The sequence below is a fragment of the Erythrolamprus reginae genome, chromosome 13, assembly GCF_031021105.1.
Source record: "Erythrolamprus reginae isolate rEryReg1 chromosome 13, rEryReg1.hap1, whole genome shotgun sequence".
In the NCBI taxonomy this organism is placed as follows: domain Eukaryota; kingdom Metazoa; phylum Chordata; class Lepidosauria; order Squamata; family Dipsadidae; genus Erythrolamprus; species Erythrolamprus reginae.
This window is the reverse complement of record NC_091962.1, coordinates 771,133-1,005,947: the sequence shown is the minus strand read 5'-3', so window position 1 is coordinate 1,005,947 and position 234,815 is coordinate 771,133. Positions and strand designations below refer to the sequence as shown.

General features: G+C 46.5%; 3 protein-coding genes across 5 annotated transcripts; 2 read left to right on the top strand and 1 right to left on the bottom strand.

Annotated features, from left to right (window-relative positions):
- The first annotated feature begins 24,962 nt into the window (after positions 1–24,962).
- LOC139175415 (solute carrier family 22 member 6-B-like) lies at positions 24,963–45,947 on the top strand. Its single transcript, XM_070766527.1, has 10 exons — positions 24,963–25,409; positions 28,227–28,330; positions 29,984–30,138; positions 32,706–32,874; positions 35,707–35,830; positions 37,275–37,387; positions 40,785–40,999; positions 42,421–42,529; positions 43,912–44,115; positions 45,069–45,947. Exons 1-10 carry the CDS (start codon positions 24,999–25,001, stop codon positions 45,151–45,153), a joined length of 1,689 nt encoding a protein of 562 aa, XP_070622628.1. The 5' UTR covers positions 24,963–24,998; the 3' UTR covers positions 45,154–45,947.
- An 8,697-nt stretch (positions 45,948–54,644) lies between these two features.
- Positions 54,645–149,317, top strand: ATG2A (autophagy related 2A). Its single transcript, XM_070766508.1, is given in 45 exon segments — positions 54,645–55,085; positions 62,291–62,453; positions 63,939–64,091; positions 66,748–66,853; positions 69,526–69,679; positions 71,793–71,921; positions 73,426–73,522; positions 78,999–79,154; positions 82,308–82,444; positions 84,980–85,052; positions 88,244–88,499; positions 91,025–91,175; positions 92,743–92,844; positions 95,673–95,840; positions 95,940–96,177; positions 97,096–97,198; positions 97,312–97,474; positions 101,537–101,679; positions 104,020–104,179; position 104,296; positions 106,060–106,217; positions 107,224–107,280; positions 107,282–107,375; positions 111,297–111,490; positions 114,405–114,485; positions 114,689–114,769; positions 114,771–114,796; positions 117,059–117,151; positions 119,067–119,137; positions 120,794–120,870; positions 122,538–122,708; positions 123,368–123,485; positions 125,953–126,161; positions 126,855–127,084; positions 131,670–131,805; positions 133,128–133,325; positions 134,573–134,674; positions 137,563–137,647; positions 139,091–139,217; positions 140,524–140,596; positions 143,129–143,211; positions 144,017–144,138; positions 144,923–145,077; positions 145,535–145,687; positions 148,306–149,317. Coding segments are annotated over 45 exon segments (5,955 nt in total). The 5' UTR covers positions 54,645–54,914; the 3' UTR covers positions 148,543–149,317.
- A 6,763-nt stretch (positions 149,318–156,080) lies between these two features.
- Positions 156,081–192,134, bottom strand: LOC139175154 (inositol-trisphosphate 3-kinase A-like). Of its 3 annotated transcripts, XM_070766054.1 has the most exons (8): positions 192,028–192,134; positions 186,323–186,769; positions 175,823–175,907; positions 174,816–175,029; positions 172,143–172,347; positions 167,339–167,440; positions 160,815–160,886; positions 156,081–157,111 (listed from the first exon to the last, which is right to left on the bottom strand). In XM_070766054.1, the coding sequence occupies exons 2-8, from the start codon at positions 186,689–186,691 to the stop codon at positions 156,872–156,874; spliced, it is 1,287 nt and encodes a 428-aa protein (XP_070622155.1). In that variant the 5' UTR covers positions 186,692–186,769; positions 192,028–192,134; the 3' UTR covers positions 156,081–156,871. The 3 variants fall into 3 exon arrangements, with proteins under 3 accessions (XP_070622155.1, XP_070622156.1, XP_070622157.1); XM_070766055.1 differs by lacking the exons at positions 186,323–186,769; positions 192,028–192,134 and adding an exon at positions 181,631–181,934; XM_070766056.1 differs by lacking the exons at positions 186,323–186,769; positions 192,028–192,134 and adding an exon at positions 181,618–181,924.
- Between the last annotated feature and the right edge of the window lie 42,681 nt (positions 192,135–234,815).

The window sequence follows — 234,815 nt, the reverse complement described above, 5'->3', positions numbered from 1 at the left end:
GATATGGCTCCGCGTGCCATAGGTTCACCGTCATGGGCAGTGACGGCGAACCTATGGCATGGGTGCCACAGGTAGCATGTGGAGCCATATCCGCTGGCACATAAGCTGTTGCCCTAGCTCAGCTCCAACATGTATATGTGTGGTGGCTAGCTAATTTTAGGTTGCACAAAGGCTCTGGAAGGGCATTTTTGGCTTCCAGAGAGCCTCCAGGGGGATGAGGGAGGGCGTCTTTACGCTTCCCTGGCTCCAGGGTTTTATTTTTATTTATTTATTTATTTATTGTTAGAGTTGAAAGGGACCATGCAGGTCATCAAGTCCAGCCCCCTGCCTGAGCAGGAATCCTATAGCACCCCAGCCAAATGGCAGTCCAATCTCCTCTTGAAAGTGTCCAGAGTTGGGGAGTTCACAACGTCCGCAGGCAGGTTGTTCCATGGTTGATCGCTCTGACCGTCAGGAAGTCCTTCCTTACTTCTAGGTTGAATCTCTCCTTGGTCAGCTTCCAGCCGTTGTTCCTCGTCCAGCCCTCTGGTGCTCTGGAGAATAGAGTGGCCCCCTCCTCTCTGTGGCAACCCCTCATATACCTGTATACAGCTATCATGTGCCCTCTGCCCCTCCTTTTCTCTAGGCTACCCATGCCCAGTTCCCGCAATCTCTCTTCGTAAGTCTTGGTTTCAAGTCCCCTAATCATTTTGGTTGCTCTTTTCTGCACCTTCTCCAGAGTTTCAATGTCTCTTTTGAAGTGTGGTGACCAGAACTGGATGCAATACTCTAGATGTGGTCTGACCAGGGCGTAGTAGAGTGGTATAAATACTTCCCTGGTCTTGGAGTGTATTCCCCTGTTGATGCAGCTTAGGATAGTGTTGGCGTTGAACATCATGTTGTTAGTGTGGGCCCATAGTGTTAATCTGTCCATAGTGTTGATCTTTCTGTATTTTGAGCCTGTCCTCTAGGGTTGCCTTTGGAGCCTGGGGAGAGCAAAACAGGAGCCTACTGGGCTCACCAGAAGTTAGGAAAAAGTCAATTTCTGGCCTCCAGAAGGCCTCTGGGGGTTGGGGGAAGCTGTTTTCGCCCTCCACAGACATTGAATAGTGGGTGTGGGCACTCATGTATACATGATAGCGCACACGCATGCTCTTTCGGCACCTAATATTATTTCTCATCATTCCTATCATCCTTTTCCTCCCACTTAGGACTATGACTGTAACTTGTTGCTTGTATCCTAAGATTTTTATTAATATTGTTTCCTCATTGCTTATTTGACCCTATGACAATCATTAAGGGTTGTACCACATGATTCTTGACAAATGTATCTTTTTCTTTTATGTACGCTGAGAGCATATGCACCAAGACAAATTCCTTCTGTGTCCAATAACACTTGGCCAATAAAATTCTATTCTATTATTATTATTATTATTATTATTATTATTTATTAGATTTGTATGCTGCCCCTCTCCGCAGACTCAGGGCGGCTCACAGCAACAGTATAAACAATATATTACAAATCCAATAATTAAAAAATCATTTAAAAACCCCTTATTAAAAAACAAAACATACACACAAACATACCATGCATAACTTGTATAGGCCTGGGGGGGGGGGGAGGAATATCTCAATTCCCCCATGCCTGATGACAGAGGTGGGTTTTAAGGAGCTTGCGAAAGGCAAGGAGGGTGGGGGCAATTCTAATCTCTGGGGGGAGCTGGTTCCAGAGGGTCGGGGCCGCCACAGAGAAGGCTCTTCCCCTGGGTCCCGCCAAATGACATTGTTTTGTCGATGGGACCCAGAGAAGGCCAACTCTGTGGGACCTAACCGGTCGCTGGGATTCGTGCGGCAGAAGGCAGTCCCAGAGATATTCTGGACTGATGCCATGAAGGGCTTTATAGGTCATAACCCACACTTTGAATTGTGACCAGAAACTGATCGGCAACCAATGCAGACTGCGGAGTGTTGGTGTAACATGGGCATATTTAGGAAAGCTCATGATTGCTCTCGCAGCTGCATTCTGCACGATCTGAAGTTCCATTCTATTCTATTCTACTAAGGAAAAAAAGTTTCGCCATCACTGGTCTAGAGAATACAGCAGCAAAAATCAATACTGTACAAGGAACAACCTATTCCAGAAATTGTCTGGAACTAAAAATGGGGAGCTTCAGCTACCAGCCTGAAGTCATCATCTCTAGGCAGCAGAATACAATAGTCCTCCACTTGCAACAATTCATTTAGTGACCGTTTGAAGTTGCAACTGCACTGGAAAAAGTACGGTAAGTTATGACTGTAATCACCTGATCAAAATTTGGATGCTTGTCAAATTTGTCTTATTTATGATGGTTGCAATGTCCCACGATCATGTGATAATCTTTGTGACCTTCTGACAAAGCCAATGGGGAAGCCTGATTCACTTGACTGGGTTACTAACTTAACAGCTGCAGTCATTCAATTAAACAACTGTGGCAAGACTGTTCTGTTGAACTCTCTAGCAGAATCCTCCCGAAAATTCACAGATACAAATTTCAGACACACGTTTAAAAATTCAAAACAATGTTCTTTATAATGAAAATTCAAATAAACTAAGCACTCTTTTTGTATAGCAAAGAGCACTCATCTCCAAACAAACTGGTAATTTGTACAAGTCCCTTATCAGTTCTGAGATACTTAGCTTGCAGCTGTGAGACAATTCACAGTCCTTCTTTCACAAAGTGAAACACACTTTGCTCTGGTTTAGTTTCAAAGCGGGGAAAAATCAGCACACAAAAGGTCAAAGTCAGCAAGGCAGGCACGAAACACAACGATCAGATAACTCTCCACAATGGCCAAACCCACAGGCTGCACTTTATAGCAGCCTCACTAATTACCACAGCCCCACCCAACCACAGGTGGCCTCATTTTCTTTGATAATAATCTCTCAGTTGTTGCTGCCTATGCATCGCTCTCTGCATGCGTGGCTGTATCATTAACTCTTGTTCCGAATCCAAGGAGGAGCTAGATAAGTGATCTCCTTCTGAGCTGTCTGCCACACTCTCCTCCTCCCTGTCACTCAGGTCTTCTTGGTCAGAGGAGCCTTCATCAGCAGATTCCACCGGGAGCAAAACAGGCCTGCGGCATGTGGATGTCTCCCCCACATCCACAGTCCTTGGGGCAGGAGCTGGGCCAGAGCTAACCACAACACAAGACGATGAACTGTTGCAGGAACTGAGCATGGCTATTTAGTGAAGGGAAGGACCAGGGGACACATGATAGCAGCATCTTCCAATATTTGAGGAGCTGCCCCAGAGAGGAGGAAGAGGGTCAAGCTGTTCTCCAAAGGCCAGACAAGGAATAATGGATGGAAACCGAGCAAGGACAACATAGAAATAAGGAGGAATTTCCTGACAGTGAGCACAATCAATCAATGGAACAAAAGTTGCCTTCAGAAGTTGGAGCTTCGTCACTGGAGGCTTTCAAGAAGAGATTGGACTGCCATGACCCCAGTAGCATTGAAATTTGGCAACGTTGTGGTGCTGCGTTGCTGCAGCCAGATATGGTCACATGATTACCATTTCCAATGCGCTCTGCCAACTTTCTTTAAGGAATAATAGCAATGGCACTTAGACTTATATCTGGCTCCACGGTGCTTTTCCAGCCCTCTCTAAATGGTTTGCCGAGTCAGCCTCTTGCCCCCAACAATCTGGGTCCTCATTTGACCCACCTCGGAAGGACGGAAGGCTGAGTCAACCTGGAGCCTGGTGAGATTCCAACTGCCAATTTGCAGGCAGGCAGCAGAAGTAACATGCAGTACCACACTCTTAACCACTGCGCCACCAAGTCAATAGAGTAGAATAGGAATAGAATATCTCTGGGATCACCTTCTGCCGCATGAATCCCAGCGACCGATATGGTCCCACAGAGTTGGCCTTATCCGGGTCCTGTCGACTAAACCAGTGTTTCCCAACCTTTTTTGAGCTGCGGCACATTATTCATATTTTCAAAATCCTGGGGAACACTGAAAGGGGGCGGGGCGGGGGGGCGGGCTAAAGAAAAGTTTGGACAAAAAAACCCTCTCTCTTCCTCCCTTTCGCTCTATTTCTCCCTCTTTCTCTCTTTTCCTTCCTTCCCTTCTTTCTCTCTCTCCATCCCTTTCTTTCTTTCTTCCTCTCTTTTTCTCTCTCTTTCTCTCTCCCTCCTTCCCTTCCTCTATGTCTTTCTCTCTCCCTTGCTCTCTCTCTCTGTCTCTCTTGCTATCTCTTTCTTGCTTTTCTCTCTCTCTCTTGCTCTCTCTCTCTCTTTCACTGTCTTGCTATATGTCTCTTTCTTTCTCTTTGCCTCTCTTGCTATCTCTCTTTCTTTCTCTCTCTTTCTCTTTCTCTGTCTCTCTTGCTATGTCTCTCTTTCTTTCTCTTTCTCTCTCTCTCTGCCTCTCTTGCTAAGTCTCTCTTTTTCTCTTGCTATGTCTCTCTTTCTTTCTCTCTCTCTCTGCCTCTCTTGCTATGTCTCTCTTTCTCTCTCTCTTTCTCTCTCTCTTTCTCTTTCTCTGCCTCTCTTTCTTGCTCTGTCTCTCTTTCTCTGCCTCTCTTGCTATGTCTCTCTTTCTTTCTCTCTCTCTCTCAGCTGACTGCAAGCGGGAGCCCTGACGGCGGCAGCTGGATGTGCTGCTGGACACCGTATATGCCAGGCCCGCAGCGCCAGCAGCATGTCCAACCGCCACCGTCAGGGCTCCCGCTTGCAGTCAGCTGAGAGAGAGAGAGAGCTCCCTCTCGCCGCCGACATCTCCCTGCGGCCGCTGCGGCCCCCCCCCCCGCTCCCATCGCCAGTGCCCTCCCGCCGGGCCACAAAGGACACTTGCCGCAGGTCCAACCGCCACCGTCAGGGCTCCCGCTTGCAGTCAGCTGAGAGAGAGAGAGAGAGAGCTCCCTCTCGCCGCCGACATCTCCTCGCGACTGCCTGCGGCCGCTGCGACCACCCCCCCGCTCCCAACGCCAGTGCCCTCCCGCGGGGCCACAAAGGACACTTGCCGTGGATGCCAGAGAAGCTCCAGCTGGGCGGGGCGCTGCCGGTACTTCCGTCCTGGGGCTCCCGCTCGCAGCTGTCCCCCGGCTCCTGCTCGATGCCGCGGTTTTCGGCGCTCTCCTGCTGGGATCCAAAGAAGGAAGGCGGGAATTTTCCCGCCTTCCTTCTTTGGAGCCCAGCAGGAGAGCGCCGAAAATCACGGCATCGAGCAGGAGCCGGGGGACAGCTGCGAGCGGGAGCCCCAGGACGGAAGTACCGGCAGCGCCCCGCCCAGCCGGAGCTTGGCGGCACACCTGGCCATGTCTCGCGGCACACCGGTGTGCCGCGGCACACCGGTTGGGAAACGCTGGACTAAACAATGTCATTTGGCGGGCCCCAGGGGAAGAGCCTTCTCTGTGGCGGCCCTGACTCTCTGGAACCAGCTCCCCCCGGAGATTAGAACTGCCCTCACCCTCCTTGCCTTTCGTAAACTCCTTAAAACCCACCTTTGCTGCCGGTCATGGGGAAATTGAGACATCTCCCCCGGGCCTATACAATTTATGTATGGTACGTTTGTGTGTATGTCTGCTTAATAACAGGTTTTTAAAAATGTTTTTAAATTATTAGATTTGTCATGAATTGTTTTATTGCTGTTGTGAGCCGCCCCGAGTCTAGGGAGAGGGGCGGCATACAAATCTAATAAATAAATAAACAAACAAACAAATAAATAAATAGGAATAGTCTGGAAGACAGAAGGGAAAGGGGGGACACGATCGAAACATTTAAATATGTTAAAGGGTTAAATAGGGTTCAGGAGGGAAGTGTTTTTAACAGGAAAGTGAACACAAGAACAAGGGGACACAATCTGAAGTTAGTTGGGGGAAAGATCAAAGGCAACATGAGAAAATATTATTTTACTGAAAGAGTAGTAGATCCTTGGAACAAACTTCCAGCAGACATGGTTGGTAAATCCACAGTAACCGAATTTAAACATGCCTGGGATAAACATATATCCATTGTAAGATAAAATACAGGAAATAGTAAAAGGGCAGACTAGATGGACCATGAGGTCTTTTTCTGCCGTCAGTCTTCTATGTTTCTAGGAATAGAAGAATTGAGTGGAATAGGAGTAGGAATAGGAATAGAAGAATGGAGTGGAATAGGAGTAGGAATAGGAATAGAAGAATTGAGTGGAATAGGAGTAGGAATAGGAATAGAAGAATGGAGTAGACGAGTGAATTGGAGTGGAATGGAATTTAATGGAATGGAATGGAATTCTTTATTGGCCAAGTGTGATTGGACATACAAGGAATTTATCTTTGTTGCATATGCTCTTAGTGTAAATAAAAGGAACAACAAAAAGAAATACATTCATTTAAGAATCATAAGATGCAACATTTAATCATAGGATACTAAATAAGCAATCAAAATCATACTAGGAAACTAAATAAAACAATTTAAACCGTAAATATACAAGCAACAAGGTAATAGTAATAGTAATGCAGCCTTAGCGAGTAGTTTGAGAGTGGTGAGGGAATTATTGGTTTAGCAGAGTGATGGCGTTCGGGGAAAAAACTCTTCTTGTGTCTGGTTGTTCTGGTGTGCAGTGCTCTTAGCATCGTTTTGAGGGTAGGAGTTGAAACAGTCGACGACAGGCAAGACGTTGCAGCATATGATCTTGTGGGCAATACTTAGATCTTGTTTAAGGCGTCTTAGTTCTAAACTTTCTAGGCCCAGTTATATTTTTCTTCTTATTTAGTTTCCACCCATAGTTTTCTTTTTCTCCAAATTGTAGTTTGGCCAGAGCTTATTAAAATTTGCAATTCTGAGGCTCCTTTAAAACAACAAATGAACTTGGGCTCCGACTCTATGAATGAAACCTGCATTTCATTCTGTGGTTCTTAGGTTGGTCACCTAAGACACTATTTATTAAAAAAATACAGACCAACCTAGCTTTTCCCCCCTCTGCCATCCGGCAAAGAAAAAAAAAAACTGGCAGTGGAAAATAACCGTTCAAAATGCTGTAATTCAGGGCAGATTGAAAATACAGGTTTGCCAAGCAGATGCAGTTCAGTGGGTAGAAAAAACAAGGTTATTCTCTTAGGCAGAAAAGCCCACAAATGCACAGGTGTGGAATAGGTGGTACCTGGCTCGATAGCAGTAACTGTGAGAGGGTTGTAGGCGTCCTAATGGACAACCACTTAAGTACGCTATGAGCCGGTAGTGTGCCACAGCTGCCAAAAAACCTTAATGCAACCTGCCATCTTTTAGGTTTTGCGTTTGTTGGTATCCTGCCATAAATTACAGGGGGGGAAGGAAGATGTAGAGCAGTGTTTTTCAACCAGTGTGCCGTGGCACACTAGTGTGCCGCGAGACATGGTCAGGTGTGCCGCGAAGCTCAGAGAGAGAAAGAAAGCAAGAGAGAGAGAAAAAAAGAGAAAGAAAGCAAGAGAGAGAGAAAGAAAGCAAGAGAGAGAAAGAGCGAGTGAGCGAGAAAGAGAATAAGAGAGAGAGAGAGAAAGCAAGAGAAAGAGAACAAGAGAAAGAAAGCAAGAGAGAGAGAAAAAAAGAAAGAAAGCAAGAGAGAGAGAAAGCAAGCAAGAGAGAAAAAGCGAGTGAGCGAGAAAGAGAATAAGAGAGAGAGAGAAAGCAAGAGAAAGAGAACAAGAGAAAGAAAGCAAGAGAGAGAGCAAGAGAGAGAAAGAAAGAGAGGGAGGGAAGGAGAGAGAGAGAGAGGAGAGAAAGACATAGAGGGAGGTAAGGAGGGAGAGAAAGAGAGCAAAAAAGAGAGGAAGGAAGAGAAAGAAAGAGGGATGGAGAGAGAGAAAGAAAGAGGAAGGAAGGGAGAGAGAATTTTTTTGTCCAAACTTTTTTTAGGCCACCCCCGCCCCGCTCAATGTGCCCCAGGGTTTCGTAAATGTAAAAAATGTGCCGCGGCTCAAAAAAGGTTGAAAATCACTGATGTAGAGTAGCAAAGAGAAGTAGAGGAATGGGAAGACCAATGATGTCCATGAGGGAGGGGGCAGCCCGGAGAGAAACCGGAAGTCATCGAGAGCAGATCAAACCAGCCTTCAAAAGAAACCTGGGAACCGACTGAAGAATTGTCCCAAAGGGGCTTTTTCCAGAGGCAACTGGACTTTCTGGGGTTCTTTATTGGCCACTATGAGCCTCCCTTCAGTTTCTTCTATTTTATCTTCCGCCTTTCCCTTGTTTAATTCAACATTTTTAATTCTTTGTTCTTGATTAAAAAATCACTTCTGTGTTTTCCATTCTTGTCTCCAATCCTTCAATCTTTCCCGACATTCTCTCAAAGTTTTTGTTTGTTTCTTCTTGGTTCTGCTTCATCGTTTCTTGCGTTGTCATCGTGGATTCCTGGCTCCTAACCATACATTCTTGTATTTTGTAGTTCTTATTCTATTCTACTCTATATTTCTAACTATAGAAATCTAACTAACTATATTTTTATTCTATTCTATATTTCTAATTCTATTCTATTTCATATTTATTCTATTCTCTTCCATATTTAATTCTATTCTATTTTCTATTTCTATTCTCTATTCTATTTTATAGAAAGTGAGAGAGAGGGAGAGGAGCAGAGAGACACAGAAAGAGAGATTCTATTCTATTCCTCATTCTATTCTGTTCTATATTTCTATTCTATTTTATATTTCTTATTCTATTCTACTCTATATTTCTAATTCTATTCTATTTTATATTTCTGTTATGCCAGGCTTCATGTTACGAGCCCCAATTAAGTCAGAAATGTAAATTCAAACACACACGCTGTTGTAAAGTAAACAGAAAAGCCGTTTATCCAAAATAAAGCTGTGCACGTACTTTAAACTGAGCAAATGACAGTTAACAGTCCTTGAAAGTTGCGAGAACAAAAATAAGCAAAGCAGATAAGAGCAGCTGTGGAAGCGTCACAGCCAAACCTCTTTCAGTCAGTTCCCAAGTTTTTACCTAGCTGTGAAATATCCCCAAGAGTCTGTCAAAAACCAGGAACAAAATGCAAACACCACGTCTCCTTCTCCAAATGGATAATCTCTCACACGCGCTCTCTGCAATGCTAGCAATTTATCAGCAGCCCCATTAGTCTAATTGCCCCAGCCACAGGTGTTCTCCCTTATCTCCGACGATACCTATGCAGTTGGTCCCTTCTAGCCATGAGCCTGCGCATTCTGGCATCTATCCACCAATCCTCCGAGTCCGATGACCCACTAATGGGGTCATTAACTAATGGAATGGCTGCATCCATCTCTCTATCTAATGATTCTTCTTCTTCCCCAACGTCTAACCTTGGCAAGGAATCCTCACTGTCTGAAGCTGATGGCAGTAAGACAAGTGTATGGGAACCTGAGGACTCTCCTAAGCCAACATCCAAATTCCCTGTTGCAGGAGCTGGCCCAGAGCCAACCACAACAATTTCTCTTTCTATTCTATATTTTATTTTATTTTCTATTTCTATTTTATACTTCTAATTCTATTCTATTCTATTCTCAATTTCTATCCCCCCCAGGTTGTAGGTTTTGTATGATGGGTGAACCCGGATAAAAATGTTGGGGAACTGAACAAGTTTGGGGGGTGGACGACACACATTAATTCTTTATCAGTCTTGTAGCAAGGCAATTAAAAAAAAAAAAAAGTACCTCTCCATCTTTAGGAATGAAAACAGCATTGTGTGTCATTCAGCGCAGACCCAGATAAAGAAGACAAGATAAGTACAGTGTTCCTTGTCCTTGTACTTTTGAATGGCAAGTGCCAAGATTTTCTGACTAAAGAGGCGATGGCTGACCTAGATTTTTTTTTTAAAAGAAAAATGCCTTTTGCTAAGATCTCTGTCCATCCGCGAGTAAAACTCAGCATTTCCCAGAAGGAGAGAGAATAGTTTGGAGTCTGAATGGATTAATTTGCTTACTGATTAATTTGTCTTTTGGGGAAGTTGCAAAATCCAACACACCCTGGTGAGACTCTAGAAAGAATGCAGGGAAGAGCGGCAGATTAAAAGGCTGGAGGCTAACACACAAGAAGAACGGTTGCAGGAGCTGGGGCTGCCTAGTCTAGCCAAAAGAAGTACAGTGATATCTCATCTTACAAACCCCTCGTCATACAAACTTCAAGATACAAACCCGGGGTTTAAGATTTTTTTGCCTCTTCTTCCGAACTATTTTCACCTTACAAACCCAAACCGCTGCCACTGGGATGCCCCGCCTCCGGACTTCTGTTGCCAGCGAAGCGCCAGTTTTTGCACAGCTGGGATTCCCCTGAGGCTCCCCTCCATGGGAAACCCCACCTCCAGACTTCCGTGTTTTTGCGATGCTGCAGGTGAATCCCAGCAGTGCAAAAACGGGCGGTTCGCTGGCAACGGACGTCCGGAGGTGGGGTTTCCCATGGAGGGGAGCCTCAGGTGAATCCCAGCAGTGCAGAAACGGGCGCTTCCGCTGGCAAAAGGGTGAGTTTTGGGCTTGCACGCATTCATTGCTTTTCCATTGATTCCTATAGGAAACATTGTTTCGTCTTACAAACTTTTCACCTTACAAACCTTGTCCCAGAACCAATTAAGTTTGTAAGACGAGGTATCATTGTACTAGGGATGACATGATAGCAGGGTCAGGCCGAAGCCATCCAGCGAAAACTGACCCATTCACACTGCTTTGCGTTGGCTGTGGGTGTGCAGGTGCATCCCAGCAAAATTTTGCTTCTGCGCATGTGCAGGAAGGAAAATCTTGTGAGGGGACACATGCGTGAGATTTCGCCGATTTTTTTGCTTTGCAGAAAAAATACCCACTGAAATCTCACGCACACGCACGTCACCTCGCAAAATTTTGCTTCCCGCACATTTGCAGAAGCAAAATCTCGCTGGGACATTTGCGCCTAATTCAAAAGCAAAGCTGCACATGCAGCGCACAGTTAGTGTTGTACATACTCCTGGTCAGTTGGAGGATGATGAAGAACTTGAGGACTCTGATACAGATAGTGTTTATGAATTAGTGGTAGGCCCGGGGTTACAGGTAGTAGAACAGGTGGGAGGCCAGCCACAGGATGTTGCTATGAGTCCAGAATCTAGCAAGGAAGAATCAGACGTTCGCTGGGTCAATCCTAAATTCAGAAGGGTCCAAAAACGTAAGGAACAGGTGTTTGGAAGAAGATATTAAGGGGAGGAATGGGTTAAATACTGGAGTGATGTATTTGGTACGTCAGGGGGTCAGTGGGGAAGAAGGGTGGAGTTTCAATGTTGTAGGGCTAAAATGGAAGGTATTTCCGTTCAGCTCCCAAGCAAGCAAATGCATTCTGTGTTATTTTACAGTGATTTCTGCTGTTTTTGAATCATGCTGTGAGTACCTAAATCTTGGTGAACTGGAGGAAGCTGGGAGGAATGCATGAGGAATGTAATTAAGAGAGATAATGGGAGAGGAAGGAATGTGTTGGTATGAACTGCATTTTGAATACGGAAGTAAAAGAGAATAAAGATGGAGTTTCTTTGTTTATGAAATATTGCATTTAGTAAGAGTTATTTGTAATAGTTAATTTAGGCTGGGGCAGTGCTGGTAAACTTTTTTCGGTTTGTATGCCAAGTGTGTGTGTGTTTGTGTGTGTGCTAGGATGCATGTACGTGCCCACACCCATTCCCTCCCCCTGCACATGTGCACCACCACCACCATCCCGCTGCCCCTGCCCCTGCGCACAATCTCCTCCCGTCCCCAAGCATGCTCGCAGGCCTCATTGAAGTCTGGGTCAATTAAAAAAAATGGGCAAACCAGAAGTTTGGAAAAACGGACTTCTGCTTTGCCCGTTGTGCTGTTTTTTACACTCCGGAGCCTTCAGGGAAGCTTCCTGAAGCCCCAAAGTGTGAAAAACAGCACAGTGGGCAAACTAGAAGTCTGTTTTCTGAACTTCCAGTTTGCCCATTGGGTGTGTTTTTTTGCACTCCGGGGCTTCTGTGAAGCTTCCTTGAAGTCTCCAGAGGGCGAAACAGCCTTCCCCAAGGCCGAAAATCAGCGGGCCAGCACGTGCTGACATAGGGCAATGTCTCTGATATAGCTCCATGGGCCACCTGTGGCCCATGCGCCATAGGTTCATCATCATGGGTATAGGGTAGCGAGGGCAAAACTTTTCAGCACCGAGTGCCCAAACTGGAACGTGCGCGCATGTGTGAGCGCCGGAAACATGAAGACCAGCTGGCTGGCATGCGCATGGCATGTGTGCCCACAGGGAGGGCTCTGCATGCCGCCTCGGCCACGCATGCCATAGGTCAGTGATGGCAAACCTTTTTATCCTCAGGTGCTGACAGAGCATCCATGCACGCTATCGGGCATGCGCGAGTGCCCACATCCATAAATCAATGCCTGAGGAGGGCGAAAACAAAGAGGCCCTCTGGAGGCAGGAAATGGCCTGTTTCCCAACTTCTGGTGGTCCCAGTAGGCTTGTATTTTGCCCTCCACAGGCTCCAAAGGCTTCCCTGGAGCCAGGGGAGGGTGAAAACGCCCTTCTCCATCCCCCCGAAGGCTCTCTGGAAGCCAAAAACGCCCTCCTAGAGCCTCTGCGAATCTAAAATCAGCTGCCATGCATGTTGGAGTTGAGCTAGGGCAATGACTCACATGCCAGCAGATATGGCTCCATGTGCCACCTGTGGCACCCATGCCACAAGTTCACCGTCAACAGGCAGGTATAGGATCCCCTACTTCCAACTCTCCGATTCTGATCCTAACTCCGCAAACAAGCTGAATTCCCCCCAACCACCGCCAGTGACTGCCACGTAACCTCCCCGTCGCTGTCACGCCATGGCATCCAAACCCAGCTGCAGTAGGGCATTGGCCGAATTGTGCAGCAGTCCCTCACTCAGCCGATGCGACCGCCGACCCATGAATGTGAGTGCGAGGTTCGCCCTTTGTCTAGGAAGTCCTTGTTCACCTCTGCCATGCCTGGCACAGGCCACGGTTTCATCAGGAGATAGAGAACCAGTTGAGGCTGGATAGTCTTTGATTTGCACCCAAGACTGACCCGGTTTATTTTTGCCAGCCAGGACCGAAAAAGGAAATGACTCGCTCACACACACCCTCCAGAGTCAAAAGTCCAAAAGATCTCCCTTGCAAATAACTTGTTTTGCCCATCAAGGATCTGTCTGTTCCTTTTTTTGGTGTGTATTTGTATTTATTAGCTTTGTATGCCGCCCCTCTCTGCAGACAGTGATAAAAACAATATATAATGACAAATCTAATAGTTAGAATCTAAAATAACAATAGTACATTTTAAAAATCTAAAAAGCAAGGAACCCCAATATAAAAAACATACATACAGTCATATCATGCACTAGAACTACATAGGCAGGGGGAGATGTCTCAGTTCCCCCACGCTTGACGACAGAGGTGTGTTTTAAGGAGTTTTTGAAAGGCAAGGAGGGTGGGGCCAGTTCTAATCTCTGGAGGGAGCTGATTCCAGAGGGTCGGAGCCGCTACAGAGAAGGCTCTTCCTCTGGGTCCCACCAGACGACATTGTTTAGTCGACGGGACCCGGAGAAGATCAACTCTGCGGGAGCTAACCGGCCACCGGGATTCATGTGGCAGAAGGCGGTCCCGAAGATATTCTGGTCCGATGCCATGAAGGGCTTTATAGGTGATGACCATCACTTTGAATTGTGACCGGAAACTGATCGGCAACCAATGCAGACTGTGGAGTGTTGGTGTGACATGGGAATACTTTTGGGAAAGCCCATGATAGTTCTCGCAGCTGCATTCTGCACGATCTGAAGTTTCCGAACACTCTTCAAAGGTAGCCCCATGTAGAGAGCGTTACAATAGTCGAGCCTCGAGGTGATGAGGGCATGAGTGACTGTGAGCAGTGACCCCCGGTCCAGATAGGGCCGCAACTGGTGCACCAGGCGAACCTGGCGAGTCATTTATTTACTGCTCTAATGGCACTCAAGGCCGATTGGCTCTCATCTTCTGGCCTTCATCAATCAGGGAACAAACCAAAATTGCCACCCCTAGAACAAGAAAAAGAAAGAAACAGAATTACAATAACAATGGAGGCCCAAACGTAACTCTCCCCTGGGAACGCAGCTTGCATTCCGGAGATGCTACAGATTTGCGTCTTACGACGACGCCCTGACCCGCTGAGCTGCTTAATTGCAATTCACAAATAATCTACGGCGGCCTGGGATTTAGCACACACACACACACACACACACAGAAGAAAAAAACAACAACGGAGCCTGGGATTACGCGCAACCCGCGAAGGAATCCATTTTCTGAGCCTGTGCAATAACGCACGAATCCTAAATCGAGCTAATCGGCAGGGCTCGTCCAAGATGCTAAAATTCTGGGGAAACTAATCCAGGTTGAAACCAAACGAGCTTAGCAGGCTATGCAAATACAAGCTGCCGGGCGCTCAGTAATCGGGATAAGCAGATCGGGAGTTTGTGTGTGTTTGTGTGTGTGTGTAAGAGAGAGAGATGCCCTGTCCTCGCTAAGCCTAAGTTTCACCTTTCTAAAGTGAAATTTTGTGATCAATTCCTTCTCTGCTGGGACAGAAAAAACAAACAAACGCAGGAGATTAAAAACCAAAGATCGTTGCATCCGTGCAATCAAAGTCGACATTATTGTTGATAATTGAAATAACGCAGGATTAAAAGTGGGGGGGGGGGAAGAGATGAGGTTTTGCCACTCGTTGGAGAACATTCCAGAATAACTTGGTTAGGAAGGACCTTGGAGGTCTTTTAGTCCAGGGATGGGCAATTAATTTTGCTCGGGGGCCGCATGAGAAATTGGGATGGTTTTAGAGGGCCAGACTAATATAATTAACTCAGTTCTACCCAATACTGTATATTATTGGGTAGAACTGAGTTAATTAAATTATAAATTATAATTTATAATAATATAATAATATAATATAATTATATATTATATTATATTATATATTTCTCCTTCCTCCCTCCCTCCATTTCTCCTTCCTTCCTTCCTTCCTTCCTTCCTTCCTTCCTTCCTTCCTTCCTTCCTTCCTTCTTCCCTCCATTTCTCCTTCCTTCCTTCCTTCCTTCCTCCATCCATTTCTCTTTCCTTCCTTCAATAAAGGCTCTGGAACCTGGGGAGAGCGAAAAACAGGCCTACCAGACCCACTGGAAGTTGGGAAATGGGCAGTTTATAACCTCCAGGAGCGGGGGAGGCCATTTTCACTCTCCTTGGGCAATAATAATAATAATAATAATAATAATTATTATTATTATTATTAATTAGATTTATTAGATTTGTATGCCGCCCCTCTCCGAGGACTCGGAGCGACTCACAACAACAATACAAGTACAAATCTAATATTAAAAGCAATTTAAAACCCTTATTTTAAAAAGAAAAATAATCACGCAACCTAACGGACCATACATAAAACCTAGTGGCTAGGGGTATATTAATTTCCCCATGCCTGGCAACATAGGTGGGTCTTCAGGAGCTTTCGAAAGGCAAGGAGGGTGGGGGCAGTCCTAATCTCTGGGGGGAGTTGATTCCAGAGGGCCGGGACTACCACAGAGAAGGCTCTTCCCCTGGGTCCCGCCAGATGACATTGTTTCGTCGATGGGACCCGGAGAAGGCCAACTCTGTGGGACCTAATCAGCCGCTGGAATTCGTGTGGCAGTAGGCGGTCCCGAAGATATTCTGGTCCGATGCCATGTAGGGCTTTATAGGTTATAACCAACACTTTGAATTGTGACCGGAAACTGATCGGCAGCCAGTGCAAGCCGCGGAGTGTTGTTGAGACATGGGCATATCTGGGAAAGCCCATGATAGCTCTCGTGGCCGCATTCTGCACGATCTGAAGTTTCCGATCACTTTTCAAAGGTAGCTCCATGTAGAGAGCATTACAGTAGTCGAATCTCGGGGGTTGGGGCAGCATGGAGGGCTCACACGCACATGCGCAGGGGGGGCATGGCTCGTGGGAGGCATTGAATTATGGGTGTGGGCATGCGCACGGACGTGATAGTGCGCTTTAGGCAGCCGAGGAAAATATATAACGGTGTTATAAAGGGAGAGAGGGAGAAAGAGAAGGAGGGGAAGAGGGGAAGGAAGGAAAAGAGAGAGAGAAAGAGAAAAAAGTGGAAGGAAGAGAGAAGGAAAGAAAGGAAGGGAGAGAGAGAAAGAGTGAGAGAGAGAAGATAGGAAGAGAGAGAGAGAGAAATGATAGAATAAAGGGGAGAAAAAAAAGAGAAATGAGAAAATGATTGAGGCAGAGAATGACAGGAAAGAGAGAAAGAGAGAGAGAGAAGTGACTCTTGATTTAAAGCATATGGTAAAAGCACTTAAATAATAACAGAGAAAAAAAACACCCAACCCTCACCTGTTTTTATTAATAGTTATGTTTTTGAATTTGCTGGTTGTTTTAGTTTTAATAGTAATAGAGTTTGGTTTTGTTTTATTATTAATTTCTTTTAATAAAAAAGAAGGGATTTATTATTTATTTATATTTATATTTGTTTGTTTGTTTGTTTATCTACCTATCTACAAAATACCAACCTTCAATTGAAGATTTAGCCAATGAAATTCAGCAACAAAAAAGTCACTAAATCAGTGATGGCCAACCTGTGGCAGTCCAGCTGGACTGCCACAGGTTCGCCATCACTGGAAGAATTCCCCCTCCCCCTCACTTATCTTAGTTCATGGCACCCCACACAAGTTAAATAACAGCAAGACCAACAAAAGAAACCAACTGACAGATTAACGAAGAAGTCACTAAGTAGGTAAGTTAAATAATTATGCATATTTGTTATTTAAACTATAAATATCACAAAATTATGTTTTTTTCTCAAGGTGACACACCACCCGAGTTATGCTCAGTTTTTTGGCGAATTTTGACACACCAAGCTCAAAAGGTTGCCCATTACTGTTGTAGATAGAACACTGAGGTTTAATTCTGGTTTAATTCAAACAAGTTAAAGTTCTCTTCTTTATACAGTATAATTCCGCCACCTGTCTACTGGATCCGTGTCCCTCTTGGTTGGTTTCGGTCAGTCGAGAGGTGACACGGAGCTGGGTCCGGGAGATTGTCAACGCCTCCTTGGGGAGTGGGTCCTTTCCGGCTCCTTATAAGGAGGCACTTGTGCGCCCCCTCCTCAAGAAGCCTTCCCTGGACCCAGCCATACTCAATAACTACCGTCCAGTCTCCAACCTTCCCTTTATGGGGAAGGTTGTTGAGAAAGTGGTGGCACTTCAGCTCCAGCGGTCCTTGGAAGAAGCCGATTATCTAGGTCCTCAACAGTCTGGATTCAGGCCCGGCTACAGCACGGAAACTGCTTTGGTCGCGTTGATGGATGATCTCTGGCGGGCCCAGGGCAGGGGCTTGTCCTCTGTCCTGGTGCTTCTTGATCTCTCAGCGGCTTTCGATACCATCGACCATGGTATCCTTCTGCACCGACTAGAGGGGTTGGGAGTGGGAGGCACTGTTCTTCAGTGGTTCTCCTCATACCTCTCTGGTCGGTCGCAGTCGGTGTTAGTAGGGGATCAGAGGTCGACCTCTAGGTCTCTCCCTTGTGGGGTGCCTCAGGGGTCGGTCCTCTCCCCCCTGCTATTTAATATCTACATGAAACCGCTAGGTGAGATCATCCAAGGGCATGGGGTGAGGTATCATCAATACGCCGACGATACCCAGTTATACATCTCCACCCCATGTCCAGCCAACGAAGCAGTGGAAGTGATGGGCCGGTGCCTGGAGGATGTTAGGGCCTGGATGAGTGTCAACAAGCTCAAACTCAACCCAGACAAGACGGAGTGGCTGTGGATCTTACCTCCCAAGGACAACTCCATCTGTCCATCCATTACCCTGGGGGGAGAATCACTGGCCCCCTCAGAGAAGGTTCGCAACTTGGGCGTCCTCCTCGATCCACAGCTCACATTAGAGAAACATCTTTCAGCTGTGGCGAGGGGGACGTTTGCCCAGGTTCGCCTGGTGCACCAGTTGCGACCCTACTTGGACCGGGAGTCACTGCTCACGGTCACTCATGCCCTCATCACCTCGAGGCTTGACTACTGTAACGCTCTCTACATGGGGCTACCTTTGAAAAATGTTCGGAAACTTCAGATCGTGCAGAATGCAGCTGTGAGAGCAATCATGGGCTTTCCCAAATATGCCCATGTTACACCAACACTCCGCAATCTGCATTGGTTGCCGATCAGTTTCCGGTCACAATTCAAAGTGTTGGTTATGACCTATAAAGCCCTTCATGGCACCGGACCAGATTACCTCAGGGACCGCCTTCTGCTGCACGAATCCCAGCGACCAGTTAGGTCCCACAGAGTGGATCTTCTCCGGGTCCCGTCAACTAAGCAATGTCGCCTGGCGGGACCCAGGGGAAGAGCCTTCTCTGTGGCAGCCCCGGCCCTCTGGAACCAACTCCCCCCAGAGATTAGAACTGCCCCCACCCTCCTTGCCTTTCGTAAACAACTTAAAACCCACCTCTGCCGCCAGGCATGGGGGAATTGAGATCCTCTTTCCCCCTAGGCCTTTACAATTCTATGCATGGTATGTATGTATGTATGTTTGGTTTTTATATTAATTGATTTTTAATCATCAATACCAAATTACTATTGTACACTGTTTTATTGTCGCTGTTAGCCGCCCCGAGTCTCTGGAGAGGGGCGGCATACAAATCCAATAAATAAAATAAATAAATAAATAAATAATAAGGCAGGTAAGTATAATAGTGTAATCATTCTAACAAAACCATCTTTAATGATTTACTTTATTTGTATAGTGATATTGTTGAAATGTTTGATTCTTCCTTTCTTTTTTAATCTCTGTTCATTCATCAAAAAGAAATAGTAGTATAAAATAAGAGGTTTAGGAGCAATAATTCAATAACAATAGCGTAGATTATGCCCAGTTTATATGACTTTCCAACAGTAAACCCTCAGGTATATATATTATTAGAATATCTCAGGGACCGCCTTCTGCCGCACGAATCCCAGCGACCAGTTAGGTCCCACAGAGTTGGCCTTCTCTGGGTCCCGTCGAGTAAACAATGTCGTCTGGCGGGTCCCAGGGGAAGAGCCTTCTCTGGGGCGGCCCCGACCCTCTGGAACCAAGTCCCCCTGGAGATTAGAATTGCCCCCACCCTCCTTGCCTTCCGTAAACTCTTCAAAACCCACCTCTGCCGTCAGGCAGGGGGGAATTGAGACATCTCCCCCAGGCCTGTGTAGTTTATGCATGATATTACTATTATTATTATTTTATTATTATTTTATTATTATTATTATTATTATTTGTTAGATTTGTATGCCGCCCCTCTCCGTAGACTCGGGGCGGCTTACAGCAATGATAAAAACAATATATAATGACAAATCTAATAGTTAGACTCTAAAATAACAATAATACATTTAAAAAGTCTAAAAAACAAGAAACCCCAATATATAAAAAACATACATACAGTCATATCATACACAAAAAACTACATAGGCAGGGGGAGATGTTTCAGTTTCCCCACGCCTGACGACAGAGGTGGGTTTTAAGGAGTTTACGAAAGGCAAGGAGGGTGGGGGCAGTTGTAATCTCTGGAGGGAGCTGATTGTTTGTGTGTATGTCTTGCTTTTTAAATAAGGTTTTTTTTAGAGATTTTAAATAGTAGATTTGTTATACAGTGATCCCCCGATCATTGCGAGGGTTCCGTTCCAGGACCCCTCGCAATGATCGGTTTTTCGCGAAGTAGCGCTGCGGAAGTAAAAACACCATCTGCGCATGCGCAGATGGTGTTTTTACTTCCGCAGCGCTAGCGAGGAGCCGAAGATTGGGGTTCCTGGGAAGGGGACTCAGCTGGGAAGCGGCGCTGGGGTTTCCCCACCGCCCACGCAAACTCCTCGCTGCCACTCGCCCGCCCTTCGCCCGCCCACGCCGCTCGCTCGCGCCGCTTCCCAGCTGAGTCCTGAAGCCAATTCGCTTCAGGACTCAGCTGGGAAGCGGCGCGGGCGAAGGGCGGGCGAGCGGCGGGCGCGCGGGCAGGCAGGCGGCGGACAAGCCGTTCGCTCGCGCCGCTCGCTCGCGCAGCTTCCCAGCTGAGTCCTGAAGCCAATTCGCTTCAGGACTCAGCTGGGAAGCGGCGCGAGCGAACCGCGTGGGCGGGCGAGCCGCGGGCGCGCGGGCAGGCAGGCGGCGGACAAGCCGTTCGCTTGCGCCTTCGCTTCAGGACTCAGCTGGGAAGCGGCGCGAGCGAACGGCGTGGGCGGGCGAAGGGCGGGCAGGCGCGTGGGCAGGCAGGCGGCGGACAAGCCGTTCGCTCGCGCCGCTCGCTCGCACCGCTCGCTCGCGCAGCTTCCCAGCTGAGTCCTGAAGCCAATTCGCTTCAGGACTCAGCTGGGAAGCGGCGCGAGCGAACCGTGTGGGCGGGCGAGCCGCGGGCGCGCGGGCATGCAGGCGGCGGACAAGCTGTTCGCTTGCGCCTTTGCTTCAGGACTCAGCTGGGAAGCGGCGCGAGCGAACGGCGTGGGCGGGCGAAGGGCGGGCAGGCGCGTGGGCAGGCAGGCGGCGGACAAGCCGTTCGCTCGCGCCGCTCGCTCGCGCAGCTCGCTCGCGCAGCTTCCCAGCTGAGTCCTGAAGCCAATTCGCTTCAGGACTCAGCTGGGAAGCGGCGCGAGCGAACGGCGTGGGCGGGCGAAGGGCGGGCGAGCCGCGGGCGCGCGGGCAGGCAGGCGGCGGACAAGCCGTTCGCTTGCGCCTTCGCTTCAGGACTCAGCTGGGAAGCGGCGCGAGCGAACGGCGTGGGCGGGCGAAGGGCGGGCGAGCCGCGGGCGCGCGGGCAGGCAGGCGGCGGACAAGCCGTTCGCTTGCGCCTTCGCTTCAGGACTCAGCTGGGAAGCGGCGCGAGCGAACGGCGTGGGCGGGCGAAGGGCGGGCGAGCCGCGGGCGCGCAGGCAGGCGGCGGACAAGCCGTTCGCTCGCGCCGCTCGCTCGCGCCGCTTCCCAGCTGAGTCCTGAAGCCAATTCGCTTCAGGACTCAGCTGGGAAGCGGCGCGAGCGAACCGCGTGGGCGGGCGAAGGGCGGGCGCGGCAGCAGCGAGGAGTTTGCGTGGGCGGTGGGGAAACTCCTCGCTGATGCCCGCCGCTCGCCCTCCCGCCAGCAAGAGGGGGAAGACCCAGGGAAGCTGCCCAGCAGCTGATCTGCCCGGCGCCATCTACGCATGCGTGGCCATAGAAAAAAAGGGCGCGCATGCGCAGATGGTGTTTTGACTTCCGGCTTGAAAAATCGCGATTTAGCCCGTTCGCAATGATCGGGATCGCGGTACCCGGGAGATCACTGTACATTGTTTTTATCATTGCTGTAAACCGCCCGAGTCTACGGAGAGGGGCGGCATACAAATCTAATCAATAATAATAATGATGATGATGATTATGATGTTATGTTATGTTATGTTATATTTATTCAAATTTTTTTAATGCCGCCTTTCTCCCTAGAGTCAGGGTGGCTTAGAACATGTTAGCAATAGCACTTTTTAATAGAGCCAGCCTATTGCCCCCACAATCCAGATCCTCATTTTACCCACCTCGGAAGGATATAAACAGATAATACATCTGTTGTCTTGTACATGTTTTGACAAATAAAATAATAATAATTTTAAAAAATCACTGCACTAGACCACACCGGTCCACATGTAGATCAGACTAGAACAAAGCAGTCTATAAACACTGCTGAGGTTGAGAAACCCCTCGGTCTACTGGGGATTGGCCTAGATGACCTCCCAGATCCCTTCCAATTTGATGACTCTCTATGCGTGTGAACCCAAATCAGCAGGGACTGTGTCAAAAGGCCAGGAGAAGGCCTCTAGAGGAAGTAGCACACGGAGCTCTGGGTACAGGTTGATTTCCAGGAATTTGAGTTCATGAAAGGAAGGGCCAAAACTAAAGGCTTGTGTGGCCCTCCATTAGCCCAGAGCTGGCAGGAAAAGGAAAGTCACTCGATCAATGGTTAGCCAGGTTCTGACCATCCTTGGATGCGAGACAGGATGGACCAGGGGAGGCTTCTGCAAACTCATTAACTAGAACCGCGCGGGGAGAGAGAGAGAGAGCGTTCACCTCCAATTAGAAGAAATAAGAATTTTAAGGAAGGCGTTCCCAAGGATTTATCCATAAATGATAAACGAAAGCAGAAGTTCCAGAAACGAAATGACGCATTTTGATGCACTGCCTTGCTGCAAACCTTGTGTTATTGATCTCAAAGGCTGCCTGTTTGATAAAGCGTGGCTAAATATATATATATATATTTCCTGGTTTGGCAAACTTTTCTGCCAAAGTGTCTTGAAGAGGGCAAAATGTTCCCGTCGCCAAACTGCCTAGCCAACCATTGGTGGGCATAGAACAATGTGCGCAGCTGGCGAGCGAGGGCAGGAAACGGACAGCCCTGACGTAGAGGTTTCTTTTCAATTTCTCCCCAAATTAAAAAAGGAGGAACAACTGCTACACTGCTAAACCAGTATCTTTTGGGAGGTTAATGCTGGCACACATGGCTGTTGTGACCATGTGTCGTGCTGCCTTTAACTTTGTAGCCACTGGTTCAAATATTGATGTGGGCTATGTGGAGATTGGCCAGCAAATACAGTATCAACTATATTGTTTGGGTGCAACAGAGATTTATTTATTTATTTATTCATTCATTCATTCATTTATTTATTTATTTAGATCTAAAGTCAAGATAGTTTTCTCATAAAGTGGAGCTTTGAGGAAGCTGAAACCTTGGGAGTTTTCTTTCGATGGGGCTGTTACTTGGAACCTTGACACACACATGAAACAAAGCAATTATCTTTCTTTCTTTTTCTTTTTTTGAAGATGGAGAAAAAAACACTCCTGTTTTGAAAGCTTGGCATTTTGAAAAGCCTGGAGTGCATTTCTTAAGATGTGTATCTCCTATCACAGGGCAAATCTCTTCCTTTTATCTAGATTATATCTCTTGGCAAAAACAATTCTGAACGCCGCAAAGCAGAAATGTTTCAACCTTGGTCACTTTAAGCCTTCTCGAATTTATCTACCTTCCTACCTACCTACCGACCGACCTATCTTTCTTTCTTTCTATCTATCTATCTATCTATCTATCTATCTATCTATCTATCTATCTATCTACCTACCTATCTACCTACCTATCTATCTTTCTCTCTCATCTATCATCTATCTATCTATCTTTCTATCTATCTATCATTTATCTATCTATCTATCATCTATCTATCTTTCTATCTATCTATCATCTATCTATCTTTCTATCTATCTATCATCTATCTATCTTTCTTTCTATCTATCTATCTATCTTTCTCTCTCATCTATCTACCTACCTACCTACCTACCTATCTATCTATCTATCTATCTATCTCTCTCATCTATCATCTATCTATCTTTCTATCTATCTATCATCTATCTATCTATCTATCTATCTATCAACTATCTATCTTTCTATCTATCTATCATCTATCTATCTTTCTATCTATCTATCATCTATCTATCTATCTATCTATCTATCTATCTATCTATCTATCTATCTATCTATCTATCTGTTGTGGTTGGCTCTGGCCCAGCTCCTGCCCCAGGGAATGGGGAAGTGGATGCAGGGGAAACTTCAACATGTCACAGGCCTGTGTTATTGCCGACAGAGTCAGTTCAGAGTTTAGTTTCCTCGGACGAAGAAGAAGGTGGGAGTGACTCGGTAGAGGGGGGCTTGGCACGCAGCCCGGGCAGTCAATCTCCATTATCTTCCCTTGATTCGGATGAAGACGTCTTGGACCCACGCAAGCACAGATTTATGCGTAGAAGAGACCAAATAAGGACATATTACAGGAGATAAGAGCGGCCACCTGTGTTTGGGTGGGGGCTCCAGTAATTAGGGCTGCTGCTATAAATAGCAGCGTGTGGGTTTGGCCGTTGTGGAAGAGTATCTGATCGCAGTTCTTCAGGAATCCCGTGTTGCTATTTTCTGGACTTTGTTGATTTTTCACGCCTCTGAAACCAAAGCAGAGCAACATGGCTTCAGCCAGACCGAGGAGTCACCACAGTGAAGGAAAGGCGCCGGCTACAAAGTGAGTCAGCGAGAGGATAGGGGAGCCCTTCAGCATGGGAAGGAAAAGGAAGCAGGTAGCAGCAGCCACTGCCTTTCAGTCAAAGGAGCCGGGTGTTCCCCCCTCACCCGCCTGGGTTTATCTCTGGCGCAGTGTATGGGAGGCGTATGCTCCTCCTTGCCTCCTCAGAGTCCCTCTTTTTAAAAAAAAAAAAAAAGCCTTAAAGTTTTGGATTTTTTTGATTCCCCTCACCTTCTTCCTTCGACAGTGACTCTCCTCCTCCTCCTCTTCTTCCTCCTCCTCCTCCCACCCAAATTCTGAGCTTTTATTTCTCTCCTATTTCTCTCCTATTTCTTATTTGCTTTTACATTGATTCCTATGGGAAAAAATGCTTCTACTTACAAACTTTTCTACTTAAGAACCTGGTCACGGAGCGAATTAAGTTCTTAAGTAGAGGCACCACTGTATTTGCTTTTACATTGATTCCTATGGGAAAAATTGCTTTTACTTACAAACTTTTCTACTTAAGAACCTGGTCACGGAACGAATTAAGTTCTTAAGTAGAGGCACCACTGTACTGCTCTTGAGTTAAAATGGTATATAGAAACTATGCCCCCATTTTGGTGGAGGGGTATGAATGTGGTTTGGTGGTGGGCACTTTGAGCATTGAGCACATAGTTATGTGTTGTGTGAATGTTTTACTATTACAGTATTATAAAAATCAATTTTAAAAAAATTATTTATTTATTTTTTTAAAAAAAAAGAGGTATTCCTGCGCATTGCAGGGTCCCAGGCAAAAACAGGAGAGGCAGAAAAGACACAAACACACGCACCCCAACACACAGAGCCCTTGCCTTCTCCCTGGCTGTGGTCCCATCCGCTTCCCATGCCAGGGGGTGCCCGGTCAGCCGCAGCTTCCTGATGGCCATTCATTAATCCAACCTGCCCTTGCTGTTTCCTCTCCTGGCTTATAAAAAGAGCTCTTTTCCTTGGCAGTAAGGAAAAAAAAGACAGAAAAACCAGGATCCAGACATGGCTCCAGCCAAGGGTCAACGCCGCCTCTCCCTCTGCCCGGGGCCTCCCGTGGCCACCGTCCCTTTCGGGGACCTGCTGGAGGAGGTTGGCAGCATGGGAACCTTCCAGATTTTCTCCGTCTTCTTCCTCTCCTTGCCCGTCCTGTTCCTGGCCAGCCACAACCTGGTGCAGAACTTCAGTGCGGCCACCCCAGAGCACCGGTGCAGGTTACCGCGGCCGGGCAACCTCTCCCAGCAAGAGAACCTGGTGCCGCTCGGGCAGGACCTGAAGCCGGACAGTTGCCAGCGCTTCGCGGGGTGGCTGGCGCCCGACTCCAACAACACGGCGGGCGGGGAGGTGGGGCTGGAACCCTGCCTTGACGGGTGGCGCTACGAGCACAGCACCTTCACCTCCACCATCGTGACGGAGGTAGGTCCGGAGGTCACCTCCAGCCCTTCTTATTTTACTTATTTTTATTTATGTATTTATTTATCGCATTCATATGCCGCTCACTCCCAAATGGACTCTGAACGGCTAACAACGGTTATAAATACCGCTCCAAACTTGACTGTAAAAAATATGACTTCAGTAACTGAGTTGTCGAAGCGTGGAACTCATTTCCGGACTCCAAAGTGTCATCCCCAAACCCCCAACACTTTACCCTTAGATTATCTACGGTTGACCTTTCCAGATTCCTAAGAGGTCAGTAAGCGGCGAGGACAAGTGCACTAGAGTGCTTTCCGTCCCCTGTCCTATTGCTCTCCTATATCTCCTATACCTTTCTTCTATTCCTATATCTCTTCTTCTATTCTTTCATTGATATGTTCTATTCCTATATCTTCTTTTCTTTCATTGATATGTTCTATTCCTATATCTTCTATTCTTTCATTGATATGTTCTATTCCTATATCTTCTATTCTTTCATTGATATGTTCTATTCCTATATCTTCTATTCTTTCATTGATATGTTCTATTCCTATATCTTCTTTTCTATTATTTCTTAGATATATTTTACTATGAGTATCTCCTCTATAACCTTCATCATGTATTTTACTATGTGTATGTGTGTGTGTGTGTGTATATATATATATATATATATATATATATATATATATATATATATATATATATATATATATATGTAGATTGTTCTGAGTTCGGATTTTGCCCCATGTAATATTTTGAGTGTCGCCGTTTTGCACGGCAAGTACAAGGGAACTCCAACCACTGAAAGATTTTGCCCTTGTGGCTCAGGAGAGGTGGAGACTGAGGGACACATGCTCCTGAGATGCTCCTTTTACACTGACATTAGGAGAAAGCATATTCTACCACTTATTGAGGGATATCCTGGCCGCTCGGACGTTGCCTATCTCCGGTGGTTGCTTGGGGATGAGCAGGCCAGGATTACGGCACAGGTGGCCAAATTCTGGGCAGCAGCAGCGGGGATTCGTCGCAAATGTGTGGCTTCATAGCGAGATACGTACATCTCTTGTATAGTTACAATGGGTCAATCTTGGTTGCTCAGCCAAAAGTCCTGTTTCCTGTTCTTCTTCCTTTTAATTATTATTAATATTATATTGATGGTCTTTGACCGTAAATAAAATTGTATTATTATTATTATTACAATGCAAGTAAAAAACTGTAAAAACATCACTAAAATCACATGTATAATAAAAATCAGTCATTCGGTCAATTTAGGGCCATGATGGCGAACCTAGGGCACGCGTGCCACAGGTGGCGTGTGAGGGCACGCGAGACTTTGCCATGTTTCAGCTCCAGGGCTCATGCGTGTGCTGGCCAGCTGATTTTTGGCCTGGGAAAAGCCGTTTTGCCCTTCGGATGCTTCAGGCTTCCCTGAAACCCCCGAGGCAAAAAATAAATAAATAAATCACCCAATGGGCAAACTGGAAGTTTGGGAAAACGCACTTCCGCTTTGCGTGTTGTGCTGTTTTTTGCACTCCGGAGGGTTCAGGGAAGCTTCCTGAAGCCCCGGAGTGCAAAAAAATAGCACAATGGGCAAACCAGTAGTGTATTTCCCCAAATTTCCAGTTTGCCCATTTGGGCATTTTTTTCATCGGCCCAAGCTTCAGTGAGGCCTGTGCGCATGCGCAGGGACAGTAGGGAGGGGAGGGGTGTGGGTATATGCGCGTGTGCTAGCACACCCACACATACCCTTTTGGCACGTGAATCAAAAAAGGTTCGCCATCATTGGTCTAGGCAATCTAACCATTGAAGCTCAACATCATTTACATGAAAAAAATATCTGATACTTGGACTTGTATAGTTAGTCTTACAACCACACTAGGAGGTTCTATGTTTTTGAAGTTTTGGGGTTTGTGCACTATGGGCTTTCGGAAGAAGGAAGGAAGGAAGGAGAAAGAAGGAAGGAGGACAGAAAGAAGGAAGGAAAGAGGGAAAGAGAAAAAGGAAGGAAGGAAAAAGAAGGAAGGATGGTAGGAAGGAAGGAAGGAAAGAAAGAAAGAAAGAAAGAAAGAAAAAGGAGGGAGAGAGGGAGGACCACAAACTTGCCTGGCACTAGACACAACTTCAGAGGATACTTTGAACAGCACAGTAAAGGCTGGAAAGGGACCTCAGAGGTCATCTAGCCCAAACCCCTGCTCCCTGGCAAAATGGACTGCTCAATTGGCCTCCCCCATCCACTCCCAAGACAACCTGGTTACACCCACCCGGTCACATGTCCACGCCCACCTAAACCCATGCCTACCTGACCTCCAAGCCACTCCCACAAAATAAGCCACACCCACAGAAATCGGCAAGGAGGAAAAAATTCACATTTCACCCCTGCTTCAAAATCCCAGAATTCCCAGGGAAATTTGAAGTCCACGAGGCTTAAAGGGGGGCAAATTTGGATAGTGCTGCTTTAAAGGGCCTGGGTGGTGCAGTGGTTAGAGTGCAGCACTGCAGGCTACTTGAGCCAACTGCTAGCTGTAGTTCAGCGGTTCAAATCTCACCACTGGCTCCAGGTTGACTCAGCATTCCATCCTTCCGAGGTGGGTCAAATGAGGACCCAGATTGTTGGGGGCAAGAGGCTGATTCTGTAAACCTCTTAGAAAAGGATGTAAAAGGACTGTGAAGCGGTATAAAAGTTTAAATTCTAAGGCTATTGCTATTAAAGAAATGCATGGATTTCCCCAGCTTTAGAGCTTAGCCTATTGCCCAGACCCCCGAAACTGGCCAAGCCTGTTGTGTGAACGCAGCTCTTTCTTTCTTCCTGTGTCATCGCAGTGGGACCTGGTCTGCAACCTGCAGCCTCTGAAGAGCCTGGCCCAATCCCTTTTCATGGCCGGGGTCCTGGCGGGGGCCTTCGTCTTGGGAGACCTGTCGGACAGGTAAGGAGCCCAGGAGGCCGAAGGAAATCCTGCGAGCGAAGAAAATGGGGGGGGCTGCCCCAGAGACAGAGAGGGGGATCGCAAATCGCAGAATTCTGCAAGGCAGGAACTCTGCAAATAAAAAGTGTGGTTTTTAGGCGGTCTGGACATTGCAGCTTAGCGTATTTGTGGATACTGTTCTTTATTATTCTTACAAATAAGGCAGCCAACATGTCTGTTACACTTTCCTCCTTCTATTTCCCCCATAACAACCCCCCTGGACTGAGAGAGAGGGATGGGCCCATAGAATCATGGGGTTGGAAGGGACCTTGGAGGTCTTCTAGTCCCTCCCACCCCGTCCAAGGCAAGAGTCCTTTTACCCTCCCGAAGTCACCCAGCCAGTTTTTCATGCCCAGGACTAGAATTCCCAGTCTCCTGGTGACTGGCCCAAAATCTCTCAATTGGCTTTCATAGCTAAGGTGGGACTGGGAACTCCTGCTGATTGGCCCAAAGTCACAAAGGTAGTTCTCATGGTTATGATGGGATTAGAACTCCCAGTCTCCTGCTGATAGGCCCAAAATTACCCAATTGGCTTTCATAGCTAAGATAGGGCTGCAACCCAGTCTCCTGGTGATTGGCCCAAAGTCATCCACTCAGCTTTCATGGCTAAGGTGGGACTAGAACTCCCAGTCTCCTGCTAATTGGCCCAAAATCATTCAATTGGCTTTCATAGCTAAGGTGGGACTAGAACTCCTGCTGATTGGCCCAAAGTCACCAAGGTAGCTCTCATGGTTATGATGGGATTAGAACTCCCAGTCTGCTGCTGATAGGCCCAAAATTGCCCAATTGGCTTTCATAGCTAAGGTGGGGCTAGAACTCCCAGTCTCCTGCTGATTGGCCCAAAATCACCCAATGGGATTTCATAGTTAAGGTGGGGCTACTACCCCCAGTCTCCTGCTGATTGGCCCAAAGTCATCCATTCAGCTTTCATGGCTAAGGTGGGACTAGAACTCCCAGTCTCCTGCTAATTGGCCCAAAATCACCCAATTGGCTTTGATAGTTAAGGTGGGGCTACTACCCCCAGTCTCCTGGTGATTGGCCCAAAGTCATCCATTCAGCTTTCATGGCTAAGGTGGGACTAGAACTCCCAGTCTCCTGCTGATTGGCCCAAAATCACTCAATTGGCTTTCATAGTTAAGGTGGGGCTACTACCCCCAGTCTCCTGGTGATTGGCCCAAAGTCATCCATTCAGCTTTCATGGCTAAGGTGGGACTAGAACTCCCAGTCTCCTGCTGATTGGCCCAAAATCACTCAATTGGCTTTCATAGTTAAGGTGGGGCTACTACCCCCAGTCTCCTGGTGATTGGCCCAAAGTCATCCATTCAGCTTTCACGGCTAAGGTGGGACTAGAACTCCCAGTCTCCTTGTGATTGGCCCAAAGTCACCCCACTGGCCCTGTCTCCCACTTTTTAGTCTGATGCATTGACCTTTGGCTCTCAAAGTAGGGGGGGGACTAGTTTGGGGGAACCCCTTGGATGGAGTTGATTTTTAAGAGAGTTTTCACACTCCTTTCGAATCCTACGCAAAATCCGCCTCCTGCCCTCTCTCCCCCCCAGAAAATCCTGGGAATCTAACAGACAAGTGCTAAGCCAACTTGTAACCCTCTTGGCACAGATACGGGCGCCGGCTGATCCTGATTTGGTCGCTGCTGATGGTGGCCGCCATGGGCACCGGAGCTGCCTTCGCCAACAGCTTCCTCACCTATTGCGTCTTCCGCTTCCTGAGTGGCATCGGCATCTCTGGATTCCTGCTGAATTACATCTGTTTAAGTGAGTGCTGGGCAGGCAGGATGGGAAATCGGGTGAACGGTGGGCATGCTGGCTGGGGAATTCTGGGAATCGAAGTCCACAAAACTGGAGAAATATTGGCTCTTAAATGATGGCTTGGCTAACTGGCATCCAAAAAGAGCCGGACTGGTTAAGCCTCAAGGGGAACCTTCTGATTTTTGGAAAAGCAGCTGTAGGTTGTTATTCTCTGAGTTTCGTGGTTTTCAACTAGGTTAATAATAATAATAATAATAATAATAATAATAATAATAATAATAATAATAATAATAATAATATAATAATAATAATAACAACAACAACAACAACAACAATAATAATAATAATAATTTATTAGACCTGTATGCCGCCCCTCTCCAAAGACTCAGAGTGGTTCACAACCTCATTAGTGCTACCACTGGTGGTGATCAGTATTAGGTTGCTAGCCGGAACGCGCCATACTACGTTCTGGTAGCAAAAATGCAGCTGTGCATGCAGTTCCACGTCACCGAGGCGTGCGCCCCTGCAAGATTTCACTTCTGCGCATACGCAGGTAGCAAAATCTCGTGAGAGGACACGCGTGCGCGAGAGATATCGGCAATTTTTTGCTTCTGCACATGCGTGGAAGTAAAAACAAAATCTCACGGGCATCGTCTCACAAGATTTTGCTTCCTGTGCATGTGCAGAAGCAAAATCTCGCTGGGGCGCGTGCACATGCATGCCAGTGACACGGAGCTGTGCACACATCGTTACGGTAGCGCCGGTAAGCAAGTGATGATGCAAGGAAACAACTCCACTCCCTTCTAGCACTGATGATGTCGCCTTAGCTGGTCATGAAATGTCTCCAAGAACACAGGCAAGCTTTAAGAGCATCAAGGACACCCCTCCTCCTCCTCTTCCTCTTTTTCCTCCTCCTCCTGCTCCCATTCTAGCACTGATGATGCTGCCTAGGTGGGTCTTGAAACGTCTAGAACAGTGAGGCTGAACCTTTTTTCCCTCGGGTGCTGAAAGAGCGTGCATGTATTTATTTATTTATTTATTTATTCATTGGATTTGTATGCCACCCCTCTCCAGAGACTCAGGGCAGCTAACAGCGACAATAAAACAGTGTACAATAGTAATTTGGTATTGATGATTAAAAATCAATTAATATAAAAACCAAACATACATACATACATACCATGCATAGAATTGTAAAGGCCTAGGGAGAAAGAGGATCTCAATTCCCCCATGCCTGGCGGCAGAGGTGGGTTTTAAGTTGTTTACGAAAGGCAAGGAGGGTGGGGGCAGTTCTAAACTCTGGGGGGAGTTGGTTCCAGAGGGCTGGGGCCGCCAGAGAAGGCTCTACCCCTGGGTCCCGCCAGGCAACATTGCTTAGTTGACGGGACCCGGAGAAGATCCACTCTGTGGGACCTAACTGGTCGCTGGGATTCGTGCAGCAGAAGGCGGTCCCTGAGGCAATCTGGTCCGGTGCCATGAAGGGCTTTATAGGTCATAACCAACACTTTGAATTGTGACCGGAAACTGATCGGCAACCAATGCAGACTGTGGAGTGTTGGTGTAACATGGGCATATTTAGGGAAGCCCATGATTGCTCTCGCAGCTGCATTCTGCACGATCTGAAGTTTTCGAACATTTTTCAAAGGTAGCCCCATGTAGAGAGCATTACAGTAGTCGAGCCTCGAGGTGATGAGGGCATGAGTGACCGTGAGCAGTGACTCCCGGTCCAAGTAGGGTCGCAACTGGTGCACAAGGCGAACCTGGGCAAACGTCCCCCTCGCCACAGCTGAAAGATGTTTCTCTAATGTGAGCTGTGGATCGAGGAGGACGCCCAAGTTGCGAACCTTCTCTGAGGGGGCCAGTGATTCTCCCCCCAGGGTAATGGACGGACAGATGGAGTTGTCCTTGGGAGTATGCTGTTGCGCATGCGTGAGTGCCCACACCCATAATTCAATGCCTGGGGAGGGGCAAAAACAGCTTCCCCCACCCCTTGGAGGCCCTCTGGAGACCGGAAACGCCCTGTTTCCCAACTGCTGGTGGGCCCAGTAGGCTGGTGTTTTGCTCTCCCCAGGCTCCAAAGGCCTCCCTGGAGATAGGGGAGGGTAAAAATGCCCTCCCCCATCCCCCTGGAGGCTCTCTGGAAGCCAAAAACACCTTCCCAGAGCCTCTGTGAGAGCCAAAAATCAGCTGGCTGGCACACATATGCATGTTGGAGCTGAGCTGGAACAATGGCTCGCGTGCCAGTAGGTATTGTTCCGTGTGCCACTTGTGGTACTCGTGCCATAGGTTCGCCATCACTGGTCTAGAAGAAAACAATCAATTTCAGAGAGCACAAGGATTCCACAGTTGCCTGCTCCTCCTCCTCCTCCTCTCTCCCCACCCCCTCCATAAACCCCACTCCCTTCTAACACTGAAGATGTTAACCAGTTGGGCGATGAAACGTCCGCAAGAAAGCTGCAAAGCCCAAAGACTCACAGTTCAACCCTGAGCTACAAATATCCTCTTCTGTCACGGATCGATTCTACCCTCGCCGCGGTCTGAAATTCCAACTTGTCTTCCTCTTCCTCTCCCAGGTCTGGAGTGGGTGCCCACCAAATACCGGGCCGTCGTGGTCTCCATCCAGAGCTACTGCAGTACGGCTGGGCAGGTGCTGCTGGGGGGGTTGGCCTACGGCATCCGCGACTGGCGCTGGCTGCAGCTGTCCATCTCGGCCCCCTTCTTCGCCTTCTTTGCCTATTCCTGGTGAGTCCCCAATTTTCCCTTCAGGCCGAACATAACTTTTTTTTTTTTTATAAAATATTTTTTATTCTCCTCCACAAAATTTCCATATACAGTGGTACCTCTACTTAAGAACTTTTCTAGATAAGACCCGGGTGTTCAAGATTTTTTTTTGCCTCTTCTCAAGAACCATTTTCTACTCAAGAACCCGAGCCCAGAATAATTTCCCAGGAAATTTGAGAGGGGCACGAAGGTCCGGCCAGTTTCCTGCCATTCCCCCTTTAATCCCAGCCATCTCGGGGTTTTCTGGGCTGCCAGAGGAGCCTTTCGGTGGTGCTTAATGAGGCTTTGGCAGTCCAGAGCAAACAAAGCATTTTCCTTTCTCTGGGCGCTTGGAGAGGGAATAAACCTCTGCGCCCAGAGAAAAGAAACACTCCCTTCGCTCTGGGCAGCGACTGTCCTCCTCCTCTTCTTCCTCCTCCTCCCACCCAAATTCTGAGCTTTTATTTCTTTCCTAATGGGTTTGCACATATTATTTGCTTTTGCATTGATTCCTATGGGAAAAATTGCTTCTACCGACAAACGTTTCTACTTAAGAACCTGGTCACGGAACAAATTACGTTTTTAAGTAGCTACAGGTACCACTGTATATGTAAATATATCAATGCATATACCTTAAAGTATGTAAGTAACAATTTTTATCCAGTCAATCATTATTCAATATCCTATTTTGCAAATAATAATAATAATAATAATAGTAATAATAATAATAATAATAATAATAATAATAATAATAATAATAATAATAATAAGTAGTAGTAGGATGCTTGGCTGCATAGCCAGAGGTATAACAAGCAGGAAGAGGGAGATTATGATCCCGCTATATAGAATGCTGGTGAGACCACATTTGGAATACTGTGTTCAGTTCTGGAGACCTCACCTACAAAAAGATATTGACAAAATTGAACGGGTCCAAAGACGGGCTACAAGAATGGTGGAAAGTCTTAAGCATAAAACGTATCAGGAAAGACTTCATGGACTCAATCTGTATAGTCTGGAGGACAGAAGGAAAAGGGGGGACATGATCGAAACATTTAAATATGTCAAAGGGTTAAATAAGTTCCAAGAGGGAAGTGTTTTTAATAGGAAAGTGAACCCAAGGACAAGGGGACACAATGTGAAGTTAGTTGGGGGAAAGATCAAAAGCAACATGAGAAAATATTTTACTGAAAGAGTAGTAGATCCTTGGAACAAACTTCCAGCAGACGTGGTAGATAAATCCACAGTAACTGAATTTAAACATGCCTGGGATAAACATAGATCCATCCTAAGATAAAATACAGAAAATAGTATAAGGGCAGACTAGATGGACCAGGAGGTCTTTTTCTGCCGTCAGACTTCTATAATAATAGTAATAATAATAATAATAAAAACAACAACAACAATAACAACAATAGCAGCAGCAGCCACAACAGCAGAGTTGGAAGGTGTTCTAATCCAACCCCCTGCTTAGGCAGGAAACTCTGCACCACTTTAGACAAATGGTTATCCAACATCTTAAAAACTTCCAGTGTTGGAGCATTTCTGGAGGCAAGCTGTTCCACGGATCAATTGTTCTATCTGTCAGGAAATTTCTTCTTAGTTCTAAGTTGCTTCTCTGTCTGCTCTCCAGCTTTCTCCAAGCTGGAAAGGTTGCTGCAACCATTGTACATACACGCAGTTGCCAAGCACCCATATTTTGAAAATAACACATAGAGCCGAGGTCTTCAAACTTTGCAACTTTAAGACTTGTGGACTTCAACTCCCAGAATTCTCCAGCCAGCAGAAGACCTCTGCTCTAGATGGAAAATTAGATGTTGGAAGATGGATCTGATATGTATGTTTAAATAATATGGTGATTGTTGTCAAAATGGAGTAAGGGGGTTAGATTTTAATACTATTATTATTATTATTATTATTATTATTATTATTATTATTATTATTATTATTATTTATTACATTTGTATGCCGCCCCTCTCCGCAGACTCGTACAGAATATGTGTACTATATTAGGATTAGCAAGGATTCCTTAGAATACATTAAAGAATTTAATGGAAAGATTAGAATGTTGTAATTGGCATTAGAATAATCATTCAATAATTCAATAACGAAGGTTTATATCGGAACACAAACAGGAGTATTAATACTAGGAGTATATAAGTTTAATCATTGTACAAACATTATTGATATTGGTATTGTAAGTATCAAAATGAAGGATACCCAGATGCCACCTTGTTCATGTAGTGATGTTGATACAACTTCACAACACCCACAACACGTGACCATGCCAATAATAATAATAATAATAATAATAATAATAATAATAATAATAATAATATGAGCCGGGGTGGCGCAGCAGGTAGAGTGCTGTACTGCAGGCCACTGAAGCTGACTATAGATCTGAAGGTCAGTGGTTCAAATCTCATCACCGGCTCAAGGTTGACTCAGCCTTCCATCCTTCCGAGGTGCGTAAAATGAGGACCCGGATTGTGGGGGCAATAGCCTGGCTCTGTTTAAAAAAGTGCTATTGCTAACATGTTGTAAGCCGCCCTGAGTCTAAGGAGAAGGGCGGCATAAAAATTGAATGAATAAATAAATAAATAATAATAATAATAATAATAATAATAATAATAATAATAATAATTTATTAGATTTGTATGCCGCCCCTCTCTGAAGACTCGAAGACACAACAATAATGAACAATGTAGACAAATCCAATACTTAAAAACTATCTAAAACCCCTCATCATTAAAATAAACCACCACTGTTGTGATGGAATCAACTTCGAGCCTCCCTTGAATCTGTCCTTCTCCTCAGGTGGCTTCCAGAGTCGGCTCGCTGGCTCCTCATGAACAACGAACGTGAGGCCGCCCTGCGCAACCTGAAGCATGTGGCCAGGATCAACGGGAAAGCCGCAGCGGGAGAAGCTGTGGTCCTGGAGGTGAGGAGGGATGGGGGTTTCTCCGAGGGTCAGGGCACACCATGTAGCTGGCTCTCCAGGGCTTGGTCTGGCACTTCTGGACTGGGAATATTACCCTAGTGTCCCTCAGCCTCGGCCACTTTAGGAGAAGTGGACTTCAACTCCCAGAATTCCCCAGCCAGCAGGCTGAGAAGCATTGATGTCTCCCTCCCTCCCTCCCTCCATCTTTGTTTCTTAAACTTGGCAATTTTAAGATCTGTGGACTTCAACTCCCAGAATTCCCCAGCCAGCAGGCTGAGAAGCACTGATCCAATTCACTCCATCTGTCCACCCATCCATCTACCCATCCCTGTTTCTGAAACTTGACAACTTCAACTCCCAGAATTTCCAAGCCTGCATGTTGAAAAGCACAGATCTAACTCACTCACTCACTCACTCCATCCACCCATCCTTGTTCCTTGCAGGAACTGGGCATGGCTAGTTTAATGAAAAGAAGGACCAGGGGAGACATGATAGCAGTGTTCCAATATCTCAGGGCTGCCACAAGGAAGAGGGAGTCAAGCTATTCTCCAAAGCACCTGAAGGTAGAACAAGAAGCAATGGGTGGAAACTAAACAAGGAGAGAAGCAACCTAGAACTAAGCAGGGCGTTGGACTAGAAGACCTCCAAGATCCCAACTCTGTTGTTATTATTTGTTATTTGCTTCTGAAACTTGACAACTTGAAGATCTGTGGACTTCAACTCCCAGAATTCCCCAGCCTCATTCAATCCATGCACCCACCCATCCACCGATCAGTTTCCGGTCACAATTCAAAGTGTTGGTTATGACCTATAAAGCCCTTCATAGTATCGGACCAGAATATCTCCGGGACCGCCTTCTGCTGCACGAATGCCAGCGACCGGTTAGGTCCCACAGAGTTGGGCTTCTCCGGGTCCTGTCGACTAAACAATGTCGTTTGGCGGGACCCAGGCGAAGAGCCTTCTCTGTGGCGGCCCCGGCCCTCTGGAACCAGCTCCCCCCAGAGATCAGAATTGCCCCCACCCTCCTCGCCTTTCATAAGCTCCTTTATTGTCAGGCATGGGGGAATTGAGATATTCCTTTCCCCCTAGGCCTATACAATTTATGCATGGTATGGTTGTGTGTATGTTTGGTTTTTAATAAGGGTTTTTAGTTATTTTAAATATTAGATTTGTTATATGCTGTTTGTACTACTGTTAGCCGCCCCGAGTCTACGGAGAGGGGCGGCAAAGAAATCTAATAAGTAAGTAAGTAAGTAAGTAAGTAAGTAAGTAAATAAGTAAATAAGTAAGTAAGTAAGTAAGTAAGTAAGTAAGTAAGTAAGTAAGTAAGTAAGTAAGTAAGTAAGTAAGTAAGTAAATAAGTAAATAAAGAAGTAAGTAAGTAAATAAATAAGTAAATAAGTAAATAAATAAATAAAAACAATCTCTTCTTCTCCCCACATAGATGCTGGAGACCCAAACGGGGAGCAATTCTTCAGGACGGAACAACCACTCTTGCTTGGACCTGTTCCGCACCCCTGGACTGAGGCGCATCAGCTGTTGCCTCATGCTCATCAGGTATGGGGAAGCCCTCACCCAAGGAAGGATGGGACCAGGGCAGTGCTTTCCATCACCAGCACTCCCAGTGCGTTCCAGTGACTGAGGCGCACGTGTGGGCCTCACAGTGTGTGAATGCACACATTGGCACAAGATTTGGCTTATGCCCATGCGCAGGAAGCAACATCTCGTGCAAGGATGCTCTCGCGCATGAGATTTTGCCGATTTTCTCAAAACGTCAAAAATCAGTGAAATCTCACACGTATGAGTGACCTTGTGCGAGATTTCGCTCCATGTGCATGCAAAGAAGCCGAATCGTGCTGTCGGGGACATGGAGATAAATGCGCATCTCCATTTTTCCTACCGGGGTGGTGTATTGGACCATCCATGCTGCAGTCCACTATTGGATGTGGAATCGCTCTGATTCGGACAGACCTTAGAAAGCAGTGTCGGCTGACAATGAGTCAGTCGAGGTGACTGGGTCCTGTCTTAGTCCATCTGTTTGACCTGGTGACACCTGATGAAGTGGACAAGGCCATTGGAGTTGTGAGTTCCGCCACCTGTTTGCTGGATCCGTGTCCCTCTGGGCTGGTTTCGGCCAGTCGAGAGGTGACATGGAGCTGGGTCCAGGAGATTGTCAACGCCTCCTTGGGGAGGGGGTCCTTTCCGGCTCCTTATAATGAGGCACTTGTGCGCCCCCTCCTCAAGAAGCCTTCCCTGGACCCAGCCGTGCTTAATAACTATCGTCCAGTCTCCAACCTTCCCTTTATGGGGAAGGTTGTTGAGAAGGTGGTGTCGCTCCAGCGGTCCTTGGACGAAGCCGATTATCTAGGCCCTCAACAATCAGGATTCAGGCCTGGCTACAGCACACATTGATGGGTGATCTCTGGCGGGCCCGGGACGGGATTATCCTCTATCCTGGTGCTTCTTGACATCTCAGCGGCTTTCGATACCATCGACCATGGCATCCTTCTGTGTCGGCTGGAGGGGTTGGGAGTGGGAGGCACTGTTCTGCAGTGGTTCTCCTCCTACCTCTCCAGTCGGTCGCAGTCCATGTTAGATTAGATTAGATTTATTGGATTTATATGCCGCCCCTCTCCGCAAACTCGGGGCGGCTCACAACAATAATAAAAAACAGTACATAATAACAAATCTAATGCCCACCAATCTAATTACAATTTAAAATTAATAAATTCATAAAACAGTCCCAATAAATATAAAAAACAGGCACACAGTCAATCAGTCAAATGGCAAAAACAACATGGGCAAGGGGGAGGTGTTTTAGTTCCCCCATGCCTGACGGCAGAGGTGGGTCTTAAGGAGTTTACGAAAGGCAGGGAGGGTGGGGGCAATCCTAATCTCAGGGGGGAGCTGGTTCCAGAGGGTCGGGGCCCCCAGAGAAGGCTCTTCCCCTGGGTCCCGCCAGACGACATTGTTTAGTCGACGGGACCCGGAGAAGGCCAACTCTGTGGGACCTAACCGGTCGCTGGGATTCATGCGGCAGGAGGCGGTCCCGAAGATATTCTGGTCCGGTGCCATGAAGGGCTTTATAGGTCATAACCAACACTTTTAATTGTGAACGGAAACTGATCGGCAACCAATGCAGACTGCGGAGTGATGGAGTAATATGGGCATACTTAGAGAAGCCCATAATAGCTCTCGCAGCTGCATTCTGCACGATCTGAAGTTTCCGAACACTTTTCAAAGGTAGCCCCATGTAGAGAGCGTTACAGTAGTCGAGCCTCGAGGTGATGAGGGCATGAGTGACTGTGAGCAATGACTCCCGGTCCAAATAGGGGGGGGTCAGAGGTCTACCACTAGGTTTCTCCATTATGGGGTGCCTCAGGGGTCGTTCCTCTCCCCCCTGCTATTTAATATCTACATGAAACCGTTGGGTGAGATCATGGGGTGAGTTGTCATCAGTATGCTAAGGACACCCAGTTGTACATCTCCACCCCGTGTCCAGTCGGCGAAGCAGTGGATGTTATGTGCCAGTGACTGGAGGCTGTTAAGGTCTGGATGGGTGTCAACAGGCTCAAACTCAACCCCGACAAGACGGAGTGGCTGTGGGTTTTGCCTCCCAAGGACAATTCCATCTGTCCATCCATTACCAAGTTGGGGGGGGGGAATTATTGACCCCCTCAGAGAGGGTCCGCAACTTGGGCGTCCTCCTCGATCCACAGCTGACTTTAGAACACCATCTTTCAGCTGTGGCGAGGGGGGCGTTTGCCCAGGTTCACCTCGTGCACCAGTTGCGGCCCTATCTGGACAGTCACTCATGCCCTTATCACTCATGCTCACAGTCACTCATGCCCTTCTCACCTCGAGGTTCGACTACTGTAACGCTCTCTACATGGGGCTACCTTTGAAGAGTTTTTGGAAACTACAGATTGTGCAAAATGCAGCCGTGCGAGCAGTCATGGGTCTTCCCAGATACACCCATGTTTCTACAACACTCCCCGGACTGTATTGGCTGCCGATTGGTTTCTGGGCACAATTCAAAGTGTTGGTGATGACCTATAAAGCCCTACATGGCATTGGACCAGATTACTAGTGGGATCGCCGCACAAATCCCAGCGGCCGATTAGGTCCCACAGAGTTGGCCTTCTACAGGTTCCGCCAGCTAGACAATGTCATTTGGCGGGACCTAGGGGAAGAGCCTTCTCTGTGGTGGCCCTGGCCTTCTGGAATCAGCTGCCTCCAGAGATTCGCACTGCCCCCACCCTCCTTGCCTTCCGCAAAAGCCTAAAGACTTATCTATGTTGCAAGGCCTGGGGCAGTTAGAGCATGCCCGCCCTTCACATGCCCCTGGAGGATGTGAAGGAGCCGGGGTGGTGCAGCAGGTAGAGTGCTGTACTGCAGGCCACTGAAGCTGACTGTAGATCTGAAGGTCAGCAGTTCAAATCTCATCACTGGCTCAAGGTTGACTCAGCCTTCCATCCTTCCGAGGTGGATAAAATGAGGACCCGGATTGTGGGGGCAATAGGCTGGCTCTGTTAAAAAGTGCTATTGCTAACATGTTGTAAGCCGCCCTGAGTCTAAGGAGAAGGGCGGCATTAAAAATTGAATAAATAAATAAATGTGATTGAGTCAATTGACTGTTTTTTAAATGTAAGGGGATTTTAGTTTAGAATTTTAACTATTAGATTTGTACGCATATTATTATTGTATTGTATTTTGTGAGCCGCCCCGAGTCCTTGGAGAAGGGTGGCATACAAGTCTAATAAATTATAATAAATAATAATAATAATAACTATGCAGAGCCATCTTCTCCAAACAGAGCTCCTTCTCGGATTGAGAAGATGGCAACTTCCATCTCCTCCAGTCAATGAGGAGACCCTCAACCTAACACCAGCATTTCTTAACAGCTTTGGGACTCCACCTGGATCGCTTCTAACCCAACATTTATCCTTCTCAGTTTCTCCATGAACTTGGCCTATTTTGGCCTCTCTATGGACCTCTCCATGTTTGGCATGAACGTCTTCCTGGTGCAGCTCTTCTTCGGATCAATAGACCTGGTGGCCAAGATGGTCTGCGCTCTGCTGCTCAGCTACTTTGGTCGACGCATCATCCAAGCCGTTTCCCTCATCCTTGCAGGAGTGTTCCTCCTGGTCAGCCTCCCTGTCCCTTCTGGTAAGAAGAAACAACGAGAAGGAGTGCCCACCTTCGGGGGTGGTGGGGGTGGTGTCTACTAGCAGTTGTAATTTACTCCTCTCTAGCTATGTTTGTGGGAAAAGACAGGCTCAAGAGGAGGGTTTCTGAAGCTGGCAACTTTAAGACATGTGGACTTCAACTCCCAGAATTCCCCAGCCAGCCATGCTGGATGGCTGGATAGAGTTAGGTCAGTGCTTCTCAACATGCTGGCTGGATAATTCTGGGAGTCTGTTCTGTCGGGCTCTCTGGTAGAATCCTCCTGAAAATTCACAGGTACACATTTCAGACACACCCACGTTTGAAAATTCAAAACAATGTTCTTTATAATGAAAATTCAAATAAACCAAGCCCTCTTTTGGTATAGCAAAGAGCACTGGTCTCCAAACAAACTGGTAATTGGTACAAGTCCCTTATCAGTTCTGTGATACTTAGCTTGTAGCTGTGAGGCAATTCACAGTCCTTCTTCTTTCACAAAGTGAAACACACTTTGCCCTGGTTTAGTTTCAAAGCGGGGAAAAATCAGCACACAAAGGTCAAAGTCAGCAAAGCAGGCACGAAACACAACGATCAGATAATCCTCCTCAATGGCCAAACCCACAGGCTGCTATTTATAGCAGCCTCACTAATTGCCACAGCCCCACCCAACCACAGGTGGCCTCATTTTCTTTGATAATAATCTCTCAGTTGTTGCTGCCTATGCATCGCTCTCCGCATGCGTGGCTGTATCATTAACTCTTGTTCCGAATCCAAGGAGGAGCTAGATAATTGATCTCCTTCTGAGCTGTCTGCCCCACTCTCCTCCTCCCTGTCACTCATGTCTTCTTGGTCAGAGGAGCCTTCATCATCAGATTCCACCGGGAGCAAAACAGGCATGTGGATGTCTCCCCCACATCCACAGTCCTTGGGGCAGGAGCTGGGCCAGAGCTAACCACAACAGAGTTGAAGTCCACACATCTTAAAGCTGTCAAGTTTGAGAAACATGGCAACAACGATGATGGCTGGAGGAAGGGATGGATAGATGGAAGGATGAGTGGAGAGGGATGGATGGATGGATGGATGGGAGGAGAAAGGGAATAATGGTTGGATGGAGGGAAGGATGGATAGATGGACGGATGGATAGGTAAGGGGAAGGAGTTTGGTTTTTAATTATGATAGGGTTTTTAGTTTTTTTTTAATATTAGATTTGTGCCTGTATAATACTGTTTTTATCGTGTTGTGAGCCGCCCCGAGTCTTCGGAGAGGGGCGGCATACAAATCTAATAAATTTAAATTATTATTATTATTAAGGAGGAAGGGATAATGTTAGATCTGCTTCTCAACATCTGAGAAACACTGTCTTGGCCCCACGTTGGAAGAAAACTAACCAGGTTACACTTTCAATCCACCTCCATTTCTCCTAGATATGTTGACGTTGCGTCTTGTCTTTGTGGTTCTGGGTAAAGGCTGCTTAGCCGCTTCTTCCATGTGCCTCTATCTGTTCGGAGGGGAGCTGTTCCCGACAGTGATCAGGTAAACTGATAGGTGGAAACCACGTTGGGGGAGGGGACGGGATGAAAGGCTCCCACTTCCCTAGTGCCTGTCAGTCGTTGGAGAACCAATCACGAAGGGGATTGCGAGGCTCCGCCTACCCACCCGGACACCACACCGCCATTGAGTTCTTTGTGCATGCACAGGGGGATAAAAGAACCCAAATGGTGCCGTACGGGCTGGTGGGTTTGGAGGGAAACAGAGCCTTCTAGTTGACATCTTTCAAACAGGACACTGAACATGTGGAGAGTGCAAAACATTTCTAGTTTCTGGAGAGAATCTCCAAATGTGGAAGTGGTTGATTTTCTAGTAGATTAGATTAGATTTATTGGATTTATATGCCGCCCCTCTCCGCAGACTCGGGGCGGCTCACAACAATGGTAAAAAACAGTACACAGCAACAAATCTAATATTTAGAAATCTAAATTACAGTTTTAGATTAAAAAGTCCAAAAAAAGAAACCCCAATATATATAAAAAACAAACACACAATCGAATCATACACAAAAACTACATGGGCAAGGGGGAAATGTTTCAGTTCCCCCATGCCTGATGGCAGAGGTGGGTTTTAAGGAGTCTCCGAAAGGCAAGGAGGGTGGGGGCAAGACTGATCTCTGGGGGGAGCTGGTTCCAGAGGGTCGGAGCCACCACAGAGAAGGCTCTTCCCCTGGGTCCCGCCAGATGACATTGTTTAGTCGACGGGACCCGGAGAAGGCCAACTCTATGGGCCCTAACTGGTCGCTGGGATTCGTGCGGCAGAAAGCGGTCTCGCAGATATCCTGACTAATTAATTAATTAATTAATTGTTTATTTATTAAGCACATTTATATAGGGGCCCATCTCATTCATAAGTGAGCCCGGGCAGCTTTCAAAATTCAAAACTAATCTAACCAGATAATAAAAAAACTCAGCGTCTCTCAGTCAGCAAAACTGGCAACTTTAAGACTTCTGGACTTCAGCTCCCAGAATTCTGGGAGTGAAGTCCACAAGTCTTAAAATGCGATAAGACCAGTGCTTCTTATCTCAACAACTTTAAGAGGTGTGGAGTTTTCAACTCTCAGAATTCCAGGAGGCTGGCTTGGGAATTCTGGGAGTTGAAGTCCATACCTCTTAAAAGTGGCTGGGAAATAGTGCATTAGATCATTCTTTGTGTGTTTCTGGGTTGTGGAGGGGAATGGAGCCTGCCTGGCTGTGCGTGATCTGCAGTTAGTGTGAAGCTAGAGCAGGGCTCCCCCTGCCGGGTGGGGGAATTGTGGTCCAAGTGACTGGGCTTAGCCTACCTCGCAGGGTCGTTGTGCAGGTGGAGAGGACCAGGTAGGACCAGCGAAGGGGGCTTTAAAGATCTCTGTGGCTTTTCCTTGCCAGGCAAACCGGCAGCAGCCTGACCACAGTGATGGCTCGGCTGGGTGGCATCATAGCTCCCCTCGTGTTGATGGTTGGGGACTACCAGCCTTTCCTGCCCCTGGTGATCTTTGGGGTGACGCCCATCGTCTCTGGAGTTTCTGCCGTCTTTCTCCCCGAAATGTTTAACGTCCCCCTGCTGGACACAGTGGAAGAGGTTGAAGAGAGGTGAGTCATCTTCTCCATCGCATCCCCCCGTCCTTCTTCCATTCTATTCTGTATTCTGTTCTATTTCTATATTTCTATTTTTCCTCTCACTTTCATTTCATTGTTTTCTCCATTCTTCTCTTTCTTCTCTCCCTTCCCTTACATTCTGTTCCATTCTATTTTCCATTTTTCTGTTCCATTCCATATTTTATGTCCTGTTCTGCTCTGTCCTGTCCTGTCCTGACCTTCCATTCCATTGCATTCCATTCCATATTTTCTATTCTATTCTATGCTATACTATTCTGATTCTATTCTATTCTATTCTATTTGCATTCTATTCTATTCTATACTATTCTATTCTTTATTCCTCATTCTATTCTATCCTATCCTATTCAATCCTACCCTACCCTAATATTCCATTCCATTCCATATTTTCTATTCTATTTTTATTCTATTCTATTCTATTCTATACTATTCTATTCTTTATTTTCTATTCTATTCTAATCTATCCCATCCTATTCAATCCTACCCTACCCTAATATTCTATTCCATTCCATTCTATTCCATATTTTCTATTCTATTTTATTCTATTTTTATTCTATTCTATACTATTCTATTCTTTATTCCCCATTCTATTCTGTTCTATCCTATCCTATTTAGTCCTATCCTACCCTATCCTACCTTAATATTCTATTCCATTCTATTCCCTTCCTACCGTCCCCTTCTCTATTCTCTCCGTCTGGTTCGATGCCTTTCATCATTTTGCAATTTCCTGTTGCCGGTGGGTTCTTATCTCTGCAAAAATTGATTTTCTGTCTCTCTCTCTCTTTTTTTTTGCCAAGGAGCCTGCTCTCTGCTCGGGCACGGCCTCTCTTCTTTTTTTCTTTTCCAATAACGCATCTCGCCTCCCCTTTATCCCTCCGGCTAATAAAATCTGCGGCTTATAATGGCCTTTTAACATCTGTCTCCTTTAGAGCTAGATGGAAATCCAAAGCCAAACTGGCAGAGGCGCCTGAGAAGCCCTCCGCGCCCACCGTCGTCCAGTCGACCCGCCTTTGAGCTTCAACGGAGGGATCAGGATCCTGGGATCTGGCATCTCCCACGGGCATTTGCAGGATCGTGAACCGATGCCAAACCTTTGCCGCCGGGCCCTTCCAAGCAGGCTAGCTGGTTTGCCGAGATCGTTACACAGCTACATTTTTTTGGAAGGGAAAACCCCCCCGAGAGAGACGAGGTTGGCATTTGCAGCTGCGGAGAAGAACATTCGAGGTCCCTTCGAGGGTTTCTCCTGGCGTCTTGAAGCAAACACACTTTCCTAGTTGTGGTTCTTCTGTCTCTCGAAGGAAGCCAACTCCGCTTCCGTTTCTGGGTTCTGCCCATGCGACTCTGAGCAAAGAAACTGGCGGCCTTCGGGTTCTTCCAAGCGACGTTCCAGCGCAGACATTACAGTGTGTGTGTGTGATAAATTGTGGGTCTCATGACACCACAACAACCTTTGCACCTCTGCCTTTGCCCTGGTTTAGTTTCTCCATCTTGGTGGCTCCGACGTGGTTTTGGGCAACCAGGGCTGACCATCCCTGGATGGAGGGAAGGCTGGGAGATGTAAACCTCAAGGAATAGCACGCAGGGAAAAAACAACAACATTGTGCAAAGACGGAAACGTAAAGCGAATGATTTATTTCACGAGCTGCGAGACAATGCGGGTGAAGATACGGAAAGTCTCTCTACCCATCTTGTGGGACAGAGGCCCCTCTGCATGCACAGGGAGACCCCTGCCCAGCTCGTTTTCAATGTATTTATTGGTGCCTTTTCTAGTTGAATGTCCATCAATAAACAAATGTTTTTTTATATAATATTTTTTATTGATTTTTGTAATAATAAAAACATGCACACTACATGCACACTACACTACATGCATGGTAGGGAAGGTTTGCCTATTTGCCGATGACTCTAAAGTGTGCAATAGGGTTGATATTCCTGGAGGCGTCTGTAATATGGTAAATGATTTAGCTTTACTAGATAAATGGTCAAAGCAATGGAAACTGCAGTTTAATGTTTCCAAATGTAAAATAATGCACTTGGGGAAAAGGAATCCTCAATCTGAGTATTGCATTGGCAGTTCTGTGTTAGCAAAAACTTCAGAAGAGAAGGATTTAGGGGTAGTGATTTCTGACAGTCTCAAAATGGGTGAACAGTGCAGTCAGGCGGTAGGGAAAGCAAGTAGGATGCTTGGCTGCATAGCTAGAGGTATAACAAGCAGGAAGAGGGAGATTATGATCCCGCTATATAGAATGCTGGTGATACCACATTTGGAATACTGTGTTCAGTTCTGGAGACCTCACCTACAAAAAGATATTGACAAAATTGAACGGGTCCAAAGACGGGCTACAAGAATGGTGGAAGGTCTTAAGCAGAAAACGTATCAGGAAAGACTTCATGAACTCAATCTGTATAGTCTGGAGGACAGAAGGGAATGGGGGGACATGATCGAAACATTTAAATATATTAAAGGGTTAAATAAGGTCCAGGAGGGAAGTGTTTTTAATAGGAAAGTGAACACAAGAACAAGGGGACACAATCTGAAGTTAGTTGGGGGAAAGATCAAAAGCAACGTGAGAAAATATTATTTTACTGAAAGAGTAGTAGATCTTTGGAACAAACTTCCAGCAGACGTGGTTGGTAAATCCACAGTAACTGAATTTAAACATGCCTGGGATAAACACATATCCATCCTAAGATAAAATACAGAAAATAGTATAAGGGCAGACTAGATGGACCAGGAGGTCTTTTTCTGCCGTCAGACTTCTATGTTTCTATGTTTCTACATATAACACAAATGCTCAGTGATCTGTGCACCCACCACCAGACAGCATTCAAACCCTGTCACCAAACCGAGGGTTTACTTATACCTTTTAAGCTAAGATCAATGTACAGGGGGTGGACAAAGAAATGGAAACACCTTGCAGCTCTTCCGTGGAATCCAGATTTGTGATGCTCCCTTCGAACAGTTTTTGTGGAAACTGGGTTCTGTACGTGTCTATTGAGTTCTGCAGTGATTTTAGGAGCTGCGGTCCTGCGATCCACTCTAACAATTCACTTTAGAGTCCGACGGTCTCTCTCAGACAACTTCGACTTTCGACCAGAGCTGTGCTTGGCTGAGGACGTTTTCCCTTCTCTTTCAAAAGCAGTCATTACCTTTGAGACATGACCTCTTGAAACGCCAAACATTCGGGCACTTTCTATGACACTAGTGCCTGCCATTCGAGTACCAACCATTTGGCCTCTTTGAAAGTCTGAGAGGTCTGCCATTTCTAGAAGGCTATAACCAATTTCCTTACATTTCTGTGAAAAAAGATAGTTTAAAAAAACATATCAAATAACAGAATTTTTAAAACATTAAAATATATCAAGTTTTGATTGATTTGAACATGTTCAAACATTATGATGCCAAAAAGTCAAGTGTTTCCATTTTTTGGTCCACCCCTGTATTTATTTAAATATTATAAAGTACTTCCAACAAATTCTTCGTAGCTTGGTCACAAATTCTACTAACCATATAGCCTCTAGCCCTATCCTATCATTCCATCAGTTCTTGCAATTTATCTTCATTAACTGTATTTATCTATACTATATATCCCTAATTTCAAACTGAATGTACCGGGTGCCAATTTTGTATTGTCCATTTTGTTGCATCCTTCTAGCCTAAAGCTATTACCGCTTGAGCACTTTCTATAGCTGCTTAATTTCTCTACATTCTCCCATTTCAGTCCTTTCTGCTAAAACTGCCCTTTCCTTTGTAATTGTCCAGTTTAAATTTAACATCCTATTAGTTTCCTCTCGCACCTCTTTCCAGAATGTTTGCACTACTAGACATTCCCAAAACATATGCATAAACACCCCTCTGTCTTGGCACCCATGCCAACAGGCACTCTTGGCATTCTGCTGAAAATGCACCAGGTGAGCAGGTGTATGATACCAATCAATAAACAAAAGTTTATGGGGTGTTTTTTCTACTAAATGAGCATCTGTAATTTTGGAGAAAGTGGTACCACCACCACCACCAACCACTTTGAAAGGGCAATTACTAAGTTTTGGGATATTTTTTTAAAAAATTATAACTTTTGTTATATTTAAAAATAATTCAAGGTTGCAAAGATACCTAATATTGTTTATTATTTATTTATTTATTAATCAGATTTGTATGCCGCCCCTCTCCACAGACTCGGGGCGGCTCACAGCAATAATAGTACAATGTAAACAAATCTAATATTTAAGTTTAAGTTAATTTAAAACCCCAATTTAAAAACCAATCATACATACTAGCATACCATGCATACATTTTATAAGCCTAGGGGGAGGGAAAGTATCAATTCCCCCATGCCTGACGACAGAGGTGGGTTTTAAGGAGCTTACGAAAGGCTAGGAGGGTGGGGGCAACTCTGATATCCGGGGGGAGTTGGTTCCAAAGGGTCGGGGGCCGCCATAGAGAAGGCTCTTCCCCTGGGTCCCGCCAAACGACATTGTTTAGTTGACGGGACACGGAGAAGGCCAACTCTGTGGGACCTAACTGGTCGCTGGGATTCATGCGGCAGAAGGCGGTCCCGGAGATATTCTGGAATTGTGACCGGAAACTGATCGGCAACCAATGCAGACTGCGGAGTGTTGGTGTTCCTCTTCTTCTGTTGCCCACAACGACAACCCTGCAGGGTGGGTTGGGCTGAGAGAGAGAGGAACTGGGACTAGAACTCACAGTCTCCTGGTGGTTGGCTTAAAGTCATCCAATCAGCTTTCACCCCTTAATACAGTTCCTCGTGTTGTGGTGACCCCCAACCACAAGTCTAGCGCCAATTCTCCCAACAGAGCTTTGAGCTGATTGGAAGGAAGGTCAGAGAAACGCCCCCCACTGTAAACGCCTGATTGGTCGGATTGTAAAAATAAGTTCCAAGATGCCAGAATAGAAGCTTTAGTTCCTAATACCAGGAGAAATTTGTCTTTTCCCAGGGTCTCAGGCGACCCCCGTGAAATAGTAATTTGACTCCAAAAGGGGTCCCGACCCCCAGGTTGAGAACCACTGCTATAGTCAGCCATGAACGAGTGGGACAGCCCTATGCTAAAGGTTTCCATCACTTGTATGTTTCTCAGCTGTTGTGGTTGGCTCTGGCCCAGCTCCTGCCCCAGGGAATGGGGAGGTGGATGCAGGGGAAACTTCAACCTGTCACAGGCCTGTGTTATTGCCGACAGAGTCAGTTCAGAGTTTAGTTTCCTCGGAGGAAGAAGAAGGTGGGAGTGACTCGGCAGAGGAGGGCTTGGCACACAGCCAAGGCAGTCAATCTCCCTTATCTTCCTTTGATTCAGATGATGACGTTTTGGACCCATACAAGTGCAAAATTATGCGTAGAAGAGACCAAGTAAGGACATATTACAAGAAATAAGGGAGGCCACCTGTGTTTGGGTGGGGGCTCCAGTAATTAGGGCTGCTGCTATAAATAGCAGCGTGTGGGTTTGGCCGTTGTGGAAGAATATCTGATCGGAGTTCGTCAGGAATCTTGTGTTGCTGGACTTTGTTGCTTTTTCACGCCTTTGAAACCAAAGCAGAACAACATGTGTGTGTGTGTGTGTGTCTCACTTCGTTGGAAGAAGAAAGGGTGTGAAGTTTCTTCACAGCTGCTAGCTAAGTACTTAATGACTGCTTAAGGGAAATAGTACAGACTACTTGGTTGTTTTGGGGTGAGTGCTCTTTGCAATTCAAAAAGAGTGCTGAGTTTATTTTGACTTTTGTGATAAAGAACATTGTTTTGAATTTTCAAACATGTGTGTCTGAAATTTGTACCCCTGAATTTTCGGGAGGCTCCTATCAGAGAGCCCGGCAGAACATCAGGTGACCCCCGTGAAATGGTCATTCTACCCCAAAAAGGGGTCCCAACCCCCAGGTTGAGAACCACTGCTATAGTCAGCCATGAACGAGTGGGACAACCCTATGCTAAAAGTTTCCATCCGTTGTATGTTTCTCAGCAGGCCCCATAAAAGGAATTAAACGGTAGGAAGTCAGGAGGGGTAAGAAAAGTAGACAGCCGTCACTCAATCACCCTGCCAGTTTTTAGCAAGAAAGGGGGAAATGTGGCTTTTGCACAGAGCCTCGGGGTTTGAATGTCAAGACGTGAATTCCCCTTCCTTGGCAGGCTGTATTTTTAAATTGAACATTTCATTAAGAGCGTAAAAGAAACACAAGCTTGGAGAAATTTCCTGACAGAGAACTATTAATCAGCAGAAGGGCTGGCCTTCAGAAGTGGTGGGTGCTCCATCCCTGGTGACTTTTAAGAATAAGCGTTGGAATAGAATAGAGAATTGAATAAAATGTAAAATTTATAATATAGACAGAATATAGAGAATATAGACCAGAATAGAATATAGAGAATATAGAATAGAATAAGAACAGAATAATAGAATAGAAATGAATTAGAATTAGAATAGAACAGAGAATAGAATGGAATATAGAATGAAATATAAAATATAAAATATAGAATAAATAGAATATTTATCTATTTATGTATTCATTCAATTTTTATGAATATACAGAATAGAATAGAATAAGAATAGAATAGAGAACAGAATAAAATATAAAATTTAAAATATAGAGAATATAGAGAATAAAATGGAATATAGAATGGAATAGAAAATATAGAATAAATAGAATATTTATCTATTTATGTATTTATTCAATTTTTATGAATATAAAGAATATAGAGAATAGAGCAGAATAAGAATAGAATAGAGAACAGAATAAAATATAAAATTTAAAATATAGAGAATATAGAGAATAAAATGGAATATAGAATGATATAGAATATAGAATAAATAGAATATTTATCTATGTATTTATTCAATTTTTATGAGTATAAAGAATATAAAGAATAGAATAGAATAAGAATAGAATAGAGAACAGAATAAGATATAAAATTTAAAATATAGAGAATATAGAGAATAAAATGGAATATAGAATGGAATAGAAAATATAGAATAAATAGAATATTTATCTATTTATGTATTTATTCAATTTTTTTGAATATAAAGAATAGAATAGAATGAGAATAGAATAGAGAACAGAATAAAATATAAAATTTACAATATAGATAGAATATAGAGAATAAAATAGAATATAGAATAGAATAGAAAATATAGAATATAGAATAGAATAAGAATAAAACAGAAATGAAAGAATTAGAATTAGAATATAATAGAAAATAAAATAAAATATAAAATTTATAATATAGAGAATAAAATAGAATATAGAATGGAATTGAAAATATAGAATAGAGAATAAATTTTACATTCTGTTTTGTCACGGTTGTTAGCCGCCCCGAGTCCACGGAGAGGGGTGGCATACAAATCAAATCAATCAATCAATCAATTAATCAATAAATAAAAAAATAGAATATAGAAAATAGAATAGAATAAGAATAGAGAACAGAAATATAAAATTTATAATATAGATAGAATATAGAGAATAAAATAGAATAGAGGAATAAAATATAAAATTTATAATAGAATATAGAGAATAAAATAGAATATAGAATAGAAAATATAGAATATAGAATAAAGATAATATAGAGAATAGAATAAAATATAAAATTTATAATATAGATATAGAGAATAAAATAGAACATAAAATAGAATAGAAAATAAAGAATATAGAATAGAATATGGGACAGAATAGAATAGAATTCTTTATTGACCAAGTGTGATTGGACACAGAAGGATGAAACAGAATTGTTATATGGTTATAGAACTGTTATAGACTACAGACTGGACAGACAACCATTTGTTTCGTTAGGGTCTCTGGCCTGGGGTTGGACTAGAAGACCTCCAGGATCCTTTCCAGCCCTAGCAATCTATCTCCTATGATCTTCAAAGTAATAAAGGTAAAATCAGGAACGAGAGAAAGGAAAAAGAAATACAAAAAAAAGAACATTTTGATTTCTTTTGCAGTAAATACTATACACTGACAAAGCTATTTCTTACAGTAAGAGAGTCCTCGGCTTACAGCTATTCATTTAGTGACCGTTTGGCTGGGGAATTCTGGGAGTTGAAGTCCACAAGTCTTAAAAGTAACCAAGATTGAGAAATGGTGATCTACACACAGTAGGGAATGAAGTCACCACCTGTGTTATACTGCCCCCTGTGGGCAGTTATTGTATTGCAGGGGCAGATTCCTGCAGTCTTTCTAAAGTTTCATGGAATTGCCTTAGGGAGTAAATTCCCATCATCCTTGGCCAGGCAGGGGTTGCTACTTACCACCCAAGGAATTTGTCTTTGGTGCACATGCTCTCAGTGTACATAAAAGAAAAATATACATTTGTCGAGAATCATGAGGTACAACACTTAATGATTGTCATAGGGGTCAAATAAGCAATGAGGAAACAATCAATATTAATAAAAATATTAAAGATACAAGCAACAAGTTACAGTCATGTAGTCATATGTGGAAGGGATTACTACTAGTTTTTTCCCATCATTCCTATCACCCATTTCCTTCCACTGAGGATTGTAGTGCAAACTTAGGAAATAGTTTGACAGTGTTGAGGGAATTATTTGTTTAGCAGAGTGATGGCGTTTGGAGAAAAACTGTTCTTGTGTCTAGTTCTCTCGGTATGTAGGGCTCTGTAATGACATTTTGAGGGTAGGAGTTGAAACAGTTTATGTCCAGGATGCGAGAGGTCAGTAAATATTTTCACCGCCCTCTTTTTGACTCGTGCACTACACAAGTCCTCAACAGAAGGCAGGTTGGCAGTGTTGTGATTCAGCCTGAGGCTCCTCAGGGACTGGCTGGATCTCTGCCGGATCCATGCCCAGAGGAGGAGGACAGTGAACAGGAGGGGGAGGAACAGGCAGACGGGGGAGAGGAACGTCAGGAAGAGGAGGAGGGAGAGCAGCCTGAGACCCCCGGGGGGGGGGCCTCTCCCCAGCTAGTAGCCTGGAGTCATTTGATGAAGATGCACAGGCTATAATAGACATGAGGCAGTGACGTGCAGCTCAAAGACGGGGCCAATTAGAAAGGTATTTCCATCCCTGAATTGGCAACAGCTGGATTTGGGTGTGGTTCTCCTCAGCAGGGTTGAAAAGGCAGGCCTGCCCTTGCAGTCTTGTGGAGAGTTATCAACTAGGAGTCCTGTGACCTTGCTTCGATTCTCGGCATCTCTGATCTTGGCTTGTGGCCTAGAAGCCTGGAAGACTTGGGGGAGGCGTGGGTTTTATTATCTCCAGCGTTGTTTTTGCCAGCAAGAATCCTGTTTTATTGCCTGGCCTTCGTGAAACCTCTGTGAAGCTTCATAGTGTTCCTGTCTGTAAGAACAGTTTTTGTTACCTGTGTTTGCTTTGAATTATATAAACTGCCTTTGCTTTTTACCAGTGTGTCTGGCTACTCCTTTTGGTTGGTGTTGGCGTTTGGGGGGACCCAGACAGAACAGGCAGCAATTGTTTTTTCTGCAGTTCTGATTCTCCTCTGAAGTCTGTGTCGGTCTTGTTGGGTTGCAGAACTGAACCAGACAGTTATAGAGGTGCAGGTGACAGACTCAATGATTCCTCTGTAGAACTGGATCAGCAGCTCCTTGGGCAGTTTGAGTTTCCTGAGTAGACGCAGAGAGAACATTTCTTGTTGTTCTTTTTTGATGACGTTTTTGATGTTAGGTGACCATTTTAGGTCTTGAGGTATGATGATGATGATGATGATGATGATGATGATGATAATAATAATAATAATAATAATAATAATAATAATATATTAGATTTGTATGCTGCCCCTTTCCGAAGACTCGGGGCGGCTCACAACAATAATAAAAAACAATATTGTAGCGAAACAAATCTAATATTTAAAAAGAAGCAGATAAAACCCTATCATATTTAAAAACCAAACAACACATACATACCAAACATAAAATATAAAGAGCCTGGGGGGAAAGATGTCTCAACTCCCCCATGCCTGGCGGTATAGATGGGTTTTGAGTAGTTTACGAAAGACAAGGAGGTTGGGGGCAGTTCTAATCTCCTGGGGGAGTTGATTCCAGAGGGCCGGGGCCACCACAGAGAAGGCTCTTCCCCTGGGGCCCGCCAAACGACATTGAACCTAGAAATTCAAAGGTTTCTACTGTTGATACTGATGTTGTTAGAGGTGGTAGGATGGCAAGTAGCATAGCTTATGATTCCTGATGAATGTATTTCTTTTATGGACACTGAGAGCTTATGCACCAAAGACAAATTCCTTGTGTATCCTATCATACTTGGCCAATAAAGAATTCTATTCTATTCATCCTGCCTTTTGGCAGCCCAGGTCCGGAAGTCTTTATGTTTCAATCTTCGAAGGATTAGGGTGTTTAAGAAAGGACGCTTGAACCTCTTAAGGACGAACATTTCCAAATTGCACCTCCCTTTAGAGACAGGAAAACTCAAGAGTTTCTTAGCGAGCCCGGAAGCGTCCTCTCCTACAGGACTTGGGCGACTCTCACATGATTTCTCTCTAGAGGAGAATAAGAGAGCTTTCCTTCACGCCCCGCCCCGTTGGCGTGTTTTCATTTCGAGTTTCCGCCCCCCCTTTCAACGTCACCCGCGAGGCCTGCGGAGCGACCAATCAAAGGAGAAGAAAGGAGAGGCGCGGCCAATGAGGGAGCCCGTCGGCCAGCGAGTCGGGCCTGGAGAGCCAAAGAAGCCGAACGCGGAGCCGGGGAGTCGCGTGATCGGAATAGCCGGGCGAGGTGCCGCAGGGGGCGGCGGCGGCAGGGGCGACCACCCCCGAAGACGACGACCGTCCGCGCCGCCTCTCTCTCATCATGTCCCGGTGGTTCTTCCCGTGGTCCAGCTCGATCAAGAAGCGGGCCTGCCGCTACCTGCTGCAACATTACCTGGGCCACTTCCTGGAGGAGCGGCTCGGCCTGGAGCAGCTCAGCCTCGACCTCTACGCGGGCGCCGGACGCCTGACCCGCCTCCACCTCGACGTCTGGGTGAGGGTCTCCCTCCGCCGCGGTGGAGCGAAGGAAGCGAGAGGGGCCTGGATGGCTTCCTGGGCAGGCAGAAATCCCACCGGTGCAGCTCCCCCCCCCCTCGTGGGCTCCCTCACCTTCCCTCCTCTCCCTCCCTTCGAGGGTCCTGGGGATTACAAGACCGATCATCCCCTCCCTGCAAGAGAGGCAGCTGCCTTAGGGGCTAGGATGATGAGTAGTGTAGTCCTAACTCATCCCAGAGGGGATTGGGATGGGCTTTCCCCACAAATAGAGACAGACAGGAATCCCATAAACCAGGTTTTCTCAAGCCACTTTTCAGATGGGTGGACTACAACTCCCAGAACTCCCCCAGTCAGCTATGCTGGCTGGGGGATTCTGGGAGTTGAAGTCCACCCAGCTGTCATGGGTGAAGGCTGAGAATCCTTGGCTGTCATTGGTAAAGGCTGAGAATCGAGGGTCCTTGGGATTACAAGCCCCATCATGCCCTCCGAGAGAGGCAGCTGCCTGAGGGGCTGGGATGATGGGTAATGTAGTCCCAACTCATCCCAGAGTGGGTTGGTCTTTCCCCAGAAATAGAGGCGGATGCGAATTCCATAAGCCAGATTTTCTCCAGCCACTTTTCAAATGGGTGGACTACAACTCCTAGAATTCCCCCAGCCAGCATAGGTGGCTGGGGGGATTCTGGGAGTTGAAGTCCACCTGGCTGACATGGGTGAAGGCTGAAAAACTGGTATGATATTGAGGCCTGTAGTGGGGTTTTTTGTGTGTGTGTGTGTGTCTGCTGCTCCAGGTCCTCAGAGAGGGGCGGCATACAAGTCTAAATTAATAATAATAATAATAATAATAATAATAATAATAATAATAATAATGCATGTGTATAAACACACACACTCACCTACCTGTGTCTGTCTACATCTATCCTACTGTCTATCTGTCCTCTCTGTCTACCTATCCACCCTCTCTATCTAACATTTATTCCCCCCATCTCCCCTATCTGTCTGTCTACCTTCTCTCTCTATCTACATGTATATCTCTCCTCTCTCCTTCCTCTCTGTCTGTCTGTCTCTCTCCCTCTGTATATCTCTCTGTCTATCTGTCTGTCTATCCTCTCTCTGTATCTATATCTTTCCCCTATCTATCATCCATCCATCCATCAATCTATCTTATCTAACATTTATTATTCTATATCTATCCTCCTGTCTCCTTCCTTCCTTCCTTCCTTCCTTCCTTCCTTCCTTCCTTCCTTCCTTCCTTCCTTCCTTCCTTCCTTCTAATCATACACATGTATTATTCTATGTGTTTAATATATAATTGTGTGTTTCGGTACATATAAACACATACTGTTTGCCATATACCAGAAAGCTTGAGACAGTGAGTTCTAGTCCCGCCTTAGCCATGAAAGCCAGCTGGGTGACTTTGGGTAAGGCCCTTTGTCTCATCCCAGCTCAGAGCGTTGTTGTTGTTGTTGTTGTTGTGAGGAAAATAGGAAGAGGATGGGGCATTGGATACGCTTGTTATTTGTAATAATAATAAAGGCAGGATACAAATAAATATAGTATTACAATGTATAGCCTTATGTGTATATGCAGCTAACAAATAGATAAGTAAAAATGTATACATGGAAAGCTATAAATGTTTATATTTATAAATATATTTTAAATATGTTAACTATCACCCTATTTATATAGATATTTATAGATGTCTGTACACACCGGTATTTAGAAAACAGAATAACAAGAGTTGGAGGGAACCTTGGAGGTCTACTAGTCCAACCCCCTGCTTGAGCAGGAGACTCGATAGTCTATACCAGTGGTCCCCAACGTTTTTTCCTCCAGGGACCAGTTTCAGCAAGACAATTTTTCTATGGCCCGGTGGGAGCGGAAAGGGGTGTGGTTGGGGGCGGGATTAAGCATGGGGGTGCTGGTCCTCCCCACCCCTCTTTACCGCCATCGCTGGCAGAACCTGCCTCCCAAGCCCTCTTGCCCAGCGGGAGCTAAGCGCTGGAGAGAGGGGGTCAGGCTGGCCCTCCTGCCTCTCCCCAGCCAAAAACGCAAAAGCGCCCTGCGGCAGAAGCCAAAAGAGGCTTGAGCCTCTCGGTCCTTCCCGCCCCTCTGTCCCGTCCATCGTCCTGTGGCCGGCAGAACCTGCCTCCTGAGGCCTCTTGCCCAGTGGGAGGCGAAGCGCTGGAGGGAGGGGGTGGCGGCATGAGGGCCGGCAGCTGCTGACTCCACGGACCGGTGCAACATGCCCCGCGGCCCGGTACTGATCTGCGGCCCGGTGGTTGGGGACCCCTGGTCTATACCAGTGATGGCAAACCAATGGCTTGGGTGCCACAAGTGGCACGTGGAGCCATATCTGCTGGCATGTGAGCTGTTGTCCTTGCTCAGTTCCAACGTGGATGTGTGTGCCGGCCAGCTGATTTTTGGCTCACATAGAAGCTCTGGGAGGGAGTTTTTGGCTTCCAGAGAGCCTCGGGAGGGGGGGGGGGGGGTTTACCCTCTTCCAGCTCCAGGGAATCTTTTGGAGCCTGGGGAGGGCGAAATACAAGCCTACTGGGCCCACCATAGGTTGGGAAACAGGCTCTTTCCGGCTTCCAGAGGGCCTCCGGGGAACACACATACAGATAGTCCCTGAGTTATGAACACAATTCAGCCCAGCAATTATGTTTGCTGAGTAAAACCCTAGTGAAGTGAGTTTGGCTCATTTTACGACTTTTCTTTCCAGAATTGTTAAGTGAATCAAAAACGGTCGCAAGTCACTTTTTCTGTAGGTAACCTTGGAACGGTCACTAACCACGGTGGATGTAAATTCGAGAACAACCTGTGATCTTTGCCTTATGACCCCAATTGGGACTGGAGCTCAGTTGCTAAGAAAGGTGGTATTAAATGAGCCATACCTTATAGCAGTGTTTCCCAACCTTGGCAACTTGAAGATATTTGGACTTCAACTCCCAGAATTCCCCAGCCAGCGAATGCTGGCTGGGGAATTCTGGGAGTTGAAGTCCAGATATCTTCAAGTTGCCAAGGTTGGGAAACACTGCCTTATAGCTTTTGTTGCCGTGGTTGTTAAGTGAATGAAGGGATCAGCATTCACGTGACGGCTGGATGCTGTCACCATCATAAACCACAATAAAAGGTCAGATAGGCAGCAAATAACCTTGAACTAATAATAATAATAATAATAATAATAATAATAATAATAATAATAATAAAAAAAAATGCATGCTAAGCTTCCAAAATGTTTTATTGTGATCGTGAGGATGCTGCCATGGTTGTATGTGTGAGGACAGGTTGTTGAATGGCTTGAATGGTCACTGTATTACCGTTATAGGTCATGGGTGAAGCCAAGAGGTGTCTAGCCCAAGATCGGGGAGGGTTCCTTGTTGCGTTGCAAGACCAAATTGATTAAACTGTGACCCAGTTTGGCATACTGATGAGGGGGCTGGCCTAGGCAGTAGGAGGCCGTGATTTCTAGTCTCCCCCCTTTCTTAGGCACAAGCGGGGTGGAAACTTGATGTTTTTGAGCTAATCACCAAAAGGTGGTGAGTTCTAGCGCAGCCTTGGCCATGAAAATCAGCTGGGTGACTTTGGGCCAATCACCAGGTGACAGTAAGTTCTAGTCCCATCTCGGGCATGAAAGCCAGCTGGGTGACTTTGGGCCGATCACCAGGAGACTGGGAGTTCTAGTCCCTCTTCGGGCATGAAAGCCAACTGGGTGCCTTTGGCTGAATCACCAGGAGATAGGTGAGTTCTAGTCCTGTTTTAGGCATGAAAACGAGATGGGTGATTTTGAGCAAATCACCAGGAGACAGGGAATTCTAGTCTTGGTTTAGGCATGGATGTCAACTGGGTGACTTTGGACGAATCACTAGGAGGTTGTGAGTTCTAGTCCTGCCTTAGGTATGAAAGTTAACTAGGTGACTTTGGACAAATCACGAGCAGATTGTGAGTTCTAGTCCTGCCTTAGGTATGAAAGTTAACTGGGTGACTTTGGACGAATCACTAGGAGGTTGTGAGTTCTAGTCCTGCCTTAGGTATGAAAGTTAACTGGGTGACTTTGGACGAATCACTAGGAGGTTGTGAGTTCTAGTCCTGCCTTAGGTATGAAAGTTAACTGGGTGACTTTGGACGAATCACTAGGAGGTTGTGAGTTCTAGTCCTGCCTTAGGTATGAAAGTTAACTGGGTGACTTTGGACGAATCACTAGGAGGTTGTGAGTTCTAGTCCTGCCTTAGGTATGAAAGTTAACTGGGTGACTTTGGACGAATCACTAGGAGGTTGTGAGTTCTAGTCCTGCCTTAGGTATGAAAGTTAACTGGGTGACTTTGGAAGAATCACTAGGAGATTGTGAATTCTAGTCCTGCCTTAGGTATGAAAGTTAACTGGGTGACTTTGGAAGAATCACTAGGAGGTTGTGAATTCTAGTCCTGCCTTAGGTATGAAAGTTAACCGGGTGACTTTGGACGAATCACTAGGAGGTTGTGAGTTCTAGTCCTGCCTTAGGTATGAAAGTTAACCGGGTGACTTTGGACGAATCACTAGGAGATTGTGAGTTCTAGTCCTGCCTTAGGTATGAAAGTTAACTGGGTGACTTTGGACGAATCACTAGGAGGTTGTGAGTTCTAGTCCTGCCTTAGGTATGAAAGTTAACTGGGTGACTTTGGATGAATCACTAGGAGGTTGTGAGTTCTAGTCCTGCCTTAGGTATGAAAGTTAACTGGGTGACTTTGGACGAATCACTAGGAGGTTGTGAGTTCTAGTCCTGCCTTGGGCATGAAAACCAGCTGGGTGACTTTGGCCAAATTACCAGGGGATGGTGAGTTCCAGTCTCGCCTCAAGCATGGATTTAGAACCCATCTCTGTCAGAGTCTTCAGCCCAACCCAACTCCGAGCGTTGTTGCTGTGGAAAAAAATAAGAAGCTGCCATACGAACGGAGGCCGTCTTGCCTTGAATCAGCTTGCCAAGTCAGAAGGCCGAGATCCTAATCGAAGCGATGGAACAGGAAGCCTGGGGCCGTTGGGCCGCTCTTGCGCAAGAGCCAACCGGCCTGGGATGGAGCAAGGGCTCCAGGAAGTGTCAAGTGTCGGGAGAGGAATGTGGGCTGTTTGTTTTTGCAGAGTTGACTCATGTGCTTCTCTCGGTCCGCGTCACGGCTCTTGTCTGGCTGCCTCGCTCTGCAAAAACAGGAGACGTTGATCTCTCGGCCCTCCAGCCCAGCCAAGCCGCTCCCTGGCTGCCCGAGCAAAAGCCGATTTCCCAACGGAAGGGAAGCGCCGGCTGCCAATTTGGGTCTTTGCTCCTTGGCTGGACCGTGCTACTTTCCTTCAGTGACCAGAGGCAAGCTCACCTGGCCAATAACCAGCCTAGAATCTCCACTGACATTCAGCTTGGCATAAGCAATAGCAATGGAATTTAGAGTTATATACTGCTTCCTACTGCTATTATTATTGTTGTTGTTGTTGTTATTATTATTATTATTATTTAAATTTATATGCCGCCCCTCTCCGAAGACTCGGGGAGGCTTACAGCATATAAAACCAGTATATATCGAGATATAATAATTAAAATTAAAATTAAGAATTACATTAAAAAAACTAAAAGGCCTATTAACCTACACACATACCCACTCAAACAAACCTACTATACATTCATTGGCCAGGGGGTAGAATCTAATGACCCCAGGCTTGGCGGCATAGATGAGTCTTTAGACTCTTACGGAAGGCGAGGAGGGTGGCAGCAACACGAATCTCTGGGAGGAGTTGATTTCAGAGGGCCGGGCCCCCCACAAAGAAGGCTCTTCCCTTAGGTCCCGTCAAATGACATTGTCTAGTTGACGGGACCTGTAGAAGGCCGACTCTGGGGCACCTAATCGGTCACTGGGATTCAGCCCTCTTTAAATGATTTACAGAATCAGCCCCTTGCCCCCCAAAATCTTTTTACCCAACTCGGAAGGACGGAAGGTTGAGTAAACCATGAGCTGGTGGTGAGATTTGAACTGCCGAACTAGCTGAAGTAGCCTACAGTGCTGCACTCTAACCACTGCGCCACCCTGGCTCATAAATGCTGCCACTACCATATTTCCCCAGAAATAAACCCTTATGTCTTATATTCTTTTGAACCCTGAAATAAGCGCCTGGTCTTATTTGCCATGCACTCCTAGGCCCAATTCCTCAGGAAGTCTTTTCTTGCAAAACCCCAACTGTTAATTAATCGTCGTTACATAAGTTCAGAATGTCTTCAATCATAGAATAGCAATTAGTCTTTTATAGATCACCTAGTTTGGCAAAATGCTTAGAAGTAACCGAAGCAGATCAGATGTTTGTTTGTTTGATTGATTGATTTCTAGGCTGCCCTTCTCCTGAGATTCAGGGGGGCTTACAACATAAGTGATACATAAAAAGCACATATATAATACATAAAAAGCACACTGGAAATCGGAAAAAAATTAAATTTAGATAAGAGGCCCACGTCGAACACACACATTTCAAATGTTGTCTCCTGCAGAGATTCGTCTGCCTCTGCTTTCCTTAAGAAGACTAAGGGGATGGCCAATTAGCCCCAAGTCTTACTCTGGTCAGGTCAGTTTCAGTATACAGTGGTACCTCTAGATACGAGCTGCTCCACGTGCGAGTATTCCAAGATACGAGCCACGAGGGGAGAGAAATTTCTGTTCCAGACCCGAGCTGAAATTCGGGGTACGAGCCGAGTGTCCACTAGGTGGCGCATGAATCCTTGCTTCTGGTTATCTCGGAGGGGAAAAACAAAGTCTAAAGCCATTTGTTCCAGATACGAGTTGTTCGACATACAAGCTCCCTTCTGGAACGAATTAAACTCGTATCTAGAGGTACTACTGTATTACTATACCCTGATTAGGGTTGAAAAGAACCTCCTTCACAGAGAGTGGCTGTGAAAAAGGGAAGGGAGCCACCACAGAGGAGGCCCTTCTTCAGAGTCTCTTCTGCCCCAGCCAAGAACGTAGCGAACACACAGCGTGTTCGAGTGGAGTAACCACTCCTGTCTCTTGCCAGCTCTGTGCGCTCTTATCTAAGCAACATATCCTGGATTAACCATTGCTGCTCACGGCCCAATTCACCTCTCGTCTTGACTCTTCTGCTGCCCCATGTAGAGCGCATTGCTTAGATAGGTTTGGACCTCTGGGTTGGTTCTCTGCTGCTTTAACGCTGCCTTGTCTTCCCTTTCTACAGTCGGTGAATGAATTCCTGGAGTCGGTGGGCGCCCCGTTGGAGATCCTCGATGGCTTCATCGACAGCATTGCCGTCACCATCCCCTGGTCTGCCTTGGTCACCGAGAACTGCACGGTGGAAGTCAGCGGGCTGCAGGTCACCTGTCGACCCAAATATCGCAAAGGTGGGAGCCAGAGAAGGGAGAAGGGGAACAGTTGGGGCCAGCTGGCTAGCCCCCAAATCCAGCAATCAAAATAGAGCTCATGCATCCCAATACGATAGGATGAATAGAATAGAATAGGGAATAGAATAGAGTAGAATAGAATTTTATTGGCCAAGTGTGATGGGACGCACGCAAGGAATTTGTCTTCGGTGCATATGCTCTCAGTGTACACTAAAATAAAATATAAATTTGTCAAGAATCATAAGGTACAACACAATGATAGTCCAGACTTATACATATAAGGAATCTAATCATATTAGGAACCAGTCAGTATAAATTCTAAGGGTACAAACAACAAAATTACAGTCATACAGACATTTGTGGGAGGAGATGGGTGATGGGAGCAATGAGAAGATTAGTTCAGCCTTAGTAAATAGTTTAACAGTGGTGAGGGAATTATTTGTTTAGCAGAGTGATGGCATTCAGGAAAAAAAACTGTTCTTGTGTCTTGTTGTCTTGGTGTGCAGTGCTCTGTAATGAAGGTTTGAGGGTAGGAGTTGAAACATTTTATATCCAGGATGTTGTTCTGCCGGGCTCTTTGATAGGAGCCTCCCGAAAATTCAAGGGTACAAATTTCAGACACACACACACGTTTGAAAATTCAAAACAATGTTCTTTATCACAAAATTCAAAATAAACTAAGCACTCTTTTTGTATTGCAAAGAGCACTCGTCCCAAAACAACTAGGTAGTCTGTACAATTTCCCTTAAGCAGTCATTAAGTACTTAGCTAGCAGCTGTGAAGAAACTTCACACCCCTTCTTCTTCCAAGAAGTGAGACACACACACACACGTTGCTCTGCTTTGGTTTCAAAGGCGTGAAAAAGCAACAAAGTCCAGAAGACACAGGATTCCTGATGAACTCTGGTCAGATATTCTTCCACAACGGCCAAACCTACATGCTGCTATTTATAGCAGCAGCTCTAATTACTGGAGCCCCCACCCAAACACAGGTGGCCTCCCTTATTTCCTGTAATATGTTCTTACTTGGTCTCTTCTACGCATAATTCTGCGCTTGCGTGGGTCCAAAACTTCATCCGAATCAATGGAAGATAAGGGAGATTGACTGCCTGGGCTGTGTGCCAAGCCCCCCTCTTCCAAGTCACTCCCACCTTCTTCTTCATCCGAGGAAACTAAACTCTGAACTGACTCTGTCGGCAATAACACAGGCCTGTGACATGTTGAAGTTTCCCCTGCATATACCTCCACATTCCCTGGGGCAGGAGCTGGGCTTGACCCAACCACAACAGATGTTAGGGTGTGTCAGTAAATATTTTTACAGCCCTTTAACACAAGGATTGTATTAGCTTTTTTGGTTGCTGCTGCACACAGCTGGCTTGTATTTAAGTGAGCCTCCAATGGAAGGGAGCGTCCTGCTGCCTTTCTCTGCTTCCTTACCTGCCTTTCTGACCTCTCCATACCTTCTCCTCCCCCCTCCCACCCCCAGGTCATGCTGGCTCAGAGTTCCAAAGCTGGGCTTCCTCCATGACCACCAGCATGCAGCTGGCTCAGGAGTGCTTGAAGGAACAGACGGAGGAGCCTTCGGACGCCAGCCAGCCCCTAGAAGGCCTGGAGATGTTTGCCGAAACCATTGAAACAGGTAGATGGGAGAGCAGGTGGGAGAGGTGGGGAGGGGCTGGGAAGGGGGCGGAAGGGGGACTTAGACCGAAGCCACCCAAGAGTCGGAGGGTGAGGCCGTTGGGTAGCTCAGCCCAGGTGGCAGAAACGGGGAAGAAACAGTTCGACTATTTAAAGAGGCTTTGCCAATAACCACACTGCTCAAAAAAATAAAGGGAACCCTCAAAGAACACAGCCTAGATCTGAATGAATGAAATATTCTCATTGAATACTTTGTTCTGTACAAAGTTGAATGTGCACAACCGCATGTGAAGTTGATTGTCAATCACTGTTGCTTCCTAAATGGACAGTTTGATTTCACAGAAATTTGATTTACTTGGAGTTATATTGCGTTAAGTGTTCCCTTTACTTTTTTTTGGTATACAGTACAGTGATCCCTCGATTTTCGCGATCTCGTGCTTCGCGAAACGCTATATCGCGATTTTTCCCACCCGATGACGTCACTCTCTTCCTTCCTTTCTCATCTTTCTTTCTCTCTCTCTTTCTCTATCTTGCTTCTTCCTCTCTCACACTCTCTTCCTCCCTCTCTCATCTCTTTCTTTCCTTCTCTCTCTTTCTCTATCTCTCCCCCTCTTGCTGGCGGGCGGCGGGCGGGCGGGCGAGCGGGTGCATCCGCGAGGAGCCGGGGTTTCCCCTTTGCGTGGGCGGCGGGGAAACCCGGATCTTCGTCTGCTCGCTGCTACTGCAGCAGCAGCGAGCAGACGAAGATCGGGGTTTCCCCGCCGCCCACGCAAAGGGGAAAGCCCGATTCGGCTCCTTGCTGCTGCCGCCGAGCAGATCAGCTGCTGGGCGGCCGCAGCAACAGCGAGCAGACGAAGATCCGGGTTTCCCCGCCGCCCACGCAAAGGGGAAAGCCCGATTCGGCTCCTCGCTGCTGCCGCCGAGCAGATCAGCTGCTGGCCGGCTGCAGCAGCAGCGAGCAGACGAAGATCCGGGTTTCCCCGCCGCCCACGCAAACTCCACCATCTGCGCATGCGCGGCCATGGAAAAAGGGCGTGCATGCGCAGATGATGTTTTTACTTCCGCAACCCTACATCGCGAAAAATCGATTATCGCGAGGGGTCTTGGAACGGAACCCTCGCGATAATCGAGGGATCACTGTATTGTCACTTTAAATCAGTGCTTCCCAAATAGTGGGGTGGGTCCCCCAAGGGGCGTGTGGAGTGATGCCAGGGGGGTGCATCTGTGGTCCCTCTCAATCGATTCCCCCGGACAGGGAGTATTTTCCCAGTTGCTGTGTGGGTTCTTGTTGTTCTCGGTGGGTGCTGCGGTAGCCATGAACGGCGTGGCAAACCTGCTGCTGGACAAGGAGGACCCTCCTCTGCAGCTGGGCAAAAGCTTCGAAGGGCACCCTAAAGCCCCCTTCCACATAATTTGCTGGGAGTGCCCGGCAGTGGTGGTGCTTGTGGGCCAGGCGACCCCAAAACATTGGCTTGATGAAGCTGGCCTGGCCCCGTGTCCAAAGAGGGCCTTAACGATGGTAGCCTCTGCCTGCTTAACCAAAAACAGGCTCCACTGAGTTCAGGGTGACTTACTCCCAGGTAAGTGGGTAGAGCAGCCTTCCTTAGTCAATAGTTTGCTTGCAGCTTATAATAAGTAAAATAATTATTACAAGAGAAAATGAAGCCACCTGTGGTTGGGTGGGGCTGCTGACACTAAAATTCCATTGGGGCCTAGACTGGAGTGCAAAATGTTTATTTCTTCTTTGGGGGGGCATAACAGAAAATAATTGAGAAGCACTGCTTTAAATGTACACTACCTGGCATATATTCTGTTCTGCTGCGTGTTTCAACCGCCTGTAATTACAGGGTAATTAGTCCAGGAAGACACACACCACAGGATAAAAGGAAAACACAAAAGTTTTTATAAACAGAAAAAGCTCCCTTTTTAAATGTCAAAGGGATTTTCTGGTACACACAAGGCACAGGTTAAATGCAATCCAATTGCTCACCCAATAACTGGGAAATTGAGTCCAATTCTAAAGTCCAAAGAGTCCACACACAATCTTGAACAGCACAAAAACCATGATCTTGACGAAACAATGAATCCGATAAACTGCCATGAGGCTAAACCACCAGGCTGCACTTTTATCTGTGGCACTAATTACAGCAGCCCCACCCAACCACAGGTGGCCTCATTTTCTCTTGTAATAATCCTTCAGTTGTTGTCTCCTATGCATCACTCTACGCATGCGTGGATGTGTCATTAATTCTTGTTCAGAATCCAAGGATGATACAGATGATTGATCTCCTCCTGGGCTGTCTGCCAAACTCCCCTCTTCCCTGTCACTCATGCTTCCTTGGTCAGAGGAGGCTTCATCGGCAGATTCAGTCGGGAGCAAAACAGGCCTGCGGCATGTGGATGTTTCCCCCATATCCACCTGCACATTCCTTGGGGCAGGAGCTGGGCCAGAGCTAACCACAACATATTCCAGTGAAATTTTAAATGAAAACGAAACTTAATTCGTTGGCTACGGTATAGGAATGATCACGGTATAGGAATCTGCCTTGCTAAACAAGACAGTAGTTTTTTTGCCCCATTTTATAGCGAAGTTGACTTTCCCAACTCTACAGCCTGTATCCTCCTTGGCGTCTTCTTCTTTTTTTCCCCTCTTCCAGTTCTGAGAAGGATTGAAGTGACTTTTGTGGACACGGTGATACGCATGGAGCACACGCCCAGAAGAGAGAAAGCACCCGGTGTGGCTCTGGAAATTCACATCAAAAGGTCAGCCCCCAATTCCATCCAGAAAGTCATGGAGTAAGAAGGGAGGGGCGCTTCTAGGAGCCACATTGGCTGCTGGGGGATTCTGGGAAACGGGCACTACTCAAAACATCTGGAGGGCTCCATTGGAGGAAAGTCACACCTGTAAACCACAATGGGGAGGTTGACTGAGAAAGGATTAAAGCACACCAAAGAGTGGGTTTACCACCACCAAATATGAGGGTTATCCAGAAAGTAAGATTACAAGGCACATAGCTCTCGTGGGGAATGTTCGTGGAGGAAGTTGGTATGACTATCGTGTAGCGGGAAGCCAGCGGAAGCGAACGAGCAGTGCTGGTTGTTGTACATGCTCTTGATCAGTTGGAGGATGATGAAGATATTGAGGACTCAGATTCAGATAGTGTTCATGAAGTAGTGGGGTGTCCGGGGTTACAGGTAGTAGAACAGGTGGGAGGCCAGCCACAGGATGGGGCTATGAGTTCAGGATCTAGCGAGGGAGAATCAGACGCTCGCTGGGTTAACCCTAAATTCAGAAGGATTCACAAACGTAGAGAGCAAAGGTCTGGAAGAAGATATTAAGGAGAGGAATGGGTTAAATATTGTAGTGAGGTATTTGGCACGTCAGGGGGCTAGTGGAGAAGAAGGGTGGAGTTTCAACGTTGCTGAAAAGAAAAATGGAGGTGTTTTCGCCACGCTAAAGTAAGCCAAAGCATTTTGTATTGTATTTAGTCGATGCTGCTGTCTTTTTTAAAGCTATGTAGTTAGGAAATAAATCTTGTCTAAGTGAAGCAGGAAAAGGAATGTGAGAAATGCTGCTGAGAGATAATGGACCAAGTGATGTCTGGAATGTGTTGAAAATACAGGAGAGCAGAGAAATAAACGGAGTTGCTTTATTCATAAAATGATGCATTTAATGAGAGTTATTTGTAATGACTAAACTTCTACCAGAAACCAGAACACTGGTGGTCAGTAGATCATCGACTGGCGTTGTGGTGAAGGTTAGAGATGAGCGTCCTCATTCCGTTTCCCTCCAAGGGCGAAGTGCGCGCTGTAATGCGCTACCTGAATGTTAAGGGCAGGAACGCTGTTGTGATGGGTGCCCAAGATTTGTGTGCGATGGTTGCCCAAGATTTTTCTCGACGATTGCTGAGTTTTGAATGCTTTGGCTGAAGGAGAATGGGTATGGCGCCACTGCGTTGATTGACGTTTGCGCTCTGGGGTATGGGGTCTCCTGTCATTATACAATCTTCAATCTCGAAATGGTCAAGAAATTCTCGGGCAGCTCTGACTCTGTCGATTTTGTGTGCTTCCGTAAGCATCTCGGGTGCCCATTGCAGAAGCGTTTCTGCCCTTGGCATCCAGGTAGCGTATTACAGCGCGCACTTCGCCCTTGGAGAGAAACGGAATGAGGATGCTCATCTTTCACCACAACGCTGGTGGATGATCTCCTGACCACTGGTACTACTCGTTCTCTTCCGCTGGCTTCCCACTACACAATAATAGTGGGAACAACTTCCCCCGTGAAGATTCCCCATGAGAGCTACAAGCCTTGTAACTTTACTTGCCGCACAACCCTCGTATTAAGAGCCATGGTGGTGCAGTGGTTAGAATTCAGGGTTGCAGACTGGCACTGCCAAAGTGCAAGCGGCCCCACTGGCGCGCACCGCCAAAATCATATCACTGGTGTGTGTGTGTGTGTGTGTGTGTGTGTGTGTGAATCTAAATGAAGCCTCTGAATTGTTTCATAGAAACATAGAAGACTGACGGCAGAAAAAGACCTCATGGTCCATCTAGTCTGCCCTTATACTATTTCCTGTATTTTATCTTAGGATGGATATATGTTTATCCCAGGCATGTTTAAATGTGGATTTATTACCACGTCTGCTGGAAGTTTGTTCCAAGCATCTACTACTCTTTCAGTCAAATAATATTTTCTCATGTTGCTTCTGATCTTTCCCCAAACTAACTTCAGATTGTGTCCCCTTGTTCTTGTGTTCACTTTTCCTATTAAAAACACTTCCCTCCTGAACCTTATTTAACCCTTTAACATATTTAAATGTTTCGATCGTGTCCCCCCCCCTTTTCCTTCTGTCCTCCAGACTATACAGATGGAGTTCATGAAGTCTTTCCTGATAGGTTTTATGCTAAAGACCTTCCATCATTTTTATAGCCCGTCTTTGGACCCATGCAATTTTATCAATATCTTTTTGTGAGGTCTCCAGAAGTGAGCACAGTATTCTAAGTGTGGTCTCACCTGTACTCTATACAACGGGATCACAATCTCCCTCTTCCTGCGTGCTATACCTCTAGCTATGCAGCCAAGCATTCTACTCGCTTTCTCTACCGCCTGACCGCACTGTTCACCCATTTTGAGACTGTCAGAAATCACTACCCCTAAATCTTTCTCTTCTGAGGTTTGTCATCATCTCCACCCTCATTTGACAACCCCATAATCCTTTGCACTGGTGTGCAGTCTGGACAGCTGAATGGAGCTAGCAGAGTGTTTTACTGGCTCATTGCCCTTCCTGTCACCAATGAGGAGTTTTGTTCAACCTCCTGATTGTGAGGCTGCCGCACCACTCCTATGCCTGACCCAAACCAAGGACGCCTTGAATTAACACGATGGGGAAATGGCCGGCGTCATGTCCTGAGTTGTCCCCTTCCTCTCTTTACAGGTTGGACTACTGCGATGAAGTGGTGCGGGATCCCGGGCAAGCGCTAGCTGTTGATATCCATCAACCTCCGCCCTTTGTGCAAAAAATCCTCCAGCTGAGTGGCCTCTTGCTTTACTATGAGGAATTTGGTGAGGGCAGTGCCCGGGGCCCGAAGGTATGGCCTTGTGGGAGATCCTCCTCCTGTCTTGGGGGTGGGTGCCAACCTTCCCCGCTCAGCCATCTAGCCAAGAAAGACTTCTGGCTGTTTGTTTTTGCCTTTACGGAAGCTTTAAGTGGTTGCAGAAATAGTGAAGCTGAATCCCATACAAACAGTACAAAGTAAATTTTTATCTTGCCCCCCCGGCCATCCTTCTGTTATCTGTAAATTCCAATTAGGTGCTTGTATATACCGTATTTTTCAGAGTATAAGACAGTGGTCCCCAACGTTTTTTCCACCAGGGACCAATTTCAGCAAGACAATTTTTCTATGGCCCAGTGGGGGCGGAAAGGGGCGTGGTTGGGGGCAGGATTAAGCATGGGGGTGCTGGTCCTCCCCACCCCTCTTTCCCGCCATCGTCCTGTGGCCGGCAGAACCTGCCTCCCAAGCCCTCTTGCCCAGCGGGAGCTAAGCGCTGGAGAGAGGGGGTCAGGCTGGCCCTCCTGCCTCCCCCCAGCCAAAAACGCAAAAGCGCCCCACGGCAGAAGCCAAAAGAGGCTTGAGCCTCTCGGTCCTTCCCGCCCCTCTGTCCCATCCATCGTCCTGTGGCCGGCAGAACCTGCCTCCCGAGGCCTCTTGCCCGGCGGGAGGCGAAGCGCTGGAGGGAGGGGGTGACGGCATGAGGGCCGGCAGCTGCTGACTCCACGGACCGGTGCAACATGCCCCGCGGCCCGGTACTGGTCCGCGGCCCGGTGGTTGGGGACCCCTGGTATAAGACACCGAAGCATAGGATGCACCTTACTTTTTGGGCAGGAAGGGAAAAGAATCTACTTACCAGATATTTTTCCGGCTAGCATCCTTAGTCTGGTCAGCTTCAGAACATTATTTTATCCCCTGGTTAGGGCTTTAAAAAAAACCTTATTTGGAGAGAGTAACAATGAAAGACCTTGCAAGCCAGTAAGAGCTGTCAACGTTGTTAGCACCTGGTTAGGGCTGGAAAGAAACATTTGGAGCAAGTTAGAGCAATTTAAAAAAACCCTGGAAAGACTTAGGGCTTGGAAAACATTCTTAGCAGAGAGTAACAATACAATAGAATACTTTATTGGCCAAGTATGATTGGACACACAAGGAATTTGTCTTGGTGCATATGCTCTCATATAAAAGATCTTGCAAGCCTGTAAGAGCTGGGAACATTGTTAGCACCTGGCTAGGGGTGGAAAGAAACATTTGGAGCAAGTAGAACAATAACAAACCCTACAAAGACAGGGTTTTTAAAACATTATTCACAGAGAGTAAAAAAGAGTGAAAGAGGTTGCAAGCGGGTAAGAGCTGGGAACATCATTAGCACCTGGTTAGAGCTGGAAAGAAACTTACTTGGAGCAAGTTAGAGTAGTGAAGAAAACTCTGCAAAGACTTAGAGCTTGAAAAACATTCTTCGCAGACAGTAACAATGACCCTAACCCCCAACATTTTACTCTTAGACTATCCACGGTTGACCTCTCCAGATTCCTAAGAGGTCCGTAAGGGGCGGACTAGAGTGCCTTCCCTCCCCTGTCCTATAGTCTCTCCTATATCTCGTATTTCTTTTCTACTATATCCTCTATAACCTTCATTGTGTATTATTGTGTATTGGACAAAATAAATAAATAAAAAATAGAGGTGAGAGCTGGGAAGATCATTAGCACCTTGCTAGGGCTGGGGAAAAAGTTTTGAAAAAAGCTGCATTCAAAGACCCCCGTGAATTTTCAGCCTCTTTTAGGGAGGAAAAAGCTGTGTCTTGTACTTTGGAAAATACGGTAATTTTACTTGGAAATTCTACACGGGTGCAGGAGTGGAAAAGCGAATTCTAACAGTGTAGGAAAAGCTTCCCTGCTCCTCCCACTCGCGCACACTGCCAGAATCATATCGCTGGGTGCATGGGAGAGGAATCTAAATGAAGCCTCGGAATTGTTTCATCCTCATCCTCATTTAATGACCCCATAATCCCTTTTGGGGCGGAGTCTGGGCAACTGAATGGAATAACAATGGGAGGAGTAGCTTGGGTTCACTAGAACATTCGTCTTCCCTTTTGAACGGGCAGCTGCCTTGCTGCACGTTTTTAAGGGAAGTTTGATCTTCTTTTTTTACCCAGGAAGCTGAACCGTGCGATTCCGCCGAGGAAGAAGCCGGGCCCAGTCCTCTGCTTCAGATCGGAAGCTGCTCCGGATACACCGAGATGCGGATTAAGCTCAAGCAAAACGAGGCTTTCCCTGGAGCCAAGGTCATTTGGGTCAATCCTGGCTTGTTGAACACTTGGGAATGCAAAAAACTAGCATGATTGTGGACGGCTACTTTTTAGCCTGCTTTTCTGTCAAGACATTCAGGAATGATTCCCAAAGTTCTCCCTGTTTGATTTTAACAGCCTCCTGGAGGAGGCTAAACTAAGCTTAGTGAAGGAGAGATGAACTTAAGTGTATGGGTACTCTGTTTTCCCCAAAATAAGACAGCTTCTGAAAATAAGCCCAATTGGGCTTTTGAGTGCATGGCAGTAAGGCTTATTTCGGGGTTCAAAAAAGTATATAAGACATTGTGTTATTTTCAGGGAAATATCGTAGATAGATAGATTGGTAGGTAGGTAGGTAGGTAGATAGGTAGATAGATAGATGAAAGATAAGGAGGGAGAGAGAGAGAGAGAGACCCTGTTTTCTCCAATATAAGACATCCCCTGATAATAAGTTCAATCAGGCTTTTGAGTGAAAGATAGATAGATAAAAGATAGATGAAAGAAATTGAACGGGTCCAAAGACGGGCTACAAGAATGGTGGAAGGTCTTAAGCATAAAACGTATCAGGAAAGACTTCATGAACTCAATCTGTATAGTCTGGAGGACAGAAGAAAAAGGGGGGACATGATCGAAACATTTAAATATGTTAAAGGGTTAAATAAGGTTCAGGAGGGAAGTGTTTTTAATAGGAAAGTGAACACAAGAACAAGGGGGCACAATTTGAACTTAGTTGGGGGAAAGATCAAAAGCCACATGAGAAAATATTATTTTACTGAAAGAGTAGTAGATCCTTGGAACAAACTTCCAGCAGACGTGGTTGGTAAATCCACAGTAGCTGAATTTAAACATGCCTGGGATAAACATATATCCATCCTAAGATAAAATACAGGAAGTAGTGTAGGGGCAGACTAGATGGACCATGAGGTCTTTTTCTGCCGTCAGTCTTCTATGTTTCTAAATAGATGAAAGATAGATAGATAAATAGGTAGGTAGATGATAGATAGATAGATAGATAGATAGATAGATAGATAGATAGATAGATAGATAGATAGATAAATTTACAGTTTTGTGGGTTTGGCCCATAGGGTCACTTTTGTCCAGCTTCTCTATGGATGAAAGGTAGGTAGATAGATGAAAGATAGATGAAGGAGTTGAAAGATACTTTATATAGATAGACAGACAGACACCCTGTTTCCCCCCAAATAAGACCTCCCCTGATAATGTCCAATTGGGCTTTTGGGTGCATGGCAATAAAGCCACGTGCTTATTTCATGGCTCAAAAAAATAAAAGACAGGGTCTTATTTTTGCGGAAACATAGTCCTCGACTTACAACCATAATTGAGCCCAAAATTTCCATTGCTAAGCGAGACATGGTGTGAAGCCCCTTATTTACAAGAATTAGGTTGTAGGAATCAGGGACAGGTTTTGCCCTTTCCTCTCCCGAAATGGGCAGGGAGCTGCTTCTTTTGACGTGGAGCATGGTTCTTTTTCCAACTGCAGCTGGAGCTAGATGGGAAGATTGGATCCCTGCACCTGCTGCTGGCCCCTCGGCAGATCCTGCACCTGACGGACCTGCTCTCATCCCTCAACTTGTCCGGTGAGCGGTGGGATGGGTGGAGAAGTCATGATCTAGGTCAGTGTTTCCCAACCTTGGCAACTTGAAGATATCTGGACTTCAACTCCCAGAATTCCCCAGCCAGCATTCGCTGGCTGGGGAATTCTGGGAGTTGAAGTCCAAATATCTTCAAGCTGCCAAGGTTGGGAAACACTGACCTAGATCAATAGTTCCCGAGCCTTTGTGGCTTGGCCCATCTGGGAGTGGGAAACTGGATTGTGTAAGTGGTGGGTCGGCACAGGCACTCCAGCATGCGTAGCTCAACTCGTGCAAGTGGTGGGGTTTCGTGTACGCACACTTGCGCACAGCTGAACATGTGCAAGTTGAATGTGCATGTGTGCACATGCGCTGGACCACTCATTTCATTGAGGGCCGGTGTCAGGGTTCCAAATAGCATCCGAAATTAAATCAGTCTGAGGCATAACATTTCCTCAAAGTTCCAATTTACTAACAGAGCCATGTTGGCAAATTGGTGACAACCCCAATTTTGGAGTCCCCAGAGTTTCTCCACCCAATTGAAAGTTCATTCCCGACAAGTGCATTGCATTGACCACGCTCTCCTTCATGCCAACATGTCCGTTACTCCCATCAGCTTCCGGGCAGGTGTCAAACAAAGGATGACCTTGAGAATCTGGAAGGAATTTGTTATACAGTATACAGTGGTCCCTCGATTATCGCGAGGGTTCCGTTCCAGGACCCCTCGCGATAATCGATTTTTCGCGAAGTAGCGGCGCGGAAGTAAAAACATCATTTGCGCATGCGCGCCATTTTTTTTCATGCAGATGGTGGGGTTTGCGTGTGGGAGGTGGGGAAGACCCTGGGAAGGTTCCTTCGGCCGCCTAGCAGCTGATCTGCTCGGTAGCGCAGCAGCAGCGAGGAGCCGAAGATTGGAGTTTCCCAGCCGCCCACGCAAAGGGGAAACCCCATCTTCGGCTCCTTGCGCTACGGAGCAGATCAGCTGCTAGGCGGCCGAAGGAACCTTCCCTGGGTCTTCCCCGCGGCCTCGGATCCTCGCTGATGCCCGCCCGCCGTTTGCCGCTCGCCTCGTTGGCTCGCCTCGTTCCCCCGCCTTGTTCACCCCCCCCGCTCCATTCGCCCGCCTCGTTCACCCCCCGCTCGCCTCGTTCGCCCCCCCCGCTTGCCTCGTTCACCCCCCGCTCGCCTCGTTCGCCCCCCCCGCTTGCCTCGTTCACCCCCCCCGCTCGCCTCGTTCGCCCCCCCCGCTTGCCTCGTTCACCCCCCCGCTCGCCTCGTTCGCCCCCCCGCTTGCCTCGTTCGCCCCCCCGCTCGCCTCGTTCGCCCCCCCGCTTGCCTCGTTCACCCCCCCGCTCGCCTCGTTCGCCCCCCCCGCTCGCCTCGTTCGCCCCCCCCGCTCGCCTCGTTCGCCCCCCGCTCGCCTCGTTCGCCCCCCCCGCTTGCCTCGTTCGCCCGCCTCGTTCACCCCCCCCCCCGCTCCATTCGCCCGCCTCGTTCACCCCCCGCTTGCCTCGTTCACCCCCCGCTCGCCTCGTTCGCCCCCCCGCTTGCCTTGTTCACCCCCCCGCTCGCCTCGTTCGCCCCCCCCGCTTGCCTCGTTCACCCCCCGCTCGCCTCGTTCGCCCGCCTCGTTCGCCCCGCCTCGTTCACCCCCCCCCCCACTCCATTCGCCCGCCTCGTTCACCCCCCGCTTGCCTCGTTCGCCCCCCCCGCTTGCCTCGTTCACCCCCCGCTCGCCTCGTTCGCCCCCCCCGCTTGCCTCGTTCGCCCGCCTCGTTCACCCCCCCCCCCGCTCCATTCGCCCGCCTCGTTCACCCCCCCGCTCGCCTCGTTCGCTCGCCCCGTTCACCTGCCGCTGTCGGGACACCCCCCACCCCAGTACCTTTGAATCCCGCCGCTTCTGCTGGATACGGGCGATGGGGGGGGGCGAGCTGCCACAGCCCTGGCTTCCGCGCCGCTGGTCCCACCCACCGCCCGTATCCAGCAGAAGCGGCGGGATTCAAAGTGCTGCGGTGGGGGGGGGCTGTCGGGACAAGGAGCGAGGGGGCTGCGAAGGGGCGCACGCGGCAGAGCTCCGGCGGAGGAGAGGTGGCGGGGAGAAGCTCTCTCTCCCTCCCCCCCTCCCCCGGAAAAAAGAAAGCAGCCCCAGCCAAAGACGCCCAGCGAGAAAGAGGCCTCCGAGCCGGACTTGTTGCTTCTGCCTGCCAAGAGAGCCGGGCGTGGACAGCAGCCGAGAAAAGTCGGCGAGGAGGTCTCTTTCTCGCTGGGCGTCTTTGGCTGGGGCTGCTTTCTTTTTTCCAGGGGGGGGAGGGAGAGAGAGCTTCTCCCCGCCACCTCTCCTCCGCCGGAGCTCTGCCGCGTGCGCCCCTTCGCAGCCCCCGTCTTCAATTCGCCGTCTCTGGCGGGGCGGAGCCTCCCACGCGCTCCCGAGGCCGGCGTGCTTTTTAAATGTGACGCTTTCCTTTCCTGCATCAGCCAGCAAAGCCGGGCAGTCGGCTTTGCTGGCTGGAGAAGCGAGCGATCTGGGGCTGCGTAGTTTTGCGCAGGGGGACAGGGGGACAGGGCAGTCCCCGCCGCCTGTGTCCCCGCCGCCTGTGTGCTCGCCTTGTGCCGTGGGGGGGAGGCGATGGAGGTCAGGGGTTTTCAAGCAGCCGCCTCCCCCCCCCCCCACAGAGATACCAGAAGCCGGGGACGGGCGGCAGGGGCATGAAGGATCTCACCACCGGCCTCGGGAGCGCGTGGGAGGCTCCGCCCCGCCAGGGTTCCTCTCCATGAGGGAGTCCGCCGAGCTGCCCGTCTTCAATTCGCCACTCAGGCGCGTCTCCTGAGGGGAAACCGGCATGGCGAGCGCGGCCACAAGGGCGCTCTGGGTCCCTGACGTGCGCGCTCCCCGCCGAGTCTCCTCGCCGCCCAGCAGGATCGGGAGCCCGGGTGAGACGGCGAATTGAAGACGGGCAGCTCGGCGGACTCCCTCATGGAGAGGAACCCTGGCGGGGCGGAGCCTCCCACGCGCTCCCGAGGCCAGCGGGGAGATCCTTCATGCCCCTGCCGGCCGTCCCCGGCTTCTGGTAGAAGCCTTCTCTCTTTTTTTTCGTGCGCTTGGCGAGGAAAGGCAGGCGGGGAGGAGGTGACGGGGCCAAAGGGGGCCGAGGGAAGCTCGGCTGCGGTCGAGAAAGGAACGGCTTGGGCTCGCCGCAAGAAAAAAGAGACAGGCTTTTAGTTTTGGCTGCGGGGGGAGGGAGTTAGGAAAGTCCTACTTCTCCCCCCGCAGCCAAAAACTCAAAGCCTGTCTCCTGCCGCCCGGTTTAGCCAGGACACGAGCGGCGAAGTGACACCCCCCCACCCCAGCACTTTGAATCCCGCCGCAAGGTAAGCTTCGGGGCGGGGCGGGCGGGGCCCTTTTGTACCAGTCGGGGAGGCGGTGGCGGCTGCAGCAGAGGCGGGCGGGGGAGGCCGGCCCGCCGGAGGGGCGATGCGGGCGGCGGAGACAGGCGAGGTCCCGGCCGCCCCCCGCCCACTTGGCCCCAGACCGGTGCAGCAGGAAAGGGACGGAGAAGGCTCACTGGCAGCCCTTGCCCATCGCCGCGCCTTCGCTTCCCCCCTCCCCCGCTTCGTCCGCCTAGCAGCTGATCTGCTCGGCAGCGCAGCACCAGCGAGGAGCCGAAGATCTTCGGCTCCTCGCTGCTGCTGCGCTGCCGAGCAGATCAGCTGCTAGGCGGCCGCTCGAGAGCAAGAGGGGGAGAGATAGAGAAAGAGAGAGAAGGAAAGAAAGAGATGAGAGAGGGAGGAAGAGAGTGTGAGAGAGGAAGAAGCAACATAGAGAAAGAGGGGGAAGACCCAGGGAAGCCTCTGCCCGGCGGGGAAACTCCACCATCTACGCATGCGTGGAAGGGCACGCATGCACAGATGGTGGAGTTTACTTCCGGGTTGAAAACTCGCGATATAGCGTTTCGCAATACTCGAGATCGCGAAACTCGAGGGATCACTGTATAGCGGTACCTCTACCTAGGAACGCTTCTACTTGCGAACTTTTCCAGATAAGAACCGGGTGTTCAAGATTTTTTTGCCTCTTCTCAAGAACCATTTTCCACTTACAAACCTGAGCCTCCGAAACTGTAACCAGAAAAGGCAGGGAGAAGCCTCCGTCGGGCCTCTCTAGGAGTCTCCTGGGAGGAAACAGGGCCGGAAAAGGTGGGGAGAAGCCTCCGTGGAGGCTCTCTAGGAATCTCCTGGGAGGAAACAGGGCCTCCACCCTCCCTGTGCTTTCCCCCAATCGCACACATTATTTGCTTTTACATTGATTCCTAGGGGAAAAATGGCTTCTTCTTACAAACTTTTCTACTTAAGAACCTGGTCACAGAACAAATTAAGTTCATAAGTAGAGGTACCACTGTATTTCTCACCACCCTCATGCAGCAGCCCCTCCTAAATTCCCACAGCACGAATACTATATAATGCTATAATATGTGGCAGGCTAGAAGTCTACAAATCAAACGATGGCTTCGGCCTGACAGCCACCTCAGGATGGTGTTTGACCTTGGGGGTGGGTGGGTGCAGGGTGGGTCTAGCCAATATGGGCGTGGCCATCTCGATGTCACTCATTTTGTGGGCGCCTGTGGCGGTCTGAGCACTCTTCCAGCAAAAAACAGGCTTCTGAATTCCATTTCTGGCGGTAATGGACTACTGTGGCCTTCCACCAGAGAAAACGGAGCCCGAGAAGGCCGCATGAGCACCACTTTTATTGTATTGTATTGTATTGTATTATTTATTTATTTATTTATTTATTTATTTATTTATTTACCTACCTACTTACCTACTGAAAAATAGGTATGTTTAAGCTGCATTGAAGGTATATGATGTATTTGTAGAGAAAATGATAAAAAACTTTTTGGAAAAAAACCCCATGAAAACCAGGTGGGTAATTTTGGACCAATCACCAGGAGACAGTCATTTCTAGTCCTGCCTTAGACATGGAAGCCAGGCGGGAGACTTTGGGCCAGTCACTCTTCATCAGCCCACCCTACCCCACAGGGTTGTTGTTGTGGGAAAAAATAGGAGGAGGAAGGTATGATGGATCTGTTAGGTGCCTCCAGTTTTTTGTCAAAACAATAAAGGTGGGATATAGATAGATGGATGGATGGATGGATGGATGGATGGATGGATAGATAGATAGATTATTAGATAGATTTTACAACAACACGAAGCTTGGAACTTCAGTCTGATGATGGTGAATGTGATTTCACCGAAACGTCGCATAGACATGCAAAATATTACACAGGGCAAAACCCGAACTCAGAACAATCTACATAGATAGATTAATTTATAGTTTTGTGGGTTTGGCCCATAGGGTCACTCTTGTCCAGCTTCTGTAAATACCAAATTCCTGATTTTAAGGAATATTGCAATGCCCGATTTCTCCCCTCCTTTGTGGAGATTCACTTCCCTAAATTTTTCCTCTCCTCCTTTCTTCTCCCCCGCAAAGAATCTGGCCTTCTGCAGGAGCAGCTGAGCAAAAACCGCCCTCTGGATTCCGAAGATCTGAAGTTGATTGAGCAAGACCTCAGCCAGCAGCTGCATTCGGGGTTGGGATCGGCCCCGGCACATCTGGAGGGCCTGGTCGCCGGAGTGGGGAACGGAGGTGAGTCCTGGCAAGAAGAGAGCCTTTGAAAGAGATCCACCTCTCCTTCCCTCTCTCAACAGATCAGGAGAGCCAATAGATCTCTTCCTTTCTTTTATATCTACAGTGATCCCTCTATTATCGCGAGGGTTCCGTTCCAAGACCCCTCGCGATAATCGATTATTCGCGATGTAGGGTTGCGGAAGTAAAAACACCATCTGCGCATGCGCACCCTTTTTTTCTATGGCCGCGCATGCGTAGATGGTGGAGTTTGGTTCCCCGCCGCCCACGCAAAGGGGAAACCCCGATTCGGCTCCTCGCTGCTGCTGCGCTACCGAGCAGATCAGCTGCTGGGCGGCCGAAGGAACCTTCCCTGGGTCTTCCCGGCCGCCCACGCAAAGGGGAAACCCCGGCTCCTCGTTGATGCCCGCCGCTCGCCCGCCCGCCAGCAAGAGGGGGAAGACCCAGGGAAGGTTCCTTCGGCCGCCCAGCAGCTGATCTGCTCGGCGCAGCAGCAGCGAGCAGACGAAGATCGGGGTTTCCCAGCCGCCCACGCAAAGGGGAAACCCCGGCTCCTCGCTGATGCCCCCGCTCGCCCGCCCACCGCCCGCCAGCAAGAGGGGGAGAGATAGAGAAAGAGAGAGAAGGAAAGAAAGAGATGAGAGAGGGAGGAAGAGAGTGTGAGAGAGGAAGAAGCAAGATAGAGAAAGAAAGATGAGAAAGGAAGGAAGAGAGTGACGTCATTGGGTGGGAAAAAATCGCGATATAGCGTTTCGCGAAGATCGAGATCGCGAAAATCGAGGGATCACTGTATTATTACCGTATTTATTAATTAAATTTGTAGGCCGCCTTTCTACTTGCGGACTTGGGGCAGCTTACAAGGATAAATCTCGGTCTCTCTCTCTCTCTCTCTCTGCTGTGAGATTCCCCCTTTTAATGGTTTTTTAACCATATGGTTAGATTAGCCTAGAATTTTGAAAGCTGCCCAGACTCACTTATGAATGAGATGGGCTCCTATGTAAATGTACTCAATAAATAAACTTGTATAGGTGGGTTTTTTAAAATTTTGCCTTAGAATACCTAAAAGGAAGCATTCTGGGGTTTTGTCTAATTTAAGATCTAGGATTTCGTCAAGCCAGATTCCTATTTTTTTCCAGTAAGCCTGTGATTTTTCTTTTTTTTTAAAAAAATATTTTTTATTAATTTTCAAAAAGACAAACAAAGACATACAACATTAAACATTTAAGGAGCTACCATTGCTCCACTTGCCGTAGAAGTCTAATACAGAAATATAAAAAAATCTAACTAATCCGATCAAAGCAGAAATACCACACATGAAAGTTACATACAAATCTAATAAATTATTATTATTATTATTATTATTACATTCTTGTTAAATTTAACTCTATATTTTTAATATTAAACTTATTAATTAAATTTCTTTGTATTTTAAAATAGTCTATACTTATACAAAAGAAAAAATAATTTAAGAATAATAGTAAATACATTAGAATATTATGAGCAATTGGTGCTTTTATTTCTGGATGCAAAAAAGGCATTTGATAATGTGGATTGGAACTTTATGAAAGTACAATTAAACAAGATGGAGGTAGCAACAAAGTTTTTTAACATAATAGATGCTATATATTCAGAACAAACAGCTAAAATTATAATAAATGGTGAACAGACTAAAAAAGTAGATATACAACGTGGAGTAAGACAAGGTTGCCCAATTCCACCATAGGTGGAAATATGCGCCTTGTTCTTTTTTACATTTCCAGCCGGTGGAGGACAAATTTTTATTTAACTTAGATAGTTTTACAGGAGTAATGTGCCATCTATAGAACATTTTGGTCATATTCTCTTTATAGGGTATAGCTAAAGTCAATTTAAAATTCCTGCTCTTCCCACATGTTTGGTGTCCTGTTTGAAAGACTCCAATCTTGGCCACTTTAAGACTTGTGGACTTCAACTCCCAGAGTTCCCCAGCCAGCAAAACTGTCCTAAAGTTGCAAAGCTTGGAGACCCCTGAACTAGACCTCCTCCTCCTCCTCCTTCCCAACTTCTTTCTAGCACTGATGACACCTAGCTTGGATAATAAAACATTTGAAAGAAAGCCCACCAAGCTCAGAAAGCACAAAGGACCTCACTTGTTGTCTTTCCCCATCTCCTCCTCTTCCATCCTTTCCTCCTGCCCATCTTCCTCCTCCTCTACCTTCTTCCTCCTTCCCTTCCTCCTCCTCCCCCTATCTTCCTCCTCCTCCTCTCCTCCCCCTCTTCTTTCTCTTCTTTTTCTCCTCCTCCTCCCCAACCTCTTTCTAGCATCTATGTTAGCAAAAACTTCAGAAGAGAAGGATTTAGGGGTAGTGATTTCTGACAGTCTCAAAATGGATGAGCAGTGCGGTCAAGCAGTAGGGAAAGCAAGTAGGATGCTTGGCTGCATAGCTAGAGGTATAACAAGCAAGAAGAGGGAGATTGTGATCCCCTTATATAGAGCGCTGGTGAGACCACATTTGGAATACTGTGTCCAGTTCTGGAGACCTCACCTACAAAAAGATATTGACAAAATTGAACGGGTCCAAAGACGGGCAACAAGAATAGTGGAAGGTCTTAAGCATAAAACGTATCAGGAAAGACTTCATGAACTCAATCTGTATAGTCTGGAGAACAGAAGGAAAAGGGGGGACATGATCGAAACATTGAAATATGTTAAAGGGTTAAATAAGGTTCAGGAGGGAAGTGTTTTTAATAGGAAAGTGAACACAAGAACAAGGGGACACAATCTGAAGTGAGTTGGGAGAAAGATCAAAAGCAACATGAGAAAATATTATTTGACTGAAAGAGTAGTAGATGCTTGGAACAAACTTCCAGCAGAGGTGGTTGGTAAATCCACAGTCACTGAATTTAAACATGCCTGGGATAAACATAGATCCATCCTAAAATAAAATACAAAAAGTAGTATAAAGGCAGACTAGATGGATCATGAGGTCTTTTTCTGCCGTCAGTCTTCTATGTTTCTCTGTTTCTATGTTTCATTGATGATGTTACAGCTTGGGTAATAAAGCGTCTGGAAGAACGCCCACTAAGCTCAGAGACCACCAAGAATTCCTCTGCCACCCCCCCACTAGCAGATGCTAAGCCTCCCACCGGTTTTTCCCTATTGTCTCCCTGCAGAAATGTTTTTCTCCATGGCGCCCATGACGAGCAGCGTAGCGTCTCTGCGTTCGGTCAGCGACGTCTCGGATCTGGATTCCTCCGTCCACAGCGACATTAGCTCGGCTCCCCTGCAGCCTCCAGGCTTCGCTCCAGGGGTAAGAGCAATGGTCTGGCTTTTCCCTTCCCTGTGGCCATCCTGAAACCTTTCTCAGTTGTTTCTGACCGCTTTGTGAAACTCAAGGTGCAGCAATTGTGACACTCAAACCGAGGCCTTTTTTCCCAATTTACTCTCAAAGTACAAGGAAAGAGCTTATATAATGTACGGAAATAGTAAATACCATAACACTGCCAGAAGTCTGATAAGTAACCTTAGAAAGACAGGGTGTCCAGCAAACCAGGAAAACAGGGAAATCGGGGAATTATCAGGGAAATTGGCGGTTTGGGAAATATCAGGGAATTATCAGGGAATGCGTGAAAAAATCCAGATTAAATCAGGGGGAAAAACTGTATTAAAATATTTAAAAGTCAGGGAAAAATCATGTAAAAAAAAAAAATACTGATCGCGCTGCCTGGCAGAGTCAAGCAAAAATGAGCATAACTGTGGCAACAACTTGCTTTCTCAGCTACCGATATTTCTCCACGGTTTAGCCTTTTGGTATGACATCATCTACGACCGCGCCTTAACTAGATTGCAAGTTACAGGGAAATGTCAGGGAAATATCAGGGCATTTCCAAATTCTTCCCCCCTGGACACCCTGGAAAGAGTGCAGAGAAGAGCAGCTAGGATGATTAAAGAACTGTTGTTAGCCGCCCCGAGTCTACGGAGAGGGGCGGCATACAAATCCGATAGATAGATAGATAGATAGATAGATAGATAGATAGATAGATAGATAGATAGATAGATAGATAGATAGATAGATAGATGAAGAACAGTTGCAGGATTTGGGTTTGGCTACTCCAGAGAAAAGAAGGACTAGAGAGGATACCACAGCAGCATTCCAGTATTTGAGGGGCTGCCCCAAAGAAGAGGGGGGTCAAATTATTCTCCAAAGCACCAGATGGCAGGACCAGGAACAATGGATAGAAACTAATCAAGGAGAGAAGCAACCTAGAACTAAGAAAGAATTTCCTGACAGTGAGAACAATTAACCAATGGAACGACTTGCCACCGTAAGTTGAGGATGCTCCATCACTGGAGACTTTTAGGAAGAGACTGGACAGCCACTTGTCTGAAATGGTATAGGGCTGTTCCTAAGCCATGCAGGGCTTTATAGGTAGTAACCAACATCTTAAATTGCATTCAGAGACTGATCGGAAGCCAGTTCAGTTCATGGAGTTGATGGAGTTATATGGGCGTCTGCATTCTGGACTAATTGAAGTCTCCGAACGTTCTTTAAAGGTGGCCCCATGTAGACGGAAGAGCAACAATAAAGATGTTATTGGCTTAGATATAGAGAATGAGAATATAGAGGAAATTCAAATTAAAAAGTGGGAAGAAAGAAATATAAAAGAGAAAAACTAGGACATTGAAGCTTAGAAAGGATAGAACAAAGTGAATAATGTAAAGATATTAAATGAAGGGAGGGAGCAATATGGCCCAAAGTTAAGAGGTATTTGAGAAATAATAACTATCTTGGAAAGTTAACCCATATCGATTAATGTGGAATAAAAAATGAAAATTAATTGGTGACAAAACTAGTCTCGAAGAGGCAGCCTTAGATTAGTAACATATACCTAGATTAAACAGTTAGATATACAGAAATGATACACAAAATAATGATTTTAGAAGAGGCACTGCTAGTTTAAAAGGATGGAATATATTATCAGTCTGTTAAATATGAGATGAGCTAGGACAGTGATGGTGAACCTTTTTTGGCTCATGTGCCAAAAGGGTGTGTGTGCGTGTGCTAGCATGCGCAAAAGTGACCACACACATTCCCTCCTCTCCACACATGCACACGCCCCTGTGCTGCCCTACCCCATGTGCACAATCTCTCCCCGCACAACCGCACAGGCCTCACTAAAGCCTGAGACAGTGAAAAAACAGCCAAATGGGCAAACCAGAAGTTCGAAAAAACAGACTTCCAGTTTGCCTGTTGTGCTGTTTTTTGCATCTAAAGTTTCAGGAAGCTTCCTTGAAGCCTCCAGAGTGCAAAAAACAGTACAACAGGCAAACCAGAAGTCCGTTTTTCTGAACCTCCGGTTTGCCCATTGGGTGATTTTTTTTGCACCCCGGGGGCTTTAGGAAAGCTTCCTTGAAGCATCTGGAGTGCGAAATGGCCTTCACCAGGGCTGAAAATCAGTTGCTTTTTGTCACCCAAGGAAATAAAGGTTCGCCATCACTGCTCTAACTCCTGAAAATGCTCTTTCCTCCATTTATCCATTAAATGTATATGCCATCCGTCTCATTATCGAGTGGCTCTCTGGGCACCTTACAGTATCACACATGACAAAATAGGGCAATTACGGTAAGTATGTTAAATGCTGTTTTGTTATTGTTGTTAGCCGCCCCGAGTCTACGGAGAGGGGCGGCATACAAATTTAATTATTAATAATAATAATAATAATAATAATAATAATAATAATAATAATAATACCTCAGCCATTCTGACCCAAAACTTAAAACTCAAAAGCATGAAAATTAACATTTTTAAAAACACATTTAAATTATTCTTTTTTTCCTCTGACAGCTGAGTCCAGGAAGCCCCCGGCGTTACAGACGGCTGCCATTTGCCTCGACCCTGCCAGGTCTCAAGATACCAAGTAAGAGGGGTCTCCTGCAAATTTTTGTTTGGGGGGGGGGGGGAAGACCTGGGAAAAAATGGGGAGAAGGTTGTGGGTTTTTTAATTAATTTATTTGTTTGTCAATCACGTACAAGATAGCAGGTATTGGTATAAACATAAACAAAAGTAAAGTCGGTATGGGTAAATTTGGACAATAGGACAGTAGGACAGGGACGGTAGGCACAGTGGTGCGCTTATGCACACCCCTTAAAGACCTCTTAGAAACAGGGAGAGGTCAAATGTAGACAATCTAATGTTAAAATTTTGGGGGTTTGGGGAAGACACCACAGAGTGAAGTCAAATTTTCTGCAGTCAAATTTGGAACAGTTTACATTGTGTTTGTATCTATTGTATGCTTGTGTATTGTTGTGGTTGAAGCTGAAGTATTCATTGACAGGTAGGACATTGTGGCAGATGAATTTATGAACTACATTTAGATCAGATCGAACGTGACGAAGTTCTAAGCTATCTAAGGCCAAAATTTCAAATGCAGTGGCATCCACAGCTCACATTAGAGAAACATCTTCCAGCTGTGGCGAGGGGGGCGTTTGCCCAGGTTCACCTGGTGCACCAGTTGCGGCCCTATTTGGACCAGGAGTCACTGCTCACAGTCACTCATGCCCTCATCACCTCGAGGTTCGACTACTGTAACGCTCTCTACATGGGGCTACCTTTGAAGAGTGTTCGGAAACTCCAGATTGTGCAGAATGCAGCTGCGAGAGCTATCATGGGCTTTCCTAAATATGCCCATGTCACACCGCAGTCTGCATTGGTTGCCAATCGATTTCCGGTCACAATTCAAAGTGTTGGTTATGACCTATAAAGCCCTTCATGGCTTCGGACCAGAATATCTCTGGGAACGTCTTCTGCCGCACGAATCCCAGCGACCAGTTAGGTCCCACAGAGTTGGCCTTCTCCGGGTCCCGTCGACTAAACAAAGTCATTTGGCGGGACCCAGGGGAAGAGCCTTCTCTGTGGTGGCCCCGACCCTGTGGAACCAACTCCCCCCAGATATCAGAGTTGCCCCCACCCTCCTTGCCTTTCGTAAGCTCTTAGAAACCCACCTCTGTCGTCAGACATGGGGGAATTGAAATATTCCCTTCCCCATGGCTTATAAAATTTATGTATGGTATGACTGTATGTATGACTGATCTCTTAAATTGGGTTTTTTAGAATTTTTAAATATTAGATTTGTTTACGTTGTCTTTTTACTGTTGTTAGCCGCCCCGAGTCTGCGGAGAGGGGCAGCATACAAATCTAATAAATAAATGAATGAATGAATGAATGAGGTATTTTGTTGTGAGCAGGGGAGTGGAGGACTCTTCGTGTGAAATATTTTTTGGACTCTCTCAATTGTATTAATGTCTGAACTGCAGTGCGGGTTCCCAGAATTGGTTTAGCAAATGTTTTGTATGCTCTGGTTAGCAGTGTAATATTGCCAGAGAAGAAGCTACGCAAGATTACATTAATCACTCTTAGTGCCTTTTTTTTGCAATGTTGTTACAGTGGGCTCTGGCACTTAGCTCATTAGGTATGAGCTAATGATGGTTTCCTTCTTGCAGCCAGGCTGAGCATCTCGAATGCTGCATGAAATACAGTTAATCTTCCTTTAAAAAAAAATAAAAATAAAAAAATTATACAGGTAGTTTTCATTTTTTTTTTTAAATAATTTTTATTTACAAATATACATTAAAACAATAACAACTGACAATACATTTACATCTAAACAATGTACAGAACACACACGAAACTTAAAAAGACGAATCTATTTTGTCACCCCTCCCCTCCTACAGCTGGCTCTACTGACAGCCAACATTTGGTTCTTAGCGGTATTGAGACCAGTGATTTAATTAATAACCTATATTAAATGTTTTGTATTGTATATTAATGCATGTAAATTCTTTTTATACAGTTAATAATGAAACATACCTAACTTGCTTTCTATTGAGTAGACAGAAATAAAGGTTACTGTATATTGATTCTTGGTGTTTTTGCCTTTATAACATTTCTTTTATCACGCAGCGCTGCTAGTAATTGTTCTTTTATTCAACCATGTATAGAAGTCTTTCCAAATCTGATAGTATTTTGAGTTGTCTTGTTCTTTTAGCTCCAGTGTAAGCTTGTCTGCTTCTGCACAATCTAGCATTTTTTTAATTAAATTCCATTCATTTGGCATTGCTTCATCTTTCCAGAATTGGGCTATAGTAATTCTTGTTGATGTTATTAAGTGTAGTATCAAATAGTACTTTTCCTTCTCCATCTGGTTTTCAGTTATGCCAAGCAAAAATATATCTGGTTTCATTTCTAACTCAATCTTAATTATTTCTTTTATCCACTTTTGAAGTTTGTGCCAAATTGCTTTAACTTGTCTACACGTATGACAAGTTATACAGGTAGTTTTCAATTGACATCTAGAGTCCAGCCTAACATTTCGTGTTTCTAAATGAGAGAAGTTGCTAAATGAGTTTTGCCCCATTTTACAACATTCTTCGCCACCGTTGTTGAGTGAATCACCGCTGTTGTACTGCAGTTGTCAAATGAATCTGGCTTCCCCATATGTCCATAGGTCCTTTTTTCAGTGCCATTTTAACTTCTAATGTTGTAAGTGGAGGCATGCTTGCGATTTTCAACCTCAAGTAGCTTTGAGTGATGTGGGTTTAAAATCTCCCAGAATCCCCCATTGGGTCGTGGGCTGCTAGCTCTGTGTTTGTCCTCCTTAGCAGGTGGGGACTTCAACTCCCAGTACTGTGTTCCCTCAATTTTCGCAGGGGATGTGTTCCGCGACTGCCCGCGAAAGGCGAATTTCCGCGAAGTAGAGATGCGGAAGTAAATACACTATTTTTGGCTATGAACGGTATCACAAACCTTCCCTTAACACTTGAAACCCCTGAACTGCAATTTCCCATTCCCTTAGCAACCATTTCGATTATTACTCACCATGTTTATTTATTAAAGTTTATTAAAAGATATATTTATTAAAGGCGGACGAAAGTTTGGCGATGACATATGACGTCATCGGGTAGGAAAAAACATATAGGGAAAAAACCCGCAAAGTATTTTTTAATTAATATTTTTGAAAAACCGTGGTATAGACTTTTCGCAAAGTTCGAACCCGCGAAAATTGAGGGAACACTGTATTCAAATTCCCGTTTTTCCTTGTTCCCTTTCAGGCAAGGCTGGCTCCTTACCGCCCCCCTCCTTGGATAGCCAACGTCCCGACATGCTGCTGCGGGTGACCCTCGGCGGCCTGACGTTGACCCTGCTCCATCAGCCCCCTGGGCTTTTTCCATCCGATGTCCTCTCCCTGGTGGTGGCTCAGCGGTTTTTCTCCCAGCTGGCCGGCCTGAAGGACGCAGCCTTCGGAGGCCGGGATTTTCACCCCCTGCGCTACTGCTTCGAGGAGGCCATTCCACGCAGCCATGTCAGGTGAGGCTAGTCCAGGGTTTCTCAATTATTATTTTCTGTTATGCCTCCCCCAGGAAGAAGTAAACATTTCACGCACACACACCCCAACTCTCTGCTGGGACGATTGTTTGCAATACTCAGTGTTCTGTCAGGCTCTCTGGTAGAATCCTCCCAAAAATTCACAGGTACAAATTTCAGACACACACACGTTTGAAAATTCAAAACAATGTTCTTTATAATGAAAATTCACTTAAACCAAGCCCTCTTTTGGTATAGCAAAGAGCACTCGTCTCCAAACAAACTGGTAATTTGTACAAGTCCCTTATCAGTTCTGTGATACTTAGCTTGCAGCTAAGTTCTTCTTTCACAAAGCTTGCAGCTAAGCTCTTCTTTCACAAAGTGAAACACACTTTGCTCTGGTTTAGTTTCAAAGCGGGGAAAAATCAGCACACAAAGGTCGAAGTCAGCAAAGCAGACACGAAACACAACGATCAGATAATCCTCCACAATGGCCAAACCCACAGGCTGCTATTTATAGCAGCCTCACTAATTACCACAGCCCCACCCAATCACAGGTGGCCTCATTTTCTTTGATAATAATCTCTCAGTTGTTGCTGCCTATGCATCGCTCTCTGCATGCGTGGCTGTATCATTAACTCTTGTTCTGAATCCAAGGAGGAGCTAGATAATTGATCTCCTTCTGAGTTGTCTGCCACACTCTCCTCCTCCCTGTCACTCATGTCTTCTTGGTCAGAGGAGCCTTCATCATCAGATTCCACCAGGGGCTAAACAGGCCTGCAGCACGTGGATGTCTCCCTCACATCCACAGTCCTTGGGGCAGGAGCAGGGCCAGAGCTAACCACAACAACTCAGCATGTTTTTGCTGGAAAAACTCAAGTGGTTTATCACAGTGATTGGGGTTTAATGCGTTTAAGTGACACCTTAATTTATTTGGCTTCATGCTGTTCGCTGCTAACATTTTTTAGACACAGTAAACATACTGGTCTTTCTTCCTCTCCCACTGTGGTCACAATGAAGCCAAGCACTACATAGGCTTCGTCATATTTCCTCGGGAGACTTACATTTGCCACATTATCTCTGTCTCTCTTCTCCTTTCTTGTCCCTGTTAAATATTTTTCCACGGTGTCTCTTAAGGGTTTGTTATATGCACTTGATATTTCTTACTCTGTGCTGTGTGCTATTGTTTGGTGCAAAAAAACCCTACTCCCCGTGGCAAAAAAAAGGTATGTTCCCCGTGGTCACACACTCCCCCCCCCCACATCGCTCCGCGTCCCCCTAGGGGGACCTGCTTCACTATTTGAGAAACACTGATCTAGTCCATGGTTGCCTGTCCTTAGCAACCTCCGAATGAGAGAACTTCAACTCCCAGAATTCCCCAGCCAGTCAGTGATTTCTACGCTCAGCAACCTTAAAATAAGAGAACTTCAATTCCCAGAATTCCCCAGCCAGTCAGTGTTTCCCACCCACAGCAACTTTCATGTGGGTGGACATCAACTCCCAGAATTCCCCAGCAACTCCCAGTGTTTGTCAATGTTAGCAACTGGAATGGAATGGAATGGAATAGAATAGAATTCTTTATTGGCCAAGTGTGATTGGACACACAAAGAATTTGTCTTTGGTGCATATGCTCTCAGTGTACATAAAGGAAAAAGATACATTTGTCAAGAATTGCAAGGTACAACATTTAATGATTGTCACAGGAGTCAAGTAAGCAATCAGGAAACAAGCAATATTCATATTAAAATATGAAGGATCCAAGCAACAAGTTGCAGTCATACAGTCATAAGTGGGAGGAGATGGGTGATAGGAATGATGAGAAAAAACTAGTAATAATAGTAGTGCAGACTTAGTAAATAGTTTGACAGGGTTGAGGGTATTATTTGTTTAGCAGAGTGATGGCAGGAAAAAAATTGTTCCTGTATCCAGTTGTCGTGCTGTGCAGTGCTCTATGGCAGTGTTTCCCAACCTTGGCAACTTGAAGATATTTGGACTTCAACTCCCAGAATTCCCCAGCCAGCAAATGTTGAAAAAGTTTGTGTCCAGGATGTGAGGGATCAATTTTCACCACCCTCTTTTTGATTCGTGCAGTATACAGGTCCACAATGGAAGGCAGGTTGGCAGCAATGTTTTTTTCTGCAGTTCTGGTTATCCACTGAAGTCTGTGTCGGTCTTGCTGGGTTACAGAACCGAACCAGACAGTTATAGAGGTGCAGATGACAGGCTCAATGATTTCTCTGTAAAACTGTATCAGAATTCTGGGAGTTGAAGTCCACGCACCTTAATAGTTGTCTAGGTTGAAAAAGACCGCCCTAAGGTGAGGACCCGGATTGTGGGGGCAATAGGCTGGCTCTGTTAAAAAGTGCTATTGCTAACATGTTGTAAGCCGCCCTGAGTCTAAGGAGAAGGGCGGCATAAAAATTGAATAAATAAAATAAATAAACAGACATGGATTTTTCCTTGCTCTTAAATTTGCCCCTCTATCCTGCTCTCATTCGGTTGTTTATGTTTTTTTTTCCATCTTCCAGGCTGACCGGGGCTGCGGTTCAACTTACCTGCGAATGCAAGGCTTCTAAGCAGCTGCGTGGGCTCAACTGGGACGCCTCCTTTGGCCTTCTGGAGATCTTGGAGTGCCTTTGGCCAGCCAGCAGAAGGACGGGAAAACCCGAATACACTCAGGTGCAGATCAGGGGTGGGGGAGTGTTAAGGAGTGTGCATGACGGCTCTTGAGTTATCAAGGGCCTGCACAGAAGAAAATGTGGGATTCCAGCAGATATCCAGGAGATATGAGTAATTATTCAATCATACAAGGCAGATGCATTAAAGTGTTTACCTTAGAAATAGCACAGTCAAGTTAAACAGTCCAGTCATACACATGGATGACCTGCAAGGTCCCTTCCAACTCAAACAAACAAACAATTCAAATCAGTCAATATCTCTCAGTACAATAATAATATTACAAGCCTGTCTTTTCTTACATATTAGACAAACATTACAGCTTACAAATACATTAAACTACCATAGAACACACAGAGTTTACTACATCAGTCACAGTGAACAAGCAGAAAGAACAGAGAGAGCAGAGAGAGCGAGAATCATGCTTACTGGCTCCCTCTTGTGGCAATTTGCAACACTATTTCTTAAAGCTATAGTACTTCAATACATATAAGCATTCATTGTTTGCTTGTGTATATATTGCAAACCCAGTTGTTTCATATGTAGTACTAACAGGGAGGGTCTTTGGGGAGGGGGCTGGAGAGGTTGGGGTGTTTTCTTCCTGGGATGTGAAAGAGAACGACATTTAATACCCTTTCCCAGCTCCCCAAATATGTCCTATTCTGAAAATAAGCCCTGCATGTGCCTAATATAAGCCTTACCCCCCCAAATAAACCCTATTTAAATGGCTGTGCAGTTGGCCAACCACTCATTCTACCTGGGTTGCTTGCGTTGCCACCAATATCAGCAGAGGCAAAGGGGTGGACCTGCCCCCCCCCCCCCCATTGGCTTACCTCTGGGCCTCCTGCAGCAAGGCCGCCCATGCCCCGAACAAGTGTCGGGAGGGAGGGTGGAAAGAAAATGGGAAAGGGAAGAAAGGAATCAAGGAGGGAACCCTGAATCAACCTTGAGCTGGTCAGGATCGAACTGCTGTCAGTGGGCAGAGTTAGCCTGTAATATTGCATTCTAACAGAAAGGAAGGAAGGGAAGAAGGAAGGAAGGAAGGAGAGAGAGAGAGAGAGAGAGAAAGAAAGAAAGAAAGAAAGAAAGAGAAAATAGCACTTAGACTTATTCTTGCCCTCAACAACCTGGGTCCTCATTTTACGACACTCTGACCAGCAAATAGGGAAGCCTGATCCCCTTAACAACCACGTTGCTAGCTTATCAACTGCAGTTGATTCCTTTAACAGATTTGGCAAGAAAGGTTGTAAAAATGGGGCTGAACCCCACCAAACAAATGTCTCACTTAACAACAGACATTTTGGGCTCCATCGTGCTCGTAAGTCGAGGAATACCTATAATTCAAAATGGCTTTGCTGCATTAGTTGTGTAAAATAGCTGCGGTGGATTCCTGGATCTCTCTCCGGCTTCCAGATGGGACATTCCAGAGTTCCCCTCCCAGTCCATCGTCGGGGTCCGATGCCTTCCCTTCCTCTTCCTGCTATTCCCGTTTGCGAGGGAGCTGCGTAGCGAGTCGACCACCGCAACAGCGCAGGCCAAAGCTGATTTTCGATTTCTCGTTCTGTTCTAGCTGCTGGTCTTTCCCAGCCCGGGACCCGTTCCCTACAGCCAGGCACCTCAGCCCTGCGCACACATCCGGTCCAAGCACTTGGAGAAGCTACCGTCCTCCAAGGTTTGCAGTCTGGGTTGGGTTGGGGGAATTTTGGCGGTCTTGCTGGGCGTGTCTGAAAAAGCGTCCTCTCCACCCTTGGAGGGTCTGTTCCAAGTCTCCCCAAACTTGGCAACTTTAAGACATGTGGACTTCAACTTCCAGAATTCTCCAGCCATGGTCAGCTCAGCTGGTCACAGATTGTGAGGAAAATGAGCCAGGTCCTTCTGGGTATCCTAGGTAGAACCTGGGGAACCACCAGAGACTGTAGAAGCTCCAGCTAGGGTAACATCTGAGTCAGAGGATGATGGGGACATTGAGGACCCTCTCTTAGATGCTAGAATTAGAAGAATGAGAGACAGGCACGGATATCTCTATAGACATAGATTTGGACATTGAATAATACTTAAGAAATTAATTTCTTCCATGATCAGGTTCTTAAGTAGAAAAGTTTGTAAGTAGAAGCAATTTTTCCCATAGGAATCAATGTAAAAGCAAATAAGGTGTGCAAACCCATTAGGAAAGGAATAAAAGCTTGGAATTTGGGTGGGAGGAGGAGGAGGAAGAAGAGGAGGAGGACAGTCACTGCTGAAGGAAGAAGGTGGGGTGAGGGGAATAAAAAAAAATCCAAAACTTTAAGGCTTAAAGAAAAAAAAAGAGGGACTCTGTGGCAATGCCCAGAGAAAGGAAAATGCTTTGTTCGCTCTGGGCTGCCAAAGCCTCCTTAAGTGCCACCGAAAGGCTCCTCTGGCAGCCCAGAAAAGCCCGAGATGGACGGGATTAAAGGGGGAATGGCAGGAAACTGGCTGGGCCTTCGTGCCGCTCTCAAATGTCCTGAGAAATTTTTCCAGGCTCGGGTTCCTAAGTAGAAAATGCTTTTTAAGAAGAGACAAAAAAATCTTGAACACCCAATTCTTATCTAGAAAAGTTCTTAAGTAGAGGCGTTCTTAGGTAGAGTGTATCTCTATGTACATTTTGCCATCTCTGGCAGTATAAAAAGAGAGGTTCATGGGAAAGAGGGTGTGGAGAGTCAATATTCCTAAAATGGAGAACAAGCACTGGAAACAGAATCAGAATCTCCCTGGATTCCGAAACCTGGTTTTGATTGGAGCTAAAGAAAATTACTGTATTTTCTGAGTATAAGACCCACCTTATTCATCCCTAAAAGAGGCTGAAAATTGAGGTGAGTTTTATGAATGCAGCTTTTTTCAAAGCTTTTTCCCCCAGCTTTAACTAGGTGCTAACGATCTTCCCAGCTCTTATCTCGCAGGTTCTTTCATGGTTACTGTCTGCAAAGAATGTTTTCCAAGCTCTAAGTCTTTGCAGAGGTTTTTTTCATTGCTCTAATTTGCTCCGAGTAAGTTTCTTTCCAGCCCTAACCTGGTGCTAACAATGTTCTCAGCTCTTACTGCTTGCAAGCTGTCATTGTTACTCTCCGCTACGATATTTCCAGCCCTAACCAGGTGTTAATGATGTTCCCAGCTCTTACCCGCTCGCACACTCTTTCACTGTTACTCTCTGTGAATAATGTTTTCCAAACCCTGTCTTTGCTGGGTTTTTTATTGTTCTACTTATTCAGATTTTTTCTTTCCAGCCCTAACCAGGTTCTAACAATGTTCCCAGCTCTTACTGGCTTGCAAGCTCTTTCATGCTTACTCTCTCCAAATAAGGGTTTTTTTTAAAGCCCTAACCAGGGGCTAAAATAATATGCTGGCTAAGGACGCTAGCCAGATGAATACCTGGTATGCAGATTCTTTTCCCTATTTTCCTCCCCAAAAACTAATCTTACACTCCGGTGCGTTTTACACTCCGAAAAATACAGTATATTGGAGCTGAGTGAGTAAATTGTCAAAGTGGAGAATTAACGAGTGAGAATTTATGAGCCTATTAAGGCTGACATTCTGATAGGGGGTGAATTGGCACGCAGCCTAGTATTCCAATGAACCCATCTCTGTTTTTTAGCATGTTACTTTATAAAGATGATTATTTATGGTTGCCTTTGTATCCGGGTTTTATTTGTGGATTAATTAGTGATAATTAACCTGACTGGGCAGAACAGCATTGGTCCCCAGGCCTTGAGTTTAACACACACACCCACACCCTGTTTTATGCTATAAAAAAAGCAAATTCCATGTTTGGCGTGATTAGGAAGGGAATCAAAAATAGGTCGGCAAGTGTTGTATTGCCTCTGTACAAATCGATGGTGAGACCACACTGTGTACAGTTCTGGTCACTGCACCTCAAGAAGGATATAATGGAACTGGAAAAGGTGCAAAAAAGGACAACAAGTATGATCAAGGAAATGGAGCTCCTCCCTTATGAAACCAGGATGCAGCGCCTTGGTCTCTTCAGCCTTGAAAGACGGCATTTAAGAGGTTACTTGATCGAAGCGTATAAAATCATGCTTGGGATAGAAAAGGTGGATAGAGAAAAAATCTTTATCACACAATACTAGGATGAGGGGGCCCTCCCTAAAGCCCATAGGTAAGAAAGTGAGGACAAATAAAGGGAAATATTTCTTCAACCAGGGGGTCCTTGGTTTATGGAATTCCCTTCCAGAAGAGGTTGTGACAGCTGTCAGCCTGGATAGCTTCAAGGCAGGATTAGACAGATTCATGGATGCCAAGTGTATCGGTGGTTATTGAAACGGATGTCCAAATGCTGCTTCTATGTTGGTTGAGGCAGGCAGGATTCCCTTGACTACCATTTGTTGGGGGTCAAGGGAAAGGGAGGGTCTTGCCTTTTTCTGCTCAAGATCCCCATGGACCACTGTGGGACACAGAATGCTGGACTCGAGGGGCTTTGGCCTGATTCAGCAGGGCTCTTCTTATGTTCTTATACCATCCTTATAGAGCGGCCTGGCCAAAGGGGCCTCGTCCAAGCTGACGGTGGAGCTGACGGTAGAGCTGGCCGAGTTCCTCTCCGAAGTGGACCTGGGTACCCTGGACCGCCTCTGCTCCCTGTTGCAGCCCACCATGGTGCCATCCCACCCAGGTGGCTACCCTCCCGAAGAACCCGTGGTAAGGCGGAGGGGAGGTGGCCGGCTGGCTTGAGCGGGTGCCTCCTCCTCCTTCCCCACTGAGGTTTCCTTCTCTTTCTCTTCCCCTTGCTGGTGCCAGCCAGGTTTCCCCCCGGCTGCCCAATGGCAGGCCAACGTGCAGCTGGTCGCCCCCAAAGCTTCCCTGCTCCTCCAGTTCCCCATCCCGGATCTCCGCGCCTGGGCCGAGAGGCGTGCCTGGGCCGAGAAGGCGGTACGCAGGGAGCGCTTGCGGCTGGACCTGGCCGGCGTCGAGCTGCGCACGGATCTGGAGCCGGCAGGGCCCACCAAGTTAGAACTCACCCTGACCAATTTGCACGGTGAGTTGAAGAGATAGATTTGGGCGCTTCTCAAACGTCCTCGTTCCCCGGGAAGAAGTCAACAAAGTCAACAGTTAGTGTAGCAAAACATTGTACAGTGATACCTCGTCTTACAAACCCCTCGTCATATGAACTTTTCGAGATATGAGCCCGGGGTTTAAGATTTTTTTTGCCTCTTCTTCTGAACTATTTTCACCTTATGAACCTGCTGCCGCCGCTGGGATACCCCACCTCCGGACTTCCGTTGCCAGCGAAGTGCCCATTTTCGTGTTGGTGTGATTCCCCTGCTGGGATTCTCCTGCAGCATCGCAAAAACGTGGAAGTCCGGAGGTGGGGTTTCCCATGGAGGGGAGCCTCAGGGGAATCCCAGCAGGCAAAAACGGGCCCTTCGGCTGGCAAAAGGGATGAATTTTGGGCTTGCACGCATTAATCACTTTTCCATTGATTCCTTTGGGAAACATTGTTTCGTCTTACGGACTTTTCACCTTACGAACTTCGTCCTGGAACCAATTAAGTTCGTAAGACAAGGTATCACTGTATTATGGTATTGTTTGGATCTGTGTGTAATATTAATGGTTAGTGCTGTCTGTATAGAGCTGTATATGATTCTCTAACTTGGATATGTATGTAGCTGTATATGCTGGTTAGTCTAGTGCAGTGTTTCCCAACCTTGGCAACTGGAAGATATCTGGACTTCAATTCCCAGAATTCCCCAGCCAGCATTTGCTGGCTGGGGAATTCTGGGAGTTGAAGTCCAGATATCTTATACCTTTACTATATTGGTCTGTGTTATCAGCTGAACAACCACCATCGTTACATTTCTGTTTGAAGTTTGGTATCCTAACATTGGTTAGCCCAGTGTGGAATGCTAATACTGGTGACTTGCTTAACTCCCCCACCCTCCTTTCTTCTACACAGGCATTTATGAAGATGGTGAGACGCTGTCGGTGCCTTGTTTTCGGGTGGGCAAAGCCCCGGACCTATTGGCCAGAGGCGCCGGGAAGAAGTACCTCCTTCCTAAGTAAGTGGAGTGGAGAATAGAGCGCTTTCCCGCGACAGAGCGAGTTTGGGGGCTGCAGTTCGGGGAGAGATGATGGTGGTGGAAATCCAGCTATTCTCTCCTCTCCTTGGCAGGCTCATCTTGACCTTCTGTCCAACGCCCACGGATGCCCCTTGGGATCTGGCGCTGGCAGCGGCCGAAGAGGTGGAGCTGTCGACGATCGAAAGCCCCTGTGAGCTGAAGCAGCCGGAGCCTTCACCCTTCTCCTCCAAGCGGACGATGTACGAGACAGAGGAGGTGAGAGGCTTTCCGGCTGCCCCAACCACGCGGGGGCTGGAGACAACCATGCTGGGCAAGGGAGACAAAATTTGGGGGGGGGGGCTACAGAATCTGAAAGCTGAGGAGGCGCTGGCAAGAATTATTCAATAGCTTTAAGAGGGGTGGACTTCAAGTCCCAGAATTCCCCAGCCAGCATTTAAATTTGAGGACTTCAAATCCCAGAACTCCCCAGCCATCATGCTTTTAAATTTGAGGAATTCAGCTCCCAGAATTCCCCAGCCAGCATGCAGGACTTCAAATCCCAGAATTCCCCAGCCAGCATGCAGGACTTCAAATCCCAGAATTCCCCAGCCAGCATGCAGGACTTCAAATCCCAGAACTCCCCAGCCAGCATGCAGGACTTCAAATCCCAGAACTCCCCAGCCAGCATGCAGGACTTCAAATCCCAGAATTCCCCAGCCAGCATGCAGGACTTCAAATCCCAGAATTCCCCAGCCAGCATGCAGGACTTCAAATCCCAGAATTCCCCAGCCAGCATGCAGGACTTCAAATCCCAGAATTCCCCAGCCAGCATGCAGGACTTCAAATCCCAGAACTCCCCAGCCAGCATGCAGGACTTCAAATCCCAGAATTCCCCAGCCAGCATGCAGGACTTCAAATCCCAGAATTCCCCAGCCAGCATGCAGGACTTCAAATCCCAGAATTCCCCAGCCAGCATGCAGGACTTCAAATCCCAGAATTCCCCAGCCAGCATGCAGGACTTCAAATCCCAGAACTCCCCAGCCAGCATGCAGGACTTCAAATCCCAGAATTCCCCAGCCAGCATGCAGGACTTCAAATCCCAGAATTCCCCAGCCAGCATGCAGGACTTCAAATCCCAGAATTCCCCAGCCAGCATGCAGGACTTCAAATCCCAGAATTCCCCAGCCAGCATGCAGGACTTCAAATCCCAGAATTCCCCAGCCAGCATGCAGGACTTCAAATCCCAGAATTCCCCAGCCAGCATGCAGGACTTCAAATCCCAGAATTCCCCAGCCAGCATGCAGGACTTCAAATCCCAGAATTCCCCAGCCAGCATGCAGGACTTCAAATCCCAGAATTCCCCAGCCAGCATGCAGGACTTCAAATCCCAGAATTCCCCAGCCAGCATGCAGGACTTCAAATCCCAGAACTCCCCAGCCAGCATGCAGGACTTCAAATCCCAGAACTCCCCAGCCAGCATGCAGGACTTCAAATCCCAGAATTCCCCAGCCAGCATGCAGGACTTCAAATCCCAGAATTCCCCAGCCAGCATGCAGGACTTCAAATCCCAGAACTCCCCAGCCAGCATGCAGGACTTCAAATCCCAGAATTCCCCAGCCAGCATGCAGGACTTCAAATCCCAGAATTCCCCAGCCAGCATGCAGGACTTCAAATCCCAGAACTCCCCAGCCAGCATGCAGGACTTCAAATCCCAGAATTCCCCAGCCAGCATGCAGGACTTCAAATCCCAGAATTCCCCAGCCAGCATGCAGGACTTCAAATCCCAGAATTCCCCAGCCAGCATGCAGGACTTCAAATCCCAGAATTCCCCAGCCAGCATGCAGGACTTCAAATCCCAGAATTCCCCAGCCAGCATGCAGGACTTCAAATCCCAGAATTCCCCAGCCAGCATGCAGGACTTCAAATCCCAGAACTCCCCAGCCAGCATGCAGGACTTCAAATCCCAGAATTCCCCAGCCAGCATGCAGGACTTCAAATCCCAGAATTCCCCAGCCAGCATGCAGGACTTCAAATCCCAGAATTCCCCAGCCAGCATGCAGGACTTCAAATCCCAGAATTCCCCAGCCAGCATGCAGGACTTCAAATCCCAGAATTCCCCAGCCAGCATGCAGGACTTCAAATCCCAGAATTCCCCAGCCAGCATGCAGGACTTCAAATCCCAGAATTCCCCAGCCAGCATGCAGGACTTCAAATCCCAGAATTCCCCAGCCAGCATGCAGGACTTCAAATCCCAGAATTCCCCAGCCAGCATGCAGGACTTCAAATCCCAGAATTCCCCAGCCAGCATGCAGGACTTCAAATCCCAGAACTCCCCAGCCAGCATGCAGGACTTCAAATCCCAGAACTCCCCAGCCAGCATGCAGGACTTCAAATCCCAGAATTCCCCAGCCAGCATGCAGGACTTCAAATCCCAGAATTCCCCAGCCAGCATGCAGGACTTCAAATCCCAGAACTCCCCAGCCAGCATGCAGGACTTCAAATCCCAGAATTCCCCAGCCAGCATGCAGGACTTCAAATCCCAGAATTCCCCAGCCAGCATGCAGGACTTCAAATCCCAGAACTCCCCAGCCAGCATGCAGGACTTCAAATCCCAGAATTCCCCAGCCAGCATGCAGGACTTCAAATCCCAGAATTCCCCAGCCAGCATGCAGGACTTCAAATCCCAGAATTCCCCAGCCAGCATGCAGGACTTCAAATCCCAGAATTCCCCAGCCAGCATGCAGGACTTCAAATCCCAGAATTCCCCAGCCAGCATGCAGGACTTCAAATCCCAGAACTCCCCAGCCAGCATGCAGGACTTCAAATCCCAGAACTCCCCAGCCAGCATGCAGGACTTCAAATCCCAGAATTCCCCAGCCAGCATGCAGGACTTCAAATCCCAGAATTCCCCAGACAGCATGCAGGACTTCAAATCCCAGAATTCCCCAGCCAGCATGCAGGACTTCAAATCCCAGAATTCCCCAGCCAGCATGCAGGACTTCAAATCCCAGAATTCCCCAGCCAGCATGCAGGACTTCAAATCCCAGAATTCCCCAGCCAGCATGCAGGACTTCAAATCCCAGAATTCCCCAGCCAGCATGCAGGACTTCAAATCCCAGAACTCCCCAGCCAGCATGCAGGACTTCAAATCCCAGAACTCCCCAGCCAGCATGCAGGACTTCAAATCCCAGAACTCCCCAGCCAGCATGCAGGACTTCAAATCCCAGAATTCCCCAGCCAGCATGCAGGACTTCAAATCCCAGAACTCCCCAGCCAGCATGCAGGACTTCAAATCCCAGAACTCCCCAGCCAGCATGCAGGACTTCAAATCCCAGAATTCCCCAGGCAGCATGCAGGACTTCAAATCCCAGAATTCCCCAGGCAGCATGCAGGACTTCAAGTCCCAGAATTCCCCAGCCAGCATGCAGGACTTCAAATCCCAGAATTCCCCAGCCAGCATGCAGGACTTCAAATCCCAGAATTCCCCAGCCAGCATGCAGGACTTCAAGTCCCAGAATTCCCCAGCCAGCATGCAGGACTTCAAATCCCAGAATTCCCCAGCCAGCATGCAGGACTTCAAATCCCAGAACTCCCCAGCCAGCATGCAGGACTTCAAGTCCCAGAATTCCCCAGCCAGCATGCAGGACTTCAAGTCCCAGAATTCCCCAGCCAGCATGCAGGACTTCAAATCCCAGAACTCCCCAGCCAGCATGCAGGACTTCAAATCCCAGAACTCCCCAGCCAGCATGCTTTTAAATTTTAGGACTTCAACTCCCAGAATTCTCAGCCAGCATGCTTTAGGTGTGAAGATTTCAATTCCCAGAATTCCCCCTGGCTCAACTCCCAGGATGCTGACTCGGGAATTCTGGGAGTTGAAATCCTCCCATCTCAAGAGTTGCCACTGTTGAGAATTACCGCGACACAGATTGGGCTCTAGTAAGAGTGGTTTTAAATTGGATGTTATTGTGAATTCTGCCTTTGGTCCCACCTACGTCTTGGCCTCTCCCTCACCCAAAAGTTGTGCCCCATGGTTATTGAGTCCTTTCTCAATAATCTGTTGGGGTGGGGGTGTATCCTTCCTCTTTGTCCTGGGGGTGCTGTCTCAGCTTGGTGAGGCATTTGATCACCCAACTAAATAACACCATCAGTGCTTAGAAGGTGCTGTTTTAACAACACATGCTAATCCTCCTCCCATTCCCTTCTGGCACTGATGACGTTGCGTAGCTGGGCCATGTAACATCTGCGAGAAAACTTGCCAAGCTCAGAAAGCCCCAAGGTCCAGCCCTAAAGCTGTAAATGTCCTGTGGGTATCATTGGATATCTCCTCTCCCTCTCAAGATGGTCATCCCCGGGGATCCCGAAGAGATGGCTGAGTTCCAGAGCCAGACGCTGGCCGCCTCTCGGTACACTCTGGAGCTGACCTTCCCCACCGTTCACATCTTCTTGCCGAGCAAGAAGTTCTACGAGAGCATCTACAACAGGTCAGAGTGCTCAGAGTACACGGGACGGTTGTGGACGACATACCGTATTTTTCGGAGCATAAGACGCACCGGAGTACAGTGGTACCTCGAGATACGAGTTTAATTCGTTCCGGACCTGGGCTCTTAAGTCGAGCAGCTCTTATCTCGAACGACTTTTCCCCATAGGAATTAATGTAAATAATTTTAATTGGTTCCAGCCCTCAAAAAACTCACAAAGTTAGTCTAAATTATGTAGAAAGACATGTTTTTAATGAAGAAATGTACATGTACATATAAATGAATAATGAAGTTTCTTTCACTTAACTTGTAAACTTTCTTAAACTTTTAAATTTACATATGTTCAACTTCTCTGCCACCCAATCCTGTAGGACAGAGGTCCCCAACCCTTTTTGCACCAGGGACCGGCTTTAAGCGATCAAGAGAGGAATGGGTGAATGAATGGACGGAGGGTGGGAAGGAAGGAAGGAAAGAGGGAAGGGACAGGAACAGAGGAAGGAAGCAAGGAAACTTATGAAAGGGGAGAGTAAGAGATGAATGAGTGAAGGGAGGGAGGGAGGGAAGAAGGTGGGAAGGAGAAAGAAAAGAAGAAATAGAGGAAGGGAAGGTAAAAGAGAGAAAGAAAAAGAGCAAGAAAGAAAGCAAGAAAGAAAGAAAGGGGGAAGGGACAGGAACAGAGGAAGGAAGCAAGGAAACTTATGAAAGGGGAGAGTAAGAGAGGAATGAGTGAAGGGAGGGAGGGAGGGAGGGAAGAAGGTGGGAAGGAGAAAGAAAAGAAGAAATAGAGGAAGGGAAGGTAAAAGAGAGAAAGAAAAAGAGCAAGAAAGAAAGCTGCAAGCACCCCCCCGAGACCCCCAGGCCAGCTGCAACCTTTTAAAACACGCGCGCCGCTTTGCAGCTGTCTCCTGAAGCCGAACGCGGAAGTTAGCGTTTGGCTTCAGGAGACAGCTCCTTGGCGCTTGTATCTCGAATTTGGGCTTGTAAGTAGAACAAAAATATCTCTCCCCTCCCAGCTCTTATCTCGAGTTGCTCTTAAGTAGAGCAGCTCTTATGTCGGGGTTCCACTGTATAAGTATAGTTTTTGGAGAGGAAAATAGAGAAAAGGATCTGTTTATCAGATATTCACCTGGCTAGCGTTCTTAGTCTGGTCAGTTTCAGCACATTATTTTATCCCCTGGTTAGGGCTTTAAAAAAAATCTTATTTGGAGAGAGTAACAATGAAAGATCTTGCAAGCCGGGAAGAGCTGGGAACATTGTTAGGGATGGAAAGAAAATATTCGGAGCAAGTAGAGCAATAAAAAACCATCTACAAAGACAGGGTTTGGAAAACATTATTCGCAGAGAGTAACAGTGAAAGATCTTGCAAGCGGGTAAGAGCTGGGAACGTCATTAGCACCTGGTTAAGGCTGGAAAGAAATATTTGGAGCAATTAGAGCATTGAAAAAACCCTGCAAACACAGGGCTTGGAAAACATTCTTAGCAGAGAGTAACAATGAAAGATCTTGCAAGCCGGGAAGAGCTGGGAACATTGTTAGGGATGGAAAGAAAATATTCGGAGCAAGTAGAGCAATAAAAAACCATCTACAATGACAGGGTTTGGAAAACATTATTCGCAGAGAGTAACAGTGAAAGAGCTTGCAATTGGGTAAGAGCTGGGAACGTCATTAGCACCTGGTAAGGCTGGAAAGAAATATTTGGAGCAAGTTAGAGCATTGAAAACCCCCCCTGCAAACACAGGGCTTGGAAAACATTCTTAGCAGAGAGTAACAATGAAAGATCTTGCAAGCCGGGAAGAGCTGGGAACATTGTTAGGGATGAGAATGAAAATATTCGGAGCAAGTAGAGCAATAAAAAACCATCTACAAAGACAGGGTTTGGAAACATTATTCGCAGAGAGTAACAGTGAAAGATCTTGCAATCGGGTAAGAGCTGGGAACGTCATTAGCACCTGGTTAAGCTGGAAATAAATATTTGGAGCAAGTTAGAGGAATGAACAAAAACTGCAAAGACAGGGCTTGGAAAACATTCTTAGCAGAGAGTAACAATGAGAGCTTGCAAGCGGATAAGAGCTGGGAACCTTGTTAGCATCTGGTTAGGGCTGGAAGAAACGTACTTGGAGCAAGTTAGAGTAATGAAAAAAAAAAACTCAGCAAAGACTTAGAGCTTGGAAAACATTCTTTGCAGACAGTAACCAGGAAAGAGCCTGCAAGATAAGAGCTGGGAAGACCGTTAGCATCTGGTTAGGGCTGGGGGGGAAAAAGCTTTGAAAAAAGCTACGTTCAGAGTATAAGATGCACCTGAATTTTCAGCCTCTTGAATTCACTGTCTCTTCATTCCCCCCAGGATCAATAACGACCTGCTGATGTGGGAGCCCTTCAGCCCCCTCACGAGCCCCATGGATCCTCCAGGAGGGGCCAGATCCGCATCCCCCTTTGCCTCCGATGGGCACCCACCCGCCCACTGGCCGGAGAGCTTTCAGATGTGCAAGTCAGCCTTTAAATGGGTGAGAAGAGGGACGTTTGGGGTAGGGGGAGAAGGAGAGCCTTGAAGGGGGCGGTCCCTTCCGGAGGAGGGGCGGGAGAGAAGTCTGCTTGCTATCTGATTGGCTATGGCCTGGAGGGTTGCCCATCATTGGATAGAACAAGGTTGAGGAACGATGGCTCCTTTATTACCAGTGGACTTCAACTCCCAGAATTCCTGAGCCGGCTTTATTATCACAGGTAATAAAGGGGCCATCGTTCCCCACTCCTGGGATTGATATTTATTTATTTGCTTGTTTATTTGTTTATTTATTGGGATTTGCTAACTTCCATAGGCAGTTCATCCCTTTTTTTTTTGCTGAAATTGGCATGCTCATCACTGAGCTTTTTTTTCTCCATCATAATTTTTTTAATTTTTTCTCCAACACAAAGTTAAAAAACTGTTGGTATGTCTCGGTATAGCTAGGCTATGAGACCTTCGACATACACCGGGCAGAGATTAAGAAGAGTGTGGATGTGTGTGTGTTATAGCCAATAATGACACAGACTGAGTTATGCTGATTAAGTACTATTTACATATATACATAAAACAGAAACAATCCATAAACTGCACATAGCAAGCACTAAGCAATACAATATAAACTGCATATAACAAGCACTAAGCAATACACACTCCCCCTCAAGGTAAAGACAAAAGTGAATGAGCAATTCAGCATCATTGTAGGAGAGAGTACTGGCGCCCTCTTATGGCGAACCAGCAAAGAACTCTTAAAGTGATATTACAACTTAAATACAATAAACTACAATAGGCAGTTTAACATGGCAATTCAAAACAACCATGTACCATGTACTAACAAAAACAATACATAGTTTCCAAAACAAAGTCCAGCTTATTTGTCAAACATATACAAATTTTTCCTTAATGGAGCTCTTATATCTCTTTCTTTTACAAAGTAACTAAAAACATATCATATCTTATATATTCAAAAGACTCTTAAAGTATAGCTTTTCATTATCTAATATTAAAACATTACAATAACCTTTACATTAATTGCTGGTCATCAGATTCATTTTTTATTTGAATCATACAAATCTGTTAGGCTCATTATTTTTTTAAAAAGAAACAATTTTCTTATAAGCTTTTAAAGACATTTTAAAATTTAATTTAATTTATAAATTTAATTTAATTTATTTTATAAATTTAATATTAATTATAAATTTATAAATTTAATTATTTAATTTTCATTATTTAATTTATAATTTTCATTATTTAATTTAATTTAATTACTAAATTTAGTTTGATATAATTTATAAATTAAATTATTTAATTTGTAAATTTAATTTAATTTTTAATTTAAATTCAATTAACTTAGCTGCCTACTCACTGACAGCGACTGTAGGCTGCTTACAGATTATAAAAACACAAAGTAGAAGAAATAAAAATAATAAAATAACAACACTCACATGCACACACATCCATACACCAAGAACAGACACAATCATTCATACCAGCCATTCTGTCCCACTCTGGGTTCCCCAGGCCCTCTACAGATCCACACCTTCAGGGCCTTCCGAATGAGGGTCAGAGTAGGGGGGCGGTCTCATTTTCGGAGGGTAGTGAGGGAGCCACCACAGAGAAGGCTCTTGTTCTGGGTTAGAGGTGACGGACCTGTGACATTCCTTGTCTCCCCACTCAGACGGGTTGGGGGGGTGGACCGGCAAGAGACGGTCCTTCAGATCACCTGATGGTCCCAAGCCATGAAAGTGTTTAAAACGGGACAAACAGTGCCCTGAATTGCACCCAGAAGCAAATCGTCAACCAATATGGAGAGGTGACACCCCCAGGTCTGCACAAAACCACGCAGGATAGAAACAGTTCCTTCTCCGTTGCTCCTCCTTGCAGATTCGGACTCCGAGGACGACGACTCCCACTTCTACTCGGCGGACGAGATGGGCGCGCAGCAGAAAAGGGGGGAGCCGAGGAACCCCTTCCCTCTCAGCTGCATTTCTGTTGTGCTCCGGGTGGGCCAGGGACGCATCACGGCACTCTGCGACGCCAAAGTGAGAAACGACACGAGCTGCATCCACTTTTGGGTTGGGGGGCGCCGTTTGCGAAGAGTCAGGCCAGTTCTCCTGAAAGCATCTCTCTGTTCTGACCCAGCTCTTAAAACACGACAAACCCGCTAAAAGTGAACTGAAAAAGATCCTTATTAGAAATGTTGGCAGTCCCAGAAAAACATTTCTCTCTCACCACAGTCTAATGTCCAGCAAGGAGATGAATTGTTGTCTGCCGTATCTGTTCATCTCTGCCCCTGCCTTTGATCCCCAGAGCTTGGGTGGGGCTTTACTAGCAGCAGCGGCTCTTCCGTCCCAAGGACCGGCCCATAGATTTCCATTGCTCTCCTCTTCTCTGCCTTCTGCGCATCCACGCATCAGGCACAGGACCCAGCCGTTCCTGCCTCTTGCTCACCAGACCTGGGGACCATTGATTCTCCATCTGATGGCTGATGGAGGGCCCAGCCTGTGTCTCTCTCCCTCTGCCAGCTCCATTCCCTCTTCCTCCTTGGAGCTCCAGGTTGCCTTGATGTTGCTTCTTGACTCCCACGCCGGCCTCCTCTTCCTCCTCCTCTGATTTCGGCTGCTGGAAGGGCCAGTGGCGACACTCTTTTCCCCACCTGCTTCATCTTTGTCAGAAATGTGAATCCCCTGTCAAGCATCCACATTGAAATCACGTGACCATGGGGATGCTGCAGCGGTCGTAAGTGTGCAAAACAGTCACAAGTCACTTTTTCCAGTGCTCTTGTAATTTTGAATGGTCACTAAGCAAACTGTGTGGAAGTTTTAAAGCCGATGTTGGGTGCTCTGTCTGAAGTAGAGTAGGGTTTCCTGCTTAAGCAGGGGGTTGCACTAGAAGACCTCCAAGATCCCTTCCAACTCTGTTATTATTATAATCCACAGGCTGCATCTTGCGTTTGAAAGCCTTGCCTAGGCCCTTCCTGCTTCTCAACTGCCCTCCCTCAACCTAGCCCCTTCTCCCCCCACTCTCTGACTCGGTTCTTCTCTGCAGGGCGAAGGGGGCAAGACGCTGGAAGCCTCTCATGGGGAACTCGTCCTGGATGTGGAGGAATGGGAACCTCTTCAGCGTCTCACACTACAAAGGCCGCGAGGACCTCGGCTACTCTCTGCATCGAGGCCGAGAAGTGGCACTTTATCACAAAGGTGGGGATCTAGATCTCGTGCCTCTGTGTGTGTGTGTGGTGGCCCATCCCCCTCCTGTGCAGCTGATCATGGATTCTGAGGATCGAGAGACGGGTGGGGGTGGGATCCTAGGCCAGTCTGAAAGCCAGGAGGTGGGAGAGCAGTGTGGAGTCAGAGGCTGAAAGCTAACCAGGGCGTGTAGCACCTCCAGAGGTGCCCATGAGTGACTCAGAGGAAGAGCCTCTTCTTGACGCCAGAGTACGCAGGAGTGTCAGAAGGCAGAGTGGCTGAGGAGGAAGAGGTCTCTGCGTGAGTAGATCTCTAGAACACTCGGCCACGCCCTTTTGGCTACTTGAGGGTGAGTCTCGTGACAAGTGATTGAGGGAAGCCAACTTTCAAATGTGATAGATGGCTGTTCGATCTGGCTCTTGGACTGTTTATGTGAATTACAAAATAAGAAGGTGCCAACTCATGTTAATTAGAGACTGGACCAAAGAGAACTATTTGGGAGTTTGGCTTATGTTTGAGACTCTAATGAAGAGTTGAGACGACCGGAACTTATTTCTTGCTTTGCTGATACATTTTTTATTTTTTATTTTTTTTAATATAAATTTTATTGAGTTATATACATATTTAAAAATACACATAAACAGAACTTTGTGTTATTAGGCTTGTGAATACAATTGCAGGTTGTTTGCTAAGCAGTGTTTTTCAACCAGGTGTGCCGCGGCACACTAGTGTGCCGTGGAACATGGTCAGGTGTGCCGCAAGAAGGGAGAGAGAAAGAGAGAGAGAAAGAAAGCAAGAGAGAGAGAAAGAGTGAGAAAAAGAAACAAAAAAGAAAGAAAGAAAGAAAGAAAGGAGAGAAAGAGAAAGAAAGCAAGAGAGAGAGAAAGAGAATGAGCGAGAGAGAGAAAGCAAGAGAGAGAAAGAAAAGAGAGAAACAGAAAGAAGAGTGAGAGAGAGAAAAAGCAAGAGAGAGAGAAAGAAAGAGAGAGAGAGAAAGAAAGAAAGCAGAGAGAGAGAGAGAAGAGAGGAAGGGAGAGAGAGAACGAGCAAAAAGGGGAGGAAAAAAGAGAAATGAGAAAGTGATTGAGACAGAATGAGAGGAAAGAGAGAAAAGAGAGAGAAGTGACTCTTGATTTAAAGCATATGATAAAAAGCACCCAAAGAATAAGAGAGAAAAAACTCCCCAGTCCTCACCTGTTTTTGGAATGGTTCAAGAGTGTGTACACACACACACACACAAGGGGGGGGGGGGCAAAATGATAGTATGTACTGTCTTAGAGTGTCAGTTTGGTTGGTGGTGTGCCCCAGGATTTTGTAAATGAAAAAATGTGCGCACAGCTCAAAAAAGGTTGAAAATCACTGTGTTAAAAGGATGTAAAGGATGATACAACATATAATTCCGACCCACCCCTTCCCCTGCTGCCTCTTTCCAGCTTACCTTGTTATAAATTCACGGATAATCGTATCAGCGAGATTATATACATATACATATATAAATTATACATATATACATATCTATACTTATATAGAAATAACAATAATAGCTCAGATAAAAAGAATACATGCTGATAGATTTTACATATTTAAAACTTTCTGCTACTAATCACAAGGATTACATGCTTAAATCTTGTCAAGTCCGTGTGTGTGGACCTATTTCTTGGGGGGGCTCATTGCTGGGACAGAACAGTGTGTAGGCAACCAGCTCGGCGGAATTGTCTTGAAGAACACGGGTGCCCAACCTGTGAGCTGCGGCCCATTCACAAGAACACTGTGTCGGGTGCGCAGGAGCACATGCACACAGCCCCACTCGCGGTGAACGTCACAAATGCTCGGGGCCTCATTTGCGTGAGCATCACAAGGGCTCATGGCCATTCTCATTGAGAGGACTCTGGGGCCCCACTCATATATGTGTCATGGACTCTTGCGGCCTCAGTTGCACGAGTGTTGTAGGTGCTCGGAGCCTCACTTGCACGAGCAATGGGTGCTTGTGCATGCACGCCCACATGCTTACCCTTCCCACAGAACCATGTCCAGTCAACGAAGCAGTGGAAGTGATTTGCCGGTGCCTGGAGGCTGTTGGGACATGGATGGGTGTCAACAGACTCAAACTCAACCCTGTGGCTGTGGGTTTTGCCTCCCAGGGACAATTCCATCTCTCCATCCATCCTGCTGGGGGGGGGGGGGGATCATTGACCCCCTCCGGGAGGGTCCACAACTTGGGCGTCCTCCTCGATCCACAACTCACATTAGAGAACCATCTTTCAGCTGTGGCGAGGAGGACGTTTGCCCAGGTTCGCCTGGTGCACCAGTTGCAGCCCTATTTGGACCGGGAGTCACTGCTCACAGTCACTCATGCCCTCATCACCTCGAGGCTCGACTATTGTAACGCTCTCTACATGGGGCTACCTTTGAAAAGTGTTCGGAAACTTCAGATCGTGCAGAATGCAGCTGCGAGAGCAATCATGGGCTTCCCTAAATATGCCCATGTTACACCAACACTCCGCAGTCTGCATTGGTTGCCAATCAATTTCTGGTCACAATTCAAAGTGTTGGTCATCACCTATAAAGCCCTTCATAGCATCAGACCAGAATATCTCCGGGACTGCCTTCTGCGGCACGAATCCCAGCGACCAGTTAGGTCCCACAGAGTGGGCCTTCTCAGAGTCCCATCAAGTAAACAATGTCATTTGGCGGGACCCAGAGGAAGAGCCTTCTCTGTGGTGGCCCCGGCCTCTGGAACCAGCTCCCCCAGAGATCAGAATTGCCTCCACCCTCCTCGCCTTTCGTAAGCTCCTTAAAACCCACCTCTACCATCAGGCATGGGGGAACTGAGTTATTCCTTTCCCCCTAGGCCTATACAATTTATGCATGGTATGTTTGTTTGTTTGTGTGTATGTTTGGTTTTTAATAAGGGTTTTTTAATGGTTTTAAATATTAAATTTGTTACATGCTGTTTTTATTGTTGTTGTTAGCCGCCCCGAGTCTACAGAGAGGGGCGACATACAAATCTAATAAATAAATAAATAAATCCCCCTCCCCCCCTCTGGGCTGCCAATCTGGTCAGATTAGGGAATTGCTGTTTAAGACTTCAATTCAGGGGTGAAATATTCCCGGTTCGCTCGTGCCTGTTGGTCGTCGGATAGCCGGTCGCGAAGGGAGTGCAAGGCTCCGCCCAGATGCCGCCATTTGGGTTCTTTTACCCTCTGCTCATGCGCAAAATGTTCTTTGCATGCGCAGATGATGATTTTGGTAATAGAAAACCCAACAGAAAGTTGCCATAACAATAACTGAGAATCGGTTAACGACAGCAACCAGGATTGGGTGAGACGTATTGTATTGTATTTCGGGAACAGTGTCTTTTCTGTTTTGGTGAAGACATCTGACGTTCTCATCCAACTATACTGTTGGTATGTCTCGGTGTAGCTAGGCTATGAGACCTTTGACATACACTGTAGCGAGGGAGAGAGAATTTTAACAGAGGGTGGGTGTGTGGTAAAGCCAAAGAAACAAAAGACACAGACTTAGTTATGCTTAATAAGTACTATTTACATATATGCAAAACAGAAACAATCCATAACGAGCACTAAGCCATACAATATAATAAGCACTAAGCAAACACACTCCCCCCTCAAGACAAAGCAAAAACGAGATGAGCGTTAAAGCATCATTGAGGGAAGGAGTACTGGCGCCCTCTTGTGGCGAACCAGCCCAAAATATTTAAAGTGATAGTACAAGAGACTACAATAGGTAGTTTACAATGGCAAACCCTAACAACCATGTACCTTGTACGAACACATACCCTCTTTGCTTTTTCTTCTGCTGACTTTTGGGATGGGGGAGAGAGAAAATGGGGTCGGGAAGGGTCAAAGACCTCAGGGATTAATCTTAATCTGTAGTGCTTTCTCTCTTCTTTCGGCCCTCCCCACCCACCAGCTGTCGTGGAGGACTACCTTACAGCCGAGCATCTGGAGATTCCCAATTTCCTACCGCCTGAAGGGCTACACCCCACCATCTATGCCTCCCAAGAGGGACCCATCAACTGGCCTCTGGGGGCCAAGAAGGACGGCCCCTTCAAGATGTTGTCTGTGGCCATTCAGATCAACCTGGATATGGAGAAGAAAATAAAGGTACTGTTCACACCCAGCCTTCTCAAGTAATGATAAGCCAACTTACTCACAACTAAAACAAACCCCTTTTCAAAATGGGGCAGGATCAGTCTTTTATTCACGTGAATAAGCAAAAACCAGAGTTTATTAGATTTGTATGCCGCCCCTCTCCGAAGACTCGGGGAGGCTCACAGCATAACAGTAATACAATACATTACAAATCTAATAATAAAAAATTAAATCCATTTAAAAAGACATTAATAACATAATAAAACCCCTAACTATGCAGTCACACACATTCAACCTAATCTATCACGCAGTAAGGCCAAAAACAGAATAAAAAGGGGGAAAGATGGTAATTATCCCCACGCCTGGTGCCAAAAGTGGGTCTTCAGCATTTTACGGAAGGCGAGGAGGGTGGGGGCTATTCGAATCTCTGAAGGGAGTTGATTCCAGAGGGCTGGGGCTGCCACAGAGAAGGCTCTTCCCCTGGGTCCCGCCAGCCGACATTGTTTTGTCGACGGGACCCGGAGAAGGCCGACTCTGTGGGACCTAATCGGCCGCTGGGATTCATGCGGCAGGAGGCGGTCTCGGAGATATTCTGGTCCGATGCCATGAAGGGCTTTATAGGTCATAACCAACACTTTGAATTGTGACCGGAAACTGATCGGCAGCCAGTGCAGGCCGCGGAGTGTTGGTGAAACGTGGGCAAATCTTGGAAGCCCCACAATGGCTCTTGCGGCCGCGTTCTGCATGATCTGAAGTATAAGCTGCACCTTAGTTTTGGGGAGGAAAAATCTACCTACCAAAGTATTCATCTGGCTGGGGTCCTTCGGGACATTATTTTATCCCCTGCTTAGGGCTGGAAAAAATCCTTTTTTTTTGGAGGGGAGTAGCAATGAAAACAAGCCTGCAAAGATTTAGGGCAGGAAAAACTGCTTCAGAAGGCAGTTGGAATAAAAAAAATCCTCCAAACTGGGAAGCTCATTTTATTTAGGGCTGAATCTGAATCAGTCCTTTCCTCACTTCTGTCCCAGAGGGTAGGCATGTCCTTGAACCCCTGGAAATAATGCTTTGTAGTTGCGTCTGTTCCCTTCTGACATTCACCCCTCCCTAGTTCCCACAAATATCAGGTCTTCTATAGATAGTGTTGTGGTTGGCTCTTGCCCAGCTCCTGCCCCAAGGAATGTGGAGGTGGATGCAGGGGAAACATCAACATGTCATAGGCCTGTTTTATTGCCGACAGAGTCAGGTAGTGCAGTTTCCTCGGACGAAGAAGAAGGTGGGGGTGACTTGGAAGAGGGGGGCTTGGCACACAGCCCAGGAAGTTAATCTCCATTATCTTCGGTTGATTTGGATGCGGAAGTCTTGGACCCACGCATGCACAGAGTTATGCATAGAAGAGACCAATTGAGGAAATATCACAGGAGATAAGAGAGGCCACCTGTGTTTGGGTGGGGCTCCAGCAATTAGAGCTGCTGATATAAATAGCAGCGTGTTGGTTTGACCATTGTGGAAGATTATCTGATCGTTGTTCTTCAGGACTGTGCCTTGCTGTTTCCCGACTTTGTTGATTTTTCACGCCTTTGAAACCAAAGCAGAGCAAAGTGTGTGTGTTTCACTTTGTGGAAGAAGGAGGGCTCTTCACAGCTACTAGCTAAGTACTTAAAGACTGATTAAGGGGATTGTACAGACTACCAGGTTGTTTTGGGACGAGTGCTCTTTGCAATACAAAAAGGGTGCTTTGTTTCTTTTGAATTTTTGTGATAAAGAACACTGTTTGTGAACTTTCCAGCGTGTGTGTCTGAAATTTGTACCCTTGAATTTTTGGGAGACTCTTACCATAGAGCCAGGCAGAACAGATAGTTGGCAAGCCATTACTTTATCACCAACTTCTGCAGCGTTTGGCTTGACATACCGTATTTTTCTAAGGTTTTTGGGGAGGAAAATAGGGGAAAAGTATCTGCTTACCAGGTATACCAGCTCTGGCTAGCGTCCTTAGTCTGGTCAGTTTCAGCACATTATTTTATCTCCTGGTTAAGGGCTTTTTAATGTATATGCTTTTTAAATAATGGGGGTTTTAGGTTTTTAATGTTAAATTGTTATTTTAGACTTTTAATATTAGATTTGTTATTGTATATTGTTTTATCACTGTTGTGAGCCGCCCCGAGTCTGCGGAGAGGGGCGGCATACAAATCTAATTAATAATAATAATAATTATTATTATTATTATTATTATTAATAAGTACCTGGAAAGAAACAGTCAGAGCAAGTGAGACCAATGAAAAAAAAAACCCTGCAAAGGTTTGGAAAACATTATTCGCAGAGAGAAACAATGAAAGAGCCTGCAAGCTGTTCCTCTTCTTCCTCATCAGCCACTTCCAGACCTGGAGGCTGTTGACTCTCCATCTGAGGGCTGACGGATGGCCCAGACTCTGCCTTGTGTGTGTCTCCCTCTCTGCCAGCTCCATTCCCTTTTCCCCCTTGGAGCTTCCAGGTTGCCCTAATCCTGACCCTGAGTCCCACCACCTCCTCCTCTGGTTCCGCTGCTGGAGGGACTGGCAACCGACAGGCCTCAACAGCATGGCCCCCTTTATTTATTTTATTTATTTATTTTACTTATTCACTTTTTATGCCGCCCTTCTCCTTAGACTCAGGGCACCTTACAACATGTTAGCAATAGCACTTTTTTAACAGAGCCAGTGTATTTGCCCCCACAATCCGGGTCCCCATTTTACCCACCTCGGAAGGATGGAAGGCTGAGCCGGTGATGAGATTTGAACCGCTGACCTGCAGATCTACAGTCAGCTTCAGTGGCCTGCAGTACGGCACTCTATCCCTTAGACTCAATCCCTTAGAGTCCGGGGCAAAGGAGGGCCGAACGCACTGGGAGAAACCTACGGAGGGTGACCCACATTTTCCTTCTGGGTTGCAGGAGTTCCTGGTGACTCTGCGCCTCGAGGGCGCCACCATACGGCACCGCATGGCACTGGCCAACCAGAGCTGGTACACACAGGTGAGGCCGGATTGCTCCCCCCAAAGAGGGGAAGAGACGAGCTGGCGGTGGGGGTGCCCTGAGCAGAACCTGGGAGCAGCCCCTTTCTCTATCCTCTCTTAGACCGGGCTGAGTTTAACTCCCGGGCGCTGGAGAGTCGGCGGGCCAGGGCAGGGCTCCGGGGCTCTGGGTTCAAGTCTCACAGCCACATCTCCTTCTGCCAGTTGATCGACTTCCTGGACGTTCTGGACGACCCCATCCTGGGCTTCGTGCCCCCTGCCATCATCACCGTTTTGCACACTCACCCTCTTCAACTGTGCCGTGGATTACAGGTAATGGAGTTGGAAATCCGGCCCCGGGGGTGGAGGGCGGGAGAGAAGGAGGAGGTCTGAATTGGGGTTGCTGGAGATGGACATCAGCTTAGTCCTGCCTGGGGAAAGAGGCGGGTTTGTGTGGTGTGTGTGTGTTTCTGGTTGGGTTCCCAGAACGTGCGAAACCCAGGTTAAACGAAAAGCAGAGATTTTTTTTTTCAGGTTTCTTCCCAATTTGATTTCATGACCTTGAAAAGCAAGTAGGATGCTTGGCTGCATAGCTAGAGGTATAACAAGCAGGAAGAGGGAGATTGTGATCCCCTTATATAGAGTGCTGGTGAGACCTATTTCCTTTATCTTAGGGAATGGATATATGTTTATCCCAGGCATGTTTAAATTCAGTTACTGTGGATTTACCAACCACGTCTGCTGGAAGTTTGTTCCAAGGATCTACTACTCTTTCAGTGAAATAATATTTCCTCACATTGCTTTTGATCTTTCTCCCAACTAACTTCAGATTGTGTCCCCTTGTTCTTGTTTTCACTTTCCTATTAAAAACACTTCCCTCCTGAACCTTATTTAACCTTTTAACCTTATTTAACCTTATAACATAACGATCATGTCCCCCCTTTTCCTTCTGTCCTCCAGACTATACAGATGGAGTTCATTAAGTCTTTCCTGATAAATTTTAGGCTTAAGACCTTCCACCATTCTTGTAGCCCGTCTTTGGACCCGTTCAATTTTGTCAATATCTTTTTGTAGGTGAGGTCTCCAGAACTGAACACAGTATTCCAAATGTGGTCTCACCAGCGCTCTATATAAGGGGATCACAATCTCCCTCTTCCTGCTTGTTATACCTCTAGCTATGCAGCCAAGCATCCTACTTGCTTTTCCTACTGCCCGACCACACTGCTCACCCATTTTGAGACTGTCAGAAATCACTACCCCTAAATCCTTCTGTTCTGAAGTTTTTGCTAACACAGAACTGCCAATACAATACACAGATTGAGGATTCCTTTTCCCCAAGTGCATTATTTTACATTTGGAAACATTAAACTGCAGTTTCCATTGCTTTGACCATTTATCTAGTAAAGCTAAATCATTTACCATATTACAGACCCCTCCAGGAATATCAACCCTATTGCACACCATGTTTGCTTTTTAAATATGATAGGGTTTTTATGTGCTTTTTAATATTAGATTCGTTTTCACTAGAATATTGTTTTTATTGTTGTGAGCCACCCCGAGTCTTCGGAGAGGGGCGGCATACAAATCTAATAAATTGAATTGAATTGAATTGAATCTTATACACCGAATGCAGCCATTTTTGCTGTCTTGAAGTCCCCCCTGTCTTTAGATGACAAATGGCAAAAATGCCCCCGTTTTTGTATAAAATGGGCCCTTTTTCACAAAATGGCAGCATTTTTGCCATTCCCTCAGCACCCAGGAGCTCCCGGCAGACTTTCTAGACCCTCTGTCCATCCAAGTTTTGCAAAAAAAAAGGCCTATTTTTCATAAAAACTGGGCTGTTTTTTGCCTTTAATTACCCCATCTAACATGACTGGAGGAGGAATTCTGGGAGTTGAAGTCCACGTCTTAAATCTGTCAAGTTTGATGACCTAGGGTTTAGGGGTGCAAGGCTCTTCAAACTTGGCAAGTTTAAGACTTGAGGACTTCAACTCCCATTCCTGAGCTAGCATAACCGGAGGAGGAATTCTGGGAGTTGAAGTCCACAAGTCTTAAAGCTGTCAAGTTTGAAGTTTGTAAAAAGTGTACATGTTTGTAAAAAGTATTCTGCCACACTGGTATTTTATTAAATTATATATCACTACACCTGTTTTCCACCTCTAAATTCTAGGTGCGTCTTATACTCTGAAAAATATGGTGATCGACTTAGAACTAAGAAAGAATTTTCCAACAGTGAGAACAATTAAATCGAGGGAACAGGTTGCCTCCAAAAGTTGTAGGGGCTCCATCACTAGAGGCTTTTAAGAAAAGATTGGACAGCCATTTGTCTGAGATAGTGTAGGGTCTCCTGCTCAAGCGGAGGGTTAGACTAGATGACCTATAAGGTCCCTTCCACTCTGTTATTGTGACTTGGACTTGGGTTTCATTCCAGCCTCTTTCCACCAGCTGCTGGAGTTTTGGAGTGACTTGTACCCAATAGGGGACTACCATTAGAGCTGGCTGGGGAATTCTGGGAGTTGAAGTCCACACCTCTTAAAGTTTCCAAGGTCAAGAAACATTGCCCCGCGGCTGACCTCTCATCTTCTCCTTCCACAGGCCTCTCTACTTACCACTCCGGGTGCTCATCACTGCAGAGACCTTCACCCTCTCCAGTAACATCATTGTAGACACCTCGGTCTTCCTCCTTCGGTGAGTTGTGGGGCTGAGCCCTCCAAATCTCTTGGGGTAGGGGGAATGAATCAGAAGGGGTCTCAAGGAAGCTGTGCCCAGGGGAAAAAAGAGGTGGATTTGGAGCAAGAATGCAAGGAGCCAGAGGAGAGGAGAGCAGTGGAAATCTATGGGCCGGTCCTTGGGACGGAAGAGCCACTGCTGCTAGCGAAGTCCCACCCTAGCTCTGGGGATCAAAGGCAGGGGATGGAGATGAATAGATGGAGCAGCCAGCAATTTAAAAAACCTGCACGCACACCAGGAAAGGTGTGTCGGATTCAGGATGGGTATGCCCGTTTGTACCTGTTGGCACTTTGCTCCTGTCAGATTCCACATGTATTTTATTTCTCCCCCAAGAACATGAGAGAAAGGAATTCTCAACAAACTCACCCTGCAAGGCGAACAAATTTAACAGATAAATGTATTTATTTATTTATTGGATTTGTATGCCGCCCCTCTCCGGAGACTCGGGGCGGCTAACAGCAATAACAAGACAATGTACAATAATAATCCAATACGAAAAACAATTAAAAACCCATTAATATAAAAACCAAACATACATACACACATAGGTACCATGCACAAAATTGTAAAGGCCTAGGGGGAAAGAGTATCTCAATTCCCCCATGCCTGGCGGCAGAGGTGGGTTTTAAGGAGCTTACGAAAGGCAAGGAGGGTGGGGGCAATTCTAATTTCTGGGGGGAGTTGGTTCCAGAGGGCCGGGGCCGCCACAGAGAAGGCTCTTCCCCTGGGTCCCGCCAAGCGGCATTGTTTAGTTGACAGGACCCGGAGGAGGCCCACTCTGTGGGACCTAATTGGTCGCTGGGATTCGTGCAGCAGAAGGAGGTCCCTGAGATAATCTGGTAAAGTGCACAGGTGCTCAATTGAAAATAGTGTCAGGTTGAAGCCATAATTTTGAGTGGGAGACTTTGGCCAAACACAAGTAGAATACAGGGTGTGCAGCAAACCTGGAAAACAGGGAAATCTGAGAATTATCAGGGAAATCGGCGGTTCGGGAAGTATCAGGGAATTATCGGGAATTTGGGGAAAAAAACGGAATAAATCAAGGAAAAAAACAAACTGTATTAAAATCTTTAAAAGTCAGGGGAAAATCATGTAAAGAAAAAAGGATCGTGCTGCCTGGCAGAGTCAAGCAAAAATGAGCATAACTGTGGCAACAACTTGCTTCCTCAGCTACCGATAGTTCTCCACGGCTTAGCCGTTTGGTATGATGTCATCTACGACCATGGATTAACTAGATTGCAAATTACAGGGAAATATCAGGGAATTTCAAAATAATAATTATAATATAATTATAATTATAATTATAATTATTTTGAAATTCCCTGATAATAATAATAATAATAATTATTATTATTATTATTATTATTATTATTATTATTGTTGTTGTTGTTGTTGTTATTAATTAATTAAATTTGTATACCGCCCCTCTCCGTAGACTCGGGGCGGCTCACAGCAAAATGCTTTCCCCCTCGACACCCTGAAAATAGTACTGTGAGAATTGGGGAGGGGTCGTTGCATGAGAGGAAAAATACTAGCCACAACAAATTCCTTCCAGAGATTCAAGGTCATCTTTTGTTTGACACCGGCCAGAAGTACATGGGTGCATCGTGGACGTTGAAAGAACCAGAGTGGTCCACGTGATGAACGTGTGGGTGTGGGGATGAGGGATGAACCTTAACCTGGGTGGAGAAATGTAAGAAAAGTTAATATGGGGTTGACTAAAGTTCGTAGCCCACATGGCTCTGTTAATAAATTGAAACTTGGAAAAAATGCCAAATTTTGGACTCTGGTTTATTCCTCGGATGTTTATTGGGACTCTGACCAACAGTTCAAGAGTGGATCCTAAAAGCAAGCCTGCTTGTTCTCCCCCTAGGTTCATTTTGGATAATTCCACCCTGTTCCTCTCTAACAAGTGTGAAGCAGAGACCGGCGACCTGAATAAAGGTATACCCCTCCCCTCTTATCTCCCCCTGCCCCACGCTTGTGATGGGGATTTTCTTGGGGAAACGGCTGTTGCGTCCTGCCAGCGGCTGCTGCAGCTGACAGCTGATCCCATTCGAGAGGAAACTGACTTGCTGAAGAGATTTAGGGGCAGTGATTTCTGACAGTCTCAAAATGGGTGAACAGTGCAGTCAGGCAGTAGGGAAAGCAAGTAGGATGCTTGGCTGCATAGCTAGAGGTATAACAAGCAGGAAGAGGGAGATTGTGATCCCGCTATATAGAGCGCTGGTGAGACCCCATTTGGAATACTGTGTTCAGTTCTGGAGACCTCACCTACAAAAAGATATTGACAAAATTGAACGGGTCCAAAGATGGGCTACAAAGATGGTGGAAGGTCTTAAGCATAAAACGTATCAGGAAAGACTTCATGAACTCAATCTGTATAGTCTGGAGGACAGAAGGGAAAGGGGGGACATGATCGAAACATTTAAATATGTCAAGGGGTTAAATAAGGTTAAATAATAGAAAAGTGAACACAAGAACAAGGGGACACAATCTGAAGTTAAGTTGGGGGAAAGATCAAAAGCAACATGAGAAAATATTATTTCACTGAAAGAGTAGTAGATCCTTGGAACAAACTTCCAGCAGACGTGGTAGATAAATCCACAGTAACTGAATTTAAACATGCCTGGGATAAACATATATCCATCCTAAGATAAAATACAGGAAATAGTATAAGGGCAGACTAGATGGACCATGGGGTCTTTTTCTGCCGTCAGTCTTCTATGTTTCTATGTGCCTGCGGCCTGTGCCGCTGGCACCCAAGTCAGACAGTGAGTGAGGCTGGCGAGAATTCGGTGCCAGAGGCAAAGGTCCAGCCAGGGCCTTCGGAACCTCCAGCATCTCTTAGCAGTGATGAGGAAGAAGAGGCTTCTCCTCTTCTTAATGCAAGAGCACGCACAGCTGCCAAGAGGCAGGAGTGGTTACTCTAGAGGAGGTCTCCTCGGGAGTAAGACTTGAGGCTAATAGGCCACTCCCCTAGTCTACTTAAGGACAGCAGAGGCAGCTGAAAGGCTGCAGGAAACAACCTTTTAGAATCCTGTATCCCTCCTGAGTGTCTTGTGAATCTCTGCTTCGGATTGCTTATCGAGGAAGACTTCTGGGCACTTTGCCAAGCCTTTGAAACTGAGATAACAAGAAATAATTGCATTGCTTTGATTTAAGACTTTATGAATTTATGCCAGTTGCTGAGGTTTTTTTGTAGGAAAAGTTTGCTTTTAGATATTTTTTGTGTGTGTGTCTCTGCTACTAAGCCAGTTATTAGTAGTGGTTTATTGATTAAATTAAGTTTGTCCAACCTGTGTGTTCGCTACGTTCGTAACTGGGGCAGAACCGGGGGCAACAAAGAAATATAGGCAGTCCTCAACCATAATTGAGACCAACATTTCTGGTGGGAACTTTTTTGCCACCATTGTTATGCGAATTTCTGCGGTTGTTAAATTAGTAACACGGTTGTTAAGTGACTTACGACCATAATTCTGGCCTCGCTTACAGTCAGTCGTAATCCGAGGACTGGAAGCTCCAGAAGTTGCACACGACTTCGTCCACCCTGTTTCCTACTTACCAAGTTCCAGTTTCGTCTTTTTTTTCTTGGCCTAGATTATGTTTGCGTGGTGGAAGTGGATCTCTTGGAACTGGTCATCACCACGTGGAAAGGAGCAACAACAGGCAAACTGGTGCGTTCCTAGAGGCTGTACAGTGGTACCTCTACTTACGAACTTAATTCGTTCCGTGACCAGGTTCTTAAGAAGAAAGGTTTTGTAAGAAGAAGCAATTTTTCCCATAGGAATCAATGTAAAAGCAAATTGTGCTATTGGGGAAACCACAGGGAGGGTGGAGGCCCTGTTTCCTCCCAGGAGATTCCCAGAGAGGCTCCATGGAGGCTTCTTCCCGCCTTTTCCAGCCCTGTTTCCTTCCAGGAGATTCCTAGAGAGGCCCCGGAGAGGCTTCTCCCCGCCTTTTCCAGCCCTGTTTCCTCCCAGGAGATTCCTAGAGAGGCCCCATGGAGGCTTCTCCCCACCTTTTCCGGCCCTGTTTCTTCCCAGGAGATTCTTAGAGAGGCCCCACGGAGGCTTCTCCCCCCTTTTCTGGCCCTGTTTCCTCCCAGGAGATTCCTAGAGAGGCCCCATGGAGGCTTCTCCCCACCTTTTCCAGCCCTGTTTCCTCCCAGGAGATTCCTAGAGAGGCCCCATGGAGGCTTCTCCCCACCTTTTCCAACCCTGTTTCCTCCCAGGAGATTCCTAGAGAGGCCCCACGGAGGCTTCTCCCCCCTTTTCTGGCCCTGTTTCCTCCCAGGAGATTCCTAGAGAGGCCCCACGGAGGCTTCTCCCCCATTTTCTGGCCCTGTTTCCTCCCAGGAGATTCCTAGAGAGGCCCCATGGAGGCTTCTCCCCACCTTTTCCAGCCCTGTTTCCTCCCAGGAGATTCCTAGAGAGGCCCCACGGAGGCTTCTCCCCCCTTTTCTGGCCCTGTTTCCTCCCAGGAGATTCCTAGAGAGGCCCCACGGAGGCTTCTCCCCCATTTTCTGGCCCTGTTTCCTCCCAGGAGATTCCTAGAGAGGCCCCACGGAGGCTTCTCCCTGCCTTTTCTGGTTGCATTTTAGGAGGTTACAGTTTGTAAGTGGAAAATGGTTCTTGAGAAGAGACAAAAAAATCTTGAACACCCGGTTCTTATCTAGAAAAGTTTGTAAGTAGAGCCGTTCTTAGGTAGAGGTACCATTGTATCTCCAACGTGGGGCCTGTGGCTTCACGGGTGCTTTTCTCTCTTCTACTCATTAATATTTTTTTAAAAAGGGGGAAACTTGGCAGATAGCCAGGCAAAGCTTGACTTCAAGCTTATTATAAGTCAAGCTTTTGTTGATTTATTCACCAATGCACCTGAGGATAGGACAGGAAGCCATGGGTGGTGGTTAAAGAGCTTTCCAATCAAGAATAAAGGAGAAATTTCCTGACAGTGAGAACAGCTGTTCAAGGGAACGGCTTGTCTGCTGAAGTTGTGGATGCTCCTTCGCTGGAGGTTTTCAAAAATAGGTTAGAGAAACATTTGACCAGGATGGTCTGAGTCTCTTGCCTTGACAAGGGGTTGGACTAGAAAACCCCCAAGGTCCTTTCCAACCCTGTAGTTTAATGTTTATGGGTTTCATGGCCAGCATGCTTCCAGATGAGTGGACTTCAACTCCCAAAATTCCCCAGCCAGCATGCTTTAAAATGTCTGGAATTCTGGGAGTTGAAGTCCACACCTCTTCCAAGTCTCCAAGGTCTTAGTTTATGGTGGTTCCTGCCGTCAATGTGACTTGCCTTCTCTCTGTGTGTGTGTGTGTGTCTCTCTCCTCCCCCTGGGGCAGACCCGGCCCCTCTTTGAGCTTCGTTGCTCCAACAACGTGGTGCACATCCACACCTGCGCTGACTCTTGTGCAGCCCTTGCCAACCTCATCCAGTACGTGGTCAACAAAGGGGACCAGCACCCGCCCCCTCGGCACGACAGCCCCACGGAGATTGCGGGGCAGAAGGTGCAGGTAAGTCCCAAGGGACAGGTGGGTGCGTGGTGGGGGGGCTCCCTGACAGAAGTGGGCTTCTAAGGTGCAACGTTGACGTGTGCTTGCCCCCTAGCTTTGAGTGCTAGTGGAGTCCAGCGCAATTCTGCCACTGCACCTGGGCCATGGGCACACCTGCATGTCCGCGCGCGATTTTGCTACCTGCCCAGATGTAGTAACAGAATTGTGCTGGATTCCGCTCACCCAAACCCTTGACATGAGTGATGTCAAATTGGCCATCTTTAAGGTAAGTCACATGATCGTCAAGCCACTCCCACCTGGTCACATGGCCAGCAAACCACACTCACAAAATAAGCCATAGTGTGGTAGTAAATTTTTTTGCAGCCCTTCACTGTATGTGCTGCTTTAACATTTTTTTCTAGCCGTATGAGCATTTTCATCCACATTTTTTTCTTGCCTTGGCACATGTCCACCACATGTGACAGTATGTGCCTGGTGACTGAATGCATTTCCAACATTTGACGGACAAGTTTTAGGACATCTTTGCTAACCCTGCCAGTGGAAGATGCCACACATAAAACATTTTGTACAGGTTTTCCTTTTAAGTAGTCTCCAATTGTCAATTTATAGTTTCTATCCCAGCGTACTTGTTTTAAGTGTGGCCTTTTGTGCTCTGCTAGTTGTCCGAGAGTCCGGCTTCTTTGCCCACATGTCCCCCCGCTGAGACGGCGGCCATCAACCAGCGAGACCTCACGGACGCCCTCATGGATACCGAGCGTGGATACCAGGAAATGACCGGTGAGATTGGGGTGGAGTAGGGAGGGGCAGGTTCTCACTTGACTTCCAATGACACTTTGCAACACTGGTGCCATTTCCACCTGTGGTGGGTTGTACAATTAAGAATTGCACTTCATCTGAGAAGGTACTATGGTCAATACAAAGTACCAAATGAATGACCCTTATATCAAACAACTTACCTATTTTTCGGCATGTAAGATGCACCTTTTTACCCCCTGAAAAAAGAGTGAAAACTTGGGTGCGTCTTATACACTGAATGTAGCCCCACCCAGCAATCCCTGCCCTCTGGCCTCTGCCTCCCAGCAATTTACCTCCTTGCAGCAAACAGCACAGAGCCTGAGTAGCACAAGCAACTGATTATCGGCCTCCTGATCAGCATCTGATAGATGCTGCAGGCAGGCCCACTGATAAAATGAAAGTGAAACTAAAACTGCAATGAGGCAAATTGCTGAGAGGGAGGGGCAAGGCAGGATTTTATTTTTTTTGTGCTAATCAGATTGCTGAAACTAGATGCAAAGAGGTAAATCAATAACTATAAATGTCTGTAGAATGTTATTGTTCTGGACAACTTAACAAAATGAAGAAGCTTTTTAAAATAAATGCTTGATCTGAAGAGGCCCATTGCTTTTGTATCTTCCTCTAACTAGCAGAGAATAATGTATACTACCAGAAAGCCACATCAATTTTAACAACATCTGTACAAGTATGCTCTGAAATGTAGCAGTGTCCTCTTTTCGTAAGGCAGCTGAGTTAAACCCTGACTTAATCTTGTTTGGATCAGATCAGTGTGACTACATTTAAGGAAACTTTTCTGGCATTAATATACTGCCATAATGTACATTTCTCCCATTCTTTGTTATTTCAATGGGTCAGGCACACATTTTATTTATTTATTTATTTAGATTTGTATGCCGCCCCTCTCCGCAGAAATACATAGCAAACAGTGTATATCATCTGTACTCTCTCTGTACTTGTACTCCGAAAAATACGGTACCTTATGTGCAGCCAGAATCTGAAAATAATATTTAACACGGCACAGTACTTAAGCAAAATGGTTCAGTTGAGATTAGCATATGCAGGACAGATTGGGGTACATTGCAGGGGTGACACCGAAATATAATTTTACCTGTATCCCAAATAATTGTATTTTATTCCAATTTCATTTTAGGTTGCATTTTATTCCACTTTCATTTTTAAATGGTATTTTATTGCAATTCCATTTTAAATGGCATTTTATCAAATTTTAGTAATGGTTGGTTTCTGGAACTCTGCCCTTTGAGATGGCCCATGGGCTAATCGATCAATCAATCAAATCAAATAAAATTAAGAATAGAATGAATGAGATGGAAGGGGCCTTTGGAGGTCTTCTAGTCTAGCAGCTGCTTAGAGTTTGTAAGGTTGCAAAAAAGACGTTTTGCAAGGGTCTGTTCTGGGTCCTATTCTTTTTAATATGTTTGTGAGTGACATAGGGGAAGGTTTGGTAGGGAAGGTTTGCCTATTTGCCGATGACTCTAAAGTGTGCAATAGGGTTGATATTCCTGGGGGCATCTGTAATATGGTAAATGATTTAGCTTTACTAGATAAATGGTCAAAGCAATGGAAACTGCAGTTTAATGTTTCCAAATGTAAAATAATGCACTTGGGGAAAAGGAATTCTCAGTCTGAGTATTGCATTGGCAGTTCTGTGTTAGCAAAAACTTCAGAAGAGAAGGATTTAGGGGTAGTGATTTCTGACAGTCTCAAAATGGGTGAGCAGTGCAGTCAGGCGGTAGGGAAAGCAAGTAGGATGCTTGGCTGCATAGCTAGAGGTATAACAAGCAGGAAGAGGGAGATTATGATCCCGCTATATAGAATGCTGGTGAGACCACATTTGGAGTACTGTGTTCAGTTCTGGAGACCTCACCTACAAAAAGATATTGACAAAATTGAACGGGTCCAAAGACGGGCTACAAGAATGGTGGAAGCTCTTCAGCATAAAATGTATCAGGAAAGACTTCACGGACTCAATCTGTATAGTCTGGAGGACAGAAGGAAAAGGGGGGACACGATTGAAACATTTAAATATGTTAAAGGGTTAAATAAGGTTCAGGAGGGAAGTGTTTTTAATGGGAAAGTGGACACAAGAACAAGGGGACACAATCTGAAATTAGTTGGGGGAAAGATCAAAAGCAACGTGAGAAAATATTATTTCACTGAAAGAGTAGTAGATCCTTGGAACAAACTTCCAGCAGACGTGGTAGATAAATCCACAGTAACTGAATTTAAACATGCCTGGGATAAACATAGATCCACCCTAAGATAAAATACAGAAAATAGTATAAGGGCAGACTAGATGGACCATGAGGTCTTTTTCTGCTGTCAGACTTCTATGTTTCTATGTTTCTATTTGAATTTTCCAGTCTGGGGAATCTCCTATTGCAACGTGTGGACGCAACTGCTCAATGCTCTTTCCAATGCTCTTTCCCAGGGGACTGTGGGATGAGGCGGCAGCCTTCGCCTGTCTCGGTGTATCTCTTTCCTGGTGAGAACGGGGCGGCAGGCCAAGGGAGGGCCCCCCCACCCCCAGGGACCCCAGTGGGCGAAGGACTCGATTTCAGCCCTTCCGAGGACAGCGAAGGGGAAAGCGAAGCCACGGATGGGTTCTGCATTTTGGACGCTCCAGGAACAGGCATTCCGGTAAGGGAATCTTCTGAGAAAAGTTACTGCAGTCAACAAAACAAACAATAATAATGAGAACAGAACAGAATAGCAGCACAGCACAGAATAGAACAGAACAGAAATAAGAATAGAATAAATAGAATAGAGTACAGAATAGAAAAGAACAGAAAACAACAGAAGAATATTCTTCTGTTCTATTCTCTATTTATTCTATTCTATTCTCTATCTATTCCATTTTATTCCTATTCTATTCTTTTCTATTCTATATCTATTCTATTCTTATTCTATTCTGTTCTATATTTATTCTGTTCAACAGCATATCTGTTCTTATTCTTTTCTATATCTATTTTATTCTATTCTCTCTCTATTCTATTTCTATTCCTATTCTTATTCTATTCTTATTCTTTCTCTATTCTATTTATTCTTTACTCTGTTCTATTCCGTCCCATTCCGTGAGATGCAAGGTCACATGGTTTCCTAATGTGCTCATTAAATATTCCCATTCATCCAAAATTGATTCCTGGCCCCCCAAGTGGACCAGTTTCAGCTGCACATCGATGCGGTGGTGGTATTTTCCTAGCCCCATTTAGGAAAAGAAAGAAGGAAGGAAGGAAGGAAGGAAGGAAAGAAAGAAAGAAAGAAAAGAAAGAAAGAAATTTCTCATGCACGCTGGGCCCTCTATGGAAATCTTGCCTTTCTTTGTCTCTGCAGCCTCGGGATGGGGAACCGGTAGTGACCAAGCTCTTGGAGGGCCCCGTCCACATCCAGGAGGGCCACTTCTCTCGACCGCTGGGCAGCACAGATTTATTGAAGGCCCCCTCGCACTTCCCGGTGCCAGAGAGCCGAGTCGTGATGCGGGAAATTTCGGTGGTCTGGCATCTCTACGGGGGCAGAGATTTTGGGCCAGGGCGCTCACCCTCTGGGCACATGCACTCTCCCAGGTAATTCTTTCATCTGATAGGTTTCTGAACTGGGTTCGCTTCCCAGTTTTGTAGATAAATTGTTTGAGAAAACGGTCATCTTCTTTTTTATAATACAGTGGTACCTCTACTTATGAACTTAATTCGTCTGGTGACCAGGTTCTTAAGTAGAAAAGTTTGTAAGAAGAAGTAATTTTTCCCATAGGAATCAATGTCAAGGCAAATAATGCGTGCGATTGGGGAAACCACAGGGAGGGTGGAGGCCCTGTTTCCTCCCAGGAGATTCCTAGAGAGGCCCCACGGAGGCTTCTCCCTGCCTTTTCTGACCCTGTTTCCTCCCAGGAGATTCCTAGAGAGGCCCCACGGAGGCTTCTCCCTGCCTTTTCCGGCCCTGTTTCTTCCCAGGAGATTCCTAGAGAGGCCCCACGGAGGATTCTCCCTGCCTTTTCCAACCCTGTTTCCTCCCAGGAGATTCCTAGAGAGGCCCCACGGAGGCTTCTCCCTGCCTTTTCTGACCCTGTTTCCTCCCAGGAGATTCCTAGAGAGGCCCCACGGAGGCTTCTCCCTGCCTTTTCCGGCCCTGTTTCTTCCCAGGAGATTCCTAGAGAGGCCCCACGGAGGATTCTCCCTGCCTTTTCCAACCCTGTTTCCTCCCAGGAGATTCCTAGAGAGGCCCCACGGAGGATTCTCCCTGCCTTTTCCGGTTACGGAGGCTCAGGTTTGTAAGTGGAAAATGGTTCTTGAGAAGAGGCAAAAAAATCTTGAACAGCTGGTTCTTATCTAGAAAAGTTTGTAAGTAGAGGCATTCTTAGGTAGAGGTACCACCGTATATGTTTTATTGATACATATTTTTTAAATAAACATAAAAAGTTCCACATCTATCTGAACAGTGTGTTGAGAGTTTTGAGTAGAAACAACATCATAATGTTGGCCATTGGAGCTGTGTGTTCCGCCACCTGTCTACTGGATCCGTGTCCCTCTTGGTTGGTTTCGGTCAGTCGAGAGGTGACACGGAGCTGGGTCCGGGAGATTGTCAACGCCTCCTTGGGGAGTGGGTCCTTTCCGGCTCCTTATAAGGAGGCACTTGTGCGCCCCCTCCTCAAGAAGCCTTCCCTGGACCCAGCCATACTCAATAACTACCGTCCAGTCTCCAACCTTCCCTTTATGGGGAAGGTTGTTGAGAAGGTGGTGGCACTTCAGCTCCAGCGGTCCTTGGAAGAAGCCGATTATCTAGGTCCTCAACAGTCTGGATTCAGGCCCGGCTACAGCACGGAAACTGCTTTGTTCGCGTTGATGGATGGTCTCTGGCGGGCCCAGGACAGGGGCTTGTCCTCTGTCCTGGTGCTTCTTGACCTCTCAGCGGCTTTCGATACCATCGACCATGGTATCCTTCTGCACCGACTAGAGGGGTTGGGAGTGGGAGGCACTGTTCTTCAGTGGTTCTCCTCATACCTCTCTGGTCGGTCGCAGTCGGTGTTAGTAGGGGATCAGAGGTCGACCTCTAGGTCTCTCCCTTGTGGGGTGCCTCAGGGGTCGGTCCTCTCCCCCCTGCTATTTAATATCTACATGAAACCGCTAGGTGAGATCATCCAAGGGCATGGGGTGAGGTATCATCAATACGCCGATGATACCCAGTTATACATCTCCACCCCATGTCCAGCCAACGAAGCAGTGGAAGTGATGGGCCGGTGCCTGGAGGATGTTAGGGCCTGGATGAGTGTCAACAAGCTCAAACTCAACCCAGACAAGACGGAGTGGCTGTGGATCTTACCTCCCAAGGACAACTCCATCTGCCCGTCCATTACTCTGGGGGGAGAATCACTGGCCCCCTCAGAGAAGGTTCGCAACTTGGGCGTCCTCCTCGATCCACAGCTCACATTAGAGAAACATCTTTCAGCTGTGGCGAGGGGGACGTTTGCCCAGGTTCGCATGGTGCACCAGTTGCGACCCTACTTGGACCGGGAGTCACTGCTCACGGTCACTCATGCCCTCATCACCTCGAGGCTTGACTACTGTAACGCTCTCTACATGGGGCTACCTTTGAAAAATGTTCGGAAACTTCAGATCGTGCAGAATGCAGCTGCGAGAGCAATCATGGGCTTTCCCAAATATGCCCATGTTACACCAACACTCCGCAATCTGCATTGGTTGCCGATCAGTTTCCGGTCACAATTCAAAGTGTTGGTTATGACCTATAAAGCCCTTCATGGCACCGGACCAGATTACCTCAGGGACCGCCTTCTGCTGCACGAATCCCAGCGACCAGTTAGGTCCCACAGAGTGGATCTTCTCCGGGTCCCGTCAACTAAGCAATGTCGCCTGGCGGGACCCAGGGGAAGAGCCTTCTCTGTGGCGGCCCCGGCCCTCTGGAACCAACTCCCCCCAGAGATTAGAACTGCCCCCACCCTCCTTGCCTTTCGTAAACAACTTAAAACCGATCTCTGCCGCCAGGCATGGGGGAATTGAGATCCTCTTTCCCCCTAGGCCTTTACAATTCTATGCATGGTATGTTTGTATGTATGTTTGGTTTTTATATTAATTGATTTTTAATCATCAATACCAAATTACTATTGTACACTGTTTTATTGTCGCTGTTAGCCGCCCCGAGTCTCTGGAAAGGGGCGGCATACAAATCCAATAAATAAATAAATAAATAAATAAATCTATCTATCTATCTACCTACCTACCTACCTATCTATCTACCTACTTACCTTCATCTATCTATCTACCTACCTACCTACCTACCTATCTTCATCTATCTATCTACCTACCTACCTTCATTTATCTATCTACCTATCTATCTACCTACCTACCTATCTATCTTCCTACCTACCTACCTTCATTTATCTATCTACCTATCTATCTACCTACCTACCTATCTACCTACCTATCTACCTACCTTCATCTATCTATCTTCCTATCTATCTATCTACCTACCTACCTTCATCTATCTACCTACCTACCTACATAACTTCATCTATCTATCTACCTTCCTACCTTCATCTATCTATCTACCTATCTACTTATCTACCTACCTATCTACCTTCATCTATCTATCTACCTATCTACTTATCTACCTACCTACCTACCTTCATCTACCTACCTACCTACCTACCTTCATCTATGTATCTAGCTATCTATCTACCTATCTACCTATCTACCGACCTTCATCTATCTATCTATCTATCTATCTATCTATCTATCTATCTATCTATCTATCTATCTATCTATCTATCTATCTACCTACCTACCTACCTACCTTCGTCTATCTACCTACCTACCTACATAACTTCATCTATCTATCTACCTTCCTACCTTCATCTATCTATCTACCTATCTACTTATCTACCTACCTATCTACCTTCATCTATCTATCTACCTATCTACTTATCTACCTACCTACCTACCTTCATCTATCTATCTACCTACCTTCATCTATGTATCTATCTATCTATCTACCTACCTACCTATCTATCTATCTACCTATCTACCTACCTAACTTCATCTATCTATCTACCTACCTATCTATCTATCTACCTACCTACCTACCTACCTACCTACCTACCTATCTACCTTCATCTATCTATCTACATACCTACCTACCTACCTACCTATCTATCTACCTATCTACCTACCTACCTACATCTATCTACCTATCTATCTACCTACCTACCTTCATCTATCTATCTACCTATCTACCTACCTACCTACCTTCATCTATCTATCTATCTACCTATCTACCTATCTATCTACATACCTACCTTCATAGATCTATCTACCTATCTATTTACCTATCTACCTTCATCTATCTATCTACCTACTTACCTACCTACCTACCTTCATCTACCTACCTACCTACCTACCTTCAACTATCTATCTACCTATCTATATATCTACCTAACTAGCTTCATCTATCTACCTACCTACCAACCTACCTACCTACCTTCATCTATCTATCTACCTATCTATCTACCTATCTATCTACCTACCTACCTACATCTACCTACCTACCTTCATCTATCTATCTACCTATCTATCTATCTACCTACATACCTACATACCTTCATCTATCTATCTATCTACCTATTTATCTATCTATCTATCTACCTACCTACCTACCTACCTACCCATACAGAGTCTGAAGACTCATCTATGCTGCCAGGCTTGGGGTCAATAGACTCTGCCCCCTGGCCGATGAATGTATGGTGAGTTTGTTGACTGAATGGATATGAATGCATTTTAATTGTTTTTTAGGTTTTTAGATTTTTAACTTTAATTAATTAATGTATTTTTTATTATTATTATTATTATTATTATTATTATTATTATTATTATTAATAATTAGATTTATATGTCGCCCCTCTCCAAAGACTCGGGGCGGCTCACAGCAACAAATACAGTGCAAATCCAGTAATTAAAACAGTTGTATTTAAATGTACATTGTACATTGTAAGCCGGCCCGAGTCCTCGGAGAGGGGCGGCATATAAATCCAATTAATGAATAAAATAATAAATATATCATGCTGGCAAGGGATTGTTCAGATCTTTGAGGAAGAGGGGTATTAATAACAGCTAATACCTGATCCCCACCTCTTCCCAATTTCAGGACGAAATCAAACCTTCCCAGCAGCCGTTCCTCCCCCTCTCGGTCTTCGGTGCCCAGCCGACCCCAAAGCTCCTGGCGGGCTCAAGGAGGCCCCGGCCGTATCCACGACCTGCTGATGGAAATCCAGCTTACGAAGGTGAGACGGGCAGGGGCTGCTCTGCAGGGGTGGATTGGGGGTGTGTGTTTCTGGTTCCCAAGCAGCCTTGATTTTGGGTCAGTTTGGGGGCAGACAGAAGAGCCAGCAGGGGTCCCACATGTGGGGAAGAGGAAAGAAAAAGAGAAAGAGAAAGGAGATGAGAAGAGAGAGAGAAAATAAAAGAAAGACGATAGAATAAAAGACAGAAAGAGAGAAGAGACACTAGAAGAGAGAAGAAAAAAGAAAGGTGGAAAAAAAGAGAATACAGTGATACCTCGTCTTACGAACTTAATTGGTTCCGGCACGAGGTTTGTAAGTAGAAATGTTCGTAAGATGAAACAATATTTCCCATAGGAATCAATGGAAAAGAGATTAATGCGTGCAAGCCCAAAACTCACCCCTTTTGCCAGCCGAAGCGCCCATTTTTCCACTGCTGGGATTCCCCTGAGGCTCCCCTCCATGGGAAACCCCACCTCCAGACTTCCGTGTTTTTGTGATGGTACAGGGGAATCCCAGCAGCACAAAAACGGGCGCTTTGCTGGCAACGGAAGTCTGGAGCTGGGGTTCCCCATTGGCGGCGGCTTGGGTTTGTAAGGTGAAAATAGTTTGGAAGAAGAGGCAAAAAAATCTTAAACCCCGGGTTTGTATCTTGAAAAGTTTGTATAACGAGAGGTTTGTAAGATGAGGTATCACTGTATGTAAGAGCAAAGAGAAAAGGAGAGAGGGAGAGAAAGGAGATGAGAAGAGAGAAAGAAAGAAAGAGCAACAGGAAAGGAAAAAAAGACAGAAAGAGAGAAGAGAAAAAAGAGGAGCGGGAAGAAAAAGAAAGAACGTCTCACTTAGGGGCATAAATTCTGAAGTCAGTTATGGTCGTAAGTTGAGGACTGTGCCATGGTTCCAAGTAATAGACCCATAGCCAGCAAAAGTCCGAGGCAGGTAGATTCCTCAAAGAACAGCTTTATTGGGTATATCTTATTGGCACAGATCTGGTGAAAACCGACTCTGAAAGTTTCGAGGTTTTCACCTCATTAAAAGTTTGGTCATATGGTCCAGTCATGGCACTCTCTGGTTGCCAATGACATCGCTCCACCTTCCTCTGACCAAGAAGAATGTCCTTGATTCTCAAGGGAAAGTATTTTTGTTTCGACTAGAAACGCCCAATTGTCTATAATGCCCCCCTCCCTCAACTCCAGTGTGTGGCAACACTGAAGTTCCAAAGTGGCTTGACAGACAGACTACCTGTAGTAAAGAAGCCCAAAGTCGGTCTGTATACATAGCTTGTTCGGTATCAGTGATGCTTCCCCCTTCCTCTCTGCTCTCAGGTGAGTTTCCAGCACGAATCCTACTCAGGTAGAGTGTCCGAGAAGCCGTCTTTGGAATCGGAGGAGCAGCCCTTAGCCAGGCAGGTGTTTGTTGTCCAAGAGCTGGAGATCCGAGACCGCCTGGCCTCCTCACAGATCAACAAGTTCCTGTATCTGTACAGCAGCGAGCTCCTGCCCCGGAGGGCCCATTCTAACATGGTAAGGACCAGATCTCCCCTTGGAGCAGGTGGTTTTTCAGGGGGAAACTGGACTTTCTTTGTTATATTTCTTTTGAAGACATTTTGCTTGTCATCTGAGAAGCTTCTTCATCTCTGATGGTGGGGAATGGAAGGATTTATACTCCTTGCAGACAGCTGGTCATTTGCATCCTTTTTAGAGAGTCACTGAAGCACTTCAGTCCAGTTGCCTCTTGAAAAAGCACCTTTGGGACAATGGATGTGTTCTGCCGGCGTGTTTCAACCACCCGTAATTACAGAGTAATTAGTCCAGGAAGACACACACCACACAATAAAAGGAAAACCCAAACGTTTTTATAAACAGAAAAACAGAAACAGCTCCGTTTTTAAATGTCAAAGGGATTTTCTGGTACACACGAGGCACAGGTGCAGTCCAATTGCTCACCCAATAACTGGGAAATTGAGTCCAACTCTAAAGTCCAGAGAGTCCACACACACAATCCTGAACAGTACAAAAAACCATGATCTTGACGAAACAATGAATCAGATAAACTACCATGAGGCTAAACCAGCATGCTGCACTTTTATCTGTAGCACTAATTACAGCAGCCCCACCCAACCACAGGTGGCCTCATTTTCTCTTGTAATAATCCTTCAGTTGTTGCCTCCTATGCATCATTCTACGCATGCGTGGATGTGTCATTAATTCTTGTTCAGAATCCAGGGATGATACAGATAATTGATCTCCTCCTGGGCTGTCTGCCAAACTCCCCTCTTACCTGTCACTCACGCTTCCTTGGTCAGAGGAGGCTTCGTCGGCAGATTCCATCAGGAGCAAAACAGGCATGTGGATGTTTCCCCCACATCCACCTGCACATTCCTTGGGGCAGGAGCTGGGCCAGAGCTAACCACAACAGGATGATGGAGAATCTCTACAGACTTTGGGGCAGGGATCTGTACGTTGTAGCCAAGGAGTAGTGAACCTGCCCTGGGCATCTGGCCAGATATTTGTCAACGATCCAACTAGCGAACCCAGGATCTTTGAATTCCTAAAAGTATAACTTTATTGGATATAATTTTATTGAAGAGCCTCAGTGGCGCAGTGGTTAGAGTGCAGTACTGCAAGCTACTTCTGCTGATCTCCTGTGGTGGTGGTGGGGTTGGACTAGATGACCTGCAAAGTCCCTTCCAACTCTCTTAATCTGTTAAAACTCCCAGAAATTCTCAGCCGGCAATTCCAATTCTCTCCCTTCTTTTTTCTTCTTCCAGCTCACCGTCAAAGCTCTCCACGTCTGCCCCGAAGCTGGCGTGGGGGGTCCCGAGTGCTGCCTAAGGGTCTCCCTGATGCCTCTCCGACTCAACATAGACCAGGTAAAGTACGACTCCCTGTTGATGGGGGTCACAAGCTCAGCCAGGATTTGGGAGACGGTGGATGGATTTAGCTACTTGCAACTCAGCTACCCACCTTTGCATGAATTGGGCAAAACCAAGACGGGGAGGGGTATCTGAATCCTTCCACTTTTGTAGTCCTGGCTGACCTTTCCAAACTTGCTTGGAAAGAGAAGGGAACGTGGTGGGAAAGATCTTGGGAGAGTGGGTCAAGGAGCCTGTCTAGGGAGCAATTAGATAAGGGGCAAGTTAGCCCAGAGCTGTTATAATGGGCAAAGAAAAAAGCTCAGGAGGAACCTGTTGGTTTGTCTCGGTTAGCTAAGCTATGAAACCTTCGACAATACCAAGCAGAGAATTTTAACAGAGCGTGGATGTGTGATAAAGCCAAGACACAGACTTAGTTAAATAAGTATTATTTACATATAAACAAAATATAAACACTCCAAAATATGCACGTAGCAAATACAGAGCAAAACAGACTATAGATAACAAGCACAAAGCTACAATATAATATAGATAAAGCACGAAGCTTATACAATACAGATAAAGCACGAAGCTTATACAATACAGATAAAGCACGAAGCTTATACAATACAGATAAAGCACGAAGCTTATACAATACAGATAAAGCACGAAGCTTATACAATACAGATAAAGCACGAAGCTTATACAATACAGATAAAGCACGAAGCTTATACAATACAGATAAAGCACGAAGCTTATACAATACAGATAAAGCACGAAGCTTATACAATACAGATAAAGCACGAAGCTTATACAATACAGATAAAGCACGAAGCTTATACAATACAGATAAAGCACGAAGCTTATACAATACAGATAAAGCACGAAGCTTATACAAGCACAGAGCTTAGACACGACTCCCCCGTCTCGGGTAAAAGTAAAGTAACAAGGAAGTGACTGGGCAAGACCATGAGCTTTTATAGCTTCAATGACGACATAGCCTTGAACATTAACAGTTTACAATATGCAGTTTATAATGGCAATCCCTAACACACATGTACCCTAGAACACACATGTACCCTAACACACATGTACCCTAGAACACACATGTACCCTAACACACATGTACCCTGTACTAACAGAACCCTCCCTAGTTTCTCAGCCTCTAAAAGTGAGAGGTTTTTACTTTCAGAATGGAAAGATTCTATTAGTGAAGCTTTAGGGAACAGTCGGATAATAGACACCTTAGCCCAGTGATAACAAATTGCGCTATCACGCTTGCACAAGTGCCCATACCCATAATTCGATGCCCGGGGAGGGCGAAAATAGCTTCCCCTGCCCCCCCAGAGGGCCCCTGGAGGCCAGAAATGGCCTGTTTCCCAACTTCTGGTGGGCCCAGTAGGCTTGTATATTTTTTTTTAATTATTATTATTATTATTATTATTATTATTATTATTATTATTATTATTATTATTTATTAGATTTGTATGCCGCCCCTCTCCGCAGACTTGGGGCGACTCACAACAGTGACAAAAACAATATATAGTGACAAATCTAATAATTAAAATCTAAGATAACAATTATACATTTAAAAAGCTAAAAAGCAAGGAACCCCAATGTAAAAAACATACATACAGTCATATCATGCACTAGAACTACATAGGCAGGGGGAGATGTCTCAGTTCCCCCACGCTTGACGACAGAGGTGGGTTTTAAGGAGTTTACGAAAGGCAAGGAGGGTGGGGGCAATTCTAATCTCCGGGGGGAGTTGGGTCCAGAGGGCCAGGGTTGCCACAGAGAAGGTTCTTCCCCTGGGCCCCGCCAAACGACATTGTTTTGTTGACGGGACCCGGAGAAGGCCAACTCTGTGGGACCTAACTGGTCGCTGGGATTCGTGTGGCAGAAGGCAGTCTTGTAGATACCCTGGTCCGGTGCCATGAAGGGCTTGATAGGTGATAACCAACACCCTCCCCAGGCTCCAAAGGCTTCCCTATAGCCGGAGGAGGGGAAAAACGCCCTCCCCGTACCTCCGGGGGCTCTCTGAAAGCCAAAAGCGCCCTCCCAGAGCCTCTGTCCGAGCCAAAAATAAGGTGACTGGCACACACATGCACGTTGGAGCTGAGCTAGGGCAACGGCTCATGTGTCAACAGATATGGCTCTATGTGGCACCCGTGCCATAGGTTTGCCATCACTGGTTTAGCCCATAACTGTATAACGGGCGAAGGAAAAGGTTTAGAAGAAACCCTCCTTAGTTTCTCAGGCTCTAAATGACACGAGTGGGAAATTTTTGCTTTTAGACTTAAAAGATTCTATTAGTGAAGCTTTAGGGAGCAGCCGGATAAGAGACAACTTAGCCCATAACTGTATAACGGGCAAAGAAAAGGGCTCAGAAGAAACCCTCCCGAGTTTCTCAGGCTGTAAAAGACGCTAATGGGAGATTTGTTCTTTCAGAATTGAAACATTCAATGTAGCGTTAGAGAACAGTCGGATAAGAGACAGCTTAGTCCAGAGCTGTATAATGGGAGGAGAAATAGGCTCAGAAGAAACCCTCCCGAGTTTCTCAGGCTGTAAAAGAGATGGGGAGGGGGGGAGAGTATTGTACCTTCTGACTTGCAATATTCTGTCAATTTAAGTACAGGTAGTCCTCTACCTATGACCACAATTGAATCCAGAATTGATGTTTGCAGATCTTGCGACGACCATCAGTTTGCAAAATGGTCGTAGGTCACTTTTTTCAGGGCTGTTGTCACTTCGAATTGTTATTGTGAACTTTTATAAGCTGAAGTCCCACCCATAGAATTAGCTCACCTGGTTGGGTCCACCTGAGAGTTGGGAAGCACCTGAGTTGGGGCTTCCAAGGGAGAAAGATGGACGTCCCTTCATCTCTGCTCTCCTTCTCCTTCTAGGACGCCTTGTTTTTCCTCAAAGACTTTTTCACCAGCGTGGCGGCCAGCATCAATCCCGTTGTGCCCATGGAAGCCGGCTCTGAAGGTAGGTCCCTCCTTAACCATGATCTATACTGGCGCAGCAGGTTGACTCATTGCTCACTCCAGGAGTACGATCCTCCCCAGCTGAAGGTTGACTCGGCCTTACGTCTTTCCGAGGTCGGTAAAATGAGGACTCAGATTGTTGGGGTCAAGAGGCTGACTCTGTAAACTGCTTAGAGAGGGCTGTAGAAGCACTGTGAAGCAGTATATAATGCTATTGTCCTTCCTTCCCTCCCTACTTCCTTCCTTCCTTCCCTCCTTCTTTTCCTTCTTCCCTCCCTTCTTTCCTCCCTCCCTCCTACCCTCCTTCCTTCCCTCCTTCCTTCCTTCGTTTCCTTCTTCCTCGCTGCCTTGTGGCCTCCCTCCCTCCCGCCTTCCTTCCTTCCTTCCCTCGCTGCCTCCCTCCCTCCCGCCCTCCTTCTTTCTTTCCTTCCTTCCTTCCCTCCTTCCTTTCCTTCATCCCTCCCTCCTTCCTTCCTTCCCTCCCTCCTTCCCTCCCTCTCTCCCTCCCTCCCTCCCTCCCTCCCTCCCTCCCTCCCTCCTTCCTTCCTTCCTTCCTTCCTTCCTTCCTTCCTTCCTTCCTTTCTCTTCCCTGCCAGCACAGCTTGTGGAGAGTTGGTGTAATGTGGGAGTATCTAGATCAGTGATAGTGAACCCATGGCATGGGCGCCACAGGTGGCACGCAGAGCCATATCTGATGGCACACAAGCCGTTGCCCTAGCTCAGCTCCAATGTGCATGTGTGTGCTGGCCAGCTGATTTTTGGCTCACACAGAGGCTCTGGGAGGGCGTTTTCGGCCTTCAGAGGACCTCTGGGGGATGGGGGAGGGCTTTTTTACTCTCCCCTGGCTCTGGGGAAGCCTTTGGAGTCAGAGGAGGGTGAAACACGAGCCTACTGGGCTCATTAGCAGTTGGGAAATAGGCCATTTCCGGCCTCCAGAGAGCCTCCACAGGGTGGGGAAGCTGTTTTTCCCCTCCCCAGTCATTAAATTATGGGTGTGGCCATTCACGCATGCGCGATAGCGTGCGTGTACTCTTTTTCAGCACCCAAGGGAAAAAAGGTTCCACTGACCTACGTGCACCCACAACTGCTCACGTGGCTGCATTCTGGACAAGCTGGAGTGTCCGAACATTCTTCAGGGGCAGCCCCATGTAGGGCGTGTTATAGTAGTCTAACTGTGAGGTGATAAGGGCGTGGGTGACCGTGAGAAGAGCCTCCTGATCCAAATAGGGTCACAATTGGTGCACCAGGCGAACCTGTGCAAAGGTCCTCTTTTTGTCCTATCGAGAGGGCCCAACCTCCCAGTCCAGGTTGCTGTTCTTCTGCCTTTTGTCTTTCTTTGGCTGGGGATGATGGGTGCTTGTTTCACATCCCGGGTGTGCAGAGGAGGGTCGGGAGGACTTTTGTGGGTCAAGAAGGGCCTTCAAAAAGAGTTTCACCCCTCCAGGTTGTGTCGAGTCCCCCGGGAAGGACATCGAGGCAGCCGAAAGATTGATGGAGACCTCGGTGGAGACCACGACCAGTGAAAACAGCTCTAGCGCTTCTTCTTCCTCCGAGCAGCCCATATATTTCCGGTATGGATGCAGGTGGGGCTGGGGGCGGGCAGGAAAGGGATTGTAGGGGTGGGGACCCTCACTGTAATGAGGGGTGGTGCCCCTCCAGAGTTTAGATGGAGCCCTCTTTTCCAACCTCAGCAAGTTGAAGACGGGTGGACTTCAGCTCCTAGGATTCCCCAGCCAGCTTAGCATTAAATCTAATTTTTGAAGGTTAGCATTTCCAGAGGCGGGACCCATTAGACGAGAATGCAGAGGTTTTGTTAAAAAACAATTCTGACGGTGGTGTGCAATCAAGGCTTAACTCCTTTTCCATATGTGTGTGTATGTTTATGTGAGAGAGAGTCAGATACACAGGCAGAGAGACAAAGGGAGAGAGAGAGAGAGAGAGAGAGAGAGAGAGGGAAACACAGAGAGAGACAGAAAGAGAGAAAGAGAAACAGAAACAGAGAGAGACAGAGACAGTGGGATAGAGAGAAAGAATGAGAGACAGAAACAGACAGACAGAGAGAAAGACACACACAGATAGAAAGACAAACGGAGGGAGAAAGAAAGAAAGAGCGGCAGAGACAGACAGACAGACAGAAAGGGGGAGAGAAAGAGACAGACAGACAGAGGGAGGGAGAGAGAGACAGACTGAAAGAGAGGGAGAGAGAAACAGAGACAGAAAGAAAGACAGAGAGGGACAGAGAGAGAGAGACAGACAGAGAGGGAGAAAGAGACAGGGAGATAAAGAAAGAGAGAAAGAGAGAGACACAGAAAGAGAGGTAGAGAGAAAGAAAGAGACAGACAGAGAGAGAGAGAAAGAAAGAGAGACCAGAGACAAAAAGAAAGACAGAGGGATACACAGAGAGAGAGAGAGACAGAGACAGGCTGAAAGAGAGAGATAACAAACACAGATAGAAAAAAAGAGAGAGAGACAGAGGGACAGAAACACACACACACACAGACAGACAGAGGGAGGGAGGGAGGGAGGGAGGGAGAGAGGGCGGGGAGAGATCCTTCAAAGAGATGGGTGTTAATTACAAGTACTGTAGTCCTTGAGTTACAACTGTTTGCTTAGCAATGAGTCGCTTCGAGAAGGGAAGCATAGAAATAGAAAGGAAGGAAGGAAGGAAGGGAGAGAGGAAGGAAGGAAGGAAGGAAGGAAGGAAGGAAGGAAGGAAGGCTGAGAGTTATTCCAGACCTCCATGGGGCACTGATGACAGATTTTCCATAAAGATGGGTGTTAAAAGTTTGATGCCCAAAGCTTCCCCTCCTTTGCCTGCCTCTCCAAAAGACAAGAGAGGCCCTCAAACCAGCTGTTCTTCTCCCTCCTCCTCCTCAGAGAGTTCCGGTTCACCTCTGAAGTCCCCATTTGGCTGGATTACCACGGGAAGCATGTCACTGTAGACCAGGTGGTGAGTAGTTTAGCCAACGCCAAGCCCTTTGCCTCCCAAGTTCACCGAAATTACAGACTGACATAGTCAGAAGGGACCTTGGAGGTCTTCTACTCCGGGAGTAGGCAAAGTTGGCTCTTCTATGACTTGTGGACTTCAACTCCCAGACTTCCTGAGCCAATCATGCTAGCTCAGGAATTCTGGGAGTTGAAGTCCACATGTCACAGAAGAGCCAACTTTGCCTACTCCTGTTCTAGTCCAACCCCCTGCTCAGGCAGGAAACCCTAGACTATTTCAGACATTTTATCCAATCGCTTTAAAAATTTCCAGGGTCGGAGCATCCCCAAATGTCTGGAGGCTCTGTTGGGAAATTTCTCCTTAGAAAAACCAAAGGTACAAGGACAGTTTTAGGCAAGACCAGGCTCAAAAACAATTAACTGTGAGATGGACTTTGGAGTCCCAGAGGACGATCCCTTAAACATGAGCCCGCTGTGTGCAGCCACCACCAAAAATGCTAATACAACCCTCGGATGTATAAACACAGGGCATAGAAATCAAAATTGTGTGAAGGATTAGTACCGCTTTACAAATAGAAACATAGAAGACTGACAGCAGAAAAAGACCTCATGGTCCATCTAGTCTGCCCTTATACTATTTCCTGTATTTTATCTTAGGATGGATATATGTTTATCCCAGGCATGTTTAAATTCAGTGACTGTGGATTTATCTTCCATGTCTGCTGGAAGTTTGTTCCAAGGATCTACTACTCTTTCAGTAAAATAACATTTTCTCACGTTGCTTTTGATCTTTCCCCCCAACTAACTTCAGATTGTGTCCCCTTGTTCTTGTGTTCACTTTCCTATTAAAAACACTTCCCTCCTGGACCTTATTTAACCCTTTAACATATTTAAATGTTTCGATCATGTCCCCCTTTTCCTTCTGCCCTCCAGACTAGACAGATGGAGTTCATGAAGTCTTTCCTGATACATTTTATGTTAAATCTTCAAGAAGGCCACGCCTGTAATGCTAAATCCAGTTTTGGTCACCAGATTACAAAATGTTGTGGTTGGCTCTGGCCCAGCTCCTGCCCCAGGGAATGGGGAGGTGGATGCAGGGGAAACTTCAACATGTCACAGGCCTGTGTTATTGCCGACAGAATCAGTTCAGAGTTTAGTTTCCTCGGACGAAGAAGAAGGAGGTGGGAGTGACTCGGCAGAGGAGGGCTTGGCACACAGCCCAGGCAGTCAATCTCCATTATCTTCCTTTGATTCGGATGATGACATTATGGACCCATACAAGCGCAGAATTATGCGTAGAAAAGACCAAGTAAGGATATATTACAGGAGATTAGAGCAGCCACCTGTGTTTGGGTGGGGCTCCAGTAATTAGGGCTGCTGCTATAAATAGCAGCACGTGGGTTTGGCCATTGTGGAAGAATATCTGATCGGAGTTCGTCAGGAATGGTGTGTTTTCTGGAATTTGTTGCCTTTTCACACCTTGGAAAACAAAGCAGAGCAACATGTGTGTGTGTGTCTGTCTCACTTCGTTGGAAGAAGAAGGGGTGTGAAGTTTCTTCACAGCTGCTAGCTAAGTACTTAATGACTGCTTAAGGGAAATTGTACAGACTACCCGGTTGTTTTGGGAAGAGTGCTCTTTGCAATGCAAAAAGAGTGCTTTGTTTATTTTGACTTTTGTGATAAAGAACATTGTTTTGAATTTTCAAACGTGTGTGTGTGTCTGAAATTTGTACCCTTGAATTTTCGGGAGGCTCCTACCAGAGAGCCCGGCAGAACACAAAAGATGTTGAGACTTTTGCAAAAAGTGTGGAGAAGAGCAACTAAAAGCATCAAAGGCCTAGAGGCAAAAAAACCATGAAGAACGGCTGCAGGATTTGGGCCTGGCCAGTTTACAGAAAAGAAGGACTAGGGGTCCCATGATAGCAGCGTTCCAGGATTTGAGGGTCTGCCACAAAGAAGAGGGGGTTTATTTTTGAAAGGCAGGACAAGAAATAATGGATGGAAACAAACCAAGGAGAGAAGCAACCTGAAATTAAGGAGAAACGTCCTAACGATGAGTATAATTAACCGGTGGAACAGCTTGCCACCAGGAGTTGTGGATGCTCCATCACTGGAGGTTTTTAAAGGAGAGACTGGACAGCCACTTGCCTGAAACAATATAGGTTCTCTTGCTTGAGCAGGGGTTGGACTAGAAGACCTCCAAGGTCTCTTCTAGCTCTATTCTGATTGATCGATCGATTGATATGGTATAGGGCCGTAATGGCAAACCTATGGCACTCCAAGGTCCCTTCCAGCTCTGTTATGATTTGAGTTCACACAAACGTATTTTAATTTATTTAATTTATTTGTATCTCGCATTACTCCACCGCCAGCCTCCCTCCAAAAAGGGGGACCCTGGACGGTGTATGCAGGAGAACCTCAAACTACGAAAGCAACGTGTGACAATTAAAATGTCAAGGGTTAAAAATGTTGGAATTAAACCTTTAAAACTTGATAACAAGCATTATTCCCCTCTCGTTGTTTCCTTCCCCACCAGGGCACCTTCGCTGGCATCCTGATCGGTTTGGCTCAACTCAACTGCTCCGAGCTGAAATTGAAGCGACTGTGCTGTCGCCATGGGTAAAAAAATCCTTTCCTCTGTTACTTAGAGGTCAGGGAAGTGTGGGGCAGATATTATCTGATTGATTTCTGAATATAGCAATAGCATTAACATAGAAACATAGAAGACTTACAGCAGAAAAAGACCTCATGGTCCATCTAACAAAAGCATTTAGACTTATCTACCGCTTCACAGTGCTTTTAAGCCCCCTCTAAGCTGTTTACAGAGTCAGCCTCTTGCCCCCAACAATCTGGGTCCTCATTTGACCCACCTGGGAAGGACGGAAGGTTGAGTCAACCTTGAGCCGGTGGTGAGATTTGAACTGCTGAACTACAGCTAGCAGTTAGCTGAAGTAGCCTGCAGTGCTGCACTCTAACCACTGTGCCACCCTGGCTCTCATCTGGAGGCTTTCAAGAAGAGACTGGACTGACATCTGTCAGAAATTGTGTAGGGTCCCCTGCTTGGCTGTGGGGTTGGACTAGATGACCTCCAAGGTCCCTTGCAACTCTGTTAATATGTGGCCAGGAAAGAGGAGGGGAAATAACAGAGACAATGAGAGAGAATCATGCTACTGGCTCCCTCTTGTGGCAATTCTCAACACTAACTCTTAAAGCTATAGTGTTTCAATATATACAAGCATTCGTTGTTAGCTTGTTTATGTATTGCCAAATCCAACTGTTATGTACATAGTGCAAACATTTGCCACCATCCAGTCAGAGCTGATGAAGCTTCTGTTTTTCAAAGAAAAACCAGAAAGTAAATTTGCGTCTTGAAAAAGCACCTTTGTATGCTTCCCCCATCAGTGTCCTTTTTCTCTCTTTCCAGGCTGCTGGGGGTGGAGAAGGTGGTCAGCTACGCCCTGACCGAGTGGCTGACGGACATCCGTAAAAACCAGCTGCCCGGCATCCTGGGTGGAGTCGGTCCCATGCACTCCTTTGTGCAGCTCTGTGAGTGGCCCCCTCTCTCTGCTCAGCGTTGTGGTGGGAAGTGAATGGGTGACTTGCAGACCTTGGGTTGTGAGTGGTCCACGTCCAGCTCAGCTGATCATGGATTTTGAGGAGTACTGGCATCACAGGCCAGTGTTCTTGCCATCTGAGTCTCTGAGTGTGAGGGTTAGGGCTTGGGGAACCACCAGAGACTGTGTAGAACCCCTAGTTAGGGTAGTGTCTGAATCAGAGGACGATGGGGACTTTGAGGACCCTCTCTTAGATGCAAGGGTTAGAAGAATGAGAGCTAGGCATAAATATCTCTCTGGAAGGGGGTCTAGACATTGATTAGCTCCTAGTATTTATAGGAGGGGTTGATGGGAGAAGAGGTGTGGCAAGCAAGGCTCATCATGAAGACGGTGCCGCGAGAGACTGCTTCTCAGTCCATGGATTTCAATTCCTGCTTTTACAGAAGCCGTTTAAGCTCTGAAGTGAAAAAAACCAGAGGCATCTCATTAGAGAAGATTTATGCCTCGAGCTGGCTGGCATCCCGGACTGTTATCGATGCTCCTTAGACGGGAATGCTGTCAGCCTGAAATGCCTGAGAATTCGCTTATTTCTTGCTGGACTTGTTGTAAATAATCACATCTTTGTGTGAATTTTTTACACTGTGTAAATAATTGATCAATGTTTCAAGCGTGTGTGGGTTTGCTTTCTAATAATTGATCCAGATAGACACTTTGCTTCTTCTCATCCACTTCCCCCTTTTTTCCTCTCCTCCTCGACCCCCCCCCCCCCACAACAGTCCACGGCCTGCGGGACCTCTTCTGGCTGCCCATCGAGCAGTACCGCAAGGACGGGCGCATCATCCGCGGACTGCAACGTGGTGCCGCCTCCTTTGGCACCTCCACCGCCTCGGCGGCTCTCGAGCTCAGCAACCGCCTGGTGCAGGCTATTCAGGTTTCCATGGAGGGGTCCGCCCAGGAAGGGAGGGAAGGAGGGTGGGGCTTTCCCAGAGCCCCACCCAAAATGGGATGTTTGGGAGAAGCTGAATCTAGACTCAAGGATGGGCAACGATGGTGAGTGTATGACGTGTGGACTTCAGCTCCCAGAATTCCTGAGCCAGACAAATGCCCCACTTTTAGACTTCAATTCCCAGAATTCCCGAGCCACACAAAATATCATCTGTGGACTTCAACTCCCAGAATGCAACTCTACCACCTCTAGATTTCCAGGTCACAGGAATCGAAGCCCAGGAATTCTGGGAGTTGAAGTCCACAGATTACACGGTCGTCATAGCTGCCCAGCCCTGACCTAGACCCCCCCAGTCTGCCCCTTCTCTGTGGGAAACGTAGCCCTTCCCTCCCTATAGATGTCCAACCTTACCCCTCCCTCCTCTCTCTTTTCCTGCTTTCAGGCCACGGCCGAGACCGTCTACGACATCCTGTCCCCCACCGCTCCACCGTCCCGCGCCCTGCCAGACAGGAAGTACGCCCGCAAGCTACGTCGGGGTCATCAGCCGGCCGATCTACGCGAAGGGGTGGCCAAGGCCTACGACACTGTGCGCGAGGTGGGTTGCCGAGGAGGGTTGGGGGAGAGATTTAGCCCCATCTTTGGTGGGGTGGGGGCTGACATCCTTTTTCTATTCCCTCCCCCCAACTTTTATTCAATCCTGTTTGATTCTCGGAGTTCGTCTGGACCAGAGGTCTTCAAACTTGGCCACTTACATAAGAACATAAGAAGAGCCATGCTGAATTAGGCCAAAGCCCATCGAGTCCAGCATTCAGTGTCCCAAAGTGGCCCATGGGGATCTTGAACAGAAAGAGAAGGCAAAACAAGTGGTACCCAAGGGAATTCTGCCTGCCTAACCAACATAGAGGCGGCACATGGACATCCGTTTCAATAACCACCGATACATTTGGCATCCATGAATCTGTCTAATCCTGCTTTGAAGCTATCCAGGCTGACAGCTGTCACGACTTTAAGACCTGTGGACTTTAACTCCCAGGATTCTCCAGCCAGCTCTTCAAACTTGGCCACTTTAAGACTTGTGGACGTCAACTCTATGCTGCACTGGCTGGGGAATTCTGGGAGTTGACGTCCACAACTCTTAAAATGGCCATGTTTGAAAACCTCTGATCTGGACAAATCCCTGCCAAAGTGTTTCAGAAATTTCTCTTTGCCATTGTCTCTTTTGAGGGGCTCCAAGAGAGTGTTCGGCTCAAAGTGATCCAGCTTGGCTGGAATTAGAACTCCCAGTTGTCCGATTTCTAGCTGGCCTGCCTGTCCAGTTGGCTACCTAATTGGCAGTCATTGTTTTAAGCGAGTCCACAGCTGCTAAGTCAGGCTGCGGTTGTTAAGCAAAACCTCTTGTTAACTTATCTTAAAACAGGAGGGACAGTTTTCAGGCAAAACCAAAATACTATATTGTCATTCATGATCACGGAACTGCGGGATGCCACAACCGACCATAAATGCCGGCCAGTTGCTGACCCCCCTCCCCCAAACAAATGCACAGAGCAATGGAGGTCATGTAGTCCAAGCCCTTCATGGCACCAGACCAGGATATCTGCGAGACCGCCTTCTGCTGCACAAATCCCAGCTGCCGGTTAGGTCTCACAGAGTTGGTCTTTTCCAGGTCCCGTCGACTAAACAATGTCGTCTGGCGGGACCCAGGGGAAGAGCCTTCTCTGTGGTGGCTCCGACGCTCTGGAATCAACTCCCCCCAGAGATTAGGACAGCCCCCACCCTCCTTGCCTTTTGTAAACTCCTTAAAACCCACCTCTGTCGTCAGGCTTGGGGGAACTGAGACATCCCCCCCTTGCCTATGTAATTTTGTGCATGATATGACTGTGTGTATGCATTTTATCTACATTGGGTTTTTTTTTCTTTTTAGACTTTTTAATGTAAAACTGTTATTTTAGATTTTAATTATTAGATTTGTTGCCATGTATTGTTTTTATCACAGTTGTGAGCCACCCCAGGTCTACGGAGAGGGACGGCATACAAATCTAATTAATAATAATAATAATAATGATAATAATAATAATAATAATAATAATAATAATAATAATAATAATAACCCCCCTGCCGAAGCAGGAGACCTCATACTGGTCGCCTGCACCCAAAACCGTTTCTTTAGTCACGGTTACAGGACCCACGGGGATGTCACAACTTTGTAAGTGCAGAAAATGGTCCTTGATTGCTTTTTATCAAGGACCACTTTCCACACTTATGACGTTGCGACATCCCCTTGGTCCCCTGATCAAAATTCAGATGCTTGACAAGTGACTCAGTTGATTTATGAGTCATGCCTGGGGGTCACGCAATCCCCAGATTCACTTAGCGACCGGGTTCCTAACTTAACAGCTGCAGCGATTGGCTTCATGACGGTGGCAGGAAAAGGTCATGAAATTTGGGGAAATCCAGTTAACAAACCTGGCTGGCTCACCGACAGTTGTTTTTGGGCCCGGTCGTGGTCGTAACTCCACTCTCAATCCAGGGGGCTGAACGGAGAGACCCTTTCTTGTCAGTGCGGTCAGGCAGTAGGGAAAACAAGTAGAATGCTTGGCTGCATAGCATATAACAAGCAGGAAGAGGGAGATTATGATCCCGCTGTATAGAGTGCTGGTGAGACCCCATTTGGAATACTGTGTCCAGTTCTAGAGACCTCACCTACAAAAAGATATTGACAAAATTGAACGGGTCCAAAGACGGGCTACAAGAATGGTGGAAAGTCTTAAGCATAAAACGTATCAGGAAAGACTTAATGAACTCAATCTGTATAGTCTGGAGGACAGAAGGAAAAGGGGGGACATGATCGAAACATTTAAATATGTCAAAGGGTTAAATAAGGTCCAGGAGGGAAGTGTTTTTAATAGGAAAGTGAACACAAGAACAAGGGGACATAATCTGAAGTTAGTTGGGGGAAAGATCAAAAGCAACGTGAGGAAATATTATTTTACTGAAAGAGTAGTGGATCCTTGGAACAAACTTCCAGCAGATGTGGTAGATAAATCCACAGGAACTGAATTTAAACATGCCTGGGATAAACATAGATCCATCCTAAGATAAAATACTGGAAATAGTATAAGGGCAGACTAGATGGACCAGGAGGTCTTTTTCTGCCGTCAGTCTTCTATGTTTCTATGTCATCAACGCCTCTTTCTTGTCTCCCTCCCCTCCCAGGGTGTCATAGACACGGCTCAGGCTATCTGCGACGTAGCGGCTCGTGGGCACGAGCAGAAAGGCATCACGGGAGCCGTGGGCGGCGTCCTGCGCCAGATCCCTCCCACCGTGGTCAAGCCGCTGATCGTGGCCTCCGAAGCCACCTCCAACCTCCTGGGCGGCATGCGCAACCAGATCAAACCCGACGCCCTGAAGGAAGAATCGCTCAAGTGGCGCTTGGAAGAGAGCCAGGATTAGCCGAGGGGGGGCTCCTTTACACCCCCCCCGAACCACGGACCCAGGCGCCCGCTTGGTCATTTGCACAGCCACGGAGGAAGCGGCCATAACTGTGAGACAAGGGGGCCAATATGCCCCGGCCACGAGCCCACCAATCCAACCCACCGGATCCTGTATGGACCACGAGGGGTTGGTGGCCATCTCCTCCCGCCTCACCCTTATTTCTGTACTTTTTTTGGGGGGGTGTCTCTCACTGCCTCCCCCCCAATTTGATGCATGGTCTGCAGCTCTGTTCTCTCCCCCCTCCACCACGAAAAGCACTTGGGGACGGGGAGAGCAGGCTGGAAGGGAGAGAAAACCAACTTTTGAGATTAAAAGGATGTGACTTGTTTTCAGCTCTTGCTCGCTTGGATCCTGGTCAGATCCCGGCTTAATGATTGGCAGGTTGGGCTCCTGGGAATAGGAAAACCCAGACAGAACAGCCTGTAATGTTTGCATTCGCCTGTTTTTTTCCGCTCCCTGGATGGACTTCCAAAACCAGGTCGGGCCACACTGGGGTGCCATCGCTCCGGTTCGTGGGCTTTCCGCAAAGGAGCCGGATTCGAAAGAGTCGAGCCGGCAGTTTTGGCCAAATGTCATTTTGACTTTTTTCCTTTGGACTTTTTCTGGGAATTCTCCCCTACGCTAAGTATCTGGAGATCCAGCTCACAGAATCTGGGCAAAAAAAAAAAAAGATGGTTTATTGTTTGAGGCCAAATGCGTGATGTATCCAATCAAGGTTTTTTTAAAAAACAAACTGAGTTTATTTAATCCTAGCTTCGCTTAAATCCGATCCCACGATGGGTTCATCTTGCCAAGGTTAGATCAAGGCTCAGTTTTCTGGGTTTGGTTGGATCTTTCGAGTTGCCTTGGGGGTGACCAGAACTGGACACGGTATTCTATGTGTGGTCTATAAAGCGGTTATAAGAAGCCCCTGACAGCTCATTTAACGAGAAAAGGACAGAAGTTGCCCTGGAGGCTTTCAAGAAGAGGCTGGACTGCCATCGGTCAGAAATGGTGTCGGGTCTCCTGCTTGGGCAGTGGGTTGGACTAGATGACCCACAAGGTCCCTTCCAACTCTTGTTAGTTATTTTTTGAAAAAATTGTTATGGGGAAATCAGGGTCAGTTAATTTGGTCCCTAGCTTAACAAATGGAAGGATTTACTTTGCCAAGAAATGTCATAAAATGAGCAAAGCTCACAAACGTCTGACTTAGGGACAGACATGTCCATTATGGTCGTAACTTGAGGACTACCGATATTAGCATTTGTGCAATGTTTTTAACAGATTAACAGAGTTGGAAGAGACCTGGTAAGTCATCAGGTCCAACCCCCATCCAAGGGGGAGACCCTACACCAGAGGTCCCCAAACATGGCAACTTTAAGACTTGTGGACTTCAACTCCCAGAATTCTGGGAGTTGAAGTCCACAAGTCTTAAAGTTGTCAAGTTTGGGGACCTCTGCCCTACACCTTTTCTCATCAATGCCAGTTGTTTCTTCTTGAAAGCCTCCAGTAATGAAGCTCCCACAACCTCTGAAGGCAACTTCTGTTCCACGGGTGGATTGTTCTCCCTGTCAGGAAATCCCTCCTAATTTCCAGATTGAATCTCTCCTTGGTCAGTTTCCATTCATTAACCCTTGTCTGGCCTTGGAGAATAGCTTGACCCCCTTCCTCCTCTCTGGGGCATCCCCTCAAATATTGGAAGATGCTCTCATGTGTCCCCTGGTCCTTCTCCTCCCTAGACTATCCAGGCCCAGTTCCTGCAACTGTTCATTGTATGCTTTAGCCTCCAGTCCCTGAATCCTCTTTGTTGCTCTTCTCTGCCCTCTTTCTAGAGTCTCGCCAACTTTTTTATAGTGTGGTGACCAACACTGGGTGCTGTATGGATGTATGCATGGATGGATGGATGGATGGATGGATGGATGGATGGATGGATGGATTGATTGATTGATTGTTAGAGTTGAAAGGGACCATGAAGGCCATCAAGTCCAACCCCATGCCCAAGCAGGAACCCTATAGCACACCAGTCAAGTGGCAGTTCAATCTTCTCTTAAAAATGTCCAGAGTGTTGACGTTCACAACGTCCACTGGTAGGTTGTTCCATTGGTTGATCGCTCTGACCATCAGGAAGTTCCTCCTTATCTCCATGTTGAATCTCTCCTTGGTCAACTTCCAGCCGTTGTTCCTCGTCTGGCCCTCTGGTGCCCTGGAGAATAAAGTGATCCCCTCCTCTCTCTGACATCCCCTCGTATACTTGTAGACTGCTATCACGTCCGCTCTGGCCCTCCTTTTCTCTAGGCTATCCATGCCCAGTTCCCGCAGTCTCTCTTGGTTTCCAGTCCCTTAATCATCTTGGTTGCTCTTTTTTGCACCTTCTCCAGAGTTTCAATGTCTCTTTTAAAGTGTGGTGACCAGAACTGAATACAGTACTCCAGGTGTGGTCGGACCAGGGTGTAGTAGAGTGGTATTAAGACTTCCCTGGTCTTGGAGTGTATTCCCCTGTTGATGCAGCTTAGGATTGTGTTGGCTTTTTTAGCTGCTGCTGCACATTGTTGGCTCATGTTTAGTTGATTGTCCACCAAGACTCCGAGGTCTCTTTCGCAGTCGCCACTGCTAAGAGGGGTTTCTCCCAGGTTGTATGTGTGTCCAGGGTCTTTTCTGCCTAGGTGAAGGACTTTGCACTTGTCGATGTTAAACATCATTTTGTTGGTGTGGGCCCACTGTGTTAGTCTGTCTAGGTCTTTCTGTAATTTTAGCCTGTCTTCTAGGGTGTTGGCTACCCCTGCCAGCTAGGTGTCGTCTGCGAATTTGATCAGTTGCCCTTCTATTCCCTCGTCCAAGTCGTTGATGAAAATGTTAAAGAGCACAGGGCCCAGTATTCTAGCTGTGGTGTTTACTAAGGCTTTACAGAGTGAAGTTAGTACCTCCCTAGTCCTTGATTGCATCCCTCGGTTAATGCAGTTTAGGATTGCATTGGCTTTTTTGGCTATTGCTGCACACGGCTGTCACTGCTATCAAACCTGGTTTGAGATAAAACCTGGTGGTCCCAACTTCCAAGGTGTTGGCAGTTCCCCAGAGGTGAACTATGTGTTTGCGCGCAATTTCACTTCCTGCCCAGGTGCAGTAGCAAAACTGCGCTGGACTCCGCTAGAACTCAGAGCCACGGGGGCGACCACACGTCACCGTTCCACCTTAGCAGCCCACCTCTGGAGTTCCCCGAGGTTGGTTGGTGTCCTTGCCTGCAAATTCGTCCCCTCTACTCCTTCGCTTACAAGGCGGGTCAGGTGAAAGTGTGGTTTTGCTTATTTACAGCTTGAAGGCGGCCGTATTAGACACAATTGCAAGTCAACCCACTTCCTGACTCGACCTGGCGGTTAATGGAAGGTCCCGGCCATTCGGCAGGCTGGGCGAAACCCAAACTAACCAGATTCAGCCGGCTTTGCAAAAGTAGCTGCTAGCTAGACCTTGGATCTGACCTGGTTAAGCTGCCGCACCTAACCAGACATGAATCAGACGCAGGAAGGGGGTTAGGAAAGGGACAAATCGTTTTCAACCTACGACCGTTTGCTTAACGTCCATTAGGAGTGACAGCAATCCTGAATTTTTTTCCCCCCAGGATTGCTGTCACTTCCAATGGACGTTAAGCAAATGGTCGTAAGTTGAAAATGACTTTCAATCAGTCCTCACCATTTACACCCAACCGTCGTATCCCGAGTTGTGCGATCGAAATGTGAGCTTTGGTCAACCCGCGTATATTTTACCCCGGTTGTAGCATCCTGAGGCCGCTATTTGCAATCTTGACAAGCAAAGGCTGGGAGGTCGGATTCACTTAGCGACCATGTGGCTCACTTAATAACGACAGTGGTTCTCTTAACAACAAATAAGAGCCGGGGTGGCGCAGCGGGTAGAGTGCAGTACTGCACGGCACTAAAGCTGACTGTTAGATCTGCAGGTCAGCGGTTCAAATCTCATCACCGGCTCAAGGTTGACTCAGCCTTCCATCCTTCTGAGGTGGGTAAAATGAGGACCCGGATTGTGGGAAGCAATGTGTAAAAAGTGCTATTGCTAACATGTTGTAAGCCGCCCTGAGTCTAAGGAGAAGGGCGGCATTAAAAGTGAATAAATGAACGAACAGACAAACAAACTGCAGCAAAAAACCCAACAGCAGCAACTCAAATACTTCAGGTGTCAGATTGCTCACTTAACCTGGCTTCTGAGAGAGGTGGCATACAAATCTAATAAATTATTATTACTATTATTACTAATGGGATGTTCCAGGCCTAGTCGTGGTCGTAAGTCGAGGACTATTGGCAACCTTATTCAAAGTCTTTGGCTTACTATATGATTCATTTAGTGAGCATGTCTACGACAACACTGGGGAAAACACCATTTTTCACATTTAACGACCGTCGCACCATCAAGTCACATGATCCAAATTCAGAAGCTTGTACTTAATGACTGTTGCAGGGTCCCGGGATCACGTGATCCCTTTTCTCAACTTTGTAACCAGCCGAGGGGAAGCCACATCCACTTAATGACCGTGTGATTAACTTTGCACTTAACAATCGTGGGCGGCAAGGTGGTAAAAATAGGGCAAAAATGGCTCTCTTAACCAATGTCTCCCTTAGCCAGAGAAATGTTGGGTGTGTGTGTGTCAGTTGTGGTTGTAATGCGAGGACTACAAATATGTTATGGAAAGTGAGAGCAGAGCAGAGACCGGCCAGCAGAGGGCAGCCTGGCGCCATCCGAGGGAGGGTGTTCTGGTTTCCGGATTGCAGCAGCTGAGATTCCCACCCACCCGCCAACCCCTCCTCCTCCCCCCATGCAATTACTCAGCCCCTTTCCTGTAAGCTGTAGTAGCAACCCAGAAAGCGGTTCCTGCTTGCTCCCCCTCCCTGCTTGGCCTGCAACAAACTCCACACGCTGCAGTTTTGCAACTTAACTCGCCTGCGTGGGAATTGGGGTTGTCTAGTTCATTCAACTAGACCAGTGTTTCCCAACCTTGGCCACTGGAAGATATGTGGACTTCAACTCCCAGAATTCCCCAGCCAGCAAATGCTGGCTGGGGAATTCTGGGAATTGAAGTCCAGATATCTTCAAGTGGCCAAGGTTGGGAAACACTGGTCTAGTTGAATGAAAAGAAGGACCAGGGGAGACACGAGAGTAGCCTTCCAATATTTGAGGGGCTGCCACAAAAGAAGAGGAGAGGTCAAGTTATTTTCCAAAGCTTCAGAAGGCAGGCAACAGATGGAAACTAATCAAGGAGAGAAGTAACGTAAAATTAACAGTGTCCTCCCAACAGTGAGGACAATTAACCAGTGGACCAGCCTATCACCAGAAGTCCTCCAAGGTCCCTTCCAGCCCTACCATTCTATGATCTTGGGCAGAGGGTAGACTTGAAGACCTCCAAGGTCCCTTCCAGCCCTACCATTCTATGATCTTGGGCAGAGTGTAGACTAGAAGACCTCCAAGGTCCCTTCCAGCCCTACCATTCTATGATCTTGGGGAGAGGGTAGACTAGAAGACCTCCAAGGTCCCTTCCAGCCCTACCATTCTATGATCTTGGACAGAGTGTAGACTAGAAGACCCCCAAGTCTCTGCTAGCCCTACCATTCTATGATTTTAAGCAGGGGGTAGACTAGAAGGCATCTAAGGTTCCTTCCAGCCCTAGCATTCTATGATCTTGGGCAGGGGATAGACCTCCAAGGTCCCTTCCAGCCCTACCATTCTATGATCTTGGGCAGGGGCTAAACCAGAAAACCTCCAAGGTCCCTTCCAGCCCTACCATTCTATGATCTTGGGCAGGGGATTGGGCAAGGAGTAGACTAGACCTCTAAGGTCCCTTCCAGTCCTATCAAGCTATGATCTTGGGCATAGGGTAGACTAGATCTCCAAAGTCCTTTCCAGGTCTACCTTTCTATGATCTTGGGCAAGGGGTAGACTAGAAGACCTCCAAGGCTTCTTCCAACTGTTATCCTGACTCTACTGCATTCAAAACTCACATCTCCCCACCTCCGTTCAAGGTTTGCATGGGGGCCTTGCACCCCTGGCCCAAGCCTGACCCACTCCAAACCCTCTGCTGCCATGGGGCGACCACCTTCCCTGGCACCGGTCCACGAAGGCTTTGAGACACCCCCTCCCATCGGCCCTGCAGTCCCTCCCCATCCTTGCAAGAAGCAACCAGAGCCTGCTTTGGATGTGCAAATGGCCACCGGTGTTGCTTGGAAGCCCCTCCATTCTCCCAAGGCTGCTTATCCTGTGCCCCCACCCCCATTTCCCCCCTCCTCCTCCTCCTGCCTGCCTCCCATGTGCCGACTCTCCATAAGGGAGCCTTCCGTCTCTGTGGCAACCACCCCACACATTGGAGGCTGGCAATGCTGCAGAAGGCACAGAAACAACCCACTTCCTTTAGCCAACTGGCCCCAGACTGAGCGGTGGGGGGTGGGGAGGGGGCTAAGCCACCCCATCCCTGCTTGGCCTCCTTGCAAAAGGCCGAAACCTGGGCAGAAAAAAGACCATTCGTTGTCCTCTGTGGTGCTAAACCTTTTCCCCGATTTCCCCTCCCCTGAGGACTAGAAACTTTTTGCCAGCGCTGACCTCCACCGTGAGGCTTGAACTTGGAGATGGGCCTGCAAGGTGGTTTTTTGGGTGTGTGGGGATTTGCTTGTGGCCAGAGTGGAGATTCTTGCAAAAGCTGTGGGTCTTGGGGGGGGGGGCAGGCGGGGTTTCCCGTTGCAGAGAATAAAGCCAGCATTGTGCTGTGGAATTTGAAGCCATAATGGGTGAGTTGAGCCAGGAAAAAGCAGAATTTAACCTCTCTCAAGTCAGGAGTCTCCAAACTGGGCCGCTTTAACACTGGTGGACTTCAACTCCCAGAATGCCGAGCAGTGTTCCCTCTAATTTTTTGGGGGTGGGTGGGCGGAAAAGTATAGTGTCTGAGCGGCAGTCCCTTTGGGACTGGGCGGCACAGAAATAATAAATAAACAAACAAACAAACAAATAAAAAACCCACCCTGTTTTCAGAGAATTTCAAAATAAAATACTGTACTGTGTGTCTATAACAGTGAGCTCATAATAGGGCAACTCTATCAATATCAAAATGCCACTTAAATAGTTGAGCTAGTTTCAAACTAGATTTTGATTTTCTTTCTCTCTTCCTTACTCCCATTCTTTTTCTTTCTCTTTTCCTTCCTCTCTTTTTTCTGTCTGTTTCTCTCTCTCCCTCTCTTCCTCTCTCTCTCCTTCCCTCTCACTCTTTCCCTCTCGGCTTCTGGGCAGGCTTGGAAAACTCTGAGTTGATGATGATTTTTAAGTGCGCCATGGCTCACTGCTCAGCTTAGAGGGAACTATGATGCCGAGGCTAAGACTTCAACTCCCAGAATGCCCTGGCCAGCATGTCGAAATCCACAAATCTTCAAAGTGTCCCAGTTTGGAAAACTTCTGGCTTAAGTCAATTTCCTTTGATAGTAAGAAGAAACACAACACACACAACACACAAAGTGGATTTCCTTCCAAATAAGAACTGAAAAAAGGCACCCGGCCTGGGTTTTAATTCATTCTCAACCCAACATTCCTAAGAGGCGGCCACATCTTTGCAAAGTTACGAGTTTACGACTTGTACAGAGTGTGTGTGTATATATGTGCAGTTGCACAGACTCTGCGGCCTGAGTTGGCTTGACGGGACGACTCGCAAAACAATCCAGCTGCCGTCTCTGGCAAAAATCTCTCCCTTTGCAAGCCAGCTGACGCTCCAGTGGGCTACAAACGAAACTGCACTGATGGGAATAAACCATGTTTCCAATAAACTCAGGTGAATCCTGGTCTGAATTCCTCATTCCTCAAAGTCCGGCTTCTATTGTCACGTTTTGAGCTCCTACGCGGACGATCCTTCTTCTCTTCGATTTCTTCTTTCCGTTTCAAAGATTCTCATCCCCTCCTCGCTGTAGTAGCTGCTCTACGTTTCCAAGGCGGAGGAGGGGGGTGGTTGTAAGCCCCACCGTGGAAAACAGCCTCGGGCAACCAGAGAGCAATTGTGGGTTGGGGAGAGCAGGAAAAAGAATTTGAAGGCCGGAGAGGAAAGTCGTGTTACGTTCATTAGCCACAAGCTCCTTCCAAGTTGTGTTTCTGGTGTGTTTGCAATCCAAACGGCTGGTTTGCTATTTTTTAGGGGGGAGGGGGGGCAAGATCTGGGATTTTGCAAGGGGTCACGGCTCCCTCCACCGTCTGGCCGAGCAGCTCTTTGCCCTGGCCCCAAGCACCACGGCTGCCTTGCCCGGGGATTGCCACCCGCTCTCGGCTGCGTCCCGCAGGTTCACGAGGGCCCCAGGACGGGCTCCTGGCTCTGCTCGGCCCTGTCCAGTGTCGCCCGGATGGTGCAGGTCAGGTGCTGCAGGCCAATCAGGTAGCCGTCCTCGTGGCTCCCGGGGGTCCAGGCCACGTCGTGGCGAAGGTGGGAGTGGGCGGGGGCTGGGAGGGTCTTGCCGAAGTCGATCATCCAGATGCTGGCCTGGTCTTTCTGGTCGTGGAGGAAGAGCAGAGAGCTGCCAATCACCTGGGGAGGATGAGGGGGCAAGGTGGGTAAAAGAGGAGGAGGGAGGGAAGGAAAGAAGGAAGGAAGAAAAAAATGGGGGGAAGGAAGGAAGGATGGAAAGAAGATGGAAAGGATTGAAAGAAAGATAGGAGGGAGGGAAGGTGAGAGGAAGGAAGGAAAAAGGGAGGAAGAAGGAAGGGAGATGGAAATGAGAGATGGATTGAAAGAAAGATGGGAGGAAGGGAGGGAAAGAAGGAGGATGGGAGGAAGATGGAAAGGATTGAAAGAAAGATATGAAGGAGGGAAGGGAAAAAGCAAGAAGGAAGGGAGATGGAAAGGAAAGATTGAAAGAGATAGGAGGGAGGGAAGGAAGGAAGGAAGAAGGAAGGGAGATGGAAGAGAGATTGAAAGAAAGATAGGAGGGAGGGAAGGAGAGAGGAAGGAAGGAAGGAAAAAGGGAGGAAGAAGGAAGGGAGATGGAAATGAGAGATGGATTGAAAGAGATGGGAGGAAGGGAGGGAAAGAAGGATGGGAGGAAGATGGAAAGGATTGAAAGATATGAAGGAGGGAAGGAAGGAGGGAGGGAAAAAGCAAGAAGGAAGGGAGATGGAAAGGAAAGATTGAAAGAGATAGGAGGGAGGGAAGGAAGAAGGAAGGGAGATGGAAGAGAGATTGAAAGAAAGATAGGAGAGAGGGAAGGAGAGAGGAAGGAAGGAAGGAAAAAGGGAGGAAGAAGGAAGGGAGATGGAAATGAGAGATGGATTGAAAGAGATGGGAGGAAGGGAGGGAAAGAAGGAGGATGGGAGGAAGATGGAAAGGATTGAAAGAAAGATATGAAGGAGGGAAGGAAGGAGGGAGGGAAAAAGCAAGAAGGAAGGGAGATGGAAAGGAAAGATTGAAAGAGATAGGAGGGAGGGAAGGAAGGAAGAAGGAAGAGAGATTGAAAGAAAAAGGGAGGGAGGGAAGGAAGGAGAGAGGGAGGAAAAAGGGAAGTACAAGGGAGATGGAAAGGAGAGATAGATTGAAAGAAAGATGGGAGGGAGGGAAGGAAGGGAGGAAGGGAGGGAGGAAGAAGTATGGAAAGGAGATGGATGGAGGGATAGGAGATAAAAAGGTGAGATAGGTTGAAAACGATGGAAGGGAGTTTGATGGGAAGGAGGGCGGGAGGAAGTAAAAAGGGAGGGCAAAAGACAGATGGAAGGGAGATGGATGGGAAAGGAGGAGAGATAGGTTGAAAGAAAGATGGGAGGTTGGTAGGAGGGAGGGAGGGAGGAAGCAAGAAAGGAAATGGATTGCAAAAAGGAAGGAAAGGAGATGGAAGGATTGTAAAAGGATGGAGGAAGGAAGAGAGAGAGATGGAAAGAAGGAGAGAAAAGGGAAAAGAAAGAATGGGAGAGAGAGGGGACGAAGGGAAAGGAAAGAAGGTTAAATAATTTTCCCCAAACTAGAAGCATTTACGTAGCTAACTTTAGAGGCCTCAGAATAATATTCTAGGACTTGGGTCAAAAAATCTCTTGAAGTGCCATCCAGCCTGGAAAAAAGCCGTGCCAATGTTTTGGGGAAAACCAAATGTAAATAACTTCACACCGCAGGGCAAATAAAGCAGGAACAACCCTTCCTACTGCAAACAAGGTGAACAGAAAATGCCCTGCAATGTTGTGTGTGTTTGTTTAAATGCCACTTCTCCCCCTGGGTGCCTTTTGCTTTCAGCAGGGGCGGAGCTGCCTCTGAGCACGCACAAAGTTATTTCACCTGCGAGAACCGCTGGATGCAAAATTCTGCTGCTTCCCAGCCATCCCTCGAACCCGTCCGGCAAACTTTAGGACTTGTGGACTTCAACGCCCAGAATTCCTCAGCCAGGAAGTCCCATAGGTTGTCAATTGGCCACCTTTCTAACCCAATATTTCAAATACAGTACTACAAACTGGGGGATTCTGGGAGTTGAAGTCCAGACTTCTTAAAAGCCTCTTGAAGCCTGAGGAAGGAAAAAAAATCTCACAAACTTTTCCAAACTTCTGGTAGGCCCGTTGAGTCCATTTTTTACCATCCACAGGATTCAGAGGCTTTCGTGAAGCCTTGGGAAGGGAAAAACGACCTCCCCTCCACCCTCTGGAAGGCCGAAAATCAGCTGGACAGTGCATTGTATCTAACGTAGGGTAACACCTCGCGTGCCCTCAGATATGGCTCCGTGTAACACCTGCCACGTATGCCATAGGTTCGCCATCACGAGTGTATGGCAGTGATGGCGAACCTTTTTTTCCTCAGCTGGTGAAAAAGCGTGGACAAAGGCTATCGGGCATGCGTGAGTGTCCACACCCATAATTCAATGCCTGGGGAGGGCGAAAACAACTTCTCAAGCCCCCTGGAGGCCCTCAGGAGGCCGGAAACAGACCATTCCGAGTCTTCGGAGAGGGGCGGCATACAAGTCTAATAAATTATTATTATTATTATTGTTTCACAACTTTTGGTGGGCCCAGTAGGCTCGTATTTTGCCCTCCCCAGGCTCCAAAGGCTCCCCTGGAGCTGGGGGAGAGTAAAACCCCCCCTCATCACCCTGGAGGCTCTCTGAAAGCCAAAAATGCCCTCCCAGAGCCTCTGTGTGAGCCAAAAAATCAGCTGGCCGGCACACACAGGCACGTTGGAGCTGAGCTAGGGCAACAGCTCGCGGGCCAGCAGATATGGCTCCGTGCGCCACCTGTGACACCCGTGCCATAGGTTCGCCATCATTGGTGTAGGGTCTCCTGCTTGAGCAGGGGGGTTGGACTAGATGACCTACACCTATAATGGCGAACCTATGGCATGGGTGTCACAGGTGGCACGCGGAGCCATATCGGAGGGCACCTAAGGCATTGCCCGGTGTCAGCTCCAGCGCACTGGCCAGCTGATTTTTGACCTTGGGGAAAGTCGTTTCGCTGAAACTTCCTGAAGGCCTGGAGTGTGAAAAACAGCACTTCTGGTTTGCCCGTTTGGCTGGTTTTTGTACACTGGAGGCTTCTTGAAGCCTTGGAGTGCAGAAAAAGAGTCTTCGGAGACGGGCGGCATACAAATCTAATAAATTATTATTATTATTATTATTATTATTATTATTATTATTATTATTATTATTATTATTATTAAAACAGGCAAAACGGAAGTTGTGTTTTTCCAAACGTCTGGTTTGCCCTTTTGGAGCTTCCCGAAGCCTCCGGAGTACAAAAAACAACCCAATGGGCAAACAGGAAGTTTGGAAAAAGGGACTTCCGCTTTGCCTGTTGTGCTTTTTTTGCACTCCGAGGCTTCAGGAAGCTTCTCTGAAGCCTCCGGAGTGTGAAAAACAGCACAATGGGCAAACCGGAAGTCCCTTTTTCCCAACTTCCTGTTTGCCCATTGGGGTGTTTTTTCCACTGTTCCAGGCTTCAGTGAGGCCTGTGCGCATATGTGGGGATGGGGGGGGGGGGTTGTGCGCACGTGCAGTGCAGGTGAGGGAATGGGTGTGGGCACGTTTACGCATAGTAGCACATGGAGACGCCCCCTTTTGGCATGTGAACCCCAAAAATGTTCGCCATCACTGGCCTACAATGGTCCCTTCCAGTTCTGTTAATCTGTTAATTTCTGACAAATTCCCAGATTATTTTTCATAGTTAGGGTGGTGGGAATAGGACATTTTGGGCTCAGGCCCCCTTGGCGAGCTGAGAGGCCTCGGCTTTGCTCCTTTTTGGGGTGGAGGGATCCCCAGCCAAATCACCTCATGCTTCTTGAAGAAGTCGGACTCGTCCAAGGCTTGGCGTAAATTCTCCAGGCGTGCCAAGTAGGTTTTCTGCAAATCAAGAAGAATATTAAAGCAGGAAGAGTTGGGGGGGGGGGCAATGTCTTTCCCCCCTCCAATATACATGTCTTCTTTTAAAAGAAAAGGGGGGGAAAACACAAAATAAATTATATTTTATTTTCTTTTAAATACAGTGAAAATCATTAAGCAGTTTATGAATGTCAGCCTCAATATCCCTCATTTTACCCATGTTGGAAGGAGGGAAGACTGAGTCAATGAGAAGGAAGGAAGGAAGGAAGGAAGGAAGGAAGGAAGGAAGGAAGGAAGGAAGGAAGGAAGGAAGTCTGAGTCAATAAGAAGGAAGGAAGGAAGGAAGGAAGTCTGAGTCAATAAGAAGGAAGGAAGGAAGGAAGGAAGGAAGGAAGGAAGGAGGGAAGTCTGAGTCAATAAGAAGGAAGGAAGGAAGGAAGAAGGGAAGTCTGAGTCAATAAGGAAGGAAGGAAGGAAGGAAGGAAGGAAGGAAGCCTGAGTCAATGGGAAGGAAGGAAGTCTGAGTCAATGAGAAGGAAGGAAGGAAGGAAGGAAGGAAGGAAGGAAGTCTGAGTCAATAAGAAGGAAGGAAGGAAGGAAGGAAGGAAGGAAGCCTGAGTCAATGGGAAGGAAGGAAGTCTGAGTCAATGAGAAGGAAGGAAGGAAGGAAGGAAGGAAGTCTGAGTCAATAAGAAGGAAGGAAGGAAGGAAGGAAGGAGGGAAGTCTGAGTCAATAAGGAAGGAAGGAAGGAAGGAAAGGAAGGAAGGAAAGGAAGGAAGGAAGCCTGAGTCAATGGGAAGGAAGGAAGGAAGGCTGAGTTAATGAGAAGGAAGGAAGGAAGGAAGGAAGGAAGTCTGAGTCAATAAGAAGGAAGGAAGGAAGGAAGGAAGGAAGGAAGGAGGGAAGTCTGAGTCAATAAGGAAGGAAGGAAGGAAGGAAGGAAAGGAAGGAAGGAAGCCTGAGTCAATGGGAAGGAAGGAAGGAAGGCTGAGTTAATGAGAAGGAAGGAAGGAAGGTAGGAAGGAAGGAAGGAAGGAAGGAAGGAAGGAGGGAAGTCTGAGTCAATGAGAAGGAAGGAAGGAAGGAAGGAAGTCTGAGTCAATAAGAAGGAAGGAAGGAAGGAAGGAAGGAAGGAGGGAGGGAGGGAAGGAAGGAAGGAAGTCTGAGTCAATAAGAAGGAAGGAAGGAAGGAAGGAAGGAAGGAGGGAAGTCTGAGTCAATAAGAAGGAAGGAAGGAAGGAAGGAAGGAGGGAAGTCTGAGTCAATGAGAAGGAAGGAAGGAAGGAAGGAAGGAAGGAAGTCTGAGTCAATATGAAGGAAGGAAGGAAGGAAGGAGGGAAGTCTGAGTCAATAAGAAGGAAGGAAGGAAGGAAGGAAGGAAGGAGGGAAGTCTGAGTCAATAAGGAAGGAAGGAAGGAAAGGAAGGAAGGAAGCCTGAGTCAATGGGAAGGAAGGAAGGAAGGCTGAGTTAATGAGAAGGAAGGAAGGAAGGAAGGAAGGAAGGAAGGTAGGAAGGAAGGAAGGAAGTCTGAGTCAATGAGAAGGAAGGAAGGAAGGAAGCCTGAGTCAATAAGAAGGAAGGAAGTCTGAGTCAATGAGAAGGAAGGAAGGAAGGAAGGAAGGAAGGAAGGAGGGAAGTCTGAGTCAATAAGAAGGAAGGAAGGAAGGAAGGAAGCCTGAGTCAATGGGAAGGAAGGAAGGAAGGAAGGAAGGAAGTCTGAGTCAATAAGAAGGAAGGAAGGAAGGAAGGAAGGAAGGAAGGAGGGAGGGAGGGAAGGAAGGAAGTCTGAGTCAATAAGAAGGAAGGAAGGAAGGAAGGAAGGAGGGAAGTCTGAGTCAATGAGAAGGAAGGAAGGAAGGAAGGAAGGAGGGAAGTCTGAGTCAATAAGGAAGGAAGGAAGGAAGGAAGGAAGGAGGGAAGTCTGAGTCAATAAGGAAGGAAGGAAGGAAGGAAGTCTGAGTCAATGAGAAGGAAGGAAGGAAGGAAGGAAGTCTGAGTCAATAAGAAGGAAGGAAGGAAGGAAGGAAGGAAGGAAGCCTGAGTCAATGGGAAGGAAGGAAGTCTGAGTCAATGAGAAGGAAGGAAGGAAGGAAGGAAGGAAGGAAGGAAGTCTGAGTCAATAAGAAGGAAGGAAGGAAGGAAGGAAAGAAGGAAGGAAGTCTGAGTCAATAAGAAGGAAGGAAGGAAGGAAGGAAGGAAGGAGGGAAGTCTGAGTCAATAAGGAAGGAAGGAAGGAAGGAAAGGAAGGAAGGAAAGGAAGGAAGGAAGCCTGAGTCAATGGGAAGGAAGGAAGGAAGGAAGGCTGAGTTAATGAGAAGGAAGGAAGGAAGGAAGGAAGGAAGGAAGGAAGGAAGTCTGAGTCAATAAGAAGGAAGGAAGGAAGGAAGGAAGGAAGGAGGGAAGTCTGAGTCAATAAGGAAGGAAGGAAGGAAAGGAAGGAAGGAAGCCTGAGTCAATGGGAAGGAAGGAAGGAAGGCTGAGTTAATGAGAAGGAAGGAAGGAAGGAAGGAAGGTAGGAAGGAAGGAAGGAAGGAAGTCTGAGTCAATGAGAAGGAAGGAAGGAAGGAAGTCTGAGTCAATAAGAAGGAAGGAAGTCTGAGTCAATGAGAAGGAAGGAAGGAAGGAAGGAAGGAAGGAAGGAAGGAAGGAGGGAAGTCTGAGTCAATAAGAAGGAAGGAAGGAAGGAAAGGAAGGAAGGAAGCCTGAGTCAATGGGAAGGAAGGAAGGAAGGAAGGAAGGAAGTCTGAGTCAATAAGAAGGAAGGAAGGAAGGAAGGAAGGAGGGAGGGAGGGAAGGAAGGAAGTCTGAGTCAATAAGAAGGAAGGAAGGAAGGAAGGAGGGAAGTCTGAGTCAATGAGAAGGAAGGAAGGAAGGAAGGAAGGAAGGAAGGAAGTCTGAGTCAATGAGAAGGAAGGAAGGAAGGAAGGAAGTCTGAGTCAATAAGAAGGAAGGAAGGAAGGAAGGAAGGAAGGAAGGAAGGAAGCCTGAGTCAATGGGAAGGAAGTAAGTCTGAGTCAATGAGAAGGAAGGAAGGAAGGAAGGAAGGAAGGAAGGAAGTCTGAGTCAATAAGAAGGAAGGAAGGAAGGAAGGAAAGAAGGAAGGAAGTCTGAGTCAATAAGAAGGAAGGAAGGAAGGAAGGAAGGAAGGAAGGAGGGAAGTCTGAGTCAATAAGGAAGGAAGGAAGGAAGGAAAGGAAGGAAGGAAGCCTGAGTCAATGGGAAGGAAGGAAGGAAGGCTGAGTTAATGAGAAGGAAGGAAGGAAGGAAGGAAGGAAGTCTGAGTCAATAAGAAGGAAGGAAGGAAGGAAGGAAGGAGGGAAGTCTGTGTCAATAAGGAAGGAAGGAAGGAAGGAAGGAAGGATAAGGAAGGAAGGAAGCCTGAGTCAATGGGAAGGAAGGAAGGAAGGCTGAGTTAATGAGAAGGAAGGAAGGAAGGAAGGTAGGAAGGAAGGAAGGAGGGAAGTCTGAGTCAATGAGAAGGAAGGAAGGAAGGAAGGAAGTCTGAGTCAATAAGAAGGAAGGAAGGAAGGAGGGAGGGAGGGAAGGAAGGAAGTCTGAGTCAATAAGAAGGAAGGAAGGAAGGAAGGAAGGAGGGAAGTCTGAGTCAATAAGAAGGAAGGAAGGAAGGAAGGAAGGAAGGAGGGAAGTCTGAGTCAATGAGAAGGAAGGAAGGAAGGAAGGAAGGAAGTCTGAGTCAATAAGAAGGAAGGAAGGAAGGAAGGAAGGAAGGAGGGAAGTCTGAGTCAATAAGAAGGAAGGAAGGAAGGAAGGAAGGAAGGAAGGAAGGAAGGAGGGAAGTCTGAGTCAATAAGGAAGGAAGGAAGGAAAGGAAGGAAGGAAGCCTGAGTCAATGGGAAGGAAGGAAGGAAGGCTGAGTTAATGAGAAGGAAGGAAGGAAGGAAGGAAGGAAGGAAGGTAGGAAGGAAGGAAGGAAGTCTGAGTCAATGAGAAGGAAGGAAGGAAGGAAGTCTGAGTCAATAAGAAGGAAGGAAGTCTGAGTCAATGAGAAGGAAGGAAGGAAGGAAGGAAGGAAGGAAGGAGGGAAGTCTGAGTCAATAAGAAGGAAGGAAGGAAGGAAGGAAGGAAGGAAGGAAGGAGGGAAGTCTGAGTCAATAAGGAAGGAAGGAAGGAAGGAAAGGAAGGAAGGAAGCCTGAGTCAATGGGAAGGAAAGAAGGAAGGAAGGCTGAGTTAATGAGAAGGAAGGAAGGAAGGAAGGTAGGAAGGAAAGAAGGAAGGAAGGAGGGAAGTCTGAGTCAATGAGAAGGAAGGAAGGAAGGAAGGAAGTCTGAGTCAATGAGAAGGAAGGAAGGAAGGAAGGAAGGAAGGAAGGAAGGAAGGAAGGACTGAGACTTATCTACTGCTTCACGGTGCTTTTACAGCCCTCTAAGCAGTTTACAGAGTCAGCCTGTTGTCCCCAACAATCCAGGTCCTTATTTTACCGACCTCTGAAGGACGCAAGGCTGAGTCGACCTTGGATCGAGCTGCTGGCAGCGGGCAAAGTTTAAACGACTGCACCACTGGGTGGACTTCAGCTCCCAGAATTCCCCAGCCAGCGATGCTGGGAATTGAAATCCAACCATCTTAAATGACTTAAGGAGGACTAGGGGTGACATGACAACTGTGTCCTAGTATTTGAGGGGCTGACACAAAGAAGAAGAGGGGGGGGGGGTCAACTTTATTTTCCAAAACACCAGAAGGCAGGACAAGAAACAATGGATGGAAACTAACTAAGGAGAGAAGCAACTTCTGACTTCCGGTCTGCGATGTCTTTTTTGGATGGTGTGCAAATGTTGTTAATCTCTATGTGCCTGGTGATGGCTGAGTTCCAGGCTACCAATAAGAGCCTCATTGGTGCAGTGATTAGAGTGCAGCACTGCATGCTACTTCTGCTAATCACCGGCCGCCAGCAATTTAGCAGATCGAATCTGGGTAGGGTCATCCTTCCGAGGTCAGTAAAATGATGAGCCAGATTGTTGGGGGCTTAAACTGCATTATGAACCAGTATATAAGTCTAAATGCTAGATGTTATTCTAAGAATTCCCCAATGTTTTTGGGGGGCTTGGCTTGGTCTAGGACAGGGGTCTCCAACCTTGGCAACTGTACAACTTGTGGACTTCAACTCCCAGAATTCTTGATGTCTGGCTGGAGAATTCTGGGAGTTAACATCCACACCTCTTATAGCACTGAAGGTTGAAAAAACATTGAACGTTGTTGGGTTTTTTTCAATCCAATTAACAGGTAATCTTTAATCATGGCTGTCTGAGGAATTCTGGGAGTTGAAGTCCACAAGTAGTAAAGTCCCCAAGGTTGGAGACTGTTGTGGTTCAGCGTGAGGCAGATCAAAGACCAGCTGCGTCTCTGCTGGCTCCATGCCCGGAGGAGGCTGAGAGCGAAGAGGAGGGGTCTGGGCAGTCGGACGGGGGAGATTACAGTCAGGAATGTGACGAGGAAGAACAGCGTGGGAGCCCCGGGGAGGGGCTCTCCCCAGCCAGTAGCTTGGAGTCTTTGGAGTCATTAGGTGACGAAGGACAAGCTGTCATTGACATGCGACAGAGACGTTTAGATCAAAGGAAGGATCAATTGAAGAAATATTATCAGCATTGAATAAGGAACACCAGGGCTTGGGTGTGGTCCTCATTAGCAGGGAAGGGTTTATAAGGCAGGCAAGCTCTTGAAGCCGTGTGGAGTGTTATCAGTTTGGAGTCGCTGTAACCTGCATTGTTTCTCGGCGTTTCTGTTCCTGGCTCGTGGCCCAGCAGGTTTGAAGACCCGTGAGAGGTGTATGTCTGTTATCTACAGCCTCGTCTTGGCAGCAAGGATCCTATATTTATGTTCCAGTGTTTTCCTGTTTTGTAAGGACATTTTCTGTTGGCTTCGTTTCTCTTTACAATTACAAAACTGCATTTGGATTCTACCGGTGTGTCTGGCTTATCTTTTTGGGTTGGTCATAGCTTCCGGAGTGACCCAGACAGAACAGAGACCCCCTGTCCTAGACCAAGCCAAGCCCCCCCAAAAAATCAGCGAATTCTTGGAAACCTGGAACTCAGCCATCACCAAGCACATAGAGATGAACAACATTTGCACGCCATTGAAAAAAAAAAAAAGACAATCCAAAAACCCCAAAGGAGACAACAGAAACCAAAACACACAGATAAGCAGAGATTAACACCAGACAAACAATCCTCCATTCAAGGAATTATCAATTTAGACAAACAAGTTAACACCCTAAACAAGGAGACACCAAAGCCACCCCACCAACGCTTATCTGTAAACAGAGAGAACCCCACTTCCTTCTGACGCTGATGAGGCCGCCTAGTTGGATAATGAAACGTCTGCAAGACCCCACCCAACCCCCACCCATCCAAAATCAATCACGACGTTTTTGCCACTGATCCAAAGCGTGGTCCCATTTTTCGGCTAAGAATTCTACTTCCTCTCCCCTCCCCGCCCTTCGTCAGTCAAGAGCTCACCAACACATCTACGCGATTCTTCACAAACTGCAAAAAGATGTCCATAATTTGATCCTGGCTCCGTGTCTGCTTGAAATCCCGTTGCACGGCTCCCCCCTCGATCTGCAGAGAGAGAAATAACAATGGCCTTCAGGCTTATATGTATGAAACTGCTGGGTGCTACAATATATATTGTTGTGGTTAGCTCTGGCCCAGCTCCTGCCCCAAGGAGTGTGCAGGTGGATGTGGGGGAGACATCCACATGCCGCAGGCCTGTTTTGCTCCCGATGGAATCTGCCGACGAAGCCTCCTCTGACCAAGGAAGCGTGAGTGACAGAGAAGAGGGGAGTTTGTCAGACAGCCCAGGAGGAAATCAATCATCTCTATCATCCCTGGATTCTGAACAAGAATTAATGACACATCCACACATGCGTAGAGTGATGCATAGGAGACAACAACTGAAGGATTATTACAAGAGAAAATGAGGCCACCTGTGGTTGGGTGGGGCTGCTGTAATTAGTGCTACAGATAAAAAGAACAGTGTGCTGGTTTAGCCTTGTGGCAGTTTATCTGATTCATTGTTTCGTCAAGATCGTGGTTTTTGTGCTGTTCAAGATTGTGTGTGGACACTCTGGACTTTACACTCAATTTCCCAGTTATTGGGTGAGCAATTGGACTGCATTTAACCTGTGCCTTGTGTGTACCAGAAAATCCCTTTGACATTTAAAAAGGGAGCTGTTTCTGTTTTTCTGTTTATAAAAACTTTTGTGTTTTCCTTTTATCGCGTGGTGTGTGTCTTCCTGGACTAATTACCCTGTAATTACGGGCGGTTGAAACACGCTGGCAGAACATATATAAACCAACAATGTCAGTTTAAGGATTGTTCCTTTAAGATAGTGGTTCTCAACCTTTCTAATGCCGTGACCCCTTAATAAAGCTCCTCATGTTGTGGTGACCTCCAAACTTAAGCCTAGCCCCAATTCTCCCAACAGAGCTTTAAGCTGATTGGCAGGAAGGTCAGAGGGACACCCCCACTGTAAACGTCTGATTGGTCGGATTGTAAAAAAATATACTCCAAAGCGCCAGAATAGAAGCTATAGTTCCTAACACCACGGGAAATTTGTCTTTTCTCATGGTCCTAGGCGACCCCTGCGAAATGGTCATTCGACCCCCAAAGGGGTCCCGACCCACAGGTTGAGAACCACTGCTTTAAGAGAAGTGTACCGGTTGGCAATAAGAGGGATCCAACAGAGTTCCTCTCGGGGGACTATTATTGATTAGTTGCTGTGTGTATAGATGGTGATATCTGGTTTGTATATGGGGAAGAGCCTTCTCTGTGGCGGTCCCGGCCCTTTGGAACCAACTCCCCCCAGATTAGAATTGCCACCACCCTCCTCGCCTTTTGTAAACTTCTTAAAACCCACCTCTGCCGTCAGGCATGGGGGAACTGAGATATTCTTTCCCCCTAGGCCTTTACAGTTTACGCATGGTATGTCTGTATGTATGTTTGGTTTTTATAATAAGGGCTTTTTAGTTATTTTAGTATTGGATTGGATTGTTACATGCTGTTTTTATCATTGTTGTTAGCCGCCCTGAGTCTACGGAGAGGGGCGGCATACAAATGCAATAAATGAATGAATGAATGAATGAATGAATGAATAAAATAAATAAAATAAATAAAATAAATAAAATAAATAAAATAAAATAAAATAAAATAAATAAAATAAATAAAATAAAATAAATAAAATAAATAAAATAAATAAAATAAATAAAATAAATAAAATAAATAAAATAAATAAAATAAATAAAATAAATAAAATAAATAAAATAAATAAAATAAATAAAATAAATAAAATAAATAAAATAAATAAAATAAATAAAATAAATAAAATAAATAAAATAAATAAAATAAATAAAATAAATAAAATAAATAAATAAACAAACAAACAAAAAGTTGTATAATTTGCATTGTATAACGACTACTCTATTGTATATCTGTATATAATATACATACTCTATTTGTACTGGTCTGGTTTATTTGACTTTATAATCCATAGCTGCCACATTTATTCTATATTAAGTTTGTTTTAGGGACGTTATATTTTTTCCTAACAAGTCCCAACATAGTCTACAATATTGCACACGAACCACTGCAAAAAAAGGAAAAAAACAGAGAGGGGGAGAGAGAGAGAATAGCATACGAAGCTTCACCGTGCTTTTATAGCCTTCTCTAAGTGGTTTACAGTCAGCATATTTGCCCCCAACAACCTGGGTCCTCATTTTACCCACATCAGAAGAATGGAAGGCTGAGTTGATCTCCAGCTAGTCAGAATCGAACTGCTTACAGTTTAATTTATTTTATTTTCTTATTTTGTCAAGTATGTACTGGTGGTATGCAAAGATATACAGTAACATTGTTTATATATATGATGCTAGTAAGAGGGAAACATTAGGACAGGGGACGGAAGGCAGTCTGGTGCACCTATGCACGCCCCTTGACCTCTCCTTAATCGGGAGAGGTCAACAGTGGATAGTCTAAGGGTAAAGTTGGCAGAGTTAGTCTGCAATATTGTATTCTAACCACTGCACCACCATGGCAATAGCATAGCATAGGATTAGCAATAGCAATAGCAGTTATATACCGCTTTCCAGCCCCCTCTAAGCGGTTTACAGAGTCAGCCTATTTGCCCCCAACAATCTGGGTCCTCATTTTACCCACCTCGGAAGGATGGAAGGCTGAGTCAACCGGAAGGAAGGAAGGAGGGAGGGAGGAATGGAGGGAGGGAGGAAGGAAGGAAGGCATGGAAGAAAGGAAGGGAGGGAAGGAGGGACAGGAAGGGAGGGAAGGAAGAAAGGAAAGAAGGAAGGAAGGAAAAGAGGCAGGGAAGGAAGAAAGGGAGGGAGGGAGTGAAGGAGGCAGGGAAGGAAGGAAAGAAGGAAGGAGCCAGAGAAGGAAAAGAGGAAAGGAAGGGAGGAAGGAAGGGAGGGAAGGAGGGACAGAGGAAGGGAGGGAAGGAAGAAAGGAAAGAAGGAAGGAAGGAAAAGAGGCAGGGAAGGAAGAAAGGGGGGGAGGGAAGGAGGCAGGGAAGGAAGGAAAGAAGGAAGGAGCCAGAGAAGGAAAAGAGGAAAGGAAGGAAGGAAGGAAGGAAGGAAGGGAAGGAGGGACAGAGGAAGGAAGGGAAGGAAGAAAGGAAAGAAGGAAGGAAGGAAAAGAGGCAGGGAAGGAAGAAAGGGAGGGAGGGAAGGAGGCTAGGAAGGAAGGAGCCAGAGAAGGAAAAGAGAAAAGGAAGGGAGGAAGGAAGGGAGGGAAGGGGGGGAGAGAGGGAGGAAAGGAAGGAAGGAAGGGAGGGAGAGAGGGAGGAAAGGAAGGAAGGAAGGGAAGGAGGGACAGAGGAAGGGAGGGAAGGAAGAAAGGAAAGAAGGAAGGAAGGAAAAGAGGCAGGGAAGGAAGGGAGGGAGGGAGGGAAGGAGGCTGGGAAGGAAGGAAGGAAGGAGCCAGAGAAGGAAAAGAGAAAAGGAAGGGAGGAAGGAAGGGAGGGAAGGGGGGGAGAGAGGGAGGAAAGGAAGGAAGGAAGGAAGGGAAGGAGAGAGGGAGGAAAGGAAGGAAGGAAGGGGGGACAGAGGAAGGGAGGGAAGGAAGAAAGGAAAGAAAGAAAGAAGGAAGGAAAAGAGGCAGGGAAGGAAGAAAGGGAGGGAGGGAGGGAAGGAGGCTGGGAAGGAAGGAAGGAAGGAGCCAGAGAAGGAAAAGAGAAAAGGAAGGGAGGAAGGAAGGGAGGGAAGGGGGGGAGAGAGGGAGGAAAGGAAGGAAGGAAGGAAGGGAGGGAGAGAGGGAGGAAAGGAAGGAAGGAGGGACAGGAAGGGAGGGAAGGAAGAAAGGAAAGAAGGAAGGAAAAAAGGCAGGGAAGGAAGAAAGGGAGGGAGGGAGTGAAGGAGGCAGGGAAGGAAGGAAAGAAGGAAGGAGCCAGAGAAGGAAAAGAGGAAAGGAAGGGAGGAAGGAAGGGAGGGAAGGAGGGACAGAGGAAGGGAGGGAAGGAAGAAAGGAAAGAAGGAAAGAAGGAAAAGAGGCAGGGAAGGAAGAAAGGGAGGGAGGGAAGGAGGCAGGGAAGGAAGGAAAGAAGGAAGGAGCCAGAGAAGGAAAAGAGGAAAGGAAGGGAGGAAGGAAGGGAGGGAGGGACAGAGGAAGGGAGGGAAGGAAGAAAGGAAAGAAGGAAGGAAGGAAAAGAGGCAGGGAAGGAAGAAAAGGAGGGAGGGAGGGAAGGAGGCTGGGAAGGAAGGAAGGAAGGAGCCAGAGAAGGAAAAGAGAAAAGGAAGGGAGGAAGGAAGGGAGGGAGGGAAGGGAGGGAGAGAGGGAGGAAAAGAAGGAAGGCATGGATGGAAGGAAGGAAGGGAAGGAGGGACAGAGGAAGGGTGGGAAGGAAGAAAGGAAAGAAAGAAGGAAGGAAAAGAGGCAGGGAAGGAAGAAAGGGAGGAAGGGAGGGAAGGAGGCAGGGAAGGAAGGGAGGAAGATAGCATTTAGACTTATATACCGTTTCATAGTGCTTTCCAGCCCTCTCTAAGCGGTTTACAGTCAGCCCCCAACAATCTGGGTCCTCATTTTACCCACCTCGGAAGGCTGAGTGAACCTTGAACCGGTCAGGATCGAACTGCTGGCAGTCGGCAGAGTCAACTTGCAATTCTGCATTCTCACCACTACGCACCACCACAGCTCAGTGAGCATGTTTGGAAAGCACGTATCCTCACCTGTTGATGGAGGTCCTGCCTCTCCAGTGCACATGCGCACACAAAACACACGCACGCACACCAGAGCTGTTCTCCGGCCACTCACCGTCACCCCTTCGATCCGAAACCCCAGGGTGGTGCTGGAGCTGCTGTTCTCCCTCCACTGCATGTAACGGGGCTTGGTGACGGCCCTTTGGCTGTGCTCGTCCGGCGTGGGGGCCCAGGGGTCGACCTTCACCATCTTCTGGTAGAGGTCTCGCCGGGGGGCTGACCGGGACTGACCCTTGCCCGCTTCGTCCTCCAGGTACGTCCTGGGCAACCAGGAGGGAAAGGAGGCATCACTTGGTGAGTTGGACTCAAAAACACAGGTCACCCTCGACTTACGACCACGCGCGAATCCCCAAATTTGTCATTAAGTGAAACACTGGTCGGGTTTTGTCCTGTTTTAGATCCTTTCTGGCCCCAGTTATTAAGTGAATCACTGCAGTGCGTAAGTTAGGGGAATCTGGCTTCCCCATTGATTTCCCCAATTTAATTTAATTTAATTATTCAATTAAATTCAATTCAATTTATTCGACTTCTATGCCGCCCAATCCTGTAGGACTCAGGGTGGCTTACAACAATAAAAAACAATGCAACGATACTGTTGTGGTTGGCTCTGGCCCAGCTCCTGCCCCAGGGAATGGGGAAGTGGATGCAGGGGAAACTTCAACATGTCACAGGCCTGTGTTATTGCCAACAGAATCAGTGCAGAGTTTAGTTTCCTCGGACGAAGAAGAAGGTGGGAGGGACTCGGCAGAGGAGGGCTTGGCACACAGCCCAGGCAGTCAATCTTCCTTATCTTCTATTGCTTCAGATGATGACATGTTGGACCTACGCAAGCGCAGAATTATGCGTAGAAGAGACCAAGTAAGGACATATTACAGGAAATAAGAGTGGCCACCTGTGTTTGGGTGGGGCTCCAGTAATTAGGGCTGCTGCTATAAATAGCAGCGTGTGGGTTTGGCCATTGTGGAAGAATATCTGTTGCAGTTTCGTCAGGAATCTTATGTGCTGGACTTTGTTGCTTTTTCACGCCTTTGAAACCAAAGCAGAGCAGGGTGTGTGTGTGTGTCTCCCTTTGTTGGAAGAAGAAGGGGTGTGAAGTTTCTCCACAACTGCTAGTTAAGTACTTAATGACTGCTTAAGGGACATTGTACAGACTACCCGGTTGTTTTGGGAAGAGTGCTCTTTGCAATACAAAAAGGGTGCTTAGTTTATTTTGACTTTTGTGATAAAGAACATTATTTTGAATTTTCAAACGTGCGTGTGTCTGAAATTTGTATCCTTGAATTTTCGGGAGGCTCCTATCCAAGAGCCCAACAGAACAGATACAATGATAGAAAAAAAGATAGCGAAAGCTATCGTGGGGCTCCCTAGATTTTCCCACATTTCTTCAACACTCCACGGCCTGCACTGACTGCCGATCAGTTTCCGGTCACAATTCAAAATGTTGGTGATGACCTATAAAGCCCTACATGGCATCGGACCAGAATACCTCCAGGACAGCCTTCTGTCGCACAAATCCCAGCGACCGGTTAGGTCCCACAGAGTTGGCCTTCTCCGGGTCCCATCGACTAAACAATGTTGTCTGGTGGACCCAAGGGAAAGAGCCTTCTTTGTGGCGGCCCCGGCCTTCTGGAATCAATTCCCCCTGCGATTAGAACTGCCCCCACCCTCCTTGCCTTTTGTAAGTTATTAAAAACTCACCTTTGTAGCCAGGCATGGGGAAATTGACATATCCCCCAGCTATCTTGGTTTGTGTATGGTTTGACTGGATTGTGTGATTATTTTACTATAAAGGTTTTTAAATTGTTTTTTAAATATTGGATTTGTAGACTGTTTATTATTGTTGTGAGCCATCCCGAGTCTTCGGAGAGGGACAGCATACAAATCTAATAAATTATTATTATTATTATTATTATTATTATTATTATTATTAATAATAATAATAATAATAATACAGTGTTCCCTCGATTTTCGCAGGGGATGTGTTCCGAGACCGCCCGCAAAAGTCAAATTTCCGCGGAGTAGAGATGCGGAAGTAGATACATTATTTTTGGCTATGAACAAGCCTTCCCTTAACACTTTAAACCCCTAAATTACAATTTCACATTCCCTTTGTAACCATTTAGATTATTACTCACCATGTTTATTTATTAAAGTTTATTTTAAAAAATATTTATTAAAGGCGGACGAAAGTTTGGCGATGACATATGATGTCATCGGGCGGGAAAAACCGTGGTATAGGGGGGGGAACCGCGAAGTATTTTTTAATTAATATTTTTGAAAAACCATGGTATAGACTTTTCGCGAAGTTTGAACCCGCGAAAATCGAGGGAACACTGTAATAATAATTAATTAAAAACCCCAAACTGTAACAAACCCAAATTATAACCCCTCCGCCAAAACCATCCCAATGATGTGTGATCACATGAATTTGGGACACAACGACGGTCGTAAGTATGAGCCAGGTGCCGAGGGTCTGGATTTGGATCGTGCGATCAAGGGATGGCGCCCCAAGCGAGTCGTGGCCTTCGGAAGCATAGCGCTGCTGCTCCCAAAGGCATGACTCGCTTGGGGCGCCATCCCTGCGCCGAGAGATGCTGGTGGCACAGGAGAGCAGAAAACAGGCCATGCTGCCAGAGCTCGGACAGGCCGCTTTTGCTACTGGCCGCAGCTGCCACTCTAGGCTGCCCGCCCGCCTACCCGCCTTGGAAGGAAGGAAGGCCGCTCTGACCTGGTGCCCATCTTGCAGTCCATGATGCTGGGATTCTGGAGTCCGCGGAGGAGGTCGTCCATCTGGATGTAGCGTTCACCGCCCACCTCTGCCACCCCGTGGTAGGCGGGCACAAAGGGGCGCAGGACGTCTGTCATCAACTCGGACAGACAGGCCTCCTCCACAGCGCTGTACTTCTTCAGGATCTGGCCCCCTTCGCTGGGCTTGAAGTTTCCTGGAAGGAGAGGGGAGGGCAACATCTGGGGGTCAGCAGCAACACTGGCCTCCTCAGCCAAGACCAGCTGGGCGATTCTGGGAGTGGAAGTCCACCCATCTTAAACCATACTGACTAGGGCAGGGGTCGGCAAAGTTGGTTCTTCTATGACTTATGGACTTCAACTCCCAGAGCCAATCATGCTAGCTCAGTAATTCTGGGAGTTGAAGTCCACATGTCATAGAAGAGCCAACTTTGCCTGCCCCGGGACTAGGGGATTCTGGGAAATGCAATCCACTTCTCTTAAAGCTTGCTGTCTGGGGAATTCTGGGAGGTGAAGTCCATCCATCGTAAACCATACTGACTAGGGAATTCTGGGAATTGAAGTTCACACACCTTAAACCATATTGACTAGGGGATTCTGGGAAATGCAATCCAACCATCTTAAAAGCTTGCTGTCCGGGACTTCTGGGAGTTGACGTCCACCCACCTTAAACCATATTGACTAGGGGATTCTGGGAAATGCAATCCAACCATCTTAAAAGCTTGCTGTCCGGGACTTCTGGGAATTGAAGTCCACCCACCTTAAACTATGCTGACTAGGGGATTCTGGGGAATGGAATCCAACCATCTTAAAGCAAGCCGGATGGGGAATTCTGGGAGTGGAGGTCCGCTCATCTTTAAAGCATGCCAGCTGGGGGATTCTGGGAGTTGTAGTTCACTCATCTTGAAGTTGCCAAAGTTAATCTGAGCTCCTGATCCCCCTCCCCACACCTTCCCCTGGGCACCCCACACATCCTCGTGCAATTCCTACCTTCGTGTCCGGCCAGTTGCACCCAGGAGCTGCGTCGCCGCAGGGACCAGTGGACCATGGTGAAAAAGGTCTTCCAGGACTTGGTCTAAAAGAAAGCCAGAAAATGGGTGGTTGGAAAAGTGGAAACTCTGAGTTTGTGTATGTGCGCGCGCGTGTGTGTGTGTGTGGTAAAACCATAAATGTCGGTTGGCGGGCCCCAGGGGAAGAGCCTTCTCTGTGGCGGCCCCGACTCTCTGGAACCAACTCCCCCCAGAGATTAGAACTGCCCCTGCTCTCCTTGCCTTTCGTAAGCTCCTTAAAACCCACCTTTGTCGTCAGGCATGGGGGAACTGAGACATCTCCCCCGGGCATATACAATTTATGCATGGTATGTTTGTATGTATGTTTGCTTAGTAAATGGTTTTTTAAAAATATTTTAAACTATAATTTAGATTTGTCATGAATTGTTTTGTTTTGTTGTGAGCCGCCCCGAGTCTGCGGAGAGGGGCGGCGTACAAATCTAAATAATAAATAAAATAAAATAATAAATAAATAAACCTCTGCCGTCAGGCATGGGAGAATTGAGACATCTCCCCCGGGCCTATACAGTTTATGCATGGTATGTTTGTGTGTATGTTTTTTGCTTTTTAATAAGGGTTTTTTAGTGATTTTAAATTATTAGATTTGTTATACATTGTTTCATTGTTGTTGTGAGCCGCCCCGAGTCTACGGAGAGGGGCGGCATACAAATCTAATTAATAATAACAATAATAATAATAATAATAATAATAATAATAATAATAAATAAATAAATAAATAAATAAATAAATAGATTTGTATGCCGCCCCTCTCCAAGGACTCGGAGCAGCTCACAACAGGACAATACACAATATACAAATCCAATGGTTAAAAAAACAGCTTAAAAACCCTTATAAAAATAATCATACAACTCAAACAAACCATACATAAATTATAATAGCTAAGGGGTATATTAATTTCCTCATGCCTGGCAACACAGGTGAGTTTTCAAGAGTTTACGAAAGGGGGCAGTCCTGATCTCCGGGGGGAGTTGGTTCCAGAGGGCCGGGGCCGCCACAGAGGAGGCTCTTCCCTTGGGTCCCGCCAGATGACATTGTTTAGTCGACAAGACCCGGAGAAGGCCAACTCTGTGGGACCTCACCGGTATTAGACCACACCTAGAGTCCTGCATCCAGTTTTGGTCACCACACTACAAAAGAGACATTGATACTCTAGAAAAAGTGCAGAAGAAAGCAACCAGAATGATAAAGGGACTAGAAACTAAAACATACGAGGAAAGGTTGCAGGAACTGGGCATGGATAGTTTAGCAAAGAGGAGGTCCAGGGTGAACATGATAGCAGTCTACAACAACTTGAGAGGCTGCCACAGGGAGGAGGGGGACACATTATTTTCCAAAGCACCAGAGACAGACAAGGAGCAACGGTTAGAAGCTGTCCAAGGAAAGATTCAACCTGGAAATTGTTTGTTTATTTGTTTATTTATTTATTTATTCAATTTTTATGCCGCTCTTCTCCTTAGACTCAGGGCAGCTTACAACATGTTAGCAATAGCACTTCTTAACAGAGCCAGGCTATTGCCCCCACAATCCGGGTCCTCATTTTACCCACCTCGGAAGGATGGAAGGCTGAGTCAACCTTGAGCCGGTGATGAGATTTGAACCACTGACCTTCAGATCTACAGTCAGCTTCAGTGGCCTGCAGTACAGCACTCTACCTGCTGAGCCACCCCGGCTTCTGCCGGGCTCTCTGATAGGAGCCTCCCAAAAATTCAAAGGTACAAATTTCAGACACACACACGTTTGAAAATTCAAAACAATGCTCTTTATCACAAAATTCAAAATAAGCTAAGCACTCTTTTTGTATTGCAAAGAGCACTCGTCCCAAAACAACCGGGTAGTTTGTACAAGTCCCTTATCAGTTCGTAAGTACTTAGCTTGCAGCTGTGAAGAAAGTCACAGCCCTTCTTCTTCCACGAAGTGAAACACACTTTGCTCTGCTTTGGTTTCAAAGTGGTGAAAAGTCAACAAACAAAGGCTGGAGTCAGCAAGACATTCATGAAACACAACGATCAGATAATTCTCCACAACGGCCAAACCCACACGCTGCTATTTATAGCAGCAGCACTAATTACAGCAGCCCCACCCAACCACAGGTGGCCTCATTTTCTCTTGTAATAATCCTTCAGTTGTTGTCTCCTATGCATCACTCTACGCATGCATGGATGTGTCATTAATTCTTGTTCAGAATCCAGAGATGATATAGATGACTGATCTCCTCCTGGGCTGTCTGCCAAACTCTCCTCCTCCCTGTCACTCAGGCCTCCTTGATCAGAGGAGACCGTCAGCAGATTCCACTGGGAGCAAAACAGGCCTGCAGCATGTTGATGTCTCCCCCACATCTACCTGCACATTCCTTGGGGCAGCAGCTGGGCCAGAGCTAACCACAACATAAATAAGGAGGACCTTTGTGACGGTGAAAGTGATCAACCAGTGGAAGGGCTTGCCCACAGAGATGGTGAACGCTCCAACACTAGTGACCTTCAAGAAACGACTGGACTGCTTTTCGACTAGCGTGATGTAGGGTCTCCTGCACCAGCAGGGGATTGGACTAGATGACCTGCAAGGTCCCTTCCAACTCTAATAATAAATAAAATAGATGGTGTTCCCACAACCTGACTAGCCAGACTCAACAACAAATATTTGAGCCCTCCACTCCTCCACTCGCAACAGAATACCCCACGTAACCAGACTCACAATCCTAGGTGTAGGAAGTTTAGAACTACGTCGCCTTAAACAGGACCTAAGCATAGCTCATAAAATCATCAGCTACAACATCCTTCCTGTCAATGACTACTTCAGCTTCAACCACAACAACACACAACAGATACAAACTTAAAATAAACCGGTCCAAACTCGACTGCAGAAAATATACGACTTTAGTAACTGAGTAGTTGATGCATGGAACTCACTACCAGACTCTGTAGTATCATCACCTAACCCCCAAAACCTTACCCTTAGATTATTTTATTTTATTTTATTTATTTTATTTTAATTTATTTTAATTTATTTGATTGATTGATTGATTGATTGATTGAATTTGTATGCCGCCTCTCTCCGTAGACTCGGGGCGGCTAACAACAATGATAAAAACAGCATGTAACAATTATCCACTGTTGACCTCTCCCAATTCCTAAGAGTTCAGTAAGGGGCGTGCATAAGTGCACCAGTGTGCCTTCCGTCCCCTGCCCTAATGTTTCTCTCTCACACTAGTATCATAGAAACATAGAAGATTGACAGCAGAAAAAGACCTCATGTTCCATCTAGTCTGCCCTTATACTATTTCCTGCATTTTATCTTAGGGTGGATCTATGTTTATCCCAGGCATGTTTACATTCAGTTACTGTGGATTTACCAACCACATCTGCTAGAAGTTTGTTCCAAGGATCTACTACTCTTTCAGTAAAATAATATTTTCTCACATTGCTTCTGATCTTTCCCCCATCATGTATATAAACATTGTTATATCTTTGTATTTGAGCTATTGTGGGGCTCCCAAGACCTGCCCACATTTCAACAACACTCCGTGAGCTGCGTTGGTTGTCATTTGGTCTCCGGACACAATTCAAAGTGCTGGTTATGACCTATAAATCCCTACATGGCATGGGACTAGATTACCTACAGGACTGTCTTCTGCCTCATGAAGGCCAATTAGGTCCCACAGAGTCGGCCTTCTCCGGGTCCCGTTAGCCAGACAATGTCATCTGGCAGGGCCTCGGGGGAAGAGCCTTCTCTGTGGTGGCCCCGGCCCTTTGGAACGAACTCCTCTTCCCTCCTGGTCTTTCGTAAAGCTCTGAAGACCCACCTCTGCCAGTGGGCATGGGGACCGTGAGTTACAAGATTGTTCCTGGTCGATATGAATGATTGAATTGGATACATGTGGATGATCATATAAAGGGTTTTAGATTTTTACTAAACTTGCACATGTTTTTAAATGATTAGATTTCCCATGTATATTGTTCGTATTTATAATGTTGTACGATACACTGAGTCGCTTCGAGAAGGGCGGCGTAGAAATCTAACAAACAAACAAAGAAACAAATACTACCAATACGTAATTGACAAAAATAAATAAATAAATAAAATTATGGGAGTCAAAGTCCACAAGTTTGGGGACCTCTGTCTTCAACACAAAGAAAAGCAAGGAACGGCAATCTCACACTTATCAGAGCTCACAAAACGTTCGCCAGACCCATCCTCGAATACAGCTCATCTGTTTGGAACCCATACCGCACCTCGGACATTAACACCCTTGAAAATGTCCAAAGATACTTCACCAGAAGAGCCCTTCACTCCTCCACTCGCAACAGAATACCCTACGAAATTAGACTTACAATCCTGGGTCTAGAAAGCTTAGAACTACGACGCTTTAAAACATGATCTAAGTACATTGCTCACAAGATCATATGCTACAACGTCCTGCCTGTCACAACGACTACTTCAGCTTCAACCACAACAACACAAGAGCACGCAACAGATTCAAACTTAATATTAACCGCTCCAAACTGGACTGTAAAAAATATGACTTCAGTAACCGAGTTGTCGAAGCATGGAACTCATTACCAGACTCCATAGTGTCATCCCCAAACCCCCAACACTTTACCCTTAGACTATCCATGGGTGACCTCACCAGGTTCCTAAGAGGTCAGTAAGAGGCATACATAAGTGCACTAGCATGCCTTCCGACCCCTGCCTATTTATTTATTTGTTTGTTTGTTTGTTTATCTATTTATCTATCTATCTATCTATCTATCTATCTATCTATCATTCATTCATTCATTCATTCATTCATTCATTCATTCATTCATTCATTCATTCATTCATTCATTGGATTTGTATGCTGCCCCTCTCCGGAGACTTGTCTCTCCTATATCTCCTATATCTTTTTTTCTATTCTTTTATTGTTTTTTTATCCTTATATCTTCTCTTCTATTTTCTCATTGATATATTTTACTATTATTTATTTATTTATTTATTTATTTATTTTGTCCAATACATAATACACATTGAAGAGAATAGATATGCAATAATATAAGTAAAGAAAAGAAGAAAAGATATAAAAGTATAGGAGATCATATATGATAGGAGGAAAAGATAAATGAAATAAGGAGAGACAATTGGACAGGGGACGGAAGGCACACTGGTGCACTTATGCATGCCCCTGGCAACTATGAGTATACAGTAAGACCTCACCTATCGCTAGTGTTACGTTCCAGACCTGGCCGCAATAGGTGAAATCCGCAATGTGGAATTTATCGACTGATAGTACTTATTTAAGTATTTATATTGTAATTGTTTGGTAAGTTTTCATTGTTTTAAGTGTTTATAAACCCTTCCCACACTCTTACAAAATACATATCATAGTAGTACATATATAATATAACTTAAAACTAATAAAAATAATAAAAAACAATAAAGCAACAACATTCTCTTTCTCTCTCATACGTATACGTAATCTCTCTCTGTCTCATATATCCTAAGAAATATTTCTTGAAAACCCGCGATGAAGTGAAGCCGCGGTAGGTGAAGCGCGATATAGCGAGGGACTACAGTTCATTGTGTATTGGACAATTCCTAAAAAAATCCAATCTGGGCCCTGCAATCACAGTTGCACCTCCCAAGGATGTGCAAACCATGTGCAAAACAGCTCACAGGTCTTTTGTCAACACAACGCCCCGGGCCTGCAAAGCTTCCCCAACGGAGGGTGAAACAGGAACTGACATGCGTCACTCACTGCCAGGCAGGAAATCTCAGCCCGGCTCGGCTGTGGGACCTCCTCCTCTCTTCCTCCTGCACAGCCGAGCTGGGAGGTCCAGCAGCTCCGTCACCCGAAAACCAGCCAGCCGGCAACAGCCGCACCCGGCAACCACAAGCATGAGAGAAACACCGGTTCTGCAAGGGCCCAGGAAGACCCTCTCTGCGGTCGGTTGCAAAGGCTCAACCCAGGGCTGCCCTGCATCCGGAGCCAGGCAGGCGTTCGTCATGTGGCCCAGGCGCCACGGGGCTCTCTCTCTCTCTCTCTCCTCTCGCTCTGTTGTGGCAACGCAGCAGCCTGGCAACAAACTCTGTTTTGGAAAAAGGGCGAAGGAGAAGAAGTGCAGCTAAGAGAAGAGCAAAGGAGGAACGGCTGCAGGATGACCTAAAAATGTCCAGAGAAAAGAAGGACCAGGGGAGACATGACAGGAGTCTTCCAATATTTATTGATTTTATTTATTTATTGGTTTTGTCAAGTGAAGATGTGTTAATGTTAAGAGACATGATGTACTAGTAAAAGTCAAAAATTTGAGTATTAGAAATAATAATATTCGACTACAGTGGTGCCTCTACTTAAGAACTTAATTCATTAATTCGTTCCGTGACCAGGTTCTTAAGTAGAAAATGTTGTTAGTAGAAGCGATTTTTCCTATAGGAATCAATGTAAAAGCAAATAATGCGTGGAAAACCATTAGGAAAGAAATAAAAGTTCGGAATTTGGGTGGGAGGAGGAGGAGGAAGAAGAGGAGGAGACAGTCGCTGCCCGGAGTGAATGTAGTGTTTCTTTTCTCTGGGCACTGGCAAATGCCCAGAGAAAGGAAAATGCTTTGTTCGCTCTGGACTGCCAAAGCCTCCTTAAGCGCCACCAAAAGGCTCCTCTGGCAGCCCAGAAAAGCCCGAGATGACCGAGATTAAATGGGGAATGGCAGGAAACTGGCTGGGCCTTCGTGCCGCTCTCAAATTTCCTGGGAAATTTTTCCGGGCTCAGGTTCTTAAGTAGAAAATGGTTTTTAAGAAGAGGCGAAAAAATCTTGAACACCCAGTTCTTACCTACAAAAGTTCTTAAGTAGAGGAACACTGTATTAGAAATAATAATAGTCAAATACATGCAACTACCCTGTTTCCCCGATAGTAAGACACCCCCGATTGTAAGACGTATCGGGGGTTTCAGGGGGGTCGGCTAATATAAGCCGTACCCCGAAAATAAGACATATGTGTTACTTTCGGGGAAACACGGGGGTATTGCCGGGGGGGGGGGAGCCCGATGACGTCGCTTCCAAGCTCCCTGCGCGCCCCTCACCTTCGCCTCGCCGCGGCGCCACCGCCTCTTCCCCTGCTGAGGCTCGGCTGCAAGCGGCCAGCGAGGCCGACCGGCTCCGAGGCGAGCGGCCGGAGCTGCGCCCTCCTTCACCCGCCTCCTTTCCGGCAAGCAGGTGGGGCCGCCCAACTGCGCAGAGCGGCTCCTCCCCTCCAGACACACGCTTCCCCGACACGCGTCTGCGGCTCCACGCGTGCCCTTCTGGACTCTGGGGAGATGCCTTCGGGAACACGACCCTTTCAATTTTTTTCCAATGTAAGACATACCCCGAAAGTAAGACGTAGTGGGGCTTTTGGGGGTAAAAACAAAGTAAGACACTGTCTTACTTTCGGGGAAACACGGTAGTAAAAATGAAGAACATTAAGGACAGGGGACGGAAGGCACGCTGGTGCACTTATGCACACCCCTTAATTTGAGGGGTTGCATGTGCAAAAGGCGGCACGCATGTGTAGAAGGAGTGAGAGCGCAACCAAAGAGAGCACCCGTGCGCTGGGGCAAAACGGTAGAGAAATGATGAGAATCCCATCTCTGCGCCACTCAGTTTAATTATTCTCTTTTGCACAGGCTGATAATGTGAAACATATTTTTTCGGGGGGGGGGGGGGCTAATCTTGCAAAACACCCAGAGCCGCTATTTCGCAAACCGATAGCTCTGAATCCCAGCGCTGCTCTTTTCCTTCCTATTTTAACCTCTTCAATCCACCCCCGCCCCGTGAAAGCTGCGCTCCCTAAAAAAGAACTAAAAACCAACTGGAACGGTTTTTTAATTTAAATCTTTGTTCTGAGCGGTGTCGTTATGCAATGAAAAATGACTTTGATCTAATTTGGGGTGCATTATGCGCAATCGGGGAGCAATGCACGGGTCTAAGGGAAAGCAGTGTTGAATTTTTTTAAAAGAAAAATTTAATCTAATTTTTCATTAACTAAATCTATCTTTCTCAACCAGGAGGGGTTTCCACTTTACGTTCACCACCGGTACACGCATGTGTGTCCCAGTGAAGGGCTCCCCATCGCCGGTGCTACCAGCGTGCACACAGTGTGCCGAAATCTCTCTCACACGCACGTCTCCTCACGAGATTTCAGCACGTTGTTGCTTCCTGCGTATGCGCGGAATAAAAGATTACCAAAATCTCTCTCACGCATGGATCCCCTCATGAGATTTCAGTGCGTTTTTGCTTCCTGTGCATGCGCGGAATAAAAGATTGCCAAAATCTCTCTCCCACACGGATCCCCTCATGAAATTTCAGCACATTTTTGCTCCCTGTGTATGCGTGGAAGCAAAAGATTACTGAAATCTCTCTCACGCACGCATTCCCTCACGAGATTTCAGTGCGTTTTTGCTTCCTGTGCATGCGCGGAACAAAAGATTGCCGAAATCTCTCTCACACACGGATCCCCTCATGAAATTTCAGTGTATTTTTGCTTCCTGTGCGTGCGCGTAACAAAAGATTGCCAAAATCTCTCTCACACACGGATCCCCTCATGAAATTTCAGCACATTTTTGCTCCCTGTGTATGCGTGGAAGCAAAAGATTACTGAAATCTCTCTCACGCACGCATTCCCTCATGAGATTTCAGTGCGTTTTTGCTTCCTGCGCATGTGCGGAACAAAAGATTGCCAAAATCTCTCTCACGCACGCATCCCCTCATGAGATTTCAGTGCGTTTTTGCACATGCGCAGAAGCAAAATCATGCTGGTGGCGCATAAGCAAGACAACCGAAGCTGCGCACACAGCGCACTGGTAGTGGCGGTAGTAGCAATCTGCCCCAGGGACAGGTGGGAGGGCTTTTTTCAAAGCACAGAACAAGGAGAAGCCATCCAAAGACAGGCAAATCGACTGAAACTTCAGAAAAAAAAGATGGCGGCATGCACAGACAGCCACAAACAGAACTGGATCTGTGACGGCAAAACTACGTCGTCAGGTGGTCGCTAACTGTTTGGGCGATCTTGTGCAAACCAAGAGGAATCCATCAGGGGCGGATTGCTTCTACCGCCGCTATCGTTGCGCTGCACAAGCAGCTTTGGTTGTTTAGTGTGTGTCCCCAGCATGTTTTTGCTTCTGCGCATGAAGCAAAAACGCACTGAAATCCCACGAGGGGATGTGTGCGCGTGCGAGATTTCAACGATTTTTTTGCTTCTGGACATGCGCGGAACCAAACAATTGCAGAAATCTCATGCGTGCGTGTGTCCCCTCACAAAATTTTGCTTCTGCACATGTGCCCGAAGAAAAAAATGCAAAAAAAGATGGTGCCCACAGGATTGCCACCGGAGCTGTCGGGCACAAATCATTGTCAATCCTTGAATATGGATGGACTTCAACTCCCAGAATTCCTCAGCCAGCAATGGCTGGGGAATTCTGGGAGTTGAAGTCCACCCCCCTTTTCAATCTGACAGGGTTGAGAAACGCTATTCTAGATGCGTTATGTGGACATATCCACTTCCTGTTTTCTAATATTATCCTCTCATGTAAACCTTTTTTTTTTAATTAAAAAAACCCACTTTGGCTAACATCACGCTAGAGCTTCCAAGCTTAAAACGCAAACAGCCCAAAGAAACAAACCAGGGTTAAACCTTCATGATGCATTTGCCGGATTTTCAACGCATCTTTATTTGCAGATTTAGCCCAGTTTTCCTTCACTTAACTTGTGATGATTCGTTTAGTGACCGTTTGACGTGGCAATGGCACTGAAAAGAGGGACTTGTGACCGATTTTCACACTTACAACACAGCAACTCCATAGACCAGTGCTCAAAATCCAGACGCTTGGCAAGAGACTTGTATTTATGATGTGTTCCCCCGGGTCACATTCAAGCACAGTTGAGGGGAAAACCAGATTCACTTAACAACGGTTTGACACCTCGAGCAACTGCAGCAATTCACTTAACAATGGTGGCGAAGAAAACGATCGCCACCATCTGACAAGACAAGCAAACTCAATGGGGAAAAACCCCCAGATTCACTTAACAACCAGGTTACTAATCGAACAACTCCAGTGATTCATTTTTAACTGTGTGATTCGCTTAACAACCGTGTGATTCATTTAACAACCATGCGATTTGCTTAACAACCGTGTGATTCGCTTAACAACTGTGTGATTCGCTTGACAACCGTGTGATTCGCTTAACAACTGTGTGATTCATTTAACAACCGTGTGATTCATTTAACAACCGTGTGATTCATTTAACAACCATGTGATTCGTTTAACAACCGCACTGACTGGAGAATTCTTGGAGTTGAAAGTCCACATGTCTTAAAAGTTGCCAAGGTTGGACCCCCCTACTTTTAAAGAAAGACAGACCCCACCCACCCTGGCCATCTATGACCTCCCGCGCCCCCCCGACCCCCCAAATCTCACCTTCCTCAGCACCCGTTTCTTCGTGGCGACCGACCTTCCATCAGCGTCGCTGAAGACCTCATCCGACTCCTGGGACGAGCTGGCCAAAGAGGAGCAGGTGGAGGACCCCGAGATGGACCGGTCGAAAGGCAGCCCGGGGGCTTGGCTCACACGGGAAGGAGACGGCGCAGGGGGCGTCCCAGAGGTCATCTGGCCCAGCGGACCGGGCGGGGATGCCTGCAAGCCATTGCTGGAAAAGGCCCCGCGGGACGGCTCGGCCCCTCCTTCCGTGGGCCTGGCGGGGTCGGGCGGGAGCTCTGCCGCCTCCCACCTCTTGGTTTCCGTGGTCGGCTGAACGAGAGATCCCGAGGAGGCTGGGATCCATTCCATGAGGACTCCGAAGGACAGATCACCGGATCTCAGGCTGGGGTTCTTGGGTGCTCCCGGTTCGGATTCTACCAAGGTCGTCTAGACAGGGAAACGGCACAAAAGCATCAGCAGATTTAACAGATTGACGGAATGAGCTTGACGGGACCTTACAGGTCTTGAAGTCCAACCTTCTCCCTACTGCCGCACGAATCCCAGCGACCGATTAGGTCCCACAGAGTCGGCCTTCTCTGGGTCCCATCGACTAAACAATGTCGCTTGGCGGGGCCCAGGGGAAGAGCCTTCTGTGTGGCGGCCCCGAGTCTCTGGAACCAGTTCCCCCTTGAGATTAGAACTGCCCCCACCCTCCTGGCCTTTCGTAAGCTCCTTAAAACCCACCTCTGCTATCAGGCATGGGGGAATTGAGATAACTTCCCCAGGCCTACACTGTTTATGTATGGTATGTTGTGTGTATGTTTTCTTAAATTATGGGGTTTTAGTTTTAATTATTAGATTTGTATTGTACATTGTTTTTTTCTATTACTGTTGTGAGCTGCCCCGAGTCTACGGAGAGGGGCGGCATACAAATTAATCAATCAATCAATCAATCAATCAATCAATCAATCAATCAATCAATCAAATAAATAAATAAATAAATAAATAAATTAGTAATTAAATAAAACAAATTAGTAAACAAACAAACAAACAAACCCCCTGCTCAAGCAGTAAATCCTATTTGTGATCTTTTGGCTTATTTATTTTTCGGCCTCTTTCAAACGATAAACACAAATCCATGCTTTTCACTACAAAGACACCTAAATTAAGGGGTCTCGGAGAAGGGCGGCACACAAATCTAATAAATAAATAAAATAAATAAATTAGCCATCTGCGCAAGAGAGGTGGCAGTCCTCCACTTACAACCGTTTCTTTAGTGACTGTTTGGAGTTGCAAGATCTGACTTATGACCGTTTTTCACACTTAACGGCCATTGTAGCATCTCCGTGATCACCTTATCCCCTTCGGCGACCTTCGGGCAGGCCAAGCCGATGAGGGAACCCAGATTCACTTATTGACCAAAACCCTGCAGGGATTCACTTAACAACTCTGGCAAGAAAGGGTGCCCAAGGGGACCAAAACTCACTTAGCGACCGCCCTGCCTAACAATGGAAATGTTGGTCTCGGTTGCGGTCGTAAGTCAGGGAGGAAAATGTACAGATTCTAAAAGACACACAGCATGCCGGTAGAAAAGGAACAGGGAGAAGGAAAAAAAAGGAAGGAAAGAAGAAGGAGAACAACTGTTTCACTTCCCGTTCCAAGTAGTCCTCCACTTACAACCACAAGGAAGCCCAAAATTTATATTGCTAAGTGAGACATTCGTCAAGTGTGTTTCATCCTGTTTTGCATCCTTTCTTGCAATACTTAGTTTGTTTATTTATTTATATTTTATTTTATTTTAATTATTGATTGATTGATTGATTGATTGATTGGATTTGTATGCCACCCCTCTCCGTAGACTCGGGGCAGCGAACAACAGTAATAAAAAACAGCATGTAAATCCAATACTAAAACAACTAAAAAACCCTTATTGTAAAACCAAACATACATACAAACAAACATACCATGCATAAATTGTAAAGGCCTAGGGGGAAAGAATATCTCAATTCCCCCATGCCTGACAGCAGAGGTGGGTTTTAAGGAGCTTACGAAAGGCGAGGAGGGTGGGGGCAATTCTAATCTCCGGGGGGAGTTGGTTCCAGAGGGCCGGGGCCGCCACAGAGAAGGCTCTTCCCCTGGGCCCCGCCAAACGACATTGTTTAGTTGACGGGACCTGGAAAAGGCCCACTCTGTGGAACCTAACTGGTCGCTGGGATTCGTGCGGCAGAAGGTGGTCCCTGAGATAGTGGAAGTGGAATCACTGTGGTTAGTAATATGGTAGTTGAACCTCGAGGTATTGTCACTTTGGTCACTAAGCGAATTGCTGTAAGTCGAGAACTATCTGCACCGCCTTCCTCTCTCACCCTTCTTGATCACTGGAGGCTTTCAAGAAGAGACTGGACTCCCTTCTGTCAGAAATGGTGTAGGGTCTCCTGCTTGGATGAGGGGTTGGACTAGATGACCTCTAAGGTCCCTTCCAGCTCCTTTATCCGTTAAACCTTTTCTCTAAAACTGCTTTTAATCACAGGAAAACAAGAAACATCCCCCTCCCCCCAAAGCTTCCTTTTATCTGCTCCATCTTTGGTCCAGGAATTTAAGGAACTTCAAAAATATTGACATTTAAGATTGCTGGAAGAAAGATGAAGCAATAAAAACCCCAAACTAAAAACAACAAAACCACCCAGAAGTCTTAACTAGCAAATTTTCCACCCCGGACAAATTTGCAGAGAAACTCAATGCAATTTGTGAATGTTTTTAAAAACAGAATTGAAGGAAAGTGTTTTCCTTGAGCTGTGTTGTTAAGTTTGCAAAAAGTACTGCCAGACTCCAGTGGAATTATTTTAAAAGGTCTGTTTCCTGTCTCAGCCCCACCAGAATGTAATTAATGGAGAATGATTAATCAAACAATGGGAACTGGAGAAGGCAGGATGCCACTGGAATGTCTCCGATGACCTGAAAGGGCTCCAAAGTGCAAGGAAAATAAAATAAAAATAAAAACTGGTTTAAAGGAGAAAGCATGATTATTTCTTGCAATTACTCATTTTTCACCAACTTTGCTTCCTTGTTTTTAAGAAGCCGTGAAAATGGGGGGCGGCGATAGGAAATTACATTAGTATTTGACTAAATTATCTCGTGTCTCCTAACATATGAGAGTGTGTTTTATGTTTCTCATCCCAGAGAAATCCGTGCCATCCCGATTTTGTGCTTTCGTCATGTTTTTAGTTAGGATTTTGGTTTTCTCTTTGTTGGTTTTTAACCCTGCTACTTCTCCAAATCTGCTTATTCTCATTTAGTAGTTTTACATCGAAAACCAAGTCGTCAGCGAATACTTGAAGTTTACATTCGTGTTCCCTAATTTTTAATCCCGTAATTTCTGAATTTTTGCAGATCTGTTGTAACAGCATCTCTACAGAAAAAAAACAAAAAAATCGAGGTGATAGCGGACAACCCTAAAGAACTCCTTTTGCAATTTGAAAACTTTCTGTTGTCTTCTCCGTTTATTATCATTTTCACAGAGTAAATTGTTCTAATCGTTTTGATATACTTTTCTCCAAATTTCATCTGCATTAATAGATTTATAAGAAATTCCCAATTTAAATTATCAGAGGCCTTCTGGGCACCGAGGAATATAAGCACAGCGGATTTCTCTGGGTGAAGTTTCATAATATTCCAGAATATCCAAAATCGTTCTTGTATTATTTTTTTATGGATCTACCCGGAAAAAAAGGTATTTTGATCCGAGTGAATCATTTCGTTGAGTATTGGCTTTAACAGCGAGCATTTAGTAGCAAGTCTGGCCTATAATTTTGGATTTTTTGCTTTTCTGCAAAAAAGGGATCAGGGTTATTAATGCTTCTGTTCACAATTTCGGTACCTTCCGTTCTTCCAATACTTTGTTATATACAGTTAGCAATAAATCTTTCAAAATCTCTATAGTCCTTGATGTTAATCTTGTGCAATGGCACTGAAAAATGTGACTTATGACTGTTTTTCCCAGTTACAACCTTGCCGACACGTGAGGCTTGGCCCCTGCTTCACACTTATGACTGCTGCCCAAGGTCCGACTTTTACGACCTTTTTGGGGGGAGTCCAGTTGACTAACCTATCAACGGCCGCGATTCACAACAACTGTGGCAGGAAAATTCCGTTTTTACCACCACAGAAATTTGGGGTTCTCCACTGTGGTCATAAGTCGAGGACCACATAACATCGAGACGGGCCCTCGGACAAACCTCTTTAGAGCCTTCAAGTGGAAACGGGAGTATGTTTTATATGCCGGCTCCTTCAACCCACCCGTAAAAGGGAAATAATGACTATTTAAGGCAAAACAACTGTCTTCTGGAAGGAAGAGAAAGAGAAATAAATGTCAAACCAGATTCTAACTTCTAATTTTCCGCTCCAAGTCCTCAGAGAGGAGTGGCATACAAATCTAATAAATTATTATTATTATTATTATTATTATTATTATTATTATTAATTTTACAGAATCGGAACCGATGCGGAGTAATAAAATCCATTTTTCTCCTTCGGATATTTTTGCAGGGCAGTTTCCGGTGAACAACTCAACAACAGAAATACAGTACTCCCAAATAACACATACACACACACACATCCCTCACGGGTGCAACACAAGGTTGTAAGTTACACACTGGCTTCCCAAAAACGCAAGCAAAAAAGGAAGAAAACCCAGTTTAGTCTGTGGGTGGGAAGCAAATGGCAGTTTTGGCACGGGATTCACACAAACACACGCATACACAAACACACACACATGTCCCCAAGGGTGTGCAACAAGGAGTGTTATCTGTTGCAACACAACACAACAACACTTCGTTTAGTCCCCAGTCAAAAAACGGCGCTGAAAAAATTGACGGATGACCGTTTTGCATCCTGCAATGTCCCCCTCTGCTTAAAACAGGATCAAAATACAGATGCCCGGCCACTGACTCACATTTATGACGATCATAATGACCCAGGGGTATGACCACCCCTTTGGCACCTTCTGATGAGCAAAGTCAACGGGGAAGCTCGATTCACTCAGCGACCTGTGACTCGTATAATAACCTGGCAGCGATTCACTTAACTCGAGAAACGTCACCCAACAGGTGCCAAATTTCAATCCGCTGTCCCGCTTAGCAACGGAAATCTTGGCGGTCTTAAATCGAGCACTACCTGTCCCTAAGCTGGGTGGCTTGGAAGGTCTCCTGCTTGAGCCCCTAGGGGGCTGGACTAGAAGACCTCCAAGGGTCCCTTTTTAGCTCTATTCCCATTACGCCCTTCAATTTTTAAGAGCTTCAGTGTCCGGATTCACACAACAACCCACTGGGGGCTCATCAGTTGTGTGCGTTGTTGTTGTTGGTGTGTGTGTGGGGGGCTTCTTCAGGTTTCAGGGGATTCAGTTTAAAGGATCCCCAACAGCAATGGGGAATAAGGAGGGGGACGCACTCTGCCCATGCCCAGAGGAACTCTTTCCCTGGAGATTCCTTTCCTTTGGGGACCCAGCAAGGAAAGCAAAGCGGGTGAGTGGGAGGAACCCCCCCTTTCCTGCTTTACGACCCCATCCCTCTGGGCGATCAGCCTCTGCGTCCAGACGTGTCTCCCTCGACTCGTGTCTTGGGAACAAGCCCTTTGCATGGGCCAGATCCCCCTCCCCAGTCAAAAAGAGACCCCGCCCGCCCGCTCCAAAGCCTCCCTCCTCGATCCCTCACCTGCAACAAAAGGCGCCGCTACGGGGGAGTCATCCCGTCCCCGCGTCTCCAGCTTGCAAGAGCACGTGAGAAAGGCGGCGAGGAAACCCGTGCAAATAGCGAGAGAGAGAAAGAGAGAAGGGAGGGGGATAGGCGGCGGAGGAAGGAGGACCCACTAGGGGGAGGGGGAAAAGGCTGGTCTCTTGCTGCCCTCTCCTGGCCGGCGGCGGCACTGCAAGCCCTTCCCCGCAAACCCCCGAGCTAGAAGCTGAGGAAGCCCCTGGGATGGAGGAGCGAAACGTCTTCAAAGGGGAAAAAACCCCGGAGAAAGTCCAGTCGCCTTCTTTTTCGGGGGGGGGGGGGGTTTGGGGGTGTGGGGAGCACTTTTGAAACTGAGACTCTCAGAAAATCCGGGTTAAGCCCCCAGGTCTGGGTTTCCAGGTTGTTTTATTTCAAAACCCTTGTTTGTTTGCATTTTCTATGCGTGGCATTGTGCGAAATAAGTACAAATATTTATTAATTTAAAATTTAATTTATTTTAATTTAATTGCCAGCCAGCTCCCAGAGGACACTTGGTGGCTTATAGCAAAAATTAAAATAAAATAAAATAAGAGTGTAAAACGGATTTCTTGCAGTTTTTGTAAGGGGTAGAGCCTTCTCTGTGGCGGCCCCAGCCCTCTGGAATCAACTCCCCCCGGAGATTAGAACTGCTCCCACCCTCCTTGTCTTCCGTAAACTACTTAAGACCCACCTATACCACCAAGCATGGGGGATTTGAGACACCTTTCCCCCAGGCTTATTATAATTTATGTTTGGTATGTATGTGCTGTTTGGTTTTTAATTATGATAGGGTTTTTAGGTTTTTAATATTAGATTTGTGCCATTATAATATTGTTTTTATTGTTGTTGTGAGCCGCCCCGAGTCTTTGGAGAGGGGTGGCATACAAATCTAATAAATTATTATTATTATTATTGTCCCCCCCCCCAAATAGAATCTCTTATATAAGAGATTTTCTTATATAAAGCAAGTTATAAACGTAATATTTTTTCCTATCTCTTGTTAGCTTTGCTCTCTTTTCAGGTTTATCTTTTATTTTTCCCCAAGAAAATATGGTTAGTTTACTTCACAAGTTGGTATTTTATGTGTTACATTTTAACCCTAATTTTGTTTATTTTTAAAAAAAAAAACAGTTATTACTCAAGTCCATATGTATCATGCTTTTATATAATTATCATGTTTTCCTTTCCTTTTTTTGCAATTATTTTTATGGGTTTTCACATTTTCATATCCTAACATTTTCAAACAGATCTACATTGGTATATACTGTATTTTCATCAAATACTTTGTTCTGTACAAAGTTGAATGAATGTACTGACAACATGTGAAATTGATTGTCAATCAGTGTTGCTTTCTAAGTGAACAGTTTGATTTCACAGAAGTTTGATTTACAGTGATCCCCCGATTATCGCGAGGGTTCCGTTCCAAGACCCCTCGCGATAATCGATTTTTCGGGATGTAGTGGTGCGGAAGTAAAAACACCATCTGCGCATGCGCGCCCCTTTTTCCATGGCCGCACATGCGCAGATGGTGGAGTTTGCGTGTGGGCGGCGGGGAAGACCCAGGGAAGGTTCCTTCGGCCGCCCAACAGCTGATCTGCTCCGCAGCGCGGCGGCAGCGAGGAGCCAAAGATGGGGTTTCCCCGTTGCCCAGGCAAAGGGGAAACCCCAAGATCGCTTGCCGCTTGCCCATTCACCCGCCCGCCCGGCTGCTCGCTTGCCCGTTCACCCGCCCGCCCGGCCACTCCGCTTGCCTGTTCGCCCGCCCGCCCGGCTGCTCGCTTGCCCGTTCACCCGCCCGCCCGGCCGCTCCGCTTGCCCGTTCGCCCGCCCGCCTGGCTGCTCGCTTGCCCGTTCACCCGCCCGCCCGGCCGCTCGCTTGCCCGTTCACCCGCCCGCCCGGCCGCTCCGCTTGCCCGTTCGCCTGGCCGCTCGCTTGCCCGTTCGCCCGCCCGCCTGGCTGCTCGCTTGCCCGTTCACCCGCCCGCCCGGCCGCTCGCTTGCCCGTTCACCCGCCCGCCCGGCCACTCCGCTTGCCCGTTCGCCCGGCCGCTCGCTTGCCCGTTCACCCGCCCGCCCGGCCGCTCGCTTGCCGTTCACCCGCCCGCCAGGCCGCTCCGCTTGCCCGTTCGCCCGCCCACCCGGCTGCTCGCTTGCCCGTTCACCCACCCGCCCGGCCGCTCCACTTGCCCGTTCACCCGCCCGCCCGGCTGCTCGCTTGCCGCTCGAGAGCAAGAGGGGGAGAGATAGAGAAAGAGAGAGAAGGAAAGAAAGAGATGAGAGAGGGAGGAAGAGAGTGTGAGAGAGGAAGAAGCAAGATAGAGAAAGAGAGAGAGAAAGAAAGATGAGACAGGAAGGGAGTGATGTCATCGGGTGGAAAAATCGCGATATAGCGTTTCGCAAAGATCGAGATCGCGAAACTCGGGGGATCACTGTACTTGGAGTTCTATTGTGTTGTTTAAGTGTTCCCTTTATTTATTTTTGAACAGTGACATTGATATTAATGCTTATATAATTGTATATATTTTATTTGTTCGTTTGTTTGTTTATTATATATTTATTTAATTTAATTTATTAGATTTGTATGCCGCCCCTCTCGTTTTTCTTCCACATCCATCTATTAACTCTTAGTCTTTCTTTTTTTTTAATCCATTCGTACCATTTAGTCCAAATATTATGATACTCAGTCTTTTTGACCGTTCCGTTCCATTGTTAATCTGTCCATAACTGTCATTATTATTATTATTATTATTATTATTATTATTATTATTAATTAGATTTGTATGCCGGCCCTCTCCGTAGACTCGGGGCGGCTTACAGCAATGATAAAAACAATATATAATGACAAATCTAATAGTTAGAATCTAAAATAACAATAATACATTTAAAAAGTCTAAAAAACAAGAAACCCCAATATATAAAAACATACAGTCATATCATACACAAAGAACTACATAGGCAGGGGGAAATGTTTCAGTTTCCCCACGCCTGACGACAGAGGTGGGTTTTAAGGAGTTTACGAAAGACAAGGAGGGTGGGGGCAGTTCTAATCTCTGGAGGGAGCTGATTCCAGAGGGTTGGAGCCGCCACAGAGAAGGCTCTTCCCCTGCGTCCCGCCAAACGACATTGTTTAGTTGATGGGACCTGGAGGAGACCAACTCTGTGGGACCTAACTGGTCGCTGGGATTCGTGCGGCAGAAGGCGGTCTCGTAGATACCCTGATCCGGTGCCATGAAGGGCTTTATAGGTGATGACCAAGACTTTGAATTGTGACCGGAAATTGATCGGCAACCAATGCAGACTGCGGAGTGTTGGAGTAACATGGGCATATTTTCTAACTGACTGCATTTGGTACAGATCAGTCCCACATTGACTTAGGAAACTACACAGTATATAGAATTTTGTTTAATTATTTGTTTCACTTTTTCTTTTATGCCACTCCCCTATAAAGCAACTTTGGGCAGCTAAGAATTTTAATTAGTGCTAAAATGATATATTATGCAGGTAGTCCTCAAGTTACGCCTGTAACGCAACCTGCCCATCAAGGGCGTAACTTGGGGTTGGTCAATAATAGGGTCACTCACATGGTAGGATATTTTAAAGGGCTTCGCAGATGGGCCCCCAGACAAGGTGGCAGTTTTAGATAGAGCCACGTGAGGCCACCTTTTCTCACCTGGGACCCCTAGAAAAACAGGGAAACCTGTTTTTCTAATTTATTGGGCCACAACATAGAAACAGTTTGCCTCAGGCAGACTGGATATCTCTTTGTGGTCTCCTGTCCCTTCCGCAGCCTATTCAAGCCATTTTAATTAAGCGGCCAGTTGATGGGAGCCACTCATGGGCCACGCTCTGCGTGGGGAGACCTTCCCAGGTTCCTCAACCAGCCTTTGTGCAAAGCAAGCCACCACAGACCTCTGAGGGTATACAGAGTTTATTTGTGCCCTCAGCCCCTGCCCAGCCTTCTCCAGCCACTGTCCAGGCCGCTGCTGATAGGAAGCCGCAGATACTGAAGTCCATCGTAGTCAGACTCGGCCTGGAACTGGGCGGCCCCTCAGGGTCTCTTTGGCTGGGATGGTCACAGGCTCTTGTGCCACATGGGGTCTCTTCCGCTTCAGGGTGGGGGGTCTCAACAGGTTATTTCCATGTTTGTCTCCTTGGGGGGAGCCTGTTGGTGGAAGAAAAGATGGCAGGCTTAAGGATATTGAAGGCCGGCCTACTGGTGGCTTTCCCAGAATCTCCCAGCCAGCCTGCTTCAACATGGGTGGACTTCATTTCCCAGAATTCCCCAGCCTGCATGCTGTAAGATGGGTGGACTTCAACTCCCAGAATTCCCCAGCCCGCATGCTTTAAGATGGGTGGACTTCGACTCCCAGAATTCCCCGACTAGCCTGCTTCAACATGGTGGACTTCAACTCCCAGAATTCCCCAGGCATGATGTTTTAAGATGAGTGGACTTCAACTCCCAGAATTCCCCAGCCTGCATGCTGTAAGATGGGTGGACTTCGACTCCCAGAATTCCCCGACTAGCCTGCTTCAACATGGTGGACTTCAACTCCCAGAATTCCCCAGGCATGATGTTTTAAGATGGGTCAACTTCAACTCCCAGAATTCCCCAGCCTGCAATGTTTTAAGATGGGTGGACTTTGACTCCCAGAATTCCCCAATCCACACAGACTGCCATGATGGCCCTGGCAATAAATTTAGAACTTTGACTTGGACTCTGATTTAGTTCAGATGTTACCTGGAACCTTGACACCTTGGGGCTCCGGAGAGACCCTTGGGTGTGAAGCCCCCCCTTTTTTGCCTCCCCGATGGCCTTTCCAGCCCCTCCCACCAAGGCCCACCTGTCTGTCCCCCTCCTTCTGCTCCTCCTCTCGGGTGCCATGAATCCGGGGGGCACCGCGTTCTCCCCTGAGAGACGAGGAAGAGGAGGCTCCAAGCGCTGATGGGTGGTCATTGGGGCCACCCAGGAGGCCTCGCCACTGTAGGCACTCCAGCAGGGACTTCTGGGGGGCCAGCTGATGCTCCCAGGGGGATTTGGGGCCCCCCATCAAGAAGGAGGTGAGGAAGAGGAAGATGTGACCACAAAGGCTCGGGGCAGCCATGACGGCGGCTCCAGGCAGCAGGGAGCTGGCCTGGGTGGGGAGGGCTGGGCCTTCCCTGACAGTTACAGCCCCTCCAGGCCCCTCCCTCCCCTGTGACATCACAGAGGTCACCTAGCAACAGCCACTGGGTAGGCAGACATGACCTTTGAAGGCAGGTTGCCAGGAGAGGCCAACTTGCTTGGCAGTTGGCAGAGGTTGGTACCCACAGAGCTGCTCAATGGCAGCCAATTTTGTTTCGAACTCAACGTAACGGGCCAGAAGTGAGGAGTTCTAGCCCTGCGTTGGCTGTGAAACTCAGCTGGGCTGATCGCCAGAAGGCAGGGAATTTCTCATCCCCCAGCAGAGGCGGTGAGTTCTAATTCTGCCATCCACACACACACACACAAATCAATGGTGTGACTTGTAATTGCCAATAACCAGGAGATGGTCAGGTCTAGTCAAACCAGAGGCGAGTGGAGTGACTTTGAGCCAAAAGGCAACAGATGACAATAGGTTTAGAAAGCTTAGAACTACGTCGCCCTAAATACAACCTAAGCATAGCCCATATAAAATCATCTGCTGCAACGCCCTTCCTGTCAACGAGTACTTCAGCCTCAGCCACAACAACACATGAGCACACAACAGATACAAACTTAAAATAAATTGCTCCAAGCTCGACTGCAGGAAATATACGACATTAGTAACTGAGTAGTTGATGCATGGAACTCTCTACCAGACTCTGTAGTATCATCACCTAACCCCCAAAACCTTACCCTTAGTTTATCCACTGTTGACCTCTCCTGATTCCTAAGTGTTCAGTAAGGGGTGTGCATAAGTGCACCAGTGTGCCTAATGTTTCTCTCTCACACTAGTATCATAGAAACATAAACTGCTCTAAACTCGACTGCAGGAAATATGACTTTAGTAACGACTTTAGTTGATGCCTGGAATTCACTTCCTGACTCTGTAGTATCATCATCTAACCCCCAAAACTTTACCCTTAGACTATCCACTGTTGACCTCACCCGATTTCTAAGGGGTCAGTAAGGGGCGTGCATAAGTGCACCAGTGTGCTTTCCATCCCCTGTCCTAATGGTTCTCTATTATTAGTGTCATTTATATAAACATTGTTATACAGTATCTTTGAATACCACCAAACAACCAAAACAAACAGCCCTTCATGGCATCAGACCAGGATATCTGCGAGACCGCCTTCTGCCGCACGAATCCCAGCAACCGGTTAGGTCCCACAGAGCTGGCCTTCTCCGGGTCCCGTCGACTAAACAATGTCGCCTGGCGGGACCCAGGGGAAGAGCCTTCTCTGTGGTGGCTCCGACCCTCTGGAACCAGCTCCCCCCAGAGATTAGGATTGCCCCCACCCTCCTTGCCTTTCGTAAACTCCTTAAAACCCACCTTTGCCGTCAGGCATGGGGGAATTGAAACATCTCCCCCTTGCCCATGTAGTTTTTGTGCATGATTCGATTGTGTGTTTGTTTTTTTGGACTTTTTAATCTAAAACTGTAATTTAGATTTCTAAGTATTACATTTGTTACTATGTACTGTTTTTTACCATTGTTGTGAGCCGCCCCGAGTCTGCGGAGAGGGGCGGCATATAAATCCAATAAATCTAATCTAATCTATAAAAAATAAAGAAAGAAAAACCCAAAGTGCAAATATAGACTGGTTGAAACAAGGCTTAAGAGCATTGACGGTGAGTGGGATCTTGGAGTCTTAGTGCTGTGTTTCCCAACCTTGGCAACTTGAAGATATTTGGACTTCAACTCCCAGAATTCCCCAGCCAGCGAATGCATCCAGTTTTGGTCACCACACTATAAAAAAAGATTTATTTATTTATAGTTTGTGTTGGAAGGGACCCTGTGGTCTTCTAGTCCAACCTCTTGCTGGTGCAGAGATCCTATACCAGGGATGGCGAACCTATGGCATGGGTGCCACAGGTGGTACGTGAAGCCATATCTGCTGGCATGCGAGTTGTTTCCCTCCAACATGCGGGTGATGGTCAGCTGGTTTTTGGCGTGCACAGACGCTCTGGGAGGGCATTTTTGGCTTGCAGAGAGCCTCCAGGGGAATGGGAGGGCATTTTTACCCTGCCCTGGCTCCAGGGATTATCCTCTGTCCTTGTGCTCCTTGACCTCTCAGCGGCTTTCGATACCATCGACCATGGTATCCTTCTGCACCGGCTGGAGTGGTTGGGAGTGGGAGGCACTGTTCTTCAGTGGTTCTCCTCCTACCTCTCTGGTCGGTCACAGTCGGTGTTAGTGGGGGTCAGAGGTCGACCTCTAGGTTGCTCCCTTGTGGGGTGCCTCAGGGATCGGTCCTCTTCCCCCTGCTATTTAATATCTACATGAAACCGCTGGGTGAGATCATCCAACGGCATGGGGTGAGGTATCATCAATATGCAGATGATACCCAGCTTTACATCTCCACCCCTTGTCCAGTCAGTGAAGCAGTGGAAGTGATGTGCCGGTGTCTGGAGGCTGTTGGGGCCTGGATGGGTGTTAACAGACTCAAACTCAACCCTGATCAGACGGAGTGGCTGTGGGTTTTGCCTCCCAAGGCCAATTCCATCTGTCCATCCATTACCCTTGGGGGGGGAATCACTAACCCCCTCAGAGAGGGTCTGCAACTTGGGCATCCTTCTCGATCCACAGCTCACATTAGAGAAACATCTTTCAGTTGTGGCGAGGGGGGTGTTTGCCCAGGTTCGCCTGGTGCACCAGTTGTGGCCCTATTTGGATCGGGAGTCACTGCTCACAGTCACTCATGCCCTCATCACCTCGAGGTTCGACTACTGTAATGCTCTCTACATGGGGCTACCTTTGAAAAGTGTTCGGAAACTTCAGATCGTGCAGAATGCAGCTGCGAGAGCAATCATGGGCTTCCCTAAATATGCCCATGTCACACCAACACTCCGCAGTCTGCATTGGTTGCCGATCAGTTTCCGGTCACAATTCAAAGTGTTGGTTATGACCTATAAAGCCCTTCATGGCACCGGGCCAGGTTATCTCCGGGACCGCCTTCTGCTGCACGAATCCTAGCGACCAATTAGGTCCCACAGAGTGGGCCTTCTCCGGGTCCCGTCAACTAAACAATGTCGTTTGGCGGGACCCAGGGGAAGAGGCTTCTCTGTGGCGGCCCCGGCCCTCTGGAACCAACTCCCCCCAGAGATTAGAATAGCCCCCACCCTTCTTGCCTTTCGTAAGCTTCTTAAAACCCACCTGTGTCGTCAGGCGTGGGCGAATTAAGTTATTCTTTCCGCCTAGACTTCTACAATTTGTGGATGGTACGTTTGTATGTATGATTGGTTTTAAAATAAGGGTTTTTAGCTTCTTTAGTATTGGATTGTCGCATGTAGTTTTTACCACTGTTGTTAGCCGCCCCGAGTCTACGGAGAAATGAAATGAAATGAAAAAATGAAAGGGAAGCCTTTGGAGCCTGGGGAGGGCAAAACACGAGGCTACTGGGCCCACCAGAAGTTGAGAAACAGGCCATTTCCAGCCTCCAGAGGGCCTCCAGGGGGTGGGGGAAGCTGTTTTCACCCTCCCAAGGCATTGAATTATAGGTGTGGACAGTCGTGCATGCGCGATAGCGCACGGCCACGCTTTTTCGGCACCCAAGGAAAAAAAGGTCCACCATCCCAGACATCTGGCAGTCCAGTTTCTTCTTGAAGGTTTCCAGTGTTGGGGCTTTAACAACCTTCGCAGGCAGGCCATTCGCTCTCAGCACCAGGTTGCATCTCTCCTTGGTCAGCTTCCATCCGTGGCTGCTTACCTGGCCCTCTGGTACTTTGGAAAAAAAATGTGACCCCCCCCTCACTTTGGCAGCTCCTCAATTCCCTTTACTAGACCAGTGTTTCCCAACCTTGACAACTTGAAGATATCTGGACTTATTTATTTATTTATTTTGTCCAATACATAATACACATTGAAGAGAAAGATGTGTAATAATATAAGTAAAGAAAAGAATAGAAGAAAAGATATAAAAGTATAGGTATATTTGAAAGGAAAAAAAGAGAAATGAGATAAGGAGAGACAATTGGACAGGGGACGGAAGGCACACTGGTGCACTTATGCACGCCCCTTACTGACCTCTAAGGAACCTGGAGAGGTCAATCGTGGATAGTCTAAGGGAAAAATGTTGGGGGTTAGGGGTTGACACTACTGAGTCAGGTAATGAGTTACACGCTTCGACAACTCGGTTGCTGAAGTCATATTTTTTACAGTCAAATTTGGAGCGGTTAATATTAAGTTTGAATCTGTTGTGTGCTCTTGTGTTGTTGCGATTGAAGCTGAAGTAGTCATTGACAGGTAGAACGTTGCAGCATATGATCTTGTGGGCAATACTTAGATCGTGTTTTAGGCGATGTAGTTCTAAGCTTTCTAGACCTAGGATTGATAGTCTGCTTTCGTAGGGTATTCTGTTTTGAGTGGAGGAGTGAAGGGCTCTTCTGGTGAAGTATCTTTGGACATTTTCAAGGGTGTTGATGTCCGAGATGTGATATGGGTTCCAGACAGATGAACTATACTCAAGGATGGGTCTGGCAAAAGTTTTGTAGGCTCTGGTGAGTAGCATGAGATTGCCAGAGCAGAAGCTGCGTAGGATCAGGTTAACAACTCTAGAAGCCTTTTTGGCGATATTGTTGCAGTGGGCTTTGGCACTTAGATCATTTGATATTAGTATTCCAAGGTCTTTTACTGAGTGGGGGTTGGCTGTGAGATTTTGTTTATTCAGTTTATATATGAGGTTCGGATTCTTTTTGCCAATGTGGAGGGTAGAACATTTGCTGGTTGATATTTGAAGTTGCCATGTGCTAGACCAATGTGAGACAAAGTCGAGGTCTTTTTGGAGAGTAGATGTGTTGTCCGTGGTGTTGAAAAGTTTTACATCGTCGTCGAAAAGAACACAGTTGCTTGTGTTATGATCGAAGAGGTTGTTGATGTAGAGAATAAATAGAGTAGGTCCTAGTATGCTGCCTTGGGGAACACCACTTTTAACCGGGACAGGGGTGGAAATGGCGCTTCCAATTTTGACAACTTGTTGCCTGTTTGACAGGAATGCAGTAATCCAGGTGTGGAGGAATCCAGAGATGCCATAGGATTTGAATTTTAGGAGTAGTTTGTCATGGACCACTGAATCGAAGGCTTTGCAAAAGTCAATGTAAATTGCATCAATGGATTTTCCTTGATCTAGGTCGGTAGTCCATATGTTTTTACAGTGAAGTAGTTGAAGGTTGCAGGATAATTTCTTTCTGAATCCAAATTGTTTGTTAGAGAGTAGGTTATTAGATTCTAAGTAAAGGGTAATTGATTGATTTATAATTGATTCCATGACTTTACATGAGATGCAGCATAATGAAATTGGTCTGTAGTTGTCAATGAGAGAAGGGTCTCCTTTTTTGAAGATGGGGATGACTACTGCTTTTGACCATAGCTTGGGGAGTGTGCTGGTCCTGAAGGAATTTTGAAAGATGATGCTTAATGGTTCGGCTAAAGCTGAAGAAAGTTTTTTTAGGAAGTATGCGCAAAGACCATCTGGTCTGACTGATAGAGAAGGTTTAAGGTCTTGGATTGCTTTTTCAACATGGTCTATAGTAAAGTCTACTTGGGTTAGATCGTTGAGAGAGTTTGAAGTGCGATTTGTGAAGATGGGGGATGAACCATTACTGTTAACGAAGACAGAGCCAAAGAAAGAGTTGAAGAGGTTAGCTTTGGATGGATCATCATGGTATTCTTTGTTGTTGAGTCCAACGAGAGGTGGAATAGGTCTAGAGTCGTTGAGTTTGTTGTTGACAAAGTTGTAGAAGGCTCGGTTAGATTTGGTGCGAAGGAGATTTTCCTCTTGTTTGCTGTGGTAGTTGAGAAATTCTGCTTTTATTTCTTGGCAAATGCTTTTGTAGCGTCTTTTTTATTTTTACGCCAGAGAGATCTTTTTTTGGTTTGTAGTTTCCTTATTGAGACAGGTAAGTTATTTTGTGTTTTTCTTCTGGTTGAAGTTACTGGTACATGTAGTCTGATAAGTCTTTTAACTTATAGTAAGAATGTGTTGTAGAAATCATCAATAGTGTTGCAGCTAGAAAATACAGTGATACCTCGTCTTACAAACGCCTCGTCATACAAACTTTTCATGATACAAACCCGGGGTTTAAGATTTTTTTGCCTCTTCTTACAAACTATTTTCACCTTACAAACCCATCGCTGCCACTGGGATGCCCCGCCTCTAGACTTCTGTTGCCAGCCAAAGCACCCATTTTTATGCTGCTGGGATTCCCCTGAGGCTCCCCTCCGTGGGAAACCCACCTCCGGACTTCCGTGTTTTTGTGATGCTGCAGGGGAATCCCAGCAGTGCAAAAACGGGTGCTTTGCTGGCAATGGAAGTCCGGAGGTGGGATTTCCCAGCGAGGGGAGCCTCAGTGAAATCACAGCATCACAAAAACACAGAGGTCTGGAAGTGGGGTTTCGAGGACTTCGGTGTTTTTGCGATGCTGCGATTTCACTGATGTTCCCTTTGCTGGGAAACCCCACCTCCGGACCTCTGTTGCCAGCGAAGCGCTCGTTTTTGTGATGCTGGGATTCCCCTGCTGGGATTCCCCTGCAGCATCACAAATACACAGAAGTCCAGAGGTGGGGTTTCCCATGGAGGGGAGCCTCAGGGGAATCCCAGCAGCACAAAAACGGGTGCTTTGGCTGGCAAAAGGGGTGAATTTTGGGCTTGCACGCATTAATCGCTTTTCCATTGATTCCTATGAGAAACATTGTTTCGTCTTACAAACTTTTCACTTAAGAACTTCATCCCGGAACCAATTAAGTTTGTAAGACAAGGTATCACTGTATAGTTTGCCAGTCAAGTATTGAGAGATTGGTGGCCAATGGAGGGTGACCAAGGTAGCCAGCAAGAGCATGGAAAGAAAAGGGGAATCCTGGCTGACGGCAGCAGCTAATATCAAAGTGCTTGACCGGAGTTTTAGACATTCCCATTGGACAATTTTAGAACTTAGCCAATTTAGAACTTGGCATTCTTTTGTTGCTTATTTAATGAATTGTCAACTATTTTCTGTATTTATTCATAATAATTAATGTTTATAATTGTATAGCACTAGTTTTATATCTTATATAGTATTAATTGTATTTTCCATCTTTACTGTATTATATTTACATTCTATATTTATAAGGAGTTTTTATATTATATATATTAATTATTAAGGGTTGCTATTAATTTTTCTAGAGAATTAATTTTAACTAATTTATAGGAGGTTTTTTTTAAGGGTGGATGATTGGAATGGGTGGTGTAATTTTTATATGAATGAGTGGGTTGGATGGGATGGGGATAGTATGAATGTAGAGTATAGCCTACCTGGCGGTAGAGAGATGGGAGGGATGAGGATATTGATCTCCGGGGTGACAGAGGGCCAGAATATTCCGGTTGTACTGGGGAGAGGTAGATATGGCGGGAGTCACGGGGCGAGGCGTTCTGGAGGAAAAAGAGATCACTGCCTAAAAGCGATCCCTTGTTCTGGCCCCGTGAGCTCAAACCGGGATCCTGGTGACGAGTGTAATCCGGGCCCTGGGCTCAAGCTGCTGCTACTCAATGCCAGATCGGTCGTGAATAAAGCTCTCCTCATCCGGGATTTGATCCTGGATGAGGAGGCCGATCTGGCATGTGTTACTGAAACCTGTCTGGGCCCAGAGGGAAGGGTGCCTCTCTCGGAAATATGTCCAGCCGGGTTTCAGATATGGCACCAGCTTCGACCCCAGGGAAGGGGGGGAGGAGTGGCTATTGTAGCCAGGGAGAGCCTCTATCTGCGTAGACTCGTTGCTCCTGAGATCGCGGGTTGTGAGTCACTCCTTGTGAAGTTGGACTTAGGGTTCAGGTGGGCTTGTTACTCACGTACCTGCCTCCCAGCTGCGTGTCAACAGCCCTGCCTGTGCTGCTCGAAGAGGTGGCTGGGTTGGCGGTGGAGTTCCCCGGACTCATTGTCCTGGGGGACTTCAATCAGCCGTCGCTCGGTGGTTCCTCAGAATTAGCACAGGAGTTCATGGCCACCATGACAGCCATGGACCTGACTCAAGTAGTTCAGGGTCCGACTCACGAGGGTGGACACACACCCGACATGGTATTTCTCTCAGAGCAATTGAATAGTGGTCTGAGACTAAGGGGCTTAGAAGCATTGCCTTTGTCATGGTCAGACCATTTTCTACTGCGGCTTAACTTCCTGGCTCCAATCCTCCCCCGCAGGGAGGCGGAACCGATTAGGAAGTTCTGCCCCAGACGCCTGATGGACCCTGAGGGCTTTCAGAAGGCGCTTGGGGTTTTACCAGATTCGCTCGTCCACAGCTCGGCAGAGTCTCTTGCTGAGGCCTGGAACAAGGCTGCAGCGGAGGCTCTTGACTGAATTGCGCCACTGCGACCTCTCTGTGGCACTAGACCCCGTAGAGCTCCATGGTTCAATGAGGAGCTCCGGGAGTTGAAACGCCAGAAGAGATGTCTAGAGAAGCGATGGAGGAAGAGTAAGTCCGAATCCGATTGAACACTTGTAAGAGCTTTTATTAAGACTTACAAAGTGGCGCTCAAGGTGGCAAGATGCGCGTATCATGCCGCCTTGATTGCATCAGCGGAATCCCACCCGGCCGCTCTGTTTAGGGTGACCCGCTCCCTTCTAAATCAGGGGGGAGCTGGGGAACCCTTGCAGCGCAGTGCAGAGGAATTTAACTCGTTTTTCGCTGATAAAGTCGCTCGGATCCGAGCGGAACTCGACTCCAATTGCATAGCAGTATCGGCTGACAATGAGTCAGTTGAGGCGAGTGGGGCTAAACGTCCTTGTCCATCTGTCTGGGAGGAGTTTGACTTGGTGACACCTGATGAAGTGGACAAGGCCATTTGAGCTGTGAGTTCTGCCACCTGTTTACTGGATCCGTGTCCCTCTTGGTTGGTTTTGGCCAGTCGAGAGGTGACACGGAGCTGGGTCCAGGAGATTGTCACCGCCTCCTTGGGGAGGGGGTCCTTCCCGGCTCCTTATAAGGAGGCACTTGTGCGCCCCCTCCTCAAGAAGCCTTCCCAGGACCAAGCCGTGCTTAATAACTACCGTCCAGTCTCCAACCTTCCCTTTATGGGGAAAGTTGTTGAGAAGGTGGTGGCGCTCCAACTCCAGCGGTCCTTGGAAGAAGCCGATTATCTAGGACCTCAACAGTCGGGTTTCAGGCCCGGTTACAGCACGGAAACTGCTTTGGTCGCGTTGATGGATGATCTCTGGCGGGCCCAGGACAGGGGCTTGTCCTCTGCTTCTTGACCTCTCAGCGGCTTTCGATACCATCAACCATGGTATCCTTCTGCGCCGACTGGAGGGGTTGGGAGTGGGAGGCACTGTTCTCCAGTGGTTCTCCTCCTACCTCTCCGGTCGGTTGCAATCGGTGTTAGTGGGGGGTCAGAGGTCAACCTCTAGGTTTCTCCCTTGTGGGGTGCCTCAGGGGTCGGTCCTCTCCCCCCTGCTATTTAATATCTACATGAAACCGTTGGGTGAGATCATCCAAGGGCATGGGGTGAGGTATCATCAATATGCGGATGATACCCAGTTGTACATCTCCACCCCATGTCCAGTCAGCGAAGGAGTGGAAGTGATGTGCCGGTGCCTGGAGGCTGTTGGGGACTGGACGGGTGTCAACAAACTCAAACTCAACCCAGACAAGATGGAGTGGCTGTGGGTATTGCCTCCCAAGGACAATTCCATCTGTCTGTCCATTACCCTGGGGAGGGACTATTGACCCCCCTCAGAGAGGGTGCGCAACTTGGGCGTCCTCCTCGATCCACATCTGACATTGGAACATCATCTTTCGGCTGTGGCGAGGAGGGCGTTTGCCCAGGTTCGCCTGGTGCACCAGTTGCGGCTCTATTTGGACAGGGAGTCATTGCTCACAGTCACTCATGCCCTCATCACCTCGAGGTTCGATTACTGCAACGCATGGGGGATTTGAGACACCTTTCCCCCAGGCTTATTATAATTTATGTTTGGTATGTATGTGCTGTTTGGTTTTTAAATATGATAGGGTTTTTAGTTTTTTTTTAATATTAGATTTGTGCCAGTATAATATTGTTTTTATCGTTGTTGTGAGCCGCCCCGAGTCTTTGGAGAAGGGCGGCATACAAATCTAATAAATTATTATTATTATTATTATTATTATTATTATTATTATTATTATTAATTATCTATGAGTTCCTGGTTGGCTTTCCTAAAATTGTACTTAGGTGACACATTATATAGGTGAAAGTTATCCTGGTGTAGATTGAGATTGAAGTTAATCATACTATGATCACTTTTGGAAAAAGGTTCTTTTACATGCAGACCATAGATTGCGCTTTTGCTATTACAGAATATGAGGTCAAGACAGCTGTTAAGTCTAGTATTGTTTAATACTAATTGGTCAAGTCCCAGGCTGGTGACGGCATTGTATAAGGTAGTGTGGATTGGTTCTGTGCTGCATTCATTTAAGGTCCAGTTAATGTGAGGTAGATTGAGGTCACCAAGGAAGATAATGGGGTAAGGGCAGGAGGTTGCCTATGTTAGCAGTGAGGTTGATTTGGTTGCATGAGTGATGTTGGAGTCAGGAGCTCTGTAGCATAGTAGGAAGCGAAGTGTGGTATTGAGGGAAAGCTCACATATAATGGTTTCTGGGAGGATAAGATCATGTGCAACTTGGATGTTTTTTAGATTGAGTGATTTTTTTGTAGAATATGGCTACACCGCCTCCTCTGCGGGATTCACGGTCAGACCGAAGGACAAGGTAGTGACTTAATGTGATGATGGAGTCAGGATAGGAATTATTTAGCCATGTTTCACAGACAAAGATCAAATCAAATAAGTTGGTGTCTAGAAGGAGGAGCAATTCAGACAACTTGTTAATTATACTTCTTGCATTGATTAGTTTACGTTTGAGATTGAGTTTGGGTTCTGGGTTGAAGTTGGGCTGAGTTTAGTTGAATTTAAATGGGAATGGATTGAGTTTGGATTGAACTGAGGAAGTAAGGGGCGCGCTTTCCTATTCTTGGTTGGAAGTACTAGGGATGACAATTTGTAGATGAGGGGTGGTGGGTTTGGAAGTGTGGGATGGTTGAGGGATGGGATTTTTGAAGGGAGGGTTATAGATCTTGGTTTTGATGCATTCCTTACGGTAGTCTACGTATAGGTTGGTTTCACCAAGCTCAAGACGTCTCTTGAGTTCGGCCCGTAGTTCACGAGAGCAGATGCGTTGAAGTAGAGTTAGATCTGGTCTGGATCTTAGTTGTAGTTGTCATTATTTCTGGCAATGGAGTTCATGATTTTGATGAACAGTTGTTTGGCAGTTTCATTTCTGCAGACTATCCTACAGAAACGAGGGGCCTTTGACCCATCGCTATACTTAAGTGCAGGGCCGTTTCGAGTAACCTCTAGGATGTCATCAGGGGCAAAGGTTTGTGCATGTAGACGGCGGATTATGTTGCGTATATTTGTTAAATCAGATTCCCCATTTTCCTCAAGGCCAAAAAGGATGGTGTGCGCACAGCAAGCTGTTGATTTACTTTGGATGAACAACTAAACGATGGTGGCCCCTCTTCCTATATTAGGCATGGTACGTTCTCTTCCTGGGATCCTCATGTTACGTGGCTGAGTCACTTCGATCCAATAACCAGGAGATGGTGAGTTCGAATTCCATGTTAGATTTGATAAATTCTTCTTTGAAAAGGTGAGTTCTACTCCTGCGGGATGCACAACAGGCAGTTGATTTACTTTGGGCAAAGAACTAAAAGTCTGTGACTTGTCTCCCTGCATTAGGCCTGGTATGTTCTCCTCCAGGGATCCTCATCCTACGTGGCTGATTCACTTCGATCCAATAACCGGGAGATGGTGAGTTTGAATTCCACGATACATTTGATAAATTCTTCTCCGAAACGGTGAGTTCTACTCCTGCGGGACACACAACAGACAGTTGATTTACTTTGGGTGAAGAACTAAAAGACGGTGACTTCTCTTCCTGCATTAGGCCTTGTACTTTCTCCTCCTGGGATCCTCATCTTACGTGGCTGAGTCACTTTGATCCAATAACCGGGAGATGGTGAGTTCGAATTCCTTGTTAGATTTCATAAATTCTTCTTCGAAAAGGTGAGTTCTACTCCTGCGGGACACACAACAGGCAGTTGATTTACTTTGGGCGAAGAACTAAAAGATGGTGACTTCTCTTCCTGCATTAGGCCTTGTACTTTCTCCTCCTGGGATCCTCATCTTACGTGGCTGAGTCACTTTGATCCAATAACCGGGAGATGGTGAGTTCGATATCCACGTTAGATTTCATAAATTCTTCTCCGAAACGGTGAGTTCTACTCCTGCGGGACACACAACAGGCAGTTGATTTACTTTGGGTGAAGAACTAAAAGATGGTGACTTCTCTTCCTGCATTAGGCCTTGTACTTTCTCCTCCTGTGATCCTCATGTTACGTGGCTGAGTCACTTCGATCCAACAACCAGGAGTTGGTGAGTAAGAATTCCTCGTTAGATTTGATAAATTCTTGTTCGAAAAGGTGAGTTCTACTCCTGCGGGACACACAACAGGCAGTTGGTTTAATTTGGGCGAAGAACTAAAAGATGGTGACTTCTCTTCCTGCATTAGGCCTGGTACTTTCTCCTCCTGGGATCCTCATCCTACGTGGCTGAGTCACTTCGATCCAATAACCGGGAGATGGTGAGTTCAAATTCCACGTTAGATTTCATAAATTCTTCTTCGAAAAGGTGAGTTCTACTCCTGCGGGACACACAACATGCAGTTGATTTACTTTGGGCGAAGAACTGAAAGACGGTGACTTCTCTTCCTGCATTAGGCCTGGTACCTTCTTATCCTGGGATCCTCATCTTACGTGGCTGAGTCACTTCGATCCAATAACCAGGAGTTGGTGAGTTTGAATTCCACGTTAGATTTCATAAATTCTTCTTCGAAAAGGTGAGTTCTACTCCTGCGGGACACACAACAGGCAGTTGATTCACTTTGGGCGAAGAACTAAAAGATGGTCACTTCTCTTCCTGCATTAGGCCTGGTACCTTCTTATCCTGGGATTCTCATCTTACGTGGCTGAGTCACTTCGATCCAATAACCGGGAGATGGTGAGTTCGAATTCCTCGTTAGATTTTGTTGTATCTTGAAATGGCTACCTTGTATTTCCTGTAAATAGTTTGTTCCGTCTCCCAGCGCTGTCTGAGCTGAAGCAGGAAGTCGCTCCTGATTGGCTCAGACGCGGCTGGCTCTTGCTTTGGCGGGAGCCGCAAATGTATAAAAGAAGCGGTTTCTCCAAGCAGAGTCAGTCGGTACTAGCTGAATTGTCACTTGCCTTGCTGAGCTGTCACTTGTTCTCTGAGCGAAATAAAAGTACCGATTTTGTTTGAACCCTGCCTCTGGGTCTACTTCACTGGCGACGAACGGACGGAAGAAACATCGCGTGCAACATGAGCAAAGTCCAGATCGGCCAGGCTCCAGAACTCTTCGACCCCGAAAAAACGTCCTGGGACGAATACATGGCTACCTTCGAGATCTTCCTCGAGGCAGCAGGGATACAGGACGCCGAAGCCGATCGCAGACCCTCTATTTTTCTGAATTACTGCGGCCCAGAAATCCGTGGCCTTGCCCAGACTCTCACCGACCTGCAGCCAGCAAGAACCGTCGCTTGGGACGTCCTACAAGACAAGTTAGCGAGCCACTTCAAACCGACCAAACCAGCCATGGTTTTTCGGCATCAGTTCTCTATGATGGCTCAGAAGGAAACAGAATCAATCAACCAGTTTACAACGCGACTTCGGACGGTGCTTGCACAATGCAAGTTTAAAGACCCGGAAGCTCGCCTCACCGATGCCTTGGTTTTTGGCATGAGAAGCGCCACGGTGAGAAACAAACTCCTCACCGAAGACGAGCCGACTCTACAAACCGTAATTAAACTAGCGCAAACCGCAGAAGCCGCCGACGCAGCAGCTAGAGAATTAAAAGAACACGGAAGGCGAGAACTCATCGCCAAGATTGACTCCGCGTCTCCCCGCGCCGTGGAATCAGACGACCCCAGCCAACCAGCTCACAACGGAGACAACTGCTTCCTGGTACAAGACCAGCCGAGACACCACAGAGCTACTCACCCAGCCCCCTGCGCGGGCTGCCGGGGTAACCACCAGCGCCATCGATGCCCCTTCCGAGACGCCACATGCCGCCGCTGCAACCGTCGAGGCCACATCGCCATCGCATGCAGAGCAACGGCACCAGAGGAGACATTCGCCACACCGCAACACCAACGACCACAAAACCAGACCCCCCAACCGCGAGAAAATCGACCGTTCCGCTATTCGGGTCAAAGGAACTACTCAACCGCTAACCGCGACTACTATAGAGGTAACACTCAATTTTCCGTGAATAACACGGCAACAAAAAAAGGGGCCAAAATTGTTATCTCACTGTTACTAAATAACCAACCATGCTCGATGGAGTTTGATACTGGGTCTAGGTATACCATTATGCCTTGGGAGAAGTTTAAACTGTATATGCCTAATCTATCTAAATCTGATCTAAAACAAACCTCTTTAGTGATCAGAGATTTTCAAGGGGGGGTAATCTCGGTCCTGGGAACAGCAAATGTACCTATTGTATTCAAGAATGTGAAATGTACCCTACCCATGCTTATTGTAACGGGGGCTAAGCACTCTCTCTTGGGGTTGGCTTGGATGGAACCTTTGGGGATTGAAATTTCGGGTGTGTGTAATGTAAACTGTGATAATATGCCTAACTTTGTGCAAGAGTTCCCCGAAGTGTTCAGCCCCACATTAGGATCGTATAAGGGGCCCCCTATATCATTCTCCATTGACCCCAAGGTCCCACCAGTCAGGCTCAAACCTCGCAGGGTACCCCTTCCGCTTCTCCCCAAACTAGACCTGCAGCTTGATAAACTTATAAGCCAAGGTATTTTGGTCCCTGTGGAACAAGGGCCATGGGAAACGCCCATAGTTACGCCTCTGAAGCCAGATGGTTCTTTAAGGGTTTGCGCTGACTATAAATCTACCCTTAATAAGGCCCTCCAACATCACCCCTACCCCATCCCGGTGGTACAACAACTCCTACACTCCCTGGGGGAAGGAAAAAGGTTTGCAAAGATCGACCTCGCGCAAGCTTACCAGCAGCTTCCGGTCGATGAACAAACAGCAAACGCTCAAACAATTGTAACGCACAGGGGGGCTTTCAAATGCACGAGATTACAGTTTGGGGTAAGCATAGCCCCAGGGATATTCCAGAGTATTATGGAACGCCTATTGTCAGGGGTAAATGGGGCCATCCCATATTTTGATGACATCTTAATTGCAGGGGAAAACCAGGAACAAGTAAACAAAAGAATAAGGGAAGTACTTAAGAGGTTACAGGATAAAGGCTTATGAATCAAGCCTGACAAATGTGTCTGGGGAACCAACAGTATAGAATTCCTAGGATATAAAGTAGACAAAGAAGGTATCCACCCCACAACAGAGAAACTGAGGGCCATTAGGGAAGCCCCAGAGCCACGAGATAAGAATGAGCTGCAGGCATTTTTAGGCCTCCTTAATTTTTATTCCGTTTTTTTAAAGCAGAAGGCAACAGTAGCAGAGCCTCTACATCATTTACTCCAGAAGGAAACCCGTTGGACCTGGGGGGAAATTGAACGTGAAGCCTTTTTCCAAATAAAGCAATTACTAACTTCTAAAAGTGTGGTAGTCCAATATAGTGCTTCACTACCCATTAGGCTCACATGCGACGCTTCACCGTACGGCATAGGAGGAGTCCTAGCTCACGTTCTGCCCAATAAGACAGAGGCCCCAATCGCATTTTTCTCCAGAACCATGACCAGCACAGAGAGGAATTATAGCCAGTTAGATAAAGAGGCTCTAGCTTTAGTGGCAGGGGTGAAGAAATTTCACAATTACATTTTTGGAAGAAGTTTTGAATTAGTCACAGACCACAAGCCTTTACTAGGTCTGCTAGCCCCCAATAAGCCCACTCCGCCATTTATGTCTCCAAGACTGATCAGGTGGGCTCTTTTCCTCTCAGGGTACCAGTATGATCTCACCCACAAGGGGGGGAAGGAAATCAATCACGCAGACGGCCTCAGCAGGTGCCCCATAACAGACTTAGTGGAGGACCCTGCTCCTTCCACAGATGTACTAATGATAGAACTCGAGGATAACCCACTAACCACGGCCAAAGAGGTAGCTGCACACACGCAGCAAGATCAAATCCTTAAACAAGTGGTCAACTGTGTACTTAAGGGATGGCAAAATGATTCTGTGAAACCTGAATTATGTGATTTCAAAACCAAAAGACTTGAGTTATCTTATGTAAAGGGTTGTCTGCTGTGGGGAGATAGAGTGATCATCCCCAAAAGCCTAAGGGTAAAGGTACTCAAAATGTTGCATGTGGGCCATCCTGGGATTGTCAGGATGAAGAGCCTAGCAAGAGGGCATTTATGGTGGCCAGGTCTGGATGCTGATATTGAGAGCTGGGTATCAAAATGTGAACCATGCCAAGAGTCACGGCCTAATCCCCCCAAAACAACTCCGGCTGAGTGGGAGCAGCCTGCTGGTCCTTGGTCAAGAATCCACATTGACTTTGCTGGTCCAGTGGGGTCCCAGTATTTCTTAATAGTGGTTGATGCGTTCTCCAAATGGGTGGAAATAATAGCAATGAACAACATAACCACAAGTGCCACCATCAAGGTATTGAGTAGACTGTTTGCCACCCATGGTTGCCCAGATATCTTAGTGTCTGACAATGGGCCACAGCTAACAGCCAGGCAATTCGAATTGTTCCTAGATGGCCTAGGGGTCAGGCATGCCCTCATCTCGCCTTACTCGCCTTGGGCTAATGGCTTGGCAGAACGTTACGTTCGTGTGGCAAAGGAGGCATTGCGCAGGTCAGGCCCTGGAGATGTACAACAAAACTTGGACCAATTCTTACTCACCCAACACATCACCCCTAACTCGCACACACATGTAAGCCCTGCAGAGTTATTAATGGGAAGAAAATTAAGGTCACCACTAGATGGGTTGAACCCAAGATTCTGTATTAATAATAATCAAATGTGTGTAAAACCTGAAAGAGAAATATATTTGGGACAAAATGTATATGTAAAAAGTTTTGATGGAAGTGTAAACTGGATGAAAGGAATTATTGTTAAGCAAAATGCACCAAAGACTTATATAGTAAAACTAGAGGATGGTCGTATGTGGAAACGACACATAGACGACATTCGGAAGCGAACAGAAAATCAATTGCCACAACCCGCTGACATGGACTCTCCCCCTTCAACAGACTTTAACACATTGCCCGAATTAAGAAACACGCAAAGGGACTTATCGGGCCAGGGAGAGCCATCCAGCGACGCCGAGCCATCCTCCTCCTCCGAAGCTTTCGTTGGGCCCGCCAGGCCAAGTCCGCCGCACCGGGAGAACAGCGGCGAGCCATCCTCCACAGTCAGTGTCGAAGGAGAAATTGAACTGCGCAGGTCAGAGCGAGCTTCACGGAGACCCCACCGATTGGAAGACTTTGTCACGTGGCTTTCGTGATGGATGTGTCCAACTATGAGGGGAGGGGTGTTGTATCTTGAAATGGCTACCTTGTATTTCCTGTAAATAGTTTGTTCCGTCTCCCAGCGCTGTCTGAGCTGAAGCAGGAAGTCGCTCCTGATTGGCTCAGACGCGGCTGGCTCTTGCTTTGGCGGGAGCCGCAAATGTATAAAAGAAGCGGTTTCTCCAAGCAGAGTCAGTCGGTACTAGCTGAATTGTCACTTGCCTTGCTGAGCTGTCACTTGTTCTCTGAGCGAAATAAAAGTACCGATTTTGTTTGAACCCTGCCTCTGGGTCTACTTCAGATTTCATAAATTCTTCTTCGAAAAGGTGAGTTCTACTCCTGCGGGACACACAACAGGCAGTTGATTTACTTTGGGCGAAGAACTAAAAGATGGTGACTTCTCTTCCTGCATTAGGCCTGGTACCTTCTCCTCCTGTGATCGTCATGTTACGTGGCTGAGTCACTTCGATCCAACAACCAGGAGTTGGTGAGTTCGAATTCCTCGTTAGATTTCATAAATTCTTCTTCGAAAAGGTGAGTTCTACTCCTGTGGGACACACAACAGGCAGTTGGTTTAATTTGGGCGAAGAACTAAAAGATGGTGACTTCTCTGCATTAGGCCTGGTACCTTCTTATCCTGGGATCCTTATCTTACGTGGCTGAGTCACTTTGATCCAATAACCAGGAGTTGGTGAGTTCGAATTCCTCGTTAGATTTCATAAATTCTTCTTCGAAAAGGTGAGTTCTACTCCTGCGGGACACACAACAGGCAGTTGGTTTAATTTGGGTGAAGAACTAAAAGGTGGTCACTTCTCTTCCTGCATTAGGCCTGGTACCTTCTTATCCTGGGATCCTTATCTTACGTGGCTGAGTCACTTTGATCCAATAACCGGGAGTTGGTGAGTTCGAATTCTTCGTTAGATTTCATAAATTCTTGTTCGAAAAGTTGAGTTCTACTCCTGCGGGACACACAACAGGCAGTTGGTTTAATTTGGGTGAAGAACTAAAAGGTGGTCACTTCTCTTCCTGCATTAGGCCTGGTACCTTCTTATCCTGGGATCCTCATCTTACGTGGCTGAGTCACTACGATCCAATAACCGGGAGATGGTGAGTTCGAATTCCACATTAGATTAGATAAATTCTTCTTCGAAAAGGTGTGTTCTACTCCTGCGGGACACACAACAGGCAGTTGATTCACTTTGGGCGAAGAACTAAAAGATGGTGACTTCTCTTCCTGCATTAGGCCTGGTACCTTCTCCCCCTTGGATTCGCATCTTACGTGGCTGAGTCACTTCGGTCCAATAACCGGGAGATGGTGAGTTCGAATTTCCACATTAGATTTGATAAATTCTTCTTCGAAAAGGTGAGTTCTACTCCTGCGGGACACACAACAGGCAGTTGATTTAATTTGGGTGAATAACTAAAAGATGGTGACTTCTCTTCCTGCATTAGGCCTGGTACTTTCTCCTCCTGGGATCCTCATCTTACGTGGCTGAGTCACTTCGATCCAATAACCGGGAGATGGTGAGTTCGAATTCCTCGTTAGATTTCATAAATTCTTCTTCGAAAAGGTGAGTTCTACTCCTGCGGGACACACAACAGGCAGTTGGTTTAATTTGGGTGAAGAACTAAAAGGTGGTCACTTCTCTTCCTGCATTAGGCCTGGTACCTTCTTATCCTGGGATCCTTATCTTACGTGGCTGAGTCACTTTGATCCAATAACCGGGAGTTGGTGAGTTCGAATTCTTCGTTAGATTTGATAAATTCTTCTTCGAAAAGGTGAGTTCTACTCCTGCGGGACACACAACAGGCAGTTGGTTTAATTTGGGTGAATAACTAAAAGATTGTCACTTCTCTTCCTGCATTAGACCTGGTACCTTCTTATCCTGGGATCCTCATCTTACGTGGCTGTGTCACGTCGATACAATAACCGGGAGATGGTGAGTTCGAATTCCACGATACATTTCATAAATTCTTCTTCGAAAAGGTGAGTTCTACTCCTGCGGGACACACAACAGGCAGTTGATTTACTTTGGGTGAAGAACTAAAAGATGGTGACTTCTCTTCCTGCATTAGGCCTGGTACCTTCTCCTCCTGGGATCCTCATCTTACGTGGCTGAGTCACTTCGATCCAATAACCGGGAGATGGTGAGTTCGAATTCCTCGTTAGATTTCATAAATTCTTCTCCGAAAAGGTGAGTTCTACTCCTGCGGGACACACAACAGGCAGTTGATTTAATTTGGGCGAATAACAAAAAGATGGTGACTTCTCTTCCTGCATTAGGCCTGGTACCTTCTTATCCTGGGATCCTCATCTTACGTGGCTGAGTCACTACGATCCAATAACCGGGAGATGGTGAGTTCGAATTCCACATTAGATTAGATAAATTCTTCTTCGAAAAGGTGTGTTCTACTCCTGCGGGACACACAACAGGCAGTTGATTCACTTTGGGCGAAGAACTAAAAGATGGTGACTTCTCTTCCTGCATTAGGCCTGGTACCTTCTCCTCCTTGGATTCGCATCTTACGTGGCTGAGTCACTTCGGTCCAATAACCAGGAGATGGTGAGTTCGAATTTCCACATTAGATTTGATAAATTCTTCTCCGAAAAGGTGAGTTCTACTCCTGCGGGACACACAACAGGCAGTTGATTTAATTTGGGTGAATAACTAAAAGATGGTGACTTCTCTTCCTGCATTAGGCCTGGTACTTTCTCCTCCTGGGATCCTCATCTTACGTGGCTGAGTCACTTTGATCCAATAACCGGGAGATGGTGAGTTCGAATTCCTCGTTAGATTTCATAAATTCTTCTTCGAAAAGGTGAGTTCTACTCCTGCGGGACACACAACAGGCAGTTGATTTAATTTGGGCGAATAACAAAAAGATGGTGACTTCTCTTCCTGCATTAGGCCTGGTACCTTCTTATCCTGGGATCCTCATCTTACGTGGCTGAGTCACTACGATCCAATAACCGGGAGATGGTGAGTTCGAATTCCACATTAGATTAGATAAATTCTTCTTCGAAAAGGTGTGTTCTACTCCTGCGGGACACACAACAGGCAGTTGATTCACTTTGGGCGAAGAACTAAAAGATGGTGACTTCTCTTCCTGCATTAGGCCTGGTACCTTCTCCTCCTTGGATTCGCATCTTACGTGGCTGAGTCACTTCGGTCCAATAACCGGGAGATGGTGAGTTCGAATTCCTCGTTAGATTTCATAAATTCTTCTTCGAAAAGGTGAGTTCTACTCCTGCGGGACACACAACAGGCAGTTGATTTAATTTGGGCGAATAACAAAAAGATGGTGACTTCTCTTCCTGCATTAGGCCTGGTACCTTCTTATCCTGGGATCCTCATCTTACGTGGCTGAGTCACTACGATCCAATAACCGGGAGATGGTGAGTTCGAATTCCACATTAGATTAGATAAATTCTTCTTCGAAAAGGTGTGTTCTACTCCTGCGGGACACACAACAGGCAGTTGATTCACTTTGGGCGAAGAACTAAAAGATGGTGACTTCTCTTCCTGCATTAGGCCTGGTACCTTCTCCTCCTTGGATTCGCATCTTACGTGGCTGAGTCACTTCGGTCCAATAACCGGGAGATGGTGAGTTCGAATTTCCACATTAGATTTGATAAATTCTTCTTCGAAAAGGTGAGTTCTACTCCTGCGGGACACACAACAGGCAGTTGATTTAATTTGGGTGAATAACTAAAAGATGGTGACTTCTCTTCCTGCATTAGGCCTGGTACTTTCTCCTCCTGGGATCCTCATCTTACGTGGCTGAGTCACTTCGATCCAATAACCGGGAGATGGTGAGTTCGAATTCCTCGTTAGATTTCATAAATTCTTCTTCGAAAAGGTGAGTTCTACTCCTGCGGGACACACAACAGGCAGTTGGTTTAATTTGGGCGAAGAACTAAAAGATGGTGACTTCTCTTCCTGCATTAGGCCTGGTACCTTCTCCTCCTGTGATCGTCATGTTACGTGGCTGAGTCACTTCGATCCAACAACCAGGAGTTGGTGAGTTCGAATTCCTCGTTAGATTTCATAAATTCTTCTTCGAAAAGGTGAGTTCTACTCCTGCGGGACACACAACAGGCAGTTGGTTTAATTTGGGTGAAGAACTAAAAGGTAGTCACTTCTCTTCCTGCATTAGGCCTGGTACCTTCTTATCCTGGGATCCTTATCTTACGTGGCTGAGTCACTTTGATCCAATAACCGGGAGTTGGTGAGTTCGAATTCTTCGTTAGATTTGATAAATTCTTCTTCGAAAAGGTGAGTTCTACTCCTGCGGGACACACAACAGGCAGTTGGTTTAATTTGGGTGAAGAACTAAAAGGTGGTCACTTCTCTTCCTGCATTAGGCCTGGTACCTTCTTATCCTGGGATCCTCATCTTACGTGGCTGAGTCACTACGATCCAATAACCGGGAGATGGTGAGTTCGAATTCCACATTAGATTAGATAAATTCTTCATCGAAAAGGTGTGTTTTACTCCTGCGGGACACACAACAGGCAGTTGATTCACTTTGGGTGAAGAACTAAAAGATGGTGACTTCTCTTCCTGCATTAGGCCTGGTACCTTCTCCTCCTGTGATCCTCATCTTACGTGGCTGAGTCACTTCGATACAATAACCGGGAGATGGTGAGTTCGAATTCCACGATAGATTTCATAAATTCTATTTGAAAAGGTGAGTTCTACTCCTGTGGGACACACAACAGGCAGTTGATTTAATTTGGGTGAATAACTAAAAGATGGTGACTTCTCTTCCTGCATTAGGCCTGGTACATTCTCCTCCTGGGATCCTCATCTTACGTGGCTGAGTCACTTCGATCCAATAACCGGGAGATGGTGAGTTCGAATTCCTCGTTAGATTTCATAAATTCTTCTTCGAAAAGGTGAGTTCTACTCCTGCGGGACACACAACAGGCAGTTGATTTACTTTGGGCGAAGAACTAAAAGATGGTGACTTCTCTTCCTGCATTAGGCCTGGTACCTTCTCCTCCTGTGATCGTCATGTTACGTGGCTGAGTCACTTCGATCCAACAACCAGGAGTTGGTGAGTTCGAATTCCTCGTTAGATTTCATAAATTCTTCTTCGAAAAGGTGAGTTCTACTCCTGCGGGACACACAACAGGCAGTTGGTTTAATTTGGGTGAATAACTAAAAGATGGTCACTTCTCTTCCTGCATTAGACCTGGTACCTTCTTATCCTGGGATCCTCATCTTACGTGGCTGTGTCACGTCGATACAATAACCGGAAGATGGTGAGTTCGAATTCCACGATACATTTCATAAATTCTTCTTCGAAAAGGTGAGTTCTACTCCTGCGGGACACACAACAGGCAGTTGATTCACTTTGGGCGAAGAACTAAAAGATGGTGACTTCTCTTCCTGCATTAGGCCTGGTACCTTCTCCTCCTTGGATCCTCATCTTACGTGGCTGAGTCACTTCGATACAATAACCGGGAGATGGTGAGTTCGAATTCCACGATAGATTTCATAAATTCTATTTGAAAAGGTGAGTTCTACTCCTGTGGGACACACAACAGGCAGTTGATTTAATTTGGGTGAATAACTAAAAGATGGTGACTTCTCTTCCTGCATTAGGCCTGGTACCTTCTTATCCTGGGATCCTTATCTTACGTGGCTGAGTCACTTTGATCCAATAACCGGGAGTTGGTGAGTTCGAATTCTTCGTTAGATTTGATAAATTCTTCTTCGAAAAGGTGAGTTCTACTCCTGCGGGACACACAACAGGCAGTTGGTTTAATTTGGGTGAATAACTAAAAGATGGTCACTTCTCTTCCTGCATTAGACCTGGTACCTTCTTATCCTGGGATCCTCATCTTACGTGGCTGTGTCACGTCGATACAATAACCGGAAGATGGTGAGTTCGAATTCCACGATACATTTCATAAATTCTTCTTCGAAAAGGTGAGTTCTACTCCTGCGGGACACACAACAGGCAGTTGATTCACTTTCGTCAAAGAACTAAAAGACGGTGACTTCTCTTCCTGCATTAGGCCTGGTACCTTCTCCTCCTTGGATCCTCATCCTTCGTGGCTGAGTCACTTTGATCCAATAACCGGGAGATGGTGAGTTCGAATTCCTCGTTAGATTTCATAAATTCTTCTTCGAAAAGGTGAGTTCTACTCCTGTGGGACACACAACAGGCAGTTGATTTACTTTGGGCGAAGAACTAAAAGATGGTGACTTCTCTTCCTGCATTAGGCCTGGTACCTTCTTATCCTGGGATCCTCATCTTACGTGGCTGTGTCACTTCGATACAATAACCGGGAGATGGTGAATTCGAATTCCACGATACATTTCATAAATTCTTCTTCGAAAAGGTGAGTTCTACTCCTGTGGGACACACAACAGGCAGTTGATTTACTTTGGGCGAAGAACTAAAAGATGGTGACTTCTCTTCCTGCATTAGGCCTGGTACCTTCTTATCCTGGGATCCTCATCTTACGTGGCTGTGTCACGTCGATACAATAACCGGGAGATGGTGAGTTCGAATTCCTTGTTAGATTTCATAAATTCTTCTTCGAAAAGGTGAGTTCTACTCCTGTGGGACACACAACAGGCAGTTGATTTACTTTGGGCGAAGAACTAAAAGATGGTGACTTCTCTTCCTGCATTAGGCCTGGTACCTTCTTATCCTGGGATCCTCATCTTACGTGGCTGTGTCACGTCGATACAATAACCGGGAGATGGTGAGTTCGAATTCCACATTAGATTTCATAAATTCTTCTTCGAAAAGGTGAGTTCTACTCCTGTGGGACACACAACAGGCAGTTGATTCACTTTCGTCAAAGAACTAAAAGACGGTGACTTCTCTTCCTGCATTAGGCCTGGTACCTTCTCCTCCTTGGATCCTCATCCTTCGTGGCTGAGTCACTTTGATCCAATAACCGGGAGAAGGTGAGTTCGAATTCCTCGTTAGATTTCATAAATTCTTCTTCGAAAAGGTGAGTTCTACTCCTGTGGGACACACAACAGGCAGTTGATTTACTTTGGGCGAAGAACTAAAAGATGGTGACTTCTCTTCCTGCATTAGGCCTGGTACCTTCTTATCCTGGGATCCTCATCTTACGTGGCTGTGTCACTTCGATACAATAACCGGGAGATGGTGAGTTCGAATTCCACGATACATTTCATAAATTCTTCTTCGAAAAGGTGAGTTCTACTCCTGCGGGACACACAACAGGCAGTTGATTTACTTTGGGTGAAGAACTAAAAGATGGTGACTTCTCTTCCTGCATTAGGCCTGGTACCTTCTCCTCCTGGGATCCTCATCTTACGTGGCTGAGTCACTTCGATCCAATAACCGGGAGATGGTGAGTTCGAATTCCACGATACATTTGATAAATTCTTCTTCGAAAAGGTGAGTTCTACTCCTGCGGGACACACAACAGGCAGTTGATTCACTTTGGGCGAAGAACTAAAAGATGGTGACTTCTCTTCCTGCATTAGGCCTGGTACCTTCTCCTCCTTGGATCCTCATCTTACGTGGCTGAGTCACTTCGATACAATAACCGGGAGATGGTGAGTTCGAATTCCTCGTTAGATTTCATAAATTCCTCTTCGAAAAGGTGAGTTCTACTCCTGCGGGACACACAACAGGCAGTTGATTTACTTTGGGCGAAGAACTAAAAGATGGTGACTTCTCTTCCTGCATTAGGCCTGGTACCTTCTCCTCCTGTGATCGTCATGTTACGTGGCTGAGTCACTTCGATCCAACAACGAGGAGTTGGTGAGTTCGAATTCCTCGTTAGATTTCATAAATTCTTCTTTGAAAAGGTGAGTTCTACTCCTGTGGGACACACAACAGGCAGTTGGTTTAATTTGGGCGAAGAACTAAAAGATGGTGACTTCTCTTCCTGCATTAGGCCTGGTACCTTCTTATCCTGGGATCCTCATCTTACGTGGCTGTGTCACGTCGATACAATAACCGGGAGATGGTGAGTTCGAATTCCTCGTTAGATTTCATAAATTCTTCTTCGAAAAGGTGAGTTCTACTCCTGTGGGACACACAACAGGCAGTTGATTCACTTTCGTCAAAGAACTAAAAGACGGTGACTTCTCTTCCTGCATTAGGCCTGGTACCTTCTCCTCCTTGGATCCTCATCCTTCGTGGCTGAGTCACTTTGATCCAATAACCGGGAGATGGTGAGTTCGAATTCCTCGTTAGATTTCATAAATTCTTCTTCGAAAAGGTGAGTTCTACTCCTGTGGGACACACAACAGGCAGTTGATTTACTTTGGGCGAAGAACTAAAAGATGGTGACTTCTCTTCCTGCATTAGGCCTGGTACCTTCTTATCCTGGGATCCTCATCTTACGTGGCTGTGTCACTTCGATACAATAACCGGGAGATGGTGAGTTCGAATTCCACGATACATTTCATAAATTCTTCTTCGAAAAGGTGAGTTCTACTCCTGTGGGACACACAACAGGCAGTTGATTTACTTTGGGCGAAGAACTAAAAGATGGTGACTTCTCTTCCTGCATTAGGCCTGGTACCTTCTTATCCTGGGATCCTCATCTTACGTGGCTGTGTCACGTCGATACAATAACCGGGAGATGGTGAGTTCGAATTTCTCGTTAGATTTCATAAATTCTTCTTCGAAAAGGTGAGTTCTACTCCTGTGGGACACACAACAGGCAGTTGATTTACTTTGGGCGAAGAACTAAAAGATGGTGACTTCTCTTCCTGCATTAGGCCTGGTACCTTCTTATCCTGGGATCCTCATCTTACGTGGCTGTGTCACGTCGATACAATAACCGGGAGATGGTGAGTTCGAATTCCACATTAGATTTCATAAATTCTTCTTCGAAAAGGTGAGTTCTACTCCTGTGGGACACACAACAGGCAGTTGATTCACTTTCGTCAAAGAACTAAAAGATGGTGACTTCTCTTCCTGCATTAGGCCTGGTACCTTCTTATCCTGGGATCCTCATCTTACGTGGCTGTGTCACGTCGATACAATAACCGGGAGATGGTGAGTTCGAATTCCTCGTTAGATTTCATAAATTCTTCTTCGAAAAGGTGAGTTCTACTCCTGTGGGACACACAACAGGCAGTTGATTCACTTTCGTCAAAGAACTAAAAGACGGTGACTTCTCTTCCTGCATTAGGCCTGGTACCTTCTCCTCCTTGGATCCTCATCCTTCGTGGCTGAGTCACTTTGATCCAATAACCGGGAGATGGTGAGTTCGAATTCCTCGTTAGATTTCATAAATTCTTCTTCGAAAAGGTGAGTTCTACTCCTGTGGGACACACAACAGGCAGTTGATTTACTTTGGGCGAAGAACTAAAAGATGGTGACTTCTCTTCCTGCATTAGGCCTGGTACCTTCTTATCCTGGGATCCTCATCTTACGTGGCTGTGTCACTTCGATACAATAACCGGGAGATGGTGAGTTCGAATTCCACGATACATTTCATAAATTCTTCTTCGAAAAGGTGAGTTCTACTCCTGTGGGACACACAACAGGCAGTTGATTTACTTTGGGCGAAGAACTAAAAGATGGTGACTTCTCTTCCTGCATTAGGCCTGGTACCTTCTTATCCTGGGATCCTCATCTTACGTGGCTGTGTCACGTCGATACAATAACCGGGAGATGGTGAGTTCGAATTCCTCGTTAGATTTCATAAATTCTTCTTCGAAAAGGTGAGTTCTACTCCTGTGGGACACACAACAGGCAGTTGATTTACTTTGGGCGAAGAACTAAAAGATGGTGACTTCTCTTCCTGCATTAGGCCTGGTACCTTCTTATCCTGGGATCCTCATCTTACGTGGCTGTGTCACGTCGATACAATAACCGGGAGATGGTGAGTTCGAATTCCACATTAGATTTCATAAATTCTTCTTCGAAAAGGTGAGTTCTACTCCTGTGGGACACACAACAGGCAGTTGATTCACTTTCGTCAAAGAACTAAAAGACGGTGACTTCTCTTCCTGCATTAGGCCTGGTACCTTCTCCTCCTTGGATCCTCATCCTTCGTGGCTGAGTCACTTTGATCCAATAACCGGGAGATGGTGAGTTCGAATTCCTCGTTAGATTTCATAAATTCTTCTTCGAAAAGGTGAGTTCTACTCCTGTGGGACACACAACAGGCAGTTGATTTACTTTGGGCGAAGAACTAAAAGATGGTGACTTCTCTTCCTGCATTAGGCCTGGTACCTTCTTATCCTGGGATCCTCATCTTACGTGGCTGTGTCACGTCGATACAATAACCGGGAGATGGTGAGTTCGAATTCCTCGTTAGATTTCATAAATTCTTCTTCGAAAAGGTGAGTTCTACTCCTGTGGGACACACAACAGGCAGTTGATTTACTTTGGGCGAAGAACTAAAAGATGGTGACTTCTCTTCCTGCATTAGGCCTGGTACCTTCTTATCCTGGGATCCTCATCTTACGTGGCTGTGTCACGTCGATACAATAACCGGGAGATGGTGAGTTCGAATTCCACATTAGATTTCATAAATTCTTCTTCGAAAAGGTGAGTTCTACTCCTGTGGGACACACAACAGGCAGTTGATTCACTTTCGTCAAAGAACTAAAAGACGGTGACTTCTCTTCCTGCATTAGGCCTGGTACCTTCTCCTCCTTGGATCCTCATCCTTCGTGGCTGAGTCACTTTGATCCAATAACCGGGAGATGGTGAGTTCGAATTCCTCGTTAGATTTCATAAATTCTTCTTCGAAAAGGTGAGTTCTACTCCTGTGGGACACACAACAGGCAGTTGATTTACTTTGGGCGAAGAACTAAAAGATGGTGACTTCTCTTCCTGCATTAGGCCTGGTACCTTCTTATCCTGGGATCCTCATCTTACGTGGCTGTGTCACTTCGATACAATAACCGGGAGATGGTGAGTTCGAATTCCACGATACATTTCATAAATTCTTCTTCGAAAAGGTGAGTTCTACTCCTGCGGGACACACAACAGGCAGTTGATTTACTTTGGGTGAAGAACTAAAAGATGGTGACTTCTCTTCCTGCATTAGGCCTGGTACCTTCTCCTCCTGGGATCCTCATCTTACGTGGCTGAGTCACTTCGATCCAATAACCGGGAGATGGTGAGTTCGAATTCCTCGTTAGATTTCATAAATTCTTCTCCGAAAAGGTGAGTTCCACTCCTGCGGGACACACAACAGGCAGTTGATTTAATTTGGGTGAATAACAAAAAGATGGTGACTTCTCTTCCTGCATTAGGCCTGGTACCTTCTTATCCTGGGATCCTCATCTTACGTGGCTGAGTCACTACGATCCAATAACCGGGAGATGGTGAGTTCGAATTCCACATTAGATTAGATAAATTCTTCTTCGAAAAGGTGAGTTCTACTCCTGCGGGACACACAACAGGCAGTTGATTCACTTTGGGCGAAGAACTAAAAGATGGTGACTTCTCTTCCTGCATTAGGCCTGGTACCTTCTCCTCCTTGGATTCGCATCTTACGTAGCTGAGTCACTTCGATCCAATAACCGGGAGATGGTGAGTTCGAATTTCCACATTAGATTTGATAAATTCTTCTTCGAAAAGGTGAGTTCTACTCCTGCGGGACACACAACAGGCAGTTGATTTAATTTGGGTGAATAACTAAAAGATGGTGACTTCTCTTCCTGAATTAGGCCTGGTACCTTCTCCTCCTGGGATCCTCATGTTATGTGGCTGAGTCAGTTCGATACAATAACCGGGAGATGGTGAGTTCGAATTCCACGATACATTTGATAAATTCTTCTTCGAAAAGGTGAGTTCTACTCCTGCGGGACACACAACAGGCAGTTGATTCACTTTGGGCGAAGAACTAAAAGATGGTGACTTCTCTTCCTGCATTAGGCCTGGTACCTTCTCCTCCTTGGATCCTCATCTTACGTGGCTGAGTCACTTCGATACAATAACCGGGAGATGGTGAGTTCGAATTCCTCGTTAGATTTCATAAATTCCTCTTCGAAAAGGTGAGTTCTACTCCTGCGGGACACACAACAGGCAGTTGATTTACTTTGGGCGAAGAACTAAAAGATGGTGACTTCTCTTCCTGCATTAGGCCTGGTACCTTCTCCTCCTGTGATCGTCATGTTACGTGGCTGAGTCACTTCGATCCAACAACGAGGAGTTGGTGAGTTCGAATTCCTCGTTAGATTTCATAAATTCTTCTTTGAAAAGGTGAGTTCTACTCCTGTGGGACACACAACAGGTAGTTGGTTTAATTTGGGCGAAGAACTAAAAGATGGTGACTTCTCTTCCTGCATTAGGCCTGGAACCTTCTTATCCTGGGATCCTCATCTTACGTGGCTGTGTCACTTCGATACAATAACCGGGAGATGGTGAGTTCGAATTCCACGATACATTTCATCAATTTTTCTTCGAAAAGGTGAGTTCTACTCCTGCGGGCCACACAACAGGCAGTTGATTTACTTTGGGTGAAGAACTAAAAGATGGTGACTTCTCTTCCTGCATTAGGCCTGGTACCTTCTCCTCCTGGGATCCTCATCTTACGTGGCTGAGTCACTTCGATCCAATAACCGGGAGATGGTGAGTTCGAATTCCTCGTTAGATTTCATAAATTCTTCTCCCAAAAGGTGAGTTCTACTCCTGCGGGACACACAACAGGCAGTTGATTTAATTTGGGTGAATAACAAAAAGATGGTGACTTCTCTTCCTGCATTAGGCCTGGTACCTTCTTATCCTGGGATCCTCATCTTACGTGGCTGAGTCACTACGATCCAATAACCGGGAGATGGTGAGTTTGAATTCCACATTAGATTAGATAAATTCTTCTTCGAAAAGGTGAGTTCTACTCCTGCGGGACACACAACAGGCAGTTGATTTAATTTGGGTGAATAACTAAAAGATGGTGACTTCTCTTCCTGCATTAGGCCTGGTACCTTCTCCTCCTGGGATCCTCATGTTATGTGGCTGAGTCAGTTCGATACAATAACCGGGAGATGGTGAGTTCAAATTCCACGATACATTTGATAAATTCTTCTTCGAAAAGGTGAGTTCTACTCCTGCGGGACACACAACAGGCAGTTGATTCACTTTGGGCGAAGAACTAAAAGATGGTGACTTCTCTTCCTGCATTAGGCCTGGTACCTTCTCCTCCTTGGATCCTCATCTTACGTGGCTGAGTCACTTCGATACAATAACCGGGAGATGGTGAGTTCGAATTCCACGATAGATTTCATAAATTCTATTTGAAAAGGTGAGTTCTACTCCTGTGGGACACACAACAGGCAGTTGATTTAATTTGGGTGAATAACTAAAAGATGGTGACTTCTCTTCCTGCATTAGGCCTGGTACCTTCTTATCCTGGGATCCTCATCTTACGTGGCTGAGTCACTTCGATACAATAACCGGGAGATGGTGAGTTCGAATTCCACATTAGATTTCATAAATTCTTCTTCGAAAAGGTGAGTTCTACTCCTGTGGGACACACAACAGGCAGTTGATTCACTTTGGGCAAAGAACTAAAAGTCTGTGACTTGTCTTCCTGCATTAGGCCTGGTATGTTCTCCTCCAGGGATCCTCATCCTACGTGGCTGAGTCACTTCGATCCAATAACCAGGAGATGGTGAGTTCAAATTCCACGTTATATTTGATAAATTCTTCTTCGAAAAGGTGAGTTCTACTCCTGCGGGACACACAACAGGCAGTTGATTCACTTTGGGCGAAGAACTAAAAGATGGTGACTTCTCTTCCTGCATTAGGCCTGGTACCTTCTCCTCCTTGGATCCTCATCTTACGTGGCTGAGTCACTTCGATACAATAACCGGGAGATGGTGAGTTCGAATTCCACGATAGATTTCATAAATTCTATTTGAAAAGGTGAGTTCTACTCCTGTGGGACACACAACAGGCAGTTGATTTAATTTGGGTGAATAACTAAAAGATGGTGACTTCTCTTCCTGCATTAGGCCTGGTACCTTCTTATCCTGGGATCCTCATCTTACGTGGTTGAGTCACTTCGATACAATAACCGGGAGATGGTGAGTTCGAATTCCACGATACATTTGATAAATTCTTCTTCGAAAAGGTGAGTTCTACTCCTGCGGGACACACAACAGGCAGTTGATTCACTTTGGGCGAAGAACTAAAAGATGGTGACTTCTCTTCCTGCATTAGGCCTGGTACCTTCTCCTCCTTGGATCCTCATCTTACGTGGCTGAGTCACTTCGATACAATAACCGGGAGATGGTGAGTTCGAATTCCTCGTTAGATTTCATAAATTCCTCTTCGAAAAGGTGAGTTCTACTCCTGCGGGACACACAACAGGCAGTTGATTTACTTTGGGCGAAGAACTAAAAGATGGTGACTTCTCTTCCTGCATTAGGCCTGGTACCTTCTCCTCCTGTGATCGTCATGTTACGTGGCTGAGTCACTTCGATCCAACAACGAGGAGTTGGTGAGTTCGAATTCCTCGTTAGATTTCATAAATTCTTCTTTGAAAAGGTGAGTTCTACTCCTGTGGGACACACAACAGGTAGTTGGTTTAATTTGGGCGAAGAACTAAAAGATGGTGACTTCTCTTCCTGCATTAGGCCTGGAACCTTCTTATCCTGGGATCCTCATCTTACGTGGCTGTGTCACTTCGATACAATAACCGGGAGATGGTGAGTTCGAATTCCACGATACATTTCATCAATTTTTCTTCGAAAAGGTGAGTTCTACTCCTGCGGGCCACACAACAGGCAGTTGATTTACTTTGGGTGAAGAACTAAAAGATGGTGACTTCTCTTCCTGCATTAGGCCTGGTACCTTCTCCTCCTGGGATCCTCATCTTACGTGGCTGAGTCACTTCGATCCAATAACCGGGAGATGGTGAGTTCGAATTCCTCGTTAGATTTCATAAATTCTTCTCCCAAAAGGTGAGTTCTACTCCTGCGGGACACACAACAGGCAGTTGATTTAATTTGGGTGAATAACAAAAAGATGGTGACTTCTCTTCCTGCATTAGGCCTGGTACCTTCTTATCCTGGGATCCTCATCTTACATGGCTGAGTCACTACGATCCAATAACCGGGAGATGGTGAGTTTGAATTCCACATTAGATTAGATAAATTCTTCTTCGAAAAGGTGAGTTCTACTCCTGCGGGACACACAACAGGCAGTTGATTTAATTTGGGTGAATAACTAAAAGATGGTGACTTCTCTTCCTGCATTAGGCCTGGTACCTTCTCCTCCTGGGATCCTCATGTTATGTGGCTGAGTCAGTTCGATACAATAACCGGGAGATGGTGAGTTCAAATTCCACGATACATTTGATAAATTCTTCTTCGAAAAGGTGAGTTCTACTCCTGCGGGACACACAACAGGCAGTTGATTCACTTTGGGCGAAGAACTAAAAGATGGTGACTTCTCTTCCTGCATTAGGCCTGGTACCTTCTCCTCCTTGGATCCTCATCTTACGTGGCTGAGTCACTTCGATACAATAACCGGGAGATGGTGAGTTCGAATTCCACGATAGATTTCATAAATTCTATTTGAAAAGGTGAGTTCTACTCCTGTGGGACACACAACAGGCAGTTGATTTAATTTGGGTGAATAACTAAAAGATGGTGACTTCTCTTCCTGCATTAGGCCTGGTACCTTCTTATCCTGGGATCCTCATCTTACGTGGCTGAGTCACTTCGATACAATAACCGGGAGATGGTGAGTTCGAATTCCACATTAGATTTCATAAATTCTTCTTCGAAAAGGTGAGTTCTACTCCTGTGGGACACACAACAGGCAGTTGATTCACTTTGGGCAAAGAACTAAAAGTCTGTGACTTGTCTTCCTGCATTAGGCCTGGTATGTTCTCCTCCAGGGATCCTCATCCTACGTGGCTGAGTCACTTCGATCCAATAACCAGGAGATGGTGAGTTCAAATTCCACGTTATATTTGATAAATTCTTCTTCGAAAAGGTGAGTTCTACTCCTGCGGGACACACAACAGGCAGTTGATTCACTTTGGGCGAAGAACTAAAAGATGGTGACTTCTCTTCCTGCATTAGGCCTGGTACCTTCTCCTCCTTGGATCCTCATCTTACGTGGCTGAGTCACTTCGATACAATAACCGGGAGATGGTGAGTTCGAATTCCACGATAGATTTCATAAATTCTATTTGAAAAGGTGAGTTCTACTCCTGTGGGACACACAACAGGCAGTTGATTTAATTTGGGTGAATAACTAAAAGATGGTGACTTCTCTTCCTGCATTAGGCCTGGTACCTTCTTATCCTGGGATCCTCATCTTACGTGGTTGAGTCACTTCGATACAATAACCGGGAGATGGTGAGTTCGAATTCCACATTAGATTTCATAAATTCTTCTTCGAAAAGGTGAGTTCTACTCCTGTGGGACACACAACAGGCAGTTGCTTCACTTTGGGCAAAGAACTAAAAGTCTGTGACTTGTCTTCCTGCATTAGGCCTGGTATGTTCTCCTCCAGGGATCCTCATCCTACGTGGCTGAGTCACTTCGATCCAATAACCAGGAGATGGTGAGTTCAAATTCCACGTTATATTTGATAAATTCTTCTTCGAAAAGGTGAGTTCTACTCCTGTGGGACACACAACAGGCAGTTGATTCACTTTGGGCGAAGAACTAAAAGATGGTGACTTCTCTTCCTGCATTAGGCCTGGTACCTTCTCCTCCTTGGATCCTCATCCTACGTGGCTGAGTCACTTCGATCCAATAACCGGGAGATGGTGAGTTCGAATTCCTCGTTAGATTTCATAAATTCTTCTTCGAAAAGGTGAGTTCTACTCCTGCGGGACACACAACAGGCAGTTGATTTACTTTGGGCGAAGAACTAAAAGATGGTGACTTCTCTTCCTGCATTAGGCCTGGTACCTTCTCCTCCTGTGATCCTCATCTTACGTGGCTGAGTCACTTCGATCCAACAACCAGGAGTTGGTGAGTTCGAATTCCTCGTTAGATTTCATAAATTCTTCTTCGAAAAGGTGAGTTCTACTCCTGTGGGGACACACAACAGGCAGTTGATTCACTTTGGGCAAAGAACTAAAAGTCTGTGACTTGTCTTCCTGCATTAGGCCTGGTACTTTCTCCTCCTTGGATCCTCATCCTACGTGGCTGAGTCACTTCGATCCAATAACCGGGAGATGGTGAGTTCGAATTCCTCGTTAGATTTCATAAATTCTTCTTCGAAAAGGTGAGTTCTACTCCTGTGGGAAACACAACAGGCAGTTGATTCACTTTGGGCGAAGAACTAAAAGATGGTGACTTCTCTTCCTGCATTAGGCCTGGTACCTTCTCCTCCTTGGATCCTCATCCTACGTGGCTGAGTCACTTCGATCCAATAACCGGGAGATGGTGAGTTCGAATTCCTCGTTAGATTTCATAAATTCTTCTTCGAAAAGGTGAGTTCTACTCCTGCGGGACACACAACAGGCAGTTGATTTACTTTGGGCGAAGAACTAAAAGATGGTGACTTCTCTTCCTGCATTAGGCCTGGTACCTTCTCCTCCTGTGATCCTCATCTTACGTGGCTGAGTCACTTCGATCCAACAACCAGGAGTTGGTGAGTTCGAATTCCTCGTTAGATTTCATAAATTCTTCTTCGAAAAGGTGAGTTCTACTCCTGTGGGACACACAACAGGCAGTTGATTCACTTTGGGCAAAGAACTAAAAGTCTGTGACTTGTCTTCCTGCATTAGGCCTGGTACTTTCTCCTCCTTGGATCCTCATCCTACGTGGCTGAGTCACTTCGATCCAATAACCGGGAGATGGTGAGTTCGAATTCCTCGTTAGATTTCATAAATTCTTCTTCGAAAAGGTGAGTTCTACTCCTGCGGGACACACAACAGGCAGTTGATTTACTTTGGGCGAAGAACTAAAAGATGGTGACTTCTCTTCCTGCATTAGGCCTGGTACCTTCTCCTCCTGTGATCGTCATGTTACGTGGCTGAGTCACTTCGATCCAACAACCAGGAGTTGGTGAGTTCGAATTCCTCGTTAGATTTCATAAATTCTTCTTCGAAAAGATGAGTTCTACTCCTGTGGGACACACAACAGGCAGTTGGTTTAATTTGGGCGAAGAACTAAAAGATGGTGACTTCTCTTCCTGCATTAGGCCTGGTACCTTCTTATCCTGGGATCCTCATCTTACGTGGCTGTGTCACTTCGATACAATAACCGGGAGATGGTGAGGTCGAATTCCACGATACATTTCATCAATTCTTCTTCGAAAAGGTGAGTTCTACTCCTGCGGGACACACAAGAGGCAGTTGATTTACTTTGGGTGAAGAACTAAAAGATGGTGACTTCTCTTCCTGCATTAGTCCTGGTACCTTCTCCTCCTGGGATCCTCATCTTACGTGGCTGAGTCAGTTCGATACAATAACCGGGAGATGGTGAGTTCGAATTCCACGATACATTTGATAAATTCTTCTTCGAAAAGGTGAGTTCTACTCCTGCGGGACACACAACAGGCAGTTGATTCACTTTGGGCGAAGAACTAAAAGATGGTGACTTCTCTTCCTGCATTAGGCCTGGAACCTTCTCCTCCTTGGATCCTCATCTTACGTGGCTGAGTCACTTCGATACAATAACCGGGAGATGGTGAGTTCGAATTCCACGATAGATTTCATAAATTCTATTTGAAAAGGTGAGTTCTACTCCTGTGGGACACACAACAGGCAGTTGATTTAATTTGGGTGAATAACTAAAAGATGGTGACTTCTCTTCCTGCATTAGGCCTGGTACCTTCTTATCCTGGGATCCTCATCTTACGTGGCTGAGTCACTTCGATACAATAACCGGGAGATGGTGAGTTCGAATTCCACATTAGATTTCATAAATTCTTCTTCGAAAAGGTGAGTTCTACTCCTGTGGGACACACAACAGGCAGTTGATTCACTTTGGGCAAAGAACTAAAAGTCTGTGACTTGTCTTCCTGCATTAGGCCTGGTATGTTCTCCTCCAGGGATCCTCATCCTACGTGGCTGAGTCACTTTGATCCAATAACCAGGAGATGGTGAGTTCAAATTCCACGTTATATTTGATATATTCTTCTTCGAAAAGGTGAGTTCTACTCCTGCGGGACACACAACAGGCAGTTGATTCACTTTGGGCGAAGAACTAAAAGATGGTGACTTCTCTTCCTGCATTAGGCCTGGTACCTTCTCCTCCTTGGATCCTCATCTAACGTGGCTGAGTCACTTCGATACAATAACCGGGAGATGGTGAGTTCGAATTCCACGATAGATTTCATAAATTCTATTTGAAAAGGTGAGTTCTACTCCTGTGGGACACACAACAGGCAGTTGATTTAATTTGGGTGAATAACTAAAAGATGGTTGCTTCTCTTCCTGCATTAGGCCTGGTACCTTCTTATCCTGGGATCCTCATCTTACGTGGTTGAGTCACTTCGATACAATAACCGGGAGATGGTGAGTTCGAATTCCACATTAGATTTCATAAATTCTTCTTCGAAAAGGTGAGTTCTACTCCTGCGGGACACACAACAGGCAGTTGATTTACTTTGGGCGAAGAACTAAAAGATGGTGACTTCTCTTCCTGCATTAGGCCTGGTACCTTCTCCTCCTGTGATCCTCATCTTACGTGGCTGAGTCACTTCGATCCAACAACCAGGAGTTGGTGAGTTCGAATTCCTCGTTAGATTTCATAAATTCTTCTTCGAAAAGGTGAGTTCTACTCCTGTGGGACACACAACAGGCAGTTGATTCACTTTGGGCAAAGAACTAAAAGTCTGTGACTTGTCTTCCTGCATTAGGCCTGGTACCTTCTCCTCCTGGGATCCTCATCTTACGTGGCTGAGTCACTTCGATCCAATAACCGGGAGATGGTGAGTTCGAATTCCTCGTTAGATTTCATAAATTCTTGTCCGAAAAGGTGAGTTCTACTCCTGCGGGACACACAACAGGCAGTTGATTTAATTTGGGTGAATAACAAAAAGATGGTGACTTCTCTTCCTGCATTAGGCCTGGTACCTTCTTATCCTGGGATCCTCATCTTACGTGGCTGAGTCACTACGATCCAATAACCGGGAGATGGTGAGATCGAATTCCACATTAGATTAGATAAAT

Bases quoted from the DNA above. Each gene is read 5' to 3' on its own strand.
- LOC139175154 (XM_070766054.1), bottom strand. From the start codon at position 186,691: ATGGAATGGATCCCAGCCTCCTCGGGATCTCTCGTTCAGCCGACCACG. The intron at 175,908-186,322 runs GTGAGATTTGGG...GCTTTCTTTTAG, and splicing joins AGAAACGGGTGCTGAGGAAG to ACCAAGTCCTGGAAGACCTT. The intron at 175,030-175,822 runs GTAGGAATTGCA...CTCTCCTTCCAG, and splicing joins GCAACTGGCCGGACACGAAG to GAAACTTCAAGCCCAGCGAA.
- LOC139175415 (XM_070766527.1), top strand. From the start codon at position 24,999: ATGGCTCCAGCCAAGGGTCAACGCCGCCTCTCCCTCTGCCCGGGGCCT. The intron at 35,831-37,274 runs GTGAGGAGGGAT...CTCCCCACATAG, and splicing joins GAGAAGCTGTGGTCCTGGAG to ATGCTGGAGACCCAAACGGG. The intron at 37,388-40,784 runs GTATGGGGAAGC...TATCCTTCTCAG, and splicing joins TGTTGCCTCATGCTCATCAG to TTTCTCCATGAACTTGGCCT.